This window comes from Marmota monax, unplaced genomic scaffold, assembly GCF_021218885.2.
Source record: "Marmota monax isolate L192 unplaced genomic scaffold, Marmota_monax_Labrador192_F-V1.1 WCK01_AAM20220418_F8-fsc00014, whole genome shotgun sequence".
Classification (NCBI taxonomy): domain Eukaryota; kingdom Metazoa; phylum Chordata; class Mammalia; order Rodentia; family Sciuridae; genus Marmota; species Marmota monax.
This window is the reverse complement of record NW_026695222.1, coordinates 25,364,310-25,640,689: the sequence shown is the minus strand read 5'-3', so window position 1 is coordinate 25,640,689 and position 276,380 is coordinate 25,364,310. Positions and strand designations below refer to the sequence as shown.

Genomic DNA, 276,380 nt, shown 5'->3' with positions numbered 1-276,380 from the left:
CACTGCATTAAGCAATTTGCCCTGTACTCCTGGGCTCCTAATGGCACCCAAACAACCAGTCAATGGCCCAGCTGAGAATCGAGTGGACAACGCTCAAGGATTCAATTACCCCGGACGCTTTCTAACTTGACATTTAATCTATGGAAATCAACCTCTTTGTGGATGTCCAAATGGGCCCATAAATGTCACCACACACCATAAAATACCACAGCATTTCCAAGGTCAAGACACGGCTGGTGAACCTGTGTACACGATCCCAACATTCATCACAGTCGCGAACCGCCAGGCAGGCCTCCATCTAAATGAACCGTCTCCGAAATGATGCAAAACGACTGGGTCCCGGACTCAGAGAGGATTCTGCCACAAGTACACTTCAGTCCAAGACGAATTAGGAACGCCTTTGTTCAAGTTAGAAGAAATGACTTGATGGAAGAAAAAATTGAGAAACAAGACTCTTGATCTAACCCTCTGAAACAGAGCCCAGGACAAATGTCCCCATGGCCAGTCCCCAAGGACTCCAGGCTTCAAGTGGCCAACGCCTGGGACCAGACTGGGAATTTAGAGCTCCGTGCATTTTAGAGCGAGCAGGCACTGTGTGTTACATAACCCCTCCAGCAAGCCTAGGCAGCCCCACAAAATTAAACCCATTAATTTTTTTTAGAACAGAACTTATGAGTATCCACACTAACTGGAATAAAGACTGTAAGGAGCCACAGATCAGTTTGATTCATGTTTGTCACCCAATGAGCGTTAGCGTTAAACTAAAGATGATCCCAGGGTTTGGGGTACATTTTGGAGTTTGGAACTGATAAAGAGATTTTGAAAATAATATGTCACTATCACAGAAAATACTGTAAGGATGACTCTTTGGGATCTGCCCAGAGCCATGAACTTACAGAAGGACTCTCTTGGTTGGAAAAGAAAAAGTAAGCCAACCCCAGCGCAAAAGGGACATGTTGATTTATGTAACTGGGGAGCTCAACAATGAGTGAGGCTCCAGGACCAGCTCCTACAGGGACCCCAACAGCAGCGGCAGGACCAGGATCTTTCTGCTTCGATTTCTTCAGGTTGATCTATGTGACTGCTTTCAATGACAAGTAACACGCTCACGGTTAACAGGAAGGAGATGTCTTCCTAAGCGAGGTCCGGAGGTGGGCCGAGCGCCAGGGCTAGTCCTTCCTTAGCTGTCTCTGTGTCAGTTTCTCCCAAGACTAATTTCCTCATGGCTGCAGATGGGTGCCACCAGCCCCAAGGGCCACATGCTTTCTTGCTGCTTTTGGGAGTAGGAAAAGGAAGTGTCTTCCACACACATCTGGCAAAGCTGCTTGCCCCAGCCTCCCCCTTCCTGCCTCTAACAGCGCCTCCTTCCTCTGCCCCACCCTCCTCCTCCTGTGCTCCCCTCCTTCCCATCCCAACTCCTCTTCCCCTGCCCCTCCCCTCCTGCCCTGGCCCCTCACCCCTCACTCCTCCTCCCCTTCTTCCTCCTGGTCTTCCCCACCTGCTGGCCCTCTAGCTCACTCTTTCTGGTGAAACCACTCACCAGGTTGAGTGCTCCAGGGGCATTAGTGAGGTTCACTGGTCTAAGAGGACCTGAGGCTCAGTCCAACAGCCCACCGGTAACAGCATCCTGCCAACAACCGTGAAGGAGGCAGGAAGCTGACCCTTCCAGGCAAATCTTGACATCCCCCTGCCTGGGAAAGACCTTGACCCAGGGGACCCCACTCAACCACACCTGGACTCCTGCACCACAGAAGCTGGGTGATAAGTGGTGTCACTTTAAGCAACTAAGTTGTGGGGCAATTTATTATGCTTCTATATGTAACAAGTACCAGCTGGTTCCAGACATCAACCCCCTACCACTGTGATTTTCAGGAGAGCATTTCCAAGAATTTCTGAAGAGTGCTGAAGAGTTCTGGGGTGCACCCCCCGCCCTGCAGCAGGAGAGGACCTGAGACTCCCACCAGCAGCCTCATCCTGACGTCACAGAAGCCAATCAGCTTCCCAGATGCTCCTCCCTTTAAGTTTAGGGGCACAGCCAGGAAAATAATTCACAGACTCTTTAGCCCCAAAGGATCCCTTAAAACCTGTTTTCAGAGGGCTGCCGAGACTAGAAAAGTTCCCTGCAAAGAGGCACCGCACAGAGGGGCAGCGCTCAGAGCGCGCTCAGGAGCCAGGTGGCCGCACCTGCGCGGGCCCCTGCACACTGTGCCACTGCGGGCCGCTGGCTGGACTTCTCCGACATCTGCCCTCCTGGGCTGGGAAACAGACAACACTCGGTCTCCAGGATGGCATTAGGATTATGAGGACTGGGATAGAAAAGGGCTTAGCAGAGAGCAGATGCCTCCGAAAACGTGTACAAGAGACGTTAGTTCCATCCCTGGCAGGAAAGGCAGGTTTGGGGGAACATGAAGATACAATGAGAGGCTGGTGACAGAGTGACAGTTAGCATGCCTGGCCTGGTGTTGATGGTGAGGATGGAAACCTCCCTCCTCTGGGGTCCGCTGGCCTCAGGCTTTCCAGTTAAGATCTCAGCATTGACCCAGCCACGGCTATTAAGTGATCCAGCCAGCCTCTGGGGAAAGCTGGGGGCTCCTTCAGAGATCCTCAGGGTGAGCTTCCCCGTAGCCATGTGAATCAGAAAACAAACTTCACTCTGTTTCTGGGGCCTTGCTGGCCAACTTCAGAACGGAGCCCAGCATGATCCCAGTCTTCACCCTCACTGTGCTCAGTGGCATTCCGCGGAGGCCACCTTGATTCCAGGAGCCACTCACGTGGCTGATGAGCTGTGTTCCACAGGGGTGCACGGTGGTTCCAATTAGATGAAATTCCAATGTCAACAGTTGGCTAAGCCACAGACTCAGAATCCCAGGCATGGGAGAGAGCTGCTTGTTCCCCCGAGAAATTAGAAACGAGTGTAACAACCGCGGCCTGCGTGCTTGGGCAGGAGCATCATCGATTGATTTCCGGTGCAGGAAGCTCCTTTTTAATTAGGAAATAAATCTTGCTTCCAGATGTTTGACTGTAACATTCCTATGAGGATACACAGGGTTCACTGATGCAGGAGCAAAAGGGCCAGGGAACAGGGCTAGCCCCACTTGAGGCCTGACTGGCAGAGCCCTGCGAAGGACTGCTTGGCTGGGCTGGGCCAGGGCTGGTGTCCCCCATAGGAAAAGGTAAAGCCACTGTGCAGACTGGATAAAGCAATGGCTCAACCTTGTTGACCCCTACCAGGTGCCCATATAGTCGAGTCTGACCCAAGGGTTTGATTTGTGCCTGCATTGCGGTTAGGCCTCGCCCCTCTCTCTCCCACTCCACCCCACATCTGGGGAGGAAATAAGAAAGCCAGGGTGCTGTCTTCTTTGGAACCACTGGGAAGTTCAACCCATGTGTGGGAACCCTGCCTCTAGCCCCACTCTATGGCCCCATTAAAACCCCCACTCCGGTCTCCTTGCCTGCCCAGTCCTCACACCCACGGAAGGCCACTCTGCCCAGGAAGGCTCAAGGCACAGGTAACTGTCTCTCCCACATTTGCTCGTTTGTGTAGCACCATGCACCTCTGTCCAGTGCCCTCTGTCCAGTCTCTGCAGTTGGCTGGCTCGTCCCACAGCTGGACACAGCACTAAGCGCCTTTCTCCTCCACGGCAGCCCTTATCCAAGTGCAGGGAGAGCCTGCGTGAGGTGCAGCAGAGCAGATCTCAAACCCTGCTCTTGGTGGCCCCAGGGATGCACAAAACCAGGATGTGAGCATGAACCTAAGAGCCAGCCATGAACCCAACAGTGCTGAACCCTCCGCCCGGGCACATCTGCTGGTGAGCAGCCCCCAGCGGCCTCAGGCACTCCTGCAGGTCCCGCAGGAGTGCCTAGAATTCTGAAATACACCTCTGGCCAGGGATCCCGCACCCCCCTCCCCAGATGCTGACCAAGGGGAGACACCACTACCATGATCCTGGTGTTTGTGACCTCCAGATGGGGCACCCTGGTTTATCTCTCCAGGTGGGCCAGGGCAATCACATGAGCCCTTCAAGGTGGAAAGTTTGCTCTGGCTGGTGGCAGGATGGATGTCAGAGAGACTGAGGCACAAGAAGGATCTGATGGGCTGCTGATGTTTTGAAGACGAAGACGGAAGAGATGGCGTGAGAAGGAAAGGGGCCGCTTGCAGCTGAACCACTGGATCCTGGCCAGCGGCCAGCAAAAACAGGGGGACCTCAATCTTCCAGCCCTACAGAGGTGCCCCAGGCATGAATGTGCTTAGAAGGGGATTCTGCCCAGGACTCCAGACAGGAGCTCCGGCTGCCCACAGCTTGACCTTGGCCTTGTGAGAGCTGAAGCAGAGAACAATCACCCTTCTAGATTGCTGAGCTACGAAGTGATGTGGGTGTTGCTTTAAACCCCTAAATTTGTGGTAAATTATTCCAACAACAATGAAAAACTAAAAGTCAATACAAGATTCAATTCCCCAGCTGTCCTTTACCCAGACCCTTCCTCAGGTTTGGGTTAGCAGGCTGCTTGCTGTGGAGTGTGTGATCCCCAAACTCAGCTCTCCTCCACTGCGTCACAAGCTCAGTGTGTCACCCCTGGGACCCAGGGGCAAGGGCCCAACACTGGCTCATGCTCATGCTGCATGCTGTGCCATGAGTAGTAAGTCCTTTGTCTCCGACCTGGGCATCTCGTGTCTTCTGCCTGCACATATGAATCAGTAACAGGCTAACTTAATATCTCACAAGTAAAGTAAAATCAAACCCCAGGCACAGCAATACTTGCTTCCCCTGTGCACCACTAAACTCCAGCTTGCTCGTGGCTCTCAGCTGGTGGTCCTTCCTGAGAGTGGCCTTCTCTGCCTGCCAGCCTCCGCACATGGCTGTTGTTACTACTACCTCACTCCTCCAATAGTTCGGCCTTCCAGGAGGCCAGAGGTCACATCTGGCTTTTCTGACCTGCTTACACAACAATGCCCAGTGCACAGGTACTGGACACTTGTTCAAAGGAAGAAGATACTGCTGGGATGGGATGGGATCAGGATTGTTCCCGAGACATTCACTTTCTAGTAGAATCACCACAATACACCGTTCTAAGGAAACTGCAGGCACTCTTGCATTCAAACATAACGCTTTCCTGAAAGCGTGTGAAGGTGAAGTGTTTAAAAGCCTAGCAGTGCTTTGCACACCACCAGGGAAGTTCCATCTCAGAAAGCGAAGACATTTTTTCAAAGTCCCTAATCGCCCCTTGCCATAGATAGTTAAGGCTATATTTCCATTTTGTTCTTGAGCAGGGCTACTCTGTGTTTTTATTTTCAAAACTAAACAGGAAGTCATGAGATTCACTTCCTTGAGCACCCACCTGGACAGTCTTGTGGACACCATCCTGGCTGTAGGGCCTTGGTGAAAGAGCCCTTCGATTCTTACCTCAGTATCAGCAATTTCCTGTTTCTCCTACCCATTTTTTAAAATAATTATACCAAAGCACAGAAGCACATTTAGACCCTTAGAGCAATGAAAGCCAAGAAATCCACCAAGATGGTACTGGGCCATCTTGAATTCTGGCCAACACAGCAAGAACCATCCTTAACTGTGGTTTGAGATGGTTAGTCCCATCGAGGTAGAATTTAATCCCCATTGTGATGGATATTTAATCTGCAATAGTGTTTGGAGTTCAGTCCTTCAGGAAGTGGTGAGGGTGGAGGCCCACAGTTGAGTCCTGGTGTCTTTATAAGAAGAGGAAGAGACCAGAAGTGTGCTCCCTGCCTCTCTCCCTGTGATGCCCTTCACTGCCTCAGGACTCTGCCTGCAAGAAGGCTTTCACCAGATGTGACAACTTTGGGCCACAACTGAGCCCCAGTGAACCTCTTTTCTTTATAACTTACCAGCCTGTGGTGTTGTAGTATCAGCGGCAGGTAGCAGGCTCAGATACTCCAGATAAACAAAACAGGCCAAGAGTGAGAAAACGCTCATTTACTTGGAAACATGGAGCCCCTTCACTAGCTTTTGTTTACAGCGTTCCGTAGAGACGAGGATGTGGAGAAATAATTAAGGCTCTCTCTACTGTGAGGAAAGCAGCATCCTGAGCAAAACCATGAATGGCAACTGAGTGTAAATTCAGGGTTGAGGATCCTGCAGGGAGAAGCAGGAGTAGCAAACTTCAGGGCCCATGTTCTGCAGAAAGAGGCAGGTGCCCCTCGCACCTGCAAATGGCAGCCCCAGGGAACGGACACCCAGGAGCCAGATCCCCCAGTTTTTTAAAGGAAGCTGAACAATTTGGATTTTACAAATGCAAAATCTCCCAATTTTAAAATATTTTCACATTTAAATTATTGCTGAATACTCTTTGAGTTAAAACAAATATGCCATCAACCCCAATTTACAATTTATAAAACAAACTCTTATTGCCAACTGTTTTTCTGATATCTCCACTTGGATATCTAAACAGTATCTTAAACTTGACACATGAAAATTTGTTATTTTTTAGTCCAGCAGCCATCTCCCCTCCCACAGAAAAATCCTCCACCCCTCCCCAGTAATCCCAAGTGAGTCACTGACAGAGTCCACAGCCGGAGCTTCCTCTCCCCCAGGCCCACCCAACAAACCTTCAGCAAATTTGGTTAGCATTCTTCACCTCCACCGTGAGCACCATCTCCAGCTGCCGTGGTTGAATGCGTTTGCTGTCTCTCCCAAAAGTTCTCAGGTCGAAAGCTTGGTTCCCTCAACTGCAGCGTCCTCAGGTGGTGGGACTTTAAGAGGCGGGGTCTCTTTTGGCCAATCAGAATGTCTGAGCACATGGAGCCCTGCCCCGTGACAGCCATTGGCTGCCTCTGCTTGGGTCCACCCCTCAGGTGCACACAGGTCTGCAGGCCCGCAGAGGTCCCACCTGAGGCCTGTCTCCTCTTCCACTGAGTAGGTAATCCCTAAAGGGCTTCGCAGTGGGCACGGGGAGGAGGGGAGCCTACAAGGGCAAGGGATCAGGTTATGGGAGGACAGTCCTCTTATAAAAGAGGGAGCCTGGCCCCCCACTCATCTGGCAGCCCCTGCTTCTCCATTGCCCTCCCACCAAGATGTCATTTGCCATGCCGTGACAGAGCCAAGGGAGCATCTCCAGAGGCTAAACAAATGGGGCCACCAATCTTGGACTTTCAGCCGCTGAAACTGTGAGCTAAATAAACCTCTTTTCTTTATAAGGTACCCTACCTCAGGTACTATGGCTGAGTACTCAGGGGTGCAGTTTTCCTGAATGTCACCTACATTTTATTGTCTCCTATTGGGTTTTTTAAACAAATACCTCTCTTTGTTCTCTTGCTGCAGGAATGTCCCCTTGGATTGAATGCCTTTTGGCACCTACACAGTTTAACTCTATTGGTCAGGTCCCTTCCTTCTCACCACCTGTCTGTTAAGGGGCTGTGAATCTTTACACTCCGTGTTACCTGCTTGTAACTTTCCATCCTGCTCTTCCCTCCAGCTGCCTTTCTTGCATTTTTAAATTTAAGGATAAACACTGTGTTCTGAAAATGAACCAGGCTTTCTATTTTTCATAAGTCTCCCTTTTTTCTTTTTATTTCTTTTACTTTTGTTCCTGTACCCCTTCATATTGCCACACCTGTTAAGTTTTTGAGGTGGGAATTGCCCCGGGTAATGAGTTCTCCCCTTAGGAGCAGTCTGGATCGCTGTCCCAGTCAAGAGCACTTGGGAAGCTCCTTCCCAGCTCAGTTGAAGCTTGTCTTCTTTCCAGGTCGTGTTTAAAACTAAGTCGCCAGGCTGGAGGTGATGAATTGTGACCTCCAGAGGGGGAGTCTTGCCGCAGTCTGGCTGGGCACAAATCACCGAACCACCACAAAGCACTCGTATGTTCAAAACAGGAAACTTTATTGCCCAAACTCCACCAGCACTCCACGCACACTTCCCGGGCACTCTCCCGAACGCCACCCACGCGGCTCCTCTCTGGCACACCACCCACCAACCGGAACTCTGCCGCAACACCACCGGGCTGTGCACGCACTCACTCTCAGAACCCGCGAGAACTCAACGGAAACTCCAAAGTAGCGGGCACCAGAGACAGCAAGAGCCATCCTATTACCGGACAGTAAAGGTCTAATATACAATTGAATCAATCCAGCATCATCTTAATGGCTCACCTCTCAACCATTACTTCTGGCAAAATGCCAGGGGCCATTCCGACTCGCTGTGGCTCTCAGCAGAGTCTGAGCAAGGAGTCCCTTTAACCTGAGAGATGATAAAGGGGAGGATATGGCCAATATATGTTTTCTTAGAAATTGGCCACAGTAGGGGATTGTATATCATTTTTCCCAAGTAAGGAAGCCCAGATAGCAGCTCATAGTAAATATCAGGACTAGATAATCATACCAGCAAGAAAAACTCAGAAACACAGATTAAGGCTGCCTACACAGTAGATTTGTTGGTCTCAGGTTGACTCAGAACAAACTTATGACTCCAACAGAGCTTTTGTGATATTTATCAGGTATAACAACAACAACAAAGATTTAAAAAAAAAAAAAAAAACCTTCCTTTATAACCTCTCAGTTTTACTTACTTTTGGGAGGGCTGACACAAATGTCCATCTCTAGTTACATTATAGAACCATTGTCTTTTCTTTTAAATGTCCATGTATGGCTGTGTTTTGGTTATACTCTTCTGCCAGGTGTTTAAGTTCAAGTCGGTCAAAAGTGACTTTTTTTTTTTCTATCTGTTGTTAAGAATCAGTTGAGATTTTCCAGGATCACTCTTGGGAACTTGTGAGAAACATCTTGGCTTCCTCTGCCTGTCATGCCATCTGCCAGGATGGGTCAGAGTCTTGCTGACCACTTGTAGCTTCCCTTGGAAGCATCAGGAACATTTCCCTCTCCAGTGATCCTCCTCTTTGCATATTGTACACTGCTTGGCTTCCTGTTTTCTAGGGTCCTCTTGGTTCCCCTGATTGGCAGGTCGAGTGAGTTGCTGGAATTGCAGAACCCTTAGAGAAGCCCTATAATTCTCTGGATCCTGGCTGACCCTAGAGGGCAAGGGCCAAAATACTGCTCTTTTGTAGGCCCTTTTACTTTCTTGCCTTTGATTTCAAATATTGGTTTTAAACATCCAGCAGGCCAGTTTCACCAGTAACTTTCGTGTCTATTATTTTATAATCACCCCCACCATTTAATTGGGGTCAGTATTAGTACTGGAACTCAGCTTTATATTCTGTCAATACTGTAGGTGATGGCTTATTATCTCAAATTAACTCAAGTTGTATTAGAAGCAATACCTCTGTAAAACACTAACAGGCAATAGTTATAAAGTTCTATAAGGAAAATACAAAATGAAATTAACAAGAGCAAAAACATATCCAGTTTGTATACTAGCTATGAACCAAGAAATATTTCTATAATAACACTTGTCGGATCAGGCGGGGCAGGCAGCAACCAAAGGAGGCAGATTTAAAAGGGCCGCTGAACAGGCTTTATTGAGATATCACTCCAGGGCGGAACTCGATCAGACCCACAGAGGAGACAGGGGAAGGGTCTGAGGAGAAACCGCGCAGAAGCTTGACCGGACTGGACTTTTATGGGACTTACAGCAGGAAGGGAAGGGCTTGGGACAGGAAAAGGTGTTCTTAGAGTCCCTTGCCCCTTGGAGTTGGTCAGGGGAGTTGGCTGAACTCTAGGATTGGCCAGGGGGTCCTGCTGATTGACAGGCGTTAGTCAGGAGATCTGGCTGATTGACAGGCATTTCCGCAGGCATCTGATAGATGTTCTTTTCCGGCGAGGGCTGCTTTGTTCTAAGTTGCCACTAAGTCGCCACCACCGACCTAAAAACACTAATATATCTTTGGTATTTATTTTGCCTCCCCAAAGACTCATAAATTTATCAACTCAAATCACATGTGAAATCCTTTACAAATTTTACTTTCTTTTAAAACTCTCTACAACCTTGAAACTCCTTTTACAATTTATACGATCCTTTTCTTAAGTTTTATGATTTGTATTAGACCCCTTTTATTTTTGAGATCACAGTAACCTTTACAACATAAAATTATCTCTTGAACATCACTTTAAATGACTTTGTTAAGTCGAGCCTACTTTGGAGCCATCCTAATATGAAGTAGGGGGAGAGGCAGAGCCTTATCTCAGGTGAGGTGGGGCCCTGGACTAATCTTAGGTAAAGTGTTTCATTTCTGAAGTTGATCTTTGCCTCTTTCTTAAATATCATTTTACAAAGTTTTCATATATTATTTCCTGAGCCCATACGAATATCAGTTAACATAATACAACATTATGTCTGAAATATGAATCAAACAAAAGCTAAGAGAGCTTTTTTACTTTCTTTTTGTGAAAAAGGCGGGGAATATTTCCATGTTCCACATTGTCAACCTTTATACAAATTCTTCTTATTATGTCTCAAAAATATATTTAAATTTCCATCCCAGTGTAAAGAGTAGCACAAAATTCTATATATAACTTGTTGACAACAGGTTACCTTTATCCAGTTACAGACATGAAATGACATACATCTGAAGGAGACTATTGATACAGTTTTAGTTTGGAGAAACACTGGCTTGGTCAAGTACTCTCCTAAGTTAGCCTTAAATCTCTATACATTTAGGAAACAGTGTTAATGATCAAAAGCAGGCTTAATCAAAGCAAACAGATAAAAGCCAGGTCTTCAAATGGCAGTGTGGCCCTTTTATGTCAGATATAATGCATTAAGGGGGGCATTTATGGGTTATTTTGCCTGTAAACCAGAATAAGCTTTCATTTTACAAATGTTTGTGTAACCATTAGACAAGCCTCACACATATTTAATTTCAGATGTATACATATCTCTAGTCAAATACACTTAGAGTATCAACTATATTGTAATAACCTAAAATAACTGGTTTATTTCACCAGTTACAAAGTAATTATTTAAAAGACCTTAAAATAGATACAAACCCTAATTCCTTTAACACTTAGTTTCCCTCAGTAATAAAACCTAACAGACACAAGAAGTTATTTTGATAGATAAGAACAGATCAATGTTTTAGATTTTGTTTCCTATCAGCACCTTAAAATTCTACATTAAAAAAAAAAACCTTAAATAATTTTGACTGACTACACTTATTATAGCCAACTTAATTACACACACAAACTTTTTGAGATTTACCTTCCACGACCTTTCCATAACTTACCTGGACATTCTATAACTTGTTTACATCTTAGTTTTGTCCTCTCTTTCACCTTGAACTTTATCACAAGGATATTACTTTATCATACAGAATACTTTCTTATCCAGAAACATTTCTTTTTCCTTCCAGTTTTTTGTTCTAAAACACATTTCCACACTAATAACTTTCTTGTATCCTTTTATTTGGTTTCAGACTCTTTCTTTAATTCATATTCTGAAACAATTGTCATGAAATTTCTGAATTTAGACAAATTTCTCCTTTTTAATAAGTTGTAATAATTTACGTGTTTTATAGTACTTTAATAAAAAGTTAGCTGAAACTTTTTTTATTCCTTATGTGTGGAATTATACTTGTTAGAATTTTAATTCTTTGTAACCTTGCTTTTAGTTTAGACCCAGAAGCAAAGCAAACCTGCTTTTCCAACTTATAAAACAACACTTAATGCCCTTCAGTAGATGAATGGATAGGGAAACTTTGGTATGTATACACAACGGAACATTACTCAGCATTAAAAGAGAATAAAATCATAGCATTTGCAGGTAAATGGATGGAGTTGGAGAATATAATGCTGAGTGAAGTAAGCCAATCCCCCCCCCAAAAAAGGCTGAATGTTTTCTTTGATATGAGGATGCTGACTCATAATGGTGGGGGTGGGGGCAGGGGGCATGGGAGGAATAGAGGAACTTTAGATAGGGCAAACGGGAGGGAGGGGAAGGGAGGGGGCTAGGAGGTAGGAATGATGGTGTAATGTACATCATGTATATGTACATGTACCCTAAGTACATGTATGAGGACACAAATGGTTGAAAATATTTTGTGGACAATCAGCGACTTGAAAAATTGTGCTCTATATGTGTAATATGAAATGAATTGCATTCTACTATCATGTATAACAAATTAGAATAAATAAATAATTAAATTTAAAAAAAAAGAAACAAGGGGCTGGGGTTGTGGCTCAGCGGTAGAGCACTCGCCTGGCATGTGTGAGGCCCTGGGTTCGATCCTCAGCACCACATAAAAATAAATAAATTAAATAAAGGTATTGTGTCCAACTACAACTGAAAAATAAATATTAAAAAAAAAACGCTTAATAGACCCAAGCATATATTACCTTATAAAATTTAAGAAGCCAAGGGTACTTAGATTTAAATTTATCAGTTGATGTTTTAGTATTTTAACTTTGCAAATTAATTAGATGTCTCCTCTAACAAACACATTCATAAATGTTTAAATCTAATTTACCCATTTTTAACTTATGTTAGCCATGAAAACTATGGTATCAGATAAATCTTGTTAACACTTTAACTCAAGTGAGACTCTTGAGTTAATAACTCAGTTATTCCTGACAAAGAAAAATCCTTCAAAGCCAATGGACATAGCACTTCAAATATTTTATAGAAACTAGTATCTGGCTGACCACCTAGGAAAACATGTAGGTTAGTCATTTCAAAGACATTATTCTTACCAATGTAAAATGATGCTTTAGAAACTAAAATAGACCTTGGAGGCAAAATATTGGCTTTTTTTAACAGTACAACCCGGACATGAAAAGCACCCGTGCAGTTGGGAACGTTAGGAATAGAGTCTGTCAGTCTTGGTGGACGCTGAACCCACAGGCTCAGGGGCCTCTCCTCCTCCGTGGGGACAGACTCACTCCCACCATCACACTCTTGACTGTCGCTGCCTAGGCCTCTACAAAGGAGTAAGTTTCTTTCCTAGTGTATTCAGAGTTAACCCTTGAATAACTGGCCTCTGAATAAAAACAGTGTAAAGAAGAACAAAGGACTAGAAACTCCAGTTAGACAAAACAGGACTAATCAGAACAAAATATCTTATTTTAGGTGTGTGGGACCACAGATGAGTTCACCAGAATAACGTTGAGCTGAGGAAAAGACTAAAACTTAAAAAAAAAAAAAAAAAAAGTCCCCGCCATAGGGAGTCTAGTAAAGGAGCCGATGGAACATCTGTATCCCATCAGAGTGGACTTTGGGATCAGATTAGAGTCAGTCCAGATATTTAAAGAATGTGGGAAACCACAGGTTTCTCAGGAAAACGGTCTTCAGGAAAAGAAGACTTGTGCCCATGGGGATCTTTCCATCTTCCTTCCCTGTCCCTGGGCCTACTTCCGTTTTGGTAGATTCTGTAACTGAGTTCCCCCCAGGTACTCCATCCCCCTTACTGGAGGTTTCTCACACACCCCAAGCCCCCCATGTGCCCCCTTCCTGAGAAGTTCCTGCACACCCAGAGCTCCCTGTGTCCTCAACTGCCCCCCTTTGGGCAGTCTCAGGTCTTTCCATGGCCTCTGAGGGGACAGGACATTCAAGCAAGTTGGAAAAACACCTTTAGGTTCGCTTTGCTTGTGTGTCTAAACTAAAAGCAAGGTTTTTACCCAAAGTTCCACCCCACGAAGACACAGAGATCCCAGCCGAGCCCCCAACTTCTGAGAAACACACGCACCTGTGTCCAGATCTAAAGAATGGACTGAGACAGAGGCACAGGGAAAGCAAGGCTTTAATGGCAGTCTTGCAAGATCAGGTGCCTGTTGTTCAGGGACACACAGATTGGCCACAACCAGTGTTTTCTCCCTAGAATGCAAGTTCCCTCCCCCGGTTTCCTATTGGCTGAGCACTCTGGGGTGCACAGTCTTCCCAAATGTCACCTGGGTTTTACTGTCTCCTATTGGGTTATTTAAAGAAATAGATCTTTAGCTGTCCCCACCTCCCTTTGTTTTCCCGTGGCAAGAAAGTCCCCTTGGATTTAGTGCCTTTTGGCAGAGTTTAGCTCTGTTGGTCAGGTTGGGGGGGGGGGGGCTTCCTTCTCACCTCCGTCTGTCGAAGGGCTGTGAATCTTTACGCTCGGGTATTAGGCTCTTCCCTCCAGCTGCCTGTCTTACATCCCAAGTCATTTTACATTTAAATGCTAAATACTATGTTCTGAAAATGGACCACAGGACTTTCTATTTCTCATACATAGTCTTCCTCACTTCTTACACATATAAGGGAATATGTGTTACCCACTGCACAAGTCAAGTGGAACACCATGGAGGGTCGAGATAGGCCCTCACACCCCAGTCAGCCACACTGGCTCTCACTCACCCCTTGTGGCCACTGGGCACCTGGTCATTCCTGCCGTCGGCCAGCAGGACCCAAAGGACCCGCTCATGAGAATCGCTCTGAAACTCAGGAAACCTGCTGTGGTGGAATCGAAGACAGAAATCAATCTGCAGATCGTTGGGCCAAACACCGACAGGAAAGAGAACACACTGAGGGATTCTGTTTATGTGAAGTGCAAAGAGACACATTAATGGTGGTGACAGGGTCAGGATGGGAGTCGTGTGGGTGGTGCTGGGAGGGGCCTGTGGGGGCTGCTCATCACCTTCTGCTCTTCAGTCTGAGTGCCGTGGCACAGGTGTGTTCTGCTTGTGGACGCACGTTGGGCTGTGTGTGTATATGTGCACTTCCCTGTGTTACTTCAGTTTTAGTAAATAGTAAATGCACAAATCCACTGGATATGTTTAATTTCCTGCAGACCCTTAAATGACCCACAGCTTGACTTTCAGATGCCCAGAAGGTGAATCTGTGGGTCCAGTACCTTCATCTCCACGCCAGACCTCATGCCCCGGGGTGTCATCCAGACCCCCCATCTCCATGCCATGGGGAATTATACAGAAGTGGATCTCAAAGCCTTCTTACCACTGCTTTTCTGTGCAAACGGAAGTGGCCTAAGTCCCACCAAGGCTCCATCTGGGACCAAGCTCCTGGGTCCCAAAACGGCAGGATGCAGCTGACCTCACCCAGCACAGTGGGCAGAGGATCCAAACCACCTGAGGATATGGAGGCCACAAGGACAGGAGAGCTACTGACCCAGACCAAAAGTATTTCCAGGGTTGGATAACCTACTCCCCACCCGGTGCTGGGGATGGAACACACCCTCACTCATGCCAAGTGAGACTCTACCACAGCACTTCATCCCCAGCCCTGTTCTCAGGGTTAGAATCAGGGAAAAAAAGAAAGAAAAAAAAAACAACTTGCAGAAAACAAACATTTCTCTAGTGTTTGGGAAGGAATCTGGGTCACTGTTGTGTTACTGACTCCTTGGGGAAGTTGCTGTCCCTAACCCTCCCAGTCTCCTCCCCTCCACAGGCTCCCAGATGCCTTGGAGGGACCCCAGGGAAGGTTGACAAAGTACCAAGCCCAGGTGGCCGCACGCCCGCCCTGTGAATGTGTCCTGCAGCGTCCCCTCACCAACAGCAGGCTGCTGGGTCTAGATAAGCTCCTCATCCCTGTTCCTTCCTCCAGAACGGAAAAGGCCAGGTCCCAAAGAGGGCACAAGCACCTCCATCCCACCCCAGGTCGGGGAGGAGAGAGGGAGGGGAATGAGAAGGAAGGAGGGAGGGAGAGGGAGGGAGAAAGAAACAGAAAGAGAAGAAATACACAACAGTAGGGAAGAGGCAGGGCGGGGTCCTGATGGGCCTCCTGGGTGAGCCCCAGAGAGGGCAGCCGCCCCACAGAGCACAAGGTTCAGTCCCAGCCAGCCTGGGCGGCACCACCCTGCCCCCCTGGTGGTGAGCTACCTCTGGGCAACAGGTCCTCTCTGCATCCTCCTTGAGTTCAAGGTGGGACAAGGGAGGCCGAGGGAGAGCTGCCCCCTGTCCCCACTCCTCATACCAGCACTGCCTATCAAGAAGGGACCAACCATCTGCCCAGGTCAGGCCCAGGTGACACCACTGTCCAGTTCTACATTTGTCCCAGACACAAGCATCCTGTGCGGTCACTTACTCTGTTCCAGGCAAAACAGGATAGAGGAAGGTGGTGGAGGTGGTCCATGCAGGCTGGCCTGGCCACTTACTTGGATGAACTGGCCTTTGAAGACTAGGCTGGGATGGGGATAGGGTTGGGGGTGGGGGCAGTGCAGAGCTAATTCTGTCACTGGAAATCAAGCCAGGTGCCTCCTGGGAAGTCATTGTCCCCAGAAGAGCAGCTGAGTCTAATTTGTAAGAAGCCTGGGGCAGTTAGACCTGATTCTAGACCCTGTTCCCAGTCACCAGCCATGAATGCTGGACAGTTCTGAGTCTGTTTGCTGACCCATAAAATGGGTAACATAGATCACTTCAAAAGACGCTGGACTGACCCACTGAGGTGACAGGATGGGTTTTCTCAGTTGGTACCAGATATCCCCACATCAACCCTGGAGACCACAGGCCCAGTCCAGCCAACCTCCTGCAAGACAGGCAGAAAATCCAGATCTCCATGAAGCTCTTAGATGCTCACTCCTCATCTTCTCCACCCCCAGAGGGGTCCTGCCCAACCCCACTGGCTGGTGAGAAATCCCCTCCCAGCCCAGGGGTTCCTGTTACCAAGTGCACCTTCCAGGGAGGCCAGAGTCAGTTGGCACTGCTCAGTCGCTACAGAGAGAAGAGCAAGGGCAAGCACTGATTAAGCACTTCCTGCATACCAGCCATGGCTCAAGTTGCTTTGCATGATCCTTCCTGAACTTCAAGCAAGCATTCTCTCTGTCCCAACCCACTGGGGAGGATGCAGAGGCTCAAGGGGCTGCCCCAGGCCACCAGCCTGCTTCAGACCCTGGTGCTGTGGCTCTGGCCCCTGGGCCTTGATTTGCACCAACCCTAAGGGTCTCGAGGGCAGAGGCCAGGAAATCAGCAAAGTGGACGTTGAAGAAGTTGGGGTCTCAGCACCAGGGGCCTTGCTGTCCATCCAGAGGCTGCAAGGGCTGGGCCGTGAGCCAGCAATTCTGGGAAGCCCTCCCTCTTGGTGGCTCTGCCACGGTCACAGCCAGACCCCCGCCAAAGTACCCCCCTTTCAAAAATAAAAACCAGGGGTGGGGGGTTGTCAAGCAAATTTGGGTTTCCACTCCACACCAGAAAGCCCTGAGGGAGGAACCTGCGACCTTCGGGGAAGGCAAGAGCAAGCATGTGGGCACAAACGGCCCTTCACCACCCCGACAGGCCAGGTGACAGGTGCATTTTCTAAGGACACATTTGGTCAGGAGCCTGTTGAGCATCATCTGCCTGCATCCTGCCGGGATGGACTTCCCTCTTCCAGAGACAGTAGGGGCCTGACATTTAACGTGGAGGAGGCAACCCCCTCCAGCGTCTCTGAACTGGGCCTCAACAAATAGCAGTCACTTCTGAATCCATCCTCCAAAAGGTCACCAGCCAGACACCCACAGAAAACCCAGCCATCACTGTCGCCCACCCGCAGGCCCCTGCCATCCATCCTTCTCCACCCGCGCCTCCTCCCCAGTCTGTCTGCCTCGCAGAGCCCCGCTCAGGGAGGAGGGCGCCAGGCAAGGGCCTGTGAGCCCCCAGCCCCCAGCATCCTCCCTTTCCCTCCTCACCAAGGGCCCTATTCTCCTGCCTCTGACCTCCTGGCCCACAGGGAGGACCTCGAGGTTCCTGGCCCCAGGTGCGCTGCTGCCTGAGGTCACGGGCTTCTCACAGCAGAGGGCTACGGGCTCTCTCTCCACCTGCAGCCAAGGCCCCAAAGGGGACGGACGGGAACCCCGGAGAAAGCACCAGAAGCCTGACCACCTCTCCTGCCCAAATCACCCCCTGCTGCTTCCCCCGTTTGCAGCAGAAACCACAGGGCCTTGTCCCTTCCCCAAGACAGTGGATCTGCCACACCCTGGCCCTCTGCACCAGCGCTCAGAGGCGTACTTGGCTGGGAGAGGTGTGAAGAGACCCTGCTCAGGAATGACCCCTGAGAAGGACACGGCTAAGATGCGAACTTGGCCAGGAGAGAGGGACTGGGGCAGAGGGAGGGGCAGACAGTGCAGCAGCAGGGAGCTGAGAGGTGGGCAGGCGGAGGGCCCTGCCAGCACTCACCCCAGGAACTGTGGGACGGACCCCCTCAGGGCTGACTCAGGACCTGTCCTAGCAGCTCTCAGCCTCTCCCCGTCAGAGATCACAGCTGAAGGAGAAAAGCAGGTCTGTGACTCTGAACCATTCTTTGAAGGACAACACACCCTCTGTGGCCCTCAAAAGTTCTGATCTGTCAAGAGTGAATCTGATTTGGGGGGATTGGCTTATTTCTCTTACCATGATAGTCTCCAGCTCCATCCATTTACTGGCAAATGCCATAATTTCACTCTTATTTAAAGTTGAATGATAGTCCATTGTGTATATATACCACAGTTTCTTTGTCCATTCATCTGTTGAAGGACACCTAGGTTGGTTCCATAGTCTAGCTATTGTGAATTGAGCTGCTATGAACATTGATGTGGCTGTGTCACTTTATTGTGCTGATTTTAAGTCCTTTAGGCATAGACCGAGGAGTGGGATAGCTGGGTCAAACGGTGGTTCCATTCCAAGTTTTCTGAGGAATCTCCATACTGCTTTCCAGAGTGGTTGCACCAATTTGCAGTCCCACCAGCAGTGTACGAGTGTGCCTTTCCCCCCACATCCTCACCTGTACTCTTGATAACTGCCATTCTGACGGAGTGAGATGTGTAGTTTTGATTTGCCCTTCTCCAAAGGCCAAATGATTTCTCTGATATGCGGATGGTAATTCACAATAAGGCAGCAGAGGGGGGCACTAGGGAAGAGTAGCGTTACCTTAGATCAGGTAGAGGGAAGTGAAGGGAGGGGAGGGGACGTGGGGATAGGAACGACAGCAGAATGAAACAGACATTATTGCTTTATGTATACATGTGAGTGCCTGACCAATGTGTCTACAATAGGTATCCTCAGAAAAACGAGAAATTATACCCCATTATGTATGATATATCAAAGTATATAAATGCAGTCTACTGTCATGTATAACAAATAAGAACAAATTTTAAAGTTTTTTTTTTTAAAAGTGCATCTTCACTATTTGGAAATATCTGCTTTTTATACAGACCAAGCTGGCGTCCCAGGGTGAGGAGGGAGAGGTGTCAGGGTGCCAGGGAGGGCTCTGGGTTAAATTCAGAGACTAGAATTCTTTTGTGCTGTGTGGCCTTAGGCAATTTACTTTACCTGGCTGGGTCTCAATTTTCCTATCTGACAAATAGGAATGATAATTAAAATAGAAAGACCTACCTTACAGAGTCACTGTGGAGATTAAAAGTGTGCAGGGTCCCTGGCACATGGCCATCCCCACATCAGTGTTAGGAGTTACTGTTTGTCTGTGGGTGGACCCCTCCAGAGGGGCACTCTCCCTGCCCTTCCAGCAGGCCCACACCCATCCCTCATCCCTAGCTTCTTGCAGAGAGTTCATCTTAGCTCTGTTTTCTCAGTTAATTTCTTTAAAAGCACTTTTTTCTGAAAGGCCTCCATTTTATGCTTTTTCTTTTTAAATTATGCAAACTACTGCCCTCTGCCTACAGTAGAAAGTGAGCAAAGTAGAGAACACACAAAGAGAAAACCAAGATCCCTGGCCAGAGCTGGCCCACTCCAGCGGGGCCTCCCTCTCCCTCTGTGTGGCTGGGCGCCCAGGGTACACCCACCATCAATGACCCCACATGGCCATTCTAAGTGACCGCCTGAGAGGAACTCTGGCCTGGTGTTTATGCACTCCCCTCCCTGGACTCTCCACCCAGCCTTTCAGTCTCAGGTGTCCTCCTGTAACAGCTCCGCCATCCCCGGACAGGGACCTCAGACCTGGCTGGGATCCCCACAGCCCTGTGACCTTGCTTCCTGTCTGCTTCTCAGACAGTTGGGGGCCATTGTGAGGCTCCAGGGAGGTAACTCGCAATGTCTTTGCACCGCGCCTGGCATACAAGAAGTGCTCAATAAATGCGGTGCAGCTAGGGTTCCTTACTGAACAGAAGCTGTCCTGAGGCATGCCCGGGAGGGCGGGTGGTTGCCTGGGGAGGTGGCTGGGGAGGCCAGTGGGGAGGACAGGTGGACAGGTGCAGGCTCTGTCCACCATGCCCCCAGGAGAGGTGGTGATCTCAGCTCCACATCTGTGGTCCCAGCCGCAGGCACCAGCCGCTGTTCGCAGGACAGGCATCCAGAGTCACAGCAGGTGACTGGGTCCATTGTCCCGGGACCTCTGCCAGAGACCCTGCTTCTCGGCCGCGGGCCAGGAGGGAGCGGCGGGGAGGACGCGGCCCACCGTGGACGCGCGGTCCCACGCCGCCCCCTGCCGGGCCCGCGCGGCGGTGCAGGGAGAGCGCGGGGCGCCGGGGCTCCTGCCCAGCCATCCTGCCCGCAGCCTCCCGCAGCCGCCCCAGGCCGCCCAAGTGGGTGGGAAATTCAAGGAGGTGCGGAAGACGATCCGTATTCAGAGAAATAGAATTTTCAAAATACGAAATCATTGCAAGACTTATCCACGATGCACTAAATAATGAACCTTTAAATGGAGACAGGATCAGTATTACCGATTTCCCTCACCTGGCTCAGCACAGCACCATGGGTTATCTGTCTTTATTTAAAACTTTAATATTTGTTATCATGAAGTTTTTTATTTTGGTTTGGTTTGGGGTTTTTTTGTTTTGTTTTGGTTCGTTTGTTTGTTTATTTTTGTGCCAGGGATTGAAGCCAGGAGCGCTTAACCACTGAGCGACCTCCTCAACCCCTTTTATGTTCTATTTTGAGACAGGGTCTCAGTAAGTGGCTTAGGGCCTGCTAAGGCTGAGGCTGCCTTTGAACTTGCCATCCTCCTGCCTGAGCCTCCTGAGCCACTGGGATTGCAGGTGTGCACCACTGTGCCCGGCTATCATGAATTTTTTTGCATTGATTTTGATTCTTTTCAATTGCAGTTAAATGTCATTTATCTTAATAACAAGTGTGTTTGTTTTGGTTTTGCCATCCCCTGATATTTTGTATGCAAGACACATGGAGACTCCCCTGGAGCTTGGGAACTTTATCCCCCCAGTGTCCCTGCCCCCGCAGGAAGTTCCACCTCCTCTCTTCTGGGCCTCTGGCATAATGGAGAAGGTAGGGAAAGGGACTCTTCCTGAGGGCCTCCATGTGGGACACAGCCTGCTGGGACCTTGATCTAGCTGGACCTGAGTCACAGTGCTGACCTTCAGAACTTGTCTGAAGGATAAGCCTTTGAGTCTGTGACAGCAGCCACTGACACAGTGACCTCCAGTGTCCTTACACCTGATTTGGCTCCAGCAAGGAAGGGATGGACAGGGCAGGGGGAGCAGGTGTCTCAACTTTTGTAAGAGTCACATTAATCCCCTGTGGCTGCTGTGACGATCACCACAGGCTGGATGGCTTAAAGCAGCAGAACCCAATTCTCCCACAGTCTGGAGGCGAATCCGGGTGTCGGCAGGTCCTCGCTGCCTCTCAGGCTCTCCAGCTTCGGGAGGCCCTGGACGTCTGTCACATTCAGGGATCCACAGTCTGCCCGGTCCCACCATCCTCCCGTCTCCTGTGTCTCAAGTCCTTCTACCTCCCTCGTGGAACGACACTTGCAATGGCGTTGGACCTGCCCAGATGGTATAGGAGACCCACTGTCTCAAGACCCTTCTCGAAGCACATGTGACCTTTCACCAAGTAAGATCACGTGTGCAGGTTCAGGGATTGGAACCTGGGATCTCTGAAGCCATTGCTCAGCTCCCACGGGTCCTGTGACATGCCCACTGCTCTCTGGGCTAGGACAGCCCCTGACCCTGCGGTTGGCAATTCAGCTGCATACAGACCCAGCTGCACCCTGACCTGCTGGGCCCTTGAGCCAGCAGCACTGGCCCGTTGACCTCCGGGCCCACCCTGTCGGGAGGCCACAGGCAGCGTGGCAGAGTCTCTGCACCAGCAAGGCCCCAGGTGGACCTTGGACAACACCGTCATCTTCCTAGAGTGTGCACCCTGCTGCCCCCCAGGGGAGGTCATCCCAGGGGCAGGGCAGGACAGGGGCAGCCTCTCTCCTCCAGCCCAGCTCCCAGCTCCCCACAGCCCGGACACCCCCCCCCATTGTTCAGACAGGAGACAGAGCCCAAGTTCACATGGCCCCCTTCGTCCATGGGACCTCTGGTGACAGGAGCCACCCCCACAGGGCTGCCCCATGCTCGGTGGTTGATCCCTCCAGATGAACTGCAGCTTTAACATGGATAACTGGCCGCACGTAATTTATTTATATTTATTGTTATTGCTAGTCTTACAGGGCAACCCTTGTCACGTAGGGAAGCACACAGATCATCTCTAAGTCACCATGCAGAGCTGATTTCAGAGTTGACACACAGACCCGGCTCGGGGGGATTTCATACGCACGTGTATCACCCACAGAAACACATGCATGTTTACATGTTTATCACACACGTACCCACACATATCACTCACATGTGTGTCCAGCTACACAGATACGTACACATGTAGCGTATTTACATTTTCTATCACCACCTCCAGTCTCCCAGGATCTAGGGGTGTATCTTCAAGGGAAGATTATGAAGGACAGTTTGAATGTCAACTTGTTGAGGCTTCGGACCCAGTTAGTCAACCAAACAATAATTTAGATGTCACCACAGAGGCATTTTGTAACTGTGATTCAAGCCCACAGTCAGCTTTAAGGAAAGGAGACTAACCTGGGTGGTCTGGGTGGCCCTGGCTCAATCAAGTGAAGGTCTTAAGATCAGGGTTGACCAGAATGGGAGAAAATCCTCACCACACACATCTCAGAGCACTAATCTCCAGGATATATAAAGAACTCAAAAAACTTAACACACACACACACACACACACAAAAGCCAATCAGTAAATGGACTAAGAAACTGGACAGACACTTCACAGAAGAAGAAATACAGTTGATCAATAAATATATGAAAAAATGTTCAACATCTCTAGCAGTTAGAGAAATGCAAAATAAAACTACTCTAAGATTTCATCTCACTCCAGTCAGAATGGCAATTATCAAAAATACAAGCAACAATATATATTAGCAAGGGTGTAGGGAAAAGGCACACTCATACATTGCTGGTGGGACTACAAATTGGAGCAACCACTCTGGAAAGCAGTATGGAGATTCCTCAGAAAACTTGGAAAGGAACCACCATTTGACCCAGCTATCCCACTCCTCAGTTTATATCCAAAGGACTTGAAATCAGCAAACTACAGTAATGCAGCCACATCAATGTTTATAGCAGCTCAATTCACAATAGTTAAACTATGGAATTAACCTAGGTGCCCTTCAACAGATGAAGAAGCTGTGGTATATATACACAATGGAATATTACTCAGCCTTAAAGAAGAATGAAATTATGACATTTGCTGATAAATGGATGGAGCTGGAGACTATCATGCTAAGCAAAATAAGCCAATCCCCCAAAACCAAAAGCTGAATGTTTTCTCTGATGTGTGGATATCAATTCACAATAGGGTTAGGGTTAGGGAAAAATAGAGTTACTTTGGATTAGATAGAGGGGAGTGAAGGGAGGGGAGAGGCTGTGGGGGTAGGAAGGACAGTAGAATGACTCAGACATCATTACCCTATGTACATGTATAACTATAGAAGAATGAGAAGTTATACTCCATTATATATGATGTGTCAAAGTGCATTCTACTGTCATGTATAACAAATAATAAAGATTGACCAAAAAAGAGAGAGAGAGAGAGAGAGAGAGAGAGAGAGAGAGAGAGAGAGAGAGAGAGAGAGAAATCAGGGTTGCATCTCCCTGAAGGAGGAGGAGTCTGCCTGCGGACACAGCCTCAATCATGCCAGCACCAGCCTGTTCCCAGGACCTGCCCCGGGGTGCCAGACCTGCCCTGCCAGACCCCACTGCCACCAAAGCCAACTCCTTGAGTTAAATCCCTACACAGACCTCCCCAACCCTGCTCTGGTTGCCCAACTGATAAAGGGCCCTGGAACATTCCCCCTTACAAAACCAGGCTGGGTGCTAATAAGCCAAGCACCGGTACAAAACATTTTAAATGGAATTATTGAGTCCTCAGGGCCAGTATGCCCTTCTGGGTCCAGGGCAATCCCAGAGAGATGCACAAAGGCCAGACCTTGGGAACACCCTCTGGGTGGGAAACCGAGGCACAGAGAGGGTACAGATCACCCAGAGATCACAGGGCTGCCCACTGGCTGCTGGAGCAGACTCCGGCTACACCCTCAAAGAACCTCAGGCTCTGCACCTTGCGGGTCCCTCGAGGCTCCCACCCCCCAGTTTGCTCTCCTGCAAAGACCCCGAGAAGGTTCCCACCCCACTGGGAAGTCTAGAGGAGGGGACAGCCAGACTAGAGCAGGTGGAGGGCGCAGTATAAGAAAGCCACCTCTCCCTGCCGCCACAGGCTGGGGACGGCCTGGAAACACTCTCCTACCTGGGTGGAGAGGGAGGCGCTGGCCAAGAGCCCGAGGCAGCCCTGCCCTGCCACCGAGGCTGAGCGTGAGATGCCCGCAGAGACCGTCCTGCTGGGAATGAGGCAGGCGAGAGCTTCCAGAATCAGAGGCCAGGTGGAGCCCCTGAGCCCAGGAGCCCGCTGGCAGGATCCAGCAGAAGCAGCTGGACAGGGCTGCCCCTCAGACACCCGGGGACATTAGAGGACAGTCACAAGGGCCCTGTGCAAGGTCAGTGACAAAACACCTCCGTCCCTTGGCCAGGCCTGGTGGCACAAGGTAGGCCCAGCGCTCAGAGGCTGAGGCGGGAGGGCACTAGAGGCCAGAAGCTCGAGCCTGGGCAGCCAGCAAGGGCTCCTCTTGAAACAGACACGGCAGCCCCTTCACCAGGGGCCCCCACAGGCCACTGCGATGTAGAGTAATGGCAGGAGTCTCCACCTGCGTCCTTCCCCGGGTCTCCTGGGCCCACCCGTGGCCCTTGCTGTCCTCTGCAGACGCACCTCATGCAGTCACTCGGCCTTAGAGCAGCTGCAATGAGAGCCGGGCCGGCCAAGTGGACCCTGCAGCCGCCACTTGACCTCGCTGGGTGCTGAGGGCAGGCGCTGCTGCCTGGACCTGGAGGGAGCCAAGGAGCCACGCAAACCAGCCCCACTGGGGCACAGACAAGGAGCCACGGGATGGACTGAGGACTCGGGGGGCTGCAACGACAGGGTTCAGAGGTCCCGCGATGGGCGCCAGGCCAGGGCCCTCACTGTGAAACAGAGGCAGGTGGCTGTGAGGGACAGGCAGGGCCCTGGCGCCATCTGCCCCCTGAAGGAAGGACAGCCCTAGGAAGGCCTCTCTGATCTGCTCCACACCTGGCTTCCCGCTGTGACACCTCAGCAGGTGGCCTGGAAGGCCCTGGGCCAGGAAGACCAGCACAGGGGAGGTTCTGGACCGCATCCTCAGCACCACATGAAAAAAAATAAAATAGAGGAAGGATGTCCATCTCCGTATTTGTCAGCTTTCTGCCACTACAGTGAGATACCTGCGCAGCTGACTCACAAAGACAAAAGGTTTTTTGAGCTCTCATATTGGAATTTCCAAGCCCAAGATCCAGTACCCAATTGGCTTGTCCTCTGGTGACCCCAGCAGAGTGGGTAGGGGTGGGACCTGAGCTGTGTGTAGGAAGGGGTGACAGAGCGCGAAGCCCACGTTTCCGAGCAGGGGTCAGAGGGGAAAGCCCACCACCGTGGCACAAAGAAGGAGCAGGCCACGTCCCAGCTCAGGTGCAAGAGGAAAAGGCCAAGGCAGGAGGCCAGGGGTGGGATTCCCCCTCGGGTGCTCAAAGCACGCCGCCTTGGTCCCCAAAAAACCTCTGTAGAAGCTGCCAGCCAGAGTGTAGCCGTCACCAGGGTGAAAACACAAACCCAGAACCAGGCTCCGTCTCACTTAAACAGCTGCGTCACACAAACCACGGCCGACAGGGGGGTAAGCCTCCACCATTGGTGGAATTAATCATGACCATCCTGTTCGGCGTCCTCCTCCCAAACCTAGGCTGAGAGGGTTCCAGAGGGGACGGCGGGGCAAAGTGACACTCAGGGCGACCCTCCCGCCCAGGCTCCCACCCCACGGACACTGGGACCAGGCATGCTGGGGGAAGGCCGCAGCCCCGCCAGGGCCATCACTTCCACATCTCCTGCCTGGTTCCTGCTGGTGGCATCTTGCCAGGTGGCCCTCACACCTGGGCCCTGGGCCCCTCACCACGGGATCCTGGAGGGCAAAGTCTCCAAGCCTGAGGACCTTGCATGGCCAGCTCCAGCACAGGCAGGATGAGCAGGCTCCCTCCCCTCCTCTCAGGGTGGGTGGGTCCCGCCTGGTGTTCCCCCCAGGGACCAGGGACCAGGGACCAGCATACATCCACTAGGGAAGAGGAGCCCGCCCCCCCATCTTGGCAGACACCGGAGCCTCATGTGCTCCTCCTGCGTTTCCTCCCCAAGGGGTTTGGAAGGAGGGCTACCAGGGTGGAATCCTGTGAGAGAAGGGAATGGCCTGGGACTGGAAGGTGCCAGAACATCACACACCCTCACAGACACCCACTGTGAGCCACTGAGCCGAGTTCAAGGAGGCAGTGATCTGAGGGGAGGACTGCCTGCTGTCAAGAGCTGCAGGGGAGGAAGAGCCCCCCAAGGGAGGCAGCAGCTGGGGCCTCCACCGGGGAGATTATGGGCACCCTCTGTGAATGGGGGCAGCAGGCAGGGTCCGAAGGTGATCCTGCCCACTGGTGTCCAGGCCTCTGTCCCTTCCTTGGAATGAGTGGACCTTGGACTCACTTCCCAGGTGGAACAAGATTGTGTTACAGCCCACGACAAGGTGAAGGGGCTCTTCAGGTGTAATTGAGGTCCCTAATCAGTTGGTGCTAAGGTAGTCAAGAGGGAGTTTATCCTTTGTGGGCCTGCCCCAATCAGGGAGCCTATCAAAGAGTTTAGGAAGGAGTCCCCCTTGTCTCTGGCTGTCCGCTTCCTGCTGGCCTTGTGAAGGCCAGTGGCCCTGAGGAAGGTAACACCCCAGCCACCCAAGGGAGCCAGAAGTTCGTCCCCTTCCGAGCCTCCGGATGAGAACACAGCCCTACTGACACTTCATTTCAGCCTCTGCGACCCTGGAAGGGGGCCCAGATGAGCCGTGCCCAGACTTCTGACCCAAGAACTGTGAGATAATAAATGATGTTGTTTTAAGCTGCTAATTTTGCACTCATTTGTTCCACAGCAGTAGAAACTGATATAATGAGCCTATTAAACTCTCTTTAAAATGCAATCAAGTAGGTGATTACACTGTGAGCATCACTGACTAACACCTACAGGACAAATGGGGAACTGTCCTGATATCAGGCAAACGCAGCCGACGATAAATGTTCAGGGACCGCCTCATGGAGCAACCTGAACCATGCTGCGCTCCCACAGCTCGGGTGGGGGGCAGGCAGGTGCCGGGCTGTGGAGAACAGCACTTGGACCCTCACAGAGCTGGCGAGGACCAAGACCCTGGAGGGGCCCAGGGAAGGGGTGACACAAAGCTGGACCTTGACATCTGCAAGAGATGGGAACAGCTGTATTTCCACATCTGCCCCTCGGGCTTTGTACTCTGTGACCCTGAGCACATGAGACAGCTGGTTAACACACACAAGCCGCCGTGTGACTGCCCCGTCGTCCACATCTCTGTGTCCAGGTCTTATTAGGAGAGTGGGGAGCCCTCCCTCTGCTCTGGGTCCCCGTGCGCTCCAGCACACACTCTGTTTAAATGAAGTCATGACATCTGTTGTCCAGACAGGAGGCAGAGTCACAAGGCCCTGAAGCGGGGGACCGAGAGAGACAGCCATCACATATCACCAGTGACCCCCTTTCACAGCTACACCACACCAACATGGACAGGGCCACTGTGGAGGCCAGAGAGTGGGCCAGGGGTCCTCCTGTAGAATCCCAGGTGGCCTCCAGCAGCAACACCTCCCTCAGGTCCCCACAAACTTGCCACTTTAGGCCCAAAACTCACACCTCTCCCCCAAAGCCTACCTGAAACTCACCTCCCAGAGATAATAACTTGACTTTCAGGGCAGTTGCAATTGTGTTAATGGAAAAAAAATAACCTGCACTAAGGCTCCTAATGACCAGTCAAAGAGCTCGCTGTCCCCAGGCCACGGGAACGGATCTTGTCCATTTACTGTCTCCAGTGATATTCAGGGTAATGTGTCCCAAGGACATAATTTCCAGACCCTAATGGTGGCGAGAACCCATTTGGGGCCACATTTTGAGTTAATACTATACACTCATTTAGCACACAGCCAGCTAAAAGCTGAAATGCAGCAGTTGGGAAATTACTCTCAATTTCTACCTTTTTTGTTTTATTTTGTTTTGCTCTAAGTCCCTCAGAGTACATGAACTGTGAAAGTTCTCAAAGTTAGATAAAAAGTTACAGGTCAACTTTGGTTTCTAAACTAGGTCAATGTAGGAGAAGAGAAGTTGTGTTTGTTAATTAGAAAAGAGTATGAAGAAAAAAAATCTACAGCCTTTCTGCTCCACCCTGTCTTCTTCATGAAACCACCTCCCGGTGATTCCCAGGTCTCCAGTCACATGTCAATCATTTGCCCTACCCCCTAACGGCTTGTACAGGGGTGGGCCATAAGCCAGGCCACCAATCAGAATACTTCATCCTACTGGGCCACAGGGCATGTGACCCAAACAGACGAATCAGGGACTTCCCTGAGATTTGATGCCTGAAAAGAGTTTCTCCTTCTCTCTGGGGTCTTAACCTATGAAGGCCCCATAAGCTGGGTATCCTGCCACCCTTGCTCCCAGACCCACGTAAAAACCCATCTGCAGGAAAAGAGAATGAGGCAAACAGAAAGAGACGCAGATATGAGGGAGGGTCAGGACAGCCCTGTGATATCATTTCACTCCCTTGAGCCCCAAACCCAGTAAGACCTCTGAACACTTCAGTTTCATGAGCCAGCGATGTCCTCTTTGGACTTAAGCCAGATTAAATCGATTTTCTGCCCGTCACACCCCAAAATGTCCTGAGTGATACAGAGAATTCCTGCCACTCATTCATTCCCTCAAACGAGACAGACAGCCCCGGATCCACAGAGAACAGAGCTGAGCAGACACGACAGACATCAGACAAATAATTGCTCAGAGAGGCAGTCGGGCTGCTCTGCGCACCACGGGGGACGCGGGTCTGCAGGGACGTGCACAGGGGACCCAACCCCACTGGGGAAGTGAACTTGGGGCTTTGTCCCCAGACACTCCCGTGAGCAGCCCCTAATGCCCTGGCTTTGCTCTCAGGGATCGTCTGCCATTCTCTCCTGAGAAACCTTTGCCCCCTCTGGCATGAAGACAGAAGTGTCTCTCACTGGTGGCCAGAGCAGCCCAGGGGACCAACGACTGTGAGGCAACCGGGAGGGGCTCCTTTGGTCCTGCGGAACCCACCTCACCTGCCCCCTCCCCAGCACCCACCAGGATCTCCCAGCAGGACAAGGAGGTCCCAGTTACCACAGTAGAGAGCTCCTGGCAGCTTCTGGGGCAGCCAGCCTTACCAGGCCCCAGTGCCAGCCAGGAACTACCTGGAGAACCCCCAGGAGGTCAGCCTGTGGGTCTGAGTGCCTGTATACGCACCTCAGAGCTGGGGAGCAGGTGCCCCTCAGGAAGCACCCCAAGGCAGAGGGTCTACTGCCTGCCCCAAGCAGCCACCCAAGCCCATGGGAGCCCCACCACCCAGCCCCAGGCCCTGAAGCCCTGCAGCCCTGCACCCGCCAGGGGCTGCCTGGCCCTGGACACCCTATGACAAGTGGCTTGCACTCCTGCCTCTGCCTGGGCCTGGCGCCCCCTCTGCAGCTCACTCCTGAACAGGGGGACATTGCTCCTTGGTGAACCTGTGCACAATGCCAATCTGCCACCTCCTCAGTCCTCTGCCATGCAGACACACAGAGACACACACATGTGTGCATATTACAAGCTGCACTAGACTCACAACCATGAGCACACGCACAGACACACAGAAGCACACCATGCACAGACATGCACGTGCCAGCACACGCACAGGCACACGTAGGACACACAGACATGAACATGACAGGGGGGGTCATCTGGGGCTAGAGGGAGTGGGGAGAAGCAAGCCCGATGTGTAAGTGTCTTCCCGGTGGCCATGTCAAACCCCCTCTGGGACGGCATCACAGCCCTCCCTGCCTCGACCACTGACTCATCAGATTCAAATCCTGGCTCCTCCCTGAGCCACCCTGACCCTGCGGGGACTCCTCCTGTCAAGAGCTGGTGCAGCAGCGCAGGCCTGTGATCCCAGCGACTCAGGAGGCTGAGGCAGGAGGATGGCAAGTTCAAGGCCAGCCTGGACAACTTAGCGAGACCTTGTTTCAAAATAATATTTTTAAAAGGGCTGGGGATGTGGCTCAGCAGTAAAGCGCTCGTCTAACTTGCATGAGGCTCTGGGTTCAATCCCAGGACCACAGAATTAATAAACAGTGGAGATGGCAGTGCCCCAGCAGACAGTGTGAGCACTCCGTGAAATGCCGGGGTGGAGGTGCCAGCCCAGCACTGACCCAGCAAGGAGCAGGCCACCATTGCTGGAGTAAGTGACAAGGACAAGGACAATCATGCTGGGAGCAGAGAGGACAAGTCGCAGGGAGTGCACCCCCACCCCTCCCAGCAGGACGGTAAGTGGCCACTGAGGAGCACCCAGGGACACCAGCAGAGGGCAGTGGTGACCAACACACAGACCCTCCCTGAGCACATGTGTGACAAATGACAAATGGGAGCCCCTAGGAATCCATGGTGGAGGGATGTGGGGGCTTGCGGAGACCCCCAGCACCGCCAATGACAAGGGCAACACCCGATGGCACTGGGCGGTCAGCACGGCCCTGTTTGTGCCCCCCGGGGGGTGAGAAGCAGGAGCCGGCTTCTGCTGACAGCATTCCCAATTCCTCTTTTCAGAAGAAAAACGTGGATCCAGAGAGGCATCTGCTTGGGGTGGGGCCTCCCGTCCCCATGTGTGCCTGTGTGAGAGCAGCACCCCATAGCCACGGGCAGGGCCCTCGGTGGCCAGGACCTGACTCGGCCACTCCTGACACCCCACCCCGCCCAGCCTGACCACATGGGTCAGGAGTGCAGTGGGTCCAGCCGGGCAAGGGGAGGACAGGCCACCCTGTCCAGGTCCAGACCTGGAGTCCCTGGAAACTCCAGGCAAGAGGTGAGCATGAACCAGGTCCTGTCTGCGCCCAGTCACTATCCAGGCCACTCCCACACCTGTGAGAGGTGGATGGGTCCCCACCAGGCTTCTGTGTTTCAGAGCACAACCTCCCACCCAAGGCCACTGGCCACCAGTTAGATTCAGGTCAGACAGGAAGCCAGGAGCAGGATTCCTCTGCCAGTCCCCAAGCGGCCCCTGGACCTCTGGCCAGAGCAGAAGCAGAGCCCAGACCTGGCCTTGGGGACAAGGACAAGCTCTCCTCCCAGCTGCAGTATCCGGCAGCCAGCCCTACCTGTGCTCCTAACCTGACGTAGCTCAGCAGAGGACTTGCACAGGCCCCTCTGCATCAGCTACGTCCACGTCACCCCGAGAGTTTGGAGCTCCCCTGGCCTGCACCTCCAAGCAGCTGCACCTGGCTTGCCACACCCTCCCCAGCTGGTGCCACGGGGACATCGCACTCGGCTCCCACACGCTCTCTGTGAGCAGGTGCTCTGTGCTTGTCTAACTCCCTAGGGATCCTCCCACCGGGTTTATCACCAGGGCTCGCTTCCACCAATACTGGCTGGGCTGCGTCCACAGAGGCAGATCGATGTGGCAAACGTTTCTGGTGTGGTTGAGGGTCCACTCTTTCACACAGAGCCCCCAAACTCATGAGTCGGGTTCCCTGCAAACAAAACCAGCACCCACGGTCAAGTGACCAAGCCACAGAGCACCCTCTGGCCCCCAGGGATCCGCGGAGCCCTGGGAAGAAAAATCTCACAGAGGAGGTCGGCTCCACATTCCACTGGCCAGCAGGCTCTGGGAGGAGGGAAGGCAGGTCTGCCCTGCATGAAGGGGTCCCGGGGCGCTCTGTGGGTCTAAATCAGGTCCTTATCTTTTGCTCAGGACATATGAAAACAGGATGTTGAGATGTCTTGTTCCCAAGGAGTCAGCAAAATTACATACATCCATCATGTGTCCTGTATGCACATGTCATATATCATACACATACGTAACGATGCCAGACCCGATTGCAGGGTCTGAGACGGAATCAAAGGGATCAAGGTCTTCCCCCTTGAACTCGCTCCGGTAGAGGCTCTGTGGAGTCGTATCCTCTGGTTCTAATTCTAAACTTCCTGGGGGAGGAACTGCAAGGGGCCCTCTCAGCTTATAGCCTTTCCCAAAATAAATCACCAACCGTTGGCGGCAGCAGGAGTTGTGGGAATGTTAAATCACTTGTGCCCTGTGTTCCTTGCCCACCCGGCCCTTAGGCAGGCCTAGAGGTGCCCTGAGTGGTAAGAAAACCCAAGCCATCTTTCTAGCGGTCACAGACTCTGGGGACTAGGCAAGCCCTGCAAGTGGGTGGCAGGACTGGGGAAAAGCCAGGAGGGTGTGGTGGGGACTGGGACAGCTGCTACCTACCCCAGCCAGTCACCGCCCAGGGGCACCCCAGACACTGGGGGTCTTGCCCTTGCAAAAGACTCTTGGGACCCTAAAATGGGCACGTACTTCCTGGTGCCATCAGGCCAGGGAAGGACCAAGCGTGCCCAGGACACTGGGCTCTCATCTGATGAGAGGGGCAGAGCCCATAGGTCTTAACGATTTACTGCCTGCCCCAGGGATGAAACTCCGAGGCAATCATATTTGTATCAAAATCATGCATTTCCCCTTCTCGGCTCCTCGGCCCTCTGCTAGTGGGGGAAACAACCATCACGCTGTTACTCCAAAAAGAGGTGCTGCCAGAGCAGAGGACACCCAGAGTTGGTTCTGGGCTCTGGGGTTCCCCAAGGCTCATGCTCAGAGGGGAGGAGGGCGCAGGGGGCTCTGGGGGAAGGTCTGGGGGAGTAAGAACATGGGCCACTCCCCAGGTGCACTTCCCCGTCCCAGGTGAGCAGAGGCTGCAGAGCAGGGACTCTCCCAGAGTGGCCTAACACCACCGCAGAAAGGCCCAGAAGGCCTCAGCAGCGTCACCAAGGGTGTCCACAGGGTGTGAGCGCTGGAGAAAGGGTAGATGCTGCCTCCCTGGGGGCTTCTGGAACATTCTCTGCCGTGGGTAGATGAAAAGGCATCGTTCCCATCTTAAAGTCAGAGAGTGACGTTCTTACATTGAACTGCGGTGACAATGGCCAGTGTGCTGAAAACTGTTGAGGAGCACCTCAGAGGGCATCAGAACCCGCTGGCCCACTGCGGGATTATCCGGGCATCAGTGATAACTGGCAGGTGGAATCCCGCCACCCCACATAGAAACAGCCGCACCCCTAAGGCCAGAGAGCCCCGTGTCCCCTGCCCCTTCAGTCGGAATGCACTTGGCTCCAGGAGTGAAGCCAGCTCCCTGCAAGGATTTGGGGAAGGAACTGCAGGAGCAGCGGTCAGGAGGTGGAGCCCACCGCTCTGCAAGCTCCGGGAAGCAGCTGGCTCCTCAGGAACAGCAGCTGGCTCAAAGGTGGACACAGGAGGTGAGGTGAGGGGACGCTACGTTCAAAAGACAGGACAGCGCGGGTGACAATGCGAGAAACCTGGGCTGAACTCCGCTTGGGAAAACAGCTCAGCAGGTGCCCAAAAGGTGACCACCCAGGGGCTGCAGGCCCCTCCACCCCACTCTAAGTGTGCACCCAAGATGGCCTGAGCTGTGCGTCCACCTGGAGAGCAGGCGCCCCCTGCTCAGGGCAGCGCTGTTGAGAGAGCCGAGGAGGGGAAGGCGGAGGACCATCACTAGACAGACTCGGAGAGAGGAGGTGCAGTCCTGCAGAGGGGCCACTCCACCATGAAACGCAGGAAACGACCTTGAAGACACTCTGCTAAGTGAAAGAGGCCAAACACAGCCACCTATTGTGTGATTCCGCGGATCTGAAATGCTTGGAACAGGTGGATCCATAGCAACCTAGTCAGTGGTTGCCAGGGGAGTGGTTACCAGGGTCTCCTTGGACGGGAAGTGACCGCTTCCTTCATGAGTGCAGGGTCTTCTTGGACGACATGAACGTTTGGGATTGGTGCACAGTGTGCTGAACCCTGCACTCCACCTGATGGACAGGGACAAACAGGGGATACATCTGCGATCGTGAAGGTCCTAGGGTATCCCGATTCACATGCAGGAAGTGCCGTGGCGGGTTCCAGGGACTGGGGAAAAGGGGGATGGGCACTCGTGGTCAATGGGTTTAGAGTTGCGTTTGGGAAGACGACAGAGTTCTTGGATGGGGGCAGTGGCGTTCCCAACACAACGTGTGTGAATTAGACGCCACTGAACTGCACAAGGAGTTACAAGGGCAAATGCCCCGTGATGTGTTTCACCACAGGAATGAAAGGTCGAGCAGAAGGGGGCTGGGGACAGTGCCTCCCACAGGAGGGGCAGCGGTCAGTGGCTCAGTCCCTACTGCAGGGACGTTCTGGGAGGTGCACTCACCACCCACTAAGTGGCCTGGTGGAAAACGGCCATCCTGAGTCTGAGGTCACCTGCAGAGCCCACGTCCAGATCACCGGAAATCAGGGAAAGGGAAACTGGAGAAGGACCCAGGTGAATCACAGACGCTTGGGATGCGGGTATCACACAGGACTCCACAGCTGGCCTTCCTGACAGGCCAGTGTCATGAAAACAGGGGCTGAGGTGGGTCTCTTCCAGGCTAGACACTCCAGGGCAAGGGCAATAGCTCAGCAAGGGGACGCGATGGGAAACAGCAGCTGGAACAGACATTTGGGTCACCTGGGGAGATGTGACTGAGACTGACCGTTAGATGCTGTGGTCTGAGACGTGCCCCCAGAACCTGTGTCACCACGCGTGGCAGAGGGAGCCTGCAGGTGCGGCCAGGGATCCTGAGCTGGGGAGATGCCCGGCCCACTGGTCACAGGGTCCTTACGTGAGGGAGGCAGGAGGGGCTCAGGGAGGACGGGCAGGCAGACGCAGGGCAGGCCACCGTGACGCTGCTGGCTTTGAAGACGGAGGGAGGAGCAGGGGCTGAGTGGCACTCCAGAGACTGGCAGGCCAGGGTGGCTCTCCCCCGGAGCCTCCACAGCAGCTGGCCCTGCTGGGTTGGGGCCCGTGAGCCCCAGTTCATTTTTCTGGCCCCCAGAGCTGTGAGATCACAAATCTCACACTACAACTGTGCCCACTGTCACAGCGGCCATAGAGACTCACACAGAGGCTCCCTGGGAACCACCTGACGTCCTGGGCTGTGTTCAGGAGGAGAAGGCCCTGGGGTGACAGGTCACCTGCTTGGGCAAAGCAGCTGGATAGAGAATCAGAAGTTAGCAAACGCTGGTCAGCCTGGACCATGCTGTTGTTCCACCTTCCTAATGTGTCATAGTGCAGGGCTTATAAAGCCTCATTAGGAAACCTGGTCTGGACCAGGAAGTGGGGGCCATGGGAGGGGCCTGGGGGTGTCCCATCTTCAAGGGTGCCCCCTGCACCCCACCACGGCTCTCGGAGGACTTCCAGGGGCCTCGAGCTGGCCCTCCCTCCTCCATCATTGGCCGCTCCCTCCTGGCCAGGCTTCCCATTGGCACAGGCGTGGACCGCCCTGTCCCCTGTCCTTCAAGCCACAGTCCCCTCTGGCTCCACGGGGCAGGCAGGTCCTCAGGGGAGTCTCCCCACTTGCTGTCTCATTTCTCTGGCTCTGCAACATGCTCTTCAATCCCCTTCAATAACATGCCTGTCCCCAGTGTCCCTCAGAAACTGTCCCTGGCAAAGTGGACAGTCACACCTGCATGCTGTGGCTCAGTTTCTCTGCACCTCCTCGTCTGGGCTGCTGCCCCTCTGCACCACAGCCTCTCCTCTCCTATTACCTGGGCTCCCCTTTACGGGGCTCTAAGTAAAGGAGACCCTGGGGCCTGGGCATGGGCTGTCCTCTGTCTATCAAAGCCCTCTGCCCTGGGTGACTGTTTGCTGACATCCTCCAAACATATACACACAGTGAGCGCCTTCCCGTGAGCCCCAGCCAGGTGTGCCCTGAGGGCTTCTGCCCATCTGCTTGATGGGCGGTAGACATTGCAGATGTAATGGCTGCAGTGGGCAGAAAGGTGGTCCCCGGAGACATATCCACCCAGAACCTGTAAAGCACAGCTTATCTGGAAACAAGGTCACTGCAGATGTGACTAAGTGAGGACCTGAGATGAGACTGTCCAGGATTGGGGTGAACCCTGAACTCAGTGGCCCGGAAACAGACACAGGCCACCATGAAGAGGAGGTCATGTAAAGGCCGAGGCAGAGGCTAGTGTCACAGCCACAAGCCCAGGGACAGAAGCCCCTGACGCTGGAGGAGCAGAAGGCTCCCGCCCTGAACCCTTCAGAAGGAGCGCAGCCCTGCGGTCACCTCCACGCAGACCGTGAGAAAGGAAGCTTGCTGTTGAAGTCACGGAGTTCACATGATTTGTGACGGCGGCCACAGGAGACAGAGAAGGCTTGGTTCCCCCCATCTTCCGCTTCTCCCTTCTCAGTAAGTGGCACACCATCCCAAGCTGCTCCAAGGACACGTCTTTCCCAGCTTCACCTGCCCCTCCCCACAGCTCTGGACTCCGCCCCTCTGCCCATCCCCCACCCCACCCCTGGCCTGGTCATCGTCCTCTCCCCGCTGCAATCTTGCCTCCTGCTGACTATTTTTTCTTAATTTTTTTTTACTATGGTTTCTTTGTTGACTCATAAGTTTTCTTCTTAATGTTTTTTTATTTATTTATTTTTATGTGGTGCTGAGGATCAAACCCAGCACCTCGTGCATGCTGGGCGAGCGCTGTACCGCTGAGCCCCGGCCCCAGCCCCCCTCTTGCTGACTATTTTCTTTAAAACACAGCTTGTAATGCCAGTGACTTGGGAGGCCAAGGCAGGAGGGTGCAAGTTCCTCTCTGGCCAGGCCAGCCTTCTCACCCCTCTGTCCTCCACCCCTGCCACTGACCTTCACCTTGGGCTTGGCTTCTGACTTGCTGGACCACTGATCTGCATCCAGAGAAAGAGTGAGTAGTTCTGAGCCTGCACCTTGCCAAGCTCTGCATGTCCCCACCTGCCGTTGCAAGGACGCTGAGAGGCATAGGAGGAGACGCACCAGCTGTGCCCAGCCTGGCTGCAGATGTCCAAGTGGAAGGTGGTCCTTTATGGTCCAGCCAGGGACTGTTACACAGCACTGCCTGGCCACGGCCAGCGCTGCAGCCTAAACTGCAGCCCCTAAAACTTGCTAGCTCTTGCCCCACAGGCCTGTAATCTCTGCTACGAGGGAGGCTGAAGCAGGAGGATCACAATTTCAGGCCTCCCCAGCCTGCCTAACCCACCTTTAACCTCTGCTTCCTCCTTTGGGAACTAAGCTGTCACATGCCAGTGGCTTCTGGAAAGTTCTAGGGCTGCCCAGAGTCCTCGGGCTCCTCAGGTTTCAGCTCCGTCTCATCTGCTCTGGACAGCCCAGCCCTATCCCCCGCAGCACTGCCCACTGTGGCTCTCTGCCCATCGCTGTGGGTCCTTCCCATACAGCTCAGCTTCATTATCCTCCCAGGACTGTCCCATCATTGCCCCAAGCCATCAGCTCTGTGAGGGCTGCTCTCTGGGGACTTTAACTGATGTCCACAGTAAGGACCTTCTAAAGAGAGGAGTGTCTGCCACTCAGGTAACAAGTGGAGTGGGCTGGGGAGGGCGCAGAGGCACCTCTGAGCGGGGAGGGCCCCCTGAGAGGGAAACACTGCGTTCTTCTGGGCTTTTGAGACCTGTAGAGCAGACTGTCGGATCTGGCACCCACAGAGGCAGAGGGGAAGCTCGGGCCAGGGCATGGGCATGGGCATGGGCAGCGGCAGGGAGAGGGTGAAACCATTTCCTGGTGGGACCCACCCGAGCACCTGGCCTGGAGGAGAGTGGGGGGCTCGGGTGGGTCGCTGTGCTGAGAAAACTCCACCCCTGCCCAGGGCCGGGCTCCCCACAGCCGTCCCCATTCATCTCCTTGTCAAAGCTGGGCAGGGGCTTTGGTTCCCCGCAGCCCCGCCCCCATCTGTGAGGTGGGATACACGAAACCTCATGGGGTATTACAGAACCAGTTAAAGAATCGAACATTTCATAGCACAGACAGAACCAGACCTGTACATGTCTTCATTCCTCCCCTGCAGTTCTTAAGCCCCACGTGAGGGGAGCCAGGTACGAAAGGTACTGCCATTCACAGAAAGTTGGAGACACATCATGAATTGCTTGAAGGAAAAATTTGGTATAAAAACCATAATTCCGAGGTGTGCTCCTTTTAAATCTCAGTCCTTCTGCCCATACGTGGCTGGGACATTGCTGGAGAGGAATAAGGCCGAGGGTGGTGAACTTCAGAATTCCTGAGACAGCGCTCTTCCTTCTCACCTTCCTTGGTCACCCCTTCTGGGGGGCAGAGACATTAGTTAAAATGCTCATTAGAAGTAAAAGAAAGAGCATAGATTTTTTTCCCCCATGGTGGGAGTAAGAAATAGAATTTGCCCCTAAAACTTGCTAGCTCTTGCCCCACAAGCCTGTAGTCTCTGCTACCAGGGAGGCTGAAGCAGGAGGATCACAATTTCAAAACCAACCTGGGCAACTTAGCCAGACCCTGTCTCAAAATAAAAATAAAAAAGGCTAGGGGTGCAGTCCAGTGCAACCCTGGGTTCAGTCCCCAGTGTGGAAAGGGAGGGGGAAAGAGCTGGCCAGCTCTCACCCCTGGCCCTGGAGGAGGACTTTTGAGTCAGTTGGAGAACCCAGTGCCCAAGTTCTTAGACTACAAGTTTTATGTGGAAATACTACTCACATAAAGCTACTATAATGGTTTATTAAACATTATAAACTATGAAAATATCCAGAGAGCACAAGAGAATCAAGAGTGGGAAGCCCTTGGGGCACAAGGGTCCAAATCGGAGGAGAAAAGCGATGCAGGACCCTCAAGTCAGGTTAACGGCAAGTTTTCGGCTCCGCGAGTCATTTGTGGTCTCGCTGCGCCACCTGGCGGCCGCCAGGACCGGCGCGTCCCCCACCTGTGGCAGCGGAGAGCAACAGCGCCACCTATCGGGAGCCGGTAGCTGGCCGGCCTGGGAGGGGTTTCCTTCCAAATCCAGGACCTAGAGAGAAAAAAGGATGTTCCCTAGTGGTGGCCAGGTTCCCTAATGGTGGCTGTCTTCCCTCAGGATCCGGAAGAGGTGTCTGTGGGGCCTGAGCACCTGCCCATAGGTCCTGAATCCTGCACTCCCCACTGGTGCTCAGCCAGGACTCTGGCCAGGCACCTCCTCCATGCTTTGAAAATAAGTGCCAGCATTTTCTGAATGTACAAGTGGGAAAGGGGGCTCAGAGGAGAAAGCGGGCCAGGAACGCCCACCAGCAATGCCCAGCCTGTCCTCCAGAGGGGTGTGGGACGGAGTTCACCAGCCCCATAGAGAAGGGGCAGTGCTGTGAGCTGGCACTGCTAAGGCTGGCAGGTGCCTGTCAATCCATGGTGTAGGTCATCCTCACTCTGCCACTTGGGTGCTCCACATCCCTGGGCAAGGTGCTGACCATCTATGAGCTTCTGTTCCCTCAGTGGCAAGTGGACGTGAGGTGGAACTTGCTCGGTGCCGTTCAGCACCAGCGTCCCTGGAAATGTTAGAAATGCAGAGTCTCAGACTCTGCCCCAAACCCACTGAATTTAGCATCTCTGGGCAGCGGGGTCAGTGACCTCTTGAACAAACCCTCTCTAGGTTCGGTTGCAGATGGTCTGTTTTCCAAGGTTGTTGAACAGAATGAACGAAAGAATGCGGTGGACACCTGGGAAAGTGCTGGGTGGGGCACGCTGTGGCTCTCCAACTTGGCAGAGCCCGAGCAAGGGGTTTCTTTGTCCTTCCTTTCCTTCTTTACATCAATTTTTTTAAGTGTGAAAGGGAGATACATAGTTAGAATCGCCATGACAATGCCCCTCCTAGATGATCACCTGGAAGAGCTGAAAGCTGAAACGAGCCATCCGTAGTGGACATCACGCTCACAGCAGCTCTACTCCTAGTAGCCAAAAGGTGGAAGCAACTGAATGTTCCCCAGCTGACGAATGCATGAATAAAACGGGGCTCACCCCTGCAAAGGATATTATTTGGCCATAAAGGGGAACAAAATACTAAGCTGTGATGCAATGTGGGTGAACCCCCAGGACACTATGCTAACGTCAGATACAAAAGGCCTCCTTGGCGGGATTGGATTCACCAGAAATATCCCAAACATGCAAATCCATTCAGGCAGAAGTGGACTGGCAGTCACTGAGGGCTGCAAGGAGCCTTCGAGGTGTGGCTGGAATATTCTGGAATATTTTCTGCTCCCCAGTGTGGTGAGGCAATGCTTGCACCACATTGTGGTGCACTGAAAGCCATCAATGGTAAATTTTGCGTGTTTTGACACAGTAGAGAGAAGAGGTGCCAGTTATCACAATTCACAAGTCTCTATCCCAAGATTTCCCTGAAGCAAGTGACGCTGGGGTTCAGGGCGCATCTTGCACACATCAGCCTTCACGCTCCACCCAACGTGCACAGGCGTTGGGTTGGCCCCTCTTTAAAACTGCAGCTCAGTGCACACACACATTTCCTGGGCAACTAGTTCTCTTAATGACACGTCACAGATGCCCCTCCTGCCTTGGCCTATATGTACACAGCAGCTGCTAAATGTGCCCCCCACGTCCCCCTGGTGGGCATTTGGAGTGTTTCCAGGCCTTGCTGCCAGAACAGCTGTTATGAGCACTCACAAACATGCCCCTTATGTACAAAGGCCTGGTCTCTGTAGGATGATTGATACATGAGGGGTGGCTGGGCCCACTTGCCAGGTTCTAAACATATTGACTGATCGTGATCCTGCAAGGATGTAGGACCTGACCTGCTCCCCGGTTCGGGGTCAAGACACTTCCCAGGCACACTCACACCCACCACAGCCCAGGCATAACCAGTATTTACCATTTTTCAACTGTAAATTGGGAATGTACACCCACCAAATGGGTCAAGAGTGACATCGTGGTGACACGTTGGGGTGATCTCTTTGGCTGGTGGTGTGGTAGAGCTTCTTGTTACCCTGGGTGGGCTTACTGATTCCTTTGGGATGTCATGAGAGCTGTGTGTGTGATATGTATGTATTCCCCCTCTGGACAGTTTTGTGGTTCAGGCAGAAATATGTGGCTGTGATCCCCCATGTGAGCCCACCTTTGAGTTTTCAAAGTGGCGCAGACTGCAGCATCTCTGACGTTTGCAATGAACACAAACACCGGTGTTTTTCTAAATGTTAATGAGTGTCTGTGTCCCCTGCTGGAGGCTGCCGTAGTCGGTGCGCACTGCGGAGGCAGAGCTCAGCGACTGGAATTTTCCTCTCGCCTTAGAGCTTGTTTTCCTCTCCTGCAGAACTGGCCCTGGAGTTTCAAGTTCAGAGCGCAGTCTGCAAGTTGCTGAGGAAGGCCTCCACTTCATATCAAAATCAGCAAGTCTGAGGGAAATTATTCATCTCCCACTTTGGGAATGATTAGTTCCGGATGGAGACTCTCATTGTATAAGGTTTGCTGAAAATGTATGAGGCTCTCTGGAAACAGAGAGTGTATTGATTCCCAGTGAGTAAACATTTTAAGCAAATTAAGTGGCAGTAGTAATAATAATAATAATGGCTGACATTTTTCAATTGTCTGCTCTATGCCAAGCATCTAATCCCTCCAGTGACAACAGGAGACAGGTGTCATTACCTCAAAGTAAAGATGAGGAAACTGAGGCTCTGACAGGTGATACTGCCTGGCCCAGTGCCACACGGCAGAAGGCAGAGGAACATTCTAACCAGATCTGCCAGGCCACAACCCCTGGTGCTTCCTATGGCACTGCAAGACCAAGGGTCAGACCAGGGGTCTGAGAACATAGTCCACACTGGTCATTTCACCAGCACCACCAGGTTGGGAAGGAGCAGGTGAGGCCGCCAAGTTCTTGGCAGGTGACCTTCACTCCCAAGGCCACACAAGTAGGAAGAGGGAGAGAGGAATGGAAACCTGGCCTACAACACCCGGAATACATGGCAATGGTACCAGGTGCCACAGAGCGGCATTGCCCATGGGAGAGCGTGGTCAACCGTGCGTCTGAAAGGGTCTAGCCAGGGCCAGTGTTAGCTTGCGGAGGGGACTTTGGAGCAAAAACGCAAAGTGCCAAAGAGCAGGTGATGTCCAAGAGACCCAGGGTGCTCAGAGGTCTAGCGGATCAGCAGGGTAGAATAGCACCTTTGTAGTGATACCTGGAATGGAGGCCACATGGAGGCCAAGTGGGAAGGATATTTAGGTCACCCTGTAAGACCCAGAGTCTAGTGAGCTTTTTAATTTCCATCACACTTCCACAAGGAGGCAACTTGCAATTACACACGACACAGAAGGAGGTTACATGGAGGGGGAAAGGCCAGGGGGCAGGTGTGCTCCAGGTGAACATTGGCTTGGTGGAGCATCCCAGCTGCCAAGGAGATGGAAACAGGACAGCGATGCACCCGCCTCCTCGTCCACTTGCAGCCCATGTCCAGCTCTGCTCACGGCTACAGGTGAGCAGTGTCACTGGCAGGGATGAGACGAGGGGAACCCTCCTGTGTCTCCAAGAGAGGCCAGGACAGGCAGCCACATCTCCCGGGGTGCTGAGCTGAGTCCAATTCCAGTGGTCACAACTTGAGAGCCCAGGAGAGGCCCTGATGGGTCTCCTCTCGTCTCTCAGACTCCAGCCAGGTTCCCAGTCATGCTCTCGGACAGCAGTGGCACCCAGCACCCTCAGGGACCACGAACAAAAACTCTCCTCCACACTTCTCTATAGGAGACCCTGTCTCAGAGCAGCGGGACCCACCATGGCAGAACTGGCCAGATGCCACCTGAGGCCTGCGCTGGCCCAGCCGGCACTGCCACCTCTGCACAGGTGGCCCTTCCTGCTGGAGATTGAAAGGCCAGCCCTCCATGTGCAAAAGTGCATGGGAGCTCCTCTCCAAGGAGCCCCACTTCCTCTGCACAAAGAGGGGTGGCCCCGCTGGGCATGGAGACCACAGCTGCTCCGCCCTCTCCAGGGCGTGGACCTACAAGGATTTCAGGGTCCCACCAAAGTGTTCAGGATCAACCCTCCCCCAATTTTTGTTTGCTCCCAAAGTATGAAAACACAAAAAATTTAACATTTAATGAATTAACTACAAGATGCAACACAACGACAAGTTTGCAGCTTTAAATTTTGTGATTATGAACGTATTTCTTATACTACATGATTCGGGCTTGTTCCCAGGTGAGATGCAGGGCTTGGTTTGGGTTTTTGGTTTTTTTTGTTTTTCGTGCTGGGGGCTGAACCCAGATCCCTGCACAGACTGAGCTGCACCCCAGCTCCAACACAGGGTGTGAGATTGCCTACAGCGAGGAGCTCTCCCCAGGCCCCAAGTGTGCAAATGACCCTGCCACAGACCGAGCAAACTGGCACCACAGTGAGTGAGGGTGCAACTTGCCCTACACCTGGCCAAGCGCCTAATTGAATTGGGGGCATGTGAAGCTACAGCACTTCCTCCCAGAACTGTGGGTTCAGGTGCCAGGCAGCTGTCTCTCCCAACAACCAGGACAGCCGAGCAAAGCTACTGCCAGACGCGGACCTGGAGTGACGCCACCTGTTAAGTTAAAAGGCGCCCGAGTCACCCTTCCGCACACCTCATTAGCTAAGTGCACTGACCCGTTGGATTGGGGTGACTTAATATCTGCCTATTGACTTTAGGGAACGTCTGCCAAACACAAGATCTCGGCTTGGACGCGGCTGATGCGAAGCTATTTCTTCCTGACTCTTGTTTGTCAAACAGGTTGCTGAGCTGGGCAGGCCACGTAGACGAGTACAAGACCCCAGCGTCAACAAGACCTTGCTTGCTGTGACAGCAGGAAATGTGGCCCATTAATTTAAAAGCTGAATCCGGTTTCTGGGATGTAAGTGGGCAGCCAGGACACAGAGTCATTTTCCATCACCGCAAAGACAGCCCCTCGATTGTCAGGAGACCTTGGCCACGCGTTCGGATGCTGGAGGTGGTGCTGGAATATAGGGCTTCAGGAAAACGTACACAGCCACGGGTGGGTGGGGCAGCAGGTGCATGACACGTGGCACCTTGTGAGCACCCTGGCCGTTCCCTGGCCGTGGCTCAGAGCTGTGCATCGTCCCACTGGGCCTTAGGTTGGTTCCCGGGAAGAGCAGATGAGCTGGACAGCACACAGGGTGTGTGGGTGCCTCAAATCTTCTCACTCTTTCTGTACCATGCCGTCTTCCCCCAAAATTCAAGCCAACATTTAAAAACCAGAAGTTATCCTTTCAAAAATTCAGGTTTCTGCCCTAGAAAGCTCTAGAACCACCGAGCAGCCTTTGGCTTGAATTTCTGCTGTTGCTGGGTCCCGGTGCCCTCTGCAGACCTTCTCTGTCTGCTTCCAAGCCCAGGCCCCCATCTGCAGGGCGGGTGGGCTGCTGCAGGCCCACTCCCAGCCTGATCCGAGGTGGCCTGAGTCGGGCGCAGACACTCAGGGGGTCTGCCTGCCATTGGGGAGGCTGCGGGGCTGGCACTGGCCACAGCGAGAAGCCAGGCTCTGTCCTGTGTGAGCTCACTCGTCTCCCACCACCTTCCGCAGCGCCTCGCTGAGGTCCTGAGGCAGCCACGTGGGAGAACCAAGCTCCCCCCCGCTTGGCTTCTGTCCCTCAAACATGGCTCGGCCACGCTTCCAGAACACCCCTAGCCAGGGAGCGCCCTGCTGCAAGGATCTCACACACTGAACCCTCGCGACCTCCCGACAGTGGCGGGCACTTGCTTTGCAGAGTGACAGTCGCGCTCATTACTGTGATCTGTCCTGGACAGCGCTGCCCTGAACAGCCTGGGTGGGGGGTCAGTTCCTGTCACCCCCTGCCTCAGCATGAGGGAACACGAGGCGCAAACAGCTTAGAATTAAAGGCCGCGCGGGTCTGTGGGTCTGTAATGGGTCAGAATATGCACAGGAGCACGCGGCCCCGCCACCCCCTCCCCAAGTCACCATCCAGCAGGACGGTGAACTCCCCGTCTGAGTCTGGCTCTCTCCCCGTCCCCGCCCTGGCGAGCACCACCGGGGGTCCCACGGGCTGACCTCTGCCCAGTCGCCGGGGTCGGCTTTGGAGGGCAGACGTCTCCAGGGGAGCTAACTTGAGGTCTTCCTGGAACCCAAGCTGGAGCACATCCTCTGGAAGACCTGCCTCAGGATCAGGTCCTTGATGCGCTTCTTCCCCGTCCCCTTGGCCAGCCAGTAGAGCAGGAACAGGCGCCGCTCCGTCAGCTTGCGGTTCACGCAGCGGGCGATGGAGATGGGGGTCTCCCCCTTGGCGTCCTTCTCCTGGATGGGGGCCCCGTGCTCCAGCAGGAGTTTCATACAGTCCAGCCGGCCCATGGCCACGGCCACGTGCAGGGGTGTCCTGCCCAGAGGCGTGCTATCCAGGAAGTTGGTACCTGTAAGATGAGAAAGCCGGGTCAGCGAGGGCCACTCTCCTGGCCTGAGCCCTCCCTCAGAGACAGTTGGCACCAGAAACACAGGAGGGGCCGGACCGGGCACTGCTGCCCTTCCAGCACCCCTCAGCACCAGTCTGTCCCCTCATGACAGCCAGTGTCTTTCCACAGTGCCATGTCATCTCCCACTTAGACCTCATCACTGCAATCCCCCTGCTGTGGGGTTAATGTCTTGATCTTTGCTGCTCTCTCACCCATACCCCCCCCAATCAGTGCAGCACCAGCCCCCCACATTCTTCCTCCATGACCCTGCCCACGGTGGAGGGTCTAATTTCACCCACCTTCTGTCTTTACCCTCAAACCCTGCTCTGCATCCTGCCCCCGGCCCTTTGTACAAACTGTTCCTGTCACAAACAAAACTCTTGCCTGTTTTTCCCCAGTCCTGGGACAACTCTTGTCCTTCTTAGTGTTCCATTCACCTTCCGGGGAAGCCCTCCTCAGCTCCCCTTCCCCACAGCACCCCTGCATGAATTCAGCAGACATCTGCCACCTTCAGGATACCCCCATGCGACTGACCATGGAGTTAATTATTTGTAATCTGATAACTTCCCCAGTGAGCTCCATGAGGGTAGAAGATACTCATTTTGTTTTCACCCCAGGCACGTAGCTCGGGCCTGGAGGAGACAGGCCCTGGGAAGTGACGGAGGACCAGCAGCCTGACTCATGGACAGATCTCCCTTCGATTGAATGCCTCACTGTCTCCCGAAGATGGACGGGCTAATGGCAGGTGTCCAGTGTGGACTTGTTGAATCGAATCAAATTCTGGGTAACAAATATCATGACACAGAAAACAAGGCAATTCAATTAAACTCGGCGCCTGTTTTCATAAGCTATAGCTGGCTGGTGAGACTTGGCGCCCTGCTGCAAGGATCTCACACACTGAACCCTCGCGACCTCCCGACAGTGGCCTGTTTTCATAAGCTATGGCTGGCTGGTGAGGCCAAGTCTCCATCAGACTCTGGATGGTGGAGTCCACCCCACATGCCTCCTCCCAGCAGCATCTGCAGGGGACAGAAAACTTTGCAAAGCCGGCTGTCATTTTTTTAACTGGTGCCTTCAAATACATCACGGTTCCATCAGAGTGAAAATGACTTTTCATGAGCTTAAAGGACTGCTGGGTTGTGAGAAGCCATATTTCATTCTTCAACAGGAAAGAGGCAGTGGAGGAAGGCAGAGGGCACAGTCGCCAACCCTCGCCCAGCTCAGAGGTTCATGTGCCCGACACGCAGCCCAGTCATCCTGCCCAGGAAACCCGGGCTGCTCTCCACCGTGCTTGGTGGAGTGGGGACAATAGAGGAGCTGAGAGGAGGGGTCTGACATGAAGCTTGCCCATCAAACCCACGCGGCCTCGCCAGCCTCCTCTCCCCAGGGGCCCTGCAGCTCTTGCCTACACGTTTCCAACCTTCTGCATCTCAATCATGAGCACGCCCCCCCACACAAAATACCCCATGTCCGAGGAGGATAAAGAGTACTCCGGCAGAATCTCAAGCAAAGCCCTTCAATTCAGAGGCAATGGGGACTCCCTGGGGACAGACAGAACAATGGTCACCCCTAAGTGGAGGCAAGAGTGAGAAGAGTCTGGGGAGAATGTCACCAGAGGAAGTAACTGCAAGACTTGCAGAAAGAAGGCAGGGCCCGTCCGAGGACCACCCGTGGGCCAGGCCACCTGGGACGTTCCAACTGCAGGTGGGACTGGAATTGTGCAGACAGTGTGGCCATGTCCCCAGCAGTGTTCTGGTTGGAAATAACAGGCCAGGAAACCCTTTGCTGCTCCCTGTCCAGGAGCCTTGAACTTCTGTCTCCCTGCAACAGGCAGCATCTTCCAGGGTCTGGCCTCGACAGCCTCTGCCTGGCATGAACGGAGACACTCCCAGACACCCATGGAGGCCTGGCACGGACCCAGCTCTGTGAGGGACAGGACTCAGACCCAGGGAATCAGCACTTGAAGGATCCAAGAAGACCAAGATGCTGTCCCCCGAGACTCTCCAAAGTACCATGCTTTCTGCCCAGATTACCTTGTTCTAGAAGGTACCGCACAGCGTCATAGTGACCTCTGTGGGAGGCAATGTACAAGGCCACAAATGCTCTCTGGGATGTCCACCGCTTCCACTTCTCACCCTCCAAGTAACGTGAATTTGCTGTTCGGTAGAAGGAATCTTCAGTGATTCCGAGACAGGAAAGCTGGGTGAGAGAACACAGACGGTTACTCTGGGAAGTGCAGCAGGTGTGGTCAGAGGCTGAGGGCAGCTCAGGGAAGGCCTGTCTGCTTGACCCACACCAAGGAGAGGGCAAAGCCTCATCAAGAAATGGTAGGAAGCCAGGGAAGGGTGGTGGGGGACACTCTTCAACGCCCCGTGGGTGTTCCCGGGACAAAGTCACCATCCGTCAACTTGGGGAGGCAGGAACATCCCAGTCAATGTTTTAACGAGAACAAATAGCTTTTTTGGTGGCCAGAGGAAGGTAGTTGTGGCCTTAACAAAGATACCAGCCAAGATATGGCCTCGCCAGAGGGCAGCCCAAGGGGGAAGTCTGGCCTCCTGTCCACTTTGGTGCCCAGTGCCTCTGTGGAGCACTCTGAACCCCTCACAGGGGCATAGCCCTGTCATATGGTCACCTCGTGGAACATGGGAGAAAGGCTGCAGGATCCACAGGAAGGACTCTGCCCCAGACATCAGGGCCAGGTGGGGAACAGCACAGGGGACAGAAGTGACAGACATAAGGACATGGGTCTGCAGCAGTTCTGACTCGAGACCCCAAACAGAAGAGAGAGAACCCTACATCAGGGCGAGAGCCAGAAAGCTGAGCCCAGACCAAACTGCTGGCAGCAGAAGAAAGGCCCAGGGATGGGGATGCTGGGACACAGAAGGGACAGCAGCAAGGACGGGTCTGGACGAGGATCGCAATGACCGGGACGGGCCGCCCTTCCTGCCAGGGCCTGCGGCCGGCCCTTGCTTGGCCACAGCCCAGCGAGCAAACTGCACCCTCTCCCCCTGAATCTGATCCACAGGAAAACATCCACCTATCCCCGTGTCAGCGATTCATCTTCTCTGATAGGTAAACATCCTGGTCTTTGTCCTTCCCTCCCACCCAGAGTCAGCTGAGTGCCCCGCGGGGGAGGCCTGGCAAACAGTGGGTCCTGCTGCCATCCAGGGTGCTGTGGGCGCCCCCAGAACTGGGTCACCTCCCGCTCACCTGGGCACGGCTGCAGCAGGCAGGCAAGGCCCAGAGCTCTGGAGCCCTCCACCAGGGTCAAGTGACTCTCAACCTCAGAAGGCAAATGGACGTATGCGCTGCCTTGATTGTGGGGGGTGAGGGATGAGTGGGTCCCTAAGCCATAAATAAGTAAAGTCCCTGGAACTGTGTGCCCCGAGAGAGAGGGAAAGCTCCTGAAACAGTGTGCCATCATAGGGACCAAGGTCCTCATCTTTCTCCCTTTCTCTGAAGCCTCCATTCAAACCCTCACACTAAAGATTGTCGCTCTGCACAACACCCGTGGAAAGAAGCGGGAAGCACCTTACTGAGGTCCCCTTCCACGGCTGCCAAAACCAGTTCTATCCAGCCATCATAATGCCAGATGCTCAGGGAAATCACTCCTCCAGGCACGACGTCATGGAACTTGAGGGTGCTGTCATCTATCATATCTCCTGCGGGGAGCAATGATTCCTTTTTAAAAATTGGGCATTAAAGAAAACTTATTACATCGGCTAGGAGATTATCTGACCTTGGGAATCGCAAAGATAATTTTAGAATCTTGAACAAAGATCTCATTTGATGATTCCGCATGAGCCTGTTGTCGTTAATGCTTTTTAGAAAATTAATTTGGCTCGGCTCGGATTGAAGCTGGACCAAAAACACAATGGCAACCATTTATAAAATTCTGCAATTATGGCTTGTCCTGTTGTGAAAAAATACATGAGTCAGTAAAGACGTTTTATGAGGCAAACTCTTACAAAGAGAACTACTTAAACTTGAGGCAACTATGTATTGCGGTAAAATGCACTTACACGAGTTACATACGTTTAACTAAAAGAGCAACTCTGGTCAATGTTGTCATTTGCTAACCAAAGAGGTGACAGTGACCAAAAATTGTTGGATTCACATGACGACCCTGGGCACACCTGACATTTTGAACTTGAGTGCTCTCTGCCCTGCACACTTTAGGACGTGAGGCAGCCTCCCTGGTCTCTACCCAAGGGGACCAGCAGCCCCTGCACCTCGTTTCCATAGTCAAAAATGTCTTCAGGTGTTGCCAATGGCCCCGGGGGACAAGATCATCTCAAGGCAGACCTATGGCCACGTAAGGAGCAAATATTGACTTTCACTGTGCTGGGGCTTGGTGTGTTTGAGCTCCTAAGCCTGTCATCACCTGGCACAGAGGCTTATCGATGTGAAGGACCCAGGATGGGTCTGTTCTAAGTTCACAGATCCGGGCTCTGGGGAAGACCATCAGCAGTGGTAACATGAATATTAATAGAGAGCATTTTTTAGCCGGTTCAGTTGTATTTGGTTGACCTTTTCAAATGCATGCGTTTTCTCGCGTTGGCCATCTACAGTCTCAAGAATGACAAGTGTGCCTCGGGTCTGCCCATGCCAGGCCGACGCACATTCCCAGGGAGTGGAGCTCACTGGTCTGCTGGGCTCTGGTGGCAGGGACCCCTGAGGGCCTGTGTGTTCAGTCCTTCACAGTGAGTGCCTTGTGCCTGCACTAAGTTCTTTGATCCTCTCGACAACCCCTCAAGACAGGTGCACCTCCGTCTGCTAGGAGCAAGCAGAGGCTCCCCTGGCTGGAATGAGCAAAGCCATCTCCTAACAGACTGGAGCTCTGTGGGCTCTAGGGGCACCATTTGATCACTAGAAATTCCGAAGAGTGGATGGAAGTGGAGGATAGTGACTAACCAATCTGTTCATTGGGGTCCTGTCTGTGGTTGGAACACAGAGGATCTTTAGCAATCAGTCTAAGACAACTCGACTTCCAGACAGCTCTGAGACACTGAGGAAAGCTGTGCTCCCTGGCAAAGGCAGGCAGGTGACACATGCAGAGCACGCCCCTTGACAGGCAGACGGCCCGGGCCTTAGGAGAGAGCACTATCTCCAGCTAAGTCAATCAGCAGAGTTGCCCAAGGATAGGAAGGGCGCCCCTCGCCTCACTCGCTGACTCCCTGACCACTTGCTTGGATGGGATGCTCACGCACGATCTCATTCGCTCTTCCCTCTTCCGCCTTCGCAGTGGGCAAGAGCAGCATCCCCAGATTATAGACAGTAGCCCAAATTTCTCCTAACACTGAAGTAGTACCATCTTCTCTCTCGTTTGCCATCCACAGGAAGGACTGCGCAACAGAGAGAGGTCATGCTCTGTAGCAGTTGCTAAGTGGCTGCTGAGTGACAGCTCTGTGACATCAGTGTTAACTCACCCCATCTCTCTCTTTCCCTCTTAACTCTCTTGAATTTATTGCTCAGCAGGGCTCATCAGTGAAAATAAATGAACAGAAGGGGTCCAGACATTTGTAGTTGGAGATACATAATTTTCAAATTACTTGTGGGGGACCCTTAATCAGCCCTTCAATGATTCACCGTCGTTCTTAACATGTGAGGTACAGTCTAGGCTCGAGACACTCTTCCTGCTAAATAAGGCCTTGAAAATGCCCAAGAACATCTTTTGAATGTTCCTGCAGAAAAATAAATATGCCATGGAAAAATGTTGAGCCTATTTTAAAGAGTGCAAAGCGTCTTGGCCTTCACTGCCCGTTTGGAGTTTCCTGAGTCATTCCTGTCCATGGGGGAACAGCACGGAGAATTCCAGAGCTAATGGGGCTCTGCTTTACGGATTAGGAAACTGAGCCCAGAAGGGCAGTCCGGGAGCTGGCTGGTGGAGACAGGCTGCTCTCAGGTCTCGTCTCCATCGCCTCCCGGCCCTGCAGTACAGCTGCAGTCTCTCTGCAATATCGGCTCCTCACATCTCTGTGCAGCAGCCCAGAGATTTTTTTTTTTTTTTAATATCTTCATTTTCTTGAAGTATTTTGCGTTGATTTCAACCGGGTGGGGAGATGATGGATCTCAGGGGCTTTGATCCTGTTCTCATATCCTAAATACTATAGGGAATCGGGATAGGGAAACCACGCATTCAGGCTGAGGGAAGGAGATGAGTGGAGGGAGACCTGAGCAGTGGGGTCTTTGGCCTCCCCCAGGTACCTACCTCCCACATGGGATTTGTCTGGACAAAGGGTCTTTGGGGGTCCTGATTTAGGCATGGTGAGCTTCGGATACTGAGTTCTGATTCCGGTTGGGCTAGCTTTGAGCTCCTAGGCAAGAACACAGCTCAGAATTCAGGATTCTGATACAGACTGGGTTAGAGCCAGTACTGGGGTTCAAATGTGGACAGGGTTTGCTTTGAGCTTTGGGGTCCTGATAAGGACAGAATTTGCTCTGATTTGGGATTCTGATGAAAGCAAGGTTTGCTGTTTGTTTAGGAGTCCTGGTTTGGGAAGGGTCTCTTGTATGGTATTTGGAGTCCTTGTATGGCCAGGACTTGTTTTGGGATTCGGGGTTCTCATGAAGCCTGGATAGTGTGGAAACTGTAGGTTAGGAAATCAGGCAGGTCTACACTGAGATTTGGGGTCTTGGTGATAGGATCTGCTCCAAGATTTAGGGTTCTGACTGAATTCGGCAGGGTTTGGTCTATAATTGGGGATCCTCGTATGGGTGGGTTTAGCTAAAAGAATCTGAGTTTCAAATATAAGCATAGTTTGCTTTTGAGTTTTGGGGTCCTCATACAGGCAAAGCTTGTTTTGAACCTTGACTTCCTGACATGGACATGGTTGACTTCAACCTTGGAGAGTTGGGGTAGCTGTGATTTCATGGAGGTTTGTGGGTTCAGTATGGGAATATTTCACTTGAGTTTTGGGGTCCTGTTGTAGGCAGGATTTGTCTCATTCTTGGAAATCTTCTGAGGACACTTTGCATGGATTGGGGTTCCGATGTGGTCATGGTAACCTCAGGGACTAGCTTTAAGATGTGGGCACAGCTGGCTTTGGGTGTGGGGGTCTGGATGAGGACAGGGTTTGTCTGGGGCTTTGACAAAAGTTGTTGATGGTCTGGGGTGTGGAGATAGAGATGGCTAGCTGGAGACGGGATTCAGAATCCAGAGTTTTGGGTAGAGTCTGCTCTGGGATTTAGGATTTCGTGGACACCAGGGCAGCTCCAGGATCTGAGGGGCAAATGTGACAGTGCTTGCGGAGAGATCATGGGACCCTGAGGGGGCAGGGTTCTTCTCCAAGTTTGGCACCCTGGTGTGGACACGGCTGTTGGAGGACTCAGGTTCTGAAGGTCACATGACTATCTTGGGGATTTGGGGCTCAAGATCTGGCCAAGTTTGTCCTTGGTTTTGGGGTCCTGAGGTGGGTAGGGTTTGTATTGAGCTCCGACATCCTTGTGTGGACATGGTTGCCAGAGGACTCCAGGTTCTGAGGTAGTACTCCAGTGTGGAGATCTGGGATTCGGTTTTTGGTTGGGGTACTGAGGTAGTCCAGGTTGGTTTGAATTTTGGCGTCTTTGTGTGGACCCAGTTGCTGGAGGAGTCAGGGTTTTGAGGTAATGGTCATTACCTGAAGACTTGGGGTTCAAATTTGGCCATTTGTTCTGGGTCTTGGGGTCCTGGGATGGGCAACACTTCAGTTAGTCCTTGTGTGGACACCATTGATGGAAGTTTTGGGGTTCTGAGGTAGCAATGGTTAGCTTGGAGATTTGGGGTTGAGTCTTGGGCATGTATGCTGTTTTGGGGTCCTAGTGTGGGCAGGGCTTGTTTTGAGCTTTCACATCCTTGCATGGGCATGGCTGATGGAAGTTTGGGGGTTCTAACATAATGATGGTTAGCCTGGAACTGGGGCTCAGTCTTGGGAGGTCTGTTCTGAGCTGGGGTCCCAGCGTGGGCCTTCAAGCTCTGGCATGCTTGCATGGACGCAGTTGCTGGAGGACTCCAGTTGTGAGGTGGTCATCATTAGCCTGGGGGATGGGGGTTTCAAATTTGGCAAGGTTTTTTCTGAGCTTAGGGGTCTTGTGGGGGGGAGGGTTGGAATTTTAGCTTCCTTGGAGAGACCCAGCTGGTGAAGGATCTGGGGTTTGAGGCTATATTGTTTAGCTTGGAGATTTGGGGTTCAGTCATGGGCAGTTCTGTTCCGGGCTGGGGTCCTGAGATCAACAGGGTTTGTCTCAGGCTTTGTGAGCTTGTAAGAACATGGCTGGCTAGGGGACTTGGGGTTCCAATGTTGACAAGTATAACATGAGGACTTGGGTTTGCTTGGAGTTTGGGGTTCTGACAGGCAGATTGTCCTGGGTTTGGGGGTACTTCTGAGGATAGAGTTTTTTTTGTTTGTTCGGTTTATGGTCTTGTGTGGACACAGCTGGCTTTGGGGCATAGGTCCCTTATGAAGACATGGGGAACTTGAGGGTCTGGGCTTCTGGGGTACCTTGCTGTGGTGTGGAGATCTGGGGTCCTCCTATGAGCTGGACTTACTAGAGGTTGGCAGATGTAGTCTGACCCAGGCAGGATTTCTGTGGACTAGGAGGCCTGCTGTAAGGTCTGCCTTGAGTTTGGGGTCTGTTGTGAATCCAGTGTTTGGGGCTGAAAAGTCCCTATGTGGCTAAGACCCCCAGTGGCTCTTCCACCTGGGGTTTAAAGGTGGCCGGTGTGTGTTAACACCCGGGGTGCCCTCGCAGGCAGGCCTCCCTTTATAACTCAGGCAGGAGGAGTACCACGTACCCCTCACCGGAGCTCAAGGGATGTGGGGAGGGCAGGGGCCACCTTGGTCCAAGTAGTGGAGCCGCTGGAGGTTGAAGGGGATGCCGACAATCAGGTCCAGGTCCTCTCTAAGCTCCCGCACGGTCGTGTCACCGCGGCAGTTTGACACTCGGAACACCTCCCCAGTGTCCTCTAGCCGCACCCGCAAGAAGAAGACCTCAGGGTCCGAGTCCACCGGCTCACGGGCCTGCTGCTTGCTCTGGCTGCGGGCACGGGCCCTGGACGGCAAAGAGGCCTGGCGCGGGGCGCCCCCCAGCGGCCGCTCGGGTAGCGCACCGCCCGCCCCCGCCGCCCGCCGCCTGGCCCGGCCCCGCGTCATCCCTGCTGGAGCGCAGGGGCCGCGCGTCATTGCCGCCCCCGCGCGCCCCGGGCCCACGCCCCCGCCCGACTGTGACGACGGGCGGCAGCGGCCAGGCACCGGGCAGGACAATGCGTGGCCTCCGAGGGCCTGAGCTACTTGACCAGGCGCTGGCCTCCGCTCGCCCCCGCCCCTGTCACCCTGGATAACAGTGTGTGTGTGTGTGTGGGGGGGGGGGGGGGGGGGTGTTCTTGCTGCTGCTGGGAAACTGTTCCCTCTCCGGATCTGTTTAAAATACAACCTTGGCGTAATTCAGGGCAAGCCACCTGGAGGAATTGCGCGTGAGAAAGTCTCCATATTGTGCAGGGGGCGGCCAGGTGCAGACCTTGGCCAGGGACCGGTCAGCGTGGCAGAAAAACGACGTGGGCTCGCAGAGGCCTCCAAGGAAATTCGCAAAACGACACTAAACCTCACCAACTTTGAAAATGTCTTTGAGTGCATGGAGGTAGAAAGGTGTTTCCATCAATTCACCCAGCTTTCAAGTAAACAGGAAGTTTACCTGTGGGCTCAAGTCACACTCAGCAAGGAGCCCAGGAGCAATTATCTCCACTTACAAAGGGGCTGGGGGGGGGCGGAGGCAGGCAGAGGAGAGACGGGAGCCAAGAACCACCTTGGAAAATTCTGTTACAAAAAAGAATCAAACCTAAGCTTTGAGATACTTTCTGAAAAGAAACTGCAGCCAGGAGAAATCTTTGCTTTGGAAAGGCATTCACATTATAGACAATTTTAACATACAAATTGAATTGTAAATAAAGGTTGATTATGTACCAGAGTCCCTAAGGGCCTCACAGGCACCTTGTGGTTCAGCATGCAAATTCTACACCTCACAACACGTGTAGAAGCTCATTTTTTCCCCTTAATGGTAAATTAATCTCTGTATAGAATACAAGATTGCAGTTGAATAACTGTATTTGATACTAGATTAACAGATTTTAACATGACAGTCTCACTTTCTGAGCAATAAAAAAAAAAATTAAAGATTGCTTGTTACCAAAGAAAAACAGTATCTCCAAAACTTTTTTTTTTTTTTTAATATGTGGCTTCTGATCGTGATTAACTCATTCTGTCAAAGTTGCCTAAATGTCACCCTGGATTACAAACTAAAATCTCATACGTCTTATTTTCTTTGGCATGGTAGGTATGGATTCCTTCTGTTCTTCTCAGAGAACCAGTTCAATAGAATTTGGGGATTGGGAAGGGGGTATCCTTTATATCAGGAAATTCAATGTGTAGCTTCAGAAATTTTATTTAATAAAAGAAGAAAAAGACATACAAAAAAAAAAAAAAAATCAGAGAGGAAAAGAGGGCCCTTGGCAGCTGGTTCCTAAATCCCCTGTGGGCTACTCTTCCTTCTTCTCTGGGCCCATTGTTGAGAAGATAAACAGAAAAACAAGAACAACGACATATGAATGCAGAATTTAATCAAATGTTTACAGAATCTTGAATTATTAACTAATGAAAAAACTGTTAAATTCTAAAGCATTTGAGTCTAAATTTTAAAAGCATGAAATCTAAGTTCGGTGTACTTACATCAATTTGAAGAGTACATGATTTAACCCCCCAGAATCACTGGTATTTGTGGGCAAGTTCTGATCAGAACTATGGTTTCCTATCTTTTAGTATTCTAAAGCATGAAAGTTGATATCCATGCATCTCAGTTATCTACTTCCCTCTCAAGTTCTTAAACATCGACAATATATCTGTACGAAAATGAAAAATCCTTCAGCTTTACACCAACGCCATCTTTGTGAGGAGAGTTCCGGAAAGAAGCAGAGGGTGAGTGCTTAAGAAGTCCCAACCACAGTAGTAGAAAGCCTGCCATAAATCATTCTTAGTAGCTTTGTCACATTTTTCAAAAGTAAACAAACTGGGCTATGTTTGCAGCAACTCGGATTGCAGCATAAATTTCAATGATATATTTGTTCAGTTCACTGATAGGAAGCTAATATTACATTCATATATTTTCTTCCTGTCAAGAGCTATTTACAAGCTGGGCATGGCGGTGCACGCCTGTAATCCCAGCTGCTTGGGAGGCTGAGGCAGATGGATCCCAAGTTCAAGGCCAGCTTGAGCAACTTAGTGAGATCTTATCTAAAAATAAAAAAAGATATTTACATATGTACAGTATCTCAGTTAAAAATAAATATAGCACCATAAACTATATTTTATATAAAAGCAAAAGGGAAACAAATATGCAAGTCCAGTAAAGATTTCAGAGCTTCTAATAAGCGATCGGGAGGGGAGACTCGAATATAGTCTGTCTTGAACAAAACAAGTTGCTGGCAGGCCTGCACCCTGTCCACAAGGTGTCCTGGGTCAGGCCTGTGGGGCTGGGGAATGTGGCACAGGCCTAGCCATCTGCACTTAAGTCCCCACCAAGATTCAGTCTGGGAGCCTCAGACAGGAAAGGGGTCTGTCATTTGGGTGCACAATGTGGAAGTTTCAGAAATCTTTTCTTCTTCAGCAGATAAAATACAATCAGTTCCCCTTCAGGTCACAAGCCAAAGGTGCCAGGCATGAAACAACCTTCCCAGAGGAGTCCATCCTGTTTTCCTAGTGCAGTAGGGTCCAGAAGACTCTGTCGCTTGGTTCTAGGGTGGCAAAAAGGAAACATCTTGGTCCTGGTCAGATTGCAAAGCCAAGATGGTCTCTCCAGCAACTTCAAGATGAGGGTTACTTGCATTTCTAAAATACCCTGAGGAGAGAAATCACAAGTTCGTATCACATGTGCCATGAACTGTGTCTTAACACATCCTCTAGTTGCTGCTGCTGTTGTTAAACCACATCAGGATAACAAGTCATTTTAATAGAATAGTCATACGGACGTCCTTTCAAATGACAAAATGCCTTCATTAGTAAGTATCTAACTTTTAAAGATGGACTCCCAATAGTTTTGCATATTTAAAAAATTATAGTAAGTAAAAAAAAATAATATTACTTGTTTTCCCTGAAATACAAAAGAACTGGCACCAGGTGGAAGACAGGAGGAGGGCAGTTGCTCGTGGGTGGGACAGAGGTACAGGTAGAGGGAAGGATATAACCTCTCCCTATATTGGGGTGTAGAAATAAACCATTCAAAGAACACACAGATTTTATTAACTTAGTCTTGCTCAGGTTTAAAATAACCAACCAGGCTGGCGTAGGAGTGTCTTCTTAGTAAACACACACCTCCGCTGCAGTGGAACAGAAGTCATAGCATAAGTCACTAACTTTTACATCATGCCTCAAAATTTACAAGTGTCCCTCCTTTCTAGAAGACCACGTGATATTTTGTACTTTAGCATATGTTCATCAAACATAAAGACTAATTGCATTTATTTCCTTAGCTGTTTTATAAATAATAACTGTTAGGCACAAAAGTTGGTCTATTAATTCACCTACTACTTCGGAACTGTGTTGTCACACGACTTGCCATCATTTCCTAGAGGAAGTCCAGTTTCCCCCTTTAACAACTGATGGTTTATTGAAGTGTGTAAGTTTGGAAAAGCGCAGGGCGCACCCTTGTCCAGCAGTGTCCACCGCGGAGCTCTGGCCAGCAGTGAGGGATCCTAAGCGAGGCCCCGAGGCTGGGATGCAGGGGCTCTGCAAGCTGGTCCTCCTGCACCACTGCCTGTGGCAACAAGCAGGGAAGCCAAAGGAGCGACTTGTCCAACTGTCTTCTAAAAACACAAACTCGTGTAGTGCCAAAGAATTCAGAATCTGTAGGTTTAAGGTATACGTGTGTGCGCGTGTGAGCTTCAAAATACCAGCACTAAATGTGGTTAGAAATACCATTAATATTTCAGCCTCATTCAGCCACTGACCAGCGACATGGCCTGGGTTTATGGCTTAACTTTTCCAAGCCTCACTGTCCTCAACCGTGCGGTCCTTTGCACAAAGCATGGAGCAGGCTGCTGCCGCACTGCATGTGGCTGGCCACGAAGGGTTCGAACCCCACCTCTGCTATCCACCAGGGCACAGGCTCTGATGCAGGGTGTGGCTCTCTGCGCAGCAGGCTCCTCCAGCGTCTCCAGCTCCTGCGCACTCCTTCCCCGGCCAGCTGTATGTATATCCCCTCATTTAATCCTCAGGACTCCCCTAGGAGAGCAAAATTAGGCTAGTATTAGAGTGAGAGAATTCTGGTCCAATCTGGTGGTGACATCTGGAGGTCTCATGACAGCTGGGTGGGAACACGCCAGGTAGGCCCTGAGATCTTCCTGCTGCAGGGCATCTGGACCCTGGTGGGTGGCACTGGAGCCACAGCTAGCAGACAGGTGCCAGGCACTGTCCCGCCCAGCTAAGCAGCGCTAGCCCTCTGAGCCCTTCAGCAGCAGGCATGTGGGACACAGTGAGGCTGCTCTGCCCCAGGCCACTGGCGCAAAGTTGTAGACCTGGGCTTCAACCAGATGGTCTTGCTCCAAGTAACCCTCCCAACTCCCTAGTGACACTTCCCAAGAGCTGTGCTGAACAGTCCTCTCAAGACTCCCAGAGGGACAACTGGCTGCAGGGTACCCACTGCCTCCTGCCACTTACCAAAGGCAATGTAGGTAGCAAGTGACCTTATAGTGAGCCTTTTGGGTTGTGCTTTTGTGGGTGCTCTAAAACCTGAATAATTAATTAGTTAGAACAACAACAAATCTCATTGATTTTTCTTGAACAAAACTGGTTGGTGTGATGTCCTTTTGTTTCTCACTCATTTTCTAAATCCAGATAGAGAATTAAAAAGCAAAAGCAAAATTATTTATGCTTCTGCAGTTTGGGAGTTGGCATTTTTCAAAGCAAATAGCCCAGTACCCCACAATTCCCTTCCAGCCCTACAGGGGGCGTTCATGAGTCCTTTGGTTGGGGATGATTATGAGGGAGGAAAGGAGACTTGAGGTCTGGGGTCAGGTAGGGTCCAACCATGGTGTGCGTCACTGTACTATCAGTGCAGCTGGGTAATGGGCTCAAGGAGATGAATTACACCATTGTATATGCTTGAAAAGGTACATGAAGTAAAGTTACAATGCTTAAAATAACACCAGCAGAAAACAAAAATCATGAGTTTACACTTCCTGTGTGATCTTGAGTAAGTTACTTAACCTCTCTGGGCTTGAAATGTATTATCTAAAACAAGAGTCCCAAGGCAAATTGACTCTAGCATGCTCAGTACACAGTAGCTCTATTAGAGAATCTGATGTGATGAGATGCTTTGCACTAAAGAAGTATTCAATAAATGGCAATAAACCCTCATCACTGCCATTGTCCCCAGCCAAACACATGCCCCCATTTCCAATACTCAGCAGAGCACGTGGCCTAGGAGCCTGACAGACTGACATGAACTTCAAGTATCTGAAGAGGTGAAACAGGCTCTGTTCTAACCTCTTGCTCTGCCTTTCACCCCCTCTCCTTCCAAAGCCACTGGCTACAGTAAGGTGCAGTGGTGGGCATGGCCCTCACCTGGCCAGACGAAGAGAGTGGGAGAGTCAGAGCTTGTTCCCTGCTGCAGCCACAGGATGTCTGGCACACAGTAGGGACTCTGGCCATCCACAGGTGGGTGAGCTCACTGGAAGGTGACCCTGGGTTGGTGCTTCCCGTCACTGCAGGATAAGGGTCCAGGCAGAATGTCCTGGAGCTCCCAACTAGGGCTCGGGGGCTGGGGTTCTGTGCTGAAAGGATGTCATCAGGTTGTAGAGCAGTACAGGGGTGGATCTCCCCGGGCCTCACCTACCCCACCCATTGAGAGCAGTGCAGGAGCCCCCACCAGCTCCCAGGGGTGGGGGACTAACCCCAGGCCCCTGAACTGTGCGGCCAGAGTGCATGCAGAATCACCACGGCCTGCGAAAACACGGAGGAGCTCATGAGAAATGCTGCCCTTGTGCCGTCTCTGACCATGAAACAGAAACCAGACGTCTGTCACCCTCCCACCTTTCTCACGGAGTCACAAGAGAAAAAGTCAGTCTTGTCACAGTAATCATTAGAACACAGAAAAAAAAATGTTTAAATATATGGCAATAAACATATAGACACACATATAAAAAACCCTTCATTAAAAATGAAGAGGAGAATGGCATTTGAAAAATGCATTAGCAAGCTTGGGGGTCTAAATTTTAGAACATTTCTTCTTGCATCATAACTACATCATAACAATGTAGTTACATTGTTACCTCTTAGAACATGTCACTTTTCATAAGATTTTAGAGCCATCAGAAAATCAGTATTTTCAAATGAGATTTCTCAGTCGGTATTCAGCTGGTATGAAGCCCATGAGAAGCAGGACCGGCTTTCCTATACTGCAGTCTGCACACTGAGCACCTCTCAAAACCACGCCAGAGTGTTAAAAAAAAAAAGAAAGAAAGAAAAGAAAAAAAAAAGAAAGAAAAAGAAAAAGAAGAAAAATAAAAAGCAGCAGCTATTATTTAAAGGGTTTCACATATAAAGTGATCTATCCACAAATTCTATCACTGAGGCACATAATTTTTAAAAAAGCTACTCCAAAAATTGATAAAAGTATATATAACACAGTTCCTAATTTCAAAATTTAAAAGCTGGTTTTATAGGTAAACTGACAAATTCACCCCATGAAAAATACAGATGTTAAAATGGAAGATAAACACTCCTGCTTTTTTTTTAATTGATGATTTTTAATGGCATTGCTTTTTATTTATTTTTTTATTTGTTCTAATTAGTTATACGTGACAGCAGAATGCATTTTGATTCATTGCATACAAATGCTTTTAATACTCCCAAACAGAAAAGGCCGTGTTTCCTCCCTCGTTGGAAGGAGAGCCACCAACTTCAGAAACCTCTCGGCATACAACTTCAGGGCAACGTGCATTAGGTAATCACAGGCGCCACAGGGGCTACGGGGGTCCAAAATCAGCTTCAGCTGTGTGAAATTAAAACAAAACCAAAATAACAAAAAGCAAAAAAACAAAACAACAAACAAAAACAAAAAACAAACAAACAACAAAAAAACTTCTTTTGGTCCAAAGGAACACCTCACTAATTTTTCTTCACGCTCATTTAATCTTGTGCATAAAAACAGCCAGGCTGGGAAACGAACAGCACCAAGACCTCGCCAGCGCGGTCAGTAAAATGCAAACAGCAGAAGGCCGCGAGAAACGGCTAAGCTAAGAAACGTGGAGGCAAAAATCAACGCGCACAAACCAAACTAAAAAGAAGCAGATGCAGCTTCGCACCACAGAGGCTGGGAAACGACGGCCGCGGACCTAGTGTCCAGCCGGTACCGCTCGAGCGGCCCAGGACACCAGCACCATCCGACAGCGTGAACAGCGGGTCGGGCTCCCGGGCCGCCGGGGAGCGCGGGGCGCGGCCTGGAGACCCGGCCGGGGCCACCAGCCGGCGGCCGAGCGGAGCGGAGCGGGCGCAGCGCGCCGCGGCTCCCCGCGGCCCGGGCGGCTGCGGAACCGACCGCATTATTTTCACCAGGCAGCCAAAGGAAATGAAAAAGCGGCGGGGAGGGGGGTCGGCGCCTCGAGCCACGGGCGCAGGTGCTACTTTCATATGGAAAGCACTGTGCCGGGGAAAATGACACCGTATCGCGGGCGCGGGAGCACAGGATCCTTATCAGCAGCTCGGGCTGCAATAAGCGCGGCGGAGATGGAGATCAGCGCTGCGGAGCGATAACGCCGGGCGGCCAGCGCCGCGCACCGCCGCGCACCGCCGCCAGAGGGCGACGCGGCGCCGTGGAAGCCGCCCGCCGTCCTCAGGTTCTGCACAGCGCGCGGGGAGCGGGCATAATGACTGAGCCTCAATCTCTCAAATTAAGCATAATGATTAAAGCCCGCAGCAAAGAGAAAATCTTCCAGCTCGCCCCTGGCACCAGCCAGATCATATCCTGAATGGCTGCAAAAGCCTGATGAATTTCTTCGGGGAAGACAATGACTGGAGAGATTTCGAGTTGTGGATAAGAAAAATGAAAACTAAAGATACCGAAATGAATCTCAACAAGGCGTGAACTAAAACCCAAACCCCTGCCAACACAAACAAACCCTCTCCACATCACGAAAAGCGCATTATACACCTCGGGAAGGGGAGTTACTTAAAACGATGCTATCACCCTTTCATAATCACGAAAACCTGGCACATTCCTACTGCCGGCACAAGATGAAATCGAATAACTCCTCCACACACGAAATGATGCACAGATATAAGCCACCTTGGGGGACATTTTTATTTAATAATCTTCTCATCCGTGTTAGACCTTTTCAGATCTCTCTGTCGCCCCATTTTCTTTAGCAGCTGAAGTACATAAAGCAAGCTGTACCCTGCAGAGCCGACAGCACTCAAAATGCTCAAGAAAGCTTTGCAAAACCTGCTCCGATTAATAGGGAAATATTGAAGAGTGGGCAATTCATCTTTTATTTGGTTCAAACAAATTACCTTATAGAACAGCAGAACACTCTTAATTCCAGGGTGCCTGCAGCCCCGGCTCTGTGTGAAAATGAATGTCTCCCCAGAGACTGTGGTATTTGTTACTTAGAGCTTTGGAATTCGGTTATACCTTAATAAAAACATAATCTCTTTATCCAAAAGAACATTATTACTGCTGGTTTAGAAATCAATTATAAGGTAGGAAAATTAAGACTTACTTCTTCTGATTTGCCTTCTCATTGCCCTGAACAGGTTTCTACTTACTCTGCTAGTTAATGTCAAAACCTCCAATTCCTGCTGATATTGGTCACTACAAATTCTTGAAACTGATACAGATATTCTTTCCTCTTGTCTTCATGGAGAAACTATTTTTTAAAATGTATATGTAATTAAAAACATATAAACCCACAAAATAACCCCAAGTGCCCCCTCTTATTTTGTTTCAGATTAAGGTTTGGCACTGGAAGAACCCTGCCTTTCCCTCATGCCCTAACTCCTTTCAGTTGTCATCTATGGCCCGGTGTGTGTGTGAGCTGGCATCCCAGCCAACTGACATCAGTTCGCCCAGGACACTCCCAGTCTTTCCCCTGGTGGGCGCCTATGCTGTGTATTCCCAAAAGCCCCAGGGTCTCTTCCTTCTGCCATGTCCCACCTAAACAATCACCTCGGTGTGTGCAGCGGACAGTGCCGCTGCTGCCTTCCTGCAGTCAGCTCAGCACCAGCAAAGGGGAGTCTGAGAGCGCACCCCCTCAAGGGCAGCTCCGGGTCAGTGGATGCAACTAATTAGTTTCTCTAGGCCATTTCTAAACGCTTGTTTTTACACTCATCGTTCCTTTACAGCAAAAAAGAAAAAGGAAAAAGAAGACAAGACAAAAGCAAGACGGGAAGCAGCAATATCCTGCAGAGAAAGCCCTTCATGCCGACCTGAGGTCAGGCCTCGGCCCAGGCTCTCCCCAGCTGACTCTGGGCAAGTCAGGCCACACGAGGGGCCTGGTTTCTTCTTCTGCACCCAGTGTGCTCAGCTGTGCGTCCATAACACCCTACACAGAACTGCAGCCCTGAAGGACAGGAGCTGGGGAGGAAACACGATAAGGCATTGCCCATTGATAAAACAACATCCACTTTAAGATTTGGGATGGTGCATTTCAACAGAAGAAACCCAGACAACTGCACTGTGAATTTTTTTCTTTTTGTCTTTCACTGATTCCAGACATATCCAGGGCTTAACACGACTGACTGGAGAGAGGGTGCTTGTTTTTAACCCTCCTTCCTGCCTTTAGAAAATCATAAAGATGCTTAAGAACTCCTGTGCACAAGATCCTTTAAAATCCACTGAAGACAGGTACCAGGTCAGCTGCCATCAACTGATCCCCAAGAATCACAGCCAGCTCATGAACGGAGAAGGCAAGATTCTGGTGGACCTTCCACTAGGGGTACAGAGCAGACACACAGATCACAACAAGCAAATGTAATTTAATGTTCCCAACATCTTACATGGCATTTCTGGAGCAAAATGAATGCTGCCAGGTGTCAGCCACTTAAAGCTCTATTTCATCAGAGACCAGTAAACACGCCGATTGGCATCCATAGGAAATCCAGGTCAGCGAGCCTGGCCGCAGTTTCCCTTTGCTTCCTAATTAAATAACCCTCCTCTTTCTGCACCTGCCTCTGAAAAGGCTTCCTTTACCTGCATGAAGACAGTGTTTTGTACGTGTCCTTCAGGCAGTGCCAATTCTGCCTACCCAGGTCACTGCCACCCCTGGGAAGCTGTCTGCACAGTGTTTGGCTACGTCTGGGCCTGCACTTGGTCAGTCATCGACACAAACTGATTTAGCAGAAGCTGAGGGATTATAGCCTGGGAAATGAGAGAAAAAAGGAAAACATTACACTTTAGGAAAGAGGGTCAAAGGGAACAGCAAACTAAGGAAAACAAGCAATTTGGAATTTAAAGGTGAAAACAACAAAGCAGAAATTTGGGGAGGAACAAGAGGCCTTCCCAAAGTCAAAGGGCTTTGGGGTAGCGCCCTGTTTTCTCCAGGGAATGGGTTTGGCTTTGGAGGAAGTTCAAGTGGTGCCCACAACTTATCTGGAATCACAAAGAACAGTCTAGGTAGCTGTCTGCTTGGCATGGTTAACCACCTTGAGGTTGGGGGCTGTCTACTCTCTCCCACAATCACCCAGCAATCGAGGGCCCACGACCAACACCTAGGTCATTACTGTCTTCCAACAGATGGGTGGTGCCCCTAAGATGCCCCCTGCATACATTCATTGCTGTGAGGGCAAAGCTCCACCATAATCTAGAACACGTGTGAGAACTTATTTGGCACCAGAAGCTAATCCATGAGAGAGAGAAACTGAACACACATAGTTCAACCAAGGAAGCTGTCGACTTTTGACCAAAAAAAAAAAAAAAAAAATATTTGTATTAAACAGATACCAAATAGTAAGATGTCAAAATATTTCTTACATTAACTTTATTAAAATAATATTATAGATTGTTCAGAATATTTTAAACACTACTTTAAAATTTCTCTTTTTAAGTTAGAGAGAAAATGTTAGCAACACAGGTTATGAACCAAGATACATACTTAATATTGACAGAAGAAAATTATTTGGTTTCAATGTCTGTTCTTAAACTTAACTTTCAGAAAATAAAGTTTTGAGTTGCTCGTTCTTTCTTTTTCTTTTCTTTCTTTCTTTTTTTTTTTTAGGAACAAGCCTATAATTTAGATTTGTTCTCCTCAAGGGGATGGGTTCATGCCTCTGCTCAGTCTCCAAAGGGTCACTGGTTCCATTTCTGGGGTTGCCAAGATCCTACAGAGTTGTTTGGGAGTATTTATCAATTTGCACCAGACCACTTCCCCTTCAAAGAAATGAAAGAAGCCAACCTAAGCCAAGAACATTCTCTGAAGTCAATGATGTCTCTCCAGAGCTTACAAACTGCTTTTGTACAGTTAGATATCATGTCGTACAGGCCAGTCATTTTAAGAGCTAGAGAAAACTGATTGCACATATTTTAATTCCAAGACTGCTTGTGGTCCTTACACAAAACAAAAGCTACTGTTAAAGTTGGTGAGTGCCAACCATGTGAGCCTGCTTGTACTAGTCTCTGAGCCCTGAAAACCTCCCCCGTGTGGCTTCCAGCACCCTCCAATAACATTCACATGTTAAGGGTAGACTGCCCCAGAGGAAGGATGAGGTTTGCAAGCCACAGAGTGGCAAGCACCTCAGTTTTCTGGGGAATAGATACTGCAGCACCAGTGGACCTCTCAGAGGGCAGGGGGCAGTGAACTGAGTGAAGAGGTGTGGCGATGACAGAGAATGCGCCCCGTAAACTGCTTTTAGTTTCCACGTGGACAAACACTGTGCGTGTTTGCTAATGAACCTTTACATTAGGTTAACAATTAAAATGAGCAAGAACATTCACCAGTGACATATTGGTCTCTGATCATTGATTAACATTAACTGAGATGGATCTGACCTTCTCCTTCAACCATGACGTGGATTTCTAGCTTGCACTTGAAATGTCATACTGTCTACCAGCTTAATGGATTCTGACAAATCAGCTCAACATATGATCCAGGAAAGTCGATTAATACAGGGATAGATGCTTCGTTCATTCTGAGGCATGCCACCAGAACCTTCAATGCCAAGGTTTTCACTGAAGTACACTGTTTATTTTAACAGAATACGAGATAAAAACAGGTCATCTGGTATGACAACCTAAGGCTTTTTCCTCTAAGTTAATAAATTCACATATACTCACAATGTGTGTGGCTGGAATTATTATTATCCAAAGTCCTCGGGGTCCTGTTGAGTGTAGCAGTTACCAGGAGCCAAGTTGGGTGCAAGCCAACCACCAAGGCCAGCCCCTAACAGTGCCTGAGTTCAGTGCCCTGCACCAGCGCAGCAACAGGCTAATGGCTCCTGAGCACCCCCTTCCTTGCAGAATCCTGATGCTTGGGGAGATGGGCATCTTCTACACCCTCCCCCATGCTGTACCCACAAATATATGGTGCAGCTGTGGCCAGAGAGGGGCCCTTGGGGAGAGGGCAGTGAGGTGGGTTTCTGGCATAGGATACCTTGCTCTTCTGAAGAGACAAATGGGAGACAGGCAGAACTGTCACGAGCACCTGGCAGAGTGGACAAAGATACCGAGTGGCCAGCCCTGGAGCTTCCTGTCCACGGCACTGCTGTGTCTCAGCATCTGGCGTGAGGGAGCTCTCTCCTCACTGTCCAAGCCTCTCAAGAGTCTGTTTCCTCTTCCTTCTTTTGCAACTGGCAGCTCTGGCTGGGCCCAGAAGAACCTTGAAGTTGAGCTGAAGTCCACAGCTCGGGCTCCTCACTACAAAATGAAGGCACAGGAGCACAGGGGCTTTTCCATCCACCCAAGAGCCAACCTGAAGCAATTGCTTCTTTCCCTTTCCATGTCTGTCTCTAATGGAGAAGCCCAAATACTGTCACATCAAGGTCAGCATGGTCAAACCTTTCTACTTTATCTCCATGATCACTACAGTCAGGTCACAAGGTAACAGCATGAGTTTTCTGGCCCATTTTTTAAGAAAAAACAGCAACCCAGTATACCATCTCATTTCTTACTAAAGATAACTATGACCAACTCTTAAACATTTTATAATCAGGTTTTATGAATTTTGTTTTGCTTTGCTTTACTGGAGCAGGTCTATGGAGTATGAGAGGTGGTAAGTCAGTTTAATCACTAAGCCAAAATTAAAAACTGTGTGAACAGAGAAACAATTTGCACTCAGGCGCTGAAAACCATACGTCTGAAGAGCCTGCCCACCACGGCCCACGGTGAAGAGAAGGCTAACATCCCTGCTCCTTCCCTGATCACAGACCCCTCCCTGGTTTTCAGGCTCCACTCCAACCCCCAGGCACGGGAGAGCATATTTTAAAGTGGTCGCAGTGAAGTTTAGAAGGAATTAGGGCGGCTCAGGAACCCCAGTGGAAGAGGGTTAGAAAGCTTCTAGAGACTCAGGAAAAAAGACATCCCAGGCCCTCTGACCTGGCTTCAGGCCCTGGACTCCAGGAGGACTCAAGCTCTATGTTCCAAGCAGCAGGATGCCAGCACCACTGCCAGGACACCCTGGACTAAGGAGCCCTGTGCAGTGAGGGGCTGGGTGAGATGATCTTTCCCTAAAGCCTCCATCAACTTTAAATTCTAGGAATTCCATGAGTCCACCCTCCACTATTATTAAAAGATGTAAATGACTGTCAGCAGTGACACAGACATTTATATCATTAATGCCCCCTTCTCCCAAGAATCAGTTCTTGTCATCTTTGGAGGAGAGGGGGAAGGTACTTTCTGGTCCCCGCCCTGTTTCTGTGGAAGAGAATCAGTGTTATCAATCACCTGATTGATTGGATGTCTAGTTATCCCAAACATGACCTTAAGAATGAAATGAAACTTGCCATTTATCTTCTCTGCAGGGATATATTAATAAAAGAAAACGCAACTTTGTGATTTCTGTCACATCCTCAGTGGCTGAGGAATAGGGCAAATACTTACTGTGCTTTGTAATATCCTGGCCACAGAGAGCTCATTCCGAGATGATGAAGCTGGCAGGGGGATGTGACTGTCAGAGGCAGAGCTGGGATCTGCAGTGGACCTTCTCTTCGACCTTCTGTTGGCCTATGCTGGGGTCATCTGCAGAGTCATACTGCGTGGCTCTCAGTGCAGCTGACGACACCTGAACTCGAGCTGCAAGAAGAGAAGTGTCAAGAAGCCGAATAGCTTATGTGACCTGTGGGGCTCACTCCAGAGAAGTGGGCACCGCACATACACACCGTTCCCAAGCTGAACACATCAGAGTGACCAGGTTCTGGAGTCTCAAAGTGAGTTCTCAGTAAGATGTAATGGGCCACTTACAGTAACCTCTTCAACTAAGGGCCAGCCCCACACACAGTGTCCAATTTGAACTCAAAAGCCTCGGCCAGGCAAAACCAGAGTTGGACTCCATCAGCTATCACAGAAAGAACCCAATGCTACTGCGCAGCAAGCCTGGGAGGCCTATGCCACGCAGGGTATGCTCCCATCCTCTGTGAGACCTGCCCCTGGCACGCCCTGCACACCCGCACTCAGTGAGTTGGTGTGTGAGCAGATGAGTTACAACCTGCTCACCAAGCCCGGGCTTCCCCCGTTGTCCATAGCATGACTAGGAGAGACCTCCTAACAGTAAAGATGATATATTTGACATATTTTTCTATAAAAATAAAACTGCATGCTTCCAGTGTCCAGCCTGCCAACACACACACACACACACACACACACACAACTTCCTGCATCCTGTTTTCTATGAGTTAAATTTGATGGACCCCAAGATTCATTAAAATACTTAGAGCTTGCAGCTGGCTCTCCTCTGTGCCCAGGGCAAGTCCCCTCTTCTTAGTGCAGCACACCAGGCCCTTCCCAATGGCCTAAGGGACATTCCTGTTATGGTCAGTTTACAAATAAAACATGTCATTTATTCCTGTATCTTTGGGGTTACAGATGCCTTGGAGAACCAAGGAAAGCTATAAGTCCTTTCTTACAAAGAAGTTACACATGCCGTGCACACAAGATGCCACAAACAATGGTTTCAGAGAACTGAAAGAACCCTCTGGAACTCACTCCTTGACCTCCCTGGCTGGTGGATTCCCAGCTATCCCTCAGAGCTCAGGTCAAAGTACTGATGTACTCTGTAAGCAACTCTCGCAGACATTTCCTCTGTCCCCAGGAACTACACGCTTTAAGCTGGCTAAGTCTCCTCCTCAGCCAGTCCTCGCCATGTTCCACATGGGGCTGCCTGCATAAGCCCCTCAGCAGATTCCAAGAGCTTCAGGTGCCCATCATAGGTGCCCAGCCTCCAGCTCAGGTTCCAGTGCTGGGGATCAGGGTGAGTCCCATGATGTGTTTTCCAAACAGACCTCTGCCTGCACCTGTTAGAAGTGACGTGTTACATGTGCTCTTTCCTTTAGAAAACTTGATTTAATACTCTCCATAAACTTAAGGACAAAGACTAATCACAGGGCTAACTGGACCTTCACATTTCCCTTCCTGAAAGCTTCACCAATCTTCACCCAGAAACAGCAGTAAGTGGTGTTTTTTTCCAATTCTCCAACTCAAGGAAGAGTGTAAATATAGCAGCACCATAGAGAAAGCAGAGTCATGATAATGGATATAGACGGCAGGGTCTGACTCTCAGATCAGATGCCAAAAGGAGCTCTAGTCAGAAAATAAAAATACCCCAAGATGAAGCTGTAGTCTTCCTAGCCACACAGAGACAGACACCTCAGAGTGCAGCCAAGGGCTGAGTTAACAAGCTCCAAAAGAAGCATCACCCTTAGCTGCCTGTAACGAGAAAGGGCATCAAACAGGGGAAAGACATCAGTGTCCATGCACTGTCCTTTTCTTCTAAAACTGCCTCAAATGATGCATATGTCTGTCTGCAGAACAAGGAGGCTCAGTCCTTGCAAGAGTCCCACGTGGAGACACCTCCAACTGTCCTGGCCAGGAAGAGACTGAGCCGATCGGTTTTCTCCACATGTGCATAGTGTATATAAACTCAGGCACACACATGCATCAATATGCAGGCCTGAGGGGGAAGGAAGTGGCCACATGCAATGCACAACACAGAAACATCTCGTGTTCTCTTTAATGACAACAGACCACTTTTACGTTGAACATCTGGACCATTCGTCTTATGCTCCTGCAAACCAGGGAGGACTTCCTGACTCTGCTACAGCCCCCTTCCTGCGGCCAAGCCCCGCTCAGAAGTTGCTTTACATCCTGGCTTATATCAGGGACAGGAGTTTGCCAATAAAGAACACTAGAGAACACATCCTTTGAATTCCTTGGGCAGGCTGGCTGCTGATGGGAGGTCATTAATATCAGAGAGCTTTGGGAAGGCACTGGCCCAGAGCAGGGTTTGGGCAATGCGGCGCCTAGTCACAGCAGGGCCTTCCCCCAGGTTTTCTGTGGGGCTGGTAGAGGGGCTACTGATAGGCAGGAGACACTAGTTTCCACTGATGTCCCTTCCATGAGTGGATCTGGCACTATCTGCATAGGCCTTGTTGAATCAGTAGGTTAAACTGAAGGAAGCAAACTTGTAGTGTCATGTGACAGACTGGAAGGGACGTGGAAAAACCTGAGACCTACCTCCTCACAAGTCCAGTCATTCTCCTCTTCCTCTAACTGGTCATCCACCATTCGGGTGCCTCCCAGTGTCAGATTAAAATGTAATGAGTAGGTAAGAGGCCCAATTCACTCCCTCTGAACCACTGGGAGTGTGGCAGACATGAAGAACATCATGTGACAGCCAGGCTGAGCCTTCCTCTGCATTCCAGTGCAGAGTGTGCCTGACACTGCAGAAGCACCTCAGGGGCAAGTTGTACCCACTTACTGCTCATGAGTACTTCCACTAGGGGGCAGGCACTGGGAAAGAAAGCATGTGGAAGCTGGCAAGAGCTGGCTATTTGTTGGCCACTGAAAATCTTGATGAGGAAGATGCGGCACCTGGGCCTCACATTCAGCAAGTGTTTCATGAATTCTGATGGAGCAGGCTGGTGGGGAGGATGGCCCCATCTTCAGATGACCTGTGTCAGCTGAGGTGTAGCGTGCCCACTAGCGCATGCCTGCAGGACGCTAACAGTGGACAGATACTGGATTACCTCAAGGCGTTGGGTTGGTAGGCACCCTTACACCACAGAAAAGATGGACACTCCCAGAGACAGCATTGCAGGCCTCAGAGGTGGGCAAGAATCCCACCCTTATTTGCACAGAACACCTACATCACCAAAGCATACTTGGAAGACTTTGCATTTTTCCTGTGTAAACTATCCAAAGAACTTCATTAATCAAAAAGTAAGAGAAATTTTTCTTTATAGGTTATTTAATCACTACTCTCAATGAATATTTTATCTAAATTTAGGAGACATGGTAGCTTCATTATTTATAACCTAGTAGTCATGTTTCAAAATCATTATTGCAATTACTTTTTGCTTCTTTACATAATTAAAGCTCTAATATTCCTTCCTGCCCAGAAGGTCACTGTCACTAAACTCAAGACAAGACGGTAACTGCAGGGATTTTAGGGGAGTGCTTGAGGTGCGACTGGATCCTGGTGTTGACCCTGGCCAGGAGGCGCTACCTGAAGGGACTGGGCCAGCCAGAGGCAAGAGCAGTCCTGCCTTAGTGGAGGGGGGCTCAGTGTGCCATTCTCTGGAACATGCAGGCCAGCCCTGGAGGGGTTTGCAAAGATGGAAATGAAGGGGCACAGGCACTGGAAGGCAGCCTGCCACACCTGAAGCCAGAGTGCAGTACAGTGAACAGGCTCAGCCTGTGGTGGAGGCCAGGCTTGCTGACAGCTGACCGCCAGACATCTGCTCCACTGTGTCTGCCGGACTCAGCGCTATCCAGAGCATTAGACAAATCCCCAATAAACTAATTTTTAACAGAAAATAAGCAAATATTTAGCCCTATATAGTTTTTATTTTTTCTAAAATATTAATTATACAACAAATAGTGACAGATCATATAAAGTATTTAAGCAGAATGCATTAACCATGGTGTACTTACAACAGTAACAGAAAAGGGAACAACTCGGTTAGTATTTCCTTCTCGATTCTGACTTCGACAACAGTGAGCTCATTGCAGATAATAAGGTGTGCACCACTTTCTTAATATTCACCCCCAAACTTTTGATACTTCAGGTGCCCTAATTTTGACTTCAGATGGGTCTAAATCTGATTATGCCACCAACCAGGGACTACAAGGACACAATACATAGGCACAAGTCCTGAGGCTGGACACAGTGAGACAGGCAGACACAGCACTGTCAGCACTCACCATCCACAGGGGTCACTGCCAAGCCTGATGAAGAGGGGAGAGCAGAGCTCTGCGGACCCAGGGCGGGATGGGTGGGGTCATAGGAAGTGCAGGCTTGCCGTGGGCCCCACCATGTTATCTAAGCAGAGCTCAAAAAATCTGGGGATCTAACAAAGCACACACAAAAAAACGTAACTATTCAACTCTGAGTACCCTGGGGACGGGCAGAACCTGTCTTACTGCACAGTGATGGCAGATCCCAAAGTAGTAACAAGAGGGAAACAACCCTGGTCTAAAAGGAACCCCTGGAGAGAGGAGAAAGTAAGAGAAGTGGAAGAAAGAAACACATCCTTCACCTCCTGACTTCACTGTAGGACTTGGTTAAATTTAACAAGATACAAGGGAAAGCTCAAAAAAAAAAAAAAGTTGGGGGGGATATAACTGATATTTGTTATAAACACAGAGAAAGACTGTACAAAACTGAGGCTTAATGGCGGTCCCTAAGCAGAAACTAATGGCGATGCAAGTGATTCCTATCCACAGAAGACCAAGTGTGTCCCGTGGAATGCAATCAGGTATCACTTTGGATATTGATCTGTTTTGAATCCCTCAAAGTTTACGTCAACATTCCTTGGTCAGACTACAAACGTGTGCTACTTTGAGTTCTCCATTAAACTGGTTGTACTATCTTATTGGTTTCCATCATTAATCAATGAGTTAAAAATATAATCTTTGACATATGTTCAGTTATATCTAGGTGAAGGTCATGATTACATCTTCTTTTAAAATTTATCCTTTAAAAAGGCTTTGATTTTAATATCATAATGTAAAATAATTAGCTTAAAGTGTTCCACAAAGGGGAATATGATACGATCATGGAACTATCTGCCTACAGAAAGATCAGCATTTTGGCCACTGCTGCTCCTCATTCAGATACATTAGGTGGAAAATAACACTCACTGTATTTTCAAAGCAGCAAGCCCATTAAAAAATTGTTCTTGGGTTACAACCATGGTGACATGGCTTATACTTCAAATAAAACAAAGTGAGTTTCTAAACCTAAATTTAAAAATCGATTCAAAAATTATAGTTTCTGAGGTTAAATTCCAACTACCCAGGTAGTCCACTCTGCCAAATGAAAGTGAGTGCCTTTTGAGCACCTGGCAGCTCTCCAGTTGCCAGGTGGGCACAGGGGAGACAAAGATTAACAGGATGTGGTCCCCGTCCTCAAGGTCCCTCTCCACAAAACCTTCATGAAGTGCTCTGAACAAAGGTCGACAGAGGGCTGCCCAGGGAGAAGTGAGTGGGCTCTGGCACAGTGGCCAGGTGAGTCTGGACAAGGAAAAACACCACAGAGCATACCCAAGCTGCGTTTTAACTGTGCAGAAGATCCAATCAGGCAGGGAAGACCCTTGTGGGAGAGCAGAGGCCCAGAGGGCAGAAGAGCATAAAGCCTCAGGGAGCTGAGAGTCACCCGGCTGGCTGGTGAAGTGGCTCTCTGTGCTGTTATATACCAGGATCACATGGGGATTTATAAAAAGTATAGATGTGTGGGCTCTCCTCCTTCCTCCAGCTTCTCCAGGATTCAAATGAACGTCCAGAGGTGAAGCCCACCAAGGCCAAATAGAACAGAGCAGGTGACTGCAAGTGAGGCAGAAAGTACGTCTGTGAAGGGGACTGAGGCCAGTAAGGTTCTGGGCTTTCAGCTTACACCAAAAAAAAAAAGTATCCATGGTTTGAAGGCCCAGAAGCAAGGTGAGAGTGAGCAGAAGAGCAGCGAAGAGGGGACAGAGAGTGACTTCCATGGGGAGAAGAAACAGGGAGTGCGGCCTGAGAAGAAGCAGCTGCCACATCTGCAGGAGAGGCGGGCTGCCTCCATCACTTCCAGACCAGCTGCCTAGTGCTCAGGAGTAAGAATTTCAGAAGTTGAGAAATCTGAAGTTGATGAAGGCAGAACTGAATTGCCATTCCAGAATAACAGACTCATAAATATAAAACTTTACAAATGATCTGGAAAGTGCACTAAGAAATGAATCAGCAATTATAATTGGCAAAACTATATGTACTGAAAATTTCTTGTGGCTTCTTGTCCAACAGCATGCAAATAACACCAAAATTTGTAGCACACACCTTAGAGAGGCAAAAGGCATCCACATTATTCCTATCTTTTTGTCTTAACAAATTTAAAACTAACAAGCAGGAACCCTGAGAGCAATCATGGCTCCAGTCAGGGCGCTAACAAGCACTTACCACGCCTGCCGCCCACACAGCATCAGGCTAGGGCCTCTGCTGCACTGAGAACACAAGAGCTACGAGAAGATGCCAACTTCTAGGATTGTCTGGCTCCTAATTGATCTTGATACATAATGTATTTGGTTAGCAATAGGGCAAAAAGAGCCCCTCCACATTCTCTGCATGGTAAATGAGACCCATTGTCTTGCCCACGCATCACGAGGACGGGCTAGAGGAGCAGGGCCAGCAGGCAGCAAGGTGGAAGCAGAGGCTATTGAGAGAGGGGCAATGACAGCTTCCAGGAGGAACCTGACACCAGGTGACAAGAAACCAAGTGGGAAGCTGAAATTGGATTTGGAAGGTACAGCAAAGAGAAGAGGGTTCTGGCAGGAACTACCCCAGGAAACCTAAGACCCTGCAGGTCAGGCACAAACCTGGGCAACGGAAGCAGTGGGTGTCGAGGCCTACACCCCCAGCAGGCAGGTCCCGTCCACTCGCACGCCAGGGCTCTGTGTACTTCCTATCTGCAGCAAGAAGTGGAACACTGCCACATATTTCCCTACACAGTTCACACTGGCTACATCTTTTCTCCAGATGTGCATCTACTGAAGGAGTAGACAGAAACTTTAGAGAAATCAATTCTGAATTTTTTGATTTTTAAAGAGTTTTGAAACTCTTAGGTTCCTACCTTCTGAACTTGAAAGTGTTTCCCATCACCACACAGTTCACAGAATCAAGGGAGGAGCAGGTGTTCAAGTATGTCTTTGCTCAGCATTGATGTCATTTTTCAGATTATCAATAAATAAAAAGAAAATCAGAATCACTTGAAACACCGAAATATCTAAATTACATGTACCAATGACAAGATAGTTTCCAAAAGCAAATATTTAAAATATTGCCAAAATAGCCAAGAATGATAAACACAAAGCATCTTCTTTTGAATTTTATCAAATTATATGATCAATAGACAGATATTTCTCCACTGTCACTCACATAAGTGTCTGTCTAAAGCTCAAGCCATCATCTTCCAGGTACACACCATGTGCCCAACACGTAAGCACACGGTGGAAGTACACAGGCTTATTCTACCTTCCTCAAAACGCCATAGCATGGATATTATCCCACTTCTCCAGATGAAAAAACTAACACTGACAACGGCTAAGTAATGTCACTGAGAACAAAGGGTGGTAATCTGGGACATACAGGCATAGCAGGTCACGGCATATAAAATGCTACATGGGCTCTGGGGAATGATGAAACACTAGAGGAAACTAAGAGAGGGACCCTTGCCATGAGAAAAATGCACTGGGTAAAGTGCTATTTTTTGTGTGAGGGCACTTCTTAGGCTGCATGGCCATGTAAGGTAGTCAGGTCTCAAGCAAAAGCAACAATTTTACTGTTTTGAAGCCAGAGAGCAGAGGTTGAGCCTGCCATGGCAGCTAGAAAGTGGGTAGAATTCCTGGGAAGAAAGGAAGGCTAGAGCTAGAGACTTTTCTGTGAGCCCCACTATCTGTGATTAGATCCTAACCCTAGAATGACCTCTGACCTATGCATGCATAGGGGAGATGCTAAGGCTCAGAGAAAACATTGGTAACTTGTGGTTTAAAGAGTGAGTACTTAGAACTGCTGACTACTGTAAGGAAACACAAATATGAACTGCTGCCCAAAACAAAGTCAACACTCTTCAGAAGAAAATAATAAAATCCAGAGTTTTTACAAAGCTTCATCAATAAGATACAATAAAAAGCATACACACATAAGTATATCCCAACCCCACAAACAAACAAACCAAAACAAGCATAAGCATAAGGAGAAAGAAGGTAATGTGATTCATATCCAAGAAAAATGTCAGTCAGTAGAAGGAAACCCACAAAAAAACATTCCAGATATTGGAATCTGCAAACTTTAAACTGAATTTAAAGTGACTATTATATACATGCCCAAGGACTAAAAGGAAGAGACAGTCACACTAAATGAAGATCAGGAGTCCCATCAAAGAAATAGAAACTATAAAAAAAAATCCAGTAATGATACAGAAGCTTAGTTGTACTAACCTTCCTACAGACAATAATGAGAGAATATTAACAAACATTAAAAACAGGCATTTGGAAGGAATGGATAACAACCAAAAGGCAGAAACTGGAGGGCAGCCTGCCCTTAAAGAAACTGTAATGGGAGAAATTTGTAAGCAAGGTCCAAATCTGTGTATAAAATCTGCTTCTATCTTTGGCTGTCTGCTAAACCACACACATGGGGCAGATTACAGAGGACCCAGCAGGCAGAAATCAGACAAACTGGGCAGACATTAGCTGATGCTCATCAAAGGGAGACAGTTTGGAATTAATGACCAGTCAAGGTAACTGCCTGCTAAGGCAAAACAACATTAGAGAAACAACACAATCCAGAGCAATTACCACTTATAATGTCCAGTATTCAACCAAAAACTGCTATTCAGGGGTTAACATGAGAAGGTGACCCTTAATACAAGTAGCCAATGGAAATCAACACTTAAGATGACACAGATGTTGCAATTACCAGAAAAAGGCTTTAAAGAAGGTGTTATAAATATATTCAAGGATTAAAAGAAAAACAAGTGTAAAGAAGAACAGATAGGAACTCCCTATATCACACATAGGAACTCCCAATATCACAGCACTATTGAGACTGTAAAGATTCTGGAAAAGATCAAAATGGAAATTTAAAGCTGAAAAGTAAGATAACTGGAAAAAAGAAGGGGAAGAAGAAGAGGAAGAAGAAGGGGAAGAAGGGGAAGGGGGAAGGGGAAGAAGGGGAAGGGGGAAGGGGAAGGGGGAAGGGGGAAGGGGGAAGGGAGAGAAGGGGAAGGGAGAGAAGGGGAAGAAGGGGAAGGGGGGGGAGGAGGAGGAGGAGGGGGAGGAGGAGGAGGAGGGGGAGGAGGAGGAGGAGGGGGAGGAGGAGGGGGAGGAGGAGGAGGAGGAGGAGGAGGAGGAGGAGGACGACGAGGAGGAGGAGGAGGAACAAGAACAAGAACCACCAAAAGGCCTAACAACAAATTGAAGATGACAAAAAAGAGTTATTGAACTTGAGATAAATAAAAATTATCAAATCTGAACATCAGAGAGGAAAATGATTAAAGAAAAACAGAGCCTCAAAGACCTGTGGAACAATATCAAGGGTCAAAACCTCATATAATCTAAATCCTAGACTGAAAGGAGAAAAAGAGAATGGCAAAGAAAAAAGTATTTAAAGGAACAATAGTCAAAAACCTCCTAAATTGTGTGCAGGGTATAAATACACAAATCCAAGAAATTCAATGAACATGAGCAGAATAAACACTCTGCTAAAATCCAAAGGTAAGAGTGAAAAATCTCAAATCCAGCCAAAGAAAAGAAGAATAATTTATATATGAGAGCATAACATGAATAGCAGCTGACTTCCATGAGAAAAAAATGAAGGCCAAAAAACAGCAGAATGACTCTTAACATGCTAAAGGAAGAAAGCAAACCTGCCGACCCATAATTCCATATCCAGCAAAACTATCACCCAAAAAATGATGGCAAAATAAATACACTGTCACTGAGAGATTTCATTGCACGAAAGTACTAAAGGAAGTTCTCCAGGCTGAAAGCAAATGATACCAGATGATAATTCAGATCTAGGAAAAAAAAAAAAAGGAATGACAATCACCAAAAATGGTAAAAATGAGAGTATAAAAGCCATATATTTTTCTCTTTTATTAACTTCTTTCAAAGATATAACTTTAAAAATTATGAAACTATTTTCAGATTCACAATGTAATACAGATGAAAATAATAGGACAAAGCATGAAACCAAGTGAATGTAAATACAACTGCGCTATTGCTGTATTTTTTGAAAATCCTTATCAGGGAAATTAAAATGCAATGCTAAAAAGTATTCAATCAACTTAATGGAAAGAAGAACAAAATTAACAAGGGAACAAAAACTGATGAAAAAGTGGAAATCAAAGAGCAAAATGGCAGAAATAAATCCAAATATAGAAATAATCACATTAAAAATAAATGGACTAAATACTCCTTTTAAAAGGCAGAAGCCCAGCATGTTGGCTCACACCTGGAATCCCAGCTGCTCCGGAGGGTGAGGCAGGAGGATCATAAGTTCAAAGCCAGCCTCAGCAACTTAGTGAGGCCTTAAGGAACTTAGTAAGACCCCATCTCAAAAGGGGCTGGGGAGATGGCTCAGTGGTCAAATATCCCTGTGTTCAATCCATAGTATTAAAAACTAAAAACTGTCAGACTAGATATAAAAGATCCAACTATGTGCCAAAAGCAGAAACACTGTAAATATAAATACATATAGGTTGAGAATAAAAATAAATGTTATAATAAACAGTAAGTATAAGAACAGTGGAGTAGTTATATTAATATCACAAATGAAAGCAATATATAGATTACTGTAAGAAACATTCCTTAATGATAAAAAGAACAATACATTACAAACATGTTTAATGTTTTTATATTTATAATGGGAAAGAAGTTAGGAGTAAAAATGCTTCCTCTTCATGAAGCTAAAAAATACACGCAAACTAAGTAAAGTAGAAGAAGGAAAAATAAATAGCAGATATTTTTCACAAAGAAAAAAAAGTAACAATGAAAACCAATAAGGCCCAACATTAATAAAATTGACAAGCCCATAGCAAGACTGATTAAGAACAAAAAGAGACAATACAAAGTACCAATACCATAAATGCAAGAAGATAACACTATTGATCTTACACTCATTAGAAAATATAAGGAAATATTATGAAAACTTAGATGAAATTAATAAATTCTCTAAAATATCCAACTTACCCATTGACATGACTGAAATAACAAAAATGAAGCCCTATATCTGATTTGAATCTGTTATCAAAAACCATTTCATTAAAAAAAAAAATTCTAGAACCAGGCAGATGAATTTGAACAAATATTTAGGAGGGACAATAACTCCAATCTTAAACAACTTTTTAATCAGAAAACTGAAGAGGAGGGACTACTCCCAACTCATTTTTGAGGCCAGAAAACTCTGATTCCAAAACCTGACAAAGACATAACAAGAAAATTACCTACAACGGCTCTGTTAAATATAGATGTTAATTCTTCAACAATCTATTAGCAAATAATGGAAAGGGAACAACTAGAATTATCCACAGGTATTAACATTCATGAGTGAAAGTTTAATGAGGAAGAGTATACTCACACAGCCTTGAGGAAACTCTCCTGTAAAATTGGGCAAATACTGTCTCTATCTATGAAGTCAACAAAATTAACATCCCAAGTATTAGCAGGTCTTGTGCCTCCTGCCATGACACACTGAGAACATATCATTTCTATGACACTCAGTCAGATGGACAGACTGAATCCATTCATTAAGACACATCAGTCAAATCCGGAGACGTTCTACAAAAGAACCAGCCTGTACATATCAATGTCACAAAATTCAAAGACTCAGTAACTGTTCCAAATTGGTAGAAACCAGACCAGATCAGTGGAGACAACTTGACACAATGAGAGATCCTCCACAAATGGCACCGGGATGTGAACTGCAAATGACAGACATTGATTAGCACAATATCAATGCTAAAATTCCCCAAATTTGATCACTGTGCTGTAGTTGTACAAAAATAATTTCCTTTTAGGACATATACACTGAAGTATTTAGATGTAAAGGGGCACAATGTCTCTAACTTACTCTCGAATACTCAGGAAAAAAAATGTGTGTGCATGTGCACGCCCATGTATATGTGCTTAAAGAGAGAAAATGATAACAAATGGAGTAGAACACGAACTACTAGGGAAGTTGGATAAAAGGTACAGGAGTTTGGGTTATTATTCTTGCAACTTTTCTGAAAAATGTTAAAATAAAACAAATGAAAAGTTGCCCTAAAAAAGTTTTTTAAAAAACACTCTCCCAATCTTGCCCCCAAAATAAAAGGGAGTGGCTGGGCACAGTGGCGCACGCCTGTAATCCCAGTGGCTTGGGAGGTGGAGGCAGGAGGATCGCGAGTTCAAAGCCAGCCTCAGAAGTTTAGCGAGGCACTAAGCACTCAGTGAGACCTTGTTCTCTAAATAAAATACAAAATAGGGCTGGGGATGTGGCTGAGTGGTCAAGTGTCCCTGAGTTCAATCCCTGTAACCCCCCAAAAAATTAAAATAAAAGGGAGTGAAGAGGGAAAGGGAAGGGAGGAAGGAAGGGAGGACCTTCTGTCTCTGAAGTCTGCCACTCTCAATGTATACTCAGCACTGCTGCTTTATAGTAGGAAAAGGTCCTGAGTAGGTAACCCACCCATCACTCTATTTGGAATTTGCAGACAAGCAGGCAAGAGAAAAAAAAAAGAGTAATCAGAGCAGGTAGAAGCAGAAACCAGCTCCATAGCACAAAAAAGGAAAAGGCTTGTGTCTTCTAACTTAGGAGGCACATATTTCTGATCTCACTCAGCAAAGTTGTACAGTTACAGCCACAATAAACAGAGACATTAGGCTTCTGTTTCCAGGGTAACAGGCAACTAAAGAGTTCCCAGTACCTCCTTCCACTCCCCTCTGCCACACCCACATGACCTTATTATCACACAGTATAAAACAAAGCAAGAATCATTAAAAGTCAGCACACTGAGTGACAAGAAATGATTTTTCCAGTGGCCTCGGGAACCACGTATATAAAATGATGATCTGCGTTTAGTTTGTTGGAACCAACTACTCTTTATGGCGTATAACCACAGCATACTCTTTAAATAAATGCACAGATAAAAATGAGCTTAAAAACAGGAATGACGACAAAAAATGAGGAAGCCTTAATGTGAAATGCATTGCGAGAGAGAACAGGCTTCTGACAATTAGTTATAATTTCAGAATGCTAATGGCCTCCCTGCAAGCAAGAGGAATTATAATTGGTCTCTGGTGGCCTGTTTATCCTGTCTAGATATAATTACAAGATACAGCTCTTGCCGCCTTGAACCAATCCATTCATCCAACAACTAACATTTATCCAGGACCGACACTGGGCCTTGCACTGTGCTGTGTGTTGATGGTGCAGAGATACCGGGCCCATGTTTGAGGAGTTCCTTGTCTCAAGGGAGAAACAAACAGAGCTCACAACTCAACTGTCGAGTGACAGAAGACAGATATGTACAAACTCTAAAGTCACTAATGCTGCTTGGGGGGTTGAGAAAGACTACATGAGCAAGAAGCAGATAGGAACCCAGGAATCTATCCTCATCCCAGCAGTTTCCTTAGGAGTGAGAAGCCATTCCTCCGAACAGCACTGTTCTCAGTAGGTATGTATTTTCACCTGCACTGTGGCAGTGTTCACGTGGTTGCAAAGACAGCCCTAGACACAGAGGGCACTGGCCCAGCCCAACTTAATTCTTTTCTTCTCGATCACCCTGCAAACCATCAGCTCCCCAAACCACTTCTAAACAGAAACATGCTGGTGCCACAGTGCTGAAGGTCACTCACAGACCAGCTGAATCAGAACCTGCAAAGCACACACGTGACTTCCTTGAATAATGAAACCCACACTCTACCCACAGTGCCATTTCCCAGCTGACAAGAGGTGAGCTCTGTCTCCACCCCACAGTTCCTGGGGGCCCAAGGGGCATGTTCTCTCTGAGGTTCTGGGGAGGAACTAGACCAAGACTCATGAAGGCCATATAGGACACTCCACAGTCTGTTCCTATAGGAGCTCTGGGGAGAAGCTCAGAAACCCTCTAGAAACACTGTGTGGACAAAGGCATGTGCCTGGCCTAGTAGTGGGTAGGGGGTCCAAGGCCATCTCAGTTCTTGCAGCCACAGCTCAAGATTTAAGCCATGATACCAGCAACTCACTTTGAATGAGAAAGAAAATTTATGTGAACTAATTTGTTCTGCAAGTGATTTGTGGAGAGAGCTTCTGAGAGGCCTGTTATATTTTCCAAATGTTTCAAAGAAGAAAAAAGAAGAAGAAGGATATTGCTGACAACAATGGAGCGTTTGGAAACAAAACAAAATAAATATCATGCAAAAATGCCTTTAGCATTATTTTTCATGGTATTATCAGTCCTTAGGGATAAGATATTTGGTTGTGGATCGTAACCTTGGAAACTCACCTAATCAACTTCCAAATGAAGAAGATCTAGTTGGCAAAGTTCACTGCTCAACTGCCAAATACCCCACTAAATGTTATTATCCAGGTTCATTTTGCACAATAAATTTAATTTCTTGTAGAGAAACTTGAAATTTATAAAAGAACCCTGGAGAATTTGAATTTTAACAATCAATTATTCTTCAGGCTGATTCATCTTATAAACATATGGAAGATGCAAAAAATTAAATTAATTTAAAAATCCAGGCCTTTAACACATAGTTGAAGAAAACTTTTACATAAACGAAGAAAAATTGCCAAATGTTCTAATGACACAATATAATATTTTAGCTCTATGGTGTATAATGATTTTGTATTTTGGAAAAGAAAATAATTCCTTTCTCTAATATCATTCTTTACTTAATAAAAGAATAGTTTAAGAAAAGATAGTTTATCTTAATAAAAGATAGTTTAAGAAAACTATCCTCTTTTATTTACTCATAATTAAGGCTCATGATTTTTAAAATCGTTTATGTACAAATTTTTCCTAAAATGCTGAAATAATCCCAAGCTATGCACTTCTGTACTGCACACAGAAAGGGTCATGCCACACAGCAACCTTTGCACTGGTCAATGGAGGAATGGCAGCTTCAGAAACAAGATGGTCCATGACAACCTCCCCTGGAGCCACAGGCCAGGCTGCAGCCTCTGATTTCAGGTTGGTAAAAGCTCCAATGGCTCATCAACTACTGGTCTGCAAATAAAGGCTCCAGCAAGCAGAAAGTCGTAGAGTCACTTAGCAATGGGCTCAGAACTCTTCCAAACCCAAGGGTACCATTTCATTAACTATTAAAGAGAGAAGATACTAGTAGAGAAATTATTACTTTCATCATATGTCTTTAACTGATATGAACACAAACACTCAACAGCATTTCCCACACTGCTATGAACATCTGTTCACATCTGCATCCTTCACAGTGGCTTTTGTGCTTACCTGTCTACTTGAGTTCTTGCCCTACATCATAAATTAGACACAAATTTTTCCTTAACTATCTCAAGTACCACTGAAAATCATCTCACATACCACATGATGTTCCTGCCTTGCAGAAACAAGCCCCAGGATCCAGGCAGGTCAAAGGCTCTGTCTGTGCACTTGAGCATTTCACCCAGCAGAGGTGCTAGGCCCATGCCTCGGCCACCACATCATTTCCATTTCCAGAGCCTTGCCTTCTTAAATGAGGAGTGCTCAAAGGACCACTGCCTCTGCAGCAGGCTCAGGGTTGACCCATGAGCTTCCTGTGACTGAGGCTGAGTCACTGGCCACCTTGGCTACAGGAATGGTGCTGGCCAGAATGAACACATATGTCCCTTCGAGTCCTGCACACGCCAGCATACAGGACAGGCCCAACGGGTTCTTGCAGTCACTACTTGTCAGGTTCAGCTCACAGCTTCTGCTCTCCTCATCAACACTGTCTGGGGCAGACAGCTCCAGCAGAACTGGACACGCTTTGTTTCCAATATCATGACGGAAAAGTAGATCTTGTTCCAGAAGAATCAAGAACACTTCCTGACTGGATCTGCTAACCTAGAAGAGGGAGAAAAGGCAAAGGTGAAATAGTAGCAGAAGACTAGACTCCCAAGCAGGCCCTCCATCTTTGCCCTGGCTGAGCACTCAATGCTCAGTCTCCTGCACTTTCCCTCCTCCTCCCCAGGGCCCCTCGGCTCAGCTGATGCTACCATTCCACCCTCTCAGTCCAAAGCCCCTTCCTCCCTGAACTCCAATTGGGCCAGGTCCTGGTCTACACCAAAACGAGCCTTGCACTCTCCCTCCATGGCTCTTCCCATGTTTCTGCATGGATATACTGACACTGTACACATATATACAGATCTTGACCCACATGACTCATAACTACCACCTGTCTCCCCCACCACAGAGGGTGAACTCAGAGAGCAGGTACCAAGTCTGTCCTCCAGCATAACCTCTAGACCAGCAGTATTGGGCATGACTTTTTTGTTCTATTAGGAACTGTTGAATAAATGGATGATTTAGTGCATTCTCTCCTCTGCAAACATGGAGCTGGAAAACATGGCACCCTCCTCCTGCTGCTTGGTGAATCCTAGAATACACCCCAGACATGAATGACATCTGGTGCAAAAGAACACCACAGGGAAGGGGTTCAAGAAGACACTGGTGTGGAAAAGAAAGACTCCGTAAACAACAGAAGATGAGGGCAGAGGAGCGTCTGTTCTTTGCCATCAGCATTGAGTGAACAAGTACTGGGACTCGGAGGGATTCGAAAAAGGTAGAGAGTCATTTTTAGAGAAATGAAAGCACACAAAATTGCCATTTACAGAGAAAGTAATAAAACACACAACCATCACCATGATGGGGAGGCAGGAAAATAATATCAGGTCACAGAAGTACGCAGACAGAGTCGCAGATGATCAGTCAACAGCAGGTTATAAGAGGGCAAGCCTGCTGGCCACAGAAGGGAGGTGACACCAGTGCTTCTGACCAGCGAGGAAGGAAAACAAGTGTTTCAAGAAGATCATTCTGACAGCGCTATGCTGAGTGAATTGGAGGTAACGAAAGACTGAAGGTGGAAAGGTCAGGAAGACAGCTATTGCAACAACCAGGTGGGAGGAATGAGGCCCGGGCTGGCTGCCAGCAGGAGAAAGGTGATAGCCCACAATATTACCCACACACGGGTGACAGGACTTGGGGGCGGTGAGAAGTGAACGTCCACAACTCTGCGGTGTCACACTCTGATTAAGGGTCTAGCATGTGTTTGGAGCTGAGAACCGGAGAGAAACACAGAAGCAGAGAGAAACCCGCCCTGCATGTGAATTCTCCCTTGGGTGGGGTGGCAGATGAGACCGTGGAGGGAGCCCTGGTACCATGAGAAAAAGAAGACCAAAGACAATCCCATGAAGAAAACCAATCCTTAGGGATGGGCAGAGGACCAAGGGATGGTGACAGAGACAGGAGCAAGGCAAGTTAGGAAGAGGGGGAGGGGCAAGGCGGGGGCACCCAGGAGCCAAGAGGAGATGCTATGACACTGGTGCCGGCTCTGGGTGTTAAGAGGAATGCTGTGTCCCGCCTGTGCTGGACAGCACACCTATGAAGTCACCCTCCACAAGTGACTTGGCCTGTCTAAGAGTCACTGTCTTCATCTGTAAAAATGGATCATAAGGGGGCTGAAGCTGGGGCTCAGTGGTAGGGCACTTGCCTAGCATGCGTGAGGCACTGGGTTCTATCCTCAGCACCACATACATACAAATAAATAAAATAATGGTCTACCAACAACTAAAAAATAATTTTTTTTATAAAAGTGGATCACAGGGGCTGAGGATGTGGCTCAGCTTGCCTGGCATGAATGAGGTCCTTGGTTCAATCCCAAGCTCTGCAAAAAAAAAAAAAAAAAAGAAAGAAATCAAGAAAAAGAATACAGATGTTCCCAGACCCATGATGTGTTTCTGTCCCAATAAATCCATTGTTAAGTTGAAAATATCTTAAAATCAAAAGTGTATTTAATATACCTAACTTACTAAACATAATAGCCTAGCCTCACCTATTTTAAATGTGCTCTGAATACTTACATTAGCCCAAGTTGGGCAAGTTCATCTAACATAAAGTATATTTTATAAAAGTATTGAATATTCCATGTTATTTACTGAATACTCAGAAAGTGAAAAACAAAATTGAGTATGCTTTCACATCGTTGTAAAGTTCAAAAACCTTACACTATTGTTAAGCCGTGGACTGTCAAGCGTGTAGAACCAATTTCAGGGGGCTGTTGTAGGAATGAAAGGACTTAACAAAGAACTGAGAAGAGGGTCTGGGATATAGGACGCCCACATGCACACGGGTGAGTACTAAAGCTACTCTCACCAGAATCCAAAGGAGGGAGGGTCCCAGGGCAAAGCCCCAGGAGAATCAGGGATGTGTCCATCACCCTTCCATCCCACTGCTGAGGTGTAGCAGCATGAAATGCCTAAACAGGCATCCAGTAAAAGTTTCTTCAAAAACTCACAGTGGTGGAGCTGGGGCTGGGGCTCAGTGGGTGAGCACTTGCCTAGCATGTGTGAGGCACTGGATTCAGTCCTTAGCACCATATAAAAAATAAAAAAATAAAACAAAGGCAAAAAAAAATACATTAAAAAAAAGTCATGGGACTGGGGCTGGGGCTCAATGGTAGAGCACTTCTCTCACACATGTGAGGTACTGGGTTTGGTCCTCAGCACCTCATAAAAATAAATAAAGATATTGTGTCCATCTACAACTAAAAAATATTTTTTAAAAATTCACAATAATGAACGGTGACCAATGGCTTCAATGGATCAAGCAAAGAAGAAAAAGAAGTCAAAAAAGGATCATTATCCAGATAAGCAAGTAGAAGGGGGAACCTAACTATAGTGCTAGGAAGCACTTAAAATGGATGACTGGGAGTGCCTCAGATCCACGTGGGCAGACCTAGAGCACAGAGGGAAGCGCAGGCAATGATGCACCTCGCACAGTCCAGTGCCACCTGTGTGAGGTGGTGCAGCACCAAAACTCAAGATGAGAGCTTACTCACCGTCACCAAGTGAATCATCCGTGAGCACCAAGCTGTGAAGGATGGCTGCTTCCTATGGAAGGGAGGGATACAGGGTGCTGTTACCATAGCTGTGACCTCTAAATCAAAGCTGCAGAATGGGTATGTTTGTAGGCATAGCAGTATTCACTGCACAACTGTACAATCCTTCCATGGATGCTTGAATAATTCATGATATATTAAAAATTGAAATTACTTAAAAAAAAAAAAGCACTGGATTTTCCAATGAGCAGACTGGTCAAGTTCATGGCCAGATTCCTATTAATCAGCTTCCAGGAGCATCCTCTGTGATGCAGGAAGTGGACGCCTGAGTGACAACCCAGGCAGAGGAGTTTGGCTACAGGGAGCAGAGTGGGTGGTGTGCTCAGGGTCAAGGCCAGGGAGGAGCAAAGAGAGGAGGGAGACTGGGGCACAATCATGATGGAAAGAGAAAAGCCAATGAGAATGCCAGACAGTGAGCAGGCCAAGTCAGGACGACAGGAGCAGAAAGCCACAGGAAGACACCTGACTGAAGCAGAGCCCACGCCAGCTGAGAAGACACAGCCAAAGGGCAAAGGAGAGCTTGCAGCCAATTCAGCTCCACACACCTTCACTGCAATGTCACCAGGAGCAGACCCTGCACAAGGTCATAGGGGTCAAGACAATGAGATCTACTTCTACAGTCAGGGGCTCAGATTCAGAACATGGAGAGCAGCTTCTAGTTATAGAGCTAGAAGAGCCTCCACCATCCCAAACAGATGACAGGTGAGCCTCAGAAAGCAAGTCCACCACCTAGTACTACCTGACACCCAGAGCTCCATTTGCTAGCATCTCAGTTTCCTTGGCTCTGAGACAACTGTCATTCACCAGGTGCAGACAGCAGGAGAACTAAAGCAGGCCATCTACCCTCGTCCTGGAGCAGTGCTTCTCACTGAGCCATGGCTCAAGAAACTGTCACTGAGCAAGGCTGCAGCGGTCCTCCCGAAACTGGGTCTTGCCCCAGCACTGCCAATGGCATGCCTCGCCTGAGTGCTGGTGTTCATTCAAGGTGATGAACACACTGTCCTGAGAGGCAAGTGCCCAGAAGTACCTGGCAGCCCTACCACTGTGGGCAAAACCATCTTCATCTCTGCAGAGCTAGAATCTTAACTCACCGTGGACCTTTGGGGCATTGCCAGCAGCCCCACAGTTGACGTCTGCAAGGGTAAGCATCTAGCAATGGAAAGCGCAAACTGACAGGAGCAGACAGAAGGAGCACTGGGAAGAGCAGGCAGGTTCAGAGGATGAGGTCCTGAGAGGGCTGATGGCAGGAAGGCACAGGCATCCCACAAAGGAGTATGTGCTATGCCAAGGGGCAGGAGGGCTTCAGAGTGTTCAGTAAGGCTAGTTTTCTCCCAGCTTTGGGTTTAAAAATGGTGGGAATGGAGAGGAGGGATACCCTCAGGATTATGTATTTATGATAGAATCAAAGATGATGTGGCTTGAGTCTAACTGGATGTAGGAGGAGAGAGGGAAGAATTTTGATGGCTCCCAGGTTGCAGCTCAGGGGAATTGAAAAAGCAGATAGTGGATCCATTCTTTGCAATAGGGGATGAAGATTGAAGGCCTCTATTTTCTCAGTGATGTAAAAGGCAAGGTCACCTGCCTGGCGGAGGCAGGATGAGGTGAGGGGCCTGATGAAAGTGGCAAAGGTCTAAGAAAGCTGCCAAGGATAATGTGAAAAGCAGCTGATGAGGGACAAGGAAAGGATTGCCACACCACGCTGCAAGTCCAGCCACGATTGGAAGCCATAAATTTGCAATGGCACCAATCAATGCATGATGGGACTCCCTCCCATGGAGATCAACAACCAGCAGTAGAGAACACAGGGGGATGGGACTGTGCAGGCAGGACCAGGGAAGCACTGTCAAAAGGGAAAAAAAAATGGAGGTGGTGGCAGGGATGGGCCCAAAAGGGTGGGATGACAGAGGAAGCAGCTGAGGAAGAACAGAAAGGATATGCAGGTAAGGATGGGGTTGTGCAGCCAGCCATCTCAGAGGCAAGAAGGCCAGGGCAGCAGGAGAGAGGAAAGCAGGGCAGGTGTGGCCAGAGCGGAGCTCAGAAGCACAGCAGCCCTGGTGAGAGCAGGGCAGGGAGCCACTGAGGCAGGAGCGGAGGAAGTGGGGTGGAGGCTGAAGTGGGGAAGCAGTGTGGGAGGACAGTGGCGAGTGCCTGCTCTTGGTCACTGATGCGCCTTGCAGCAATCACAGAGCAACTGAGGGCACCATGCTAGGTTCTGGAATTAAAATCACACTTTTTGCCTCAACCCTTCCATAATAGGGTATATGTCAATGACAGATGACACAGGTCAAGAGAATGTCAAACCCCCTTACCCAGTATAATCTCATTTTTAAGAATGTATCCAAAGACAAAAGAAAAATCAAAATAATAAAACTGCATTCTTTACAACATTCACTGTATCTACAGCGCACGCGCGCATACACACACACACACACACACACAGCTGAAAAAATCCAAGCATTCAACAAAATTGAAAAGATGACGATCATGAAGAAACAGGGAAATGTCTGCACCCACAGATGTGTGTTCTGCGGAAGAACATCTGTCCTGTTCGTCTCCTTATCCCCAGGCACAAAGCGCAGAGCTTGGCTCGTAATGGGCACTCAGAACCTGTCAGAGTAAGTGAGTGAGTGGAAGAAACTGCACCACGTTCTGATTAGACCACGTGGGAAATAAGGCTAGCACCTAGAGAGGAAATGCAAACATGTCCAGAAACCCAGGTTAGAAGAGTGGAAACAGGCAACCTTCTCCCTACTTGAAAACTCCATCCCGTCACACGGTTTAATAGTTAAAACTGGGCATCTGCTCCTTTAATAACACTGGATCAAGGAAGAAAGACAAGTCAGAATTTTAGAATTTCTTTAAAAATAATGAAAACATGGCATACCATTAAAAATTAAATACATTTATCCTTTGTGGAAAGCCATCTTCAGAAGACACTACTGGCACAGACAGAATGTTGCCAGGCTATTATTCCTCACAACAGAATTACAGTATAAAAGACTAGAATTGACCCCAATGTGCAAAAATGTAAGCTTCATCCTCCCATAGAGTACCCAACTGCAAGGAAAAGCAAACAAAGAAGAGATCCACAGATTCCCAGCACCAGGGAGAGCAAGGGAGAGCAGGGGAGAGAAGCAGGCAGATTGTGGCACAGTGCATCTGAGCAAGGACAGAAATGGGGAGCACAAGGCCATGATCTGAGAGTTGTAAGGTAAGAAAAAGCCAAACCCTGAAAGAGAGGGTTACCTAGAAGGGAGGGAGAGAACAGGCAGCAGGGACAGGAATGGAGACAGGAGACCAGATAGGTTTTGTTTTTGACTTTGGAACTAAGTAACCACCTTAAATAATTACAAATCAAAATGTAAAAGCTGAAACTATTCTTATAAATAAATAGCTATGCACCAATAGTCCTAGCTTCTCAGGAGGCTGAGGCAGAGAAGTCAAAACCAGCCTAGACAAAACAGTAGGCACTTGCCTCAACACACACACACACACACACACATACACACACGAGTCTAACTGTGTGTCAAGCTGGTGGCTTTACTACAAAAGAAGGTTCAATGCAAGTGGCTTTAAAACATGGTAACATACGCATTTCTAGTGGGAGTAACCCCAAGGCAAAAGGAACACAAAGAAATCCTAAGCTGCATTTGGCAAACTGCCACACTATCAGCAATGCTCTAGGGTTTTACTTTGATGCACATACATGTTAATGTCATTAAGAAGAGAGATTTATGTTCTTAGGTTTAAAAAAAAGATACAAATATAAAACCAAAGAAGTTAAATACAAGTCCTATTATCCTAAATTTGAGTTGGAAATATCAATATAAATTCATGAGGGATTTTATTTAAAAAAGAAATTGTTCTGTCACTAGAAGCAAAGCTCACCCTTGTCACTATGAGTACCCACAGGACTATGCTCTGGTTTCCTATTATCATTTCCTCTGTAAAGGAACCTGAGCTTCTTGGAGGAACGGCACATTCTGGGCACAGATGCACTATCAAAGTCTACTGAGCAACTTCAAGAAGATTCTGGAGCCAAACTGAAGGCCTTCCACTGGTCAAAGCTGGGATAACTTGATCATCAAAAAGAACAGGCCCTTGGGTTGGGGTTGGGGCTCAGTGGTGGAGCACTTGCTTAGCAAGTATGAGGCACTGGGTTCAATAAAGGTATTATGTCCATCTACAACTAAAAACAAACAAACAAACAACAACAACAAAAGAACAGGCCCACAGTGGATTAAAGTATTATCTAATTAGGTTACAATTCAGTGGATAATAACAATACTAAAAACATATCTAAAAACCTAACTGGTCACCTCTGCAGATTATTAGGACACGAGCTAATTATTCTGGAAATAGGTAAATAATGGGGAAAATAAACCACTTGCCCTGTCTTTCTCTGTACAAATAGATCTTTAGGGTTAACCAAATAGTTGATAGGAGAAGCTCTTTACAAATTCTAGTCATTAAACTAAGAAAGAATGATAGAACCAGAGCCTCATAACTGAACATCCTCCCACAAAAATACTGGGTTTGGGCAGTGACCATCAAGCTGGCTGTCAAACTGATGGGCAGCTTTATATGGAAGGACAAGGCTGATGACACCTGCAACCAGGTCAAAGCTGACACACAGAAAGGGCCACTCAAGAGTTTCTGTGCTTCCTGATCTGATGCAGCAGGAAAAAACAGCCTATCTACAATCTCTCTAATAGCCTATCTACTATCTCTCTAAAACAGAAACTGAGTCTCATGGAGCCTCCAGATGTAACTACCAATTTATAAAAAATACTTGGAACAGGAAGACAATGTGACACTAGAGATGGAACAAGCCAGATCCATAATGTGAGAAATTCTGTAGAATTAAGGTCTGGCTTCCTCAATAAATAAATGACAAGGGAAAGGCAGAGGGATCTGAGAGACTTATCTACTAAATTCAAGTTTGGGACTTTATTTGTATTCTGTTTTGAACAAACCATCTGCAAAAGCCACACGTATGAGAAAACTGGGACAATCTGACCAATGACTAGATGTTAGATGATATTAAATAACTATTAATAATTTATAAATTATAATAATGGCATTGTCATTATGTTTCTTAAAAAGAGTACTTCTTAGCTACACTAAAGTATTTATAGTTGAAGTGATAGGGTGTCTGGGAATTGCTTTTATCTGGGATGATTTTACCTTGGAAGAAAAATGAAAAATGATTGGTCAAATGTCAATGCTGGCTGAAGTGATGAAGGTACATGAACATTCATTTTAATTTTCCCTCTCCTGCAATGCAGCTTGAAAAATTTCCATAACAAAATATTAATGAGAAGAGAAAGGCCCTGTCCACAGGATGCATTGCTGCCTACCCCTCCTGCTTCATGAGAGGAGCTGAGCACAAGCAGAGCCTATGTTCCTGAACCAGCTCTAAGGAGACTGTTTTCTGAATCATGAATATCAGCTAAAACAAGACCAACAAGGATTTGCTAAGGAGATCTAGGTGACAATGTTCAGACCTGACTGGATTCTTAAGGTCTCTCACTACAGCAGGTATGAGATATCCACACAACACCACTGGAAACGTGCATTGTTTCCTTGTAGAAAAGTGCCAACAAGAGGGACCTATTTCATCAACTCGGTTTGTACCATGGGCTCTAGAGCAATGAAAACCAGAGAAAGGATTACATTAAGGTTAAGCCAAGCATCTTATATAGTATATACTTACAGTTTTTAGCTTTTCTTACTAAAATACTTCATCAAACAAATTAGACAAATGCAGTTTAAAAATCATTTCCCATTTAGAGTATTTATGCTACAGACAGGCTTAAAAAGCTAATAAGCTATACGGCAATATAAAAACATAAAAAGAAGAGAGAATGACAACTCTATTATAACAAGCCATATATAAATCGAGGAAGGAGCAAGAAGTCTGCATGCTGGGCCAGCATCCAAAAGCCATTACAACTAATGGCTTATGTGCCAGGCCTATGGGTTGTGCTTATTTAAATTCCAGCCAGAATGTATACATTATAAATAATTCTTTCATAAATGCACTCCCCCACAATCCACGCATCCCAATTATTTCTAAGGCAAAGCATTAAACAAAAGAGCGGCTCTAGCTCCAATATACCACATTAAATTTAACACAAATATATAATTGCAGCAGCACTGTAAATGGTGATTCATTTACAAAGAGAATCCATTTAAAGACTCCAAACATCCACTTGGGTCTTTTTAAAAGCGTTGTGTCATATTCATATGAATATTTTAAACTAATATGGGAAGTACACGGAAGGCTTATTTTTCTATTTTCAGTTTAAAATGCTCCGAATTCTAAAGCCTAAGAGTCCTGAAACTTTCTGCAGTGGCTCGCCATTCGTTACTAGAGCAGGCAAGGGGGCTGCAGCAGCTGTCAGGGCCGGCAACCCTGCATTCTTCATCTCACTCATCTCTACCGAGGGGCGGGGGAGGGGGCACAGGCAAGACCATGGCATCTGCCGCACAGCAACGTGCTTTTCTTCCAGAATAGCAATCATGGAGAAGCAGAAAGAGAAAGAAAAATCAAGATTTAGCCCATGGAGATCACAGGTGAGAAAAACTAATGACTGGGATTGTTCTAATCCAAAGGACCTCTTTTGATTGGGTATTTCTTAGCAACCAATCGTCTGGCAAAACTCAAGAAATACAAAAAAGGCCTAACTGCCAGGGCAAATGGCATTCATAACTATTAGTCTTCCTAATTTTCTAAAATAAGGACGATTTGTGTCATTTTCAAATAAGATACCCATTCTTTATGACAAACTCATTCGTGGTCAGACTGCTTAAAGTTGATTGATTAATAAACAGATTTTTAATTTTGCTACCACTGGGTATATATCATTTCTTACAAACATATAAGTAAAAAATATGTGACGCAGTAGTTTTACAAACCAGAATCTTCTGTCAAACTACAATTTCCACTACCATTGAGAAGTCATCTTCATCAGCCCTGAAGTCCCAGATGATATCAAGGAGTCCTCTAACAATAATCTGACTATGGAGATGAGCAACAATCCACACAGCTATGTGGATAACACTGACCGAAGGACACTATGTTCCAGGCACTGTGCTAAGCCAGGTGATGGAGCAAAGGAAGGCAGCAACCACCGTCCACAAGGAGGACAGAACTGCTGAGGCCTGTCTCAGACAGTCACTTCAGTGGGGACCCACATCTCCCAGTCTGGCAGTCATTAGACTTTGAAACTATCCAGTAAGACAAGGGAAAAATCTTATTCTCCTTCGCTGACTGATTCTTCAAGACTAAACAGACTTGAAAGAAAAGTCTGAGGTAGTGGAAGAAATTAAGAGCCAATAAACACAGAAGGCAGATTACCAAAGAGGCACCTGGAAGCCCTCCCTCTGACTGAGGGTTCTGAGTCTGGAAGGCATTTTTTTTTTTAATTCAGACATTTCTCTACACTCACTATTTTTACTTTCCCATCTTCCTGTGATTATCAGCAATAAAACCCATAAAATGAGAAGGAGTGATGATGCTTACTTGGGGGAGTAAGGAAAGCTATGGGCAGGATAAGTGGTGACAGTCATCTTAAGGAAAGGGGAGACTCAGGCCACAGGGCCTTGGCAGTGCACAGAAGAGCAGCACTCCAGCCCACAGCTGAGGAGCAGAGGAAAAACTAGGAGGAACCACACAAGATGGCAGGCCACCACAAATTGAGGGTGCCCAAGCACTCCACACAGAGGCGGCACCAGTCATCAGGGAAGAATATGTCACTGCCACCACTCTTCCAAGGGACCACAGTCTGCAGGTGCAATCTGAATGACTTAGGCCTCCTGGGGAGAAACATACACATAAGTAAGATGCACTATAAAAACAGTGTGAAGACCAGCAGGCAGGAAGTGGAAGCACACTGCTGGACAGCTCTTAGAAATGAGGTGTCGCAACACCCCTTCAAGGGGCTGTGATCAGGAGCACACACAGATGGTAAGCACTGAGCAAGAGGGCGGAGGCACATACTTGTCATCCCAGCACCGCAGAAGGTTGAGGCAGGAAAGTAGCCAATCCAAGTCCAGTCTTGGCAATTCAGCAAGACCCTGCCTCAAAAATGAATGTGAAAAGGGCTGGGTATAGCTCAGTGGTAGAGTGCCCCTGGTATGAATGCATGTCTGTATGAATGAATGAAGAAATGCGTGAATTAATTAAATAAAACAACACTAAGACAACTATTAGAATAACAAAACAATGAACTATGGTTATATTAAAAAAGACAAATGGAAAAATTTTTCTAAAATATTCAATTAATCTTAATCCAAGAGAAGGTAAATAAAGAAAAAAAAGAAAAAAACAGGTGTGACAAATAGAAAACAGCAAGACAATAGATTTAAAACCAACCACATGAATGATTCCATTAAATGTAAATGCTCTAAACATTCCAATTAAAAGACAAAGGTTCATAACAGAAGATTTAAAAAGCAAAAGCCAATTATATTCCACTTATAAGAAATGCACTTCAAACAGAAACATAAAAATAAGTTAAAATTAAAGGATGAAGAAAGCTATATTAAGCTAACACCAGTCAAAGGAAAGCTGGAGGGGCTGTATCAATATCAGACAAATCACTGTAAAGAGTCGAAAAAGAGATCCACAAATATATCGTCAAGAGGTTTTTCATAAAGGTAAAAAGGAAAAGGAGAGTCTTTTAAAAAAGTGATGCTAGAATAAATAGATATTCACATGGGGACAAAAAAAGCCTTAAGACTTACCTCATACCATACATAAAAATTAATTTTCAAATAGTTTAAGCATTTTATATAAAAGCTAAAACATAAAAATGATCAATTTATCAGTTTAAAACATAAAACTTCAGCAAATTAAAAACTTTTGCTCCCCAAATCACACAAAACAAAAATGACAAGCCATTGATTGGAGAAAATATCTCATGGAAGACTTGCACATAGATTATATAAATAACTCTTTCCCTCTTAGACCTCAATAATTAAGATACAGAGCTTAATTTTTCAAAATGTGTTCATAAATGATTGCAGCAGCATTATACACAACAGATAGAAATTGAAAACAACCTAAATTTCTATCAGCTCATGAATGGGTAAACAAAACACAACTGTCCACTCAGTGGAATATTATTTAGCAACAGAAAGGAATGCAGCACTGAAATCACCACCACACAGAGAAACCATGAAAACAGTATGCAAATGAAAAACTCAGTCACAAAAGAGCACATGTGACAGGACAACATTTCAATAAAATGTCCAGAATAGGCAAATCAATGGGGATGGACTGCCTAGGGCTGGGCATTGAGGATGAATGTTAGTGACTACTAATGGCAATGGGATTTCTTCTTGAGACTAAAAAAGCTTTAAAATTCATTGTGGTGATGTTGCACAACTCTGTGTATGTAATACAAACCATCAGTTTGCACACTCTTAAGGGGATGCACTATGTGATATATATAAACTAAATCTCAATCAGGTTGTTATATTTTAGAACGTGTAAAAGATTGTGTGTGTGTGTGTGTGTGTGTGTATGTAGCCAAGAAGCACAAAAGAAAAAAAAATTCTCCACATCACAAATCTTCAGGAAAACAGAGATAAACCTGACAGACACCATGGGAACACGTGATAAAGGTAAGCCCTCACCTTTTATCATCCATATCAAGTCCTCCTGACAGCATGGAACGCCTCCTATGGAGCACTGAGAAAGGCACATCACCTCTGGGTGCACTCTCCACAGTTCCAGAATCACAATCTAATTCTGAGGAAATATCAGACAAGCACATTATGAGAGACATTCTACAAAATGCCTTGATCATTATTCTTCAAAACTGCCAAGGTCATGAAAGACAAGAATGGACCAGGAGGAGGTGGCAAGATGGCAGAAGAGAAGGGTCACTTCCCTAGTAGCTCTGTGGTGTGAGTCAAGAAAAGTGGACAGGCAACTTTTCAGTAAAGTGGGTAAACAATCATGAATTAGGGGGAACATTACTGGAAATACTGGACATTCAAAACAGATTAGGTACTCAAGAAACTGTATATAATAAAACAAAGAGGGAAGACCTTAGCCCCATAGCCACAAAAGTAGCTGAGGTGAAAACCAGAACAGTCCCTAAAAGAATACAGTAAAGCAATAAAGGAATTAAAGGAATCCCCATTCTTAGGAAGACTGAGGCATGTCCGGGTACAGAGAGGTTAGAGATCAGAGACACGGCTCAAAAAAACAGTAAGCTGTGCTGCACAGTATCTGTAAAAGGGGAGGGAAGTCGCCATCTCTCTCAGTGGCATGCAAATAGCACAGCAGAAGGAACTATTTTGGTAGTTGCAGCTTGGGGGCTAGCAGCTAGAAAAACAGATTACTAGAAATCCCAAGTCTGGACCAAAAAACAAGACAGGCAAACCCACACTGCATGACCAAGAGTGTACCTAAGTCACCAGGAGAAAATGAAGCCTGGAAAGAGATTTACACAGGAGAATACTGGTCGCACAAACCCACCTGGCTCCCCCTGAATCTCCAATCTGGCTGCTTGCAGGACCAGCTGGGAGAGAAGCACCTGGCGAGGAATATGAAATGGCGGGGGCAGGACAGATGCAGCTCAGACACTGAATCAGAAACCAGGAATCGTGGGGTCTATAGGCAAAATAGTGTACTAAGAACAGGCTCCTACACCACATGAGTGGACAACGAGATCCCTGGGGTGCAATCTTCCAGCATGAACCAGCAATGGCTGAGTCTTAAAGGTGCACTGACTTAAAATCTCCAGACCAACTGGCATGCAGCAAGGAGACCGAGCATACCAAGCCTACGTCCTCCTCCAGGAACTCAGCTTCCAGGACTAACCCTCTCACCCTATCAACCCCATGGACTCTGAGGGTGGAGCAAGCATCAAACTCCAGAAAACCTCACCTAACTGCTGAGAAGGGAAGCTGAGAAACTTTTGAACTCCAACAGAAACAATAGTTCGAGTTTTCATCAAGATCCCTTTTTTTTTTCTTTTTTCTATTCTCTCTCACATTTATACCATCTTTGAAATGGAAGTACTTTTCATGCATCAGTTTATTGAGCACTAGGATCTATGAACAGAATGTTACAGTTTTCTTGTGTATTCTCTTTTTTTAACTTATTCTTTTTCTTTTTAATTTTTTTAACAATTTTTACTTTATATATATTTTTCATCTCCCTATCTGTTTCCCTGGATTCTCTTTCTCTCTTTTCTCCTTAATTAATTAATTAATATTAATTAATTCCTCTTTCAGTCATATTAATTCCTCTTTCAGTCTTCCTATATTTTTTTACTTCTATCTTCTCTCCTCCTTCCCCATGAATATCACATCATAAACCACTTTGGTTCTCTCTTGTCCACTATTTGAACTTGTAAACCCTTTGCAAACTTGAAATTGTAAACCCTTTTGTAAAAGAGAGATTCTCAAAAAAAAAAAAAAAATCAAGCAAAAATCCTTGAAATGAAGAAAGCAATAAACAAATTAAAAATTCAATGGAAAGCATGACCAACAGACTACACAGAACATCAGACAATGAATCTTGAAAACAGAGTTGATCATGGAGAGAAGATGTTAAGAAATCATGAACAGAAATTCTAAATGTCTAAATTATTGTAGGCAATAATTGAATATATCATTTCTGTTTATTGCAACAAAACAGTAGATGTCTGAATAGGAACTATATGGCTTAAGGTTGTATATTCTTTGCACTGGGTGCTGTTAATAATTGGTCTCCTGCTTAAAGGTGAGATACTAGAAACTTTCAAGGACACTGTAAGTCTACAGGGAAGAAACTATACTGCCCTAGATCCACAATGCTTAAGGGATAGACACACAAAACACATGAAAAAACAAGGGAACAAATCACCCCAAACAAACCAAGATGCTCCAATATTAGAATCCATGTAGAAGAAATGTCAGAGAAGGAGTTCAGAATGTACATAGTTAAACCAATCTGCAACATACAGAACAATGTAAGGAGCGAAATCAGAGAGAAAATCCAGGAATTGAGAGATCACTTCAATAAAGAGAGATTCTCGGAAAAAAAAAAAAAGTAAAGCAAAAATCCTTGAAATGAAGAAAGCAATAAACAAATTAAAAATTCAATGGAAAGCATGACCAATGGAAAGACTAGACCACTTGGAAGACAGAACATCAGGCAATGAAGATAAAATATATAATCTTGAAAACAGAGTTGATCATGGAGAGAAGATGTTAAGAAATCATGAACAGAAAATTCTAAGAATTATGGGATAACATGAAAATACCAAATTTAAGATTTATCGGGATAAATGAAGGGGTGGAGTTACAAACCAAAGGAATACACAATCTTTTCAATGAAACGATATCAGAAATTTCCCCAAACCTAAAGAATGAAATGGAAAATCAAATGTAAGAGGTTTACAGGACAACAAATGTACAAAATTACAAAACATCCACACTGAGGCACATTATTATGAAAATGCCTAACATACAGAATCAAGATAGAGTTTTAAAGGCTGCCAGAGTAAAACAATAGATCAGTTTTAGAGGGAAGCCAACACACTTCTCAGTTGATTTTTCAACCCAGACCCACAGAGCTAAAAGGTCTTGGAATAATATATACATCAAGCTCTTAAAACATGAATGCCAGCCAAGAATACTATACCCACCAAAATTAAGCTTCACAATTGATGATGAAATTAAAACCTTCCATGATAAACAAAAGTTAAAAGAATTCACAACTAGAAAGCCTGCACTATGAAACATATTCAATAAAATATTTCATGAAGATGTAATGAAAAATAAAAGCAAAAGCCAGCAAAGGGAGGAACTACACAAAAAGAATAGTCAGTCAAAGGAGACACTAATTCAAATTAAAAACTAGAAATAAATCAAAATGACAGGGAATAAAAATCTTTCTCAATAATCACACTGAATGTAAATGGCTTAAATTCATCTATCAAAAGACACAGACTAGCAGACTAAAAGACAAGACCCAATAATATGCTGTCTCCAAGAGACTCACCTCATGGGCAAAGACATCCACAGACTGAAGGTAAAAGGATGGGAAAAAATATATCATTCACATGGATCTTGTAAAATAAGTAGGGGTTTCTATCCTCCTATCAGATAAAGTGGACTTCAAGCCAAAGTTAATCAGATAGGACCAAGAAGGACATTTCATACAGACATATATGGAATAGTTGTATCCATCAAGGAGCGAATACACTTTCTTTTGCATAGCACACAGATGCTTCTCTCAAATAGAGCATGTATTAGGCCATAAAGCAACTCTTAGCAAATACATAGATTAAAAAAAAAACAAACAAACAGATAATACCTTGCATCCCATCAGATCACAATGAAATGAAGTTAGAAATCAATGATGAAATAAAAAATAGAAGCTACCCTAACACCTGCAGACTAAATAATATGCTAGTGAATGACAAATGAACAGCAGAAGAAATCAGGGATGAAATTAAAAAATATTTAGAGGTAAGTGAGAATAGTGATCACATATCAAAATTTCTGGGACACTATGAAGGCAGTGCTAAGAGAAAGTTCATTGCATTGAGCTCATTCATTAAAAGAATAAAAAGCCAACAATTCATGACCTAATATTACATATCAAAGCCCTAGAAAAAGAACAAATAAATACCAAAGCATTAGAAGACAGGAAATTATTTTAAAAAGAGCTGAAATCAATGAAATTGAATCAACAACAAAAAATAATTCAAAGAACTGACAAAAAAAATTTCTTTGAAAAAAACAAATAAAATTGATAAACCCTTAGCAAAACTAACAAGAAAGAAAAAGGAAAAGAAAATTCAAATTACTAAAATTTATGATGATAAAGGAAATATCACAATGGACAGTACTGAAATACAGATGATAATAAGAAACTATTTAGAAAATTTATACTCCAATAAAATAGAAAATATTGTAGACATCGACAAATTTCTAGAGTCTTATAACATACCCAAACTGTATCAGGAGGACATAAACAATTTAAACAGATCTATTTTAAGCAATGAAATTGAAGACACCATGAAAAGTCTACCAATTAAGAAAAGCCCAGGACGAGACAGATTCTTAGCCAAGTTTACAAGACCTTCAAAGAAGAATTAACACCAATCCTCCTCCAATTATTCCATGAAATAGAAAAGGAGGGAACCCTTCCAAACTCATTCTATGAAGGTAGTATCACCCTGATACCCAACCAGACAAAGACACAACAAGGAAAGAAAACTTCAGACCAATATCCCTGATGAATATATATGCAAAAATCCTCAAAGAAATTCTGGCAAATTGCATACAGCAACATATTTAAAAGATAGTGCACTAAATCAAGTAGAGTTCATTCCAGAGATGCAAGATTGGTTCAACATATGGGAATCAATAAACGTAATTCATCACCTCAACAGGCTAAAAGACAAGAATAACATGATTATCTCAATAGATGCAGAAAAAGAATCTGACAAAATACAGCACTCATTCATGTTCAAAACACTAGAAAAACTAGGGATAACAGGAACAAACCTCAACATTGTAAAAGCTATATATACTAAGCCCAAGGCCAACATCATTCTAAATGGAGAAAAATTGAAAACATTCCTTCTAAGAACTGGAACAAGACTAGGATGTCCTCTTTCACCACTTTTATTCAACATCCTCCTTGAAACTCTAGCCAGAGCCATAAGACAGAAGAAAGAAATTAAAGGGATATGAATAGGAAAAGAAGAACGCAAACTATCACTATTTGCTGATGACATGATTCTATATTTAGAAGACCCAAAAAATTCCACCAGAAAACTTCTAGAACTAATAAATGAATTCAGCAAAAGAGCAGGATATAAAATTACTTCCCATAAATCAAATGTGTTCCTATACATCAGTAATGAATTGACTGAATGAGAAATTAGAAAAACTACCCCATTCACAGTAGCCTCAAAAAAATAAAATATTTGGTAATCAATCGAACAAAATTAAAACTACAGAACACTAAAGAAAGAAATTGAAGAAGACCTTAGAAAATGGAAAGTTCTCCCATGCTCTTCGATAGGCAGAATTAACATTGTCAAAATAGCCATGCTACCAAAAGTGTTATACAGATTTAATGCAATTCCTATTAAAATCCCAATGACAATTTTCACAGAAATAGAAAAAGCAATCATGAAATTCATTTGGAAAAATGAGAAACCCAGAATAGACAAAACAATCCTTGGCAAGAAAAGTGAAGCAGGAGGCATCACAGTATCAAAACTTAAATTATATTACAGAACTATAGTAACAAAAATGGCATGATATTAGAACCAAAACAGACACATAGACCAATGGCACAGAATAGAAGACAGAGACAAATCCACATTAATATAGTTATCTCATACTAGACAAAGGCACCAAAATCATACATTAGAGAAAAGATAGCCTCTTCAACAAATATTTATGTTTAGCCATATGAATGTTTTATAACAGCTCAGTGCACAATAGGTAAGTTATAGAACCAACCTAGGTGCCCTTTAACAGATGAATGGGTCAAGAAAATGTGATGTATATATACACAATGGAATATTACTCATTCTTCTTTAAGAAGAATGAAATTATGGCATTTGCCAATAAATGGATGAAACTGGAGAATATCATTCTAAGAGAAATAAGCTGATTCCAAAGAACCACAGACCAAATGTTTTCTCTGATATGCAGATGCTAATTCATAATAAGGTGTGGGGAGGAGAATACAGGTATTTTGGACTAGACAGAGAGGAATAAAGGGACGGGACGGGAAGGGGAATGGGGGTAGGCAGGACAGTAGAATGAATTGAACATTATTACCCTATGTGCATATATGATTACATGATTGGTGTAATTCTACATCATGTTCAATCAGAAAAATGAGCAGTTATAATCCATTTATGTATCATGTGTCAAAATGCATTCTACTGCCATGTATAACTAATTTGAACAGATTAAAAAAAGATTTTAAAAAAACATGCTAACTTTAATAACTGGATTTTTGGGAAGATTTTTAAAAATCTATAATGCCTGTTCTTATTGAAACTTTTATTGGCCTCACACAGATATGAAAACTAAGGAATAGATGACTGAGAAGTGCAACCTATCACTGTTATTATATTTAATGTTTATTACAGTTTACCTTCAAATACTATTACAGTGTATTATATATGTGGTACATATAATATATAGTGTAAGAATTTTATAGTAGTATTCTTCATTTTCTACTACCATTCTTTGTGATTTTGTGGTCATGTATCTTACCTTTACTTTTGTTTTAAACACCACAATGCACCATTATTAATTTTAATTTATTTTTATTTTTAACCTCTTTTATGTTTTTGTACTATTAGGGATTGAAACCAGTGACACTCTCCACTGAGCTACACCACCAGCCCTTTTTATTTTATTTGAAGACAGAGTCTCACTAAGTTCCTAAGGATGGCCTCGAACTTGCTGTCCCTGTCTCAGTTTGTGGAGTCTTTGGGATTACAGGTATATGCTATTGCACCAGATGGATTTTTCTTAAATAGTAAATTATTTTTAAAGAGAATAAAAGTGAAAAAATAGTCCTTTATGTTTACCCATATATGAATAATTTCCAGCGCATTATTCAAGTTGAGAAAAAAAAAAAAGAACAAGAAACTGTCACAGATTGGAAGAGCTGAAGAGACGTGACAATAAAATGCAACATGATCCCCCATGGGGGACACCAGACACCAGATAAGTGGTTGCCTGGGCCATGGCAGTGGAGGAAGGAGGGACAGAGTGAAATGGAGGCAACTCACTGAGTAAGGGAAATGTTCAGACTTGATTGTGGTGACAGCTGCCTGACTAAACATTTACCCCAACTCCTCCAATTGTACCATTTAGAGTGGGTGGATTTTATTCCATTAAAATAAAGCCTCAACAAAGCCTTTTTTTTTTTTTTTTTTTTTTTTTTTTTGGTACCAGGGGTTGAACTGAGGGACATTCGACCACTGAGCCACATCCCCAGCCCTATTTTGTCTTTGTTTTTGTTTTGTTTTGTTTTTTGAGACAGGATCTCACTGAGTTGCTCAGCACCTCGCTCTTACTGAGGCTGGCTTTGAACTCCAGATCCTCCTGCCACAGCCTCCTGAGCTGCTGAGATCACAGGCATGAGCCAGCAACAAAGTCATTTTAAACAAAGACAATGATGGGGGGTGGCGGGGAGTCAGGGCCATCAGCCGCAGCCTTGGTGGCCTGGAGGTCTCAGTGTGCAAGAGAAGGAACTGCAGCTCCTAAAAGCTTCCTTTGAGCAAGTGGAAAGGTCTCTAGTCTGCTTCTGTCTGCTCCCCAAAGCAGCTGATTCTCCAGGAGCCATAAACATCATTCCTGGCCACACACGCATCAAGAGAAACCCACCTTGATTTGCAGAAAAAGGGAACTAGAAATATGCGATTCAAAGAGGCAGTCCTTTGGCGCAGCATACACAGGAAGAAATCCATCAACTGGAGCCTGTCCACCAAGAGACTTATACCACCCTGGGGATAGAAGGTCGGGATCTGGCAGCCAGGAGGCTTGGGAAAGTCGAAACAGACACTACAGAGAAAGTCGCTGATTACATTCCACTGGACCACATTCATGTTAACCTCCCCTGGGAAATCAAGCAACCAAGATCCCCAATCTGCTTCTAGGGCCATAGAACAGATAGACAAATCTGCATCTAGCCTCAAGTGGTCACAAGGGACCTGCCCTCTTAAGGAAAAAGAGGAAAGGGATAAGAGAAAGCCCCTGAAGCAGGGACAATCTGCCACTGTGAATACAGATGGCAAAGAGCTAAAAGCAAACAAATGGTGCTTTGGAATCAACACTTGGTGAACCTGCTGCTTTACACTGGCATGACCTGGAGGGCCACAGTGGCTGAACAGAGTCCAAAAGTATCAGCCCCAATACCCCTCACCATCAGCTACGTTAATGAGATGAAAGGAGAGAGAGGCCCTCTAGAGAGATGGCCCAGACCTACCCTGGAAGACTGTTGTAAGAATGCAGTGAGACAATCATAGGAAGCTCACAGATGGTACTTGGTCACCAATGGCTCTCCAGGTTGTCAGTCATGACAGTATGATACAAGCAAAGGACTGTAAACAACCTTAGTGTCCTTACAAGCTTATGGAAGGGAGCTTCAAGAATCATAACATATCTACACCTTGGCATACTATGCAAAAAGATATCCATGAAAAGTAAATGAAAAACCAAGGTGAGGAATTTTACATATGGTAATCTTAACAGATTACATTTATGAAGACATGTGCAATACGTGTATACATGTACATGTACATGTGCTTACTTAAGAAAAAGCCTGAGAACACATGCACCAAACAGTTGACAGCTATTTCCAAGCCTGAGTGGTGAGGGAGGGAAACTGTTACCACTTGAACTCCTGGATCACGCTTTCAACAGATATATGTTATTTTTGTAAAAAAATTTTTTAAATATAGAGAAAGAAGACACATTGCTGACTTTTGTACAGCAATGTAAACAAGTAACCACGGAAGCAGCCCTGCAGGTCTTTGTTCATTTCCTCACCATTCACTCAGCTACAGGCCTACCTTGAGCTCAGGTGGCGCCAGACTGAGCATGAGAATTTCCGGGTGCCACATGAGCAAGCTTCAGGCCCTGCCTCAGGGGCTTAAAGGCCTGGCCAGGCCCAAAGTAGGCAAGAAAATCCTCAATGACCTACAGTGACAAAGTCTATAAGAGTACCTATAGAATACTCCAGAAACCGAGAAAAGCATGGAGGAGTGAGTCGTTGTGGGGAGGACACGAGGCTAAGCAGGAGTCAGGCAGAAATGTGCAGGGTGAACACATCCAAGTCAGAACCGTGAGATAGCCTTCACAGCAAGTATGGTCCCGACACCCCAGGTCTAGTGGGAATCCTGGACGTGCTTGCACAGTTAAAGAATATGAGAACTCTCTGCACTTCCCACTCAAGTTTTCTTTTAAAACTATATTGCTCTTATAAATCCAGTTCTTTAATTTAAAAATAAAAGTTAAATAAAGATTTCTTCTAGATGCATAAAAGCCAAGAGAATTTCTGCACAGCTATCTTATATGAGCAAGTATGGTCAAAGAAAGTTCCAGAGACAAAAGGATACCTGCTGGAAATGCACATTTCACAAAAAGAGAGAAAAAGCACACAAAATGATGTCAAATACAAAAGCAATTTTCTCATTACCTATGGCTTTAAGAGCAAAGATAGAGCCATGTATGGTGGCTGCATGCTTGCAATCCTAGTCACTCAGGAGGCAGGAGGATCTGAAGTTCAAGACCAGCCTCTGAAACTTAGCAAGAACTTATCTCAAAATAAAAAATAAAAAAGGCTAGGGATGTGGCTCAGTGGTAAACTATCCCTGGGTTCAATTCCTAGAAAATACTCCCCCCAAAAGCAAATATAGTAACCAAGTATGGTGTGGTTTAAAACATGCATACAGGTACAATGTAGGAAAAAAGCACAAAAGCTAGGAAATGGAAGTGTCCTGTGTGAGTTTCTTACACTGTATCTTACACCTTCTACAAAGTGGCATCATTTTATTTTAATATATGTTGTGGTAAGTGAAAGAAGTAAATTATAATTCCTAGAAGAACCAATACAAATTTTTAAAGAAGGTATAACTAATAAGTCAAATGGAGATAAAACAGAATCTATTTTTAATTTATTTTTTAAAAGCAAGAACATTGAGAGAAATGGAAAATAAGATGGTTTTTACATAAACCAAATCAATGGTAGCATCAAATATAAATGATCTAAACATTCAAATTAAGAGGCAGAGGCTGTTATACTGGATAAAAAAAGACTCAACCATGTGCCTTCCACAGTAAACAGAAGTTAAAGACACAGATAAATTAATAGTAGGTATAAATATATGTCATACAAATATTAATCAAAAGAAAACTGGAGTGCATAAATTAACATCAGAGAAAGTAAGCTTCAGAAAAAAGGAACAGTACTAGGGAAAAAGAATTATCATGCAATGATTCAGAGATCAATTTATTTACTTCTGTCTGACAAAACTAAATGTGTATACACTCTACATCAAAGCTTCAAAATATACAAGAACTGAAAGGAAAAATAGATAACTCCACAATTATAGTTGAGCATGCCAACATTTCTCTCTCAGTAATTAACAGAACAAGTAGAAAGAAAATAAGCAAGAATCTAGAATAACTAAACAATGTTTTCAACTTACTTACCCTAAATGATATTTACAATATGTTCTACCCCAAAACACTGGAATGCCCACTCTTTTCAAGTATACACAAGACAGAACATACCCTGAGCCATAAAACTAATCTCAATTCACTTTATTTATTTATGATACTGGGGACTGAACCCACAGATGACTTACCACTAAGTTATATCCCCAGTACTTCTTTTTAAAATTTCTTTTATTCTGAGACTGGGTCTCGCTAAGTTGCTGAGGCAGGTCTTGTTTTAATCAGCTTTGAGTCATTATGACCAAAAGACCAGACAAGAACAACTTAGAGGAGAATAAGTTTATTTTGGCTCACAGTTTCAGAGGTTCAGTCCACAGTCAGCAAACTCCACAGCTCTGGGCCAAGGTGAGACGGAACATCATGGCAGAAGGGCACACAGAAGAAGACAGCTCAGGACACGGCAGCCAAGAAGCAGAGAAAGTAGCCCCCAAAAGGGACAAAACTTAAACCCCAAAAGGCACATCCTCAGTGTTCTACTTCCTCAAGCCACACCCTCCTGCTTAGTTACCACCCAGTTAATCCATATCAGTGGATTAATCCACTGATTAGGTTACGACTCTCATAATCTAATCATGTCACCTCTGAACACTCTTGCATCGTCTCCCACATGAGTTTCGAGGGGATATTTCATATCTCAACCATAAGAAGCCTCTAATTTGTGATCTTCCTGCCTCAGCATCCAGAATGTTTGGGATTACAGACATGTACCACTATGCTTGACTTCAAATCTCAACAAATTTAAAAGAAAATAAATAACATAAAGTATGTTCTCTGACCACAAAAGAACTAAAACAGGAATCAATAACAGAAAGATATCTGGAAAAATCTTCAAATATTTGAAAATTATGTGGCATACTTCTAAATAACTCATTGATCAAAGGAGAAATCATTTTAAAATCATTTAAAATTCATATACTGCAAAGTGATACAAATATTACATATCAAAACTTGAGGATGCAGCTAATATAGGACATAGGAGGTAATATGGTTTGGAACTGAAATGCCCCCAAGGGCTTGTGTGTTGGAGGCTCAGTCTACAGCCTGTGGTGCTACTGAGACATTTTGGAATCTGTAGGAGGTGAGGTCTAGTTGGAGGAAGTTAGGTCAATGAGGGCATGCCCTTGAAGGGGATATTGGGACTTCAGCCCTTTCATGTCTCTCACTACCTACTGGCCACCATGAGGTAGGCAGCTTGGCTCCACCACATGCTCCCCACCATGGTGGTTTGCCTTGCCACGGGCCCCAAAAGCAATGGAGTTGCTGAACCCTCTGAAGCCATGAGACAAAATTCACTTTTCCTCCTTTTGACTTATTGTCTCAGGTCTTTTGTCCGTGCCAGAAAGTTGACTAACACAAAAGGAAATCTCACAATGTAGAATGCGGATGTTACAAAGAAAGGGCTAAAAAGAAAGAAAGAAAGAACTAAGTACTCATAGTTTAAAAAAAAAAAAAAAAGCAATTAAATTCCAAAAAACCCAAAGGAAGAATAACAAATCAGACCAGAAATTACTAAACAAGAAAATAAACATATAACACAAGAATCAACGCCAGAAATTGGTTCTTTGAAACCGCTAACAGAATTGATAAACTTCTGGTAAAAATTATCTAGAGAGGAAAGGCCTATAGAAGATGAAATAGCAGGATTAAAGTGGGGCCACACTACAGATCTCACAGACAACAGAAAGAAGACTGCCATTTTCCAATATATCATACAATCATACACTCAGGCAAAGATTATCTGCAACCATGAAAATCACCAGAAGAAAAGGTGCTGAGGAATTTCATAACATGAAAGAATCAAACACCTGAGCCACTGCTCAATATTAACATCTCTAAAAGCAGGACTAGATATTCATTTCCTAACAATTTGTAATGGGTACATAAAACAATTATGTTGTTTTAAAAAAATTAGGCATAATATAATCAAATTTCCAAACATAATTTTCAGTTTACAGAAAAAACAGAGAGCAAGAGCTGAGGTTTTAGCTCAGTGATAGAGTGCTTGTCTAGCACATGTAAGGCACTGAGTTCGATCCTCAGCACCCCATAAAAACAAAGAAAGAAACAAACAAACAAATAAATAAAAGGTATTGTTTCCATCTACAACTAAAAATTTTTTTAAAAAGAGCAAATTATACCATAAGAATAATAACCACCAAATCCAGAATGTGGAAAATTTCTACAAGACTAATGACCCCTTCAACAAATAAATGATGTGGGGGAAGATGAAAGAGAGAAGCATTAAAGATTAAAAGAGATTTAAGATGAAAAGGAAAAAAAAAAAAAACTGTTAACAAAAAGAGACTTAAGAGACACATCTACCTAATGAAATGTGTGGACCTCATTTGGATCATGATAAAAACAAGCCAACTATAAAAAGGCATTTTTGAAGCTGTCAGGGAAAATTGGACATAGTTTGGTAGACTGGAAGGCATTACTGTTAATTTTGGTGAGTGGGATAATGATACCACAGTTAGATTTCCTTTAAGTCCTTAACTGGATACAATGTTTCTGGCTTCCTTTAAAATACACCATCAAAAGAAAAACACAAAACCTTTACAGAGGAAAGGATCAGATTTTATTGGACATTAAAGAAAACTTAAATAAATAGAAAGATACACTGCATTATGGATTGGAAGTTTAAATTATTATGAGATGGCAATATTCTCCAAACTGACAGAGCTAATGCAAGCCCAGCTGAAATCCTACCAAGTGTTATCTGTTGCTTTATTTTGTTAGACTCTGTTGAGTTGGGCTTAAAATCTACATGGGAATGCAGAAGACCATGGACAAGTCATATTAAATAAGACACAAAGGTGAGGACCCTTGTTCTCCCAGTTCCACAGGAGTCCCTGTAGTGAGTGTGATGCTGGCTGAGGGAGAGCAAACCACCAGCTGGAAGGCAGGGAGTACAAAAGGGACAGCTCCTGCACAGAGACCGTGGGTAACAGCACAAAGGCAGTGGGAAAGGTCAGGGCTTCTGAAGCCAAGCTCATCTCTCTTCCACTGTAATTTTTCTTACGCATGAAGAAAAATTCATTTTGGCTAAATTATAGAACTCAATGTGGAAAGAAAACTAAAGTCTTTAAAGCAATAAAAAGAATAGAGATGGGCTGGGTTTGCGTCTCAGCAGTAGAGCGCTTGCCTCATACATGCAAGGCCCTAGGTTCGATCCTCAGCACCACATAAAAATAAATAAATTTAACAGAGGTATTAAAAAAAAAAAAGAATAGCGGAGCTGGATATTGCTCCGTATGCACTCATCCCTGGCACTGAGCCCCAGCACCAAGAAAGAAAAGAAGACAGAGATAAAGCTTCAAAATGCCCCAAGTGTGAAGGAAAATGCTGACAAAATTAACTGCATGAAAATAGTTTCTGGTCATCCATGGACAATTAAGAAAGGTTTGAAATCTAGAACATATGCAGAACTTGCACTAGTCACGAAGAAAGACTAGCCTATTCTCTCCCCACCCCTCCTACAAAAGATTTGATCAGGAACTTCACCAAAAGAAATACAGGTGTCCCACAAAAACAAGAAAAGGCATTCAAACTCACTTTGGTTAAACTTCAAACTCAACTCAGAAGAAGGAAAACACAAGTCCAAATCACAAAGTGATATTATTATATGTATTACCATACTACCAGACTGAAAGAAAATCTAAAATTTGACAATATCAACAGGCAGACAAAATGCAGGGCAAAGGCAGGGGTGTGAACAAATATTCCCACTTGGGAAAGCTGTCAGTACCTACCCGAGTAGAAGACAAGCACACCCCATCTGACATCCATACTCTCTTGAGTGTGCTGCCTTTAGAGATGTGTACTTACGTGCTCTGAGTGCACAGAGAAAATTATGCTTAGCAAACTGTTCCTATAGTCAAAAATGAACCTCTCCACCAATTGTAGATGGACAATGTCAACATATTCCAAGAACATTGTTACAAAGGGAACAAACTCAAACTATAAACAGAATTCACAAATCAATATTTCCTGTATGATTTCATAATTGTCAAATTCAAAAAAACTAAAATTAAATTAGATATTTGGAGGTAGATACTAGACATAAAATTTAAGATGTGATTGACATAAAAATCAAGATGGTGCTTATATTTCGTAGATAGAAAGTAGTGATTAAGAATGGGGCAAGGGGCTCCAGATGCTGGCAATGTACAATTGTTTGACCTGGGCACATGACTACATGGATATTTGCTTCATAAAAATGTCTTAAACTCTGTATGTATGTTGTTTCCAAATTTCTATATGCATTACACTTGACAATAAAAGAAGTTTTAAAGAGCATTTTTAAAAAGAGAACTTCAGTGGAAAAAAATCACCTGATATCTCAACAGATATAGGAGGAGCATGACTTAAAAATCAGACCTCAATGATGATTTTAAAGTTAACCAAGTTTATTTTTCCAAGACAAATGAGTTGCATTCTTCCAAAATGTCAGTATCACAAGAGCTAATGCAAGGCTAAGAAATTTAGAAATTAAGGGAGACTGAAGATACACAGAAATTAAAGGCAATACAAGATGCTGGACTGGGTTCTAGACAGAGAGACACAGAAAAACCACATTAAAGACACTGTTGGACAACTGGCAAGCTTTCATGAAAAGTTACACATCAGATAACAGTACTGCATCAGTTAAGTTTAACTGTGCTATGATTATATGAGTGAATGGTCAATGTCCCTATTTACAGAAAAGCACAAGGAGGGGAGACAACATGAGGGACAGGCTTAGGCCCAAGCGCTCAGATAGAGATCACTAAACATAGGACAAAGAGAATAATGGCGCTATGGGCAAAATCTAACTGATGAATCTGAGCAAAGGAAAGCTATACAAGAATTTTTTTCCGTACTCTTGAAGCTTTTTCTGTGTGAAATTATTTTTAAAAATTTTAAATAAAATTTTTAAGGCAATAAATTAAAGTTACTAAAAATACAAAATAAGAAAGGAAAAAATAAAACTGCCATTTTTCATAAACAATATCATGGATATATGTAGAAAACACCCAATAATCCACAAGATGTACAGTAAATTGATAAATGAATTTAGTATCAATGTGAGAAAATAAAAATATAAAAATCAATTTCATCTTCACATATCAGCAACAATTAGAACGTTTAAGAAATGGCACAATTACATTAGCATAAAAAATCAACTAACTGGAACCAAAACGCATAAGACACAAGACATGGGTCTCCACAGCAGAAAGTTCTGGGCCACAGCATCATAACAGTTGATAAGGTGGCCATCGTTCAGAGAGTCCAGGCCTCAGGGACACAGCTTGTATCCCACCTCAGCCATGAGCCCTCTGAACTGTAGCAGCAAGGTGGCCCCAGCGCCATTGTAAACCACACAGAGCAGAGGGTTGTGGCTGTGGCTGTGCTTACCATTAAAGATTCCAGGTGCACCAGAGGGGACAGGTGGTCCTGGCCTGAAAGGTCTAAGAAGGTTGTTATCCTCATGCTGGCCCAATCTTACTATAATCTTTGAATCCATCTACAGGGGAAAGGAATAACTTTAAAACCACTCTCATGATAGTCACAGTGGTACACGCCTATAATCCCAGCTGCTTGGGAGGTTCGCAAGCTTGAGGCCAGCCTTGGCACCTTGGTGAGACCCTGTCTCAGAAGAAAACAATAAAAAGGGCCGGGGATGGGGCTCAGTGGTACAGTATCCCTGGGTTCAAACCCTAGTACAAACAAACAAAAAACCCATATTCCTGAGTGTGCATCAACCAAGACGAGTCACCCTGTGCAAACACAAGGTTTCGTGCGTGGCCTGCTCCCTACCTTCACAGCCCTTTCCACTGATGCCTCTAAGGATCCGGACTTTGAGAATCCATCTCAGAGGAAATGAGAGTTGTACAACCCCAAAGGAAGGGTGGTGAGGACCAGATCATAAAGAAAAGCTGGACGTCTTTCCTCAGTGCCCTCTATCTGATGCAGAGTCACTTCCTCTCAACATAAACACAATCTACTCCTCTACTGTGGCTCTCAGAAGCAAGGAGACAAAGAGGCTTACCCCTATGAAAAATGATTATGCAGTATTACTCAAACACATTGAAAACAGCAAAAGAAACAAATAGGTTTTGTCTGGTTAGCAAGAATCTAACAAAAAGTTCACCCCACATCTCGTCTACCCTAAGGTACTGGAAAGGCTTCCTGAATGGCGTCAACTCCCATCCACTGACACTCTGACCTGGTGATGCCCAGCCACACCCCTCCCCCCCACGTCCAGGTCTCCCAGCTCACTCTGGCTGGAAATGAGCCAGTTATCATCCTTTCCCTTCCTCTCTAAGCCTTCTCTTTTCTGTATACCTGACCAAGGGCAGCATTCCCCTCCCCAAGACAATATGGTGGCTGAGCTCACAGTTCTGGAGCCAAGCACATCTAGCATGGAATGAATCCCACAAATAATACCTACTAAGTGTGTGGCTAGAAGTCGAGTCATCTAACCTATGCTACCATGTTCTCATCACACCTCTTCAGGATGTAAAACACATAACTTCACACACATGAAGACCTGTGGTTCTGGCCAACCCTAATGTACCCCATGTTTAGGTCCATCAGAAGTGGAGGTTCTTCTCCTCTTGGCTATGAGGTGTTGGCTGGGGTGCAGCCTCTCTAGAAAGGCTTTCCTGCTCACTGTGCTCACCTCAAATGCTCCAGGTGGTGGCAACCTGGACTGACCTGCTGCTATATTACAGTTCACAGCTATGTGCAACAAATTCTTCTATGACAGAAGCTCCCTGTGGGCAGGACTGCATTCAGTTACTGCTGGTTCCTCAGTGTGTGTCAGCACAATGCCTGACACATAGTTGATACTCACAAAACACTGCCATGGTTTGGATCTGGATTGTCCCCCAAAGGCTCATGTATTTTAGGCTTGATCCCCAAAGCAGCAATTTCAGACAAGAGGATTTGAAGAAATGATTAAATCATAAGGACTCTGACCTTATCAATGGATTAATCCACTGAGGAATTAGTTAACTGATTGATGAGATCAGTGGAGGTAGTGGGAACTTTAGGAACTGAGACCTAGCTGGAGGAAGCAGGTCACTGGAGGCACACCCAGGAAGGTATATCTTGTCCCAGGGCCCCTCCCACCATCACTCCCTTCTTCCTGGCTACCATGAGTTGAGCAGCTTTCCTCCACCCTATCCTTCTGCTCTAATGGTCAGCCTCATGTCAGGCCCAAAATAATGGAGCCAAGACAACCATGGACCAAGACCTCTAAACCATGAGCCAAAATACATCTTCCCTTCTCTAAATTGATTTCTCAGGTATTCTGGTCACAGAAATGCAAAGCTGACTAACACAAACACATAATAAATTAACTTCAAAGCCATGCATTTCACCAAGAAAGCCCAAAGCCAATCACCTAATCTTTCCAGCCATTTTGTGAATCCAGGGCATAATAAACTCAGAGCTGAGAGGCTGCTCTCCAGGAATGACGAAATCAGAGGAACTGCATTTCTGAGTAGGTGTGATGAGCTGGGGCAGGGAAGCACCTTACAAGTAGGGCTCAATTCCCACATAAACTCAACCAAGCCCAAACTACCATCATCCTCACTTTCCAGTTGAGCAAACTAGTACCCAGAAAGGCTAAGCAGCTTTCCCTTGGTTGCTCATCTAGTTTGTCCCCAGCAAAGTAGGCTGGTGCATAGCCCATATAACCCAGTTGAATGACCTGCCCACAACAAGGGACTTACCTGTGCTCCCAAGCCTGCTTATACCAGTTACCCCTCCTACTCTGGTTAAACAACTCAGTGGGATACTGTGTAAACCACTGACACAACTGTCAAAAGAAAGTTGAATTCCTGAACATTAGTTGAAATTCTTCAGAAAGATTCAACAAACACGAATCACTAAAATACAGCTGTTGAATTTGGCATGGGTAAAACAAGGAAAATTTCATAAACTCAAGAGTTTACATTTATGTTTCTAGCACAAATCTTCTCACTCCGTGTAAGACATGGAACTACAGGCAGAGGAGAGGCTGTGGAGAAAGGAGAGGGTCCTCGGGCCTAGGCAAAGCCTTGGTTCAGATCACACTGGCTTATGGATATGCATCTTATTCATATTAGAAAATATGGGCAACTCTTTTAAAGAATTCCCCCATATGACCATTTCTTTCTATTAAGCAGACACCCCTCATTCTATTCCTGCTGGAGAAGAGGGCATCAACTGAAAGGACAAGGCAGGTGGGGAACTGCCTGGATTTGACAGCCAATTATCGAGAGGACTCTGGCTGTTTGAAAGAGAGCCTGGCTGGAGTCAGGTGCAATAAAGAGAAACACACACCACAGAGCCTGCCCTGCTGCTCCTCCCACCACCCAGCCTTTCCATTTCTGACCTAAAAGAATAAAGATAGAGAAACAGACTGCCAAACACCTCCCTGAGGCTAGTTTTGGCAAGAGAACTGCCCCCATAGTTAATTCTGTGAAGATCAATCGCACCTACTATGGAGGTGTAAATGCCTCCTACTATTCCCTGCCCTGAAAATCAGAGAGCTGCCCAGGAGCGCTGCTGGAGCCCAACACAGGGGGTCCTACCCGGCAGACAGGAAAACCAGGGTCAATTTAGGCAGTAATTGATAAGAGTTTAAAATAGAAATGACACGCTGGTGCCTAGGTGCTTACTTTTCTCTGGAATAATAACCACATTTTTCCTCAACTAATTCTGTTAAGCTAGTAATAAGAACTTATTAAAAATGCACACTGTAAAATAGTTACTTGGAGAATTTTAATAAAGAATTATACATATGAAAAAAATGTGTGTGACATAATCAAAATATGTGGTTTCTGTGCAGGATCACTGCCTCAAATGAACACGGCCACTCTGGGTCATGGCCAAGCCCAGGGATCACAATGCTGGGCATGAACATTCACAGGGCGTCCTTCCAAGGGCCCAGCAGGAACATGCAGCCCCAGCACAGGCAAGTGCAGAGCACCTGAAGACCTGCACGGAGGGGACTCAGAACAGGACAGGCACAGAGCAGCAGTGCAGTGCTCCAGGCTCAGTTCCACTTTGGGCCAGGAGAGACCCCTACGCAGTACACTCCAAACTCCTCATGCAGAAGCAGCCTCAAGGCCCACTGTGTGCTCTTGCCTTAAGAACTACCTTGCTGCTTTAAGGTAACAGAAAATAACCATAAAAATACCAGGAACTCTGCAAGAAACTCTGCTTAATCAGGAACTAAAGACCCTGGCAATTAAGTCCCTCAAAAGAGTAGCTATTATTGCAGAATATTAGCGATCCTACTACACTAGCTACATAAAAGAAGGAAATAACATCTATAAGCAATAAAATACTGGATAATAATTAACCCGTATTGGTTATTTCCTAAGTGAGGAACTGTGCTAAGGGCATTTTGTGTAGCAGTGGTTTGTTAAATCTCGACATCAACCATATTATTCCCAAGTTCCTATTAAGAAAATCTCAGGAAGGTTAAGAAAACCGCAAAAGGTTACACATCTAGAAAATTGGGGTCAGAATTTGAACTCACAATCGGACTACGGACACTGTACCATGCTACACTGCCAGAGTAAGCACAGTGCCCTTCCTATAGTTTTTTTGTTTGTTTGTTTGCTTGTGGTACCAGGGATTGAATTCAGGGGCACTTGACCACTGAGCCACATTCCCAGCCCTTTTTGTATTTTATTTAGAGACAGGGTCTCACTGAGTTGCTTAGAACCTCGCTGTTGCTGAGGCTGGCTTTGAACCTGTGATCCTCCTGCCCCAGCCTCCCGAGCCACTGGGATTACAGGCGTGTACCACTGCACCCAGGTCCTATAGTTCTTAAAATGCACCCAAATCCTCCATCTCAATGATCCTGTACCTGCTCTTCTAATGGCCAGAGACACTCACTTCTTTCACTCCAGTTTGAGAATTCTTGTCCCAAAGAGCCTTTCCCACACCCCAAGAGGTCAATCTCCCACTACTGCATTTCCTGGGGCTGTAGGCTCTTCCTTGCCAACACTGGCCATCAAACTTTTCGCACAGGGTTCTTTGGTGGCATCACATCTGTGCCCACTGCTCTGGGAGTCCCTGAAGCACACCAGCCCCCATGCAGCATCTGACTGGGAGTGAGGTTAAATGGAGGGCTGACACTGTTAAAATAAATTTATGAAAATACTGAAAAAGTGAATGACATAGACCATAAAATAAAGCAGCACGAAGAACCCTACGAACATGCCTGGATGAACTCTCCCTGCATGGACAGGCAGAGGACTGGACCACAGCCCCTGGGAAAGGCCTGCATCCAGCCCAGCATCACACCACAGTTACGCAGGAAGAGCTAGTCAAAAGAACACTGGAAGAACAACAGTGCCCAGGGAAGGGTGATGGCTGGCCAGGAGGAGCCAGGTAGTGAAAAGGGGGCAAGACTGACCGCAGCTGGCACAAGTAGGAAACCAGAAAAAAAATGAATGGAGCAGCAGTTTGGGGCAGTGCAGGATATAATCCCTCAGAGAAAGGACACGAATATGAATATGCAGGGAGCCACTGAACACCTAAGGCTACTTTCTACCAAGGGAAACCAAAGACTACAGAGGCCCAGGAGGTTAGAATTTGGTTGGGAAGGAGCAGTGCAGCAGAGACACAGCAAGAACAGTAGTGATCAGCAGAGATGTCCCAGAGAGACTTAACTGCAGACAGAGGAGCTCTAAACAGGGTATGGACCAAGTGGCAGGCTGGACCAGTCTCCACCAGCACTGTCCCCAGCACTGTACTGGAGCACTTGTAAACAAGTCTCAGTGGACTCAACTGACCTCCAGTTCACTACACATCCTAACAAAATCCACATAACTGGTTTGTTACCATTTATACAGCAAAACCTAGCAACCAACCACATAAAATTCTTGAAGTCTAGCATCCAATGAAATATTACCAAGCATGTAAGAAGTCAGACAATATGACAAAAGACAGGAAAAATGAAGAAAAAATTTCCATAAATGTCAGAGTTGGTGAAATTAACAGAAAATTCTCTCTACAGAGAAATTAAAAGAATGTCCTGTATATTCCAGAAAAAAAAATGATAACTTTTGAGGACAGAAATGCAAATAAGACTTAATTAAGTATGCATTTGAGTTATGAGAAACACAATATATAAAAAATAAACTGAAAGAAATCAACAGAAGATTACACAACTGACAAAAATGAGGGAACTCAAGGCACAGTAATAGAAGCTTTCCAAAGTGAAGCACAAAAGAAAACGAAATAGAGGGAAAAAGAATAAAGCACCCTTCACCTGCAGACAGGGTCAGGCAATGTGATGGGACCTTAAGAGAAAGGAGAAGAGAAGAGATGTGCCCAAAGAGAGGAATGGCCAGCTTTCAAAAATCTGCCAGGAACTGTAAGCACAGAAGAGCCCAGCACTCCAGGATCCCATGCAGACATGCATAACGCAGGCCCCCACCAGGCTGCTGGTCAGTGGCTACAAACCAGGGACAGAGAGGTATCCTTTAAAATGTCTATTTTACATTTAATTGACAAATGATAATTTGTCAATTAAAATCTTGAGTGCAGTTCAAGAAGAAGACACATTACATAAAAAATGGAGAAATAAAGAAAGAAAAACAGCAAACTTATCAAGAAACATGCAGTGAAGAAGTAGAAGGAGTCTTTATGGCACTGACCAGAATTTTTACCTGGAGAAATACCTTTCAAGTTGTAAAGGGAAATACAGACATTTTAAAATAAGCAAAAGCTAGCCAGGCATGGTGGCACATGCCTGTTATCCCAGTGGCTCTGGAGGCTGAGGCAGGAGGATTGCAAGTTCAAAGCCAGCCTCAGGAACTTAGTGAGGCCCTAAGCAACTTAGTGAGGCCCTGTCTTAAATATTTAAAAAGGGCTGGCAATGTGGCTCAGACGCAGGTTAAATGGCCTGGGTTCAATCCCTGGTAAATAATAATAATAATAATAATAACAATAACAACAACAACAACAACAATAGGCAAAAGCTTAAAGAACTCACTGCAACACACTTACGAGAAACGTTAAGGAAGTTCCGGATGGAAAGCTGATGCTACTTCAGCGGAAGAAGAGGAGTGGGAACGGCAGGTGTATGGGTAGTGCAATAACATTTCTTCATTCTTCACAATCTCTTCAAAAGGTAACTATTAAGGCAAAAATAATGTGGGTTCATACACATGCAGAAGTAAAATAGCAGTGAGATAAGAAAACAAAAAAGATGGCAAGGAAAAAGTCAAACTGTCTTCATACCCAAACAGCATGCTGACGACCCCAGTGGAACTCCAAGAAGCAGCGAGAAGAGTCAGTGAGGTTTTCAAGATGCAGAACACAAGTAAATACACAGGTGGAAAGCAACTGGATGCTAGCACCAAATGGCTGGGCATTAGAACTTTTTAAATACCATTTATGGGGGTATCAAAAATACAAAGTTCTTAGGGATAAATTTAACAAAATATTTGCAATTCCTATAATCAGAGAAATGTTAAAAGAAACTTTTAAATGAAATTAAGCCACTTTCTTGATCAGAAAATTTTGTTTAGTCAACTCCTCCCAAGTTTACCTACAAATCCAATTTTATTCTAATGAATAGCCAAACAATGGCACACATCTATAATCCCAGAGACTAAGGAGGCTTAGGCAAGAGGATTGTAAGTTCAAGGCCAGCCTCAGCAACTTAGTGAGGCCTTAAGCAACTTAGCTAGACCCTGTCTCAAAATAAAAAATAAAAAGGGCCAGGGATATAGGTCAGTGGTAAAGTGCTTCTGGGTTCAATCCCCAGTACCAAAATTAAATAATAAAAGTCCAGAAATTAGTTTGGTAGAAATCAATAAGCTAATTCTAAATGTATATGAAAACCTAAAGGACCTGAAATAACCAAAACAATTTTGAAAAAAAACAAACAAACAAGTAGAATGACTCAGGGAAAATATACACTCATGATTTAAAGATAAACATGTAGATTAATGGAAGATAAGAGAAAATTCATAAAGAGATCCACAAACCTAAGGTCAATTTGTTTTTTACAAAGGTGCCAAGGTAATTCAGTGGAGAAAGGACAATCTCTTCAGCCAACAGTAACAGAACAGCTGAATACACGTGGGAGGCCGAATGAACTAATCCTTAGGTAACATAAAGAACTCAAATCTTTCACTGACAAAAATCCAAAACAAAACAATAAAACTTCCAAAAGAAAACACTGTGCTCTTGGGTAAGGGAAAGATTTCTTAGAGAGGGCATGCAAACCATGTGCTATAACTAAATACTGGTGAATTAAACTTGATAGAAATCAAGAACTTTTTTTCTTCAAAATAAGAAAATGGAAAACTGAGCCACAGACTGGGAAAAAATATTTGCAAAACATATAAAGGATATGTATCTATGCTATAGAAAAATCTCTTAAGGGCTTGATTCCAAGACTTGAACAGACTTGAACAGACATCATAACAATGAATATATATAAATGATAGTTAAGCCTAGGGAAAGATGTACAACATCATTATCAGAGAAGGAAATATCAATTAAAACTACAGTGAAGGCCAGGAAGGGTATTTTCTTAATTGACCATGTTAAATATGTGAGTAAAGACACTGAGAAACTGGCTCTCTCACACACTGTGAGTGGAAAGGCAAAGCAGTGCAGCTACTAAATGGTTGGCAGCTTCTAAAAATTAAATACACACTTACCACATGATCCAGTAATCCCCATTCCTATGTGTTTACCCAAGAGAAATGAAAGTGGGTTCACACAAAGACTTCTAAGTTCATAACAGCTTTATTTTTAATAGCCCAAACCTAGAAATAAAATATCTATCAACTCCTAAATGAATAAACAAATTGTGCATCCATACAACGGGATGCTTCTCAGTAGTTGCTAATATGCAACAACCAGACGCAGCTCAGAAAAGTTACGCTAGGGGAAAGAGACTGGATCCTATGCAGCGCTACTAATAGGAAACTGCAGGGAAGAAGAAACCATGCAGCACTGAACAGAGCCCCACTATCTAGGATCGAGGCAGGGGAAAGTGAGCCTGTCGGTGAGCATGAGAAGACTTCTCAGAGTGCTGGGCAATGTTTTATATCCTGTAATGCAGTTATGATCGCAAACTCTGTATTTTGTTAAGACTCATTTTAACAAATTAAATTTTGGTGAATTTCATCATGTGTGAACTATACATCGATCAAAGTGACTTAAAAAATAATAAGAAAACATAACATCTGCCCATTCTTCTCTTCTTTCCAAGCCAGGTATCATGGAGGCTACAGTGAATTCTTGACAAGGTGCTGACACCAATGTGTTGAAAACATCTCTTCAGAAGATTGAACTCCCTTGCTCTCCATTTTATGAAGTGACCTTGTGATCTGAACACTCTCCTTAAGATCCCCAATTAAGATCCAAAGAATGCAGAGCAGTTGTAAGACCACAAGGAGCTGCATAACCTTTAGGAACACCTTAATTTTTAGTAAAGGCAATGTAAGAATATACATGAAAATCCCAAGCCTATTCATATTGGCCAGTAAGATCCTATTTGCCTGAGTGACACTGGAAAAGCACAGTCCCTCTTTCTGTGTACTCTGTCCAGAAGGAAGCTACTAACCTATCAGTCTGGATATCTCAGCCTGCTAGCAAATAATTATCTCACAGTGAGAAATAATAAATGGCCATTCTGCTCTCTAGTCCCATTTTTCCACTCCCCACGGTCACTATGCTAGACCAGTATAATGTCCTAGAGGTGCATGGGCTTTGGATGACAAGGCTCAAATCCTAGTTACTGAGATTTCCAATAACATGAAAGTAGAGTTGAAGAGAATGGAACCCCCTCCCTACCCACATACCCCGACCCCCAAAAATTTCAATATTTTAAAACGGAGTAAGAAAGAAGGAGAGAAGGACATCCCCAAGGCCAGAAAGGAAGATAGAAATCAAAGAGAAGGCAGTCAGCAGAAGGTGACACCTCACAAACAACATTTAAGACCTAGATACCCACCCATGTAGGGATGACAGGTACAGAAAATGAACTGAAATCAGGGCCCAATACAAGACAGCTGTCTGTCTAGGTGATGGAGACACTCCTGAGAGCATGGAAACCAGAACCTACACAGCCTAGGCTTGGAGTCCAAATCGACACTGTCCCAAAGTACATGAGCCCTAGCCTACCAAGATGACTGTTGTGCAGACTCATGAGAAAGTCCCAGGCATCCCAGCAGAAGAAAACGAGAAAGTGTTCCAAAGAAACCCTTGCACAGCCCAGACACATGGAACTTCACAGCACCACCCTGAAGGCAATGAACATTCCACACTACACCACATGCGGCTGCAAACCATTACCAAAAAGTGTTAGCACAGAAAAAAACCCAGAGTTCACACTTCAAGATTAGAAATATCAAACGTGTAAAAGAAATCACATGTTTGATATGTGATTATCAAAAAATATACTTAGAATCTAAGATTTTTTAATTGACATCATAATCAAAAAGGAAAAGAGGGAGGAGAAGAGTAGAAATGGAAAATAAAGACAATGTAATTAATATTTCAGTAACTAGTAGAAGCAGAAGAATAGACACAGCTCAAGAGAAAGTTAGTGAGCTGGAAGGCTGATCTGCCAAACCATCCAGAATGCTGCGCAGAGAAATAAAGAGTGGAAACTATGGATGGTAAAAGGACCCACGAAGAACAGGATGTTAGGGCCTAGGATAACTCCAACAGGAATCCCACAGAGATAAGGAACACGGGAAGGGGCAACAAAGACATGATGGCTAATAATTTTTCAGAACTAAAAAAAAAAAAAAAAAAAAAACATGAATACTCAATTTTAAATACAAACGCTAAACTGAATATTTAATAACAAATCCATATCCAGATGAACTGCAGAACACTAAAGATTAACAAAAACAGAAGAATTATAAAGCTTAATTCCCAAATTTCTCATTGAAAAGTATTAGAGAAATAACTGTATAATTAGTAGGAGTGAGAGGTCTTGAATCAGAACTAATTCTGACGTACAGCTAGGTACTTATTAGGTTTGCAACCTTGGATAAATATCTTACCTGATTCTTGGTTTCCTCAGCTTAAAGGGTGTATGAAAATGCCTAACTCAGAAGATTGTTGAAGGACAGGCTCAATGACATAAGATAAAGAGACAGATGACAGAGACATGCAATACCTGGCACAAGTAAGTTCTTTATTATTAAATCACTGAGTACATAATATTACTGATATTGTTTATATTTATATCTCTAGTGTTCAGAACAACCATAATGACTAGAAAATTTAGGGAAGGAAAACTGAAGGAATTCTAGAAAGGAGAAATTCAGAGAGGGCAACCCTCTCCATTAAACCCTGCCCAAACCATGATTTGATCCTTAAACCATGCAATTTGTGTGGCAAACTCAGTGCAGCACAGCAAAGACAAAAGAACTGAACTGAAATTTGGGGGTATTATCCTTTATGTGAAAGAAAAGGTAACATATCTATCACCTCAGTTGATCTAAGTAACTAATAATGTTTTTTTTAAAAATCAATACTCTTTGGATGCATATGCAGAATCCAGAGATTCTACAACATGTAACATTCTACAACACATAACACTCACAATATTCAGGTTACAATCCAAAATTAGTATACAAAGAAAGTAGGAAAACATCAACTAGTTGAAAAGATAAAAATCAAAACAGACTGATTCCCAAATGCTGGATTACACACAAGGATTTTAATAATGGTTATAAATGTAAAGGAAAATGTGCCAGTGTGAATAAAAAGATGAGAATTCTCAACAAAGAAGTATTATTCGAAGACACCAAATAAAAATTCTAGAATAGAAACAATATATGAAATATTAAAATTCACTGAAGTGACTCAAAGAAGAAAGGAGATGACAAAAAATAAACAGAAATTTCCCAAATTTGGTGAAAGATATCTGTGTCCAAAATAAGGAAACTTAATAAATCCAAAGAGGACAAATACTCAGAAAACTTCACTTAGCCACATCATACTCAAATTACCAATAACCAGATATGGTAATTTTCAAAGCAGCAGGGAAAAAATTACATACATGGAATAATAATATGAATGATTTCTACTCCTCACCAGAAAGAATGGAAGCAGAATACAGTGAAAACCATTTCATTAGAGGAATTTTAAAGAAAAAACTGTCAACACAGAACTTGATATTTGGGGAAATTATTCTTCAGGAACGAAGATGAAATAAGACTTTCTCTTCCTTCTCTGAGGCTGCTGGACTCTCATGGATTGAATCCTGGTAATCAAAGACTCAAGGAGACTGCTTTCCATGGAAATGGACATTTATTAAGTGTCTGCTGTGTGCCAGACATTATATAATATGGTCCAAGTGTTTAAAGGACCTCCAAGTCTAGCTATAGACAGAAACAGTCTAGTTAGAGTTAGTACTATCATACAGATGTGAGAACCATGAGCCTGCAACTCTCAGAGCTAGTTGTTGGTGTACTGGAAGCCAAGTGTGTGGTCTGTGCAGAGGCTGCAGTGTTAACAGTGAGTGGCACAAAGGGTGGTGTCGGATAACAAAACCAATGGGAACAGTGCAAAAAAATTACAAAAGTTTAAATTTTCCAAGTCCACTTGGAAAAACTTTGGTAAATTTTCTCAATCATTAGTATTTCAACTATTATACACAAATCAATAACAACTAATATGTTAATTTTTTTCAGACCAGAAAAGCATTGTTAACCCTTATGAAGAAATGATGTGCATCAATTTGGAGTACTCGATTTTAACATATATTCACAGTATTCCCATGCATCCTCAGTTTGCACCAAAGACAATTTAAAGAAAAAGTATTAGAGAAATAACTGTATAATTAGTAGGAGTGAGAGACCTTGAATCAGAACTAGTTCTGACGTAACTTAATAATAAACTAAGTAATACCAGCACCATTTTTTCAAAAAAGCTTCACATAATGACCACACCTTACTTTTTTGCAAAAAAAAAAAAAAAAATTTGGCACAAAATCTGTGACAATTATATGATGAAATAAAGTAAAAGCAAGTTTCCTTTGATGCCAGCATGTCCCACACATTCCCCTAAGACTGGCGATCTGCCTTTGAATTCAGTCTCTTATTCAGAATCACTGAAGGCAATTGCATCTACCTAGAACTTAGTAATGTTTTTATTTCTGTTTTATGGTATATTGTGTTAAGTTTCATTTAGAGCAATGAATAGAAGTTTCCCCAAATGGTTTTAAATTAAAGAAATTATTTTATATAAAGAAAAATATAGGTAATATATGGACAAGGTAAAAATTATAAAAGGGGCACACAAATAACTGATTTCTGAAAAATCTGGTTGGATGCAAATCAAGAAAACTACTTTTAATAATAATCTCATATTTATATGCAAATAGCTTTTATTCTAAGTACTGAAATTCCTTTTTTTTTTTTTCTGTATAAGTAAACATATTCCCTTGTGTGGATCAATATCCTGTACCCTTTCAAAATCTTAAGATCCTACTTGAGTTCAAATTAGATTATCACTACTTACTTATAAATGGTATATGAGTTTCTTTTTGTTTGTTTTTTTAATTACTCCTTTAAAACACCAGGATTTACTAAAATGTATAAGCAAGATGTGGACTTTCTTTCCTCACAATGAATGAAAATAGCCAACATTAGCTTCAATGTCAATTGTAACTACGGTGATTAATAACCTCTTCCCATGATTTTTATTTTTTAATTTTTTTGGCCAAGTCTTCAAAGACAAACTAAATCAATCAACAGCCTATGAACTATGTCATAATCAAACAGGTTTCTCAGCCTCAGCACTACTGACCTTCTTTGATGTGAGGCGTTCCTTGCACTGTAGGATGTTCCACAGCAGCCCTGGCTTCTATCTACCATGTGCCAGGAGCACCCTCCCCCAGCTGTGACAATCAAAACTACCTCCAGACATAGATGTCACTGGGGTAGGAGGTATGACAAAATCACCCTATTGAGAAGCACCTGGAGGAGAAAGGTGTCCGCCACTGGTTACCTGCCCTGCTTACCAGGGAATTCCCACCTCCTCTCCTTTCCATCACCACTTACACCAGACTTCAGGGCTCTGCCCACACACTCAGTCACCTCCCGGACAAGAGCCTAGGCACTGGCTGTTCCCATGGACTGGAACTCTCCTCTCCGAGATGTCTTCTCACGTCATGTCCTCTCTTTAAAATCTTTACTTGTGCATCCTCCTCTCAGGGAGGTCTTCTACCTTATTTTGAAACTGCAAGTCCCCCATCTGTACCCCCAGATCTACTTTTCAGTTTTTCCAGAGAAGTCCTCACCTCCTAAAGCAAAACAAAACAAAAAAATAAAAAACAACTTTACTTGCTATGTTTACTGTTTATCACCTGTGCCCACTCCCCACTCCCTCACCCCCATATCAAGAGTCTAGATCAATTCATTGCTATGCCTGGCATGGCAGGCACTCAATAAAAGTTGTGTAGTGGAGGAAGGAATGGAAAGAAATGCCAAGCTAGTTTGCTGTGTCCCCTGACAATGAAAGTAGCACATAAAATGAGTCCTGCTCTCTAAAGGGTTTTCTAGAATACATTTCTGGGCACTGCTAAGATGACGTATTATCTGGTAGCTACTGACAGGAATAAAGGGTCTAGGGCCACATGCTAGAATCACGAGCACATTGTTCTAGGACCCAACAACTCTAGGCTACACGTGAACCTCAGGAATCTTAAGGTTCATGTCAGGAATGGAATATGAATAGCATATAAATCATTCCTTGTTCAAATTGTTTGCATTGTATTTTTTACATTTGGTGAGAGGGGAATTACCAACTCCATTCATGAAAGCCCAAAATAATGCAGAGAAGTAAAGTTTTCTGAAGAAAATCATTTCTAATAATAATTCCATGCTTTCTTGGTCCAGTTTAAAGTATAAAGTAAACCAATATTGATCATGTTTTTCTTTCATTTGCATCCATGATATAATAAACTGCCACATTTAGGTTCACTGGCAAGTTTACATGGGACATCACTGATTTTACCAAAAATAAGGATTAATAATTTAAATTAGCAAAGGACAGTTGTAGAAGGACCTAGAAGAAGTATCAGTGTGACATGCAAGTCTGTGGCCCTTGCCAGCATCCCTAGTCCCCTGTGCTGCACACATACAGGCTGCCCAGATTCCCTGAACTGTGCCCAACATCCCTATAGTCCAGTGCTATGGGTTTCCAACAGGAAGTACAAGTCTAAAACTCCAATAGCTAAGACATAGCTCACCTCTACCATCTAACTCGAACAAGGTGATTCAGAGCTCATATAACCAAAATCAGGATCAGTAGGTCCTGCCTGTCCTGTTTACAAAAAATAACACCTGATGCCAGGTGAATGTTTTTAAAAAACAAACAAACAAACCAAAGCCCTTCTCTGATTAAAATGTCCACCAGAAAAACATACTTGGGAATCCTACCATACAGAAATAGGATTTACCCTCCTCTATGGTAACCAGTCACTCAAGGGCTATCGACCACAATAAATGAATACTGTCAGTACCTTCATCATTTAAAACAATCTGGAACATAAAATAAATCAGACAAGAAGGCTGTAGTGAAAAACACTTTGAACCCCAGAGTTTTTGCCTGCTTTTTACAAGACATCAATCTGTCTAAGGCTAAGTATAAATTAATATTCTAAGTCTGATGTTAGGTGAATGTGTTTCACAGGCTCAAAGCACAGTAGACATAATCTAACAAAAAGAGAAAGAAAAGAAATGTTACAGATTATTTTACAGCAAGAAAAGAGTCAAAAGATTAGTCTGAGAGCAGAAAGCCTGTTAGTAGCAAACCATCCCATTGTGGTTAACTCTGACAGCAAACCACAACCCAACAGAGCACTGGGGATCCAGAGGCAAATGGACAGGTCCCCAGATTCTGAAAGCTCCCGAGGAATAAAAGTCATCTCATGCACAACAACCCATAATGCCACAATGGCAAGAGCCATGGGAAACTGCCAGGAGGAGACAGGCTCACTCGGGAGGAGGGCAGAGGGATGGAGACATCTCTCCAACAGAAGCAGGATACCAAGTGCACCTTGAAGGTCAAGTGAGCATCTTCCTCATGGGAAAAGAAAGGATCTGGGGAAGGGAGAACAACACTCCAGACAATGGCCTGAGCACAGCAGAGGCAAGTCTGCTACCTTCAAGTGGCTCAGAGACACTGGAGACTTCACAGAACACCACCACGCCCTAACTAAACAGCCACACTAAAACTGTTTTAAGTGAAAAGTAAGAAAAACTAAACACAATAAAACATACCCCATGATATTCTTTTCTCTCTCAAGACATGAACAGGACTGGAGCTGGAGGCAGCACATGAGGACACATCCATCCCAGAAAGCATTTTCATCAAGAACCCCTTCTCCAGGCACTCCCAGGATTTACGACTCTCCATTCAACATGTCATCCTGACACCATAACTCTGGATGAGATATGACACCCTGGGCCAGACCAATCATCCATATGACCCAATATTCTGTCTCTGACACAGTGCTAGGGGAACTCTGGATGGAGAACACACAATAGACGTGGTCCACTATGTCATGTCCAACTCAAACTGTCAGAAGATTGGTTATGGGTAGCCAAGAAGCTGGTAAGCCCTATTTACAAAACTAGTATTTTTTTTTAATAAGAATGTACTAACTAGAACTTATATAAATAAGTTTTAGGGGGTATCAATGGCCATCTTTGAAGAACAACTCTTTGAAAGGTTTTACATGATTTGAGGGAAACTTGAGTAAAACCATTCCCATGTTACTTAAAATGGTTTTGTTCTTCTCACTAAGAGGCTTACAAGTATTAATGCAAATTCCTTAATTGGGACTACCTTTATGAGCTAAACCAGATAAACTTAACCCATCTAAAAGACAAAGAATGTTCTTGACTCATTACTGGCTTTTGTAGGGGAACTGACCCCCAAGACTGCAGATCCTTGTTGACTTAACTAAATTTCAAAGGCAAGTTGCACAGGCAAACTTCCTCTATATAAATGTCATTCTCTAACAAGACCCACGCTGATTTATTAGCTCTCATATGAGCAGATCCGTCCAACACATAATGTTTTATATTGCAAATCTTTGAGGGCTACTGATGGTTATTACTAGCACTAGGAAATGGGCTGGCTGAAAGACCAACTTAATTCATGAGCAGCCGTCCTCTCTACACCATGCATACATGGAAATTCCTCTTTGATTTGTGACTTTAATCAGGGCTTCCAAAACCCGTCATTATTTATGACTCTGACTTTTACACTGGCGGTCAACGGGAAGCATTTGCTCAGGTTACCTGCTAGGCGAGAACTCCGCATCTTCAAGCAGTTCATGTGCTTCACTTTGACATTACACACCCCAATATTCCTGCCAACCCACCCAATTAGAGAAAGAGAAGGTGAGTGCAGTAGTCCACACAGTATTAATGAATGGAATGATAGTAATTTAAAATGCTGCTAGAAGGTGACCCAAGACAGAATGCCATTTCAGGAACAAGGAGGAGGAGCACCTAACCCAATTTGGAGGGAGTGGAGGTGTCGCACCAGTTTCCCACAAGATCAGTCTTTGCTGAGTCTTCCCTTGGCAGCAGGGACAGCTACCAGCCCCATTCCCTGCCCTCCTGCCTGTCTTCCTTATGGTATCCCATCCCTGACTGGATCCCAGGAACACCCTGGGCTTTCTTGGCTTGCTTCCCCACCAGGCCACCCTTTCTTGAATCTCAGCTCTCGTCACTCCCCTGGTTAAAATTCCCCAGTGACTTCCCATGACTCCTGAATACAAGGCAAGGCCTTCAGGACTTGGGTAGCTCAGGGGTACACTTCCCTGTCATGTGCAAGATGCTGGGTTTGATCCCTAGCACTGTTTAAAAAATTTAAAAAGCAGACACTTCACCTTGAGACAGACTTAAGGCCCACGAGTGGTACAGCCCCAACTACTCCTCCCACCTCTAGGGTCTGTCACTGAGAGCACTCCAGACACACAGGCCTTCCAGCTATTCCTTGACAGGGAAGAACTACACCTGGGCGCTTCCTCTAGCTCTTCATGTGACGATCTCTGTCTTTACTTGAATCTTTTTTTTTTATTATTATTGGTTGTTCAAAACATTTCAAAGCTCTTGACATATCATATTTCATACATTAGATTCAAGTGGGTTATGAACTCCCATTTTTACCCCAAATACAGATTGCAGAATCACATCGGTTACACATCCACATTTTTACATAATGCCATATTAGTAACTGCTGTATTCTGCTACCTTTCCTATCCTCTACTATCCCCCCTCCCCTCCCCTCCCATCTTCTCTCTCTACCCCATCTACTGTAATTCATTTCTCTCCTTGGTTTTTTTTTTTCCCATTCCCCTCACAACCTCTTATATGTAATTTTGTGTAACAATGAGAGTCTCCTTCCATTTCCATGCAATTTCCCTTTTCTCTCCCTTTCCCTCCCACCTCATGTCTCTGTTTAATATTAATCTTTTCCTCCTGCTCTTCCTCCCTGCTCTGTTCTTAGTTGCTCTCATTATATCAAAGAAGACATTTGGCATTTGATTTTTAGGGATTGGCTAGCTTCACTTAGCATAATCTGCTCTAATGCCATCCATTTCCCTGCAAATTCCATGATTTTGTCATTTTTTAGTGCTGTGTAATACTCCTTTGTGTATAAATGCCACATTTTTTTTTTTATCCATTCATCTATTGAAGGGCATCTGGGTTGGTTCCACAGTCTAGCTATTGTGAATTGTGCTGCTATGAACATCGATGTGGCAGTATCCCTGTAGCACGCCCTTTTAAGGTCTTCAGGGAATAGCCTGAGAAGGGGAATAGCTGGGTCAAATGGTGGTTCCATTCCCAGCTTTCCCAGGAATCTCCATACTGCTTTCCAAATTGGCCGCACCAATTTGCAGTCCCACCAGCAATGTACAAGAGTACCCTTTTCCCCACATCCTCGCCAGCACTTGTTGTTGTTTGACTTCATAATGGCTGCCAATCTTACTGGAGCGAGATGGTATCTTAGGGTGGTTTTGATTTGCATTTCTCTGACTGCTAGAGATGGTGAGCATTTTTTCATGTACTTGTTGATTGATTGTATGTCCTCCTCTGAGAAGTGTCTGTTCAGATCCTTGGCCCATTTGTTGATTGGGTTATTTGTTATCTTATTGTTTAATTTTTTGAGTTCTTTGTATACTCTGGATATTAGGGCTCTATCTGAAGTGTGAGGAGTAAAAATTTGTTCCCAGGATGTAGGCTCCCTATTTACCTCTCTTATTGTTTCTCTTGCTGAGAAAAAAATTTTAGTTTAAGTAAGTCCCATTTGTTGATTCTTGTTATTAACTCTTGTGCTATGGGTGTCTATTAAGGAATTTGGAGCCCGACCCCACAATATGTAGATCGGAGCCAACTTTTTCTTCTATCAGACGCAGAGTCTCTGATTTGATATCAAGCTCCTTGATCCATTTTGAGTTAACTTTTGTGCATGGCGAGAGAAGGGGATTCAGTTTCATTTTGTTGCATATGGATTTCCAGTTTTCCCAGCACCATGTGTTAAAGATGCTATCCTTCCTCCATTGCATGCTTTTAGCCCCTTTATCAAATATAAGATAGATGTAACTTTGTGGATTAGTCTCTTTGTGCTCTATTCTGTACCATTGGTCCACCCGCCTGTTTTGGTACCAGTACCATGCTGTATTTGTTACTATTGCTCTGTAGTATAGTTTGAAATCTGGTATAGCTATGCCGCCTGATTCACACTTCCTGCTTAGAGTTGCTTTTGCTATTCTGGGTCTTTTATTTTTCCATATGAATTTCATGATTGCTTTATCTATTTCTACAAGAAATGCCATTGAGATTTTGATTGGCATTGCATTAAACCTATAGAGAACTTTTGGTAATATCGCCATTTTGATGATGTTAGTTCTGCCTATCCATGAACAGGGTATATTTTTCCATCTTCTAAGATCTTCTTCTATTTCTCTCTTACTTGAATCTTAACTCAAGAGCCTCTCTCAGAGCTTGGAGAAGCCTTAGGCAGTCACAGCAAGCAGTGCCTGCATCCCTCCAGCCACACTGCAGTGGGACTTTCCATCACACTGGCTTTGCTATGTGTCCTTCACAGCACCTGAAATTATCTCATTAGTTTATGTTCACCAGTTTAATGTCCTTCTCTGCTGCTGGACTCAAAGCTCCATGAGAGGAGTACCCAGGTTTTTTTTACTCACCACTGTGTCCACCATGCCTATGTAGTTCTGAGACTTAACAGGCCCTCAATGAACATTAGTTCTGTGAATGAATGAATGCATGCATAAATATATGAGTGAATGATGAGTCGTCCAAAGAAGAGCTGCTAAGATGAATTCTACAGTCAGTCTCTGGCTTAAATTCCACCCCTGCCACTCACTACCTGGGTTACTTGGGGCAAGTTACTTAGCCTTTCTGAGCCCCTTTTGAGCCTGCTGAGCAATAAAATGAGGTTAAAAATACCTGTCTTATAGGGGTTTTGTACTCAAATTAAAATGTCAGAAGCACTCAGAACACGGATTGCCATATCATTAGTCCTAAAAAAACAATAGCTTTTGTAGCACAGCCAGGGTTGCCTTACTAAGACTTAAGTTCCAGCAAAACATCTAGCTGATGGAGCAGATTCTTCCCTTGACAGTCATCAGTCCTATCACCCAGTCTCCTCCTATTCCTTATCTCCCACACACCCCTTATTTCCAAGTCTCCCACCTGCTCATCAAGCCTCATCTAACAGGGCAGGCTGTCTCAAAACTCCACCTCTGTGCATATTTTGCCCAGAGAGCTGCCTTCCTCAGCATCACCCCACTCCAATGTCACACCCCCACCTCCTCTCAGTGCACAGTCCCCCTCTCTTCCTGGTGCCCTAGCTCTTGCCTCACTCTCCTATCTCCGTCTGTACCACCTTTACTGTCTGCCACCCCTCTAGGCAGGGAGCATCTCAGGAGGTGGTCCCAAGGCTTCTTCATGCCTCTGTGCCTAGCACTTCCTGCAGTCCTGGCACTTTGGAAAAGTTGGAGGGACACTGGTTTCATGGGTGATTGACTATCAAACGTGGTAGCCAACCAGGTACCTTCACCTCTTTTCTTCTTCCCATCAGGGTTAAGACTAATGGGCTTTTTGAAGATGAAAAACATTTCCTCTTCCATTACCTAGGTTTGTTACAAAATTTCTGTCTAATAAAAAATGTTTAAAATTTTTATGATGCGATTTTATTCTTATTTGTGATGAAGATAGCCATTTACAACTATTTTCCAAACAGAGATAATTTCAAGGAATTGCTAATGTTCATCTGTTGGCTTCACAGGAAATGAAAAATCCAGGACCTTCTCTGATTCTAGCCTGCCCTGAGCAGCTTTGGTCCACCACACCCTCCCACCACGATGCTCTGCCTCACCTTAAACCCAGAGCAATGGAGTCAGCCAACCATGGACTGCACCCCTGAAACCAATCAGCAAAGAGGAAGACATGCACTGTTTTGAGAAGAAATATGATGTGATCATCTTTCCTGGCAAATAAATTCCCCTTTCTATCCAAAAAGTCAATAAAAAGTTTCTATGAAGATGGCCGAGTAGAGGAGCCCAGGGTTGGGCTCCACTTCCACAGAAAAGAATCAAAATACCAAGTAAGGAGTTGTGTTTCAAGCAAAGCTATCCTTCAGAAGTAAGGAAGAAACAGACTTTCCAACACAAGCAAAAATTGAAGATTCAAGCCCACCTGACCCAATTATTGGATACTAATTGGACTCCTGCATCAAAAAGTGAAAGAGAGTTACTAAAATGAAAACATTAAAAGTATAAAGCTCAGAAGAAGAACAGATACACAAGAGAAAAGGGAAAGAAAATCTTATTAATACAGTAAAGATTCAAACTACAAAGATGAAAAATAAGAGAGGAATAAAAAAATCAAGAAATATTCAGAATAAACATAAGAAATTTAACAAAATAACAAGGCTAAGACTTGTACTTAGCAATAATAACCTTGAATGTAAATTGGAAAAAAATCAATTAAAAGATACAGACAGAGCCAGACATGGTTGCACATGCCTAATATCCCAGCGACTCAGGAGGCAGGAGGCAGGAGGACTGCAAGTTCAAGATTAGTCTCAGCAAAGTTCTAAGAAACTTAGTGAGACCCTGTCTCAAAAAATAAAAGTGGCTGGGGATGTGTCTCAGAGGTTAAGCACCTCTGAGTTCAATCCCTGGTACCAAACACACACACACACATACACACACAAAAAGATACACAGAAGGAAGAAAGAGAAGGAAGAAGAGGAAGGAGGAAGAAGGAGGAAGAAGGAGGAAGGGAATGAAGTGGCAAAGGAGAAGTGGGAGAAAAGTAAAATAAAGGGCAATCAAAGTGAACAAGGGGAACAAGGCTGGACCTGCTTCCCCCACTGTGACTCTGGTCCCCTGCTATGCTCATCCCACCAAGAAGACATGTTCATCCTCAACTAGCACAGGACAGATGAGACCTCAGGTGGGCAACTTGCCAAGGGGCTTTCAACAGAACAGGGTGGTCCTGGTTCAACGCTCAGCTTTCTCCCTGACCCTGGGAGAGTCCCTGGTCAGGTTGGCTCAGCTCAACAGTCATGGCAGCACTAAGGGAATAAAGCCAAGCGTGACTTAGAGCAGGGGTCCGCAAGCCACCGCCCAGGAGGCCAATCTGCCTACTGCCTATGTTTGTAGATAAAGTCTTGGAGGACACAGCTATGCAGTCATTTATGTGAGCTTTACAGCTGCTTTCAGGCTATAACCACAGAGCTGAGGCTGTGCCAGAGATCTTCAGACCTGAAAAGCCAAACTGTGTCTGTAATCTGACCCTTCATGGAAAAGAATTTGCCCATCTCTGATTTAAAAAATAATCTGATATCTGAGTTTTTTTTTCCTAGTTCTCAAGTATTAGAGTACTAAATTAGTTGCCAATCCTATTCAAATTATTTCACTTGACAGGCAAACTTTTATAAAAACATTATAACTGACAATCTTTGATCCAAGTTTATACTAGTCAGATAAAAAGTCCAATAGTTTTGGGCTCAAATTAATGAAATACCTCTGGCCTGGAGGCCAGCAGCTTAGTTATAGTCCTTTACAAGGGCCTTTTCGCAATCATGGAACAAAGCAGGTGGACCGGAATGCCCTGGCTCTGGAGACATCTTTCATTCAAGGTGGACATGCTTTGTACTTTCTAGCACTAGGACTCTGAATATGTCAATATCCCACTGGCCTGGCCAAGCCTGTTTTCACCAGGGCTCCAGATATCAGTTGGCACCTGGCTTTTGTTATACATAGTATGCCCTCTTCCAAGCTCTTTCACAGATACCTTTTAAAAACTAAGCGTTTGAAAAGAAACACTCATTCCCCCAAATACTAATGTTTTTATGAGCAGTTCTTTTGAAGCTGATGCACCTATAACTCTATAATGACTTCAGAATTAAAGTCCACTTCCAATTCCCTTGCTGGTGCTTGATCATGTGATGCTCCTCATTTTTAAAACATCTCTTAGAAAATCTTTAAACATGTAAAAATAGAGAGGCTAGTCCCCAGCAATAGCTTTTACATTCAGCCATTTTTTTCCATGACCCCTTCTCCCAACCTTTTATTTAATATTTGTTGCAGCATTTAAAAGCAAACGTCACACATCAAATCATTTCACTCATGAAGGCTTGTTTGTTTTGGATAACACCTTTATCACATCCAACAAATAAAAAAATAGCACCCATTATCACACCCAACAAAATTAACAAGAATTCTTGTTACCAATACCCAGTCTCAAGCTCAGTGTTCTCCAGCTATCTCTATGACTTCCTTCCCTGGAGAGTGCAACCAAGGGTCCAAACACGACTGCTGCATCAGTCAGCTTTCCTCCACTAGCACAAAGTGCCTGAGAAAAGGAAAGATATATTTGACGCACACTTTCAGAGGTCTCAGTTCTGAATGGCTGGTTCCAAAGTCAAAACCTCATGACAGAAGGACATGGCAGAGGAAAACTGCTCACCTTACAGCAGCAGAGAGAGAGAGAGGAAGGGAGGGAGGGAAGGGCTGGGGACAAGATAAAGTCCCTAAAGCCCCCCCCCCTTATTACAACTCCTACAGTCTCTACAAACTCCAAGTAGTCCATTCAAATTACAAATCCACCAACAGATTAACCCACAGACGAGGTTAGAGGTCTCATGAGCCAATCATTTTCTTAAAAGTCCCACTTGCGAACATTGCTGAATTGGAGACCAAGCCTTTGATGTATGAGCCTTTGGGGACATTCTAGATCCAAACCATAGCAACTACATATTATATTTTGTTGACAAGTCTCTCAGGTCTCTAGATTTGCAATAGATTCCTTTCATGGTTTTTTCCCCCCCACCCACTTTTGTTCATCCATTAAATTCTAAGTTGGACAGGCAAACCTTACCAACAATAATACTTTTTCAGCCTTCACATGTTATAAGCAACCCTAACATTCACAGACCCTCAGCCCCTTAGGCTGACTCTTGAGCTCCACCTTCCACAGGCAGTGCTACCTGAAAACCAATATGCTAGGCCATCCCCCCACACTTTCTGCTCTCCAGAGAAGGAATTTAGATTGCTTCAGCAAGCCAATTCCCTAAAATTAAATCTTTTCATTGCTGTGATGGCCCCAAGACTCTGAATGATTTAAAAAAACAAGGCACCCATTCATTATGGTCTCTTTTATGAATTAACCAAACTTAATCAAGAATCACAAAGTAAATCAACCACACCTAGGGACCCATTATTGTTAACATAACAACATTAATTGAGCACCTAGATCATGCAGCACATTGAGTTATAAAAAAGGATGACCTACATCCCTGCTGGAAGGGACTTACAGTCTAAACCAAGAAGCATTGCATCATTTAAACAAAAGTGCCCAAGGGGACAACAGACACAGTACCACCCAAACTGACACCTATCCCCCAATCACTGGGTTAAGTCTTTATAGCGAGTTGTGGTGGTGTGTGCTGACATTTCCAGCTACTTGGAGGCTCAGGTAGGAGCATCACTGTAGTCCATGAGTTCAAGATAAGACTGGGCAACAGAAAAAGATCCTATTCCAAAAAAAAAAAAAAAAATTTCTAAAAGAATATTTGTGAAACTGATCTGCACAATGGAATAAAAAGAACAAGAGTCAGAAGGAACAGAATTTGATTGTTAGTTCTACCATTTACAAATTGTGCCATACTAGATAAGTTATTTAGTCTAATTCTCAGGTTGTTTTTTTTTTTTTCATTTAAAATTCAGGTAATCCAAAATACCTCACATAGTAGCAGCTGAACAGAATACCCACTACGCCAGGCATTGGGTCACAATGTTTTATGTGTACTATCTCATCTAATCCTCAAGCCAACACTAGGATACAGCACCTATCATGCCATTTTCCAAAGAAATTAAAAAGGCCAGGTGCTGTGGCACATGCCTGTAATCCCAACGGCTTGGGAGGCTAAGGCATGACGACCACAAGCTCAAAGCCAGCTTCAGCAACTTAGTGAGGCCCTAAGCAACTCACGAGTCTATCTCAAAATAAAATATGAAAAAGGGCTGGGAATGTGGCTCAGTGGTTAAGCACCCCTGATTTCAATCCCTGATTCCTGGAGGAGGAGGAGGAGGAGGAGGAGGAGGAGGAGGAGGAGGAGAAATAAACAGACTGGGCGAGTGATCCACCCAAGCCAACCCAGGTACAGGTTACGGGAAAGCCAGGAAAGGGTAGTAGGGCTTCAGAGTTCTTGGTGTCAATCCGTGTGATAATGCCACCCAAATACTCCAACCATCAAGTATAAGACATAAGGCAGCATGAATTGAGGGACTACACCACCAGTGAAATGCCACATCATGTACAATCACAAGAATGGGATCCTAATTAGAAATAAGTTATATTCCAGGTATGTATAATGTCAAAATACACTCTACTGTCATGTATATCTAAAAGGAACAAATAAAAAAATTAAAAAGATCAAAAATACTAAACCAAAAATACAAATAAATGAAAATAAAAAATAAGTTGAGGGGTAGGGGAAGACCTCCTACTACCGGCTATTAGATTCACTATACTCTGAAGTCATAAGGCACAGCACCTTATAGCTCCCACCCCTATCCAAACAAGAAGCCAGAAGAGACTCCCAAAGTTGTCCTATCTGAGGAATGATTATGTTCAGAGCCATATGATGGTTTACTTCCTTACTGGGGCAAGTCTTCAGCCATCTGCTAAAGAGTATATGAGCCTTTTTTTACTATAAGTCTCAAACACCCAATACTTATGTTCAAATAAGGCCAAAGAGAAATCATAATTTTTCCTTTGTACTCTTTTACTTCCCTTTTACACATATAAATACATAAAAAAGACTGAAGGAAACTAGCCACCAGCAAGAAAGTTCAACTCCCTGTGGCCACCACACCATGAGAAGGCCAACCAAGCCAAGCAGAAACATCACCTGGAGAACTCAGGTCCTTGCAGGAGTACCACCCAGTCAAACCAGAGAATGAAAGAAATAATAAAATGCTGTGGGGTTAAGCTGCTGAGATTTGGGTTGGCTAGACAACTGAAACTGGTAGAAAAGTTTTTCCTGCTAGGCCAAACATCAAATCTATGAATGAAAGGCACCTTGATGGCAACTCACCATCATGTACCAGGGAAATGATACATTCCTTTGACTTGAGGATGCCCACAGGTAAAACTACTCAGCTCTTAGAACCCAGGTTTAAACTGTACCTGGCTCAAGAAAGTTAAATGTTAGTAATGCTCATATTAATAACCATAATGGCAGCCAATATTTACTGAGTGTTTATTACATACAGGCTTCATATTAAACCCTTTATACATTCAATTCTCACAAGTCTTCTGAGGTGGGCTGCTATGATGCCCAATTTCAAATATGGTCACGAGCACTTGCAGTGGTACACTAACTGGCCCAGGATCACACTGCTAGTAAATAGCGAGTAAGGTTTTCATCCTGGTCCATATAACTCCAGAGAGTGAGCTCCCCACTTACTTCTATCGCCCCTTCAAGTGTGCTGCTGCTTCAATGAAGTTGCTCTCTTTTTTAAAATTTTTAATATTTATTTTTTAGTTTCAGGTGGACACAGTATCTTTATCTTATTTTTATGTGGTGCTGAGGATGGAACCCAGTGCCTCTTGCATGCTAGGCAAGCGCTCTACCACTGAGCCACAACCCCAGCCCTAAAGTTGCCCTCTCTATAGAGGGAAAGGGTGTAAGATTTAACACTGCCTGGTCTGTGGAAGCCTTTCAGTCAAGACCAGCTCTTGGTAGGAAATCTGCAGATGGTAAGGGTAGAGGGGTAGTTTCCTCCCTGACCAGGACCCCGAAGGCCCAGACCACAGGGAGCTATTTTGGCGATTTACACGTGCCTTCCTCACCCCCAGCACCCCTGGTGTGGAGGCCACCTGTAGCATACCCGTGTGGCCCGGCTTAGACCCGCGGAGCGGCAGCTCTTTCTGGTCCACCTGGGCCGTGCAGAACCACAACCGGCGCGAATCAAGAGAACGGACAGAAAGTTAAGGCTTCACATACCACGAATCCCTCCCCCCAGCAGCCTCAAAGTTCTCCAAAGAAAAGGAGAGTTCTTGGCAGGATGGGACAGTGGAGGGTCCCACCCAAGAAATGAGGGGGCCCGGGACTCCCAGGGCCGGGGGCGGGACCCGGTGCTGGCGCGCCCGGAGCGCGGGGAGGCGGGCGAGGCCGGGAGGGAGCCCTTCCTCCTGGCGGGCGGGCGCCACAGGTGGCCAGCGGAGGGCGGGGCGCGGCGGTACTCACCGGAGTCCAGTCGTCCTGCCAGCCTGCAGAGCGCGAGGCCCCGGGCGGGCTGGGACACACCCCCGGAGCTGGGCGGGGCGGTAGGGGAGGGGACCGCCGGCAGCCCGCGACCGCCCGCTCGCTCGCCATCTTGAGCCGGTCGGGGGCGGGGCCACCGTCCCAGGCCCCGCCCCGGCCGCCCCGCCCTCGCGGCGAAGGTGGCTGCCGAGGTGGGCGGGGAGGTCAGGTGACCCGGCCGGCGTCCCAAGATGGCGGCGGCGGTGGCGTCCCGGAGGCCGTGGCGGCGTCCCGGCTGCTGAGGCGGCTCCGCGCGGCTGGCGGCAGGCGGGCCAGGCCGAGGGCCGGCTTACAAGCGGCCGCCGCCTCTGCGTGCCCCGCGGCCGGGGCCAGGCCGTACGGCGGCAGCGCCGGGGGATGCTCCTGCTGGGCCGGGCCTCTCCCTCAACTTAGGGCGGCGGCGGGCCCGCGGCCGGGGCTCCCAGGCCATGGCTCTGAGGGAGCTCAAAGTGTGCCTGCTGGGGGTGAGTGGTGGCAGGCCCCGCCGGGAGGCCGCGGGAGGCCGGGCGGGCGGGTCCCCGGCGCCCGCGGCCCCTCCACCCCGCCCTGTCCCGGGCCACTCGCCACCTGACCGCGCCCTGCCGAAGCCCGGGCGCGAGGACCCACGGGGACCCCCTCCCCGGGGGGCAGGCTGCCCGCCAGGGGTGGCTAGTGCAGGGTGGGAGCGGCCAGTCCCCCCCCCAGGGAAGCCCGCAGGTCTGGAGGTCGACCAGCAGCACTGGCCTCCTTCCCGTCTGTTGAACTCGTGGGACACCCTGACACTTCTTGCAGAGTTACTTCGCGAAGTAACTCTTCCCACGGAGAGGGGGTGTTCAAACCAGGAAACCCGAAAGGCGAGCGCGCAGCTTGGGTTTCCTGTCTTGTCAGGGTACTTTGGCCCTTTCAGAGTCTTCTGAGGTTGATGCTCTCCTTCCTGAGTTTCTGCTTTGAAGATGAAAAAGAGTTCCCACAACTAGGCTTTGTTGCCCTTGGAATAGGGTGGGGACAGGATTCATCAGGGATACTCAACTAATTCAGGAGCTCAGAGTTTACAAATACATGTTGGAAAAAGCAAGTGTGTCACTTTTCACATAAAGCAGAAACTTCAAGTGGTTCAAAGGTCCTGATGTCTTAAAAACTGCAAAACACTTCCCCTATGACACATTTGAACTCTCCTATTTAAGTTTTTATGAAAACCTCTTTTGTGCCCCTCAACTTACAAAATTTGATACACATCTAATATTATTTTTCTGAAATCCTGAACTTATACCATAAAGTTGATTTTTGCACTTGCAAGCAGGTTCACTTTTTCTTAGTTGCACGTCTCATTCTCTTTCAGGATACAGGTGTAGGCAAATCCAGTATCGTGTGGCGGTTTGTGGAAGACAGTTTTGATCCGAACATCAACCCAACAATAGGGTAAGAGATTAAGCTTAATTAATATACATCTAAAGGCACTTAGGAAATTCTTCCATACAAAAAATGTGTTACAGGTGTAGCCCCTGCTGCCTCAGGGAATTCCGAGTTGCTGATCCTCATCATCTCCAGGACTTGAAAGAATACCATGAGGTCTGGTGTATTTTAGGAATATATTTTCTTAAGTCTTGGGAGTGAAAACTTCAAAGTAAAAAAATAGAAATTTGAATCTTGCTTATTGTTAGAATAGACATAGAAGCCATTTATTTATATGTATACACACACACACAGAAGTCCATAAATATCAAGAATTGCATCTTGAAAGAAGGCAAATGAAAACAGGTCCTGGTACCATTCTTTTAGCCCTATCAATTAGAAAATACTCAGATGGTTTTAGTCCTTTAACAGCAGCAGGATGGGATCCAAACCCTTCTCATACATTCCTGTGCTGTTAGTAATGATGCATTAATAAATTAATGTTGAGATGTGAGGCCTCTAGTGTTTTGGAGATAGAGTATTAAGTGTCACAGTACTAATATTTAATGTGAGAAGTATTTTGTAGTAGCTTTGTTTTTGTTTTTTTGGTACTGGAGCTTGAACTCAGGGGTGCTCTACTACTGAGCTATACCCCTGGTTCTTTTTATATTTTATTTTGAGATAGGGTTTTGCTGAATTGCCCAGACTGGCCTCAAAGCTGCCATCCTCCTGCTTCAGCCTCCCTAATAGCTGAGATTACAGGCATGCACCACTCGGACTGGCTGTTTTATAGGTTTTAATATTACATTAGGCTTGTAAAACTAAACAGCTGCTGTGCTCTATTTTTATTGTCAAACGCCCACCAATCAAATGGTTTCCTCCATTTAAAGAAAAGTTCTGTGGAGCTCATCTTTAAGATAAAATACGGTTTTGTGCTCTATACAGATCATTTTCTGCTTCAAAGAAAAATATGTTACCAGTCCATGAAGGGAATTGCCATCTGATTATCCCCTGAGAAACTAAAAACTCCTATTGTCAGTTCATGTCTGCTTTGTTAAACTTTGTTAAACATTTGAGGTCATGAGAATGAAATCCACCACTCTTTCTGCAGTTAAAATGCCTTTCAGTATCCTTCAAGCAAGAACTGGGTATGTGCACATGTTTAAAGCATGACCTCACCCTCCTCGGGGCCTGCCTGTCACTACCTGCACAAGAAAGTGAAGTGATAGGAAGTGATATCAAGTATTGCTGATGATTCAGAGAGTGACATACTTCACACTGAGTCAGAGCCCAAAACACAGAACCCACAGAACCATCTTGGTTAGTCCTGAAAGAGGAGAGAAGAAATGAAGGTACAGTTTCATGGGCCTCAGTGTGGCTAGTGCTGACTTCCCCTCTCCCTGTCATCAGCGGCTCCTCTGTGCCACATATTTGTGGCCCCAAGCCATCTCATCTCTTCTCCACCAGGAAAGAAGAAGCCAAGGCTTTCTCTTTCTCCTCATTTCCTTCTTGCTCCCTTTCCTTGTTTCTTTTTTCTTAGCCTCAAAAGGTAGCTTCTTCCCTCATGACCAACCCCAACACACCCTGGAGCTCTGGTAGCCCACCTCTTCATCACTTTCTTCTGCTTCCCCTACGTTCTTGTCACAGCCTACAAACAAGCTCCCCATCCACCCGCCTCCACTACAAGGACACAGTTGCCCGGCCCTGCTGCTCAAAGCATGTAACTCCTCAGCTGCTATTCTCTCCATAGCCACTGTCATCTCATCAATTCTAACCCACCACGCCATTAAAACAGCCTTCTGTGGGTATTGATCACCATTAATTACCAAACCAGTAGGTCTTTCGCCCTCCTGTCCCTCCCTTAAAAAGATTTTTTTTTTTAAAAATCGAGTATTTAAAGAAAAGAAGTGTACCAGTTGATGTGAGGGATAGTAAGTAGAAGAAAGCTGGAACCACACATTGGGAGGGCTGAGCAGGTTGAGAGGAAGGGTTGGAAGGCTAGAATGGCAGGACCGAGCAAAAACTGGAAAGGTGGCCAGAGGGGCTGCTAAGACAGCAAGGACCAGGCCTCTAGGCCACCCTGGGCCCCAGAGATGGGGCAGATCCAGCATTGCAAACACATCCCCAATTTCTTGGAGTGAAACTCCTCTGTCTTCCCTAGTTCCCTTCTTCTGCCTGTGGACATACTACTCACTGTTGTCTCCTGGCCTCTCCTGCTGATGAGGAGCTGTGTCCTGGCTCCCGTATCTTCCCGAAATCCTCCTCTCCCCTTTCACGGCTGGCCTTCCTCTGGGTAATATGACCCAAAGTCAATTTCTCTAACCTTTTCCTTGGCCCATATCGCCAACCCGTGATTTGGACCTATTCTCACACAAAACTCAGTATCTGTCCCACTTCTACTCCTAAATCTTTCACTCCTCCTAAATTTGGGTTCTTCCTTAATGGCCCAAGTGTTTTGTATAGTGGGGAAGAGCCTGGGCCCTGAAGAACTGTACTGTGCTGAACTTGAATTAGGCCCTTCACTTGAGCCACCCTGTTGGAGGTCCTAGTCCTGCCTACACTGTGGGGTGGTTAGCAAACATTCATTCAGTCTCTTGACACAATGGACACAGGAAGTGTGCATTAAATATCTGTGATTGTTAATGCTAGGACTCCATCCCTTTCGACCCTCTCATTACACACATGCACGGGCATCCTCATGTCCCCTCCTAACTCACTGTCACTAGCTCCTGTCCAGGCCACCACCTAAATATCCCAATTATTAAAGGCCTCATCTCCTCTTATTAGTGTGGGTCTCATGCCTGTGGTCTCCCTGGACTGTAGCTCTGCCACTTACTAATCAATGAGCCCTGGATAGTTGACTCTTAATCAGCAAAAGAAGGGTAATGCTGGGACCTCACTATTGTTAGGAGATTCCATGAGAGAGTGCACTAAAGGTTTTTGCAAAAACCAGTAACATTGGGGCTCAATAAGTGGTAACTTGTTATTTTTCAAATATTTCAGTCTTTTTTACTTTATTTTTATCAAAGCAATGTGTATGTGGTTTTTAAAACATATGAGATGGTGACACAGGGCTTTCAAGGAAATATGACTGTCCCCATTCGATTCTGACCCATTTCCTAGAGACAACCACTGTTGCCATGAAAATCAACTATTTTTTTCTGGTCTTTCCTCCAGATTTTTTTTTTGTAATATGTGACTGGTCGATCTCTTCTTCTCCCCTCCCTCCACCCCCAATCAGTTTTAGGCAATATCTACTGATTTTTTTCCTTTGGAATGTGAGAATTTGACCTTTCTCCTCTTCCTAGCACCTGAACATTTGCCCTTCTCTATCTTTGCATTAAAGTTCTGTCCTTGAACTACACTGATAGCTTAGTGTTAACAGTAAGGCCCTGGGCTGGGGATGTAGTTCAGGTAGTAGAGTACTTACCTTGCATGCACAAGGCCTTGGGTTCTGATCCCCAACACCACCACCAAAAAAAAGAGACAGGCCCTCAAACCAAAGTGTCTTCACCTCCCAGCTTTAACACTCAAGTTGCTCTGTGGACTTGAGCAAGTTATTTAACCACTTTGTTATTTAATTTGCTCATTTAGGAATACTCTGTGACATCTTTCTTAAAAGGTTTTTGTGAATATTGAGTTAAAATACAAAACTTACTTGGAATGATACTTAACATACAGTAAACATTCAGTACTTCTTAGCAGTTTTTTGCTTTTTTAGTACTGAAAATTGAACCCAGGAGCCCTCTACCACTGAGCTACTACTCTAGTCCTTTTCTTTTTCTTGGTTATTTTTAAACCATTATCTTAAAGTTGAGGCTGGTCTTGCACTTGCCATCTTTCTCCCTCATCCTCTGGTGTAGCTGGGATTATAGACACATGCCACTGTGCCTGGCTAGCGATTGGTATTTTTAAATAAACTTCTAAAGCTATAATTTTGAATTCTATAAATGGAATTAGACAGTGTATGTTCTTTCAAGCATTGTGAGATTCATCTGTTATTTCATGTGCTAATAGTTAATTCATTTTTATCATCATATCATAATATCCCACATTTGGATGAATGTCCCACATTTTATTGATTCTATTCTTGTACATTTTGTTCCTCATATAGGGCTATTACATACAGTTGTGCTATTTGTACACACATCCTCCTGTGTGCAGAATATTGTACGTATCTTGTGCCTGTATTTATAATTTTGTTGGAGGCTATATACATCTGGCAGTGAATATTGTTGGGTCACAGGGAAATGTATCTTCCAAAGGATTAAACCAGTTTACCCTTCTCACCAGCAGTGGACAGGAGTTCCAGGTGCTTCACACCCTTTGCAGCATTTGCTGTGTCTTTCCTTTTACTTCTTTTGGAGGTATGTGATAGTATCTCATTCTGGTTTTAGTTTCTATTTCTCTAATGATTAAAGCTCCTGAACACTTCTTCCTGTTTATCAGCCATTTGGATATTAACCTTTTTGAAGTGCTTGTTCACAAATCATGTCCATTTTTCTCTTGGATTGTTAGTCGTTTTCTTAGTGGTTTGCAAACATCGTGTTTGTCTTCTGTATACTAGTCATTTATTCTGTGTTTTGCAGATGTTTCTCACACTGACTTTTTCACTCTTTGAAAGTGTCTTTGAATGAACAGATGTTCTTATTTTTAATGTCCATTTAATCAGTCTTTCTGTTTTTGGTGAGTGCTTTTTAGGTCTTGTTTAAGAAACTTTGCTTTACCAAAATGATGAAAATGTTTCCAGTTGTAGGAACTTTGTTTCACTTTTAAGATTTAGATCCAATAGTCCTATTCCCTTTTCTTTTTTTAAAGATCATGCAGCATACCCTGCTGCTGTTTGCTGAACCACCATTGTCCTGAATTGAGCATACATATTTATAAGGCTCTGTTTATGGATCTTTTATTATATTTCTTTGGTCTATGTTTTCAATTGATTGTACTGAAATATAGTTTAACTACATTAAAAATGAACCCATTTTAAGTGAACACTTTGAATTTTTATACATTCTTACATCTGTGAGATGACTACTGCAGTCAGGATCATTATTCCAATAGATTCCCTCTTGCTTCCTTCTATTGAGTTTCACCTTTTCCCCCAGCTCCAGGCAACCACTGAGAAGCCTTGTTACTTGAGGTTGTATTTACCTGTATTCATGCATCAATGGTTCGTTCCTTTTTATTACTGAGTAGTATTTCATTGTTTGCTATGTAGCACAATTTATTAGGGGTTTTCAGTTGTATACAATGCTGTTACAAATAAAGCTGCTCCAAATATTTATGGGCATATCTTTGTAAGGAAATATATTTTGTTTATATATCTAGGAGTGCAATTTCTGGGTCACATGCTAAATATGACAGTTTTCTAAGAAACTGTCAAGCTATTTTCCAGAATAGTTGTACCATTTTATGTTCTGTCAGGCAATATGTGAAAGTTCAGTTGTGTCTTTTTAATTTTAATGATTCTATTGGATGTATAGTGATATTTCACAAGCTTTAATTTGTATTTTCCCATGGCAGATGACATTGCTCACCTTTTCATCTGCTTGTATCTGTTCATACCTTTGTCTATTTCTCATCGGGTTGTTTGTTTTGTACCTCTCAATCTATAGCTTTTCCTTTTCTTAGCAATATCTTTTGAAGAATACAGGAGTTTCAATTTGATCAAATTCAACTTATCAGTTCTTTTTATGTTTCATGTATTATATGTCTTATGCATCTAAGATCACAAAGATTTTCTCCAGTGTTCTGGAATTTTTACATCTTCATACTTTTTAAATTTGGTCAATGATCTTATTTCTAACAATTTTTATTTACCAAGTGAGATAAATGCCAAGGATCCTTCTTAGTATTTCCTGTATGTCAATTTAGTTAATCCTAGCAATATTTGTTAATTTTGAATTTTGCATTTATTGCATTAAATTACCATAGCACCATTCTCAAAAATAAATTGATGCTTATGTGTGGGCTTATTTCTGGACTTTTGGTTTTATTCCATTGGTCTAGTTTATGCCAGTGCAATACTGTGTTTGTTGCTATAGTTTTAGTTTTTAAAACATAATGTGGTCTTAAAGTCTGGTAGTTATCTAATTGTGTCCTTATTTCTCAAATTCATTTTAGTTCCTCTAAGTCCCTGGCATTTTGGTACAGATTGTAGACTCATGATGCCCACTTCCTCAAGAGAGTCTCCTGATTTTGATTAGGAACACAATGACTCTGTTGACTCATTTGGGGAGAATTGACATGTTAACAGTATTGCATCTTTTGATCTATAAACATGATATAAGATGTATTTCTCTGTTCTTTTAACTTTTTATCAAAGTTTTTTAGTTGTTACTACACAAGTCTTGTATTTATTTTGTTAAACTTACCCCAAAATATTTCATGACTTTTGATGTTACCATAGTGGGGTTTTTTGTTTGTTTCAATTTTCTTTGCTAATAATACATAGACACAAAATTGGTTTTTACATAACAACCTTGTATCCTGTGACTTTATAAATTCAGCTAACTTGGAGAGCTTTTTGTTTGTTTATTTTTATTTTTATTTTTTTGTAGATTCCTTGGGATTTTTTTAAGCACATAATCCTGTCAGTTGTACTTCTCCACTACCAAACTATATGCCTTTTATTTCTTCCACTTGCCTCATTAACAAGTAGACCTCCAATACCATGTTAAGAATTAGTGTGAGCCAATATTCTTCTCTTAGTTCTGATTTTAGGGGAAAATCATTCAGTCTTTTACCATTAAATTAATGGTTGATCTAGGTGTTTTATAGATGTTCGCTATCAGGTTGAGGATGTTTCTTTCCATCCCTGAATTAATGAAAAAAAATTTTTTTAATTGAAAATTGTGTTGTGCTGGGTGCAGTGGCACATGCCTGTGGGCTCAGGAGGCTGAGGCAGGAAGATTGTGAGTTCAAAACCAGTCTCAGCAAATTAGTGAGGCTCTAAGCAACTTAGCAAGACCCTGTCTCTAAATAAGTACAAAATCTGCTGGGGTTAAGTACTCCTGGGTTCAATCCCCAGCACCAAAAAGCACACTGTTTTTTACCTTATCAGGTAGTTTTTAAAATATATTTGGACTTTTTTTTTTTAGCTGTTAATATGGTGACTTTACAAAAATTGATACTAAAACAGTAAACAATGTTATGTTTCTAGGATAAATTTCTCTTGGTCATTATGCATTATCTTCTTCATACATTGTTGGATTTACTAAAATTTTGTTAAGGATTTTATGCCTCCATGTTTATGAAGAATATTGGTCTTTAATTTCCTATGATGTCTTTCTCTAATTTTGGTATGAAGGCCTCATAAAATGAGTTGGGAAGTGTTTTTTGCTTTGTTGGAAGAATTTGTGTAGAATTGGTGTTATTTCTTTCTTGAATATTTGGTAGAATTCAAAAAGCCATCTGAGCAGAAAATTTTTAACTATAGAATTCACTTTTATTATTAAATATAGGCCTATTCAGGCATCTATTTCCTCTTCTGAAAGCTTGGCTAGTTTGTGTCTCTCAAGGAGTTAATTTGTTGGCATTAAAATTGTTCAGAATATCCCCCTGTTGTCCTTCTAATATCTTTAAGGTCTGTAGCAACAAGCCCCACTTCCATTCTTTTCCTGTTGAGAGAGGTACTGTGCCCCAGAGATTGACCCCAGCCTTTCTTATTTTTCATTTGGACATGGTATCCCTGAGTCACCCAGGCTGGTCTCGAACATGCCATTCTCCTGCATCAGCCTGGAGTTCTAGGCATGTGCACCAACCTTCTTCCAGTCTCTATTAATAATTTGAGTTTGCTCTCATTTTCCCAGTCTGTTTAGTATAACTTTATCAATTTTATTGTTCTCAAAAAAAAAATCAGTTTTTGCTACCTTCTTATTTCTGTTTTTCTACTTAATTGATTTTTGTTTTTACTTTTTTTTCCTTCCTTTTGCTTACTTTGGCTTAATTTGGTCTTTTCCTAGTTTGTTGTTGTTGTATTTATTGTTTCTTTTTAAATATACATGACAGTAGTATGTAATTTAACATACAAGTATGAACTTATTATTATATTATATTTATTATATTATAACTATATCTTATTATAATTAGGATCCCATTCTTGTGGTTGACCATGATGTGGAGTTACACTGATCATGTTTTCATATATGATAATGGGAAAGTTATGTTTTGTTCATTCTATTGTCTTTCCAATTCCTATCCCCCTTCCCTTTACTTCATTCTCTTTTGTCTAATCCGGTGAACTTCTATTCTCCCCTCACCATTATTATGTGTTAGCATCTGCATTATCAGAGAGAACACTGGGCCTTTGGATTTGGGGGGTTTGGCTTATTTCACTTAGCATGCTAGTCTCCAGTTCCATCCATTTACCAACAAATACCATAATTTCATTCTTCTTTATGGCTGAATAATATTCCATTATGTATATTTACCATGTTTTTCTTTATCTATTCATCTATTGAAAGGTACCTAGATTGGTTCCACAACTTAGCTATTATGAATTGAACTGCTATAAATTGATGTGGTTACATCACTGTACTATGTGGATTTTAAGTCCTTTGAGTATAAACCAAGGAGTGGGGTAGCTGGGTCAAATGGTGGTTCCATTCCATGTTTTCTGAGGAATCTCCATACTGCTTTCCGTAGTGGTTGCACCAATTTTCAGTCCCATTAGCAATATTTGAGTATACCTTCCCCCCCACATCCTCGCCAACATTTATTGTTACTTATATTCTTGATCATTGCCATTCTGTCAAGAGTGAGATGAAATCTTAGAGTAGTTTTTATTTGCATTTCTCTAATTGCTACAGATGTTGAACACTTTTTCAAATATTTGTTGATCAATTATATTTCTTCTTCTGTGAAGTGTCTGAAGCCCATTTATTGATTGGGTTATTTGGTTTTTTTGGTGTTAAGTATATTATGAGTTCTGTATATATCTAGAGATTAATGCTTTATCCAAGATGCGTGTGGTAAAGATTTTCTCCCAATCTTTAGGCTCTCTCATGTTATTGTTTCCTTTGCTGAGAAGAAGCTTTTTAATTTAAATTCATCCCATTTATCCATTCTTGATTTTACTTCTTCCACTTTAGGAGTCTTGATAAGGAAGATCCTAGGCCAACATGGTGAAGATTTGGGCCTTTTTTTCCTTCTATTAGGCGCAGGGTCTCTGTTCTAGTGCCTAAGTTCTTTACCCACTTTGGGGTGATTTTTATGCAGGGTGAGAGATAGAGGTTTAATTTCATTTTGATACATTTGGATTTCCAGTTTTCCCAGCACCATTTATTGAATAGGCTATCTTTTCTGCAGTAAATGTTTTTGGCATCCTTACTAGAGCATGAGATTACTGTATTTATGTGGGTTTGTCTTTGTGTCCTCTATTTTGTACCTTTGGTCTCCAAGTCTATTTTGGTGCCACTTCCGTGCTGTTTTTGTTACTACAGCTCTGTAGTATAATTTAAGGTCTGGTATTGTGATGCCTCCTGCTTCACTTTTCTTGCTAAAGATTGCTTTAGCTATTCTGGGTTTTTTATTTTTCCAAATAAATTTCATGATTGCTTTTTTCTATTTCTATGAAGAATGTCTTTGGGATTCTAATAGGAATTGCATTAAATCTGTGTAATGCTTTTGGTAGTATGGCCATTTTGACAATGTTAAAAAACTGCCTGCCCAGGAGCAAGGGAGATTTTTCCATCTTCTGAGGTTTTATTCAGTTTCTTTCTTTGGTGTTCTGTAGTTTTCATTATAGAGGTCTTTCACCTCTTTTGTTAGATTGATCCCCAGGTTTGTTTGTTTGTTTTGTTCTGTTTTTTGAGGCTATTGTGAATGGAGTAGTTTTCCTAATTTCTCTTTCAGTGGATTCATGGCTGATGTATAGGAATGCATTTGATTTATGGGTTTTGATTTTATATCCTGCTCCTTTGCTGAATTCATTTATTAGTTCTAGAAGTTTTCTGGTGGAATTTTTTGGATCTTCTAGATATATGTCATCAGCAAATAGTGATAGTTTGAGCTCTTCTTTACCTGTTTGTATCCTTTTAATTTCTTTCTTTTGTCTAATTGCTCTGGCTAGAGTTTCCAGGACTATGTTGAATTGAAGTGGTGAAAGAGGACATCCTTATATTATTCCAGTTTTTTAGAGGGAATGCTTTCAGTTTTTCTCCATTTAGAATGATGCTGGCCCTAGGTTTAGCACATATAGCTTTTACAATGTTGAAGTATGTTCCTACTATCCCTAGTTTTTCTGGTGTTTTGAACATGAAGATGTGCTATATTTTGTCAAATGCTTTTTCTGCATCTATTGACATGATCATATGATTCTTGTTTTTATGTCTATTAATATGATGACTTGTGTTTATTGATTTCCATATGTTGCACCAACCCTGCATCCCTAGGATGAGCCCCACTTGATTGTGGTGCACTATCTTTTAAATGTTTTTATGTGATTTGCCAGAATTTTATTGAGAATTTTTGAATGTATGTTCATCAGGGATATTTGTCTGAAGTTTTCTTTCCTTGATGTTTCTTTGTCTGGTTTTGATATTGGGGTGATATTAGCCTCACAGAATGAGTTTGGAAAGCTTCCCTCCTTTGCTATTTCATGGAATACCTTGAGTAGTTTTGATGTTAATTCTTCTTTGAAATCAGCTGAGAATCCATCTGATCCTGGGCTTTTCTTGGTCGGTAGGCTTTTGATGGCATTTTCTATTTCATTACTTGAAATTGATCTGTTTAAATCATGTGTGACCTCCTCATTCAGTTTGGGTAGGTCATATGTCTCTATAAATTTGTCGATGTCTTCAATATTTTCTATTTTATTAGAGTATAAATTTTCAAAATAATTTCTAATTATCCTCTGTATTTCAGATACGTCCATTGTGATATTTCTTTCTTTATCTTTTATTTTGGTTCTTCTCTCTTTTTCTCTTCATTAGCATGGCCAAGGGCCTATCTATTTTATTTATTTTTTTCAAAGAACTAACTTTTTCTTTTGTCAATTTCTTCATCTGTTTCTTTTGTTTTGATTTCATTGGTTTCAACTCTGCTTTAATAATTTTTTGTCTTCTATTGCTTTTAGTGTTGACTTGTTATTCTTTTTCTAGGTCTTTGAGATGTAGTGTTAGGTCATTTATCCATTGACCTTTTTATTCTTTTAATGAATGCACTCAATGCAATAAACTTTTCTCTAGTAGTGCCTTCATAGTGTCCCAGAGATTTTGATATGGTGTATCAGTGTTCTCACTTACCTCTAAGAATTTTTTTATGTCATCCTTGATTTCATCTGCTATCCATTCATCATTCAGTTGTGTATTATTTAGTCTCCATTTGTTAATAGTAGCTTCTATTTTTTGTTTTATCATTGATTTCCAATTTCATTCCATTGTGGTCTATAGAATGCAGAGTATTATCTCTTGTTTTTTTGTATTTACCTGAGTTGCTTTATGACATAAGATATGGTCTATGTTAGAGAAGGAGCTGGATGAAATATTCTATACATGTCTGTTAAGTCTAAATTATTGATTGTATTATATAGTTCTGTAGTTTCCTTATCTAGTTTTTGTTTGGAAGATCTGCCTAGTAGTGAGAGAGGTGTGTAAAGTCACCCAGTATTATTGTATTGTGGTCTATTTGACTCTTAAAACTGAGAAGGTTGTTTTTTGTTTGTTTGTTTGTTTTATGTACATAGATGCTCCATTGCTTGGGGCATAAATATTTATAATTGTTATGCCCTGCTTATATATACTTCCTTTAAGAAGTGTGAAATGTCCTTCTTTGTCTCTTCTGATTAACTTTGGTTTGAAGTCTACTTTTTCGGAGATGAGACTGGAAACCCCTGCTTGTTTATGCAATTCATATGAGTGATTTATAAATCCTTTCATCTTCAGCCTGTGATGTCTTTGCCCATGAGGTGAGTCTCTTAAAGACAGCATATTGTTGGTTCTTGCTTTTTAATCCAATCCACCAGTCTACGTCTTTTGATTGATGAGTTTAGGCCATTAACATTCAAGGTTATTATTCATATATGATTTGTATTCCTGTCATTTTGATTTATTTTGGTTTTTTCTTTGTCTTAGTTTCTCATTTGGTTGAATGTCCCTTTAGTGTAAATCCTCCCTTTGCTGGTTTTCACTTCTTTTTTTTCACTTCATCCTCATGGAATATTTTGTTGAGAATGCTCTGTAGTATAGGCTTTCCATGATTTTCTAGAAATCATGGAATGTTTTAATTTCATCTTCAAATCTGAAACTTAATTTTGCTGGATATAAAATTCTTGGTTGGCATCCATTTTCTTTCAGAGCTTGAAATATATTATTCCAGGACCTCCTAGCTTTGAGGGTCTGGGTTTAGAAATCAGTTGAGATCTGAATTGATTTCCTCCTATATGTAATTTGATTTTTTTTTCCTCATAGCCTTTAAAATTTTGTCTTTATTCTCTGTGTTAGTCATTCTCATTATAATGTGTCTTGGTGTGGGTCTGCTGTAATTTTGTACATTCGGGGTCCTGTAAGCCTCTTGTATTTGATTTTCTATTCCATTCTTTAGATTTGGGAAATTTTCTGCTATTATATCATAGAAAAGATGTGCATTCCTTTGGTTTGTTTCTCTACTCCTTCATCTGTTCTAATAACTCTTAAATTTCATCTTTTCATGTTATCCCATAATTCTTGGTTGTACTGTTCATGGTTTCTTACCATATTCTCTGCATATTCAACTCTACTTTTCAGATTATATATTTTTTCTTCATTGTCTGAGGTTCTGTCTTCCTAGTGGTCTAGTCTGTTGGTGATGCTTTCTATTGAATTTATAATTTGGTTTACTGATTCCTTCATTTTGAGGATTCCAGCTTAGGTTTTTTTCATGGTCTCTAACTCTTTATTGAAGTGATCTTCCTGTATTTTTTCTTTGATTTCACTCCTTATACTATCCTTTACTTATTAACAAAACGTTTTAACTATATACAGTCTGCACTCCTTCTTGGACATTTCTTCTACTGTGCTATCAATGCCTTCCGTTGTTGAAGCATCTTGGTTTGTTTGGGGCACTTTAGTCCCTATTTTTTCATGTTAGTGTGCTTTCCCATCTAAAAGTATGGATATAAGACAGGATAAATTCTATCATGTAGACCTATAGTGTTCCTGAAAGTTTCCAGTGTTTCGCCTTTACTGGTGAGACCAATATCAACAGCACACAGTTTAAAACAATATATAGCCTTAAACCTAATAGCTCCCACTAAGGCATCTATTGCTTTCTTGCATTAAACCAAAATGATGAGTTGAGTAACTGTCTATAGTACAAACAGAATATTTGTTAAAACGATTTACAATTTCAAATGGTGAATGACAGAACAGAGATAGTGTAGTATGCAATATTCGCAAGGGAGGAAGAGAGAAGCTAGAAGTAAAAATTCACAGGAAGAGTGGAAGAGGAACCAACAGAGATTGGCTGTTGGTTGGAGAAATGTTGGATAGAAAATCCAAGAAAATAGACAAGATCAAGGAAGAATACAAAGAAAAAAACTTAAAGACATAAAAATACAACAGAAATGCAAAACACCATTCATATGTCATTGTCCTCCACACACTGATGCATAAAAAAATCCTGTTCCAAATATGGTAGAGAGATTAGTGAACCAAGGGGCTGGAGATGTGGTAACGTGCTTGCCTGGCATGCGCGGGGCGCTAGGTTCTATCCTCAGCACCACAAAAAAATAAAATAAAGATGTTGTGTCCACCGAAAACTAAAAAATAAATATTAAAAAATTCTCTCTGTCTCTCTCTCTCTCTCTCTCTCTCAAAAAAAAAAAAAAGAGAGAGAGAGAGATTAGTGAATCAAAAAATAAATCTTGCTGGAAAGTCAAACTTTCTCTGTCAGTGTTCAACAGTTTCTCAGCTCTGTCTCTGACATCTCTTGGGATCACCAAACCCAGATCAGCCCTCACAAACCCAGTCTCTATCCCACTGATCTGGGCTTCAGATACCTCAGACTTAGTCACACTGTAGTCTCAAGATCTCAATGCTGCTCCTATTTGCAGAGAACACCAGGGATACACTTATGCAAAGGAACAACCCCAAAAAGCAGCAGCAGGACAAAGGCCACCAGCACTCTCGGCAGGAATACCCCAGGTTCCTCCAACCCGCAGGCACCCCCACACTGGACCTGCAGGTCCCAGCTGAAGTCCCCAGACAGGCTCTTGTGGTGGTAATCCTGCTGACACCAGGCCCTGGCTGATGTCCCAAAATGGGTGCAGCCACATGCAACCAAACCTGGAGTCTCCCCCAAAGCAGTCCTCTAGGCCATGGTAGCAGCAGTAGTAGCTGTAGTTGTTGGCAGCTGGTCAGCAGTAGCGGAAGTCTGCAGCTGTGGGGGCAGCGTCACCAGGCTCTCTCCGGGAGTCAGCAGCAGTGTCTGCTTCAGTTGTATCTGGGGCAACGGTTTCTTCTGTGGAAGTAGCACCCAGAAAGAAGACTTCCCGCAGTGTAATCAGAGGCAGAAGCAATGGTGCTAGTGGTGCTGGTGGTGGTTGATTGACAAGAGATTTCTGGTTCAGCAGCAGCAACACAGAGGTAGAGTCAGAATTCACTTCTGAAGTAACAAAGGTCGTTCCCAGAGAAGAGACCTCAGGGCAGGGCAGCAATGTCTGCCTGGCATCCATGTTTTAAGAGCTTGGTATATAGCATTCCAACACCTTTTAACTTAGCAGGCCTGGATTGAGAAATCAGCTGAGATGTGTGTTGGTTTCCCTCTAAACCTGACATGTTGTTTTTCTCAGGCAGCCTTTAAAATTCTATCCTTATTCTGTATGTTAGGCATTTTCATAATAATGTGCCTTGGTGTGGATGTGTTGTAATTTTGTACATTTGTGGTCCTGTAAACCTCTTACATTTGATTTTCCGTTTCATTGAAAAGATTGTGCATTCCTTTGGTTTGTATCTCCACCCCTTCATCTATCCCAATAAATCTTAAATTTGGTTTTTCATGTTATTCTATAATTTTTAGAATTTCTGTTCATGATTTCTTAACATCTTCTCTCTGTGGTCAACTCTGTTTTCAAGATTGTATATTTTGTGTTCATTGCCTGAGATTCTGTCTTCCAAGTGGTCTAGTCTGTTGGTAATGCATTCCATTGAATTTTTAACTTGGTTTATTGCTTCCTTCATTCTGAGGATTTGTGCTTGATTTCTTTTCATAATCTCTGTATTGAAGTGATCTTTCATTTCCTGCATTTTCTCTCTGATTTGACTCCTTCCATCATCATTTACATCAGATCAGTTTAAATATGTATTTTCTAAACTCCTTCTCTTGTCATTTCTTCTACTGTGGTGTCTGTGGATTCTGCTATTGAAGTTTCTTGGTTTGTTTGGGGTGATTTGTTCCTTTCCTTTTTCATGTTGTTTGTGTATCTACACTTCTAACAGTGTGAGTCTGAGGCATTGAGGTTTTTACCCTGTGGACTTACGATGTCCAGCAAGGTTTCCAGTACATGGCAGTTGAGGGGAAGACAAATAATAACAACCACCAACGCAAACAATATACAGCAATAAACCAAGTACTTCCTGTTGTGATGTCTACAATGTTAATTGTTGCAATAAACACAAAATGCCCACAGTGATGTGAGTTATTTCTCACAGTAATAACAGTAAGTTTGCAAAGTTTACAATTTTGAATGGTGGACTGGGAGAGAACGAAGTGATATAGGATGTGATGATTACGATGGAGGAGGAGAGAAAATAGAAGTAAAAAGCTAAAAGAGTGAAAGAGAACAACAGAGTTTGGCTGTTAGCAGAAGAAAAGTGAGAGAATTAAGAGAAACCAATAAGTAAGAGAAAAAAAAAATATATATATATATATAAAATAAAAATTTTAAAAATAAAAATAAAAGAATTCAAAACAAAGTCAAAATATACTAACCAAACATCTTATTCCTCATAATACTGATCCATGACAAAATAACTGGCTTCAAAAAATGCTAGAAATGAGAAAAGACAAATATGAATATGTATAAATATCCATGAACCATTCAGTTCACAATTAAACAGAGAATAGGAAAGGGAAAAAATAAAAGTAAAAATTAAAAAGAAATCTTGATGTAAAATTAAAGAATTTTTACCGTTAGAGTTCAAGTGATTCTCAGCTTCCGTTCTCAACAGTGTTAGGTGGGGTGGCCTGGAGGGGGACACCACACCTCAGGGTATGGTTGCTGGAGTTAAGAATAAATACCAGAAATACCATAGGCAGAACTCTTAGAGGCAGGGTAGTTTGTAGGTTCTTCGTGAATGACGATTGGTCCGATGATTTTAAATCAAAAGCACCTCCAGTGCCCAGCAATTGCTGGTCCACACTGAAGGACAGGTCTCCAGGGATCTCCTCTGGGATCTCCAGTCATGCAGTTGAGGAGCCAATGCTTAGTGTCCTCCATCACCTGCAAACCCCACGTTTCCATGTCTCTTGGGTTCTATCTCCAAGCTCAATTTCTCCCGTCCCTGCCCTTTTGAAGTCCCATCCAGACACCTCACTCCCAGCTGGTCTTGCAAGCAGCTGGATTGGGCATGGGGGAGTGGAGCCAGGTGAGATTCCATGACCAGTATTCCCCTGAGTAAAGCGCTCTCTGCGTTTGATTTTCTCCTGGTAGTTAGGCACACTCTATGTCACGCATTATGGGTTTGGCAGGCCTGTATTTTGGGTCAGACTCGGGTTTTGCCAAGAATCTTCTCTCCCAGTTGCTAGCCCCTATGCCACTGCCAGAAAATGGTCTCTTCCTCTGTCCCCCTCAAACATCGGGGCGAAGTGCGGCTTCTTTCCCACACAAGGATACCGTGCAGCCTGCCTTTCAGGGTGGCCCAGCAGTGTCTTTGGTTTCTAAATCACAACTCAGGCCTCTCAAAAATGTGGGTTTCTTTAATTTCCTTATTCCTCCAGTTTGCTTGTGGAGGGACCCTTCTGGCTCGGGCAGCAGTGGTGGTGCTGGAGATTTCTTATTATATCCAAACTCCTCAGTCCCTGATTTGCCTTGAGCATCCAGTATTAATCCCAGAAAAGTCCCTTTTTTTTCCACCCACCTTGCTGAGATGCTGCCTATCCGCTTTCTTAGTTTCATGCCACAGAACAGCCAAGAAAGCGACCTTCTCTATTCTACCATCTTGAAAAACTGCCTCTTTTTCTAGTTTTAGGTAGAAGTTTAGTCCATTGATTTTTAAGGCCTTCCTTTTTTCTTATGTGGATATTTAGAACCACAATTCTGATATGCTTTATTTTAATTTTGATTTAGTTCTATTTATAATTTCCCATGTGACTTCTTTGACCATTCATTACTTAGAAGTGTGTTTTATAATCTCCACAACTTCAGGGGATTTTCCAGAAGTTTCAGCTATGGATTGCTATCTTAAATCTGTTATGCCTGGAGAACACTTGAGTGTTCATCAGACCTTTGACTTGAGGTTTGCTTTATGGCCTAGAACATGGTGTATCCTAGAAGTTCTGTATACACTAGAAAAGAACATGTGTTCTGCTACTGCAAATGTCAGTAAGTCTTCATAGTTAATAACTCTGTTCATACCTTCTATATCCTTGCCAAATTTTTTTCTCTGAAAAAAATGAAAGGGGTGTTCAAAATAACCCTAATTGAGGAATGGTCTGTTTTTCTTTTTAGTTGATCTGCTATGCTTCATGGGTTTTGAAGCCTTTGTTATTGAGTGGTTGTGTATGTAGCATTATATTTTCTTAATTATTTGACTCTGTACCATTAAGAAATTTCCCTTTTATTCTACTTTAATGCAATCTGTTTGTCTTCTCCCATCCATTTATATTTAACCTGTTTATAGCCATGTATTTCAGATGAGATTCTTGCAGACAGAATTAAAGGGTTTTACTTTTTAACCAATCTAACATTTTCTCTGTCTTTTATTTGGAGTGTTTAGATCCATACTATCTAATACCATTCCTGTTAGTCACATGTTAAGATCAAAATTTTAGATCTTGTCATAAAAGCTACATTTCAATCCTTACCACAGAAAGTTGTTGTATAACAATGGCTTAGACCATTTTTACTTACTATAACTGTCTTGTTTACATCTTTGTTGTTATTTTAATGGTGTTCTAGGATTTGTAATATGCTTCTTTTTTAATTTTTTGTAATTACAGATGGACAGCATGCCTTAATTTTGTTTTTTGTTTTGTTTTTGTTTTTGTTTTTAATGTGGTGCTGAGGATTGAACCCAGTGCCTCATATGTGCTAGACAAGCGTTCTGCCACTGAGCTACAGCCCCAGCCCCTGTAATATGCTTCTTTAATTCAAATTTTGTGTTTAAATATGTGATTTTACATATAATGCAGGAATTTATTGAGTATGTACTATCATTTCTCTTATGTTCTTTGTGCTTTTATTGTCATATTTCACTTCTGCTTGGTACAAAATCCACCGTATCCCTTTTTTGGGGGAGAGGATGCTTAGTTAAAGAGACCATAAGCTCTTTATTTTTCCCCCCTCTATCCTTGTGCCTGTAGCTTAATTTCTAAATCTTTGTCATAGATCATATAATGTCTAGTGATATGAGTCTTCTTTGTCATTCTTCAAGAAAGCTGTTGGTGTAATGTCATTTCTTGTGAAAAAAGACCAGGACTATTTCCTACAGGCACCGCATCACTGACAATGGACTTTTTTGAGAAAGACTGTTACGGACTGATTTGTTAGGACCCACATCCATGGGATAAGTCTCTAACTCCTGATGTGACTGCATTGGAAGCAGGACCTTTATGGGCATCATCACTAAGGCTAGAGGAGGTTGTAAGGGTAACTCTACTCCACTAGAATTGTGCCCCTATGAGAAGAGTAGATTATACAGAGAAGGTGGCCTGCTGATGAGCCAGTAGGAGAGGTCACAGCAGAATCCAGCACTGCCAGCTCCTTGATCTTTCACTTCCAGCCTTCAGATCTGTGAGAAACAAAATGTCTGTTGTTTAAGCCACCAGTCTATTTTTTTATTTTCTTTTTTTTTTTTTTTGGTGACATGCTGAATACATTAAAGATTTAAAAAAAATATATGGAAAAAGCAATGTTGTATAAGTGTAAGTATGGAGAAAAATTAATTGTTGACTATGTATAGTTGTAAAAGATTAAATTTTTTTTTGTTGAAAGCAGAGAAGAATGATATTGGCCCATTACCTTTCCATATAAACATTAAAAATCATCTTGTCTGTTTTCACACACACCAAGACACTCACCTGCACTGTTTTCAGTAGGCACTGCATTGAATTTATAAATCAGTTTGAAGAAAAATGATATCTTTATAAAACTATTGTGACTTCAGATGTATGAACTTTAGACTATCCTTCCTTTATTTTGGGATTCTTTGTTTTCTATCATTTTTTTTCTATTTCTCTCTATATAGATTTGCACATCTTTCATTAGATTTCTTTCAAGGAGTGGGATATTTTTGTTTTGAAATTTTTTTATTTTCTCATTTGTTGATTGCATATAGATGTAGTTTACATTTTTAATTGAGCTTACATCCATTGAGTAACCTTCCTAAATTTACTCATTAATTCAGATAGCACATATCTATGGATTCTTTTGATTGTGTTTTGGTGCACACTTTGATATCATCAGGAATGACATGGTTTTTATGCTTTTTTTCTAATCGTTAAGCTTTTTATTTCTTATTTTATTAGATCCAGTAAGATCTCCACAACAACACTGAAAAGAAATGGTGGTAATGGGTCTTCTGATCTTGGTGTAATGTTATTGGGACACTTTGTTGTACCATTAACTATTTTCGATGCAGGTTTTTTATACATAGCCATATTACATTATTCAAACATCTTCCTTTTCATTGTTTCTGTGATTTTTTTTAACTTAGTATTGAATTTATCAGAATTTTTTCTGTATGTATTGTACTAATTACATATTCTCTTTTATGCAGATAATGTTAATTTTGCTGTCATTTTCATGGATTTAGCCCACTTAGGTTGTGACATTATTTTTATACATCACTGGCTGTAATTGACTATTATGTTTTTAGGATTTTTGAGTTTTATACATGAGAATATTATGTAATACCCTTTTCTGAATACACATTTTAGATTTGTATCAAGATTGTGATTATCTTATACAACTGGAAAAGTCTATGGAAGACTGTAAAATTGCTCTTTTCCTAAATTGTGAAATTCATCAGTGTTGCCATCTGGGCTTAAGCCCTCCTTGTATGATAGAGTTTAAGAAATCAGTTTCTTTCATTCTCAGGTCATTTATTTCTGCTTGCATTGGTTTTGATAAATTGGGATTTGTTTAAGAATTTTGACTTTCATGGATTTTTTCCAATTTATTTGTGTAACAATGTTAAGATTGTATGTTGATAACCCTTTTCATTTCGATATTATCTATTCTGTATTTTATTCATTTCTGCTGCTAACTTTATGATCTCCATCCTGTTCAGTTGCATTACTCCTTTTCTAACTACTTGAAGTAGGTAGCCAGCACTCAATTTCAGTCTCTTTTTCAGTTATATTCCTTATATTTTAAAACGTTAACCATGGCTTTTGCTAGATCCAGCAAATTTTTATACATCATCATATCGTAATCCCTTTGTTCAGGTAATTTTCCAGTTTACGTCACAATTTCATCTTCGCCCCAGTGTCATCTGTATGTCTTTCTCAGGGCACACCTAGGCATAATCCCAGTTAGTTTTGTTAATGATTGCTAGCACCATGGTTTGAGGTGAGAGGACACATTTTGTGTAATTTAAATCCTTTAAAATATGATGCAGCTTGCTACATAGCCCAGCAATGGTCAGTTTTGATAAATGTTCCCTGTTTACTTGACTGGATTATGTACTCTTCAGCTGCTAGGTGCTGTGTTCTGTGAGTGGAATTAAGTTAAGATTAGTAATCAGGTTTATTTTCTGTTATCCTTGCTGGTTTTTTGAGACCTGATTCTGTCAGTTACTAAGAGAAATGGGTTAAAATCTGCCGCCACGGTTGTGAATTTGTCAATTTTTCTCCTTTATTCTGTCAGTTTTGCTTTATCTGTTTTGTAGCTACATTAGGTACCTATGGATTTAGAATTTTATGTCCCACTGATAAAGCAAACCTGATAAAATTTTGAAATGTACTCCTTTATCTCCAGGAAAACATTTTGCTTTGAAATCTAAAGTATTATTTCTTTGGTTGGTATTTGCATGGTGCATCTTTTCCCCATCCTTTTTGTGTTCAGCCTTTCTGCATCTTTATATTTAAGGTGGCTTACTTCTACAGTATGATTTGACTTTCATAAAGTATACCCCACATAACCACCATCCTAGTCAAAATGCAGAAATACCAGTAACCTCAGAAAGTCCCTTCTGTGGGTCCCATTTTCCATAAGCATCCATTGTGATTTCAGTCATAATTTACCTATTCTTGAGTTTCACATAAGCAAAATAATGCAGAATATAGTATGGTTGATTCTTCCACATGAAATATTGTTTTGCAAATGTCTCATAGTCTGTTTTTTTTTTTTTAAATTGGGAAATTATATTCTCTTATATGAATAGACCCTAAGTTGCTTTTCCCTTTCCTGATTGTGGACTAATGTAAGTCGTTTCCAGTTTTTTTGTTTTTTGGTTTTTTTGGAAGGTGAGGGGTACCAGGGATTGAACTCGGGGGTACTCGACCACTGAGCCACATCCTCAGCCCTATTTAGAGACAGGGTCTCACTGAGTTGCTTAGTGCCTCACTTTTACTGGGGCTGGCTTTGAACTTGTGATCCAGCCTCCCGAGCCGCTAGAATTACAGGCGTGCACCACCAAAGCCCAGCTTGTTTCCAATTTTTAGCTATTATGAATCTGGATGCTGTGAACATTCTTTTACAGATTGGGTTTTTGTTTTGTTTTGTGTTGTTTTGTTTTTTGTACCAGGGTTTGAACCCAGGGGCACTTAGTCACATTCCCAGTCCTTTTTATTTACTTATTTTTATTTTAAGACAACATCTTGTTAAGTTATTTAGGGCCTCACCAAGTTCCCTGAGGCTGGCTTTGAACTTTCAATCCTCCTACCTCAGCCTTCCAAGCCACTAAGACTACAGGAGTGCACCACTAAACCTGGCTCTTCTAAAATTCTTTTTGTATACATAGGTTCTCACTTCCTTTGGGTAAGTAGTAGAAGAATTGCCAGTTCTTAGAGTAGATGCATAGATAATGTTCTAAGAAGTTGCTAAATGGCTATCCAAGGTGGTTGTATCACTATACCATATGTTTAAGTCAGCTTTTTTGTTGCTGTGACCAAATGACCTGACAAGAATAATTTTAGGAGGAGGAAAAGTTTATTTCGGTGCTCAGGGTTTCAGAGGTCTCAGTCCATAAGTGGTCAACTCTGTAGTTTTGGGCTCAAGGTGAGGCAGAACATCACAGAGAAAAGAGTGTGGTGAAGAAAAGAGGCTTAGGATATGGCACTAGGATACAGAGAGAGCCTCCACTGGCCAAAGACAAAATATGTACCCCAAAGGCATACCCCCAGGGACTCACCTCCTCTACCTGCCTTCATTTACCACTCAGTTAATCCCTATCGGGATTAATTCACTGATTGGGGTAAGGTTCTCATAACTCCGAGGTTCACCTCTAAACCTTCTTACATTGTCTCACACACAAGCTTTTGAGGGAGACCTCATAACTAACCACAACACCCTGTCTCCAGCGTAGAGCTTTTGTGTGCTCTAGTCCTCATCAGTATTTGATACCATCTTTTTAACTTCAGTCCTCCTAGTGGGTATAGAATGGTATCTTATTGTGTTTTAATTTGCATTTCCCAAGTGACTAATAATGTTTAAGCATCTTTACAAATGCTAATTTGTCACTTATATTCTTATGAAGTTGCTTGTTCAAGTCTTTTACCTATTTTTAAAATTATTTTTGTCTTATTTCTTACTTATTTATAGAAATTCCTTATATGTTCAGATAACTTTTTTCATGAGATATATTCATTGTGAATATTTTCTCCCATTCTATAGCTTGCCTTTTCATTTTCTTGATAATATTTCTAATAGTGTAGTTTTAAAGTTAATGGAGTCCAAGTCATCAGTTTTGTCTTTGGTTCACAGCTTTTTTATTCCCCGTTAATGATCTACCTGCCTTAAGTTCTCAAAGATATTTTTCTTCTATAGTCTTCCTGTTTTTAATTTTGTATTTAGTTCTTTGATCCATCTCAGATTGATTTTTATTCACTGTGAAAAGTTCATTGTTCTCCCATGCGCTTGTTCAGTTGTCCTGGGCTCACCTGCTGAAAGACATTCCTCTCACCGAACAGCTTTTGAGTCAAAAATTATATGAAAGCTTTTGATCTTTGATCATGGTATCTCATGCTCCGTTTACTTAGATCTTCTTTATTTTCTCTCTGCACTTTCTTGTGGTTTTTAGTGAAAGTGTAAAAGTATTTTTGTTCAATTTTTCCTCAGGTATTCAGTTTTTTTTTTTTTTTTGAGTTGCAAATGGCATTGTATTTTTTTCATTTTCATTTATAATTGCTTGTTGCTTACATGTAAAATGCCATTTTTTTGGTCATTGTTATAGACTTGGGATACTTTTTAATGTTTAATTCACTTTTTAGTACTAGTAGCTATCTTGTATTATACATGATTCCTCAGGATTCTTTACATACGCAATTATGTTTTCTAAAAATATAGTTTTACTTTTTCCATTTCCTTGTAGTCTTTGTTTTATTTGGGGGATCTTTTTTGTTTGTTTCTCTTTCATTTTTTTGTTTTTTTTTGTGTTTTTCTTTTCTTTCTTTCTTCCATCCCTCCCCCCATGCCTTATAGCACTGGCTAAAACTTCTAGTGTCTATTGAAAAAGAAAAATCTTTGAATTTTCTCATCCCTCTGGGAAAACCATTCAATATTATACCATTGAATATTTTCAGTAGTATATAGTGCAGTGTTTACTGTAGGTTGCCCATTATTACAATCAAGAAGATTCTGTTTCTGGTTTCCTGGAAGTTTTATTAAGAATTTATTAAGAATTCTGTCTTAATACTTCTTTGCACCTGTTTTAGATGCTAATATTTTTCTGCTTCATTCTGTTAGTGCAGTGGATTACTCTATTGTATATTTTGGTAACAAATTATCCCAATACTTAGCAGCTTAAAACAGCAATCATTTGTTATCTCAAGTTCTTTGTGGATCAGGAATTCAAGGGGCCTGGCTAAAGTGACTCTGGTTCAGAGTCTGTCATGGTACTGTGATCCACATGTCATCCAGTTACCTGAAGGGTTGGCTAGAGCTAACATATCAGTTGACTCGTAGGTCTGTTTACTGGAGGCTTTGTTCCTCAGTTCCTCAGTCCTCCACCTTGTGAGCTTCTCCCTAGGCTGCCTGCGTGCGCTCACAGCAGACATCTACTTCTCCAGAGCATGTGATAGGGAGAAAGCAAGGGGGAATGTGCTGGATCTTTATGGACCTGCCCTCCGCTCACCTGCCCATGGCTAAACCCATTCCAGACTCTGGGACAAGGAGTAAGCTACACCCTTGAAGGAAAAACCCTTCCCCCCTTGCACACACATACATACACACACGAGCATAATTTAGAACCAACATAAATTTAATTTCTAAAGTTTAAATTACCTCTATCTAATACATCAGACAAACAAATGGGAAAACATTTGATGAAACAACTCATGATCTTCCTAAGTTTCAAGGTCTAAAAAGTCAAGGACAGGCCTTCTTTTCTTCCTTCTTTTCCAAGGCCTCCTTAAAAAAAAATAAATAAATAAGTAAATAAATAAAGCTGATCCATATTGGAAAGGCTGAACAGTCATAACACCTAAATGCAACATGTGGTTTTGGACTGTATGTTTTGCTAGAAGAATGTATTAAGACACTTGGCAAAACTCAAATGGATTCTGAGGAATAGAAGATATCTCCACATCTGTTAATGTCACAATTTGGATTCTGCTTATATCGGAAAAACAATCTTGCATGTAGAAAATGTTCACTGACATTCAAAGGTAATAGGCAGTTTGCTATCAAAATGGTTCATAAGTAAATCCTGTACTTACAACATTTCTCAACTAGCTGAGGAAAAACAACTCAAATTTGTACTTTGAAACTTCTATAAATTGGAGATTGTTTCAGATTTTTAAAAATTGTTGTTTGTTTCACTATAAAGTATTCTTTCCCAACCCACCCCTGGTGTCATTGAAAGAACTAGTTGTTTGATGTGAAAAATTATACTGTTGTGTTCTTGATCCCATCTTCAGGGGCACAGGGTTCTACCAACCCAGACCTTTTGCTTTATTCTGCCTGAATGGGTGTTCCTGACTATTGTCAGTCTTTGATACCCCAAAGTGTCACAGTGACACTGTGACACTGCCTACCCCCCACCATGAATGATTACCTGTTTAGCCTACCTAATAGCAACTTTGAAATAAATAATTATTAGAAGCAAGAAGGAAAAAGGAAGAATAAAAAATAACTATTTTACACACTTATTACTATTTCCGTTGCTCTTCCTATAAAATTGAGCTTTTGTCCCATGTCATTTACCTTTAGCTGAAAGAACTTTTAGCATTTCATATATTTAGGATTATTGGTGGCAGATTTCCTTAGAATTTGTTTTTCTGATGGTGTCTGCCTCACATTCTCACCGCCTATCCCTAGGACACATTCCTTATTTTACTTACATTTTAAGACTAACTTTAATGTCAAAATTTCATATTCTTATATTTCCTTTTGTTGACTTCATTTAAATGCATGATTTATTAAACAAAACTGTAAAATACTTACCATCTGTTACGTGTAACATAGAGAAGCAGCTTTTAACAGAAATTCATCAGCCCTTCCCAATATTTTATTATAAATGAGTATCAAAACAATGCTGAATGTTTTTGTTACTACTAGTGGTAAGCATCCTGCTTTCAAAATTCATACTGTGTATGGCAATATCCATTGCACCTGCTGCTTTAGACCATTCTAACCACAGCTCTTTCACTAAGCTCTATGCACTAAGATGCATAAAACATGTTATCTATATTTTTCTTTCTTGAGATTTTTGTACTTCTCCAAAACACACATTTCTACTGCCAGCTTTCATCTTGTAAACCTGAATTCTATTTTAGGTACTCCAGGTTTATTTAAATAACAGTGCCTAAACAAGCGAAAGAAAAATTGTACTGCATAAGAATATGCAGTATACTTATAAATTTCCTAGTCATGTTTACCAGCTGCAAATCTTTTACTTAATGTGCTGCTGTTTTGCATTGTGATATTTAATCAAGACATTAATCCAAGCAGAAGATTGTTGATTTAAGACAAATTTGAGACCCACTAAAATTGTTGGATGTTTGTTGTTCTGGTGGCTGTGAAGCTTCATCTTTTCTTTGAATATCTTGAAGTACAACTTTACTGCCATTTTACTAACTCTGGGGTACTCCGTGCACCCACTGTCCCACTGGAATTATTAAGTGGTTTATTAATCCAAATTACAGATCTGAGGAAGGAGCCTCTGAGTGCTCAGTATTCACATCCTGCTTTAACAGATTATACCTTTTGTCTTCATAGTCTGTCCTTGGTGTCCCAGTCATCACGCCTGTCCACCTTTTAGATGTTTCATGCTCATCCTCTTCTAACTAGCCCTTGCATTGCTATCTTTTTTTTTGTCCTTCAATTTCTTCCAACACATAAAAATTATAAAGGACTTAAACTCCTGTGGAGAGCTCCATCTTCGCTGTTGAAAGACAGCTTGCTAAATATAGATTTCTGGGTGTTTTTTTTTTTTTCTTTCAGCACTTTAAATATGTTATTTTATTCTATCATGGCCTCCGTTGTTTCTCTGAATGGCCTGTCATCCCTAATACTTCTGCTATATGTAATGTGTCCTTTTTTCCTCTGGCTGCTTTGAAAGTCTGCTCTTTATCTGCAATTTACCATAATATGCTAAGTGTGTAATATACCCTGGGTTAACTGAATTGCTTGGTCTGAAATTTGATTTTCACAAAATTTGGGACATCTGCAGTCAGCATTTCTCTAAATATTTTTTTCCGCTGCATTATCTTGCTCCACTTATGGGAACTAATCATGTATATGTTAAACTGCTAGATGAGATGCTCAGGTTCTGGATTTTCCCACCTCCATTTTTTTTCTCTCTATAGAAATCATAATTTCTATTGATTTGTCTTTAAGTTCAGTTGATCCTTTCTTCATCTGTCTCCAGTATTCTGTTCAGTTTATCCAGTGGGAGTTTTTGTTTTTGGGGGGTTTTATTTTCCTGTATTTGTTTTTTGTGGGCTTTCCGCCCCCCCCCAGATTTTTTTCCCTGAATTCTAAATTTTTATGTTTCCTATGTTTAGATTTCTTATTTATTCATTAAATGTGACTCCTCTTTTAGGTCCTGGTTTTTAACATCCGTATCTCACTAATTCCAACATATGGATCATCTCAGGTTCTACTACTATCTACTGTTTTTCTCTTAACCTTGGGTCACATTTTCTTTGCACATCTGTTTGTTTGTTTGTTTTTAATTGTATACTGAATACTGCAGGAAATATGAGATTTTAGGTTCTCTTCTGCTGAAGAGTGCTATTTTGTTTTAGCCAAAAGTTAAACTGTGAGCTAATTGTCTTGAACTTGTGGAAGTGTGATTGTACACTTTGCTAAGATGGTTGTGTTGGAGTGTTGCCCTTCCCTGTATGGTAAATCCTTCTTCCTGAGTCATCATCTTTACTTCTAAGGTGTGGCATATCTGGGTTTTAATGATGTTGAGTGAGCCTCTTCAACTTGGCAAAATTCAGACTCCCAACCCTTCTTCCCTGCTGTTGGCAGCAGCCAGAAATCTCTGCTCAGCATTTTTTCCAGCCTTCCAGCTGTTTCTGTATCCTGGATTCCTTGTAGTCTCCCAGTTGTATGTAATTTGGGAACCAGCTGTGGATTTGGGAGGGTTTGTGAATGGCTTTGCAGCTGTGTAGCTCCTTCCTTCCAAAGTAGCCTTCTCAGTTTCCAACCACTGGCAGTTCTGAACCCCGTTTTCCAGCACCTCTAGCCATTGCTGGTGATTTGTCTTCTCCAGGATTTTTTAATCTTCCTTTCTCACTACATTTTGGCCACATGGACCTTCTTTCCAAACACCTGATACTCTCTCTCAACTTGACTTATGCTTTTACTTTTTTCTCTTTTGAAATGTTTTCTTCCTTCCAAATATTTACATGTTTGGATTTTCTTACCTTTTAGTGTTCATCCAAGAGATTTTCCCACCATTCTTTCTCAGATTGCCACTCATTCACAGTCACCACACAGTGTTTTGTTATCTTCATAGTAAATGTTATGGTCTATAATCATTTATCTATTATACTTATTGTTCTATCCCCACTACCCTATTATAAGTTCTATGAGAAGAGGAACCTTATCTGAAATGATCACAGCTATATCCACAGCCCAAAATAGTTGCTCAATTTCAAAACAATGTTCTGTAAGATTTTTGTAATGATATCTGTTATTTTCTCTACAAGCATCTGACATTATCTTGATAATATTTTTTAATCGTTACCTGGGACATGCCTCTGAGTCTCTTTTCTGCCTCTCAGGGTCTTCCTCCTGGTTCTCAGCCTCAGTGTGCACCCCTAAAATGTTGAAGCAGTAATGATTTCTTGCAGAGCTGTGAGCTTTCCTAGGGGACTTAATGCCCTGAGGGTCATCTTTCTCCAGGTGACTCCAAGTGACTGTTGTTTCAACTCAGTCACCCCTGTGACTCTTCCTAATTGCTACTAATTTCACTTCCTTAAATCCTTGGCCCTGCCTTCTCAATAAAGGAAAGCATCCTTTAGTGTAGGTATAGTCACTATGAAGGACAATGGGTAAAATCCTTCAAAATCTAATAATAGTCATAATAATGACCTTATTATAGTCTTTAAATGTAATAACATCCTTGCCAGACATGATGGTACACACTCTTGATCCCAATGGCTCAGGAGGCTGAGGCAGAAGGATTATAAGTTCAAAGCCAGCCTCAGCAACTTAACCAGGACCTAAGCAACTCAGCAAGACCCTGTCTCTAAATAAAACATGAAAAAGGACTGGAGATGTCATTCAGTGGTTAGGCACCCCTGGGTTCAATCCCCAATTCCCCGCCCCCCCCAAAAAAAAAAAACAGTCCTTGAAGTAACTTCACATCCTCCTCAATTCACCCATATCACAGAGACTGGCACAAATCCATATAACCAAAACAGGCAAGATTTTTTTTTTTTTTTTTAAGGCCCATTAGCCAAATATACAAACAACCTAAATGAACTAGATTTTACTAAGTGACAGCCATTCAGAAGAATTTCATGGCTTCTCTCAGCCTCTACTGACACAAGAAAGAATCCTCCCTGGATGGGAACACTCAGGCTGTGCCTTCAGAGGCAGGTAATTCTCCAAACAACCTCTCCACAGGGCTCCCTGCCTCTCCTGACCATGGGGCCACCACAGCCCAGGCCCAGGAACACAGGGGTAAAACCAGAGAGCCAAGATCCCTCAGCTCCTTGGCAAGGTTCTCATTCTTTCTACTGCTGCATCCATCTGCTGTCAAGCTCATCTGGTAACATGTTCAGAGTCAAGTCAGTAGAAAGTATCCAAATGGAAACACAAAGAGAAGAAAAAGATTTAAAATATAAAATAAAATCCCAAGAACCTTGTATGTTGTCAAGCTCACATATACACACCAGGCTTCTAGAAGGAGAAAGGGAGTAGAAAAAACAAATCAAAAGGTAAAGTGACCATGTACAAATCCAAGAATATCTGCAACCCCTAATCAGGATAAATACACAACAAACCACAGCGTCAGTATATTACAGTCCAACTACTGGGAACTAAAAATAAATAGCAGATCTTAAAAACAATCAAAAGAGGTGTGAAAAGCAGGTGATCTACAGAACAGTGATGAGAATCATCACTGACTTTTCAGCAGAAAAAGTGGAGGCCAGGGATAATTACATGGCATCTTTAGCATGGTATTTAAAACAAAAAAAAAAGCTGCCAACCCAAAATTCTCTATCCAGTAAAAATTTCCTTCAAAAATGAAGATATTCTCAGAAAGACAAAAGCTGAGAATTTGTGTATAATAGACCTGTATCCAATACTAAAAAGAAATTCTTAAAAAAATTATTGGCTTGTAAAGCAAAGTAACAATTGTATTGTTGTATTTGTTACATGTGAAAAAGTTAAATGTAAAGCAACAAGAGCACAGTGGGTGGGAAGGGAATACATGGAATTAGACTGTCAGTTTCTTAGGTTTTTCGTGAAATAGTATATTATTTGGAAGTAGACTGAAATTTAAAATCACATATTATAATCTCCAGAGAAACCATTGAAAAAATAAACACAAAGAAATATAGCTAAAAATTCAATATGAGAGAGGTAGACTACAAAAAAAAAAGTAATTTATTCAAAAGATTGAACATGGGGCCCCGTGCATTTAAGAGGAGCAGAACAACAGATGGGAAACTTAAAACCCACCACAGGGCCAGGCACGCGGGGCGTGGTGGTGTGGCCCTTGCCTAGCACACACGGGGCCCCATGTTCAATCCCCAGCATCATGAGAAAAGGAGGAAGGACTGCCATATAAATAATTGCATCTCCTGTCCTCTAATTTCTAGCGCTTATATTTTTTATAGATTCCATGGTTTGCTCAGGGGTCAAGAATTAACTGGAAATGGGCAGGAGGGAACTTCCAGGGGTTATAGAAATGTTTTTGGTCATAATAACATGAGGATCTGAAATCTCAACTTATTGGCCCAAAAATCTACACTCTGCATTTACGGTACAAATAAGGACCCATGATGGTGTTGGTCAGCTTCCCATCACTTTAACAATATACTCAGAAATACTTAGAAAAGGATTGTTTGGGCTCACAGTCTTGGAGATTCCCATCCACGATAAACGGGCTCTGTTGCGTCAGGCCTGTGGCAAAGTAGCACATCATGGGGGGAGTGAGTGGTGGAGCAAGTCACTCACTTCATGGTTGGAAGCTAAAAGGGAGGGAAAGGGGTCCCACAGTCCCCTCTGAGTGCATCCCCATTAACCCTACCTTTGGGCTTCACATCCTGGAAGTCCACAGCACTTCCCAGTAGTACCACTCTGGGGACCCAGCCTTTAACACATGGTCTTTGGGGGACAGTTGTGAAGTGTTTTGGTGAGAGAACTGAGGTAATTACAGAGAGGTTAATGGGCTTGACTGGTAGTATACAGCTGGTAGTGAAACTAATAAGCTGGGTTTTCTGGCTCTGTGTTCTTAGCCAGTGTGTTATTATCTCATACTGTTTGGCCCAGTAATTCCACTTCCAGGACTGTACTGATAAGCGCCTGTACATTCCAGACACGGGGTAAAAATTGTACAAGGTTAATACTTGCAGTATCGCTGATCAGTAGGGATCTGATGATATAAATTATAGTGCAAGCCCTCAAGGTAATACAACAAAGGAAAAAATCCATCTGGAGAAACTCTGTATTCACATCAGATGTTCTCTGAGGTATAGTGTTGAGTGAAAAAAAATCAAAGGCATGGAGTGTATATTACCATCTGTGTTTAGAAAAGATAAAGGAGGGCACAGGAGAAATTATGTGTACATGTGCTTTATAAACCCGAAGTATTTCGGAAACACCCTGATAAAATTCAAGTTTCCAAGAAGAGGAAGAGACTGACTGAAGGAATAGGAGGGAGACATTTTTAGTATATACCTATTTTGTGTATTTGGGATATTGAAGCAGATGAGTGTATTACCTCTTCAAAAAATTAAGTAGTACAGTTATAATTTGGAAACGATTGAAATAGTTCACTGCACATTGCCTGAGCTTACTCTCAGAAGCCTGCTTCAGTTGGCTCAGAATTCTTTCCCTCACCCCAGTCAAAATCCTGTGGCTTCCATGTTATCAGTCTCAAACTGTCCCTTTTGTTCCTTCCTGCCATTGAAGCCTCCCCATCTTTGTCCAGGATTATTTCCAAAGGCCACTTACGTTGCTTCCCTCCCATGCTGCCTTCCCAGTCCAACTCCCTCCATCTTGCCCTGCTCTTACAATGCTTGATATTCTCCAGTCCTTACCTACATCTGTGTCTCTGCTTCTGTCCTAAAAGGTCCTTAAAGACAAATTCCCCTTGCTCACCCACCAGTTATTATGGCCATGAGCTCTGGGAGAGTCACTTTCTAAAATTAGTCAAAGAGAAGCATCCCTGCCCTCACCTCTCCGTGGCCCACTTCACTTTTAGCTATCTTTTCCAAAATATTGCATGTGAGTTGATTTTATATGGTACACAGATAAGTACTTATTATATATTGATTGTTAAGTTCTCTGCTTTGGTTCCTGATGTCACTCTGCCCTACCATCTGTACAGCCAACACCCTTCTGAACTTCCAGGTTCAGTTCTAAGTCCCTCTCTTCTCTGAAGCTTTTCTGGCATTTCTTCTTGCTGCTGTAACAAATCACAACAAACACTATGGCTTAAAAGAACACAGATTTATTCTTTTACAGTTCTGGAGGTCAAAGGTCCAGAATGTTTCACTGATTTAAAATGAAGGTGTTGGCCAAGCTGGTTCCTTCCAGAGGCTCTGATAGGAATCTATTTTATTTTTTCCAGACAATACTTAACAATCCATATATAAAAAGTGCTTATCTGTGTACCATATAAAATCAACTCTATTACCTTTCTCAGCTTCTAGTGCCTGCTGTGGCCCCTTCTGCCCATCATTCACAGCCCATCATTCCCATCTCCATCTCCAAATTATCTTCTCCTTCCTGGTCCCTTTTGTTAAAGTTTTTAAAATTTCAAAAACCTTGTGATGTCATCAGGCCTGCCTAGTAATCCAATATCCTTTCCCCATAACAAGGCTTGTACCTTAGTCACATCTGACAAGTCCCTTTTGTCATCTGAGGTCGCCTATCACAGGTTCTGGGGTTAGGGTGTGGACCTGGGGTGGGAGTGGGGAATTATTCAGCCTCCCACACCTGGCATGCCACTCTCATGTACACTTAGACTTGGCTTTGCCTTTCTGCTCTCAGTCTTTGTGTCCATTCTTCTGTCAACTCCCAGAATATTTGCCTTTATATCTCTTCACTTGACCAGCCCCTCTCAAGGGGTTGTCAGTCTCTCAAGGAGAGTAATGGGTCTTACTCTTCCTGAATGCCCAGTGTTCTGCCAGGCATCGAGAGGCCGTGTGTTCAGGGACATGCGAGATGGACCTACAGTACTGCTGTTCAGAATGCAGGCTGAGGGCCCGGCTGCCTGGCCTTGGACCCTAGCTGCTCCATGCGCTGGCTCTGACTCTGAAGTGTCCTGTGCACACAGTGGTGATGGCTTGAGCCCAATCCAGAAATGGGCTTTAGATTAAACAGGATCACACACATGAAAGTTTGAGAAGAGTGCCTGCAGCAGTGAACTTCAAGGGAAGCAGCTGACTTTATCATTGTTGGTTTTATTATTCATCTGTGAAAGGGTTGTGTTTGTGAGTTATTCTTGACAAAATTAAGAAGGGGGAAGCTAAACTCTTTGTTGTTTAATTATCTTCATGTTTAAATATATCTTTTCCTCAGTGTTGTTTTCCAAAAGTTTTTGAATGTGTTATACCAAAGGGTTGAAAGTAATAAAGAATTTCCTTGGGGTAACCATGATCCTATACAAGTCTGTGCACTCCTCTGTTTAAGTGGGTAGCAACCACTTTGAAGAAAGCCCTGTGCAGAGTGATGAGTTAACCCTTAGTTCTAGTCTCAGAGATGGTGGAGTTCCAAGAAAGGGTTACAATGTTTGTGACTATGGAATGCATCTGAGTAATTGAATTGATGGGTACTCAGAAGACGACTTCTCTTGGTTGTACCCTTGTATCCTGCTGAAACTTGTGAGCATCTGCCAAGTTCTTTGCACCATTCTAAACCTCCTTGAAGGTACCATGGTATCCCTGTTAGAAGAACAACTAGATTTCACATATGTCTGGTCTTTTCATATCTCAATGTTGCTATTGCCCTGCCCCGCCCCGCCCCACCACAGGGTGGAAAGGGTTCTGGGGATTGAACCCAAACCCTTGGGTTCAATCTATCACTGAGCCACATCCTCAGCCTCTACCACTGAGCCACATCCTCAGCCCTTTTTACTTTTTTATTTTGAGACAGGGTCTCTCTAAGTTGCTTATGGCCTTGCTAAGTTGCTGGAGCTGGCCTCAAGTTTGTGATCCTCCTGCCTCAGCTTCCTGAGCCATGCACCACCACACCCAGCACTGTTTGGTGGGTGGGTGGGTGGGTGTGTGTGTATGAGAGAGATTCACGGATTGTGTGAGATATAAAGTGTTCAGAAATGTTTGTCTTTTGTTAATTGCTCATCCTCAAAACAATACCTACCATTATAGGGACAACAGAATCCCATATGCCATTCAAAGAAAGCAGCTCATGGTTGAGAAAAGTTCTGGAGTGTGATATTGTTGCATATCTATGTTTAAGGAGAACCAAACAAGTTGCTGCTGATGAAGAAATTTTTGAAATGCCTTGTAGCAAGTATTTTCATTGGGAACACGTACTCTGACCAAAGATCATGACTACTTGGTGTACATGAGAATCATATTTTTAGAATGTCATGAAAAATGGAGAAGTCTATGAAAGGCAGTCTAGCTTTAGGAAATAATGCTAGTAGGGATTTTAGATTAAAGAGCTAATAAGATCTGCCTAGGCAGACTGAAGAGAGACAGTTTAGTAGTGAAAAATAAGGTTATCAGACAAGTAAATGGCAGGCTGGAAAATAAAAATGTATCATTTGAATGGCAGGGAGCCATTGCCTGATTTTCAGAAAGCAAGGTATTAAAGTTATCATGCCCTTTGCATCATTTAACTTGAACGTTAAAGGAGTGATCTAAAGTTTGACCAACAATGGGAGGAAAAAAATGTCATAGTCCTGCACAAAGATTAGGGACCAACTTTTTAATTTATTTCAGAGGTTGAGGTTCAAATGTAAATGAAATATAAAATGAAGAACCAGGCAGCTCTACTAAAAAATTGAATGCAAGTAACAAAGAATAGTTACAGACTAGTTTCTGATCTGTGGAAGGCAGACATACTTCAACCATTGAGAACTTGAGATTTAGACAGTTTGGGGGCTGGATGGAGATAAACCCAGCTTGGCCACATTGAGTATGGTAAAGTACCTGCACTGTGTAGTTAAACTAAAGTCAATCAGATGGGGAGAGTGCCATCCTCCACAGATGAGACTGAAGCTATAGCAAGAGATTTCATGGCTGAGCCAGGCAGGAGTTCTGCCCTGCGGCTACCCCAGAGCTCAGTGGCCTCCACTCAGAGACAACAGGCAACACCCTCTCCAGGAAACACAGAAGATATCTCCCAGGGGCTTGGGAGGCTGAGGCAGGAGGATCTCGAGTTCAAAGCCAGCCTCAGTAATGGCGAGGTGCTAAGCAACTCTGAGACCCTGTCTCTAAAAAAAAATACAAAAATGAGGACTGGGGATGTGGCTCAGTGGTCAAGTGCCCCTGAGTTCAATTAAAAAAAAAAAAAAAAAAAACCCAAAAGCTGAAAAGGAGGAAATGATTCTTACAGATGTGATAGGTCAAGATTTCAGGGTTTTTTTTAATTGGTGCATAAAAATTTTATAGAATAGTGGCTTTGTGTCATATTTCTATGTGCATGTGACATAATTGGATCCATTTCTCTCCCAGTTCCTCCTTACTGTCTCCGCCTCCCTCTCCCTGCTACCCTTCCTCTACCAAGTAGTCTTCCTTCTACTTTCATGACATCTGTCTTTTTTTTTTTTTTTCTTTTTTCCCTTCTGGCTTTCACATACGAGAGAAAACATTGAATTTTTGTCTCTCTGAGTCTGGCTTATTTCACCTTAATGTGATATTCTCCGGTTCCATCCATTTTCCTAAAAATGCCATAATTTCATTCTTTACAGCTGAATAAAACTCCATTGTCTATATGTACCATCTTTTCTCTACCCGGTTACCTGTTAATGGGTACCGGACTGATTCCTTAACTTGGCAGTTATGAATTGTGCTGCAGTAAACCTGAGTATGCACAGATGTCTGAAGTATGCTAATTTTAATTCTGAACAAATACTGAGTCGTGGTATGTCACATGGTACTTCTATTTAGTTTTTGAAGATTTCAGTTTCTTAAAAGTCTATAGTCATGCCTGTTGCTATGAGGAAACAAGTGCAGCCCGAGAAGAAGGTAAGAGAGGTGTAGGTAGCCCTCTAGTCCTGGCCACCTGAGATGGGGCTGGCACCGGGAAGCAGCTCCTGATGGAACATGTGAGTGAGCAGCAGAGGCTCCTGTGATGTGCCCTGGCTCCTTCCTCAGTGGAATTCCAGAGGTCAGAGTGATGGAGGGACACAGTGGAGTCTACTTACTGCTTGTTAGCTCGAGTAGGGAGAGGTTGAAGCTGGTGGCTGAGCAGGAGAAGGCAGCAGGATGCTGGATGTAGCATAGCCAGCCCGCCCTAGTTGAGCCACTTTCCTCAGGCCCTAAATGCCACAACCTTGGTACAGGTGAAGACCCAAGTCTCCTCTAATCTTGACTCTTTACCTACACCTGAGTGGTACTTGTCTCGTTGTGCTTCAGGAAGTATTGGGATTATAGTAGTTTGTGGGCAGTGCAAGTTAGAGTTCTAGGATAGCAAGGGGGAGAGCAGTGAGGGAGATGCCCCTGTTCCATAAGAGGAGCCACAGCAAGGTCCCTGCCTTCAGTAGCCTTCGGTTCTTAAGAGTGAGTTAGACATTGAACAGGTTAATTTTTTTAAAAAGAAAACAAACAAGCTGATGAGAGATTATAGTCAGTGCTCTGAAGATGAAATGACTATATTCATATAATGATGATGTGTTGGGAAACAGGCAGCTAGAAGGCTGCCCGGTTTGGGTGGGTGGCCCAGGTTTCTGAGGTCATTGACATTTGAGCAGAGACCTAGGGAATGAGGAGCATCTGGCCAGGGGAGAACCCATGGGAGAACATCCAAAGAAGAGGGGCTGTTGTGGAGGGTAAAGCCAGGACTAGTGCAAAGGTTTGAGACTGGGGAGGGGAGGCCCACCTGATAACGTGGGGGCCCAAGCCCACTATGCCAGGATGGGGAACTAGGGCAGCAGTGATGAACAAACCAAGGGAGAAGCACCTCTGACTCGGCCAGGGTCAGAAGAGGGGAGCACTCAGCCAGCAGAGTTTCACCTGTTCTTGACCTAGGAATGTTGACTTGGGAGCTTTAGGAAGCCATATTCCTTAATCTTTATTTCTAGAAAAAGCTGGAATGTGCTTGTACTTGAAGAGGAGGATAGTGGGAAATGGCAGAGCTGTCAGCAGACAATAAGAATGTGATATACACATGCACAAGGCCCTCTTGGGTTCAATCCCCAACACCACCAAAAAAAAAAAAGAGTATGGTATAATTGCTGTATGCAGCGGGAGAAGGCCTAAAAGGCACCATGTGACACAGGGTGAAATCTCCATGCTGACCCACAAGGACTGTGATTCTCCTCCAGCAAGGGAGGCACCCTGCCACTTGACAGAAGTCGTAGACAGAGAGGTTGGTGGGGCTTTTCTGCATAGTTGAATCAAGATGCACAGGATTGCTAAAGAACTGGGAGTGTGGGTGAGTGGTGCCAGTGAGAAGAAGATGGGAAGCCGACAGACAGAGAAGTGGGCAAAGACTTAAGAAGACAGCTGTGAACACAAGAAGGCCTGAGAGAAGCCTGGAAGCAGGCGTGGCAGGTGCGAGGCAGGAGTGCTGAAGGGTCCAGAGTCAGAGAGGGTTTAACCCTTCAGATACTTTGATTATCTCAGAAATGCTGTTTTGTCTGGATCCTGGTTCAGGGATAAGTCTGCTTTCATTAAAAGGAAATGGTTGGCAGGCAGGATGAGCTCCAGAGAGTTCTGAACCTGTGGTGAGACATTGCCTTTTACTTACTGCCTCTGCCATTGCCAGCTTTTGATCTACGTGAAGCACACTTCTCTTGTCCTTTGAGCAGTCAGAATGGATGTATTAGTTGCTGTAGTTCTGTGAACAGGCTTCTGTTGGGTGCCTGTGGTCACTCTTCAGTGTAACACCATAGCCATAATTGATGGACAGTTGAGTTGCAAGCTTTTAGGACTAATTGCAAACCAAACTAAAACATTTTCTGGAACCAAGTTTAAATAATAATGATAATACCTTGTATAGATATAGTGCTTTACAATTTACAAAACACTTTCACATACATCAGCTTATTTAATCTTCACAATAAACAATGCTTTTTGAATGCTTAGATCTTTCCTAAGTGAGAAATCACTTTGCACATCCTGATTTAATTAGAGTGAGTCACCAGAAGTTGTTGGTACAATAACCATCTCTTAAGTATCTTCTATGTACAAAGTACTTCACTAAGGATACCAAGGGGTAAATTTTCAGCAAATAAATATCTAATAAAAAGTACCTGTCCAATAAATGTGATTTTGCCTCCTGATTCACTCACTCCTTATAGTCACTCCTTTGGAGGCTGCTTACCATGCCATAAATGCACGAAATTTTTGCCAGAAACTCCTTATATCATATTTGAAAGCTTTAAAACTAAGGATTCTGGTACTCATCTAAGCTCAGTGATTCTTCCAAAAGTCATTCTTTTTCAACTTTCGGTTTCTTGAAGATTATCCATTACTTAAATCTCTACAAAAACATTTGAAGCTCCCAGCATGTTTGAAGATGCTTGACCATTGAGTTCATTGTCTTGCTTGGAGTGATTAGGTTTGATTCAAGAGTACAACTTCGCCCTTGCCCCCAGCAAGCTTATTATCCACTAGAAAAGAAGAAAGACATGGTCATTGTGTTAGGTTTTCCTCACTGTGGCCAAAATACCCTACAGGAACAACTTAGAAGAGGAAGAGTTTATTTTGGCTCACAGTTTCAGAGGTTCAGTCCATGGTCATTTATCTCCATTACTCTGGGCCCAAGGTGAGATAGAAGATCATGGCAAAGAGTGTAGCAGGGGAAAGCTGCTCCCTGTGTGGCAACCAGGAAGCAGAGAGTGAATGGGAGGAGCCAGGAACAAAATACAAAATCTCCCAAGGCATGCTCCCAGTGACCCACTTCCTCCAGCCACACTCCACCTGCCTACAAATTGCTACCCAGTAATCCCTTCAGATTTTCAGTACATCAAATGGGTCAGTCTGTTGAGTAGGTTATGGCTATCATTTCAACTCCTGCTTTAGTGCAGGAACTTTTCAGGGATACATCATACTTAAAACAGTCATCTCTAGGTTCTATAAATCAGACTGGGATGCTGTAAGGGGCTTGGAAAACAGGACTTCCTGGGAGGCTGCCCTCTAGGTGAAGTGGATGGCACAAGATAGTATTAGTCAAGCCCACTCACAGGGCAGGACTCCTGAACCTGTGACCCAGGGCCTCCGGAGTGTCCAAGCGCTTGCTTTGGACTACCATGGCTCTTCAGAAAAGAAAGGCTTTGCACCTTATCTTACTCCAGATACTCCAAAAGTGCAGGATCCCCAAAATAATAGAGTCCCTGCCTTCAGAGCCCCTTGGACAGAGTGCCTTCCTCAGCACAAACAGTATGATCTACAAACTGATTCCTTCCTGCACCAAGAGCTGGGTGAAACTTGTGGGCTACTGTGGCATCTCAGCTGAGAAGCCTGTTGTGCTATTGACACCCAGGTGTCATAAGGGATGCTGAGGGTGAATCAGATCGCCTTGGCAACAACTGTTGTTTCTCCAATCCTCTTTCAACTCCTTGTTGGCTTCTTAATTTTATTAACTTCAACATTATAGTAGTTCTCACTCAGTAGTTTATGTGAGCGTGTAGTTTGGGATTTGGGGGAGGACAAACCCAAGTGTCCTTTTTGTTTTTTCTTTTTTTTTTTTTTTTAACTCATTTCCTGGACATACTGGTTTTTAGAAAGTTTTCTTATGGTAACATCTTGAATAACATTTTCTCTGTTTTGCAAGGGAGGCTAATGATCTGGAGCTTAAGCAATCAAAAGTCTTAAGAACTCTTCCTTCTTTGTGTTGGGCAGAAGTGCCTAATACTTTATTTTATTTGGGCAGAGAATATCCAGCCAGCATCTGAACATCCCATAAATACTTGGGAGAGGAACACAATTAGGATATAGTGTAGAGCTGGGAGTTGGAGCTTTAAGTCTAAGTGATGTTTCCAACTGGGGCTGGAAACGTGCTTTAAATAATTGTATTCTGATCATTTAGGTCTCTCTTTATAGGGCATCTTTTATGACCAAGACTGTCCAGTACCAAAATGAGCTACATAAATTCCTAATCTGGGATACAGCTGGACAAGAACGAGTAAGTCACTCTTTAATTTACTATGTGTTTTTCTGAGGCCCAAACCAAATTAGAGCACCAACTAAACTGTCACCGTTCCTGTCATTTCACGTTACTCACTTCTCTTCTATGCGCCAGAGACACATTTATTTCCATTTGTGGAGGCCAGCCTTTTTCTTTTCAATTAGAGTCACAAAGTCCTCTGATGGAGAAAGTGATAATGGGCACTGAGGGCATTTTTATATTTTTTAGTGTCTTAAAGTAAATGCTGACTAACAGGCTGATAAAATCCCACTTGAGCATTGTGTGTAATTTGGGGCTTCATCCTCTAGTAAAGATGTAAAAGAATTAGTGGTAGAAAGGGAGAGTTAAGCACAACTCATTTATAGCTGCCTTTTAAAAAGCTAAAGAGGGAACTTTACAGCATATAAAGTTTGAGATTTAAGTGAAATGGATGAGCTAACACAGTGCCTTGCAGTAGGTACTTAATAAATGCCTGGTAATAAAATTGGCCACAGTAGTTATCTGCCTAAGGAAGAGCCTAAACCAAACTGGGGCCAGCCACAGCAGCACAGGGCCAGGTTGGATTTGGGGAAGCCCACCAAGTCAGAAGAGGGTGGGAATGGGGCAGGCACAGGTACTATCTATCTCCCCTCCGGGCACTGACTTCAGTTTGTTGTCATGGTGCCTGTGTCTGCCCCATTATTCAGCAGACGTTTAATTTTGTTTTCAAACAGTACTATCAAACCTGCATCAGATGGATGCACAGTGCTATCTTAAGCTCTTAGAAGTACACCAGAAGTAATCAGGAAAAATAGTGTGTCATCACCGTCTTATCTAAGACAACGTAGATACTGTGTATGGCATAAAATCTGACAAGAATCATCGCAGACAAATGGAGGAAAACAAAACAAGCCATTACCGTTGTCCTAGATGTAGACACTATACATTTGTACAGATTTAATGTTTTAAGTTCACTTTGTTTGGTTTCTTCTGTTTTTAATGCTGGATGTCTTGCTACCATCCAGTTACTCATCTGAGATGTGTCTGCTTATGGTTTTCTTTTCCCCTCTCCTGTTATGCTGGTGTTGTGCATCTAGAATGAGACATTTAAAATAGCTAGACCTTTGCTAACCATCACTCTTCTGTCCTTCAGAAGCGGTTCTTACCACAGAGTCTGCCCGCATTTATCTGTACACACAGCCATGGGATTTGTCCTATCAGCCCCAAACTGGTGGGGCTCTTCCTACCAATAAAACACACTCCCTTCCGCTGGATCCCCAGGTTCAGCTACCCCTCACAGATACAGATGGTACAGCAAAGCCATCATCATAAAGAACCCTGCTATAGTACAGATCCCATTATGCTCTCTTCAGAGCCTGTCCTGGTATACACGATGAGTATAGCATCTCTTTTTTTCTGGAACATGAAAAAAGAAATAACCCAAGGGCACATGGCTCTCCCTTTCTGCTGGCATGATTGCAGGGGTCTTTGAAGTTTTGTAATTAGCCAGCTTGCCTGCCTTTTGTGTGCCTCCTTCTCATTAGTTCTTCAACAGGAATAGCTGCTCTCAAATGTGAACCTGCCTCCACTATGCAGAGCACCTCATGCAGCCCAGAGCTGGAGAGGAGGTGTTCATGAGGAAGCGGCCAAGAGAGGAGAACCCCCAGGGAGCACTGGCAAAAGCACATGTCCATAGTTGCCAGATTGCAGAGCTTAAGAAAAAGCTAAACATGGGACATATCATCAAAGTATAGGGAAGATCAGGCAGGACGTAGCCGTGAGCCTGGTCAGGGTCAAGGACTGACTGACTGTCCTGGGAAGGCCTTCTGGTCCCTGAATATACCAGCCACTGCCAGACTCTCTATCTCTTCCACCAACCTGGCCTCTAGCACTGAACTGCTTATAGTTTTCCAACATGCCATCCTGTTTATATCCTCTTACCCTTCTTCTTAGGTTTTGTCTGGAAAACTTTCTTCGGCCTTCAGAACCCACCTCTGATGTCACTTGACTAAAGGAGGCTTTCCTAAGCACCCCTGGTGGTCTCGAATGAATAACCACTTTGCCATATCCCATTGTTGCTCAAACCCAAATCTGGATGTTGTCTTGGACTCCTCGCCAGCTCCCCACACTGCTCTAGGAGCATGTGCTGATAGCTCCCTTGTCTAAATAACTTTCTTCATTTCTACTCCCATCACCCTGCTCTTAGACACCTTTTACTCTGACTTGAGTATTCCATAGTCTTCTAACTGGTCTCCCTGCTTTCCTCCAGCCCAGACCTGACCCATGCCACTTCTCACAGAACCTAGAGTCCTTTAGAAATGAAATCGGACTCTCATATTTTCCTGCTAATACCCTTCAGCAGCCGATTATTGCTCCTCTCCTCTGCCCACATGCCCTGCTCCTCCAATCTGCTTAGTGTCCTTCCAGCCCGTCCTCCTTCTCTCCCACTGAATTCCAGCCCACTGCCCTTCGTTAGGTCCTTGAGCACCCGTTGTCATCAGGCCTTCATGTACATTGGTCCTTCTTACTGGAATTCTCTCTCTCCTCTGCCAATAGGCTCCCTTTACGAGCTCTTGATCTCAGGTTAAATGTCATACCCTTAGAATTTTCCCTGAATCCACCCCTTCACCCCTTGCATCTAAGCACAGCTGCCATTCATTTCCCATTATTGCCAGTATTCATTTTCCTCAAGACATTTGTTAAAAGTTATAGTTCAATGTCTGTCTGTCTGTCTAGCTTTTATTGACAGTCTCTCCTTGCAAACAGTAAACACTGAGAGCTGAGAGCACAGTGTCTTGCTTGTCCTGTATTCCCAGCCTCCATCCAGGGTCTGATGTAGAGCTCATGTGCAGAGCCTGGTTGGACGGAGCAACAGATGAACTCTTACATCCTGAGCAGGCTTCAGTTGCCCTCATCCATGCCATCAGTACCTGTTCCTTACTGTCATGTCTTCCATTGGACAGTGAGCTCCTTGGGAGCAGGACAGTCCTCATGTCTCTGCTCTCAGCTCCTAGCACATGGTGTTGATGACAATAAATGTCAGCTGCTTGCTAACCCTCCTTAGGCACACACAGATAAGGACAGACCTTCTACTACTTTCACCATGTGAGTAGTGCATGCCTGGAATGATGCTTTTTCTGGTGTTTGCATGTGTATTGTTTGGTTCACTATAGTTTAAAGATTCTCAATGGAAACAAAAATGGTTATAAAATGAAAACTTTCTGATCAACTAACTAATTGTATAGCCTCCCCATTTGAGTCTAGCATCTATCCTGTTGCCACACATTTTGACAGTGTGCTGTCTTTCTGTTGGTCAGGTTATGGATGATTACAAAGTGATTAAACTGGTGAAAGTGATTTTGGAGAATTTTTCAAAATGTTATGTGAATCCTTGACCATTGGGATCTTGTTAAATGAAGAGAAAAATACCTGTCAGGTTGCTGGTACAGCACTTCAGATGACAGTGAGTTCAGAGGGACTTACAGAAAATTCTTGGAGGCTACAAATATCTTGTAAAACTTACTATTTTTATAAGACTGTGTGATCAAATATGAAATGAAGGATATCATATTGTGCTAGCATATAGTTTTATCAGAACAGTCATAACCAAATTATCAGTTAACTGTGATTCAGTGTTCATCAAAAAAATTCAGCTCCTGACTGTTAAAATATGGCTACAGCTCAGTGGCAGAGCACTTGCCTAGCATGTGTGAGGCTCTGGGCTCATTTGTCAGCACCACATTTAAGCAAATAAGTAAAGGTCCATCAATAACTAATAAAAATATTTTTAAAAATAAGGCAAATATTTTTCAACTACCAGGTAAAATGAGACTTGTTTTCCTAAATTTAAACTTACTTCCTCAAGATGACCTCTGTGAGTCCTTTTTGTCCCTGTTATTTGCAAACTGAGTGAATTCATTTTGTCACATTTTCCCACCAATTATCCTTCACTAACAAAGACTCCTGTAGTAGTGTGGAGACAAACACAGCACATGAGCACCATGAGTGCATCCCATTATTACACCATCAGTGTAGAAAAACACTTCAAATGCTTTCTATCTGCATGTGATGATGTAGAAGAAAGCTGTTTAGCAGAATCTAGCAGACCCTACATCCAGATCCTAAACATTTACATCCCTACTTGTTGTGGTTCTCCTGATGGCTTTTTCCACAGGTCAGAACACCAGGAAAGCTCACAGTTATTATCACCATAGTCTTGTAAGGAATTGTTCTTATGTTAAAAGTCAGGAACTTAATGACTTAGGGTCATCTAGAACCGGAGTAACAGACTATGGCCTATGGGCCAAATCCAACCTGTTGCCTGTTTTTGTAAGTAAACTTTTTATTGGAACATAACCATGCTGGTTTCCATGGCTGTTTTCATTCTACGGTAATAGAGATGAGTGGTTGTGACAAAACTCAAATGGTCCACAAAGCTGTAATATTCTTGGCCCTTGCCTTAAAAAGTTTGCTATCTCCTGATTTAGAGCCACATTTGGAGCACAGATGTGCTGATGTCTTTTGAGTTTCTTTATGTGCTTCCATCTTTTTTCTTTACACCAAAATGATATGGAAAGAGTTTCAACATGACAGAAGAGTACCCTATAATAGACTAACCTTCCCAGATACAGCAATTTATATACAAACTCTGGATAAAACTTTTAAAATGTATTGCAGAGCAACCAGATGCAGCCAGGGACTGAACAAAAGAGCTATGATGGGCATGGTCCACATTGTCACAGCTTTTCCTAGTTAACACTCCTCAGACCATATGGCAACTAGGACTCAAGCAGAAAGCCTGTCTTTTTAGCTTATGACACCTGTGAGTCGTGTTGAGGACTGCAAGAACAACTGGGAAAAGAGGATACAAATCCCACAAAAATGGTCCCAGCAAGGAGGGAAGCCCCAAAGTCTGTTTATAAGTTTTCCTCAAGTCTTTGGTTGACCATCCAAGTTGTGAATATACAGAGGAGACATTACCAAACCCAGAAGAGACCAACAGCTAGAAGAGTGACTAGAACAGAGCAGAGACTGCCATTACAGCAGAGCTGAAGTCTGGAGTTTGAACCCAGTCCTGCCATGTTAGAGGGGAGGGGTAAACACCTCAGGCATCCCATTGAAACTTCCGAAGGGCAGTGCCTCATCAGTGGAGAACAGGTCCTGCAACTAAGGGGGACCTTGATGGCCTTACACAAAGTTAAGGTGGCCTGTCTCACAGTGGCTAGCCGGTAATTTAACACTCTGCAAAGAAGAAAACAAAAACTAGTTTTCTTAAGTGTATCATCCATGCTGTCCAGTATACAGTCAGAATGATTATACATACAGAGAAGAAGGAGAAGAGGACACAGGGAGAACAACTCCCCACCCATTATTAGAATTTGCAGATACAGAATTTAAAGCACACATTTTAAGTATGTTCAAAGATTTAAAGAAAAGTAGTCTTAACTACTTAACTGCAGAAGAGAAATCTCACTCTTAATGAAAAAGAATCAAATGGGAATGCTAAAACTGAAAGCTACATTTCATTTTTATTTAAGGTGAAGAATTCACTGGATAAGTGATAGAACAAATTAATCAGAGGAACAGAGTAGAAAAAGGTGAACAATACTTATTGAGACAAATTCAAATAGCCTAACATGGGTATAATTGAGACCCAGAAGAAGCAAAGAAAGAGAGAGGTTCAGGGGAAAAAGAGACTCCAAAAAGAATGCCTAAAATATTCCCAGATCCAGTGAAACCCCATCTCACAAAACCAAGAAGTTCAGCAAACATGTAAGTACAACAAAAACCACATTTAGATACATACATCATGAATCAAACTGCTGAAACCAGAAATTGAATCTCAAAAGCAGCCACAGATGAAAGATACATTATATGTGAGGGAACAGTTTGAATGATGGCTGTCTTCTTACAGAAACAGTGATGACCAGAAGTCAGTGGGACAGTATCTCTACCATGCCAAAAATACCTGTCAAATATGAAGTCAAAATAGGATGCTATTAGAAAAGCAAAAACAATTCAGCAGCAGTTCACAGAAAGTTTTTCAGGCTAAAGTGAAATGACTTTGGTAAATAAATGGTAAATAAGATCCACAGGAAGAAATAACCAGCCTTGGGATATAGTAAATATGAGAATCTCTCATTGTTTCTTCTCAACTATAAAAGAAAACTGGCCATTTAATTTAAAAATTATGATATTGGATTGTGGAATTTATAGTGTAGATAGATTTTAAATATTTGACAACAGCACAAAGAATTTGGGATAAAAAGCATTCGATGCTTGGATGGTTCTTACATTTTATATGAAGTGATAACATTTTAAACTCTTAAGTACACTAGAAAAAAATGTATATTGTGGTTACAAGAACAGCCACTTAAAAAGTGATGTAAGATAATATCGCTGCATCCAATCCAAAGAGAAGAGTAAAGGAAGGACAAAGGAATTTAGAAAGAAATGGAACACACATAAAAAAAAGCAGTGGACCGAGACCCAAGCACATCAGTAGGTGCGTTGAACGTAAAGGACCATTGCACTTGGAAGGCAGAGGTGGGCAGATGTGCCGAAAGGCGGGACCGGACTGTGTGCTGGTTAAAGATTGTTCGTGAATACAAAGAAAGGTTGAAAACAAGAGAATGGAAATGATATTCTATGCAAATCATAGACAGAAGACAGCCACTGTGCTCAAGTTCATAGTAGGAAGTAGGCTCAGAGACAAAGATTATGTCAAGGTTAAACAGGGACATTAAATTTCACGTTTGCTATCCTGGTGGATGGCTTCTTTTTTTTTTTTAATATTTATTTTTTTAGTTCTCGGCGGACACAACATCTTTATTTTTTATTTTTATGTGGTGCTGAGGATCGAACCCAGCGCCCCGCACATGCCAGGCGAGCGTGCTACCGCTTGAGCCACATCCCCAGCCCCGTGGTGGATGGTTTCTATGGATGTGTACGTCCATCACTTATCAGTTGCACAGCTAAGGTCTTTGCTTTACTCATGTGAATTTTACCTTACAGTTTTGAACAAAGAAAAAGAAAGAACCCTGTAAAGGATGTTGCCACCATAAGCGTATCAGAAATGAAAACTAATACCATAACCCTTTCTTCCACCTGTGTGCTTGCTGTGTTTGCTGTGGAAGTCAGTCCGACATTCAAAATCTTTTTTACCTAATGTAGTTTCTTCCCCTCCCCCTCATGTGTGGTCCTAGGAATTGAACCCAGGAACACTCTACCATGAGCTACACCACAGCCCTTTTTGTTTTTCATTTTGAGTCAGGATCTCACTCAGTTGCCAAGACTGGCCTTGAACTTTGTGATCCTCCTGCCTCAGCCTCCCAAGTAGCTGGAATGACAGGTGTGGCCATTGCACTCAGATATAGTTCCTTTTCCTGCATTGTTTTCTTAACTTACAACTTTTATTTTTGTTTTCTTCTAAAACTTACCATTTTGTTGGAAGTAGGCTTTCACCCAGGCAGACCTTTTACTCACAGAGATTAGTGAACATTTCTGTCTGTGGACATACAGATCTGGCATTTAGTTTGACATCCCCACGTTACAGTTCTTCGTTTGCTCACCAGTTCTTGATTACCTCAGGTGCTAGGCCCTGAGATAAAAGGGAGTGCAAAACACTGATGCTATCTTCCCTCATGGAGCTTATAGTCATATTTTTCTCTTTCTTTTGTAAAACTCAAAGTAACATGAAAGTTTAAAAGCAAAAAGATTATGGGCTGGGTTTGTGGCTCAGCGGCAGAGGGCTTGCCTAGCACGTGCAAGGCGCTGGGTTCGATCCTCAGCACCACATGAAAATAAATAAATAAATAAAATAAAGGTGTTGTGTCCAACTACAACTAAGGGGAAAATTTTTTTTAAAAAAAAGCCAAAAATTAAACTAACTGATAAGAAGTTAGAGTCCAGACTGTCACTGTGGCCCAAGTAACTGAGGCAGGAGGATCGCACATTGGAGGCCAGCCTCAGCAACTTAGCAAGACCCTGTCTCAAAAAATAAAAAAAGGGTAAGGATATAGCTCAGTGGTTGAGCACCCTTGGTTCACAACCCAGGGTCACAAGAAAAGAAGTTGCAATGTGCACAGTTCTGTGTGTATGCTGCATATGCACCAGTGCTCCCCCATGAAGGCATTCCTGCCATATTTGGTATAAGCTGCCAGAAACAGCAGGATGCAGTACACAACATGACATCATACAGTTCAGCCTTCAAAGTTGAAGTGTGAAGGCAAAAGTCTAGTCTGTTAACTTTGGCCTCACATTCTGTGGATGATGCTTTTACGAGGACATTTGCACAGGAACCAGATTTTGACTGGGGAAAGTGCTTCATGTTTCCTGTTTGGCATTCATCAAAAAAAGGGCTCACTAAACCACCGTAGCTGTGGAAGTGGTTACTCCTCCTCATTTCTTCTCATCCTTATTGTGCTCAGTGGAGGGGAGGTGGAAATGAAATGAGACATGTACCCTGCATTTGGGAATCACCACATGGATTAAGATATCAAGAAAGCATGTTGCAGACTCATTCGAGTAGTGAATTTAAATGTGTAACCTTGTCTAGGACAATCAGCATCTGGATTACAGGGTGATCTCTGAGACACCCCAATGCAGCACTTCTCTGGAGAACTGTTCACAGCATTATTTTTATCTCCCTGATAGTTTGGAAAGCCAAAGTTTAAAGGACTATTGAACAAATGAATTTGGGAATTACAACATTGAGTTCAATTAAAAAGCCTTTTTAGCTGAATCAATTGTTTATAGCACCATATTTAATTCCTATAAAACTGTATTCTAAACTATCTTCTGAGAGACATTTCAGTGATAACATTAAAAGTTTTCGCCTTTGGTAATTACTGGTTCATTTGCTTTAAAACATGATGTCATCTTTGGCTTCAGAGAAAGATTACCTTTTGTACAGGGATAATGGACTTTGAAGTCTAATTTAAAAAAAAAAAATATTTAACCAGTTTTTCCAATGTTGTTGTTTATTTCCCTCTGCAGTTTCGTGCCTTAGCACCAATGTACTATCGAGGCTCAGCTGCAGCTATAATCGTTTACGATATCACAAAAGAAGTAAGACCATATTCAGTTTTCCTTAGAATATTTTGGAGATTCTTAGTTGCTTAGATCTCCAGTTTCTTCCTTTGTATTACAGGAGACATTTTCAACATTGAAGAACTGGGTAAAAGAGCTTCGACAGCATGGCCCACCTAATATTGTAGTTGCCATTGCAGGAAATAAGTGTGATCTTATCGATGTCAGGTAAGTTATTAGACAAAGAGATTGCACTGCTGATTACGTGTTCCTGTTCTTAATGAGCAATATCCAGTGTAAAAATCTTGGTGTGTGTGTTTTTTTTGTTTTTTTTTAATCTTTGACATTGAAAAATTCCTTTTTGTTATATGATCTGAGTCCTGAAATTTCAAACTAAAATTATAATTTCAGGCATTTGGAGCAAATCACATTATGTCTATAGACAGGTGTGTAATTTACTTGAACATTGGTCACATCACAGTTGGCAGCCTGGGGGGCTCTTGTGTTACAGAACTGAATAAGGAAAGCACATTTATTAGAATTTTCTCTCTACCGTTTCCATAATTCCCAAGGCAGGGGTTTTTTATTTTTATTTTGGGGGTAGGAGTAGAAAACCTTGCCCTAATCATTCCATTAGCTATGTTGTTAGTGGTACTGGGTTTTGTTTGTTTAAACACAGAAGTGATATAATTGGGAAGACTGAGTGTTGGGGTTCACAGAGCCATTCAGAACACCCTCTGTCATCAATAATCTGGTTAATTACTGGGTAGGTGGGGGTAACATAAGCTCTTAATGGGTAGAAGTTCTGATTTGCAATTGTTGCCTTACAGAGAAGTCATGGAGAGAGATGCTAAGGACTACGCTGACTCCATTCATGCGATTTTTGTAGAGACCAGCGCAAAAAATGCGATAAACATAAATGAGCTCTTTATAGAAATTAGTGAGTATCTCTGTTCTTATGGGTTTCCTCTGTGCAGAACAACTTCAGAAAGAATTATCTTCCTGGTTAGAATTCCCATCGTATTTTGAGTAGTCTAGTCTCTGGTGCTGTCGTCAGTGAAATGAGATTTGAGAGTACAAGAGGAACGGCCAGCTTTCCTCTCAAGGTGTGATTGCTGGAGAGCTGCTGCCTGATGACTGTGGCTCTTCTGGAAATAATGTTGCTACTGAATAAGTAATGCACAGGGCATGAGGTCACAGAAGCTATAGTCTCCCTCTTTCTCTATTTAAATGTATTTCAATTAGTCATCCAAGGTCATCAAAAATGAGCAAAATAAATAAAAGGAAATAAAATGCAGATATAATTACCCTGCAAGAAAATCCTCAAAAATTAGTAGTAAGCAGGGGAGAGGTATGGAGATCTTTTTCCTACCCTCCCCTTCCCCTTCCAGAGTGTTGCATGATGACACTAGATAGGAGAGAGGCTGCTGCATGCCTTTGGGATCCCCTACAGATTGTATCTATGTTTATTCATTTCATTCAAATTCATCAAAATATTTATTGGAAACTGTTCCAGGCTCTGGGGAGAGAGCCTGAAGAAGATAGACACAGCCCTTGCTCTCTCAGAGCGCACGTTCTGCCAAGGGAGACAGAAAGTGAACGCCAGATAAATAGGATCATTTCAGATCATAATAAGAGACATGAAGAAAATAATTTACAGGGGGAAGTGGCAAGGGGGTGGGAAAGACGGTGGAATGAGACGGGCATCATTACCCTAGGTACATATGTGATTGCACAAATGATGTGACTCTATTTCACGTACAACCAGAGAATTGAAAAATTCTGCTCCATTTATGTACAATGCATCGAAGAGCTTTCTACTGTCATGTATAACTGATTAGAACTAATTTTTGAAAAAAGAAAAAAGAAAATGATTTAGGATGAAGTGAAAAAGTACCTGCAGGTGATCAGGGAAGGCCTCTCTGAGGAGGTGATACCAGCTGAGGTCAAACAGAGCAGACCCTCTCAAGATTCGGGAGTTCACATTGACATGGCAGGCGCCAGGGAGGTGCAGGAGTCAGCCCTGCAAGGTCAATGCATTAAGGCCCACCCTCTGGTTAAGATCTGAGACAGCTAGAACTGGAAAGGTTCTTAGCTTCTGTGAAGAAGGGTTGTGAACTCCAGTGCCCACCAAGGCCAAGTGGAGAAGTCTCCCGGGAAGCCCTGGGGTTTGGCCCCAGCTCCAGCAACTGGAGTTAAGCTGGAGTATAAGCCTCTTGGTGCCCAGTTGCGGAGGTGGTTTTCAAGGTTTTTTATGGTTTACTTTTGTTTTGCTTTTATGTTGCTATCTGTAGTTTGCTCAGAGATCTGGATTTTTATGTAATGTGTCCCATTGTTTAGATCTGGCCGTTTACACTAAGCACAGTGTCATGCGCCTATAATCCCAGCAATTTGGGAGGCTGAAGCAGAAGGATGGCAAGTTCAAAGCCAGCCTGAATAACCTGGCAAGATCCTGTCTCAAAATTTTAAAAGGGCTGGAATGTAGTTCAGTGGGAAAATGCCCCTGGGATTAACCCCCAGTATAGCCAAAAAAAAGAAGAAGAAGGTTGTGAACTGTATCAACAGTGTGATTGGGAGTGTGGTTCAGGCAGAGCAATTGCTTGCCATGACTGAGGTCTTGGGTTCTATCATCAGCGTCACCAAAAAAAAAAACGATTCACAAAGATTAGAAAAATTGTCATAGGTAGAAATCAGGTTTATGTTTTCACTGGGTGCTGCTGTCACATTGTATGAGCACAGTGCCTAGCATAACTGTGTGTTGAAGATTCATATGGAAAAGTTCACCTACAGAAGCACAAAGGCCAATGTGTTGTTCCCAGTGGAGTAGAGCCTGTGGGTGCACTCAGGGTAAGCCATGGCTCTCCTGCTTCCAGGATGACAACCATCCTGTTAACTCTTTAACATGGTTTGGTTTTACATATGTTTTGTGCTATTTATATTTTTTAAAGCATGCTCTGTTTACTCTTTGTGTCTGGTTTCTCTTATTATATATTACATTTTTAGATCATCCCTATTATCTCATGGAGCTGTAGGAGATGCATTCTCGGGGCGTGTGTGTATCAGGTTCCAGATTCAGAGGTGGGGACTGGGGAAGGGGGATATCCATGGTATAATCATCCATTCTGCTGTAGATGGACATTTGGACAGTTGTTTCCAATTTAAAGCTACTACAGTACTGTTCTGAACATTCTGGTCATGTCCTTTGGTGAACATCTGTACACATTTTGTTAGATATCTTTATCCCCAAAAGAAGAATAGCTGGGTCGTTGGATTTACCTGTATTCATATGATTTCACTGCCAATATTCACAATGGTGGTTATGCCAGTGGATACTCATCAGTGTATGTGTGAGGTTCTACTCCTGTATCTCTGCTGGGCAGGTAGTGGACTACATTTCCCCTGGGTTGATGAAACCGAGCGCTGTCCAGACACTTATGTACGTTTCTGTGCTCTCTGAGTGGTCTGTCTTATGAAGTGCCTGCCAGGCAACTGCCTTCTTAATGTCTATGCTGCTTTATTTTGTTCGTCCCTTGTTGATTATGTGTATTAGAAATATCTCCTCCTCTGTGGCCTGACTTTAATTTTTGAATCAATCTTCAATCAACTGAAGTTTTTCATCTGAATCTAATCCACTTTGTCCTTTTTTTTTTTTTCATGGTCAGCATATGATTTTTAGTTCCTGTTTAAGAAACCATTGCCTATTCCCAGATGATAAAGATGTTTTCTTCTAGGAATACTCATTCTAAAAAGACTTTTTGTCACATTTAATAGCTGCTTCTGTGATATCTGCATTTGAGTTTCCATTTATTGAGAAAAACATAATAACAAGAAGCTTCAGTAAAGCTTTTAAATAATTGGTAACTTATAAATATTACAGCAGTATCTGTAGATATTTGAGAAGTTGCAGGAGACTTTTTAGTTGATGTGGGGACCATGCCGTGTGCTGCCCACACATGTTATACACTTCCCAGAATGGTGAAGTCTTGAGGCTTGATTGTCAAGGACCTGAGAGTTGCTGCCAGTTCTCTCTTAGCCTTGCTAACATCAGAAGCTGTGCCTGTCCATTCATTCCATGTTTACGAATACCTCCACACCAGGTAGTGTGCCACAAAGATTCCAGGAATACCACCCATATGGAGAAACAGGATCTCTCTTCTCTAGAAGAGCGTAGGGTGTAGTTAGAGGGAGTCAGTCATGTAAACAAATATGTCCTGGTGTGCTTCTAGTGACCTGATGGAATTCGGTATCTGAGATGGAGAGAGGTAGGAAGTAGGTGGGCATCAGGAAAGCCATCTTAGAGAAAGTAGCCCTTGATTATCAGCCAGGTAGATGGACGGGTGATTTAAGATTTGTCTCAAATTTGACATTATGCTTCACAGAGCAGTAAAGTGAAACCTGTTCATTCCTACACATTGTTGGTAGGAGAATAAAATGGCACAGCCTCTTTAGAGAGCAATCTGGCAGCATCTGTGAAAATTTAAATCACGAATCCTTCTTGCATTTGTGCTAAACAGACACTGGGAAGACATTGTGTGTCAGACAAATGCCAAGTATAGAATAGCATGACCTAGCTCCTCCAATCCTGTTTGTTTATCCAACACACACAAAACACACACACAACACACACACACACCATTATTATAACATCAAAATATGGGAATAAACTAAATATCCATCAGTGGAAGAACAGTTAAATATATGATGCATACAGGTGATGTAAAGCTAATAAAAGAAGCAGCCGTCTCCACTGTGCTAAGGAGGAGCAGTCCCCAGGATGTATTGAGTGAAAACATCAAGGAGGAGGTCAGTTCCTACTACTTGCTCTCCTTCATGCTTCAGAAAGCAGAGTGGGGCAGGAACCAGATACTCCCTCCCCAGAAGGCTGCACCAGCAGTAGGTCACAGTGGTAGCTCTGCCATGACACTAAGGGACAGGCATGTTCTGATCGAATTTTTTTTTAACATGTAGTTTATTATCTATTCAATGTTTTTTTTTTTAATGTGTAATTTTTTAATTAAAAATTTTACTAATGGTCTCAGGATGTAGCTCAGTATAGAGTGTTTGCCAAGTATGCATAAGGCTCTGGGTTCAATCCCCAGAACTACAAAAAAAAAAAAAAATTCTTGTTTCTTTACTAAGTACTGTGTAATATCCTTGTTTGGATCCTGGGACCGAAACTGGACATTAGTGGAAAAACTGGTGATACCTGAAAAAAGTCTAATGTTGATTTATTCACTTCAACAAATGTCCCAAGACAATATAAGACCCCAGTCTATATTGAAGGGAACAAGATGAGATGTACAGCAACTCTGTGCATCAGTCATCTTTGCAACTTTTCTGTAAATTATTCCCAAGGAAAATGTTTATTAATATTTTTTTTAACTCAAATTGCATCTGCAAAATTGTGTCTGAGAAGGAACCGATTTGGAAAGTTGTAGCTGATTCCCTCTCCTCCCATTTTGGTGTAGGTCGAAGAATTCCATCCACGGACGCCAACCCGCCATCTGGCGGTAAGGGCTTCAAACTCCGCAGACAGCCGTCAGAGCCAAAGCGAAGCTGCTGCTGATGAGCCTCAGCCTCAGACTCGATGGTGAAGCAGGTGGTCCTGACAGTTAGCAGGAGGGCCGGGGGCCTGCTACCAGTGTCCACCTAGCCGCTCGAGTCTTCTTCATGCAAAAAGGACTCACAGAAATTGGCCGGTTCTGTTCTCCCCTTGAAGACTGCAGCAATGGTATTTCAGTCTGTGGACGTCCAGTGTGTCCAGGATCTGTGGTGTCCAAAGGGACCGCATCATTGACTTTGACCTTGCTGAAGGGAGCACGTCATTGTATGGATGGTGGAATTAAATTGCTGAGTAGTTTTGTAATCAGGATTTTATGTAACATTTGTAAAAAGGGAAAATTAGCACTTTCGTGGTTCTTGGCGGGGGAAGGCAAGATTATCATTTCCTTGGTTTCCCGTTACCACGGTTGGAGGGAGTTGTATCATTTAAATGTGGTAGGATATTGCAGGTAGAGGGACGGCAGTTACTGTTGGAAGCTGAAATGGTTCTGTCTAGGACAGATGGAGATACTCCATCTCTGCTGTCTCTGAAGCACTTTCTGTGAAGCATGTTAGCCCCAGATACATACAGAAAGCCAACACCATGGCAGTGGTTGCTGGCCCACCCTGGGTTTGCTTTTGACCCTGTCGCGCATGTATCACTAAACACATCAGTGGCGCCACTGTGGTGGTGATAGAGAAGCACCTGGAATAAATGAACTGCATATGTCCTAAATAGGTTAGCAGCAGTTTAAAAAACAAGGAAGAGGAGAAAGTAATGTAAATGCTGTCAATTTTTTTATTTAATCCAAGTATTTTGGTGGGGAAAACAAGTATCTGTTGCTTAGCATATGTAAAGTTGTAGTCTGTATTTATGAGACCATTGCTTAAAGACTATAAATTATGTAAATACATTAATAAATTCTAAGTTTCATGCAGCACTCCATTTAATCTCGCACCCAGTCTTGTGATGCCCCCCCCACTTTTCAGCCTGTCCACTGGAGACTGAGGCACATTTATGTTGTGCAGAGGCATAGATGTTTAGCTTACAGTCTTTCCAGGTTTCTGTGCTTTCCCTTCCGCCCACCCCTCTTCCCTCTACATCCCATCTGGAAATGATAATAAAGACATATGCCACTTCGATGAGCCTGACTAGTTCTTGCTGGCCTGTGGTAAAAGAGTGTGCTCTGAGCTCAAGTCATTTACCTGGTCTTGGTAATAAGTTTCTCTCGGCTTTCACAGTGACCCCAGACCAACTGGTTTAAGAGCACTTTTCTTGTTAACAATCTAGCTTATCTTTTCGTTTCCTTTATTTTCCCCTGCCTCTGTTAGTGGTTAACACTCTTTTCCCTCAGGGAGCCTAATGAGGTTTTTAATATGATCTAAAAATAAGCACTGAAGTGCAGTTGGTGGAAATGTGCTCCTGGTCTAATTGGGCACCCTCCAACCTGAGTATTGTGCGAGAAGGAAATTTACAGGATTAAATAGGAAATGAAACAGCTTGAATTTCAAACTAAATTGTGTTTTCAGAGCTAGCCTTAAACTGAACAGTCAAAACTTTTGAAAATAATTGTTATTTCTTTGTGCCCCCCACTTGATATGGATAGATTTTAATGGGAAAATTATAACTCGGATTAAGTAAAAAATGACTCCCTTTTCCCTCTTGTATGTCTTAAGCATTTGAAATTGCTTTATTCTTCTTGAAATCATATAGAAAGAATGCAGTTGGTAAAAATTCCAACGCTGTTTTGTGTGAAATACACATGGACTCTTACCTCTCTAGCATTGCCTCCAACTCAGCACTAAATTAGCAAACTTGATACAAGAAGCCACATGACTCCTAGGGCTGGGCCCTTGCGACTGAAGGTGGCTTGATGTTACTTCATATATATCCAGGATGTCCAGCCACTGCCCTGGCCTGTCCCCAGCCTTCCCACTACCGGGCCTCTATCTCTACGACAACAAATAAAAACAAAGGTTGGCTGGCTGATTGCAGAAAAGGCAATGCATGTGAGGCCTTTTTTTGTCTTATTTCACAGAAAGATGATGCAAATCCACCACCTTCACATTTTTTCCACCAAACCTGCCAATAGATGCTGGTGAGCACATGGTGTCTTGGTGCGCGGGTGAGGTCCTTTGAACCTCTTCTGAGTGCCTCTGATCTCACTGTGATGTTCTCCATCTAGCCCAACTCGAGGCCATCTCTCCTGCCCTTTGCAGCTCTCTGCTTCTGTGAGTTTCTAGGGAATGATTCTGCCTGGTCACAGCCACATCTCACTAACGGACAAGCAGTGTGGGGCGTACGCTCAGGCATTTCTGGGGCCTCTTCTCCCTCATTTTCATCAGTCTCTCAAAAAAATTGACAGGGTGCTCTTTCGCTTGTAGTACCTTTGTAATGCCTAACAGCAACAACAGGTTTCTATCACAGATCCATGACCCATGCTCAGTGAAAATGGGGAAAAGGTCTTCATTTTATATTGTTTGCTTCTAAAATGCAAAGGTAAATATTAGAGTCAGGAGCAGTGCTTTACTTTGAACACATTTCAGATTAACCAGACTAAGCAGTGATCCACCACATTCCATATTTCTTTATTTCTTATGAGAAAAATCTCATAAGATTTCAAAGGAATTGAGACATAGCCCATCTGTAAAAAACTATTTGGTTCCCTTATGACGCAGGGCCATTTTTAAAAACTTTGGGACTGAATAGAAGAGAGAAATCATTAATTAGCTGCAAGTGTGTATCGATTCCTTTCAGAGAAGTTGAAATAAGCTCTTTGCAGGTGTCCAATCCTAGAAACCACTGGTCTCCAGATCTCTCCTTTTACATAAGTGTTTTTCTGATTCTGTGATAACTAATTAACTATCATGTGGTGATTAAAAGAACATAAAGTAAGAGTATGATTAAGTAAGTGTCCTTCATTTCCAACTCTCTATAAGAAGTGATTGGGGAGAAGTATCTACTACAAGCCCTTCTGGTTCCAAATGAAACCTCTATCACCTGCTTGTCAGCCACAGTCAGGACAGGCCCTGCTCAGAGCAGCTGAGAGATTTGTTTCTTTTAGATTAACACATGTCCTTGTTCCCTATTTCTGATGTTTGAAGTGCCTGCTCTCATGTTCCTCTTTCCTGGGTGCCCACCCATGTCTGAAAGGATGAAGGCATATCAGAGGCTTGATCTCCTGGGCCAGGATCCTTCTTGGGGTTGTCAGTTCTCTTTACTTTTAAATATACAAAGAGAAAGAAAACTGCATTTAATTCGGAACTTCTCTTCAAGTATTCTATTTCTTGTCTCAAGAAGGAAATAGGCTGAGGAGAATTTCTAAAACCCTGGGAGATAGAGCAATGAAAATGGCCTTTGGACAGTGATCACATGGCTTTCCTGGCATTGTCAAACTGGAGTGTCTGTTTTCCATGGCCTTGTGTTTCAGTAGGCAGGTTAGATTCAGATTATGCCATGCTCTTTGGTACGTGGGTCTCCAAATTTGTACGTGTGTTCAAATTTGTGCTAAGAGTGAATTGCAAAAGAGGTCGTATAAATTCTATTTGGCACTTTTTCATTCATTCTTTCAGAACACACTGAAAATGTGATGCATGGGCTCTTAGAGTCTCATGCACACAATGTATTGCATCTAACAGATGAGCCCACTAAACATACAGATGTCTTTGCAGGAGCCTGTGGAAGTGATGAGAGAGTCCTTCCTTCCTTCCAGAAAAAAGTTGTTGGGAACCCATTAGTGCTCATCATGCCAGGTGCCTGCTTTAGAATGTTTGGAGGAGAGTGACAGACACAGCCCACTAACTCAGGCTGGCCCTCCTTGCTAAACCCAGAAAGTTGCATGGCAGTGACAAGCTAGATGGGAAAATCTTCAGTATTTAAATTTGTTTTAAAGGAATGAACAACACAATTTTTGTTTATTGTTTGATTTCAAAGGAACTGCACCTCTTAATAGTTTTTAAAGGAAGAAATGGAATGTACCTTTGGGGATCACACTGTTAAATATATTTGACGTTAGCTTGGTTCATCAGAAAATTTTAAAACATTTTAAGTTTATCTTTAGGATATCCTGTGGTACTGTGATTTACAGAAAGAAAAAAAAAAAAAAAGTCCAAGCAACAAATGATCTAGGAGATAAGCAGTATACCCTGTAGTTTTAGAAAAGGGTGGTGGGGGTGAAATTTAGCCTGGGGCTTTAAGAAATGACCTCCGCAAATTTCTTTTGACAGCAGAGTTGCTTGTCTTGACTTCCAGTAATAGAAAACCAGGCAATTTGATTATCTGATTTGCAAGAAATGTTAATGGAATTCTGGGGCATTTGTCCTGTTTCATGTGCAAATGAAAGTCTAAAAATGTATTAGAAGAGTCCATTTTTCAGGAGCCTCCATTTCTTCCACCTAAGAGAATAAGTGATAGACCTGTTGTGATGAAGTCTCCTTTGACATCACCAGGAAGGTGAATAAATGGAACCAAGAAGCAGCACATTTCTCAGCTCATCCTTCAAGATTCTCTTAGCTTATAGGAAAATGATTTACTTTCCAAATCTGGAAGGACTTTCAGTAGCATAGATCAAGTTTAATTTGATGGTCTGTACCATCAGAAATAACTAATATCTGTGTTCTTTCCTTTCAGAGCATAATCAATTATAGCTATGCTAGAATATTTTTGGCTTCAAAACAAAAGGATTCAGAAGTTTAATTTCAAAAAGTCTCATGCCTTCCATCAATTCCTTTTGTTATGCTGAACATTTGAGATAGTAAGATTAGGCTATATCTACAGTAGGTGGTGAAGCCAACCATGATGTCTAACGGATTTTTTAAAAATTGTTTAATTCATTTTTGCAAGTTCATTTTTATATCTGTCTGGTGCCTCATCAAAATGCTTCATTATCCCAACAAACAAAATTGTGGTAGCTTTCAGGTGTTCAAGTACCAATTCTGACTGCCAATTGTAATGATTTTTTGAAGGAGTCTGGTTTTTTTTTTTTGGGGGGGGGGGGGGGGTTTGTTTGTTTTTTCTTGATGGGACTGGGGATTGAACCCAGGATGTTTTCCCACTGAGCTGCATCCCCAGCCCTTTTTTTATTTTGAGACAGAGTCTCACTAAGTTGCCTAGGCTGGTCTTGAACTTGGGGTTCTCCCTCCTTAGCCTTCTGAGTCACTGGAATTTACAGGCATGCACCACTGCACCTAGTAGCCCCTAAAAATTTTTGAAGCAGCTTTTGAATTTATTTACTTCCTTTGTATATGAAGTTATTAGGTAGTTCATGAAGCTTATTCTTAACATGGACCATGCAAGTGTCAGAGAGATAAGTCAACTCAGTGAGGGAGAGTCTTGTGCAGCCGGCTAGTGTTGGTGGCTCCATTTTTAAACCATGTGTTGTTCTGTATAGACAGAGCTTTATTGCCCTGGGAAAGGAAAAAAAAAAAATTTCCCTACTCTCATCTGTCTCATCCATCGTTTTGCTTTATTAGTCGCTCACATAATCACCATTTGCCACTCTGACCTTAAGAGTTTGTCTTTCCTTCTCTGTGATCAAAGCAGACTTCTTGCCTTAGTTCCCTTCTCACTTTTTGGTGACCTGTCCCTTGGAGACCCTGCATTGCTCACCTCCCCAGCACATGACGTGCCTTCTCCTGCAGCCGGTCACAGTTGCAGCACCAGGCTGCGCCCACTCCATCCAGCTGGGCGAGTCATGTCTATGCAATCAGATGCCAGAGCTGACTTTAGGTAAGGACCTCCAGGATTTCCAGAAGGGGAGTGGGCAGCCCTAGCTTACAGTGGGAACTCAGCTGATTGGCAGAATGGTTTTTTGTCACTGGTGATCGCCTAAGTGTCAGAATTTCACAAGAGTTTATAATAGAGCATTTGTTAAAGTGTATAAAAGTGCAAGTCAAAGGTCTAGAAGAGAAACAGCTAGAGAGATGAGCCTAGACGTTAAAAAAAAAAAAAAAAAACTAAGCCATTATACCAGCAACTCATTTCTCCTAAAAATGTCATACTTTCTTAAGACCTGATGCAAGGAATAAAATATTTGTGCCTTTTACAATAGCATCTGCTGTGGGGAAAAAATCAAATGCCTATAGTCTGGGCCTTTTTGTAGCACTGTAGAAGCCAGGTTGGGAGCCGTGGCTTCACACTGCATCTTGCACTGCCTGGGTACCTGTACTGGAATGTAAGGAGGATAATTTGCCAAGCTCATGCGGATGTTTGAAGATGTTATTTTTACAATCTTAACCTTGGGCTGGACCTGAGTCTCTGTGACCATATGATGTCTGTACTGTTTGTAGAAGCTGATGAAAGAAAACTAGAATTTTTGCCTTTTGTTGTAAGGTCTTTCTTTTTATACTTATGCTGGTAGTGGACAGTTTGAAAATGCAGGTCAATTTGGCCTACTTTTAACTGTGCTGTTTTGGCCTGAGTACTCTATAATGCGCTTGTGTAGAGTATGACATGCTAATCACTACAGAGTCTGTTGTAAGAAGGGTGTGTACATTTTGTTAATAAAATGCTGTGTTTACAGATGTACGTATCTGCCTTCCGATGGTTTCTCTTCACAGTCCTACATAACATGCATTCTTTTTTTTTTTTTTTTGAGAGAGAGAGAGAGAGAATTTTTATTTATTTTTTTAGTTTTCGGCGGACACAACATCTTTGTTTGTATGTGGTGCTGAGGATCGAACCCGGGCCGCACGCATGCTAGGTGAGCGCGCTACCGCTTGAGCCACATCCCCATTCTTAACTAAGTGTTGTGACGTTGTTTCAGAGGACTTGGGAACTGCTGCCCCAGAACAATGAAGCCTCGATGGCATCTGGTGAGAAGTGGTGCATCTAGATCGGGGGCCTAGGCTCCTCAGCCTCCTGCGTCCCCACCTCCCCAGTTCATCAGTAGCTGAGGTGGAGAGCATCTCTGCCGGCCTGCAGAGCCCCCTGGGCATTTCACAGGAACACCTGTGCCCACAGGAAGGCCCACAGGAGGGCTCTGGATTCCTGAAGGAAAGGCCTTCAGGCATCTCCATCGTTTGGTGGATTTCATTTACAGATGCCAGCATTTCCAGAGTCAGCATTAGCTCTGGACTCACTCAGTGCTCCCATGGAAGCACAGCTTCACACATTCCATTCCCATTTTCTCTCTGCTGTCCCTCTGTGCTGCAGTTGTGCTCAGAGGGAACCACAGAGAGCAGAGAGGGTTTGAGGCTCAGCTTGGCCCCTCTCCAGGCTATGTGGCTCTGAACAAGACCCTAAACCTGAGTGGTGTTTCCTTCATCTTCACCAAGGGAGGATAATCAGAGCTTACCACACAGGCTGTTTGGGTGGGATACCCCTCTGACTGGCATTTAACCCAGCACTACCAAAGAGTAAGCACTCACATACATTTTCACAAGCCATCTCCCTGATAATCCCTTCTGATCAAATAACTTTGATGTTGGTGAGGTAATTTGCAGGTTTGTTTTTCACATTTTAAGATAGGTACAAAAGTGCCATAAATCTTATATACAGTTTGGTGTCACGAAGGACACTCAAAAGGAGCAAGACATCATCCATATGATGAAGCCCTGGCCCGGGCCCACTTTGGTTGCCGTCCTGCTCTTAACGTCACCCACTGGCTTGCTGTCGTGCTTCGGGCCATATGTACACGTGGAATGTGCTCCTGGTTTGGCTTCTTTCATCCCACGTGCTGGGTAGTGGTTGCCTTCACTCTCTCAGATGGGTGTCCTCTGGCATGAACAAGCCACCATTTACACATCCCTCTGTGTGCACAGGCACTGGCTTGGCTCCAGATCTCTGCTGACAGGGACCTACTGCAGTGAGCACCGCACGTGCCTCTGGTGCACGTGTACACGTCTCTTGCACGCGTACCTGACAACACATATATTGTCACCTGCTCTTTTTTGCCTTAGTAGAGAGTTTTCTGAAGGGGTTTATCAACATTCCTCCCAACAGAAGGGTACAAGATTTCCATGGCTCAGAATCCTAGGCAGCACTTGATGTGGTCCCTGCTCGAAAGGCTGGACATCTACACTTCCTGCTAACAGAAGTTACCTCTAAGGGAAGAGACTTGGGTGACAGAACTGTCCCCTTTGTTTCACCTTTTGCTTTTATTTGTACATAAATACTTTAAATTTCTTCTTACTATGAGTATGTGTGTGTGTTTCTTATTTCAAAGGAAATCAGAAACTCCTGAACCCTAATCCTATCTTCAGAGCTTTAGTGAAAATTACCTCAGTGGATACTTTGAAATGGTATTTGTCTTATGTTTGTCCTTTTTAAACACGCGCGCGCGCGCACACACACACTTCATCTTAATCAATAAAAAGCTTACAGCCAGACTTGAAGTCAGTGTATAAAACTTTACAGCACACATTTATTTCCTTCTGGTTCTTGAGATCTTTTCAAGCTGTCCTAAATCCTCTTGGAAGAAAGTGGGGGAAGTATATGTTAAGGGGGGACTATAAATAATGGACCCAGATTCCTAAAGAACCTCAAGGTTTATTGCGGGTCTTTTTTCACTAGAGTTTAAGAAACAGATTTCCATTGAGACAGTAACTTGAGCATTGCAGAGCCTTTTAAGTTTTTCATTTATTTGTCTTCTAGTAATACCAGCCAAAACATGATTCTCCACTGAAAACAGTGGTGTTGGTTGGGAAGGCAAATGTCATCAGCATCTGGAATTTAGTCACCAGCATGTCAAGTTGTCACTTTTCCTTGTAGCACTGGGGAAGCCTATAAAACAGGAAGAAGGGAAAAATAAAAAAGCTTTATAGGTGACACCTGATCAAAATGAATCACTTTATCAATCACAATTTTAATCAGACCTCTAGTCACTCAGGTTTTTTATTTTCATTACAACTTTTCAGCATCTCCCAGAAAACATCAAAAGCACCAGACATCATCTTTCAAGAGCTGTGTGGGAAGCTGCTATGGGCTCAGGCACCACTGTTACTGGGGTGGAAAATAACAAGGGGGTTCACATTTCCCTTTATTAGTATTCAGTGTAGAATGGAGATTCAGGCCTCTGTTAATAAAATATATGTAAAATAAGGTGGGAAAGCTACCAGGGTTCCATTCCATTAGAAAAGGGCATTTTTAAGAAGAAAATTGTGGAGTTGTGAATGGTAATTTGAGGTTAATGCACAATGTTAGGGCACCGAGTCTGCACCAGTGGTATACTATCATCAACATTAAAATTGCATCAGCTGCACAAATGATGGGGTCAGGTCATGTCTTGTTTGCATATAAATGAGGACACATCATAGTGTAGAAATAAAAGCAGCAGACACCACAGCAGAGCGATGTGGATGCTGTGGCTGTGCTTTGCCAATAGGGTGGGCTGCTGCCTGCATCAGCCTTCACCATCCAGACTATCAAATCATAAAATAACCCACCCAGAATGTTCTGCTTGTAATTATTTCTCTATGTCCTATATCCAGTATGATAACCCTGTTAGAAAATTAGGATCCCTGTGTGTGGATTTTCTTTCCTGCTCTAACATTCCTTCTGAATGGAATAGGAGATAGAAGAGTTGGTGGCCAAGAGGCAATTTTTTTTAAGTGGCAATGACCTTGGGGCTGGCTGAAAGGATGGCAAATTTTGAAGCCATTTATGGTACATATCTGAAGCCATTATTGAATATATCAAATTCTCCCCTGAAACAGCCACCTTGAGAAGAAGAACAACCAATTATACCAACAAGAAGGACTCTTTCAGCATTAGCTGTTTGAAATAATATGCAAGTTTAGTGATCCCCAAATCTTGAAGAGAGCATTTCAAGAAGTAGAATAAACCCATGTGTGCTCAGGGTGGCCTCTGAAATGATGACTCAAGGTCATTTTTTAGAAGGGTTCCCAAGCCAGCTAGAAGACATTCCTGAGTGTCCTTGGGTCAGTAAATGTACCTGACCTTTGTCTTCCTCCTCATGAGTCAATCTGTGGTTTTCTTTGATTAATGATAATAGAGACTTTATTGGGCTACTGTGAATAATGGCAATCAGTCTAACTATGCAAATATCATTCATTGCACCAATAATACTAAATCCCATTACTAGCCCTGGCATAGAACCACATATAACAAAACTAGGTACATTCAAAACCTACTTTTTTCACCATAGGCCCATTAGGAACTTCATTACTTTCATATAAAAGCCTAAACAATATAGAAGCTTCTCTTCAGTTTTCATAATGCTGTAGTTTAAAAGCAAACACATGCACATATGCATGTGTGTACACATTCAAACACAAATGAAGGAAAGACCAATGGTTTAAATTGCAAACTAAATTGTGAAAAAGACAAAAAAGATTCCATTTAATGCCCACTGCAGAACAACAGGATTAAAGAGAGGAGTTTTGTCAGGAGACCTTGGGCTCCAGGCACGGAGTAGAGAAGCTGGAAAAAGGACAAGGACAGCTGGAGAGGCGGAGTACCAGTGAAGGACTCTGCAGATGCACCATAGCTAGCTGCCACCTCTCCCAGTACCAGCTTTCCTGAGCTGATCATCAGTTATTATCTGTATTGTCAAACATTAAAGCATTCCTGCCACTGCAAAGTCCAATGTCTCAGACTCAGAGGGATAAATAAAGGGAAAAGCAGGACAGGGTTTTGTGCCTGCAAACACACTGTGCATCATCATGGCACAAAGAGATCAGGGCTTCAGGAGGGGATTTAACTACTGAAAAATAAACAAAGGGGAGACAGTTCTTTTGTGACCCCTTTTCCCACCGGAGGAGATAACAGAAGGTATTTACTATGTGTTCCTGCTCCCAGTTGCTACAAATTAAGAATCATCTGCTTTTATTTAATAACATTTGAAGATCGGGGGCGAGGGGTGTCTTCACAGAGTCACACAATGAGGCTGGAGAGCCTGTTCTCAGAGCCTCGGTTCCTGGGTGTTGTTGATCTGTCTGGGACTCGGAAGATGTACCAAGTCGAGCTACATGAGGGGACCCTATGCTTCATAAAGCACCACACAACATACCCACCCTGCAGCAGCTCCCTCTCACACACATGCCAGTCTCCCAGATGCTGGCATGAGGGGTTTGGGGACTCCACCTGTGTGCAGCCTTCGTGATGCAGCTGATGTACCATCATCCACTGAATCCCTCTCCAGACCCCAGAGTTAGGAAGCTTTGTCCTCCCCCTCTGCAAAGACGAGGAAACTAAGGCTCAGACAGCAAGAGAGAAAAGCAGCTCCTGCAGCCAGCACTTCGCAGCAGCCCTGCTGGCTTGATGTGGAGCATGCTAGGCACCTCAGGCACTCATCTCACAGGCCACCTGACCAGGATGGTCAAGACGAAAGCAAGGCCCCTTAGTAATTACCCCCAAGTCCAGGCAAAATGTGTAAAGCCTCATATTGACTAGACCACTGATCAGCCTGATGGCAGCCACTTCACCAGTGACGGCTGCATGCTCCTCCTGAATGCCCTCTCTGTGGATCCAAAATGGCTCTGCCCCATGTCCTCACAGCACTTAAGCCAGAGCGAAGCTCTTCCAAATCACCTACCACAGCCCCACTCCACCTCCAGGTCAGTTCCAACACCTGCCACTGTAGGGCCCAGGTCCCCAAGCCAGCCAGGTCACCTGTAGTGCATCCTGGGGTCACTATCTGGAAGGCATTGCCAGCAACACAGGTCACTCAACTAGTGAGCAATTGTATCACTCACACAGCCACTGAGGGCAGGTAGTGACCCAGGCAGCCAGTGCCCCACTCCTACCACCCCAGGTTAGGAGCACAGCAAAGACACAAACTCTTTCCCAGTGTCAGGGACAGAGACTGCTACAGTCATTTTGGTTTCACAAGAACCCTGCATTGACTACCTATCGTCATTGCTTGTTTTGTTTTTCCACCAGATGGAAAAGCAAAGTCTTGACAGTCACTTGATAGTCTGTAGCTCTAAAAGTTCCAGGGAGCAGGAGCAGAATATGGGAATGGAGAATATAATCTTGACAATGCCATTGCCCCACCTCAGGAGACCTCTGCCCCGTCTCTGTCTCTCCCTCCCTCTGTGCCTCTGCCCACGTGCCTGTCTGTCCATCTACCTGGCATTCAGGGGATTCAGACTTCCTTGTATGTGCCGAGGCCCAGAGGCCGATACAGGCTGCAGCTCTTTGAGGGCTTGGCCTGGCCACAGTCAGCACAGGGTAGCGGGGACTCAAAGCTGCACTTGTAGAGCAGGCAGTTTTTAATCAGATCAGGAAAAACAGCAATGTTTTCTAATCATGCTTTTCACTCACTGGTTGCATAATCTTTTTTTTTTTTTAATTGTATGTATTATTGTCATTTCTTTGGAGTGGCTTGGGGACAGGCACACAGAGACAACGGAAAGAGGTCTCAGGTCCCCCTCCCAACTATTCCCTAGCAGGGCCACCCGAGGTCATCCTGCTCTGCTTTGTCTCCCAGCTGGAGCAGGGAGACAGGGGTCTTGTGTCTTTTGTCTTTCAGTCTAGAGTCCCTCCTCCGTGGATGAAGGAGAGAGGTCTGCCAATGTTCCATTCATACAAATGCACAGATGAAGGTCCCCCACCCCCACTCCCCAACACACTGGAAATGATCTGCAGGGACCCTATAAACTCTCCCCACAATTAAACCACGCTCACCCAGTGCCTCATCAAACATTTATCATGTAGTTCTGCCTCACACTGCCGTGGGGGAACAAGGAGGTAAATATGCCATCCTTACCCCTAAGGAGCGTAGAATCTAATTATCTTCTAGAGATCCTTTGGGGATCTGCTTAATAAATCAATACGAATGATTTGTAATTAGAATATCAATTATTTGTATGCAAATGTGGCCTTCTGGGTGCTTGGGGACAAGTCCTAAGGATTGAAAAGACTCTTTCCCTCACCCCACCCTCTTCAATTCTTAATTACATTATTTCCTTCATTCATCAAACATTTATTGAGCACCTTTTACGTGCGAGGCACAGAGATGGGGACCAGGAATCATTCCCTGGTGACTCAGTCAGCAATAAAGAGCCCAGGGAGTTTGTGGCCATGGGAAAAGCTTTCTATATTTTCCCCAGTCCCCCAACGTCCCCAGTTACCTAGGTCACAGAGACTCAGGGCTGAAGAAGAAAGACCCTCCCAGATAATTGGTCATTCATATCATCGTGCTCCTTTTTGCAAAGACATGGGCATGCATCTGTCTCTGTGACTACCCCACCCCGGCCAGGCTGGTTCTGAGACGCTGGATCTTCAAGGATTTTAACAAACCTGTGCACAGAATTTTCCTGAAATGCCAGCCCCTGTGGCCCCAAGTCCTCACCCCCTGTTCATCCCTTTGCTCCTCCACTCTCTCCTCCATCACCACCGTCTGTTGTGCCTCAAGCCCTGCTTTGTGCTGGAGGCAGGTGTCACACCAAGCCAAGATGGGCCCTCCTGGAGCCTGCTTCCTAGTGGGGCCAGAGACCATAGATAAATAAGTCCATATCCCACATCTGTGAAATTTGCCCCTGCCCTGCACTGTGCTGCATCCGATCACCACCCTCTGCCTCCAGGTTCTCATTTCTCTCTGGCCAGGTACTAACTTTCCCTGTGCCTCAGTTTCTTCATCTGGACACCCAAAAAAAGAAGAGTGTTACTGGCTCGTTATGGTGAGAATGTGTGAACAATGCACATGCAGCTCTTGACAGGGGCTGTTGCACACCTTTGCTCAGTAGTGGCTGCAGCTGATTCTAGCTCCTCTCCCAGTCAGCTTCCGGAGTACCAGTGTAAGGAAGACATTTATAAATGCAGCATGGTATCCTGGATCAGATCCTGGAACAGAAAAGGGGCGTTAGTGTGAAAACTGATGACACCCGGAGCCTGGAGTTCCATTAATAATAATGTACCAATGCTAGTTCCTTAATGTGGACTAGTGTACTAGGATTTGTGTAAAATAACATTAGGGGAAACTCTTAGGGATGTACAAGAACGCTCTGTTCTGTATTTTTAACTTTTCTGCATATTTAAAACTATTCCAAAATAAGTTTCCTTTAAAAAAAAAATAGGTCTACGACAATACCATTGTGAGAGTGTCTGGCCTCATCAGATCTTGGAAGCTAAGCAGAGTCAGACTTGGTTAGTACTTAAATGGGAGACTCCTTAGGAATGCTGGTTGCTTATAAAATTATTTATAGGGATCTAGGACAGATGGGTAATTGTATAACTCCTCTGTATAAAAATATTGGGCAGGGCAGGGCTGGGGATGCAGCCCGATGACAGAGCCCCTGCTTAGCATGTGTGAGGCCCTCATCCAATCCCAACAAAACCAAAAAACAAACTTGGACAGATCTCAATGGGTAAGACCTAGCCTCTGTAGTGTGACACAGAAGTTCCCTTGTCCCTCCTCCCTGACTGGCCACCCTTTTCGGTCCTTGGCCTCCTCATCTGTCAAGTGGGGACAAACGCATCCCTGGACACTTGGAGGATGGCACAAGTCAGCAGGACATTCCTGACGGCACCAACCCCGGGCCATGCACTCTCCTGCAACTCTCCTGTTCCCCGGGGCGTCGCCGAGCTCTGCTCACCTCAGTTTCTCTGCCTGTAAAGTGCAAGTGACTGTAGCTGAGACCGTCACAAGGGCTGGGAACTCTCGAGTGCTGTGGCAGCAGAACTGTGGCTCCCCAGAGGGTTCCACAGCCTGTGCCCCACCTTTGCATGTGGCCCTTGCTGGCAGAAGACACCTCACTGCTGGCCGAGCCCAGGACTCCTGGTGGGAAGGTGGTTCTGGATCACCCAGGTATGTCCTTCCAGGAGGTGGCGGGCATTACAGGCAGAGGCAGGAAGATGAGGAGGCAGAGCTCTGCCAGGGAGTGAGAGAGGACAACGCTACAAGGCTGCCTTTGAACGTGGAGGAAGGGGCCAAGTGCCATGGAAGGGGGGAGACCTCTGGAAGCTGGGCCACACAAGGACAGGTGACCCACAGCCTCTGCACTGCCATAGCCAGCCCACGACTTCAGTTTTGGATATCTGAATTCCAGGGCTGAAGACACTGGGGTGATTTATTATAGCAGTCACAGGGAACCAGCACATGGGCCAATCCAGTACCTGCAGAGAGCAGGAGTCCTCGCTCCTTGGGGTCCCCAAGCAGGTCCTTGGTAGCCTGGGGCTCAGGACTTTTGTTGTTCTCCTCTTCCTTCTCTTTTCTGTCAAGATCTTTCAGATACATAGAATATTATACAAGTAGATACTACATTCGTACATATAAACATATATAATAAAACAAAGCTGGGTGTGGTGGTGCACACCTGTAATCCCAGTGTCTCTGGAGGCTAAGGCAGGAGGATTGCAAGTTCAAAGCCAGCCTCAGCAACTTAGGGAAGCCCTAAGCAACTCAGTGAGACCCCGTCTCTAAATAAAATTTTAAAAAAGGGCTGGGGGTGGCTGTGATTGTGGCTCAGCGGTAGAGCGCTCTCCTAGCACGTGCAAGGCCCTGGGTTCGAGCTTCAGCACCACATAAAAATAAAGATATTGGTCCAACTACAACTAAAAAATAATTTTTTTAAAAAGGGCTGGGGATGTGGCTCAATGGTTAAGTGCCCCTGGGTTCAATCCCCAGTTCCCCCCCCAAAATTTTTTTTAAAAATATATAAAATACACAAACATACATATATATTTAAGACGGCTTGCTAATACCATGAGCTTTCAAGTATCCTCCACCCCAGGCCCCAGGGTGAAGTTCATTTTCTCTTTGTAGAAGTCTTCAAGGTACCCCACGGAGATATTGAGGTCCTGGTAGCCAACCCTAAATGCACCTGCTACTCTATTTGCTCACATGATGGATCCTGATGAGAGGCAGACAAATAGAGAACAAGCTAAATATTGAAAGAACGATCAAGGCTTGCCGTGGGAGAAAATGCCCGTTTATTGAGGCAGCTCTGCATATTTATAGAGCCGGGGATGGTCTGATGGCTGAAACAGTTTAACAGTTTAACGGTTTTGGCAGCTGGCATGGGGTGCTTTCTGATTGGTGGGTAAGGATCATATGAGTCAGCAGGACTCACCATTGGACGGTGGGGGGGGGATGGGAAGTTCTGATTGGTGGGTAAGGATCATGTGCGTCAGCAGGACTCACCATTGGACGGCTCTTCTCCGGACATGGGGAGGTTATTTTTTGAAGCTGGGGCGACTCCCAACAAATATCAAATAGGCAAAACACATAAGAAAGTCAATCACACTCTATTAAAATCAGATTAAAAACAGGTGAGTGAATGAGTGGTGAGGAAGGGATTGAGACCAGGGAGGGTAGAGCTGACATGAGATCCAGGGGCAGAAACGATGATGGGATTTAGCAGTCACCCTTCCTGCGCATCCCGGCTCATCAGAGGGCGTGGCAGCCTGACCGACCCTACACAGAACACAAGAGGTCAAAGATTCAATGGAGAAGTCTAAACCTTTCTTATTTTAAAATAGCCATGGAGTAGCCATGGAGTTACAAAAAATTGCAGAGATGCTGAACAGTGCGTATCCAACACCTAATTCTCGTATTGTTGAGCATCCTACATCTGTGTGGTACACTGTCAGATCCAAGGACCCATTACTGAGATGAGTAGTATGTTACTGTTAACTAAATTCTGTGTCCTAGACATACTTCCTCAGCTGCCCCCAATGTGCTTTTTCTGTTCCAGGGCCCCATCCAGATGCCACACAACATTTAGTTGTCACGTCTCCTTAGGCTCCTCTGCGCTGTGACCTCTTCCTGTGACTCACCCTGTTTTGATGACCTTGGCAGTTTAAGGTGTTCTAGGCAGGTGTTTTACTGGATGTCCTTCAGCTTAGGTTTTTTTGTTTATATATATATATATATATATATTTTTTTTTTTTTTTAATTTAATTTTTCCTGTTACGGGGTCCCCTCATGTTGCCCAGCCTCAAGCTCTTTCGTTAGAGTGATCTTCCCATTCCCGAGTAGCTGGAACTACAGGTGTGCACCTCATCTTATGGTTGCACTGGTGTGGAGACCCCAGAGTGCAAGATGCTTACATCAGGGTTGCCTCCCACCACCAAGGCTTGTCAGCGATGAGGTCGATCTTGATCACCTGGCTAGTGGGTGCTTCCTCAGTTTCCCCACTTTCCATGCCATACTCTGAAGCAAAGTCACTAAGTACAGCCCTTGCTTACAGGGAGGCCTGACCCCGCTCCTTGAGGGAGGAGTGCCTCATGTAAACTATTTGGAATTCTTCTGTATGGGGATTTGTCTTGTCAACTGTTCGATTATTTATGTCATTGTGGACTCCAGGGTATTCGTTTTCTACTCTGGGACGCACTTCAACACCGTGTCGTGCAAGATTGTCATCTCAGCTTGGACTCTGGGAGCCCTTTCATTTGGCACCTCTGCCCTGTGATGTTCTCCCCTTGCTTCACCTTTTGAGCACTTCTTTATTTTCTGGCACTGTAAGTGGTTATAGGTTCATCTCGTATATTCTCTGCTCCAGGCCAAGATTCATCCTTTTTTTTTTCCCAAGGAGTCTGATTCCATTTATGGGGGAACGGAATAAGAACTGAAAGATGAGGCCCGAATGCAATAAAGTATTTCTAACATAACAGCTTCTTAGGAGACTTCTGTTTCGGGCACTACGGAGGATTAGATATGCTGAGTGACCTTCCCAATCAAAACAGCTCACACCCTGGATAAAGTGTTTTAAATGCATCAATAAGCTGGCACAAGGGGTGCTCTGAAGCCAAACAGTGAAGGAAAGATGGAACTCTCAGAGATGAGTTGTGTCCTGAAGCTGGGTTTTGTCCTGGGGAACTGTGGAAGTCAGTGGGCAAATACTTCGATTTTCTCAGTCTTTTGGGTTTCACAGGACAGAGCACAAAGATCAGGTTATGTCCCCGCCCAAGTTGGGGAGTCTAGTAGGTTCATCCAGGACCCAGTGAACCAAAAATACCGTGCACAGCCCAAAGGAGGAACAGCAGATGGAGGAACTTGCAGAGAGAGAGAAGGTCATGTCTTCCAGGAACCGTGAATGCAGGGTAGCTTCCCAAATGGTTTGCAGCCTAAATGCACAGGACCCAGGTGGTCTGCAAACCCTCAGCTGAGCAGTGAAATTTGCACTGACTGGTGCTCACCCACCACCCACCCCTGGCAGAAGCCAAGGCAAATCATTTCTGAAGGAGCCACCACCCTTCCAGGCCTGGCAGATTGAATACTCCACTAACAGCTACGATGATGTTTGCTACCCCATGTTCTCTCCTAGAATCCGGCTGCACCCCATTGGGAGGTAGAATCTCTGTCTCCACCCTTTGGTTCTATCTAGAGGCCACAAAGAAGGGACCCTCTGTGGCTTCTGAGGCTAGGTTAGAAAAGGTGACCTAGTGTCTCCCAGGTGCTCGCTTTGTCTCTTATCTCTCTGAAGGAAGTCTTGCTGTCCGTCTGAAGCCTGGCACGTGGATCAATCATGAAATGTCTCAGGGGAGTGGCTGCCAGCCACCTGGCTGGGCTCATCCATGCCGACCTGTGTGCATTCCAGCCTGGAATTCCATTGTCCTGGCTTCTGGAAGGTAATCTCTCAAAATGCTCCCAGTATCTTTCTTTGCCTGAGGGCCTGGCATCATACTGGGTAGTACTAACTTTGCCATTGAGGATGGGGGCTGGCTACCAAGACCGACAGTGTGACGTAGGGCAGGGGCTTTGGGTTGTGTGATATCTGACGACCTGGAGAATGAAATCAGTCATGTGGGCAATCAATCAATCAACCATGTAATATAATAGAGCCCCAGTAAAAAACCCTGGACACTGAAACTGGAAAGCTTCTGTAGGAGGTTGACATTCTGGGCATGTGGTCACACGCTGACACCAAAGATCAACACATCCTGGTTCTGCAGGGAAGGAGCTGTGCACACTCCACATCTGGAATCCTCTGATTTTAATCTGCATCCTTTCGTCAGAGACGGTATCTGCGAGTATAACGGCATTCCCCACATTCTGTGCGTCCTTCTGGAGAATTATCAAGCAGAAGGGTGGCTTTAGGAAGCTACTGAAGCTGCAGGTGCTGTCAGAGACACAGAGACCTTAGAGATTGTCCTTGAACAGGGTGGCTGTCCCTGAATTCCCTGCACACCTCAGCCACTGGTTCCCTGTGTCTCCGAGGCCTGAGAGCCGCCTGGCTGAGCCTGGTCAGCCCTTGAAGTGTAAGTCACAATGATGGGGCTGTTGCTATCTGAAGGCACTGGGTTTGGGGGTGATTAGTAACTGAAATGCCAGGCCTCCGAGAATGCTCAGCTAAGGTTATAAAGCCACAAGAAAATAGAGGCTCTGAGTGGGAGCCCGCAGAATGGCAGAGCAGGACTCTAACGGAAGGTGTGTCTCCCACATTTATAGAAAAAGGAGGGTGGTCAGGAAGCCGTTCTCTCTCAGCCATGGACACACCCTAACCCTGCTCTGAGAAGCTGCTGAGGCTGAGCCGCGCCATCTCCTCAGATGCCGGCAGAGGAACATAGGAAGACTGGAAAGCAGAACAGGGCAGGGGGCCTGCTCCTTCCTGCCTGCTTCATGTCCCCTCAGCGTCCCTTTAGTGGTAACCCTTCACTCAGCAGTGGCAGCTGTGCCAGTGTCCAGATGTTTCTGGCAACCCTAGAAGTGGCCCCATGGCATCCCTTTCACAGCCCCAGCCATGGCCAGTTTGCGCTCCGCTTCTGTGGAATACCATGGAAACTGGCAGAAACTCCCATTCAGTTACCCCCCAACCCCCGGCCACTAGAAAGCCCGTTCACCACACACCACTGACCGCATGTGCACTGACCTCACTGTGGGTTACATCGTGACCTGCTTGTGAACTGCTCATTGCAACAAGAAGTGCAAAAAGTGCCCATTACCCACCAAGCCGCAGCTGCCCTGACTACAGAACTCTGGGGTGAGACTGCTGCCTCTGATTCCATGGGCTAGAACAGAAAGCAAGCAACCAGCACCCATCTCTGAACTCTATGCTTAAATTACAGAGAACCAAAGAGATTATATGGATTCCTTAAAAAAAAAACAAAAACAAAACAAAACAAAAAAACCTTTATGTCTTGTAGTGAAAGATTTTCAAACTTGCTAGGTATCATACCCCAAATGTAACTGGGTGAGTTGTGAGAAGACGTTGGTGAATGTCCCCCCACTCCAGGGCACACACTCCAGCAATGACTCTGGAGAGGCAGCTCCGTGGTGGAGGCAAGAGGCCCTGAGCTCTATCCACAGCGCCAATAAAGAAAGAAAAGAAAATGAAATTAAAAGCTCTTGGGGCTGAATTAGTGACTGAAAGAGAGATCTGAAGAAATATCCAGAATGTAGGACATGAAGATGTAAGATTAAGGTGTGACAGAGAGCTTAAGAAATAGGAGGAGTGGCATGAAAAACTTTAAAAAATTCATTTAATTCTTTCCTCTCCCTCCATCCCTTCCTGCCTTCTCTTTCTTTCTTTCTTGATCCACAGTAAATAATGCATTTTATTCTTTCTCTCCTGCTTTCCACTCTTCCTCATGACACTCTATTAGATGCACGTGGATGTTAATGAATATAACTGAAACAAAAGTTTCATGAAACAATACAATTTCACTGCAAATTATCTACCCCCCCCCTTTTTTTCCCTCAATGCTGATAACAACCAACTCAATTGGTCCACTTTTGGGAAATGAAACTACAGTTTGAAAAACACTAGTTGAATAAAACACAAATCACAATCCCAGATGTAAAGAATGAGAGAATAGGGTTGATGTAAAATTTAAAAGAGATAGCATCTCCCATGCTACAACACAGCTGAACCCTAAGACATCATGTTCAAGGAGTTATAAGCCAGTCACAAAAGGAAAATATCAACTGCACTTATTTGAGGTACCTAGAGTAGTCACGTTCATACAGGCAGAAAGTAGAACATTGCCAGGACCTGGGAGGAAGTGGAAATGAGGAATGACTATTTAAGGGGTCCATTTCCAGTTTTGCAAGATGAAAGGAATTTGAAGATGGGCGATGGTGATGGTTGTACAGCAACATGAATATACTTAAATACCACTGAGCTGTGCACTTAAAAATGGCACCTGGTCAATTCTGTTATGTGTATTTTAGCATGATAATAAAGTAAAATGAAATTGAGAAATGTATTATTACTACTACTATTATCTGGGAATTTTTCAGAATGATGAAAGACACTAATCAACAAATTCAGAAAGCAAAGAATTCAAGGAACATAAATTTTAAAAGATACATCTTGGTGAAACTGCAGAACACAAGAACAGAGGGGAAAATGTAGATTTCCTTTGAAGGGATAATGATAAGATTGTCATCTGACTCCTCCCGAAAAACATGGGAGCAGCGGGTAGAGGATGGTGCCTGCACTGTCCTGAGACAGAGACAGAGAGAGACTGCTACTCTAGCAAGCAAGTGGCCGGATGTTTTAAGAACCAGGGAAAATAAATTCATTTGCAGACAAAAACCAAGAGAGCTTGCATCAACCAACCCTTAAAAAAGTAAAAATTAAAGAATGTACTTCAGACACAAGTAGAATGATCCCAGTTGTGTAAGTTGAGATGCAAGAAGAAAAGATAAGCAAACAAGTTTTAACCATGTGGTTGAATTGACTATGTAAAACAAGTTAATAACGTTTCACAGGGTTGAGGTAGAAAAGACTAAACCTACACTACAATTAACACATACAATTTAGCTGATGGGTGATTAAAATATTCCAAAGTCCTTATAGTTCAAGGGAGCAGGGTAAAGATATTTAAAAAATTAGACTTTCATAAATAACTTGTCAAAATTTTTAAGATAACCGCTAAAACAATAGAAATAGAGTACATGGGCTGGGGCTGTAGCTCAGTGTGAGGCACTGAGTTCCAGCCTCAGCACCACATAAAAATAAATAAATAAAATATAGTGTGTCCATTGACAGCTAAAAAAAGTATAAAAAAAGAAATAAAGCACATAAGAGAAGAAAAACAGATTGAAAAAAAAATCAACTCCAAGGAACTAAGAAAGTGGAAAAAGTAAAAAGCAAGGAGGACAATAGAAACAACAGTATAAGATGGGTGTGGTGGCACACACCTGTCATCCCAGCAACTCAGGAGGCTGAGGCAGGAGAATAGAAAGTTTAAGGCCAGCCTCAGCAACTTAGTGAGACCCTGTCTCAAGAAAAGGGCTGGGGATGTGGCTCAGTGGTAAATCACCGTTGGGTTCAATTCTCAGTATCTCCTACAAAAAACAAATAACAATATTAGAAATATATTAGTAAATATAATATATTAGTAAATATATTAGTAAATATAATATTAGTTATATTAGTAAATATAATAAGTATAAATGGACTAAATGCCCCAGTTAAAAGACAAAGATTATCCTTGAAAACTTTCAAGTATACAGAGAAGTGGGAAGAATAGAATGAAGAACATCTATATTCTGACCCGAAAGTTAACTATTGTCAACAATTTGCCACGCTTGTTTCATCTATATATGTACGTATGTATGTATAGGAGATATTAAGGACACCTATTTTATTCAGCTAATATTATACAGTGAAACACTATTTAAATGGAATAATGATGTAGAACCTCCGTTTTTGAGGTCAAACACATCTGGGTTCCCAGAGATTTTTAATCATGTAATTAATTTGTTCATTATTTATTTAAAGAATGTCTTTCCCTTAGGTGCTAGCAAGAGGGTGGGAATCAAGCAACTTTTCTGGTCATTATATTTCTAAAAAGGTTTGTTGCATGAAAAAATGGCGTCTATTAGTAAAGGCTCCAGCATAGTGTTTGTTGCACAATAAACATTAAATGTAGAGCAGCTTTTATTTATGATAGCTGCTTATTGTTGTTGAAAGCATTCAGCAGAGTGGCACAAAATAAGCAAACAATAATTGGTAGTTTATTATGTTTATAATTATTATTTATGATCCATCACAGTGCATATAGCACATATCACTCACCCATAAACACCACGTTTATAATAATAAGTGCTTTCATTATTATTCAAGTCTCTAACAGTGCCCGGCACCACATGAGCAACAGAGATGTGGAAGCCTATACTTGTTAATTATTATTAAGCAAAGCACTTAACTCAACGGCTGGCCCCCCAGGCCTCTAATAAACAGGCTTGCAGGAACTAACACCCAGGCCGCCCCTCCTCCCAAGCAAAGCGAGGCCCCGCCCCCTGCTGCCCGCAGCCCCGCCCCGTGGCCTGGGCTGCGTCTGCGCACTGCCTGGGCACCGCTTCCCGCTGCTCAAGCCGGCCAGCTGCTGCGTGCGTGCGTGCGTGCGTCGCTGCGTGCGTGCGTGCGTGCGTGCCGTGAGCTCGCCCGGCACCGCGGCCTCGCCCTCCGCCCCTGCGCCTGCACCGCGTAGGCCACCCCCCCCCCCGCGCGCGCCCCCGCTGCCGACCCCCGCCCGCGCCGCTGGCCCCTCGGGTAGAATTTAAAGGGGGCGCAGCATTCCCGCCCGGCCCAGGTGACCTCTTGGGGGTCTCCCTGCCAGAGGTGCCCCGCCGCCAAGGAACATGGCGAAGGTGGAGCAGGTCCTGAGTCTCGAGCCGCAGCACGAGCTCAAGTTCCGAGGTAAGCCCCGGAGGCCCGCGGCTGCCCGCCGCGGCCCCCGCCCGCGCCGGAGGACGGAGCCCGGCGCCGATGACGTCGCGCAGGTCCCCGCCGACGGCGCGGCCGCGGGGCAGTGGGGCCTGCTGCCTCGGCGCCGCCCGGGCGCTGCGGAGCGCCTTCTGGACCCCGAGGGCCACGGGGCCGGGTGAGGGGCCGGGTCCTGCTCCTCCTCCCCCAGCCTCCCGTGGCCTCGCCTTCGAGGCACACTTGTCAAGAAGGCCACCATAACTTCTGAGGACTTCGAGGAGTGCAAGCACTGGTGGCCCTCTGTCTGGAAGGCCCTTCCCCTGCGCTTCACAAGGTCTCAGCTTAGTGTCACCTGCTGAATGGCCTGCACTGACCACCAGACCACCGTGGACACCATTGTCATGCCTGTCACATCTCTGACTTGTGATCAGCACAGCACGTTTCACCACCCAGTCACTGAGTTTCGACACTAGATGGGAAACCCCATGAGGACAGTACCTTGTCTGTTCGCTGCTCTGTGTTCAGTACATACTAGGTGCCTAATAAATGTCTGTTGAAGGAATACATAAAGGGAACCTCCTCCAGAGTTCTGATGGGAGTGGACCACCATTCTCTCGAGGGTCTTCCTCGTGCTGAGGGAGGCCGCCAGGGTGCTGGGACATCCTTTTTATTCCCAGAGATGCTTGGAGTTGTAGCCAGCAGGAGGCTGGAGCAACAAGTGCCCCTCTGGGAAGCCAGGGCTCTGGTTTCTCCTCTGCACTTAACCACGTTTTATATGTGTATCTATATATCTATATATACGCACACACATATATAATTTCATATATATAAAATACATATAACACATATAACTTTTTTTTATCATATGTATAAGTATTTTTGTATCTGTTTCTTTCCTTCTTTACCAAAATGTAAGGGTCATGAGGCAAAAGACAACAGAGAGCTTGTCCAGGTTGCTCATTCATTCTTTTTGCATTCATTGAGTAATTGTAGCGAGCACTGGGGAGAGTTAGAGCTCACCATATTCTAATCAGAGGAGATTACCATGAACAAGGTCTTTGCAGGTAGTGGTAAGTTCTGTAAAGGAAATAACAGACTGACTTGATGAAGGTGTAGTTTAGATCCAATGGCCGGTCACCACTGTATGGCCTGCATGTGGCCCACGGTAGGTGCTCACTTAATTTTTGTGAAATGAATGCCGGCCAGAGGCACCTTGGTTTTTGTGTGTTGTAAGGAAGTAGTGTAGGGTAACTTGACGAAAGTTACCCAGTTGGCAGATGATACTTTTGAACCCAGACTTCAGAGCTCACACTTGACTATTATGCTGTCAGACCCCAGAATTGTGGCTCTCACTTTACCATTGAGGTTAATAATGTGAAATGACTCTGAATGTGTAAGAAATCCAAGGTTCAGTTGAAATGGAAACAAAACAAAACAACCCCATAGAAACCTAGCATGGGATCCTCATTCCATGACAGTATACAGAGGATCTCTCTCTACTCACAGTAGTTTGGTTTATGATTTTTCTACCCTACAGTGGTGTGAAATTGATATATATTCAGTAGAATCTGTTTTGAATTGTGAAGTTTGATCTTTGCCCAGGTTAACTATATGTGGTTTGTTCTTCTCTATCTGATGCTGAATAGTGACAGAGAGCTGCAGCTCCCAGCAGTCACAGTCACAGGAGGAGACAACTGATACTCCACAGTGTACTGTGTTGCTGGCATTTTTTTGGATATTGTGTTTTTTGCTTTTGTATTTCATTGTACAAAACATGAGCTATTCAGCATATATTTAAATAACATTATTATTAAATAGGTTTTGTGTTGGATGATTTTGCATAACTGTAGGCTAATTTAAGCAATCTGAGCACGTTTAGGGTAGGCCAGGCTAGGCTAAGGGACAATGTTTGGTAGTTTAGGTTATTAAATGCATTTTTGACTTAAAGTATTTTCAATTCATAATGGGTTTTTAGAATGTAATTCCATTGTAAATCGAGGAACATCTGTACCTGAACTTGTGTGGTCTCAGGGACTTCTGGAGGAGCTAGACTGGGAAAGGAATCCAAGTAGTCACGTGAAGGTGGTGAGTGATGGTTTTCCCTTGAGTAGTCTGAAATTCTCTATCCGGGAAACCTGACTTGGTTCTTCTGTGAATTGACACATAGATTCAGTTAGTCCACAAATACTCACCTGCTCCGTTGTCAGACACTGGAAGAAGCCAGGTCCTATCAGTTGTCCCCTCATCCTCCCTCAGCGTCTTCCCTAGTACTTTAAGTGTGGGGACTGGCAGGTGAGATCATCAGCCAGGATAGTACACAGCCAAGTAAGGCAATGGAGCATGTTCTGGGAGCATTGCAGAGGTCTACTCCTAAGACAGGTATCATCTGAGCTGGTTGCAGAGGTCCACAAAGCCAGCTAGAAAGAGAATGGGTGGGGAGCATTTCAGACAAAGCAAGTTGCCTGTATAGAGGCGGAAAAGCTGAGGTGACTGTTCCTTTGGGATGCCACCATAGCAGCAAAGAAATTCAGGGCAAAGTAGGAGCCAAGGCTTCCTACAGACAGGGTCAGATCTTCTCAGTCCCTTGGTGCCTAGTGTTGAGTTAAAATTGTGTGGCTGTTCCGCACCCCCCCACACCCCTGTACTGGAGATCAAACCCAGCTTCTTGTGCATGCTAGGCAAGGGTTTTTCCACTGAGCCACATCCCCAGCTTCAAATTGTGTTGCTTTCTAAATAGTTCTTCCTTAGATTGACTCCCTGAAACCCAAGCCCCAGTGCAAGCACTCTCCTCTAGTGTGTTTTACAGAGAAAATTCATGTTTTTGTTCCAGTTCTTTGACTTAAAGGATGTGTGACCTTGTGCTGCCACTTCATTCCCTGGTGCCTGGATCTGGAGTTGTTGGGGTGACACTCCTACCTTGTGTCTCAGTTGCATAGAAAGTTTTGCTGCTTTTTAGGAAGGTACTCTGTAGATGCAGAAGTCTGTACAGAGATTTCTGGTTGAATACATGAAGCTGGTTTCATCTCTTCAGCTTGTTTACTTAAAGGGTATGGCAAAGTGATCTCTCTGACCCTGGGTTGGCTAAAGTAAGGATGGCCAAAGTCATTGGGTATTTTTGCTAGGGAAGTGGTCCAGGAGAATTTGTGGTGTCAAATTGTTGAAGGGCATTGCTCCTAACTTTGGAAGAGGCATCTGTAGGCATGTGTAAACCATTTTTGAGGTGTTTTGCTCATTTGTTTGAAGCTGAATGTGAAGATAATCAAATTAGAATAGAGACTCAGTGGTCTGGCTTGTTGTATGGCGATAATTCATTTCAGGATGAGAATTGACACATATAATTGGTCTCTTCTAGGTTATTCAGGATAACAACTCTGATTTCTGGTGGTTCACCTAAATGAATCAAATCTCTAAGCTAACTTTGCTTAAGAAGTTAATAATTAAAATACCCATCATTCAGAAGAAAATTAGCCATCTTTTAAGTACAGCCTAAGATGATGGTGTGGGATTGTATGTTATCAGAGTCTTCATAACCTTGGGATTTTTGTGTAGTATGTTAAATTTAAAGATGTTACAGTGGAAGAAGAACACAAATTTACATGACCTTGTTCAATTTGATAGAACATATCATGTTGCATGTGTTGAGTGACAAGGGAGAGAGACTGGGTTCCTGATAGAAAAGCATGCCCCAGTGGATTTGCCTAGATTTAAAATTGGACTTCAACAGATCATTTTAAGAAGCAACAAAGGTAGAAGCTCCTTCAAACCAGGAACTTTTGGAGAGAGGAAAGGTTTTGAAACCTGTGGAGTGAGATTGTGTTCGGTTTTCGTTGTCACTCTTCCCATTGATGTCTGGTCCTCCCAAGGCCTAATCCTTTCCTCTCTGTCTCCTCCCTTTGATCCCACTGTGTCCAGCTCAGAGAACACTTTCAGAATGAGTCACTTCTAAGGCATTTTATCTCTTCTTTTTCCACTCCCTCCCCTTCCATCAGATTTTATCTGTGGTAAGTAGTGTGTTTTCTATTTCTTTGGTCATTGTCCAAGACTTAATCCTTTGTCACATCCTGGCACACCCTCTTGCCAATGGTACTATCACCTAGGAATGATCAGTAACCATCTTCGAGCTGGGACTGTGGCTCAATGATAGAGCACTTGCCCAGTACTGTGAGGCACTGGGTTTGCTCCTCAGCACCACATAAAAATAGATAAACAGCCGGCTGTGGTGGGGCACGCCTGTAATCCCAGTGGCTCTGGAGGCTGAGACAGGAGAATCATGAGTTCAAAGCCAGCCTTAGCAACGGTGAGGCGCTAAGCAACTCAGTGAGACCCTGTCTCTGAATAAAATACAAAATAGGACTAGGGATGTGGCTCAGTGTTCGAGTGCCCCTGAATTCAATCCCGGGTACCCCAAATAAATAAATAAGTAAAGGTTTCTTGTCCATCTACAACTAAAAATATTAAAAAAAAAAAATAACCATCCTCATAAGGTCGAAGCTTAAACCCATTGTGGGCCATTTACTTTTGCTTTGTTCTGAGACTCAGCCAGTAGCCTTCAGGAAGTCTGAGTCGTGCCATTGGTCTCTAGGGATAGGGCCAGTGGGCTGGTGTAGTTGATCACTACTTTTGGGGGAAATAGGAACTTGGGAACTGTAAGTGATAACTTAGGGACACTCTCTTTTTTTGCATAAGGAAAGCAAGCTTAGAATCATTAATTGAGCCCCTCAAGTTGATGTGTAATTTAGGATTGTTTAGAAAGTTAAAAAAAAAAAAGCTAAAACCCTGTGGATATAGTCCATTCATTGCAATAATTATCTTTCAGATGCTAAGTACAACATTAATTCTTTAGCTTTAGTGTAGCACTGATTCCCTTCACATTTCATGATCACATAGGCAGACTGTGATTTACAGCACAACAAAATGTCAGCAGTGTGCTTAAGATTCTTTATGGTATGGTTTAAATCCGTCCTGAATAGATTATCTTCATTTATTTAATTATTAACCAGCTTGCTCATCAAAACCAAGTGGCATTAAATCTACTAAGCTTGAGTCAAACTTAAATCTTCTTAGATAATACTGTTGAACTAGAAGTTAACTTTTTTATTTATTTTTTTTCATTCCACTTATTTGCTTTCTTTTCTTCACAGTTAAGTTCCTCGGGGAATGTGTAGTTGCTGGCCATGCGCTTGTATTTAGAAGGTGGTGGTGATGTCTCCTTAGTGTGTGTGTGGTGTAACAGGCCTCACTGCTGTTTTCATAATTACCTAGCAGCTTTTCATCCAAGTGTGGATTTATTAAAATAATTAGTTTGAATTGATACTTATTAAAGAGCTGGACTCTTGAACATTATTAACACTATCTTTTATTTATTAGAAGTATATAGCATCTTTTTTCAAATGCTGAAGGCAAAATATGGAGCACTTTGACCTTGCAATATTGCCACTAAGTAGTTGAAATCAGGGGAGGAGTCCGAGGAGAAATTATGTTGGTTCTCACTCACATACTCCCCCAGGCTCGAATTTGAGAAACTGAAATTTCAAATTTACAGAAAGGATTATCTCAAAGATTGCCTCTTACAGCCTCCATTTGGTGAAAAACTTACCATCTAAAGGACGGCCATGCTTTGGAAGCAGTGAGCGTAGCTCTCAGCAAGATGATGGGCAGGATGGACAAAGCGCTGCTTTCCATCAGTCAAGACGAAGGGCCTCAGAGTGTCTTTTACATAAAATAAAAGCCTTCTACAGTTATTTTGCACTGGGGATTGCATTAAAAACAAAGTTGCATTATGGTTTTCAGGCTGACTTCCATGTTTTCTGTCCTCATAGGCCCCTTTCAGGCGTCCACCTCTCATACTCAGGATGGCTCTGGCCCTTGCTCAGTGGGTAGGTGCGTTCTTTGAAGTTTTTACCTGGCAGACCTGGACAGCTGGCTCTACAAAAACGAGTTCTTGTTTTAAGAACTTTGTTATGGGAACAGAGTTACTGAATTTGACAGTCATTTTAAGTTATTATAAAAAATAACTGTGGCAGAATAGTATCTCTAGAATATCCATTTTTTTCAGAAGGTTAAAGGCATTGTTTTAAAAGAAGCTGTTGATGCCTAGATAATACTCTGGGGGGCCTCAGAGTTTTTCCCCCTTTCCAGGGGTGAGGCTGGGGTAGGAACTGTTGAGAAATGGCTATTGTGAAATAGTCCTCTGGGAAAACATTGAAAAGCTTACTGTTAATATTTTATATTAATTGTAAAGCTATGCAAGTACTTTGGTAGAGTTTTCCTCCGTTCTTTTGGAGGGTTATTATTATTATTTTTGATAAGTAGTTTAGTATTTTTCTCCCCCGTGTCAAGTAATGACTTCCTTGGAGAGAGAGAGAGAGAGAGAGAGAGAGAGAGAGAGAATGTGTGTGTGTGTGTGTGTGTGTATGTGTGTGTGTCTCCCCTCCCCAATGGGCACCTGTGACATTGCTGGTGGGGCACATTGTGCTGATAAGGGTTTGTGAGTTTGTGCACTCTTGGCCTTTCAGAAGGCTCCTGTAGTCTTTGCCTATCAGGGAAAGAAATTAGGGAAATAAATATTTTGGGAGAGGAGTGCGTTGAGACTGCTGTGGTTTCCCGAGTTTTAGATTGTGCTTGAAGACAATCTCCCAGGACCATGTACCCCATTGGAATTGCTGAGGCTGTGCCTTAGAACCCTGAAGACTCCAGGTCTTTAAGTTGTCTCTGAAGGCTTATGAGTGCTCTGAGAATGCAGGGAGAGCAGACAGCTGAGTGCAATGGCTGTGTAAGGGTCAGGTGGAGGCTTCCTCGTCCCAGTCAGGGTCTGCAGCTGAAAGCAGTGGTAGATGTGAATTTTGCAAAACCAGGGTAAAGAAAAGGTGAGGGAGAACGAATGCTTCATTGTCAATAGCTAGTCTACAAAGTGTAGGGACCACAGGTAGGAGGTGCTTTTATTTTCTGCCTTATATTTAGTCTATATAGCAATCTCAGATGACTCATTCAGCGACTGGGTAACTCGCCCTGAAGGAGGCCACAGTATTAATGGTGATGCTGGGTTCTGACCCAGGTTGTTTAATGCCAGAGCCCTAACAGGACTCTGAGCCAGGTGTGGTTTAGGCACCATAATTTATACTGCTGTCAGCTTGCTAGATTAACTTATAAAGGATTTATTCTTGAGAGGGAGGCAGAGAATTTGTAACCATTAAGGAATTAATGACTGTCAGAATGATTTCTGAAGAATATCAATTCATTAAGAATTATTCTTGGAAATTTTTAAGAAGAACTTTTTACCTTATTATAAAAAGAACGTTCAGCCTGGTTATTCCAAAGCATGCTTTGATTTATATTGTGGATATTAGTTTGCTTTTATATCAGATTTCAATGATATTTCACAATTCTGTATGTTTAGAAGCCTTGACTTTGTGAGTAATTTGTGATCCTGCTCCCCATTTCTTGGAAGGTGTGGTAAAGCTTGTGTTTAGTAGGAATTTCATAGGTTTGCAGACTTGTAAAGTGGGAATTAGAGAAATGTAAAGGGTGCTTGTTAAGGTAGGATTGTCTAAAATAAATAGCATTTATAGGTGCCACTTTAAACTTTACAAGCGGAACTACTATACCTTTAGTTCTGTGTGCTTCTGATGGGCCACTGCTTTGGGCAGAGAAGCAAATAAGATGAGTTAATATACAACTAGAGATTCCTTTGAATGTGGCAAGAGGTCAGCTTAAGACGATGTCAAAAAAAAAAGTGCTGTTTTCATCTGTATGGGATGTACTTTGGGATGTCGTCATTCACCCAAATGATGGCTTCATCAGGATACAAGCAGAGTCAGAATGCGCCTAAAGACCAGCTGCAGTGATCGTCTGCGTGGCACATGGTTGTCTATAGAGACCAGCTACTGCTCTTCTTTTGCACAACCTGTCCTTTGTGGTTTTATTCACATGGAACTGACTCCCTTGGAGATATGAGAGGATGCTAGGTTAGGCTTTGATTCAGTCCCATGCACTGAAAGTTTCCTATGGGCTAGGCTTTGGTTTGGTTTGGTTCTGGGGAGGAAGACCTGGCCCTTATATGAGTTTCTATCATCTTGGTGTTGGGGGATGATGAGGAAAAATGGGGACTGGACTCATGGTATGCCCTCCATTGGGAGCTTAGAACAGCTGTGTTAATTCTGTGTTGGGCTTTAGATCACACATTTGAAATGTGTGATGTGGTGAGCTTGTTCTTTGCTGGACATTTTTCTAAGTGCCTATTTATTTAATTCTTGCAGTAAGGCTAGGAAGTGGGTACAACTGTGATCCCTAGATTATTGACCCAAGTCACAAAGTGGAGTTGAGATGCATGATCTGCCTGACTGCAAAGCAGTGGTCTTCTTCATTCTTGTGCCCACTGGGTTTCCTCCTTTCAAAGAGTGTCATTGCCCTTAGCTTTCTTATCTATTATGTTGTCAGGAAGATGATAGAAGGACTGGAAATAGGACAGTGGGAACAGAGAAAAGAGTGAATGAAAGAGAAATGGCATAGAAAAGCAAGTCAGGGTGCTGAGCCGGAGTGTCTTGTGGACGCCTCTTAGGTGCATGGTGCTCTCTGTGCTGGGGAGACTGCCCTAACCCAATTCTGTTTTCCCTAGGAACTGATGTCAAGCTTCACTACTTCTCATTGTGAATCACTTCTCTGTCATTGCTAAAGGTAGTGTGCTATTTGTTACCGCAACTGTCCCTTCCCTTTGCCTTTCTACTCCCAGCCCAGGTCTTTTACTCCTTTACAAAACATGTGTTTCTGGGTTAAATGGGGACTATTTTTGCCCTTTGCTTACACCATTTAACATTTTTAGCTTAGTAGAGAAAGAAAAGGAATGGAATGTGGCCTACCTGGGAACATCAGTGTCACTGTCCCCTCCGTGTTGGTGGTGAGAATATGGAGGCCCAGCTCTTGGCCAGGCATCCAGGCCTCTTGGTCTCCAGCCTTGGTTCCCGTCTTGCTGTCACTTGGAGGCTCTCATCTAAGCACCTCAGCTGTGATTTCCTTCTCTGTGGCATAAGGAGGCTTACACTCCTAATCATATAGAGTCCATCCAGCTCCAGGCTTGAGAACTTGAGATCCAGGTTTGTTTTACCTGAAGAAGAATGATGGAAAGTGCTTTGAAGGCAGACATCGATTGTTGGTATGTAGGTGTGTCCTGATGGGTTCCATTGAAAATCTCAGTCTGTGCCTTTGACCTCTGTAAAGTCTGGCACTGCTGCACTAATGGGTGAAGGAAAGCCACGGCCCACTCTTGAGAGGGTCTGTGGGCTCAATCTGCTTTGCGGTCCTCCTGCTGTCCCTCCAGCCATGTGCTGAGGCAGATCTGGAAGAGACTGAGGTCTCTGGGGAAGTCTTCAGGAACATGGTGGGCTAATTTGGGTCTTTTTTCTTCCATTTTATTATTATTTCTAAATGTTGCTTTTGTTGCCTTTCTCCTTCAAAACGAGATTGTCTCTTGTTTCTTTATAGACCTGGCGCTGAGCACAGTGCTTGGCAGTCAGCACGTCGGTGGACATCTGAGTGTAGTCAGATGCTTTTACTCTACTTTTGAAAAGGCAAGATGCTTCCTGAGGTGCCTTTGCCCTAACTTGTCCCTTAGTGCCTTCTTGTGCGCCAGACTCTGGGTGAGAAGTCCCTGTCTGTGTCTCATTCATGTGCGCCCAGAGTCACTCCCCAAGAGCTTGGTGATTGCTTCCACTCCATCCTGCCTATGATTTTTTTTTTTTTTTTGGTACTGGGGATTGAACCCAGTGGCACTTAACTCCTGAGCCACACCCCCAACCCTTTTTTATTTTATTTAGAGACAGGGTTGTGCTGAGTTGCTTAGGGCCTTGCGAAGTTGCTGAGGCTGGATTTGAACTCTCAATCCTCCTGCCTCAGCCTCCCAAGCTGCTGGGGTTATAGGCGCACCCTACTGTGCCCGGGTTGGCTGTGTTTTCATTTGTCAGCCTGGGTGTACTCAGCGTTTGCCATCCTGCCTGTTGACACTGCTACCTTTCCCATCCTAGTCACTCTCTGGTTTTCTTGGGCTTGTATGGTCACTTCTGCCCTCACTCATGGGTCCTATGGGTGATGCTCAAGGGTTCAGACTCTCCTTCTCACACCCTCCTCTTCCCTCTTCTTCTCTCATTTCCTCCCTTTCTGTCTCCCTGCTCCCCTTGGGGCACTCTTCTACCAGTGCCTTTGACTTCTGACATCTCTTATATGTCAGCCCACGCCTGACCCAAGCCTGTGTATCAGAGTCACAGGTTCTTAAAGTGCAGCATGCCCCAATCTGAATTCCATTCCACTCTATTTTCCTTTTCTTCCATCTTCCGTTCCTGCTGCCAACTCATTGAATGGCATCCACGTTAATGCAGTTTACCAACCTGGAGAGCCTATGAAATCAGCCCCTTCTACTCTGTTCCCTAATTCCCACCGGAAGACAAATAGCCTATCTGTCCTCGATGTCCAGAAAGCCTGAAGCTTTCAAAGATGCAGATGTGAACGTATCTCTTGATTGCTTAAAGTCATTGAATGTCTTCCATTGCCAACAGAATAAAAGTCTGAATTCTTTAATATGATCCCTTGTACTGTCACCCTGCTGTCGTCTAGTTTCGTCTTTCCTTATATTTTATGCCAGCGTTTTAGTTCTCCCTGACCACAGGACTCTTACATATGCTATTTCCATCACTAAATGTTAGTTTCTTCTTCTTCCTGTTCACTGCTCCTTCCTGCTTACCTCTGAAATTAAGTATGTGCTTTACCTCTAACACAGTCCACATTATGCCTGTCCCCCTGGATTTCCATACTTGTCACTGTGTATTAGAGTTGACCACTGGGGTTTGCTTTCCTGTTCCCTGTATGGTATCTCATTAATAATACCTTCAGCTCCCCCCCAGCTCAGCAGACTTCCAGTCTCCATCTCCAGGCAGATCTTTGCATCTTGCAGCTGTTTGCCAGCTAGACACCTGGCCTCTCTACCAGTCACAGAAACTCCTCCTTGAAGTCAGCATGGTCCATGTTGCATTGACGATTTACTCATCTCCACTCACCAAGGCTCCTCCTGCACCTTGGAAGTGTCCCTGTGTCCACTTGGGCAAGCCAGAAATCCTAAGCTCATTTTCCACTCCCCCTTTTCCACACCTCTCCATTTATTGGCTCCCTAGAACTTACAAGTTCATGTTCAAAATTCTTAGACCAGTGTTAGAGCCTTTCAAAATGGGGCTACTCTGCATCTTTGAACTCAGCCCTGTTCCTCTTTTTGGGCCCCCACTACTTTGGGCTCATGGTCCCCTGATGACCTCTCACAGGTGCGTCATGCTGTGCCTTCCCCTACTGCCTTGCAGCTTGAGTGTGCTTCCTGTCTGTGGCAGCTCCTCAAACCCCAGGGCCTTCCTCAGTGCTCAGTCCTGGGTACCCTCTCTGTGTTTGGGACTGAATTTCCTTTCCCATGGTGTTCAGTTCAGTGAGAGGTGGTATTGAGCCCAGCAGTTAATGGCTCAGAGTTACCTCTGGGGCCAGAATGCTTGGGTGTGATCCTAGATCTGCCTGTTGAAAGTCATGTGACCTTTGATAAGGTGTCTAACCTCTCTGTGCCTTTTCTTTGAGGTGTGTGAGGAGTATAAAATAAATTAGCACGTGTAAAGCACTTGGAGAGGGCCTGGCACCATTCAATGTTAGCTAATGTCAGTGTGATTTGTGAAGATGCATCATTTCAGCATGCAGTCCCAGAGCCTCTGCTTTGATCAGCTTGGAGACCCTGGGAGTGTATTACTAGCTTACCAGTGTGTAGCAGGAGTGTCCTGCCCTGTCATCTCTCACCTGAAAGCCTTGCACAGCTCCTGGAGGAGCATCCTCATAACTTCCTGAGAGCCGTTGTTACGGATACTTGAGGGGTTGGGGTGAAAAAAAACCTGAGAAAACCTTTGTGTTTATGAAGCTCATCTTCTAGCAGAGAAGATATGCCACATGAAAATAGAAATAATATATAATTTGTTTTAGGTAGTGTGGTAGGTGCTAAATGAAAAGAGCAGGATAAAGGGATTTGGGAGTAAGTTCTGTTTATTTTTTGTTTTTGTCTTTTGCACCACAGGAATGGAATGCAGGGCCTTGTGCATGCCTGGCAAGCACTCTATTAGAGCTACATCCCTAATTTTTGGGCTGTGTTTTAAATTGGTAACTGGGGACGCCACTTCCCTGAGAAGGTGCAGTTGGAACTGGACAAAGACCTGTATAAAACACTTACACAAGGGACTGGAGTTGTGGCCAGTGGTAGAGTTCTTGCCTAGCACATGTGAGACACTGGGTTCTATCAGCACCACATAAAAACAAATAAAATAAAGGTATAAAAAAATAAAAAATAAAGCATCAGGCCATGCAGATGTTTGGGAGAGAGCTTTGCAGACTTGGGAAGGGCAGTGCAAGTCCAGGGCCCTGAGTAGCAATCAGGCTGGTGTGCTCAGGGAGCAGCGTGGTCACTGTGCCTGCCCTGGAGCCAGGGATGGGCACACTAGGAGATGGGCTTCACAAGAGGGTGGGCACCTTGCTAGCAGCAGACCACCAGAGGGGCTTCAAAATATGTTTCTTCATGCGGAGGTGTGGAGGGTTCTGAGCAGGAGTCTTTAAAAAGCCACGGCAGGTGAGGAGGACAGGCTCCGAGAGCTCTGTGCTGCGGGGTGTGTGGAGGCCTTGTGGCCATGGCAGGGATGTAGGCTGAGAGTGCGGGAGAGACCATGGTGTGGGCAGGACCATGTCAAGCTTGCTCCCGTTCCACGTGTCTTGAAGGTGGCACCCACAGAACTGCCGATGGTTAAGGGAGGAAGAGTGGAAAGCTGGGTAACTGCTTTGGGCCACATTGCTGGTGAATGGCAGCGTCCTGTGCTGAGCTGAGAGACCGTGAGTGTGGGACTCAGCCTGCTGTGTGGCATGAAACAGTGAGGTGCAGAGGACGAGTGCAGGGAGAGGTCAGCAGTGGGCAGCTGGGTGTGGAACTCAGAGAGGCCAGGCTGCAGACACCAGGGTGGAAATCATCTTATTGTTGGAACATAGAAAAGGAAGAAATAATTTCTTCCAACTGGAGAGATTAGGTAACCCTTTCCAAAATGGAAGACATTTGAGCAAAACTTTGAAGAATGAGCATCATTTCCAGAGGTAGAGAAAGGGAAATATTTCTCATCCAGGTTTGTAGCCTTACCCCCTGGCCTCTTGTTGAATTTGTTTATGAAGCTGCTGACCTGGTTGATAATCTCTTTTTGCTAGTATAGCCACTTAAGTTCTCTATTGAAAAGGAAACCAGACCAGATTACACAGTAACGATAAACCACATGCTGCTGTTTCTCATTGTTCACAGATTGAAACTTCCAGCTGGACCTGAGAGGTGCAGAATGCTAATGTGCTCTCCACCGCCTGTGTCCTGGGCTGTGCTGATTTGGGTGTGTGGGGGGGTCTCGTCTCCTGCTCCCACTTCCACTGAAGAGGGCATGCTTTGGAGAAGCTTGTACTGCTGAGGCTGACAGCTGCCCTTGCCCTGCACTGTTAATTTGTAACTCAGTCACAGCTAATGGGGTCCTTTGTTGTGTTTCTCACTGCCGTCTTACCTCGGGCAGATGTCTGTCTCCAGGCTTCCTTCTTTGTGTCAGAAATGAACCATATTTGCTACTTTTGTATTTTGGTAGAATTTTATTTGAAGGAGAATATAGTTTGTCTTTTTGTTTATTTTTGTGATCCCTATAATCACAAATTTTTATCTTTTAACTAGAGAAACATTATAGATAGTTAATGGAATAAAGATTGTGCATTGAAAAAATTCTATTTATTAAATTAAGATCCATTTGGAGCTGTTCTCTGAAACTCATCTGTGAGTAGTCTTCAGCTGTGCACTGTCCTCGAGGTGCCAGACACAGGGTGTCCTTAGCGCCTGCTCTCACATAATGCTCTCAGCCATCTTTCTGTTTAGGAAAATCTTAGTACATTAAAGAACAGCATGTTCAACTTTAGATGAGTGAAGGCTTCTAGACTTCTAAGTTCATAAACTAGCTTTGCCAAAATTGTGGGTGTGTGTTTGTCTTGAATAAATGAGACCACTGCTTTGCTAAACATGTTTTAAATCGTAATGTTCATTTTTACAAATCACATGAAAATGACCATCATTGTAGGCTCATTGGTTTTTTAGCAGTCCGAGGTCAGAATGTCAGTGTTTCTGTATATACAGGGTAGTCTGGGTGAGAAGATGACTCTTCAGAAGAGTGTTGTCTGGGCCTCACATGAACTACAGGTAGCTTTCTTTATGAGGGACAATTTTACTATAGAAGTATGCAGATAGTGTGATAAATGCCCACATACAGAGTAACTGAAAGTTAATAAGGTGCTCGTCTTATTTAAAATCTCTCTTTAATGAAACAAGTAAAGCTTTATGAATAATTTAAAGACAGCCTGTGCCTCATATTTGCCCATTCACACTCCCACTTGTCCTTACTCCCAGAGGAGTGTGGTGGGAACCATTTCCCTAATGAAGAGTCGCGGTGTGTGTATCACTTAACATGCCTTCGAGACCCATTGGTTGTTGAAATATGGATCTTGTGCATTCTTCTGCCCTGTCATGTAGTGTTCCTTCAGAAGAATTTAGCGCACATGTTTTAGGTAAGAGTTCTTTGTTTATATGGAATCCTGATTACTGATCTGTCATATGAACTGCAGATGCCTGTGTTCCTCAGGCTGTTCCTCCTGGCTAGCACCCTCTCTTTCAGGGAACTTTCCTGAGTTTGCTCTTTGGCCTTTTGCGGGTTCTTTTCTCTGTTGAATTCTCTCATCACACTAGTGCCTTGCAGTCTGGTTCCCCCCTGTGTGGGAGGTTGGTGGCAGGCTGAATTTTATTTCTGCTCAGAAGGAACTAGGACACTAGCGAACGGAACAGACAGGGCTGGTCTCTTTCAGGACCTTAGATGGCGGCAGCATCATCATTGGGAGTTGTTGGTGCTGGTTTCTTTTGCTGGGATGCTGGGTTTCCCAGCAGCTGGATGTCTCATGAGGACATAAGGAAGGTGCTTCATACCTTTGTTTTACCTATTTATTTTTATGTTGGCCTGAGGATCAAACCCAGGGCTTCGCACGCACTAGGCGAGCGCTCTACCACTGAGCCACAACCCCAGCCCTCTCTTAGGGTTCTTTATGTGGGGTTGTTTCAAAATAAGAGCTGTGCAATTTGACTTTCTGCTGAAGTACTGGAATACAGTGTGTGTCATTGGGAATACATTGGTTGCAAAGCATTATTTTTATCTCCAAAGCATTGTGTGAGCTAACCATTTAATCAGGAAAATAAATTTTCTTAAAACCTCAATTTCTCCAGTGTACTTATTCTCTTCTTTTGGAAATGGAGTCTCACTGAGCTGGCCAGACTGGCTTTGAACTTGAATTTCTGCCTCAGCTTCCCAAGAGTCTGGGATTACAAGCATGTGCTACCATGCCCAGCTGGTAGACTTACTCTTAAACTCATGGTTATTTAAGAGTTTACTCTCTTTGATTATCTGTTTGTATGATACCTTTATTTAATTTTTTAGAAAGAGATCAAGTTAAAAAGATATCACTGAATACTTATGATAAAAGCATCATAGATACAAGAGAATATTTTTAATACAAGAGAATATTTTTAATACTTTCAGCCTGTTATGAACAACCCAGTCTTAACATGACTTGAGACTCGAGTGTAGGGAGGCAGGCATACTTACAGGGCAAGCGGCAGCATCAGGAGAGAGGAACCCGCGAGGAAGCCTGGCATTAATGCAGCCTGTACCATTGAGTCCCTGCTGCATGTGTTGCCTGCCCTGGGCTTGCTGTCAGGAAAGGAGCACACAGAGTCTGTCCTCTGCAGAAGGACATGGGCAGTGATACTGGAGCGTGAGCGTCAGGAGGCTAATGTGTGTTCATCTGGAGCCTGGTTGCATGTGCAGGGGGCCTGCGAGAAGAATATAGCCTGGGATGGTAGACAAGCACATCCTGGTCGTCCCTTCCTTCCATAGTTATGTGTCCTGAAATGTTCCAGGTGCTGATGATCCTCGTGAACAAGAGAGATGGAAAGGTTTGTATTCAAAATTGCTATTCCAGAAAGAGGAAGAGAAGGAGGAAGGTGGGCATTGGGGCGATGCAGGTGAATGGGGAAAGCAGAAAACATCAGGATACTTATAATGAAAATAGATTCCCAAAGGGTGAAGTGTAAAGATCTCTAGAAGTTAAGCAAGATTCACTTGAGGGGGTCCACGTCTTCTATATTAGACACCCACGCACTGGGTGAGGCCATCACTCTGAAGCCACCAGTGCCATCGCTCTGAAGCCATCAGTGCCTTTCTCCTGTCATAGCAAAATCCACCAAAAGTCACAGGCTTCGGAGACAGATTATGATCTTTCCAGAAGGTGGTCTTTTTGTTTTTTTAGATATTTATTTTTTAGTTGTAGTTGGACACAATACCTTTATTTATTTAGAGTAAAATATGGTAGCTTATTTTTTGGAGGGGTTGTGAAAAGGAGAGAGATTTTGTGTTTGCAAGAATGTAAAGTAATCCAGCTCTTTTTATGCAGAATGGAAAAATCTGCTTTGAAGCTAATAACTTTAAGTTTTATATCTGAAAAGCTGAGAGCTGATAGATTATATGTCAATTTGACATATAACTTATTTGGTAACACAGTGCAAGTTTCAAATATTTTAGCTATATCAGGAGATCACTTGCAAAGGAAGGGTATGTATTGGTAATACCAGAATTTCAGAAAAGGAAGAGAAGCCATCTCTGTGCAGACAGAGCGTTTTTTTTTTTTCCCATCTTGTTGGTCTATGCATCCACACACACCCACACACTTGTATACATATGTATTTTTCAAAATCTCAATGATACTAAATATCAGAAATGTTGGAGGGCATTACCAAAAGTGAATTTGATATAAAAGGCTAAATACTTCCCCCGCCCTTCTTTTTGAAAAATATTGCTATTTTCTAGAGTGGTTCTCAGTTCATAGCAAATGCAAGTTCCATAAGCCCCCCGCCCCACACATCAGCAGCCTGCTGCACTGTCAGCATCCCACAGCAGATTGGCATATTTATTAAAATTCTTAGGGAAGACCAGCTTCTCATTTCTTCCTTTCAGAAGGGCCTGGGGGACGGGACGAGGGAGCAGTTCATGCTGTGCTTTGGTTTATCTGACACAAGAGCATGTCCAGGAGCTCAGATTCCACCAGTTAATGCTGTTTCAGGAGCATCTTTTGCAACCTTATGTAAATTTTCATAGGCAAACAAAAAATATGGGACATAAGCCTGCTGCACACACCTGTAATCCCAGTGGCTCGGGAGGCTGAGGCAGGAGGATCACAAATTCAAAGCCAGCCTCAGCAACTGTGAGGTGCCAAGCAACTCAGTGAGACCCTGTCTCTAAATAGATACAAAATGTGGTTCAGTGGTGGAGTGCCCAAATTCAATCTCCAGTATATCCCGCCCCCCCCCCCCCCGCAAAAAAAAAAAAAAAACCCACTTAAAGTTGTTAGAAAAATAAAGTGTTAAAGAGTGTTCCTGCTGGACTTGGTGGCACACTCCTTTAATCCCAGCAGCTCTGGAGGCTGAGGCAGGAGGGTTGCAAGTTCAAAGCCAGCCTCAGCTACTTAGCGAGATACTAACTCAATGAGACCCTGTGTCTCAAAAAAAGAGAGAGTGTTCCTAATGTCTCCCAATTCATGTTGCTATATTTATTTTCTTTCAGTTTCATATTTTAGATACTTAGGTTCTAGCTTTGCATAGACATCTGAAATAAGGAATAGAATATTAGAAGGAAGAATGATTAAAAGTATACTGAGGTACTGGAGACAAATCATTTTTTTCATCTCTTAAAAGAACAAATTCTAACTTTTGAAGGAGATTTCATTTGTAAAATTGACTTTGTACTTTATAAGCAATGTTTAAATTCATTGGTGATAAATATGCATGTTTGTATAGTAAAATCCCATTTTTTACATAATGCCTTAATGGAAATGGCAGTTTTATGAAATGAAAGTGACTAGTAAAAATCTGAATGATGTTCGTAACCCTTTACATCATTTTTATTGAGGTTTTTTTTGTGTTCTAATTCATTAATACAGGGGAAGAGGAGCACACTAACATGGTTTATCTCCTGTAATTACTCAAATTGAATAGAATTTATTTTCAATAAAATTCTTAGAGTAAATTGCCCAGAGTGGGTAGTGGAGGACTGGATGGGTAAACATTTCTTAATTTTTACCTGTGGGACTTTGCTGTTTTACCAGTGATGTTGTTTTGTTGTGCATATTTTCAACATAGCTCCCTTTGGATTTTTACAAATAAATGTTTGTGAAAGCCCAAGAACTCCCAGGATTGAGTATTAAGGGGGAATGGGGTGTTTATTTCATCCTGCTTATTATTACAAATATTGTTTCTCTTTTAATAATTTATACTACCTTTTATGTGATTTATATAAGGTGAAACACCATTTAGATTGCTATGTAATAGAGTAATCTGGGGAAATTCCTGCAAACAGCTTAGTGTTTGCAGTTTAATTTGGTTTTTTGCTGTAGAGGACCAGGAGGAGGCTGGTGTGTGGGGTGATCAAACACCTAAACCCAGGCTTCCCGCCTGGCCTCATTCAGGAGTGGGAGAGACGCTGGAAACAGCTGGAAGCCCGTACACCTCCACACACTCACTACAGTGCACATCTGCTTGGGTTCTTGGCCTTCCAAGCTGAAGGTGCCTCCATGTCCTGGAGGAAGACTGTTATCTAAGCTTTGAGGCTTCATAGGTGTTTGGGTCACAGACTGCCACCAATTCCTTCCTCCTGCATCACATCTGAATGTCCATCCTTTGCGGGTGTCACTTCATGTAGACACACTGTTTTCTCTCCAGCACTGTGGGTCTGCTTCAGCTAGAGCTGTGTTGTGCAGAGTTGTGACTAGAGTTTTGTTTTTTTTTTTTCCCATGTGTGGGGCAGTGAATATGTGTGCAAGGTGGTTTGTTTGACCTTGTGTAGGTTTGCAGACCTTATAGCTTTCTTTGACCCTGGAGAGTCAGAGCTGTGTTTAACTATTCTTTTTTTAGCCTATGCTTGCTGAAGTGATTACCACCTTAAGCAAACAGAGACTTGGTGGGGGATCAGACTTTCTCCATCTTCCTTGTAGGTCAGACCTCAGCACTGGAGGGTGGAATAGGGTAGAGGCCCAGGAGAGCTGCTGCCTCCATAATCCCCTGGACACTGTCTCAGCACCAGGTGTCCTGTTTCTCCATGGTTGCCAAGAGCTTGCTACTAGGGTGTAGCATCGTCAGCATCTGGCTCTCTCTCACTGTAGCTGAAAAGCCCTTAGGCCACAAGGTACCTGCCTCCTGTGTTCTGAGTGTAGAGGGAAGGTTATTTGTGATGGAATTGGTAGCTAAGATGAAATATTGAAGACTGCTTTTCCCCACATCTGGATACAGCTAGGCCTCCTGACCCTTTAGGAAGCCTTTTCCCATGACTTCCAGCTGAGTCCGGAGGGCCAGAGGCAATTAAGCAGATGAAGAGGTAAACAAGGTGAGAAATTCTTCTGGGGTATTTAGTCCTTGAAGGCTATGTTGCCCACAGAATGAGAATAACTTTTAGTGTAAGTAATCACCAACAATAGATGAGCCAATAGTATGGCCAATCCATTGTGATTCTCCATACACATTTGTACAATCACCACACTCTGCAAAAACCACAGGCTAACAAGGGAAGGAGGCCAGACACACGACCCCAGGACTGTGTTGATGGTGCACGCACAGAGGGACTGATGGGAGCGGTACTCGTGCTACATTAGATATGGCTCCTTCCCTAGGAGACACCTGAAGTTCACCAGTACACGTGTGTCAGAAGAGTTGCAGCCTGGCTGTTACTGTGACGTGGAAGAAGGATGGTCACCTGAAGCCAAGAGGGAAAGTTGTATCATCCGTGTAGACCTGTGGAGCGAGTGCCCCATGGGGTGGATAGAGGTCGTTTGAATAAAGGTGACTGAGGTGTGTGTGGATGTGTGCTTAGCAGATTTCTGTGCAGCCAGGTTCAGGGTGCAGTTTTCTGTGTTCACTTAGGGTTTCTTGAAGAAAAAATTATGCATAAGCAAATGTGAAAATCATTTTATGCTCAGATTGTCTTCCTAATATGCTCATCAATCACATTTGGACAAATTTGTGTTTTCTTGTTGCAGAACTGGCTGTAGTTTATTTGGTGTTGGATTTGAGTTCCTTTTCCTTTCTTCCTGTCCACCATTACTGATTTCTTAATTTGTTTTTAAGTTAAGTCCATATAATATAGATTTTTTTTATACTATGGACACCTGTAGAAGAAATCAGACTGAGATTTTAATTTTGCTAGAGTTAATCCATGGGTAGTTTCCTTCTTAGTGGAAAAAAAAAATCAATCTCTCTCTCTCTCCATCCCTCTCTCATCCCTCTCTCTGTCATGTATCCATCTTGCCATCTGTCCATCCATCTCTTCATCCATCCATCCATCCCTCCCCTCTATCCACCTGTCCATCTCTCTATATGTTCATCCTTCTTTTCTCAAGACTTCTCCTTGATGGTGGGCACAGTGTTGGGGACACAGAAATAGGTCAAGTATAACCTTTGTCCCTCAAGAGCTTAGAAAAATTTTCCAAGTACAAATGTGAGTGTCTTTGTCGGGTCTCCTCAGGTAGGGACAGATGAGCCTTTGTGTATTTCTGTGTGATCACAGGAGTACATGCCCCTCCTCCCTGTGCCTTGTGTTTTTGTCACTGTAAAGGCAGGGTGCAGGGCCTGCCTAGGGAAAGGTAGGACTGTGTTCAAAGGTTGTGAACTTGATGGGCACCTGACATTCAGCTCTGCCACCTGACTCCTAAGTAAGCCCTGTGATCAGATGTCTGCTGTGGATTGGGGGGTGAAAACCAGCAGGCTTCAGAGTAATATGAATCGTGTGATCTCATACTTGCTCCTCCCCACTGCATACACATGTGGTATATGTGCTGTCTGAGCACAGATGATGTGGCGAGAGCTCCCAGATGGTTGTATCCATTACCTCAGGGGACAAAAGAGTGCTTATTAATTTCTCTTTATACATCTTATTGTTTGGTTTGTTTTAAGAAGAATATTTTAGTTTTTTAATTAAAAAAGCTAATAAAGTAGGAAATGAATAAATAATAGTAATAAAAAATATCCTCAGGGCATGGAGCTCTGTTTCATTCTTCCATTCGCCAGGGCAGTCAACACCAAGTGTGCTGTTTCAGGTGTGGGCTGCCCTGAAGGGCTCTAACTTCTCAGTGAGCCCTGTGAGGTTGGAACTTTTCTAGCAGCAACACTAGATTGTTAAGGGCTTCTGCGTTCACCCACATTAACCCCCAAATCTGTCTTGTGTCTGCTGCTCTTGGAACTGCTCTTGAGGACATCTGAGAGCCACGGGTAGTCTTGACATGCTCCCTTGTTATTGAGGAAATGAGTATTTAGCTCAGTTGAGAACGGGCCTTGTATTTGGCCATCAAATTTCCCATCCTAAGTACCCCTAACTGGTGTGGAAATTTGGACAGCCACTTGCCTTCCTGAGCCTATTTTCTCGTCTCAAGCAGCAGTAGTCATGATGTTGTGAGTTTCAGTGAGATGCTAGACGTCAGAATCCTGGTGAAGTCATGAGAATGCGGTGGACCAGCTATCAGGCTCCACCTGACCCTTGCTCAGCTGTCCAGCCACTGATGTGTTAGCGAGAGTTTTGCACCTTGGGTCCTCTTTTAACATATTCCATACCCACCCTACCATAATCTAGTCTGTTTGATAAACTTTGCTCACAAGCTTCCCAATCAGTGTCTGTCTTACTCCAACAGGTCCCTTCACCGATGTCGTCACCACCAACTTAAAGCTTGGCAACCCAACAGACCGAAATGTGTGTTTTAAAGTGAAGACCACCGCACCTCGTAGGTACTGCGTGAGGCCCAACAGCGGGATCATTGATGCGGGGGCCTCAGTCAATGTATCTGGTAAGTCCCAAGACTGAAGGCCTGGAAGACCCTGGAAGACCCTGGAGCCAGTGGGCTTTCCGAAAGTGTGGGTTCACAGGGGAGCACTGTAGGAGGATAGGCTGCTCTCCACCTTCCCCAGCCCTCTGCCCTGATTAAAGAGCTTGGTGGTCCCTATCACCTTTGGTTTTTCCATAATTAATTCCTCTTTGTTTTAATGCTTGCAGCCTTTGCGCCTCAATAGTTAGAGCAAAATTAAAGTGGTAACTTTAGACTTGACTTCAGAATGAGTTTGGCTTTCACTGCCTTGAAATTAAATCTGCCCTTTGGCAATAAATAAAAAAGGGCTAAACAAACTTAATTTTACTTTGTGGGAGAAAGCTAAATGGAGTTATTTTCTTATTTAAGCTAAATGATTTCTGACATTAAGCCCATGTCATTTCCAATGATTGGTAACTGCACTTTACTGATTGTGAAAAGCTAAGGGAGATGAGGGCTGAAGAAAATGGAATATGTTCAAGGGTGTAAGTTTTGAGCATGTCTGATCCTTGCTTCTATCTGAGGGTACATATATTTTCCAAAGTCCAGCTTTTGAAAAGATGCTGGTAAAGTCCCCAAATTGAGAATTGAATTTCAGAATTAAGGAGGTATAAGTGATGGTTCAGATCTCCTTTAGAAATGGAATAAACTTTTAGCTCATTAGAACTTCTGGAGCCAAGAGGGGAAGTGTGTGTTTATCTTCTAAATACCAGGTGACTCAGTGTCACAGAGATTTCTGCATCATTAGAAGCTACCATTTATTTGACGCAAGTACCTGTCTGGCTTTTTCCATGATAGATTTGATTGTGATACATTTGGCTATTCATTTGACACCTAAAAGAAAATGATTCACCTCTTTGGAAAGATATAAGGTGTTTCATTATCTGATCATTTCTGCAAACTCTTATTCCCTGCATCTACCATGATGACGTCCAACACCAGCTTCCCCGTGGACTTCTCTTGGAGCCTGCAGACCTGCTCTGCACTCTGGAAGCAGAGTCTTGTGCAGGGGTGGTCAGGATGGTGAAAAGCAGTGTTGGTTGAGGCCCTCTGTGCTGGACCTGCTTGTATTCTATCTCATATTGTCTCTTGCCTGCCCTGAGAGGGGGGCTCTGTTACCACTGTTTTACCAAGAAGAGGACTCTTGGTCGGGGGTTCATGACGCTGGAAAGTGATAGAACCAAGGTGTGGCCCACTCTGCACCGCAGCGTGCTAGAGAAGGGGAGCAGCTTGGGGGCTGGCATCTCTGGGTCCCCTGGCTCTGTGTGGCTCAATTTTTTTCTGTTGAAATCAATGATGATAGAAATCTTTTTTTCTTCTTTTAGCCTCCCTACCCCCCCAATTTTCTTGTGTATAATGAATTTGAGCAAGGTTGTCTGTAGACGAAAATTGTCCATTTCCAAAGTAAATATGGGGGAAGCAGTATAGTTTTCTGAATAAACTTATCTCAGTGGATAATGTACAGTGTAGATGTGTTTTTTTGGTATCAATATAAATGTATGTATCTCAGAAATATTCATCTTTCCCCATAAGAGGAATTTTTAAAAAAAGTAATAACTCCCTCTGAGCGTTTATTTTAATTTATCATTCACTACTTCAGGATGGTAAAGATCTGTGGTTGTGGCCTTTTCTTTGTGGATGAGAAAGTTGGGTACAGGTCATCTGGGGTCCTCAGCTGGTAAGGCATAGAGCTGTTGTTTGAAATGAGGGTCTTAGCTCCTGGTGGTACTGTGCTGCCTCATGGAGTTCAGGTGGCCATGCTTACAAATGAGTCTAAAGTGGATTGTATTTCTGGGGAAAAAAAACAGTTGTATGATGAAGTGCCCGTGTATGTGCAAGCCTTCCCCAGCTGAGACCAAGGTATATTTGCAGGTGAGAAAAGGCTCCTTTGTTTTTATTCAATATTTACTTCAGTGTTGAAGGGAACCTGAGTTGAGCCAGAGTTATTGCATTTCCAGGGCTGCCTCGCCACTTGGGAAGGTTGGCCCCATAGGCTGCAGCTTCAGGTGCTGAGGGCCACCAGTCACTTATTGTACATGCATATCTTGGGATAAAAAGCCCTGTCCTTTTCCAGGGGTCTGCTTGAAGTGCAGCTACCTCAGGACATTGGTGTGTCAGAGTTACCAGGTTCCTTTGGGAGAGGGAATATACCCAGGAGAAGGAAGCATCAGTGGACAGGCAGTATAATTACACAAAGGTCAGCCTTCCCTCCTCCCCTGGGCACACATGGCCATGTGTGGCTTAACATGTTGTGCTCAGAGCTCTTGGTACTGAGCAGGAGGCTCTGCTTTGCTCCTCAGCAGTCAGTTGACCTGTGCCCAGCTTGCTAACCCCTGTGGGCTCTGGTTTTCTTATCGTCACATGGAGAGTAGAGTCCACTTCCCAGAAAATTGCAGATACTGCACTCACTGGAAGCATGGTGCCCGAGTGTAATTGCATAGTTTTTCTACCGGCTTCAACAGAAACTGGCTATTTTGTTAAAGATGGATTGGATAATATTTGAATTACCTTTTTGAAACCCATTTTATTAATTTCTCAATTTATGTGCCTTTCTTAATGTTCAGAATAAATTAATATGTTTTCTTCTTTCTGTAATATGCATTTGTTTTGTAATGAAAAGCCACTAGTAAATTTTCAAATATAATTTGTAAAAGGTGCTCATCAAATCAACTTAAAATACTAGCAGCATTGCCTGGCTTACCACACAGAATGTCACAGCATGCCTGAAAAGGACGCCACTAGAGCATTGCTCCCATTTCTGAAAGCCCGGGGGATGTGCTAACTCTTAGAAAGGGCTGTAAATCATTCTTTTAAAGAAAGAAGGAGGAAGGGAAGAAAGGAAAGAAGGAAGGTGAAGAGGAGGGGAGGATGGTGGCGATGATTCCTGCCCAGGGAGGGACCTGGCTAGAGAGGCTGCAGCTTCTGGAAAGCACACAGATGTGCTGTGACAGGTGGAGCCAGGTGTCCTTTAGCTGTGCTCTTGGAAGCTCTTCTTACCTTTCAGATACCCAAGGGACCTTCCACTATGTTTTAAAAGTTCAGGCCCTGACCTATTGTTTTCTTCAGTTCATGGCAAGTCACTTACATACTGGGTCCTTGAAAAAAATCTCCCTTTTAATAAACACAGGTGGTAGAGTGACAGTTGGACAGAGTGGGACCTGCCCTTCTTTTGTGGACTTGGGCAAAAGCACGCCTCTCTGGATTGCATTCTTGTCTTTGCTCGTGTCTCATTTCTCCTGTATCCCCTTCTGGGATTTGTGCCTGTGGTATGAGGCATAGTATGATGCAGGCCCTCTCTATTGCACTACTGGTCCAGAACACCCTGGTTTGGGCCCTTGCTCCTGGACTTGCATCATCCACTGGAGCTGGCTTTGAATTATTCAAATCTGGACTTCAGCAAAATAGGCACACTCAAATGGAGATTGCAGGAGAGGAGATTGGATCCCCGCTCCCCTAGACTTCAGCTGCAAGGAAAATAGAACTTTTTGAATTAATGAATTGTGTGAGGCAGTGGGGGGCCTCCCTGTTTGTTCTAGCTTTTCAAAATTAAGTCTGTTTCTGAACTGTATGGTGGGAAAATGTTTTTAAGGTAGATAATTTCTGAAGATGACTTTGTGGTAAGCTGTTAGTGGATTTTCTTTTTTAATACTGCAGTTTAATAATGAGGGGGTTTTCCATTAATATTCCAAACCATGTTTGCCAGCGGGTACAGCAGGTGAAGTGGTAAAATCATGGGCCCATCACAAATGCTTATGCTTCCTGTAATATGATAGTAAGTTTAATATTTTTATAATCTTCACTGAATTCTAATTTCACTAAAGTAGCAAGCACGCTTCCATTTGCAGTTCAATTATGCACATTGCTTGCCTGTGTACCAAGCAAATTAGAAATGCAAAATATCTGTATGTGGGGGGGGCACTGAAAAGAGTCATTAGAGATACCAATATTTAGGTGCAGATACACTTTACTAAGTGTACCCTGGGAATTGAAAGTGTATTAAAGACAGACAAACACGAATCTCCCAGTGTCAGGATCTGTATTTTCAGTGAGAATCCAGAGAATTAAGAGCAGTGTTCATTCTTGACATACAGCCATACAGCCTTTTCAGCATTCTTCTCAATCACATTTAAAGCATAAAATTCTTCCAATAAAATCCTGCAAAGACAATGTATATCAGCAACTCTTCTTGGGTGGAAACATTGGTCAATTAATGTAATTGGGTACTACAACAATTAATAATTAGTCCTGTCAAGATTCTGCTGACTCAGTTTAATGGAGCTGTTTGGTGGCCCTGGACCAGCCAGCTTAGGGTCGCAGCTTTCAAGTGATCAGTACCAGAGTAAAAGTGTGTGAGTCTGCAGACAAAGAGCCAGGCACACTCAGCTACCTGGTGTGGACCGCAGAGCTGCTGGGCTGCGGCTTCCTCAAGGCAGCGTTCCTCTTGTTTGAGCGTATGCTCTGGACGTCTTATAAGCACAACCTTTTTATAAATGGTTTTCATGAACCAGGTTTATTATTCTCAGATAGGAACGACTCACATTCACACTTAAAAGATGTCTTTAATCTTTTTCTCCAGATTAGATTCTGGCTTTAAAAAAAGAAAGAAAGAAACAAAGAAAATTGCCAACAAAAATTCAGTTTAATTGATACTTTTAAAGATTCTCCGTTTAGCTGGGTGCAGTGGTGCACGCCTGTAATCCCAGCAACTTGGGAGGCTACAGCAAGAGGATTGCAAGCTCAAAGCTAGCCTCAACAACTTAGCGAGGCCCTAAGCAATTTAATGAGACCCTGTCTCAAAATTAAAAAATAAAATAAAAAGGGCTGGGGGTGTAACTCATTGGTAAAGCGCCCCTAGATTCAACCCCTGTTACCAAAGAGAGAGAGAGAGAGAGAGAGAGAGAGAGAGATTGAGATTTTCAAAGTTTACTGTAATATTTAGGCTTCTTTAATGGGTATGGCACATTTTATTTTTTATACTTTGAAAGATGATGATCAGGAGGACTGCAAGGGCATGAGGGCTCTCCTTTAGCTGAAGGGACCTTCATCTCCCAAGGTGGCTGAGAAGCACAGAATCTGTGGGTTTGCTGAGCAGTCAGGAGTGACACTTCTATCAGGTCCTCCCAGGCTGGCACCTTTGAGCCCCAGCCTCAAGCATTGTCCTGTGGGCTCTTACTGGGACCCACTGCTCCTCCTGTGCAGCTCCCAGTTCATCACAGAAGGAAGGGAAAGGGCTGCATTGACAGACAGCTGTGATAGTCCGGAGCAGAAGGGGAAGGACTGCCAGAGAGCCTGGGGAGGGTGAGCTCAGAAAGTGTCCGGAGGTGCCTAAGCCTCCACAGCACATTTCCTCCCAGCTTAGCTGGTCAATCCCAAGAGACATGGCTTCTAAGTCTACTAATGTGTCTACTAGTGTGCAGTTAGGGTTCATAGTAACAACAGAAGAGTGACCAGAAAGAGACTATGCTATATTCCATTGTTAAGTCTTGGGAGATGGGAAAGTGTGTTGGAAAAGATTTATGTTAAGAAAGGTAGTTATAAAAATAAGCAAGTGAACCACGTTGTTGGCGTCTATATCATATCTGCCTCATCTTCTGTTGATCCTGGGCAAAAGATGAGGGCATCTGTACTGATTTCTGCACAAATAAATGAATCAGACTTTGAGGAGCTTATAAAGACAGTCTTCATAAATTGGAAAATCCTATAAAAAACACAAGACAATTCAGTGTTAACTTATTTCTAAGTAGGTAAAATTAATTATTGGTTGAGAGACCTATAGTTCCATGCATGGGTCCCTGATTAGTCAGGGAACTGGAATGGGGCTAGGATTTCACTGTTTGGAGAACCCGAGAGGAATAATGAACTGGCTTATGTAAGGGTTCGTGGTCTAACAAAAACGTCAAGCTTCTTTGCTTGGGCAGGAGTGGTGTCACCTCACTGTGCAACCCTGGTCTTCAGCTGGTTGGGAGCTCTGCTTGGTGTTTGTCTTTCATTAGTTTTAAAAAAAGGAGTGGTGACTGCATTATGACACCACAAAGGCAGCTTGGTACAGGTGGGCTTTTGAGGTGCGTGTGAGTGAGGGAGCCAGTGAGAGGACACAGGGAAAAGAAGACCACAGCCACGTGTGGCCACACGGAGGAGAGTGGCTCTGGATAGATCAGACAGCTGAGGAAGGGTTCCTCTCTAGCTGCCCCAGAAGATTTCTGGAGGGAGTATGATTCAGGAGTGCTTTGAATGTGGGAAAGGGAGAAGGTTCATCTCATGGCCCCTGAGAAAACGTGCAGATGGACCTGAATGTGAGTTCTTGGAACATCCATACCCACTGGGGAGAAAAAGCAAACATGTCAGAGTGAGCCAGGACTCTCCTAGTGACTTCAGAGCTCACAGCAAGGACCCACATGTGGGGCTTTCAGCAGGGGCTGGAGCTTTAGGAAACAGAGCAAGTTGGGTTTTCCAGGGACTGGCCTTGGGCAGCTCCCGAGAAGTGCACATTTCTGGTCCGAGGCCAGCCCTGCCGACACAGAAACTCTGCAGATGGGGTGGCAGTTTGTGTTTCAGCAAGGTCTGCAGTTGGTTCTGATACATGCCAAAATTGGGGAACCTCTCCTCACAGGGCTGTGTTAGCAGAATAAGTCCCAAAAGATGTGATATATTAGGATTAAGTAGGGTTAAGTAGCATGAAAAGGGACGTGCCAGGTAGGGCCACATGATGAAGATGACTTTGGGGATGTCAGGAGAATTTCACCAGGTTTAGGAATAAGGGAGTTGGTGTGCACTATTTGGACCTTGCTGGCAGACCTGAAGGATGGCCTGTTGTTTGGAAATACCAGAGATCCGAGGAACAGGATATGAAGAACTGAACTGATTGTCTTCCATTCAGGAGATAGGTTTTGTTAGAGGAGGGTTCAATCTGAGGGATTACTGATATGAGCAGGGTGCTGGGGGAGGTTACATTTCTGGGACTAATAGGGTCATACAGAGTGCTTGGACGGGAAAGAAATGGGATGGTTGGAGGAGACACTGGGGCGGGGGAAATCTGGAGGTGGGTCACTGGGGCCTGGGCTGACTGGGCATGTAGGACATGGAGAAGACATGTCCGTGGCAGGATTCTGCAATGAAGTGTATGCCATCTTACTTGTTGGGCTTTGTTCACTTGTTCTGTTACCTTATGAAGCAGGTGGAGATGCCCTGACTTTCTTGGGTTCTAGAAGCTGCTTTTGTGCTGCATTTAATCAAGTCATCATTCCTCTGAGGGAGTATGTGTTTAAGTAGCATATATTCTCATTTCTTCTCTTTTGTAGAAAGTCTGATCTTGCTGATCTAATGTTTCATGACCCCAGAGTTCCTTTCTTAGCAGGAGCTCACTTCGCAGTCTGTAATGTCACAGATGTAGTATCCCAGAGCGTTAATGTAGGCAAGTAGTATCAGCAGATACATTTTAAAAGTAGGATAGATGGTTCATTTAAGAGGGTTTTATCATCAGTGTCTCTGGTATTCAAGTGAAATAAATTAAGTTAATGGGAAGCTCTTTTATAGCCTGTCATAGAAAAAAGTATATAATTTCTGTCACAATTTGCATGTATGGAGCTGAAAGAACAAACGATTAACAACATTTATCTGTCATGGTCTCATGGAGTTTCAGCTAACAGGGTAGAGCAAATTGAACTTGACACGACATGATAGCGGTGAGAAAGACAAACTTTCTGATGAGTTAGGACTGTGTTTAAGCAGTGTGTGGAGGATGAGGTGCCAAGGATCTGTAGACTGTCCCCTGTCTGGGTAACCACTCTGGCTTGTCAGCTTGAGAGCCCTCAAGCGAAGGAGAACCAGTGGGTGGCAGACAGCTCCTCCACTTGCAGCGCTGTGGAGCAGGGGCTGAGTGCCCACCTATACCAAGATCTTCCAGGAAGTTCATGCTGAGGCCCTCCTAGGCTCTTGTTCCCTGCTGAAACATATCCACTCACCCGCTTTTCCAGGGCATTCGGGCGTTAGGTTTGTTCTCAAAGTGTCTGCCTGTGCTTGAGAAGGGCAGTTGGACATGCTTCCTGAGGCCCCTGCAGTGCTCTCTGGGGTGGTGGTCATCTCCAGTCCCCTGCTCTGTGCCTTGGCACTCCTCTTTGACAGCTCCACCCATCGAGAGGTTCTTCCATCTCTATGCTGTGGTGACCTGGCAGGGGGCACAGGAAGCCTGGAGTGTGCTATGTCTAAAGGTAGTGCATGCTTGGCTGAAGGAGCACAGGGGTCCCAGGCCCCTGCGTGAGAGGCTGTGTTCAGATTTGGTTTGGGTCAAGCTGCTCTCTCTTCTAAGTCACAAATTCTCCCAGGAGGGGGCCACAGAGCCATCAGTGACTTCATGCGAGTTGCTCAGCATTGCTTTCTTCCTAAAGGGGGCCCATGAGGTAGCTTGGTGTAGAGTAATGGTGCTCAAATGTTCTGGTCTCAGAATCCCCTTCCACTCATGAATATTGAAGACCCAGAGTTTTTTTGTTTGGGTTTGTATCAATATGTCTTTTAGAAATTAAATTCAGAAATTTAACAATTATTAATTTTGTCAACAGTAACTTTTTTCTTTTTTTGGTGCTGGGAATTAAACCCAGCGCCACATCCCAGCCCTTTTTGTTTTTTATTTTGAGACAGGCTTTCTAAGTTGCTGAGGCTGGCCTCAAACTGCCATCCTCTTGAGTCAGCCTCCTGAGTCACTGAGATTGTTTCAGGTGTGCTCCACTGCACCTGGCTGACAATAACATTTTTAATGAAATAAAAATATTTTTAAAAATATGGCCTAGGGGCTAGGGTTGTGGCTCAGCAGTAGAGCGCTTGCCTAGCATGTGTGGGACCCTGGGTTCGATCATCAGCACCACAAATAAATAAATACATAAAGAAAGGAAGGAAGGAAGGAAGGAAGGAAGGTGTTGTATCCAACTACAACTAAAAAATAAATATTTAAAAAAGTATATATGGCCTAGTCCTTGACCTTGTCAACTGTCTTGACTGGCAGTTCACAGTTCATGTAGCAAACAGATTGTGTGACTGTAGTCCTTTTCTCTCCACCCCGCCACCCTGCCCGCCACCCCAGCCCTTTTTTTTTTCCATCTTGGAAACAGGGACTTGGAAGAGCCAAGTAGCACTTTCTTTATTTTTTATTTTGGTATTAGGAATTGAACCTAGAGGCACTTAATCTCTGAGCCATATCCCCAACCCAACCCTTTGTTTTTATTTGTGTTTTGTGTTAAGACAAGATCTTGCTAATGATGGCTTTGAACTTGGAATCCTCCTGCTTCAGCCTCACAAGCTGCTGGGAAAGTGGCATTTTCTTACATGTAAGAAAATGTTATGATGTGGACTCTGAAGCCATGTTTGTGAGCTTTTTGAATTTTGCTTCACTGAAATGTGTTGGTCTGTCTTACACTTTGGATTTTGTAATATCACTTGTGGATTGTTTGAAAAATATTGAATGTGAGGTTATACAGATCTTCCAAATGTTGACATCATTTGTTATGCTGTATCAAAAAAAAAAAATCACATTCATCATTATTACCACCAATCTCATCAGAAGAGTCTTATTTTTTCTGCAACTCTGGATGGAACCCAGGGCACTTGCTGGTCAAGTGCTGTGATACTGAGCTGGCCAATAAGAGTCTTTTAAGTGTTGGGTGAACTGGGTGCTCTTGGTGGCAGATTTAAATTTTCCATGATTATAATTTTTGCTTGAAAGCCTGAGTTTTGTTATTGGGAACAACAACTGTAAGTCTTTCTTGAAGTGGCAGGCTTACTTAGTTCATTTTCAAGAGTGTACAGGGTTGGAATGACCAGTTTGTCTGTTGGTTGCTCCTTCACGTAAGAATGTTCCTTGGGGAAACACAGGTCCATTTCCAGCCCCAAGAGCTGCCTGGGTACATTGCTCACAGCAGCCTTTGGACTTAGGGGACAGCAGAAATATCATTTCATCATAAAGTGGGCTAAAAAGGTCAGGCACAATGGTACACAATTATAATCCCAGCTACTTGGGAGGCTAAGGCAGGAGTATCACAAAATTCAAGGCCAGCTTGGGCAACTTAGCAAGAGCCTGTCTCAAAATAAAATTTAAACGAGAGGGTTGGGGATGTACCTCAGTGGTAGAGCACTGATCTAACATGTTTGAGGCCCTAGGTTTGATTCCCAGCATCACAGAAAAATGGGGAAAGGGCTAAAAAGATTTGTTTTCAAGGTTGAAATTTAGTAAAATTAGTACTTTCCTTACTTCATCAAAAACATTGTTAAGTGAACTGGCTTCCTTTACAAATAGAGTGCACAACCAGAGCCCATGGCAACGGCCCGCTTTCCTGCGTATGGATGTTCTGGTGTTAGTGTGACCATCGTTTGGACTTCATGGGTCATTTGACTGGGGGTGTGGAGAGCCCTTGAGGTCTGTGGGCTGTACTTTGAGAACTGCTGGGGCAGTTGGACTCTGGAATGGGGCCAGTTGGAGCCAGTCCTGCTGTCCAGTGCTCTGCTCATGGAGCCCAGGTGAGGCTGTTCACTCAGGCTTTCTAAGCCTGTGTCTTTTCATCTAGAAAATGCAGACATGGGCTTCTTTGGTGGTTGCTGTGAGGGTCGAGTGGGAGGACTAAGGAACATGTGCCTTCTTTGGTGGCTTGACACTGGCAGGTGCTGGTCAAGGTCATCTTCCTTCCCTTCCCTAGGCATGAGGTGGAGGCATTGGGCTGAAGACCACAGAGGTGGTGGAGAGGTGAAAGGGAGTGGCCCTTGGCTGTGGTGAGTCTTGGGTGAACACTCGCTGCCCTCTCACTCCAGTGCCTTAGGGAAGGGGAAGAGTGGACAGGGGCCACAGCGCTTCTATATTTTTCTGAAAACCCAGGTGTGGTAGTTTGGGTCAACATTCTCTTCTTTTCCACACTGAAAAATACCAGCAAATGATTCTGTCACTGCCCAGCGAGACTGGAGAGTCTTAAATCTCAATTCACCTGAGTACTAAAAGTGAGAGCATATCTTCGCAGTAGTTCGAAGTTCTGTTCCATCTCTGGACAATGTTGGTGGTTGCTACCCAAGAAAGCTCCTGGCACATGTGCAGTGGGTAGAGCTGCTGAGTGGGCAGGGTTCACCTTCCATGTGGCCATTTTGGTGGCGGAAGCAGGGCGTTTAGCTCTCAGAAGCGTCTAGGGCTTCAACCTCCACTCTGGCGTTCATCCCTGCGGTTAAGTCAGGCTCTGGTGTCCAGCAGTGTTCGGGTCCATCTGCTGGAAGCTCACACCAGCTCTGCAGTGCTGGACCTCGTCGCAGTCCAGGTCCAGAGCCGATAGCAGGGCAGACCTGGCGTCCACTGAATCTGCAAGAGCAAGATCCCAAGAAAAGTGGCCTTGTGGTTTTTTTAGTGATCTTTTTTCCCTCTGCTGGTATCACACTGTTTGGATCGGGTACCCAGACGGAGCATTCTAATCTTGGTAATCTGTAAGGTAGGTAGACTGGATGTCACATGTACACAGCCTTATGTTAATAAAGGTTTGCTGTCTCACATTTGTTGAACTTTGTCCTGAAGAAGTCTCCCAGCAAGTGCCCTTGTAACTCAAAGTGCTCAGATGGGTTTTGTGACAACAGCGCTGCCCAGGTGACTAGGCACACCTGTATATTTCAGGCCTTCATGTGATCAAGTTTTCATGGTCTTTCTCTGTTACAAAGATGGAACGGGCTCCTGCATCCCCAAGATGGGTGGGGGAAATTGCCATTTCTCTTTCCTGCCAACCATGGTCCCATGAGCACTGCCATGGGGCTGGAGGTGCAGCCTACACCCAGATCCTGTCGGAGTGCCTGGTGGGTGGAAGGGGTGCCAGGCTGCACTTGGAGACAGAGGCCTTGGCTTTTTGCCAGTGTGTGGCTTCCTTGAGACCTTGGGCAGGCCACTTCTCTCTGTGGAGCCCCAGATTCTTTATGTGTATACTGAGGTTAGAGACACCTGTCTTTATCTGCAGCAGGGGTGGCCAGGCCATGGAGAAACCCCTGAGTTGGGGTTCCCAGGCAGGGCACTGATGGGTGCCTAGCAGAAAAGGAGGCGGAAGCCCTGTCAGGGAGGACAGGACTGGCCCTGTCAGAACAAGGCATTGGGTCCTGGTGGTGGTAGAGCATAAGCCCTCAGAACACCCTGCCTGGGCTTGAGTTCTTTCGTTGTGTGACCTTGGGCAAGCCTGTTAACTTTCTGTGTTTCATTTTTTTTTCATCTGAAAAATAGGCATCAAGGTAACACTTCTCTCCCCCTCACAATAGTACCCACCACTTAAGGATTAAATGAGATGATAATAGACCTTGGAGACAAAGCCCAGTTTCTGGCACGTGGAAACCCTCATTCCATGGTAGCTCCTGTGGGTTACAGAAGGCCTCTGCTGCCTGTGAAGTTTTGTTTTGGTGAACTTAAGTAGGTTCCAGATTTAGCCAAAGCCTTGCAGCAGGTCACAGAGTTGAAAGCAGTGGTGGTTTCACAGGGGTAAGGCCCAGTCTACCCTGGGAAATGGGCTGGAGGAAGCCAGTCAGAGTGGGCAGGTGCCTCCCTCCAAGTAGCAGGAGCTCATTCACAGGTTCCTAAGGGAGGGTACCCTAGCTTCTTAGGGACCAAGTGGGGTGCTGAGCTGGTATTGTTTTTTCCCTCTTATCTGAACATCTTGCTTATGAGAATTCTGTAGCATTCTGTTGCCAAAATCATGTTTCAAGCATTACCTTGATTAACTGTGCAGGGAATGGGGTGGAGAGAAGCTATAACAGTTCTTTAAATGGCCTTAAACATCTTGGATTATTCTCTTTTAGTTCCTGAAAAGATCATTTGGATATGTTTTCTTGAGCACAAAGGCACACGGTGTTACTGCCCTGCTTTCCTATTCTCTAAGGCTCGTTACAGATGTCTGTGTGGGTTTGCAGGAATGAAAGACCAGTGGACCAAGACCTGAGTCCTAAGCCCTGTTCCCAGCTCTCTGACCTTGGCAAGTCCCCTAACCTTTCTGAGCCTTAGGGGGACCTGCAAAATGGAGGTGTGGGTCATCTCTTCTTGCTTCCTTGGAAAATGCCTGGGAAACTGCTTTACACCACAGCACAAGTATTAGCATGACAAATGGCACTGGTAACCGAGTTCTGACCCTCCTAATGAAATATTTTCTTTCTCAGTGATGTTACAGCCTTTCGATTATGATCCCAATGAGAAAAGTAAACACAAGTTTATGGTTCAGTCTATGTTTGCTCCAACTGACACTTCTGATATGGAAGCAGTAGTAAGTACTGAATGCTTCTTACTTTTTTCAGTAATAATAACAAAAACCAATTAGGTACAGAACTGTGGGTGCATGCATTTCAAAATGTGTCAAAATTATTTACATGGGAGTTATGTTTTCAAGGAGGTTTGTATTTTGACTACCTTTCTGGTTTTTCTAAAACCAATGAATAATTTTAACGTTTTATGAAGCTCTCTAGAATACTATTCTTTTTCTGGCTTTTAAAAACTCAAGTTTGTTTTGGCAGTTCCTTACTCTGATGGCTCATGTAGTAAATAGTTTGGGCTGCCCCCTTTCTTCTCCCCAGGAAAGGGTAATGTCGCTGTGGGGAACATGCTTTCCCTTGCCCTCCTTCCCAATCCAGAAGGACACGAGTGGTGGATACTAATGTCCTTTCCCACTTACACTTTCTTTCCTTTTTTTCGTCTTGGTTCTCATAAGCATGATTCTTCTTTCAGTTCTTTTGGTTTGTCTGTCTGTTTCCTTGTGGTGCTGGGCCTCAGACTCGAGCCTCATGCATGCTAGGCAAGGGTGCTACCACAAGCTGCGTCCCCAGCTTGAGTATTTCTTTTTTTACCACAGGTCCCTTCATTTTTTTCCCTGAATAAATATGTTTCGCTATGTGTTGAATTTTGGTAAAATTAGAATGACTTCATTTTTATAAATTAAATAAACAATATTATATTATCGGTTATTTCTGGAAAAAGAGGTTATGATGGAAATTCTCCTCAAAGCAAGCTTTTTACACATGTGAATGAGGTCTATTATCATCTCATTTAATGAGTCTAAGCACCAGCACTGACTCCCTGGTGCCCAGTGTTTAAAGGAGGGCAGGAGCACCCGCCCATCACTGCCTGTAGCCTGCCAGCCCCAGAGAGAGTGTGTTGGGCTCCCTGCTGTCCTCCCCTCTCCAAATTTTCTCCTGCTGGAGGATTCACACAGAAGCTGGATTCATGACCCAGTGTCACCACTCAGCCTTTCTTTTAGCCTTGAAAAAGCGTAACTGATCATCTTCATTGGTTTTTAACATGAGGGCAGAAAATGAAGGGTAAGTCAGGTACTTTTGAGTTTGAGAGAGAGCAGCAGCAGCAGGCTGTCTTTTCATAAGAACCATCATGAAAGCATTTGCTCTTCCTCTTTTATTCCCTGGAACGTGTTGTGTCACCTCCTATGGCAGATTCAAAATACACAGTATCCACGTGTATTCTGTCTGGCTTTTGCTGAACAATGTAGTGAAAAGAGTAGGTGCATGGTCACTTGGGTTTGAAGCTGAGTTCTGCCTTCTGCAGTTCAGTCCCTCTTGAAGTTTTGGTCACCTGCATCATGGGGAGGCAGTCAGCTCATGGCATTATGTGGGCTGGCAAGCCCCGTCTGAGGGCCTAGAAGCACCTGGCCCTGACTACCTTGGCGTGTAATGGGCCAGGCTCTGCATACACGATAAAGGGTCAATTTGTTTCCTAGTGTGATTATTTTATAACATTTAAAAGTTCTCTTACAAAAATTCTTTGTAGGAAAATTTGGAAATACATAAAGAAGCAAAAGCCAGAAGTAGAATGGAGTCGGGTTCCTTCATACTAACCCAACCTGTTCACGAGAGCCACGCCTTTTTCTTTATTTTAAGACATTTTTCTCTTTATTTTGATACATAGAAAGTAAAGGCAGTGCATTGGCCACTGACTGTTACCTGGGCTTGCCCTTTATTAGCCTCTTACCCATCTGCTTCCCTCCTGTCCTTACTTTGCTTTCTGCTGAGCCATTTGCATGCAAGTGCAGGTGTTGTGACTTTCATCCCCAAGTGCTTAAAACAAGGGCAGTCTCTCTCAGGCCCACAGGACGTGAGCACAGCCAACAAAATGAACCTTAATCCGGAATTAAATCCAATAGATAAATCTAGGTTTAGCATTTCCAATTATTCTAAAAATGGCCTTTCGTTATTATAGTAGAGGACTCTCCTACCCTTTTTGGATTTTTTAAAAATAACTTTTTAAAACAATTTTTTAGAGTCCAGGCTGGTTGACTTGTAGAAAGCGTAATATCCTATTTGATTATTTTCTCATGATTAAAGGCAGTTTATGTATCTTTTTGGCAAGAACATTCCATAGGTGGTGTCACATGGAGACATTTTATGGTGGGTTGTTGCTCTCTTGGTGATACTGTTTGGTGACATGGCTCAGATGCAATTGCTGGACCTCTGAGTTCAAAGCATATCTGCCCCGTGGTTAATAGATGATCGCTGTGCCCTGAGTCGTCTGATACTTTGAGACCACATAAATATCCCTCCCACTAGCACTTGTCACTGGGTAGCTTTGGCATCCAGTCATAACCAGACTTGCCTGGTACTCTTTTAAGATGTATCCACATACCCACATAGGCACACATCCACTGGGGCATGTGCACAGAGGAATGGACTTCAATATCCTTTGTAGTTTCTTCACTTAATATCCTGAGGCTTTCCCCCGTGTAATTTAACACTCTTCAGTATTATTTGAGTGACAGCATGCTATTCCATTAGATGGATCTGCCATAATTTGCATGGCAGTCCCCTTATGTCAGACACACAGATTGTCTCCTGATTTGAGTTCTTGGCCTTGTTGCTCTGGCTGCTATCTGCATGGTCTGGGAGAGGGGAGGAGGGGATGCCTTCCTTTTCTGGATTGTAACCTTGCTGCTGTGCTGGTCTGTAATTCTCAGAGCACCCTGAATGCCCATCCTCCACTGCTGAGAGGGGAGTAAATCAGAAGTGTATTATCCCAGAACCTGGGGCTGATCAAGAAGGTGCTCTTGTCAGCAGAGTGGAGGGAGGAGTGGGTGTGGCCCTCAGGCAGGGGTTGGCAGATACAACCACAGTAGTAAAGAGTGACTTACAAGTGCTGTGTTCCATTGGTAATTGGCAGGGCGGGTTTGAAGCTACTCCCAGATGGCATGTGCCCAGGTTGTTCAGGGAGGATACCCTGTGGATTTTATTTTCTTAAGGAGACAAAGTTCCCTTTTGTCATTCAGATGTAATGCAGAAACCCCTCTCTGTCCCCTGGTTCTCTGGGTTCCTGTGCATCCCCACAGACCAGTCATGGGAGGAATGGGTGGACTTGAAGGAGTCAGGCAGGAAGACAGTGGGGCTGTGGAGTACAGTCAGTGTCCAGGAAAGCAGGGCACTTAATCTTGTCATGCTAAAAGTACCAAAATCTCAGGAGACTCACAAGTTCCTTATCTGATGTATATCAGGACTTTCTCATTAGGAGTATTTTTCTGAAATTGTCAGTTATAGGAGGAAAATTATTCTTCCAGCAGCTTTATAATATCCTGATTATTAAATTTAAATTGTTTTAGTGGAAGGAGGCAAAACCAGAAGACCTTATGGATTCAAAACTTAGATGTGTGTTTGAATTGCCAGCAGAAAATGATAAACCAGTAAGTATGTTTATAGTTAACAGTAATTGAATGTTGCAAGCTGATACTTATTTGCATACCATCTCCTGCAAAACCAAGATCTAAGTTGGCAAATTATTTTCCTACCCATAATGTATGAAGAAAAAAAATAAGCTGAAGTCAACAAATAAGTGGGCCTTTATAAAATCAGCCTTCAAAAGTCTTGCAGAAAGACAACTAATTGAAACAGTTTGTTCCCTTGAAAATGCAGCTTGGTGGCTGTTGAGGTGTCATAAATCCTGAAGAACTTCTTAGGCTTGGCAAAGTGATGGGCTGCTATTAAACAGTGAGCAAGACCAAAGCAGGGAATAATTTGCCCTTTATCATGGTGCTTGATGGACAGGTGGTAAGCTGTTAGGCTCTGTTTTACAAAGTGTCCCTGTCAGCCCTTTCCTTCAGCACCACCTCCCCCTCTCCCTTCCCCCACCTACCTCTTCAATCAAAGTCTGCTTTTAGATGGGGCTTTCTCAACCTCAACGCTAGTGACATTTGGGCTGGATGATTGTTTGCAGTGGGAGCAAAACCACCCCTCACTGAAAATCTCCTGACTCCATGTAACTCTGGTGTTGGCTGGGGGGAGGAGCACCTTCCACCGACCCATCAGCTCATTTTTCCTTGGTGAGAAACCAGGGGCAAACTTGTCCTGGCCCTCACGGTGACCAGTTGAAGAGAGGAGACTGTATCTAAAATGCTAATTTGGACTTCCTTCAAAGCTAGTAAAAAAAAAAAATTATTAAAAACAAAGAATTTAAAACTCATGCAGAATATGAAACTACCCTGGCCATTAGTAGCCAGGGCTGGGAAATGGAAATACTCTGAAGCATTCTGTAAACATCATCTAGAATGATCTTGGGGAATACTGTTAATTTATGTCACACTGTACAGTTTTTATCTGTTCAGTAACTGGCCACTATCATCATCCTATTTCTTTGAATGAATAATTGTCACATTTTCCCCTTTTCTCATTGTATATTCTGTACAATGTAGAAATCGGTTTAGGGGCTGGGAGACCTGGATTCTGGTCCTAGCTCTGGGCTCTGGGCTAGTAACTTTGGGCCTTGCTTCCCAGGACTCCCTCCCTGGTGGGAAGGGGAGGGCAGAGCTAGAGATCTAGTATCCAGATGTTGCCCAGAACCCCAGGCAGCAATCCCCAGTCACCTCCCCAGCCTGCTTATGTGCCCTGCCCCCACTCTCCAATGCATCTGGAAAGGCTGTCACAGCAAAATATGACTGGGACCAGGATGTGTTCGACCTGCCGAGGGGGAGGCTCTGGGCGTTTGTTTTCACCTTCATCCAGCATCCAGTTCCAGGTTTGGGACAGACTGCCCTGTGCAGTCCTCTCCCCATCCTCCCATCCTCGCCCATCCAGTCTTGGGGATGCTCAGATCTTCACGGTGAGAGTAATTTGTGGCTGATAATTCCTGAGCTTGCACAATTACAGTATGCTAATTTTTTGCATGGCAGAAATTTGATAGTGCCATTTGCACAGCCCTTTTTCTCTTTCTTTGAAGTATTAGTCTCAGCCCAACTGCATTCTTTGCCCTTATCCATAATTTCTAGGGCCTGGTTGCTTTAGGTTATTAAGATACTAGATAAATTGATCCATTTAAAAAATAAATGTGACTTATTACAGTGTGGACAAAACAGTACATGTGTGGTGTGTGAGAAATGAGAACTACCTCATTTTGCTTAAAAACATCCTTTTTTACATTGTTTGTGATGCTTGGACTTTCATTTATTTCTGAACAGCATGATGTAGAAATAAATAAGATTATATCCACAACTGCATCCAAGACAGAAGCACCGTCGGTGTCTAAATCTCTGACTACTTCTTTGGACGACTCTGAAGTTAAGAAGGTGCTGGAAGAGTGCAAGAGGCTGCAAGGGGAGGTCCAGAGGCTGCGGGAGGAGAACAAACAGTTCAAGGTAACAGCAGCCACCTCCTCTGCAGAGAGCAGGGCCAGCCTCCCTGGACGGGAAAGCTGACAGGTCTCTGCCTTGGTTGAGTTCTGTTGTATTTGTTTAGTTTTTCTTACCTGGGGAGAAAATATTTTAAAATATATTTTTAGTTATAGATGGACACAATACCTTTATTTATTTACTTTTATGTGGTTCTGAGAATCGAACCCAGTGCCTCACACGTGCTAGGCGGGCACTCTACCACAGAGCCCCAGCCCCAGCCCCAGCCCCAGCCCCAGCCCACCGGGGGAGAAATTTTCATAGTTTTCATCTCGTTCTCAAAAGGATCCCAAAAGCCCCCAAGTAAGGACCACTGTTCCTTGGGCAGAAAATCCTCGGGTAAATTTAAACTCTTATCCTCAAAAAAAGAAAAGAAAAAAACAAGACAACCTGTGTTCAGTGTGTGAATTAGAAATCAGCAGTGGTTATTTTGAACATGTGTTTTCAAACCCTACTTCCTGCCATTCATATGGGTCTAAGTCTCTTTAAGGGGCAAAATAACTGACCCATATTTTTAAAGACTCTAAATAGGTCTAGGCAGTACTGGCTCATCAAACTGATGATGTGGTAGGGAGATTGGGGATATGGTGCTGTCCTAGTGGAGGGAGAGTGGAGTGCAGAGGGGGCACTCGGGTATCCAGCTTGGGTGTGGGCCGGTCGGGCTGCACTGGGTGGTGAGGCAGGTGTCGGGCTCGGGAAGTAAGCCAGTGTGCACAGCGCAGCATTTCCCTGCCTGCATCCACTGCACGCATCTCTAGCCCTCCCAGCCATGAAAGTATGAGTCTATTTCAAACGTGGTACCAAAGGGAGTATCTCTGGCCATGAGATCATGGGGACCTTTGCTGCAACTTGAGCACCGAGGCTGCCTCTTCTGCTAACCTCACTCCTGTCTCGGGGCATGCTGTGGTATCCACTCTCACTGTAGTGGCTTCAGGGACACACCCTCCATTTATGGAGGAGGGAGGATGCCTGGTGTCTGGAAGCAGCAGCCCATCCCACTGTGCAGTGACCTGGACCTGCCTCCTCTGCACCTTCCTTCAAAGTTGGTTGTGAAGCTGGCACCTCCCTTCTTGGCTAACACTCTGAGATAGGCCTACAGCTTCTCTTTGAGAATCTTCCTCTTTAGAAATAGAGTTCTGTGTTGTTTAAAATGATAAATAGGTAGAAATAGCTTCCATATAAACCCAATAAAATATATACTGTATTTTGCTGTGCTGATTTTTTAAAAATTAATCAAACAATTGAGTCATTTATCACTGTGCAGTGATGTTGGCCATGCCCCATGAGCAGAATATCTTTAAAATATTATCAGACTGATCTTGACATTGGGAGATTCTTTATCCTGCCAAACTCTGATTTCTTGTTTTGTGTCGGTTCATTCTTTCATTTGGCCAACAAATTCAATGAGAGTCTGCTATGTGCTGGCACTATGGATTCCAACCAGTGATTATGTTTCTAGAGGGAGCCTGCCCCATGGGCTGTTGACCGCAGGGACACTTAGGCACCTGGTGAATGTGAAAGAAGTGGGGAAAAAAAAGAGAAAAGAAAGTGTGCTGCTGGGTGGGTTTAAGCAGAGTAGAAGGAGCAGTCAGCATGAGGTCTAGCTGCAGAGATAAGCCTGGGCAGAACAGAAAGGCCTTGGTGCTGGGCCCTGCTCAGGAAGGTGGGTGTGACCTGGAGGGCATATAGCAAGTGACCCAGAGATCGCAGAGTGCCTGCAGCCTTCAGGCAGTGCGTGGCAACAGAGGCAGTGACCCTGGATGCAGAGGAGAGGAAGACGTCCTGCTCCTCACCTGTCTGATGTTGCAGGGAAAGTGTGGCAGGTATCTTTGTATATGGATGGAAGGAGTTGTGGCTTCTTTAGTGAGAAATCCACACATTGAGTAGAAAATACTTGAGATGAGTGTATGAAAGTGAGTCACAGTTACTATTCCAGATGCCATTTGATTTCAGCAATCTGCATGTAACTCATCAGGAGCCAACTCTGTACAGCTCTTCACGTGAAAGCTTCCGGGTCCCCCACTTTGTAGTTTCTTGTATTGTACGTTTGTGTCCTAAGAAGTGCCCATGATTTCAAAAGCCAGTAGTGACTTGATTAGGGAAGGCTGTACCTGTGAGGCAAGAAGGATAGAGGATTTGGGACTGCACACGGGAGGAGGAACGTGCAGAGTCGCCGCTGAGATGGATGCGACTGAGGATGAGAAGGGCCTGGATGGCCTTCTGAAGAGCTTTTTCCATAAATCATGGAGAACCGAGAGTGTGCAGCTTAGATTTGTGTTGTAAAAAGACAGCTAGTGGCACCAACAGGGTAGATGACATAGAGGGCTTCTGGCAGTGTCTCCTCAATGGCCTCAAGCTAGCCCTTCCCTCTCTGCAGGCGTCAGCTGCTGTGTGTACAGGCTGTGGTGGAACAGAGTCATCGGGGCTTGGACTATTTTTGAAATGTGCATTTGCTCCCACAGGAAGAAGATGGGCTCCGGATGAGGAAGACGGTGCCGAGCAACAGCCCCATCGCTGCGCTGGCTGCCACCGGGAAGGAGGAGGGCCTCAGCACCCGGCTGCTGGCTCTGGTGGTCTTGTTCTTCATCGTCGGTGTCATTGTAGGCAAGATTGCCTTGTAGGGCAGCATGTGAAGGATGGGAGTCAGATCGAGGCATCCACCATACCATGGAATTTAAATTTATCATAACTATGTGTAAAAAGAATTAACGTCTGATGACATCTCACAGGTCTTGCCTTTCAATTACCCCTCCCCGCGCGCACATACACACACAGATGCACATGATATAACATAATATAACAATCTTTTAGAGAGTTAAAACATATAGCAAATGATTGGGGGAGAATGATCTCTGTTGGTGATGAGGGAAGCCGCAGTTGGCACCTCCGTGGCGGGGTGTGACTGTCCTTTTGAACCCTGGTCGGCCTTGACACTCTTCCTCACCTGTTGGTGCTGGCTAGCAGGAGCTGGAGCCCAGTGCGGTGGGCTGTACAGTCCCCTGCAGGGCAGCCCCCATGCTGCCCACTCCTGCCCCAGGCTGTTTTTCCATGTCCTCAGTTCTGTCCAAGCCACCGGTTCCTTGGGACTGTCCAACATGGCAAAAGCTGGAAGCACGGTGCCGTGGCAGCCTGAGGTGTGCCCACCACGGGCGGTAGGCACTCATGACCGCCCGTCCCTTGGGGATGTCATGGCTTTGTTCTCTTAGTGGGACCAAGCTAAGTTACCGTTGGTTCACGTAGTGAAACTGGACTGTTATTCAGAGATGTTTAATGCATATTTAACTTATTTAATGTATTTCATCTCATGTGTTATTGTCACAAGAGAGCAGTTAATGCTGTGGCCTAAAAATCACCTGTGCTTATATAATGCCAGTGGGTTGGGCTGGCACTGCTGCTGGGGCCATGGCTCCTCTGTCTCTGGAGGTTCTGGGTGTGGGGAGGGGTGATGGAATGTTGGAGAACAGCTGCCAGGAGGTATTTTCTGTGTCAGTCAGTAAAAAATGTCATAGGAGGAAATTTATAGGGACAGTCAACTCCAGGTCACCTGTATCAATGGAGAAGAGTGGCCAGTCTTCTAGATTGCTCTTCTGCCCCCTCAGTCACCCTCAGACTTCCAGCACACAGGCCCACATATGGGCCTGACCTCCTGTGGGCCCCCCCAGGGAGTCAGGATGAAGAGGTGGACTGCGCCTGCAGAGGGAGAGAGCTCTGGGAGGCGGTCTAGGCGGGTTCCTCCGCCAATCTGAGTGGAAATGAAGGTTTGACTGTGAATTAATTTTGTGCCGTAAAAGACCAATCCAATTCTGTTTGACTATGTAGCATCTTAAAGAAAAAAAAAAAAAAAACTAAAATAAAGCCCCCAAATTCAGAGTTCTTTTGTCATTTTGTCACATTTGCTGTATGAGGGGAATTATTATTTTATCATCATCATTATTTTGCCATTAGAAGATTTTAAAATGAGCCCTATACATGAGAAATCTGGGTTCAGAGGTTTAGCTGCGTGTGTATGTGCATGCGTGCGTGCGTGCGTGCATGCGTGTTTGGCTGGCTCCAACTGACAGTATGAAAATTGAACTGTTGACATCTTGGTGCCTGTTGCCCTTGCCCTTCAGTGAGAAGCAGCCCTGCTCTGGTCAGGGAGCTGTGCCACAGGCTCGTGCGGGTGCTGGGCATGGCCCTGTGTGTGTGTGAGTTTGAGCCGACTAGTTCATCAAAAAGATGACAGTTTTGGAAGTTCATGCATCTTGAGCCACATTGCTCCCAACACTAGCTCTGGTCAACTGGAATCTCAAGGCCAGCAAAGTGGGAATCTGTGGTCCATCTGAGTAAGTAGCTTTCTATATTTTTGAAAAGAAATTTACTACAAACCCCTGGTGCTCTCAGAGGACATCAAGCAGGCCTTGTTCTGCTGAGCTAGGGTTGCAGGGAGCGTGCCTGTGGGGAAGGCTACACCACTGTAGGGTAGATCATGATTTTTTCCCTGTAGCCTCAGTGCTTAAAGGAAGTGAGAAGACTGAACTTTGAGGCACGTGCCTTCTGCCACTTAATTTTCTGAAAGTGGGCTAAAATTTGCTAATTGGAGATGTTGCAGCAGACTAGTGTCTCTGTGGCTTCTAGTCCGTGTAGTCTTGAGAGGAGAGTGATTGAAGGCCTCCAGAAGTACCAGGGGAGCAATGCAGCCCCATGATGCTGCAGCGGGGCCTCCCGAGGTCCTAAAGGCTAGGGCTGTGTCTCCTGATAAAACAGCTCATGAGAACAACCAGTGGTGGGGTTTGAAGAGTGCCTGAGAGGCTGGTGAGGTTTGGATTTTAGAAAGTGACTTTTGTATTTGGGGTGTGTCTAAGAGAAGTTCCTCAGTTTCTCAGAGGATGCAGATTGGTTTGCAGCAAAACGAACAAACAAATACCTTAAAATGCAGAGTTGTCTCTTTCAGCAGATCCTCCTCTGCATTCTCCTTCCCCCGTTGAGGGTGGGACTTGCGGGAACACACATTAACTTGTGGGCTTCTTGACTTAGTGGAGAAGGAATCTCCACCAGGAGAGAAGCAGGGGAGCTGTGGGAAGGCAGGTCACGCAGAGTCATCCTGGCAGTAAGAAGTGTGCCAGGAGGTGAACTGGTGGAGTGTGGGCTGCTTCTTCAAGGACTGCCTAAGAGCCACAAGCCCTCCGGAGAATGTGGTGACATGTGCACATTCAGGGTGTCATTCTGGAGTAAGCGAAGAAAGAAAACAGTAAAGCCAAGAAGAGGTGAATGTGGAATTCTGACAACCCTCTGTTCTGCCCAGAGACGAAAAGACTGATAACTGGGCAAGGGCAAGGCTGAGACCCAGTAGGGATGCCAGCCTCCCTTGGGTGCTGTACTCACAGCTCCTCTGTCGGGTGCCCTGGCTTTAGGAACGCCAGCCACGTGCGCACAGAGGAGATGGAAGCAACAGCAGAGCCCTGTAAATGTTTACGGATTGAATTTTCAAATTGATAATTTTAAGCTCTCAGCGTGATACGAAATACCTCTTAAAGAGAGCAGGCTGTGTATTGGTAGGTGTGAGGACCCGGCTGTAATTTTTTTTCTCCTCCTAGTTTGCATGTTTTCCCTCTCTAGTCTTTTAAACTGCTGGCACTAGCAGTAATAAATAGTGATAAAATCAAAATTGATTTTTACCAGTGGACAGTTTATGCCTAGAGAGATGGCTTAGACCTACATAACACAGAAGGGGGAAAATGAAGAACCTCCAGTGATCCATGAAAACCTAAACGCTTTCAAACAAATCCTAGGAACAGAATTGCTATCGAAAGATATCAGTGCCCAGCTTGCAGCTGTATTGAGTCAGATATAACTGAATGCGGTGAAAGCTCAGAGCTAAATAGCCCTTCAAATTAATTTGAAACAACCTCTGTATGTGCACGTGCGTGTGTGTGCGTGCATGTGTGTGTGTGGCATGTGTGCCATATGTAAGTAGCTTGACAGTTTTCAAATGGTGCCTATATTTTTTTGCACACAGATCTTTGTATTTGCAAACTCGGAATCCATGCCAAAATAAAGTGCCATTTGTCATTTTCAGCTCCTTCTCAAAAGAACTGGCCCATGTACAAATTTCTGGTTATGGTTTGTGAAATCCTTGGTTTAAAATCAAAAACCAAGAGCCATGAGTATTGGGGTTTTCAGTCACCTGTATACCTGGGTAACATCACCCACCAGACCTTCTCTGGTGTTCCCTTGCTGGTGGTGGTGTCCCCACCTCTCCTGCAGAGCCCGTCTAGCTTGCTGAAAGAGGGGAATCAAGTGGAACTTAGCAATGTACCCTGTCAGAGGAGACTTAAGTGTGGACCTGGGCCCAGTCTGCTCTGTTGAGAATGAGTGCCTTCAGAGATGAACAGACTGGGAATTGCGTTTGTATAGTGTAGGTGGATGGGTGCCAGGTCTGATGGGGCCAGCCTTTGCTCTGGGAACCCAAGGGCAGCTCTGGAATCACATGTCCCCATGAAGTTTGGCTCCCTCAGGGTCCCTGGCCTGAATGGACTTAGAGAAGGCTTTTTCCCTCAGCTGCTTTGGTGGGATCCTTTCAGAGACAGTTGCTGTGTCCAGCACCACACCAGTTCACCCATGGACAGTCCTCACCCACAGCTGATCCCAGGGAGGAAGGCTCTGTCTTGTACATGAGGAGGTGAAGGCTTCGGAAAGTTAAGCTGGGCATCTTTCAGAACTTCTGGTTTAGAACTAAACCAGCCCCTGCTCAGACCTGCCCATGGACAGCTTCAACCCTGCATGTACCTGCTGGTGGGAACTGGGGAAGGAGCTCTGCACACCCTCGTGTTTGGGTCTAGTCTAGTTGTCTCAGCAGAGGCAAGGAGAAGCCACTCTAGTTCAGACCCCCTTCCTCCTCTTTTGGAACCTGAACACGCTCTGGGCAGTGAAGGGGTGTGCCTTTTCCATTTTCTCACTGCTTAGAGATCTCTGCCCAGCTCACCCAGGGGATGAATTTGGGGGCTTTCGAAAGGAAACTGCCAGTCTGTCTCTGCGAGCAGTGATGGGGATGCTCTATGTGGAGGCTTTACACAACTCACAAGTTACACGTGAGCAAGAGCGGTTCATTAAAATAGGCACTCCAAAGTGCTGGGTGTGAACATAGGCATGTGGACTACGGGTATTTCCAGCCCCTGCCTGCATTAGCGCTGTGGTTTCCAGGAAATCAGCAAAGGGAGCAGAGGTAGAAGACGATGATAAGGAGATGAGTGGAGAGGGGCCGGCTGGGGGCCCTGGAGCGGGTTCACGGTGAGGTGCAGTGCCCTTCCTCTGGCCTCCGAATCCCATTAGCTGCGTGCTTGGCGCTCGAGGCTCAGCTGCCAGGAACACTGTGAGTTGGGGCCCATGAGGTCACCCACCCTCTGCCGAAGGGACCCAGACCTCCCTGATGGTGGTGGGGGTGCTTGTTGCCATATCTACGCACTTAAAAACAGAGGTTTTGTTTTAGTTTATTTGTATTATGGAGGTATTTTGAAAAATTAAAAAAGACACAAGCACACATAAACAGCTATGTGTTATCATTAAAAGCGAAGCCAGGGGAAGCGGATGAGAGGTTGTCTCGAATATAATTACTTTAGATTTTTTTTTTCTTAATGGAATTAACTCATTAGAAAATGTCTGCATCAAATCCGTAGAAAAGGAAAAAGCTAGCAAAAAAATTATAGCTATTATCCAACTTGCCATAAATATTTGCAATTATGATACCTTGGAATGTTGCCACAATATGGTTGCTCTGATTAAAAGATGTCAGTTGAATAAAACAGTGCTGTGGGAGCATCGCCCGCTGCTGCTAGATAAATGCTGATGTTTATTTTCAAACCAGGAAACATTGATCCTGTAACAATGCCCGTTACAGTTGCTTTATTGCAGCAGCGGGCTGATGTGGGTTCCATCATTTTGCTAATGGAGGTGGGTGCAGGATGGACGCTCACTCCCTCTTGCATTCTGATGAGCCTCAGGAGCGTGGCCCAGCTTCTGCAGGTGGAGCAGCAGCGGGCGCGCAAAGCCACATCTGCTTACCTGTTTTCTATTTCCCTTCAGGAGACACCAGCTCAGGGAGACTGATCAGATCTCTTAACACAGTCTCATTAAGCCCGAGTGCTGACAAGAATGCAGAGCTGTTCTGAAGATGAGCGTCATCTTGCCCCTTGTCTTGCAGTACAGAAGGGCCCGGTTCCTTTCGTGAACAGGCATCCTGCATGCCCCTCTTTATGTTGTTTTTTTAGAAGTAAACTAAATTCAGCTGTGAACCCTTTAGGGTGGCATTCATTTAATTTTTTTCCCCATTGAATCTTTTAACTTGGATTCAAAGGTCAGAATTTATTGTCTGATACTGAAACTGTGTGTACCTTCTGTATGTTAGATACTGCAGGGGTGCTGAGAAATTAGTTGATATGCTTTCAATTTTATATTTTTCATTCGTAAGCAGCCTAAGTATGGGGATTCAAGTTCATACATAGAGAAATGCAAAGTACATTTGGTCCTCATTCCTATTAGGAGCGCCTGCCTGCCTTCCTGCCTTCTATTCATTTATAAGCTGCTGTCATTCGGAACTTCCTATAAGAAACTCAAAATGATCTATTTAAATGTTCCCTTCATCTCTTCTCTCCTTTCAAATAAAAGAAGTAGCTTCGGTAATGCATATTGTCCCTGACCTGCTTTACATCTTTTTCCGTATCTTGAAAAAAGATCTCTGCAGTTTGTGATGTGTGATCGTGACTTCCGTGTACGCTGTTAACATTTTAGGAATTGAGTATTTTAAGAGAAGTCGCAGAATGCTGTAGTTTTCATAATTTTTCCTTTTTGTATTTCCTGTTTTGACATGGAACTCATTTAAAAAGTCAGTGCAGGAAAGGGTTCTTTAGCATTATACATTTTGGTTATCTGATATGTAATAAATTTGCAGTTTTATGGCTGACTTTACGTTTCCCAGAGGGAAGGAGATGTATTTGTGCAGTGTCCAGATTGAAAGAGCTGTTCACAGCATGTTCTCACATGTTCTGGGTCTGTCCGATGAAACCTGTTCTTGCCGAGGCATACACTTTTGTATGAGCTGTCTGCCGTATTATGTTCAATAAATTCTGTGCTCTGAATACATTTAAAGGATGTTTCAGTGTAAAATTATTCTGAATAGATGGCTTAAGAGCATTTAGGTGTGCTTTGGATTGCTCTGCGCTCTCACTGCTTCTTAGGAACAGGAAGTTGGATTAAATGAAAATGGTGGATATTTTGCACTAGAAAACAGATTAGGGAGACAACCCAGGCCAGCTTTCGCATCTCCTTGAGGAAGAACGCATGCCTGACAGCTTAGCACTCAGACCACTTGCATTCCATTTTTTTCCTGTTGGGGAAGTACCTGTTCTTGATTGAAGGTACCCACTGGTGTAAATTGCTTCCAGCTCTGAAAGATGTGTGGCTTCTGTCTTTAAGTAGTGCCTGACAGTCCCTCACCTTACGGTGTTGTCAAAACGTTAATGAAAACAATTTTTACTTTTTTCAGAAAAGTAGCACAGGCAAGTGGTAGGACCTCACACAAGACCCAAGCGTATAAGTGCCAAGCCACTCCTCCTCCACCCTAAACCCACGTCCTTTTTCCAGAGACCCTGTGTGCACACTGGGCACAGCCCTTGTGTTTTTCCAGCTACCAACAGCAGCATACTCCACCTGCCTGTCATGAATGTTGTATATCTTGAAGGTCACTTCACGTTAGCACACACGGTGCGGCTGTCTCTTCAGGTGGCCCTGCACTTGTCCTCTGTGTGAGGTGCTTCCTGGTTCACTCAACCAGCCAAGGTGCCTTGCTGCAGCGACGTCTTGGCACAGGCGGAGCTGCAGCACACGCCCCAAGTAAGCCAGCTGTCCTGGCTGCATTCCTGGAAGAGAAGTTGGGTCAAGGACACCTTCATTTTAAATTTCCTTAGACAACTCCCCCACTGTCTGCAAAGAGCACACACCAATTCCTGGTCCCTTTGGGACCTATTTCCTTCCTCTGTTGCCAGCACCTTGCCTGGTCTAGCTTTTGATCTTAGCTCATCTGGAAAGTACACTTGATGTCTTGGTTTTAGTTTGCATTTCTTTGCGTAAGGTAGAGCAGCTGTTCATATGAGTAGAGGACAGTTGAAAGCCCACAAGACCTGCAGTGAAGTCAGGCCAGAAGGGATGTAGTCTACCACACAGAGAGCCGCCTAGGGCAGCAGGAAGTCTAAGGGTATGGATGGGGGCTGGGTAGGAATCCACATTATTTTACTCAGAGGAAAGCTACTTGGGGCACAGGGTACAGAGGTGGTTGGGGCTGGGGAGCAGGATCCACCTTTATGGCCAACTACCTGTGCTCTGACTCCTGACCTGTGCTAGCAATACCCCTACTGCACTAGTCCAGGCCTGTCGGTGTGACTTGCATGTCTGGCGTCTTTGTGCATTCACAGAGGATGCGGACAGAGGCACATTTCTGTGCCATGCGAAACAAGGATGACGGTGGTCTCCAGAGCTAAGCTGTAGAGTAGAAGCATTTTCTAAACAGCAACAAAAGGAGCTGTTCCAGGCAGTTGCCTCACAGATTTGCCATTATCTTTGTCGTTGCATTAGAAGATGAGTCCCTGAGAGTTTGCCCAGGGTCCTGTAATGGGAGTGACATGCCCCATCAGAAGCCAAAAAAAACCCTCCAAAACTGCACTTAGAGTCCAGGCTCTTGTTTCTTTAAGTAGAACTTGCGATTTTGTTTTCTTAGCCATGTTCAAATCACTTCAAAGAAGAAAAGAAAGAGTAAAAATTGGGAGAAACACAAAATTAGTGTTATGGACTTTGGAAAACATGCCTCTGCTACTTGAAACATGTTAAGAAAATGTGCAGGAAGGTAGGAGACTTTAAAAGCCATGCCAGGACCCCCATTAGGTTTCAACCCCTCCTCCCAGTCACACTGCTAGCCCTAAAAGTGGCTCTAAATTACAGGAAATATTTCCCATGAGTAATGACAAAACCTTCCACTAATATTCAGCTTGCTAGTGTGTGTTGCCTGGTTTGCTTCCTCCTGTTTCCCACAAGCTCAGACATGGAGGTTGATCTCTATCTGTAGACTCCAGAGTGCCTTTTCCACACATTAGCATTGAAGGCCTGCGGTGGGAGCCACTGGGCTGCCACTCCACCTCTCTGAGCATTTGAACCCCATCTTACCAGAGTCTGTCCTTTACTGGATTGAAAGCAATTTGAAGGGAAGTTCTAGGTTTTGTTGTTGGATTTGGTTTTGCAGTGTTTTTTTTTTTTTTTTTTTTTAACTATTTTGTGTGCATACTATAAAAAGCCAAATAGTTGTTACAGGCTCATAATGGAAACCAGCAGTCCCTATCACCCTAGTCTTCCACCTCCCAGGGTCAGCCATGTTATTTCCTTTAGTATTAACCTTTATATTTCCAAATAATGTGATTATATTCTTGATTTTTCACTTCTTGGTGTCATCAATTGATTTCCTCCTAAGGAAGATAAGGAATTGACTCTGAATCTTCCTTCCAGCCCTATCCGAAGCACAGATCTCCTTCTTTCCTCTTTTAGAGTAGTGACATAAATTTGGCTGTGTCTGTATACTTCAAATGATTAAGTTTACTAAAATATATTTCCACAGCTGTGTTTTGGATGTTCTATGACTGTATTTACCTTTTATAAATAACTCTTTGTTTCCCCTGGATTTACTAAGTCTTAGTGTTTTATTCATTTACTTTCCGATGTATCTATCATGAATTCAGCACCAAATCCTGACAGAGGTATAAATCTCTGCACATTGACTCACATCAGGCAATCAATAATTTTTTGTTGTTTAGTTAGTCCCAGGGATTGAACCAAGAGCCTTGCTCACGCTCGGCAAATGCTGTATACCCCAGCCCACCATCGGCAATTTCTGGGGATTTCTTCAAGAATGCATTCCTGCAGCTCTCCATTCTCTTCTTCTCTGAACTGACTGCCATCTGGGCCTGCAGCACACTTCACTCACAACAATTGCCAGTACTTCCTTTGCTCTTTTTTGGGTTGGGTCCTCTCATTTCAGGTCTCTGGTTTTTCACTTTTGTGTTTTACTACCTCATTTTGAGGGAGACATCCTCTAAGAAAGGAGTCTGGAGGACATTTTTTTCTGAGAAATTTTCTTATCTGAAAATGTCCCATTCTGCCATCCTGCTTGATTGATAGTTGTGCTGGATATAAAAGACAAGTTTGCAAATCATCATGAAGATTTCCAAAATGTTGGTCCATTGGGGCTGGGGTTGTGACTCAGTGGTAGAGTACTCACCTAGCATGGGTGAGGCACTGGGTTCAATCCTCAGCACCACAAAAAAGGTAAATAAATAAAGGTATTGTGTCCATCTACAATTAAAACATTTTTTTTTAATGTTGTTTAACTGATTTCCAACGTCTGGGTTTGCCCTTAGGAATTCTAACACAATTTGAATTCCTGATTGTTTTTCTCTCTTGATTCTGGGAAAAATTTAATTTCCAATTTTCTTTTGCTTTTTTTTCCCTCTATTTTATAATTTTATTTACAATTTTGTTTGTTTGGTAGTGCTGGGGTTTGACCATGGGCCTCATGTGTGCTAGGCAAGCACTCTACCACAGAACTATCCCCCACTCAGTGACAGTATTTAAAGAGTTGAACTGTTGCAGTCTCTTGCCTGGCAGCATGCACTTGGCCACCATCTCTAGGAGTCAAGTGGAGAAGGTGACTGCAATGTCACCATTGAGTTTTATTACCTGTATTTTTAGCATGATACCTTAATCTAGGCTGCTGCTTAAGTCCAGATCCCTGGATTAGACTTTTGAGTCTTTGCAGGGGTGAGGAGATGAGCTGGGGGTATGACTCCTTTTACTGACTTATGAAATAAACCCCACTGCTTCCCTGCCTTCTGTGGTGTCTGTGCCACTGATGAAGCCTTTGGGGGGACCTGTGGTGTTAGTGGATGTACTTCTGCCCCACTCTGCCTGGCCTACTAATGCTTGGTTCTCCACTCTCTGCTCTCAATGATGTTTCCACCAGTTCTCCAGCTTCCAGAATCTTGCTGACATCTTGCTGACTGCATTCACACCTCCTATTTTGATTATCCATTGATTTTGTGCCTTTTAATTCTTTCCCCCTAATTTGTCGTGACTTCCATAGGAAGTGGAGGTGGCAGTGTGTGTCCTTGCCCACATTGGCTGGGGGCTGGAGAGCCTGCCTTCTGCTGCACCAGCATTGCACCTGGCGCCGGGCTGTGCTCAGTGTGTGGGGGTTTCACTAAATGGATACAACTGACTTTATTTATTTATTTTTTAGGTTTTTAGGTGGACACATATCTTTATTTTATTTTTTTTTATGTGGTGCTGAAAATCGAACTCAGTGCCTCATGCATGCTAGGTGAGCGCACTACCACTTGAGCCACATCCCCAGCCCCCACAACTGACTTTAAAAGAAGGAGTGACCATCTATGTCTTCTTACTTTTTTCTTCTTCAGAGGGATTTTAAAAAAAAAAAAATCAAATGCTGGATAGAAGCAGGTTGTCAGTAACCCTGAGGAAATAAAGATCACAGCCCTGGAAACCATCAGGTTTCAGCTCATGAGAAACTGATGACAAGGGGCACTTCAAAGCTAAGGATAGAGATTTTTGTCCTGAGTTCCCACAAGGTGGACGATCTCCCAGTATCCCTTAGTAGGATGTGGGGCTTGAGATAGACTCCCTAGGGACCTGAGGCCGGGACCTATGTAGCCCTACTCAGGGACAGCAGTTCTCAGTACCGCCTGACCAGTAGAAAACAGACACCCTCAAGGTCACATGCCTGGGTTCTGCTCTGACATTCTGACTGGGGGCGGGGGTGGGGGGTGGGGAAGCAACATCAGAATTCCAAGCCAGCATCTAGAATGTGTGATTCCCACCCTGATGGTTGAGTTCCAAGCATTTATTCATTTAGTTCCTATTTGCTAAGTTCCTACTATGTGCCAGGCACCATTTTCTGGGACTGCAGGACCCTGTGGGGAACAGGACAGAGGAGGCCCTCTGTCAAGGAGCTCAGTCTAAAGGAGAGAAAAGGAATGGATGGGACATTTTAGATTCAGATACCAATAAATGCTTGATGAAGATGGAGAGAATTTGAGGTGTGGACTGGCTGGAGGCAGGGGAGGTGGGTGCAGAGCCCTGGGCAGGGGCAGGTTTGGCTACAGAATAACAAGCAGGCGAGGAAGGAGGAGGGGTTGCTGGAAGCCTGGAACATTAGCTCTCAGGAATGTCGACAGGTAATTTACTCATCTTCACAATCCATTTAGTGGGGGGTGGGTTTCATGTATGCAGAGGAACTGGCCTCCTGTCACTTAAGGACATCCAGAGCACACTGGAGCTCCCAGCCTGCTGCCCGAGCTCACCCCCTGTAGGAGGGAACGACCCTCCCTCCCGGCCCCCGTCTGTGACACTAATGGCTGTGAAGCGGCCCCTGCCATGGCCTTAATGCAATTCCACATTCTGCGTCAGAAGGCTCCAGCCTGCCTGAGTCACCAGGCTCCCAGGAGAGGACGCACAGAGCAGGGCCCACGCGGGGGCTGCAGTCCCCAGCCACACTCGGCTTCTCACCCAGTAGCACCGCTGGGAGATTAAACACATTCGCTTAGAGAAAGGCAGGGAAATAACTTCTTCTGATAACCAGCATCTGTTAGTTAATGGGCCTCTGAGAGCTGTATGCAATTTAAACTTTTTATTAAAAAAAAAAAAAAAAGCTCATTTACTCTCCTGGGAGTTGGGCTATGAAATTATCAACTGCATGGGCTCCCCCCACCCCAAACGTGACTGCACATACAATGGAGAACATTAATTTTGTTTTGAATTAGGACTCTGGGCCTTCTTCCTTTCTGTGGATGCAGAGCTCCCTCCAGGTTTACATGGAGACTGAGACTCAGGGATGGGGGCAAAGGGTCTGGAGGCTGGGTGTCCACCCCTTGCCTCTGAAATGAGCCCTCATCCCTTGGCCCTGTCTGGGAGAAGAGGGAGCCCTTTTTCCACCTCTGCACTTCCCAGGAGCCAACGGGGGCCAGAGAGTGTGGTCCAGTTGAGGACAGCCAGGAAGCGTCTCTCGATCAACCCACCTCTTGGGGCTATGGCTCCTGCCAGGTTCCATGAAATACCACCCAATTGCTTTCCCCAAATACAGCAGGGAATCCCCTCTGGGAACCTGGGAACTGAGAAATGGAGGCCCAGATC

The 276,380-nt window shown here is 44.4% G+C and overlaps 3 protein-coding genes and 1 long non-coding RNA gene across 5 annotated transcripts; 2 read left to right on the top strand and 2 right to left on the bottom strand.

Moving 5' to 3' along the window:
* Window positions 1–45,151: 45,151 nt before the first annotated feature.
* Ankrd60 (ankyrin repeat domain 60) lies at window positions 45,152–54,626 on the bottom strand. Its single transcript, XM_046433085.1, has 4 exons — window positions 54,311–54,626; window positions 49,027–49,157; window positions 47,529–47,694; window positions 45,152–45,456 (listed from the first exon to the last, which is right to left on the bottom strand). The coding sequence occupies exons 1-4, from the start codon at window positions 54,624–54,626 to the stop codon at window positions 45,152–45,154; spliced, it is 918 nt and encodes a 305-aa protein (XP_046289041.1).
* A 1,443-nt stretch (window positions 54,627–56,069) lies between these two features.
* LOC124085293 (uncharacterized) lies at window positions 56,070–140,904 on the bottom strand. 2 transcript variants are annotated; one of them, XR_009225826.1, is made up of 6 exons: window positions 140,790–140,904; window positions 120,003–120,130; window positions 97,413–97,527; window positions 84,215–84,715; window positions 68,548–68,739; window positions 56,070–57,360 (listed from the first exon to the last, which is right to left on the bottom strand). It is a non-coding gene; the product is annotated as an uncharacterized LOC124085293 (long non-coding RNA). The 2 variants fall into 2 exon arrangements; XR_006849396.2 differs by lacking the exon at window positions 97,413–97,527.
* A 194-nt stretch (window positions 140,905–141,098) lies between these two features.
* On the top strand, window positions 141,099–203,545 carry Rab22a (RAB22A, member RAS oncogene family). The gene is made up of 7 exons (XM_046433304.2): window positions 141,099–141,310; window positions 142,165–142,244; window positions 182,385–182,466; window positions 191,446–191,517; window positions 191,600–191,706; window positions 192,309–192,418; window positions 196,947–203,545. Exons 1-7 carry the CDS (start codon window positions 141,275–141,277, stop codon window positions 197,042–197,044), a joined length of 585 nt encoding a protein of 194 aa, XP_046289260.1. The 5' UTR covers window positions 141,099–141,274; the 3' UTR covers window positions 197,045–203,545.
* Window positions 203,546–220,319: 16,774 nt separating this feature from the next.
* On the top strand, window positions 220,320–270,281 carry Vapb (VAMP associated protein B and C). The gene is made up of 6 exons (XM_046433130.2): window positions 220,320–220,515; window positions 242,356–242,508; window positions 255,670–255,773; window positions 259,101–259,181; window positions 260,949–261,125; window positions 263,621–270,281. The coding sequence occupies exons 1-6, from the start codon at window positions 220,458–220,460 to the stop codon at window positions 263,777–263,779; spliced, it is 732 nt and encodes a 243-aa protein (XP_046289086.1). The 5' UTR covers window positions 220,320–220,457; the 3' UTR covers window positions 263,780–270,281.
* Window positions 270,282–276,380: the final 6,099 nt, after the last annotated feature.

Excerpts from the sequence above, each read along its gene's own strand:
- Rab22a (XM_046433304.2), top strand. The coding sequence starts at position 141,275 with ATGGCTCTGAGGGAGCTCAAAGTGTGCCTGCTGGGG. Across the intron at positions 182,467-191,445 it reads ATACAGCTGGACAAGAACGA|TTTCGTGCCTTAGCACCAAT; the intron begins GTAAGTCACTCT and ends TTCCCTCTGCAG. Across the intron at positions 191,518-191,599 it reads TTTACGATATCACAAAAGAA|GAGACATTTTCAACATTGAA; the intron begins GTAAGACCATAT and ends TTTGTATTACAG.
- Vapb (XM_046433130.2), top strand. The coding sequence starts at position 220,458 with ATGGCGAAGGTGGAGCAGGTCCTGAGTCTCGAGCCGCAGCACGAGCTC. Across the intron at positions 220,516-242,355 it reads GCACGAGCTCAAGTTCCGAG|GTCCCTTCACCGATGTCGTC; the intron begins GTAAGCCCCGGA and ends TTACTCCAACAG. Across the intron at positions 259,182-260,948 it reads CAGCAGAAAATGATAAACCA|CATGATGTAGAAATAAATAA; the intron begins GTAAGTATGTTT and ends ATTTCTGAACAG.
- Ankrd60 (XM_046433085.1), bottom strand. The coding sequence starts at position 54,626 with ATGACGCGGGGCCGGGCCAGGCGGCGGGCGGCGGGGGCGGGCGGTGCG. Across the intron at positions 47,695-49,026 it reads TGGAAGGGGACCTCAGTAAG|CTTTCCTGTCTCGGAATCAC; the intron begins GTGCTTCCCGCT and ends TCTCTCACCCAG. Across the intron at positions 45,457-47,528 it reads GCGGTACCTTCTAGAACAAG|GTACCAACTTCCTGGATAGC; the intron begins GTAATCTGGGCA and ends CTCATCTTACAG.